The 288,358-nt window shown below is 43.8% G+C and overlaps 1 protein-coding gene across 1 annotated transcript; it reads right to left on the bottom strand.

Annotated features, from left to right (window-relative positions):
• Window positions 1-95,467: 95,467 nt before the first annotated feature.
• Window positions 95,468-236,857, bottom strand: LOC135051850 (probable metabotropic glutamate receptor mgl-1). Its single transcript, XM_063957409.1, has 8 exons — window positions 236,766-236,857; window positions 233,592-233,883; window positions 170,993-171,799; window positions 170,065-170,074; window positions 169,441-169,628; window positions 110,781-111,011; window positions 105,381-105,504; window positions 95,468-96,372 (listed from the first exon to the last, which is right to left on the bottom strand). The coding sequence occupies exons 1-8, from the start codon at window positions 236,855-236,857 to the stop codon at window positions 95,468-95,470; spliced, it is 2,649 nt and encodes an 882-aa protein (XP_063813479.1).
• Between the last annotated feature and the right edge of the window lie 51,501 nt (window positions 236,858-288,358).

Genomic DNA, 288,358 nt, shown 5'->3' with positions numbered 1-288,358 from the left:
TCACTTTGCAGCTAGCGATCAACTCGGAATGAGCCCCCATGCTCTCAGCTCCTGGATGCATACAATGTATACAGTGTTTGTGTGTTTTGTGTATGTTTGAATGTGGTATATATATATATATATATATATATATATACACACACATACACGCACCTATATACACTATTTATATATAGATATATGTATGTTTGTATATACAGTACATGTATACACATATACGGAATGCCGGCGGGGGAGCACAAACAGCCCCTTGCAGACTCGCTGTGCTCACCACGCTGCAGGCTCAGTGGCGACACAGGCCCATTCCCATCTATGGGTGTCGTGGACACCCACAAGTGGAAATAGTCCATGTTAGTTGGCATGCCAACTATTGAGATCCTCAGGTTGAGGAATGTATGGGGAGGTGTTGTGACCGGCCGTCTCCCGATCGTTGGTCACATAACTATATCCCATATAAACTTTTAGGGTTTTGGTTTTGGATCTGGGTTGGTTTTGCAAAAACCACCCTTTTGGGTTTTGGTTTTGATTTTGGTTTCTGGATTTAAAAAAACAAAAAACATAAAAACAGCTAAAATCTCAGAATTTTGGGGAAAATTTGATCCTATAGTATTATTAACCTCAATCACATTAATTTCCACTCATTTCCAGTCTTCTCTGAACAACTCACACCTTACAATGGGGTAATTCAGATCAGATCATTGCTGTGCATTTTCGCACTGCAAAAGATCAGGTCATAACAGCTCATGCGTGTGCACCGCAATGCACACGTGTGTTGGACAACAACTGGCTTCGCCGGTCAGCGATGTGATGGTGCAAAAAATCCGATCGCACGGGCATTCACAAGGTGATTGACAGGAAGAGGCTGTTTGTGGGTGGCAACTGAGTGTTTACTGGGAGTGTCTGGAAAAACACAGGCATTCCCATGCATTTTCAGGTAGGGTGTCTGACGTCCTGGGTTGTGCACAGACAGTACAAAGTGCATTTTTGCAGCTCAGCTACACATGCTTTTGCACACATGTACGGTGAAAATACACTCCCCCTGTAGGTGGTTACTATCTGATCGCAGAACAGCAAAAACCACAGCCCAGCAATCAGAACTAAATTACCCCCAATACTGTTTTTAGGACAAAAAAAATTCCAGTAAATTGTCCGCAATCCAGATACAGATAAAAACTTCCCGTGGCCGCTGTTAGAACAATGGTGGTCATTCTGAGTTGTTCGCTTGTTGCCGTTTTTCGCAACGGAGTGATTAGGTGGAAACAGTGCATGTGCATAGTACGCAGCATGCATGCGTTCACTAATTTAACACAAAACTTTGGAGATTTGCACAAGCTCGAACAACGTTTTTTTATCGCTCGAGTGATCGTAGTGTGATTGACAGGAAGTGGGTGTTTCTGGGCAGAAAATGGACGTTTTCAGGGAGTGTGCTAAAAAATGCAGGCGTGTCTGGAAATAACGCAGGAGTGTCTGGAGAAACGGGGGAGTGGCTGGCCGAACGCAGGACGTGTTTGTGACGTCAAACTAGGACCGAGGTGATCGTAATCTATGAGTAGTTCTGGAGCTACTCAGAAACTGCAAGGAATTATTTAGTAGCGGTTTTGCTAATCTATCGTTTGCTATTCTGCTAAACTAAGACACATACCCAGTGGGCGGCGGCCTAGCGTTTGCAATGCTGCTAAAAGCAGGTAGCGAGCAAACAACTCGGAATGACCACCAATATCAAGGAAAAAAAAATGGGGATAGAAGATGGTTTCACATAGACATTGTGTGGGAGATTCTTCTAGCCAGAATTTAGGGTTGAAGGGTCCCATAAGGGTAATTAACCCCAATATTGTTTTTAGGCCAAAAGGTTTCACCGAGGTAACTGAATGACTAAGCTAAGTGACACAAGTGGGCAGCACAAACATGTGGCCAATCTAGGAGTGGCACTGCAGTGGCAGACAGGATGGCAGTTTTAAAAACTAGGCCCCAAAGAGCACATAATGCAAAGAAAAAAAAGAGGTGCAAGATGGAATTTTCCTTGGGCCCTCCAATGATGATTAAAAATTAGAGAGGCACACGCAATCAGGAACGACGCACAGGCTTTCACCTCTACTTCTATACTGGTGTGGAATGGAAAGGACTTCAACCAAGCAAATATATAATTAGCACATTATTGGACAAATTGAAAAACTAGTGCCAAAGCTCAGAATTTGTACCCCCTTCTCCATTTTCATGGATTAAGATAATCTCAGATTTAAGGCTGGGATGCAAATAAACTGGTGTATACCGCAGGATCAGGATTGGATATTTTCCCCTTCACAGAGTCTGGAGACTTATTTTGTGAAAATCTTGTGGGTTTCTTTTTTACATTTTTTAATTGCATTATTATTTACATATTATGTGGCAGATGCCTTATTTTTGTTTTTCACAGCTCCCAGTTACAGGCATGTGAGAATGCCTGTGTGTCTTGTTTATTTTGTTTTATCTGCTCCTCCTGAGTCCCTATAGCAGCCCTGAATGGGGCAAGTTGAGTTCGGGTGGGTTCGGTACAGTACTAAGCAGGACTGTGCAGTGAATTTTTTGTTATTGAGCCCCTGCCCTAGTGAAGCTTACCACTCTACAGTCCAAACTCATTTCGTATTACAAGTAGGACTGTGGGAGGAAGCAATGCTAACCCCTGTGTCACCAGCATGCCTCAGCCTGGCAAGTCAGACAGCTTCTTGGCTATAAGCCACCATGAGACTTCATACTGGGCCCTTATTCAGTAACTGTTTGTACCTCACAGGAGCTCCTGGTCCATCTAGTGCTGTAGTGCAATGGAAAGATGATGCAATGCAAGATCACTGAAACTCTGTTCTAACACCGCAAGGTCTTGCAATAACCCTATGCATCCCTTACATAGTAAATGATAGCGCTGGGAGGCGCACATCCCAGGCCAATGCCTAGGTACCGGGATGCCGCACCTCCCACCAACCCTTGCCCCACGCCTAGTAACAGGCGGGCACCGGGCGCGAGGTCTCTTGGTCCCCACCTTCCCCGTTGCTTAGGGTATGATGTACAGTACGTGCCACAGGGCAGCTGCATAGAGTTTGTTAATTAGACTTCAAGCATTCTGATTGGTGCAAGCACCATTTATAGTCCCTTCCTGGTCACTCTCAAAACACTGGTGATAGTTCCAGCTCTTGTGAGAACCTGTCAGCTCATATGAGAACCTGTCAGCCTGTATTATACCGGTGATTCCAAGACCCCGTCTGACTGATTTCCTGATCTGATCCAGCTAGCCTTGTATTTAGGTTTTGGTGTGGAGTTTCCATACAGGCACTTTCTTGCCTACATTTCTTTATTGTATCCACCTTGTGCATTGTTGTATTAATATTTAATTAAGTTGTTTATTACATCCTGTGCATTGTTGCAATTACAAATCATTTGTATATACAGTCTCTTTGCTTATAATACCCTGTGCATTGTTGCATGTACATATTGATTGTGTAAGAAAATACCCCTCAGACTGTGCCTTAGAATAGTAGTTAGGTTGTGTCTGATGTATGTCTCACTGTACTGCATTTACCCCTGCCCAGCCTCAAATAGACGCCTTGCCCATATGTAAAACCTGTGGGGCATCTAAGTACAGAATGGGCCTAATTCACCCTGGAAAGGCGACTGCTATAGGAGTAGCATAGCATTACAAGAGACTAAAAGACTGCTGGTCAGTGGGTAATTGCGAGAGCGTCATAAGGCACCATATATAATCCTATGGAACTGAGTGTAATCATGACAGTATCACCAGCCCACAAACCAAAGCTCCTTGTGTCGTTTGTTTCCGGATGGATCCAGCACAAAATACGGCCCAGATTCTGGCGGGTAAGATCCAGGGTTTGACCCAGCACCTATGGGACCTTACCCTTCGTGTGGACACTCAGGAGTAAAATCACAGGACCCAGACTGTCTCTTCACCTGCTCCGAGGAAACCTAAACTAAACCTCCCAGATAGGTTCTCTGGGGACCGTTAACAGTTTGTGAACTTCCAGGAGAGTTGTAAGGAGTATTTCAAGCTCAGGACTTACTCTTTAGATTCTGAGACCCAGCGAGTGGGAATCATCATTTCCCTGTTACAAGGTGACCCACAATCTTGAGCCTTTGGCCTTTCAGCAGATCACCCCAGTCTGCATTCCGTGTATTCCTTCTTTAAAGCCTTGGGAGTCCTCTATGGTGACCCAGATCGGGCAGCATATGCAGAGGCCCATCTTCGTTCCCTTAAGCAAGGGAGAAATTCTGCCAAGGTTTATTGTACTGAATTTTGCCGATGAGCCAATGACTATGGTTGTAATGACCCGGGACTTCAGAGTCAGTTCTGGTAGGGGACTAACAGAGCAAATTAAGGATTTCTTGTCCAATATCCTTTCCCGGCCACTTTGGATGCACTTATGGTGTTAGCCATCAAGTAGATAGGCAGATCCGGAAATGGAGAATGGAGAAAGAGGCTCCCACACCTACATCTCATTGGATGGTGCCAGAGGTTGCAGGGAATACTGAGGAACCCATGTAAATCAGGGCTTTCCATTTGACTCCTGACGAGAAGGCAAGACACTGCAGTCTTTATTGCAGGACCAAGGGGCATCTGGTGAACTCTTGTCTGCAGAAGTCTCTGTTCTATCTCCCCAAATAATTATTTATTATTGCCTTTTAGATTAACTACCCCTTCTGGTCCAAGTGAAGTAACTGCTTTTGTTGACTCCGGGGGCTGCCGGAAATGTTATGGACTTGGAATTTGCTTGTGTCCAATGAATTCTATGGAGACTCTTTGCCCATCAATTTCCATCTGTGGATTAGATGGCAGTCCTCTTCAAAATGGTTGGTGAGCACCCGGACTCCAGCTCTCCAGTTTTTCGTTAGAATTTTCCATTGTGAAGAGTTGTCTTTTTTCCTTGTACATTGGCCCTCATTCCGAGTTGTTCGCTCGGTATTTTTCATCGCATCGCAGTGAAAATCCGCTTAGTACGCATGCGCAATGTTCGCACTGCGACTGCGCCAAGTAACTTTACTATGAAGAAAGTATTTTTACTCACGGCTTTTTCTTCGCTCCGGCGATCGTAATGTGATTGACAGGAAATGGGTGTTACTGGGCGGATACACGGCGTTTCAGGGGCGTGTGGCTGAAAACGCTACCGTTTCCGGAAAAAACGCAGGAGTGGCCGGGGAAACGGTGGGAGTGCCTGGGCGAACGCTGGGTGTGTTTGTGACGACAACCAGGAACGACAAGCACTGAAATGATCGCACAGGCAGAGTAAGTCTGGAGCTACTCTGAAACTGCTAACTCGTTTGTAATCGCAATATTGCGCGTACGTCGGTCGCAATTTTAAGAAGCTAAGATTCACTCCCAGTAGGCGGCGGCTTAGCGTGTGTAACTCTGCTACATTCGCCTTGCGAGCGAACAACTCGGAATGAGGGCCATTGTCTTTTAACTCCAGTAGTTATGGGCCTGCTCTGGCTAAAAGCTCATAACCCAGTATTCAACTGGAGTACAGGATATCTTGTTTCCTGGGACATGGAATGTGTAGCCAAATGCCTAACCATGCCAGTCCACTCAGCACTTCGAATCCCTGAAGGGTTGCCATCCCATTACATGTCTTTCATGGATGTTTTTTCCAAACAGCAAGCTGAATATTTCCCTCTTCACCGTCCTTATGATTGTGCAATCAATCTTATACCTGGAGCTAGACTCCCTAAAGGCTGCCTCCACTGTCTTTGCCGAGATAAAAATTATGGAGGAATACATCCGGGAGAGTTTAGAAAAAGGCTTTATCAGGTCTTCTAAGTCACCGGTGGGAGACAGGTTTTTTTTGCCTCTTATCTCAGTTTTATTTGATCAGCTCAGAAGTGCTACAGTTTTCTCTAAGATTGATTTGGGAGGAGCATACAGTCTCATTCGGATCTTTCAGGAAGACAAGTGGAAAACCACATTCAATACCCACTCAGGCCACTGCGAGTATTTGGTAATGCCTTTTGGACTCTCCAATGCCCATGCTGTCTTCCATGATCTTATAAATTATGTTCTTCAATAATTCCTTGGAAGATTTGTGGTTGTCTATCTTTTGATATTTTGATCTACTTCACCTCACTCAAAGAACACAGAGATCATGTAAAAGCGGTCCTCACTAAGCACAGGGAAAATAATCTCTATGCAAAATTGGAAAAATGTGTATTTGAGGTTGAGAAGGTGGCCTTCCTATGATACATCATAACCTTCAAAGGGTTTTCTATGGATCTTAAGAACTAAAACAAGTTAACCTCAAAGACTCCATTTTGTATAGGTTCTGTCTTTCTGATTCATAAGCACAATGATTACAATTAACAGTTAGGAATATATTTTTAGCCAGCAATATGTTTATTATATGATAAGAAGTCAGTAGCTTGTTAGAGATATGACCTTACAGGGAAGAGAACCTCTCTACATGTTCTCATTGTATTTTGTAGCTTGTTAGGCTAATAAGTATAAGGAATTCACACCTGCAGATTTGTAGTTGCTAGTTAGTGAATTCCAGGATATTGGCAGTGTGCCAAGACATAGACCTTGAATTCAGTAAAGAGGTGTAGAGCATACAGTAGAATCATCTTTATAATAATTGTAAGCATTGTATTTAATAGCTAAAAGTATGGATAATGCTATATAATAAGTCTCAACCCAATAAGCAGTTGTATAATACTATGTTTCATAATTTGGTATTGATTAGAATGTTCATTGCTATAAGCAATTAACATAACAAGCTAATATATGTAATTTTCTTAAATAAATTACAAAGATATTTTGTGAGAAATTGTTTTGTTAAGGGAAATATGATTTCTCCTGCTGCAGTTCCAAGGGCATTTGGTTTAACTCCCAGGCTAAGATAAAACTTTAATTACGTAATGAGAACAATAAAGGAGTATTTTTTGGAATGTCCAGGTGACGATGGAAAGAAGGCCTTCAAGCTTAATGTCCAGATGGCGATAAGAAGGAGGCATTTTTATTTAACTAATGAGAAAGAAGTGATAAAATATATGTTCAGGAATGCTATAATTGGTTTAATTAAATAATTGTTTATCTCTGCACATGGTGTACTTTAATTGGCTAATACACTGTCATTCCTTTATTCCTTTGTTCATTTCTGTATAAATAAATGCTCCTAGACCAACGAGGAAGATCGGAAATGACCACATATGTCCTGTGAGTTGTCTCATTATTTCTGATCTCCAGCCGGCTGCTAAGTACAGAATCACTGACTGATGTTCGAAGGTAGTTGATGTTCAGACCAAGAGGTGGTCCTTGAACCCTAACATTTCTGGGGGCTAATCCAGGATACTCAAGAATCTTACCACCTGATGACAGAATCCTCTGATATCTCAGATTTGCTAATCAAAACTGGTAAGAGATATGTAGATTTTCTACCTGCTTGCTTGATTCAGCACATCTTGTGTGTATCTGTGGAAGTAAATTTGGGAGGATCAGATAGTATCCTAATTAACCCAGCGTCAGTCAGAAGAAATCTTCTTTAAGGTAAAGAATATAAACTGTTATATGAATAAGATAAATTTTGATGTCTGCAAGACAATTTGAAAAAATAGATAATCAAAGGGTTGTGTAGAAATTGTACCTGTGTTGTAATTTTAAGAAAACACAAATGGTCTATTGCACCTAGGTTTATAGCAATTACAAGTACTAACATATCCTTAGGTTATGTGGAAAATGATAATGAAATTAATATTTTGATAGGATGTAATTTCTGTCATGGAATTAACTGTGTGTCTTTTTTTGTTTAAGGAAACTGCACTCAAAATTTGAATTACAAGGTTTAATGATACCATTGCCAGTTTTTTTATAGAAAATAACTGAATTTGAAGTGTGATATTGTTATAATTGCCATCTGTGCATTTTTATTTTGTTTGGCATTTTTCTTATTCTTATCTGTTGGTCAATTAATCAGTGAATTGGGAGAACACATGTCTGATATTAAATGTTCAAATTGTACTGGTATTATTGTCTCACAAACAATAGATGATAGGGGGTCTCGATTAGTAGGTGTTTTATCAAAGGAATCAATGACAGGGGTCTTTAGAGGACAAGGATCAGAACCCTGGTATAATATGACAATTTTGCTAGGTACACATATTCCAGATCCACAATATTTGTTACACCTTATTGGTCTTAGTTGGAGAGGATTGTTAATAAATTTCTCACCAGTTCAGGGAGGCAAAAGTAATTCAGCAAATCCAGTCATTTGTCCGCAATCCAGATACAGATAAAAACTTTCCGTGGCCACTGTTAGAACAATATCAAGCAAAAAACTGCGGTTGAGAGATGGTTTCACATAGACATTGTCTGTGTGGGAGATGATTCTTCTAGCCAGAATTTAGGGTTGAAGGGTCCCATAAGGGTAATCCTGTTTACAGGAGAGGGGACCTTTTAGCAAACAATAAATTATTAAGTATTCCACTCTATTGCAGTCTTGATAGAAGTGGGTAATTCCTGATTTTAAGTGAAGTGAAATGTCTAGGCCAGACAAACCCGTAGATATTGTTCTTTCCTCTGTTCAACAGAGGGAAGGAAAAGTGGGCCCTTAAAATGGCATACAGAAATTTTAGAGATATTTCCTTCAGAAGGGACATAAAAAAAAAATGAATGACAAATGCAAACAGTTTGCCTCCAAGAATAGAGTATGGATAAATAAACATCAGTATAAAGACCAAGTAGCAATGGGGACAAATATTGCTAGGGAAAATCGTGGAAAAAGACAGAAACGGATAGAGGAAAAGATGACTGGAATGACGATTTCACCATCAATTCTTCATCACAGACACCAGACATCTTGGGCCACTACTGTTCAACATATTTATTAATGACCTAGAAATAGGCCTGGAAAGCACAGTGTCAATCTTTGCAGATGATACTAAACTGTGTACGGTAATTAATTCGGAAATAGATGTGGAGTCTCTGCAGAATGATTTATCTAAACTTGAAACCTGGGCGTCTAAATGAAGAATGAGGTTCAATATAGAAATATGCAAGTTTATGCATTTCGGGACTAAAAACTAGAGATGAGCAGGTTCGGTTTTACTTGGATTTACTCGAATCTCTCTATTGGCTCTCAGATGTCACGTGTTTTGGTTAGCCAATAAGATTTTGCTATCTGATTTTGCGGTAATTCTGAGTAAATCCGAAACCGCTCATCTCTACTCAAAACTAACTTGCATCCTACAGTACATATTAAATGGGGAAAGTGTAGGGGTAACAGTATTGAAAAAAAGATTTGGGGGTACTTATTGATAATAGGCTTAATAACTGTACACAATGTCAAAGCGCATTAAAGAAGGCAAGTAAGATGCTAGCGTGCATAAAACGGGGAATTGAGACAAGGGATAAGGATGTATTCCTGCCGCTGTACAAATCATTGGTACGTCCACACCTGGAATTTTGTGTTCAGTTTTGTACAAAGAAGATATCGGTGAACTCGAAAGGATTCAAAAGCGAGCTACTAAATTGATTAAAGGGGTAAAGTGACTGGATTACGAGGAAAGGCTTACTAGGTTGAATATGTATATACTGGAAAAGAGGCATCTAAGAGGAGACATTATTAATATCTTCAAATATGTAAAGGAGCATTACAAAGAGTTATCAGAGGAATTATTTATTAAAAGAACATTGTTTAGGGCATGTGGCCACTCGCTGATGCTGAAGGAGATAAATTTCCGATCTCACCGGAGGAAAGGGTTCTTCACTGTTAGGACAATAAGGATTTGGAATTTCCTGCCAGGGAAGGTGTAATGGCATACTCTGAAAATGCATTTGAAAAAGGATTGGATAAATTTCTGATTGAAAATGATATCTAAGGTTATAACATTTAAAATATTGATGTTATTAATCTTGGTGTAACATGATTTATAGTTGTTAACTAGTCATAAAAGATACTTCAGCAGGTACATTATAATCAACTCCTCTTAATACAGGTTGAACACGATGGGCATTTTGCCTCTATTCAACCTCAGTTACTATGTAAATACTTGAAGGGACCGGAGATGCAAGAACTACAGTCCTGTTGAAAGAAAGCAAACCAGTTATTTTGCAAGTTGAAAATACATAAACACCAATACCAGTCCAGTTCTTGACCTCCAGTTCATGTCCAGTGAATTTGCTGGGACGCAATGTACTGAAGCTTATCCAAGCAAGAATACAGTACAACCCAGAAGGAGTTAAATTTTCCAGCAACTTACCTAAGGAGGTACAGAACCAATTAGAAGCAGCCATCTACCTTATGAATATAAAGCACACTGAAGATAAGAATAAAAAAGACCTACCTGAATGGATGAAAAAAGTCCCAGCAAAGGTGTGTTCAAAGGGAAAGCATGATGTTTGTAATCTTCAAGTGGATCCAGTAAAATTACACCTACACCTGGTGTGCAACCAGTCTCTATAAGACAATACCCACTAACAGTAGCTCAGTCAAAAGCAATTACAGAGCAAATCCAGAAATACAAAGATATTGGAGTTATTAATGAATGCAGATCACCATTCAACACTCCACTATTTTCAGTGAAGAAGCCACTCCACTATTTTAAGTGAAGAAGCAGCAAGTTGGAACAGAAGTTCAGTACCGGCTTGTTCATGCATTACCAGTTACGGAAGAAAGTAAACAATAATTTTGGACCAGATTGCCACAAGGGGGCACAACCAGCCCGTCAGAACTCTCTGAAGCAATGGCACTAGTCCTACAAAAATGGAGACCAAAAAAATTGAACAACTCAGCTTATCCAATATGTGGATGTCCTTATGCTAGTAACAGAAACAGAAGACATCTAACAAGACAGCGTAACAGCAACATTAAATGTAAAAACTATAAAGATGGTGAAAGAAATCAGAGCATTCCTGGGTCTAATAGGATACTACAGGGAATGGATTCCTCTAGCTTCAACACTGAGACAACCTTTATATAACTGATAAAAATGGAAGCACCAGCTGACACCATAGAAGCTATGTAGTAAGCAGTACAAAACCTCAAGCAAGCCATACTCACAGCTCCAGCTCTGGGATTGCCTAACTACAACAAGCTATTTAACCTTTTCTGTCATGGAAGTAAAGAACATGCACTGGGAGTGCTCACACAGAAACATTGGATGAAGCAAAGGACATTGGCCTACTATTCAGCCAGACTTGACCCAATCATCCAGGGAGCACCTTCCTGTGTAAGGTCTTTCACAGGGACCGTAATTTAAAAATAAAAAAGTGGCAGATATTGTCCCAGTCCACCCACTGACTATACAAGTTCCACATGCAGTAACAGACATACGTAATCAAGCTGGAACAAAGCACCTGTCAACACCAAGACTGACCAAATATGAAGTGGCATTAGTAAATACATCTCCTGTAACCATTGCAAGATGGACAGTCCTGAATCCAGCAATGCTTCTCCCTATTGATTCAGGAGGGGAGAACAGACAATAATGAAGGCATCAGTGATGAAGGTGAATCATCAGGACAAGCGGGAGCAGGAGAACCAGAAGCAATTGAGCACAAGAATGAGGAAACAGACATGCCTTGCATTAATGACTTCAGAGACTGCTCCATTGTCAAATGTGTTTGAGGATCCCCTCCTGAACCCTGATCTTACCTTATTTGTTGATGAATCACGATATTATGAAGAAGGAACCCCTAAAACAGGTTATGCTGTAACTACAGCATTTGAAGTTCTGGAATCAGGACCCTTACTGCAAAGCATATCTGCACAAGAAGCAGAGCTTGTTGCTTTAACAAAGCATGCATACAAGCAGAAAACTTGTGAACTAACATCTATACAGACTCATGCTACTTGTGGGGAAAGGCTCAAGATTATGGCCCTGTATGGTAGAGTAGAGATTTGCTGAGGTCAAATGGAAAGCCAATAAAACATGCTCAACTAATCATGGAGTTATTCAAAGCTTTAGATTTATCATAAAAGTACAAGCTCATACCAGAAATAACACTCCAGAGAAAAAAGGAAAGGCCTTTAGCAGATTAAGAAGCAACAAAAGGCAACATCAGGATCAAGGAAACCAGAAGAAGAAGTCAGCATTAAGATAAAAAAAACCAGAAGAAGAAATGAAAGCTTACACAGCACACACAAAAAAAAAAAAAAAATACCAGCATTTGCAGACCTTATAGTTTTCAGAAACAAGCAATAAAGGATTAAAATTAAAAATGGACTAAAACTGGGAGCACAAGGAACAGAAGCTGGACTTTAAAGAAATAAAGACTATAAATACTGTCTACATACAGCACTTTTTCCAGTTATGCCCAAGATAGCCCACGGTCAAGTACATCATTCCAAGGAAGCCATGACAAAGAATATGTCTAAACTGGATTACACCAGGGGGTAAATTTACTAAAATGGGAGTTCTATTTAATATGGGATGTTGCCCATAGCAACCAATCAGATTCCAGGTATTATCTTCTAGAAGGTGCTAGATAAATGAGAAGTAGAATATGATTGTTTGCTATGGGCAATATCCCATCTTAAATAGAACCCCCATCTTAGTAAATTTACCCCAGGATTCAACTCAGCAGCAGCAACAATGTATACAGCAGTTTTTTGGATTTGTGGGATACATAATCCAGACCAAATTGAAGACACCATCAGGAAGCATACAAAAGGCTTTATATCCTTTTCAGAGACTGCAAATTGACTATATCCAGCTGCTAAAGAATGGACAATATGAATATGTATTGGTAGCCACAGACATTTTTAGTTATTGGTCTGAGGCCTGACTAGTGTCAAAAGCTACAGCAAAATCAACAGTTATAAATTAATTTCTGAAGTTATTTGTAGATTTGGAATTCCAGAAGTTATAGAGGTACTCACTTAATTGGAGAAATAATGCAGTACATAATGCAGGTTTTAGGGATACAACAGGCATTCCACATTACGTATCGTCCGCTGGCTAGTGGGCGTGTCACAGAAATAAAAAAGGGGTGCCAGAGTGTTTACTTATAGTACTGTTTAATATTAGAACCACTAAAGTAAAGAAACACAAATTGACACCATATGAGATATTATTTAGTTCAAAACCAAGGACAGAATATTATTACCCACGACAGTTGCAACATGAACATGGGGATTTAACAGGTTATATAACACAAATTTGTGAAACTCTGACTAATATATATTGTCAAGTGTTATCTCCCATTCCAGATCCAGAAGGATCAGCAACTCATAATTAGCAATGAGGAAATTGGGTATATCTGAAAAAAAAAACATCAGAAAGTCTCTTGAACCCAGATTTAAAGGTCCATTCAAGGTCTTGCTGACTACACCTACTTCAGTGAAGCTGTAAGAAGAAGACACCTGTTGACACGCATCCCACTGTAAGATCTTTACCCAATGGAGAGTTATGTTACAACTGATAAAATGTTTAACTTCTTGGGTCCCAATCCTAATAAAGCCTGTGGGGATGCATAATAAGGAATTCAGTGATTGTGACAAATTTATTTGGTCATTTGTTAGTTCTCATCCTCTGTTAACCCCTGCCCAGGAGCCCTACCCCAATTCGGTCTTACAGTCACACCAGTTAGCAAATAGATCCATGGAAAAGAAGGGCAGTAGATAGAAAGGATATGCCTCCTTATTGTAAACAGTGTAAGAAGTCACATTGGGAAAAAGTAATAACATGTGGTAGAGTAGGGACCGCTTTTAATGCAGTCCCACAGAATGGTTTTAAACTTCCTTATTGCTAAGGATGGAAAAATGTGTCTGATAGTGGCAGAAGCATGTTGTAATTATTTACATTAAATCAGACAGAATTCATTGAAGAAGCCATTGAGGTACAGGAATAGGTGGATGGATTTCAGGGATCCTATATTTGATTGCAAAAGGTTTAGTTATTCTTTTGTACATTTACAAAGTGGTTAAAGGAGTCATCTGGATAATTTGAAAGTTACTTACACTTGATTGTTGTTATCCTAAGGTGAAACTGCCAGAATGTCAGATGTTAGATCACAATTCAATTGCTACCAGACAATGTACCAATTTTAAAAGAACTGTGGAGTCTGTGGAGAAATACTTACAGTTACAGATGTGAACACTTGCGACTAATGCAGAGACATCATCATTTCCCTAAACAACACCAAGCTCAGAGGGCTAACATGGAACATCTAGAAAAATGGTTCATGTGCTTGTCAAAGATGGGGGATGGACCATTTTTTTCCACAAGAAGACCACATACTGTGAGGAAGGTCCTATGCATTGATTTCTGCAGCAGGAATGCATATGTATAAGTTACTTGTCATGATAAGAACAAGACTATGGTCCTGTTAGGTAGGAAATAATAGTTTACTTATGAATCAAGAGAAGGGAATGAGGGGGCTAAAACAAGTTAACCATAAAGACTTCATTTTGTATAGGTTCTGTCTTTCTGATTTATAAGCACTATGATTACAATTAACAGTTAGAAATATATTTGTAGCCAGCAATATGTTTATTATATGATAAGAAGTCAGTAGCTATGACTTTACAGGGAAGATATGACCTTTCAGGGAAGAGATCCTCTCTACATGTTCTCACTATATTTTGTAGCTTGTTAAGCTAATAAGTATAAAGAATTCACACCTGCAGATTTGTAGTTGCTAGTTAGTGAAATCCAGGATATTGGCAGTGTGCCTAGACATAGACTTAGAATTCCGTAAAGACGTGTAGAATATAGAATCATCTTTATAATAATTGTATGCTTTGTTTTTAATAGTTAAAAGTATGTATATTGCTATATAATAAGCAGTTACAGTATTTGATTATATGTTTCATAATTTGGTATTGATTAGAATGTTCATTGCTATAATCAATGAACATAACCAGCTAATATATGTGATTTCCTTAAATGAATTACAAAGATATTTTGTGAGAAACTGTTTTGTTAAATGAAAAATGATTTCCACAGCTGCAGTTCTTTGGACATTTGGTTTAACTCCCAAGCTAAGATAAAACTTTAATTGCGTAATGAGAACTATAAAGGAGTATGTTTTGGAATGTCCAGGTGATGATGGAAAGAAGGCCTTCATGATTAATGTCCAGATGGCGATAAGAAGGAGGCTTTCTTATTAAATAAATGAGTAGGAAGTGATAAAAATATGTTCAGGAATGCTATAATTGGTTTAATTAAAGAATTGTTTAACTCTGCACATGGTGTACGTTGATTGGCTATTACACTGGCATGCCTTTATTCCTTTGTTCATTTCTGTATAAATAAATGCTCCTAAAACAACAAGGCAGATCAGAAATTACCTGCTGAGCTTTTACATATCTCCCGTGTGTTGTCTCAATATTTCTGATATCCAGCTAGCTGCTAAGTACAGAACCACTGACTGATGTTTGAAGGTAGTTGATGTTCAGACCAAGAGGTGGTCCTTGAACCCTAACATTTCAGGCAATTGTGGAATGGGTTCATCCCACTAATCTAAAAATTACATGTTTCCTCAGTTTTGCACACTGCTATAGAAGATTTATTGATTCATTTTCTTCAATTGTAGCCCCAATTGTAAATTTAACCAATAAAGGTGTGGATCCTTCTCATTGGTCACCACAGGTGGAAAAGGCTTTTGAGGACATTAAAAAAGCATTTATCTCTGCTCCTGTCATCCGGCTTCCTTATCAAGATCTGCCTTTCATTGTAGAAGTGGATGCCTCTGAAGTAGGCATTGGAGCTATTCTTTCACAAGAGGATCCAGTCAGTCATATTCTCCACCTATGTGCCTTTTTCTCTTTCAAATTTTTCCCTGCTGAAGTCAACAGTGATGTAGGAAATTGAGAGCTTTAAGCAGTCAAATGTGCCTTGGAGGAATGGAGGCACTGGCTGGAGGGGGCAAGGCATACAGTAACTATATTCATGGACCACAAAAATTTAGTCTATCTAGAATCTGCAAAAAGATTGAACTCTTGGCAAGCCAGATAGGCATTGTTCTTTGCTAGGTTCAAATCGTAACTACCTATAGGCCCGGCTCCAAAAACATCAAAGCTGATGCTTTATCCCGGAGTTTCTGTGTAGCTATGAAGCTCCTAGCAATTGGGATGCCGGAGGCAGACAGCATTACCATTGCTTAGGGTATGATGTACAGTACGTGCAGCAGGGCAGCTGCATAGAGTTTGTTAATTAGACTTCAAACATTCCGATTGGTGCAAGCACCATTTATAGTCCCTTACCGGTCTCTCCCAAAACACTGTTATAGTCCCTGCTCTTGTTAGAATTTGTCAGCTAGTGTGAGAACCCGTCAGCCTGTGAAATACCTGTGATTATAAGACCCTGCCTGACTGATTTCCTGATCTGGTCCTGCTAGCCTTGTATTCAGGATTTGGTGTAGAGTTTCCACACAGGCACTGTCTTGCCTACATTTCTTTATTGTATCCACCTTGTGCATTGTTGCATTAATATTTAATTAAGTTGCTTATTACATCCTGTCCATTGTTGCCTTTACAAATCATTTGTATATATAGTCTTGTTGCTTTTAACACCCTATGCATTGTTGCATGTACATATTGATTGTGTAAGAACTTACTCCTCTGTATGTACCTTAGCATAGTAGTAAGGTTGTATCTGCTGTACGTCTCACCGTACTACATTTACCCCTGCCCAGCCTCCAATAGTCGCCTTGTCCATATGTAAAATCTGGGGGCATCTGAGTACAGGGTGGACCTAATTCACCCTGGAAAGGCGGCTGATATAGGAGAAGCCTAGCTTTGGAGGAGACTAAGAGACTGCTGGGCAGTGGGTAATTGCGAGAGCGTCACAAGACACCAACTAGAAACCTATGGAAGTAAGTGTAATCATAACAGTACAATTATTACAAAATAAAGGAAAAGAACACTGTACAACAAATGCACATCTTGTAAATAATCCCAAAATGTGGAACATTAATAAATCAAAATTAAAGTTGACTAATTGGAGTCATTTATTTGAATCCCTAACACAGGTGTGGGCAATTATTTCATCTGAGGGGCCACTTGACACTTTCCTGGCAGTATTAGAGGGCCGCACACAAAATAGCAGCTCTCCCACTTGCCAAAAATATAGGGGTGTGGCCAAAAAATAATACAGATTCATATTAGGCTGCACAATAGTCTCCATTATTCACAATATGCCACACAGTAATGCCACTTACACACATTACTCCTGGTAGAGCCCCTGTCATACATTACACCAGGTAGAGCTCTCTTTTACACAATACAGCAGGTAGAGCCTCCTTACACACATTATGGAAGGTAGAGCCCCCTTTTACACATTACGGCAGGTAGAGTCCCCTTTTACACATGAACATTTCATTTGGGATAATAATTGCACAGCAAGCAAATTATTCAGTGTCTTATGGCCCCTGGGGAAAGGTGTGACACAGTGACAGAACACGGGGGTGGGACACGGTGATGGAACACGGGGGGTGACATGGTGACAGAATACGGGGGCTGACACGGTGACAGAATATGGGGGTGGGACACAGTGACGGAAAACGGGGGGAAGACACTGAAAGAACATGGGGGTGGGACATGGGGGTAGGACACGGGGATGGAACAAAGGGGGTGACACGGTGACAGAACACAGGGGTGGGACACAGTGATGGAACATGGGGGGTTGACACTGACAGAACACGGGGGTGGGACACGGTGATGGAACACAGCGGGTGACACGGTGACAGAATGCAGGGGGTGACATGGTGACAGAATGCGGGGGTGACACATTGACAGAACACAGGGTGGTGACACTGACAGAACATGGTCAGTGACACAGTGACAGAACACGGTGGGGTGACACAGTGACAGAACACAGGGGGCTGACTCAGTGGCAGAACACGGGGATGACACAGTGACAGAATGTGGGGGGTGTCACGGTGACAGGACACAGTGACAGAACATGGGAGTTGACATGGTAATAACACGGTGGGTTGACTTAGTGATAGAACATGGGGGTGACACAGTGACAGAACACGGGGGGTGACACAGTGACAAGACACGGGGGTGACACGGTGACAGAAAACGGGGGGTGACATGGTGACAGAACACGGGGGTGACATGGTGACAGAACACGGGGGGGGGTGACACTGTGACAGAACACGGGGGGCTGACTCAGTGGCAGAACATGGGAATGACACAGTGACAGAACATGGGGGTGTGTCGCGGTGACAGAACACGGGGGTGACCGGACACGGTGACAGAACACGGGAGGTGACACGGTAACAACACGGGGGGGGTGACTTAGTGACAGAACACGAGGGTGACATGGTGAAAGAATCCAGGGGGTGTTGGGGGTGGTTCAGCGAGAGATAAAGATCTCTCCCCTAACCTAAAAACAGTCTGATGCCACTGCCCACACACACAAACATACACACACACACACACACACACACACACATACACACACACACACACACACACACACACACACACAGAAATACACTTTCTTTCCCTCACTTTTTCCATTAGCTTACTGATATGTGTCTGGCTGGCAGTGGCAGGAAGAATGGATCTGTAGCAGTGGCTTATGTCCCGTGTAGCTCCTCCCCCCGAGGTCCCACATAGACCCACCCCCTCATCTCTGCATAGCTCCACCCCCTTTTTGTCTAATCACTGCCTTTGTCACTGGGGACTCTGGAGGCGGGAGGAGGAGGATGAGTGTGTCAGGCGCTGTGCAGCAGCAGCAGGGGAGACAGGCGCCAGCAGCTTGGAGGTACTGCAGATCAATGAAAAGCAGCTCAGTCAGTCAGACTGCTTGTCATTGCATGCTGGTGGGAAGCAGTGGGCCGGGCAGAATCGGTTTGCGGGCCGCATCCGGCCCGCGTGCCATACTTTTCACACCCCTACCCTAATATGAAATAATTTAGAAAAACGTCTCTCTAATGCTGGGTACACAGTGCACACTAGGAGATATATCTACTAGAGATGAGCGGGTTCATTGGTGTTTTTGGAAAATCTAATTTTCTCCGGAAGTTGCCAGAGAAAATTAAGTAGGCGATGTTGCAATGTCACGTTCCGCTGGATTATGATTCTGTCTCTTCTGAGTCTGACTGACTTTGGCCACAAATGTGGTCTCTCCCCACTTTATTGGAAAACACTTCGTCAAACTTGGAATATCCATTTCCACCTTTACGGCTATATGTTTTCCAAATCCGGTTGTGATGTTGAAGCTTGCTTCATATTCTGCTCTAGGCTTTAGTTAAAACTTTAACCCTAGGATCAAGTACAGCAGCACCCCTGGAATTATATGGCAGTGCCTCTGGACTTATACAGCATAGGAAGCACCGCTGAATTACACAGCAGACAGGCAGCAGTACCCCTGAACTTAAATGGCAGTGGGGCAGCACCCCTAGACTGATAGCACCCCTAGACTGATAGGGAAGAGGGGCAGCACCTCATAAAGGGCAGCACCCCTGGAAAGATGTGTCAGACAAAGAAAAGACATTCAAGATGGAAATAGTCCTTGAGCCCTCCCACCACCCTTATATTGTATAAACAGGACATGCACACTTTAACAAAACAATCATTTCAGCAACATGGTCGGCCAAATGACTGTGGCTGAAATGACTGCTTTGTTTGCGCCCCACAAAAAAAGAAGAACTTGATCTCTCATTCCACAAACTGAATCTACAGAGGCAAGATGTTAACCTCATCCTCCGATTCCTCACCCCGTTCATTTATTACATCCTCATCCTCACAGAGAAATAATTCCACACTGAAGAGGTGGATTTTTTAGAACTTTGCTCAGTCATGACAATGGGCTTTTTCATCCAATGGCCAAAAACTGTCTCCACTGGTGCCTTATTCAAACAAACCACATCACCATCAGAATCCTCATCGTTAACTTCCTACCAAGCACCAGCTACACCAATATCCTCCTCATCCTGTTGTACTTCTACGATGACATCCTCACTCTCAATTTCAGCAATGGGACTGGCAGTGCTCCTCCGAGCACTTGTAGGAGATGTGCAAATGGTGGCAGGAGCCTCCTCTTCCCATACAGTGTTGTGAAGTTCAGGTCTAAACATCACAACCACGGACACACTTGGACTTTCCTTGGGGATTTATGATATCTCTGAGCGCACAGTTGTTTTTTCCTGTGCTTTGACAAGCTTTATTTTTAAAAAATTTCGAGAGGGAAGAGGGCTTCCATCTTCATGAGAAGCTGAACCTCCAGTCATGAACATAGGCTAAGGCCTTAGCCTTTCCTTGCCACTTTGTGTTGTGAATCTCTTATTTACATTTTTAAATTTCTTATCAGATAATTTATTTTTTGTTATAAATTTTTGCTTCTTGTATTTTACATGCTCTCTAGGACATTGGGAAGTGGCTTTAGTAGACAACGTTGATGGAAGTGCATCGTCAATGTCATGACTGGTGGCAGCAGCTTCAGCACTAATACTAGGAATTGGTTCCTGATCTTTCACAATGGCCCTCATTCCGAGTTGATCGCTCGGTAATTTTCTTCGCATCGCAGTGAAATTCCGCTTAGTACGCATGCGCAATATTCGCACTGCGACTGCGCCAAGTAATTTTACAATGAAGATAGTATTTTTACTCACGGCTTTTTCTTCGCTCTGGCGAACGTAGTGTGATTGACAGGAAATGGGTGTTACTGGGCGGAAACACAGCGTTTTCGGGGCGTGTGGATAAAAACGCTACCGTTTCCGGAAAAAACGCAGGAGTGGCCGGAGAAACGGGGGAGTGTCTGGGCGAACGCTGGGTGTGTTTATGACGTCAAACCAAGAACGACAAGCACTGAACTGAATGCAGATGCCGAGTAAGTCTGAAGCTACTCTGAAACTGCTAAGTAGTTTGTAATCGCAATATTGCGAATACATCGGTCGCAATTTTAAGAAGCTAAGATACACTCCCAGTAGGCGTAGGCTTAGCGTGAGCAACTCTGCTAAATTCGCCTTGCGAGCGATCAACTCGGAATGAGGGCCAATGTTTTCCTCCAAATTTTTGTTCTCCATTTCACAGGATAGCACCCCTTTATTATGACAGCACACAGAACAGCGACCCTTTATTTTTACAGCAAACAGAACAGTGCCCCTTTATTTTTACAGCACCGCTGTTTTTACAGCATACAGGACAGGACCACAGCATTCCTTTAATTTTAGAGCACTGCTATATTTTTACAGCATACAGGACAGGGCCACAGCGTTCCTTTATTTTTGCAGCACCCCTATATTTTTTCAGCATACTGGACAGGGCCACAGCATTCCTTTATTTTTACAGCACCTGACAGAACCCCAACATTCCTTTCATTTTAATGCACCTCTATATTTTTACAGCCTAGTGGACAAAGCCACAGGATTCCTTTATTGTTACAGCACCCCTATATTTTTACAGCATACAGGACAGGATCACAGTGTTCCTTTATTTTTACTTCAAACCTATACTTTTACAACATGCAGGACAGGGCCACAGCATTCCTTTCTTATTATAGCACCTGACAGTGCCAGGACATTCCTTTATTTTTACAGCAACTGACAGGGCCACAGCATTCCTTTATTTTTACAGCACCCCTATATTGTTACAGCATACAGGACAGGGCCACAGCGTTCCTTTAATTTTACAGCGCCGCTATGTTTTTACAGCATACAGGACAGGGCCACAGCATTCCTTTATAGCACCCCTATATTTTTACAGCATACTGGACAGGGCCACAACATTCCTTTAATTTTACAGCACCTCTATATTATTACAGCCTAGAGGACAAGGCCACAGGATTCCTTTATTGTTACAGCACCCCTATATGTTTACAGCATACAGGACAGGATCACATTGTTCCTTTATTTTTACTTCAATCCTATATTTTTACAGCATGCAGGACAGGGCCACAGCATTCCATTCTTTTTATAGCACCTGACAGTGCCAGGACATTCCTTTATTTTTACAGCAACTGACAGGGCCACAGCATTCCTTTATTTTTACAGCACCCCTATATTTTTACAGCATACAGGACAGGGCCAGAGCGTTCCTTAAATTTTACAGCACCGCTATATTTTTACAGCATACAGGACAGGGCCACAGCATTCCTTTATTTTTATAGCACCCCTATATTTTTACAGCATACTGGACAGGGCCACAGCGTTCCTTTATTTTTACAGCACCTGACAGGGCCAGAGTATTCCTTTATTTTTACAGCACCCTTATGTTTTTACAGCATACAGGACAGGGCAGCAGCATTCTTTTATTTTTACAGCACACCTTTATTTTTGCAGCACAAAGCACAGAACCCCTAACATCACAGGAAAACACCCCTGTACAGCACAGGACAGCAGAACCCATGTATATTACCCCAATCAGCACAGGACACCCCAGTACAGCAAACAGGTACAGCACGTTTAACAGCACAGGACACCACAGGACAGCACCCATAACAGCACACAGTGCAGCGCCATTAAAGAGCACACACTGACCACACACAACGCCACCACCCGCAAAGAGACAGACGTGTGTCTCCCTCACTCTCCAAGTCTGGAATGAAAACAGCAGCTACACGTGGATCCTTATATAGAATTTAAAACCCATGAGAATCCGACAGCGGGATGATGATGTTTTCCCTCGTTCTGGGATCCGAGTCTTGTGGAAAGCAGCTGCTCAAAAAAATAAAGGGAACACTTAAACATTACATCCTAGATCTGAATGAATGAAATATTCTTATTAAATACTTTGTTCTTTACATAGTTGAATGTGCTGACAACAAAATCACACAAAAATTATCAATGGAAATCAAATTTATTAACCCATGGAGGTCTGGATTTGGAGTCACACTCAAAATTAAAGTGGAAAAACACACTACAGACTGATCCAACTTTGATGTAATGTCCTTAAAACAAGTCAAAATTAGGCTCAGTAGAGTGTGTGGCCTCCACGTGCCTGTATGACCTCCCTACAATGCCTGGGCATGCTCCCGATGAGGTGGCGGATGGTCTCCTGAGGGATCTCCTCCCAGACCTGGACTAAAGCATCTGCCAACTCCTGGACAGTCTGTGTGCAACGTGGCGTTGGTGGATGGAGCGATACATGATGTCCCAGATGTGCTCAATTGGATTCAGGTCTGGGGAATGGACGGGCCAGTCCATAGCATCAATGCCTTCGTCTTGCAGGAACTGCTGACACACTCCAGCCACATGAGGTCTAGCATTGTCTTGCATTAGGAGGAACCCAGGGCCAACCGCACCAGCATATGGTCTCACAAGGGGTCTGAGGATCTCATCTCGGTACCTAATGGCAGTCAGGCTACCTCTGGCGAGCACATGGAGGGCTGTGCGGCCCCCCAAAGAAATGCCACCCCACACCATTACTGACCCACTGCCAAACCGTTCATGCTGGAGGATGTTGCAGGCAGCAGAACGTTCTCCTTGGCGTCTCCAGACTCTGTCACGTCTGTCACATGTGCTCAGTGAGAACCTGCTTTCATCTGTGAAGAGCACAGGGCGCCAGTGGCGAATTTGCCAATCTTGGTGTTCTCTGGCAAATGCCAAACGTCCTGCACGGTGTTGGGCTGTAAGCACAACCCCCACCTGTGGACGTCGGGCCCTCATACCACCCTCATGAAGTATGTTTCTGATCATTTGAGTAGACACATGCACATTTGTGGCTTGCTGAAGGTCATTTTGCAGGGCTCTGGCAGTGCTCCTCCTGTTCTTCCTTGCACAAAAGCGGAGGTAGCAGTCCTGCTGCTGGGTTGTTGCCCTCCTATGGCCTCCTCCACGTCTCCTGATGTACTGTCCCGTTTTCTGGTAGCGCCTGCATGCTCTGGACACTACGCTGACAGACACAGCAAACATTCTTGCCACAGCTCGCATTGATGTGCCATTCTGGATGAGCTGCACTACCTGAGCCACTTGTGTGGGTTGTAGACTCCGTCTCATGAAACCACTAGAGTGAAAGCACTGCCAGCTTTCAAAAGTGACCAAAACATCAGCCAGAAAGCATAGGAGCTGAGAAGTGGTCTGTGGTCACCACCTGCAGAACAACTCCTTTATTGGGGGTGTCTTGCTAATTGCCTATAATTTCCACCTGTTGTCTATTCCATTTACACAACAGCATGTGAAATTGATTGTCAATCAGTGTTGCTTCCTAAGTGGACAGTTTGATTTCACAGAAGTGTGACTGACTTGGAGTTACATTGTGTTATTAAAGTGTTCCCTTTTTTTTTCTTAGCAGTGTATATATATATATATATTGATAATGTCGGTATTATCTTAGACCGCAAAGCTATACCCCTTTGTACACTATTACCATTGAGCCGCTATGGCCGCTAAACTACGTGCACGTGCTACGCACTTTGTACGCTATTTGCGTACAGAGTCCCGCAGTAGTACGTACTTGGCGTACACACGCCGCGCTGAGTGTACAGAGTACGCTCAGCGTGCGCACACACAATGGATAACCTTTAAACCTTGTTAATGATACAATGTAATGATATGCTTATACTTTAAACCTTTGGCAGCAATGTACTGCAACGATGTTAATACCTTTAAACCTTAAGTAGCGCTGGCGATACAAAGTATCCGCAGTGCATACACCTTAAACAATGCTTATACACCTTAAACAGGTTAATCTACTTTAAAGCCCAGGCAGGAAAGTGAAAACACAACACCGTTTGTAGTTGAAACCACAGGGTTCTAAGGCCTCCGTGGATTGATTCCAAAAAGGTAAAACAATACAAGTTATACACTACAGACTAACAAGTAAATCTAAACAGAATAATGGCTACAGAGAATGTACGTACGTGAGAATATTCGCAAGCGCAACCCGAACTCGGTCCTCCGCTGGTCATACAGATAGCGTTTAGAGTCTTCTGACCGGCCAGGCAACAATGGTCCTTTTATACACAACATGCATACACAATACAATGGTCACTGTAATCTAATTGTTCATTGGACACAGAGATATGTGTCCACATTACAGAAAAGGTCATAATTGGATTTGAATAGGTGGGCGATGTCTTTCCCAACTGCTCTTGTGGGTGGTATCCTCTGGATTCCCGCCGCATATGTAATTTACAGTAAATACAGTTAATGTTCATAATCTACTTTTGTACATAACTATACGTAGGAACATGCGATCTTTCTCTAACTAACACCGGAATGTTACCCTCAAAATACCCTACAGATGGATACTAGACATCACCTTTCAACCTTTATCTGACCCTTCCTATCATGCAAAGAGGAATACATACTTCTCCTTACAAGCACTTCATCTGCTGAATCTCCTGGGCTTTAATTTGGGTATGTGTTGATGAATACCTTTTATATGTCACCTTAAAAAATCTCATTTAATGTAATAGGAGGCGCCTTTTTTCACCCTTTTTTTATCACAGGGCTGTTGCCTATGGAGACATAGGATCGGGTATGTTGGTCGGCCACTGGACAATCCAGGGAGTGCATCTACAGATAAATTTTAATACAAAGCACCTTGTACGAGTGCTGGGTATATCACTAAAGTTATGCACCTTTATCATTATTTGTTACACACACACACACACACACACACACACACACACACTCACACACACACACACACACGGTAATCCTCCTGGCTAAATCCTGCATTTGTACCTTATAATGCTATTGTGGAAACAGCAAGACTTGGTAGGGGTCTAGAATGTGGGATTTGATGGAGACGGTGGAGTCAAGGATAACTTTTGCAAAAGGATCCATGTATGCCAGCCACTGTCCTGTTACACAGCGGATCACTGAAGCCAGGATATGTTAGCATTATATTTATAACGGAAAAGGGATGAACAGTGCACAGAGTGTAGATATTTAATAAATCTAGTGAAAATGATGTGAGTTTAAGATGTGCATTTTACTAACACAATTAAACATAGATATAGGTAGAATTATATCACATTACAACTACAATATATCTATATGTAAATATATGTGTAGTTATGGAGCTGATTGATCATTTCAAATGATATAGGGCCTAATTCATATCTGATCGCTGAGCTGCATTTTTTGTTTCCATGTGCTCAGATAGTTGCCGCCTGCAGGGGGAGGGGAGAAGCATGTGCAAGTCTGCGCTTGCTTCTGTAGCAGAGCTGCACAAAGGCCCTCATTCTGAGTTGATCACTCGCTGGCTACTTTTAGCAGCCGTGCAAACGCATAGTCGCCGCCCATAAGGGAGTGTATTTTTACTTTGCAAGTGTGTGAACACCTTTGCAGCTGAGCTCTGCAAAAACATGTTGTGCAGTTTCTGAGTAGGGCTGTACTTACTCAGCCCTTGCGATCACTTCAGTCTTTTTGGTGCCGGAATTGACGTCAGACACCCGCCCTGCAAACGCTTGGACACGCTTGCGTTTTTCCAAACACTCCCAGAAAACAGTCAGTTGCCACCCACAAACGCCCTCTTCCTGTCAATCTCCTTGCGATCGCCCATGAGAATGGATTCTCCATTAAATCCATCGCTCAACAACAATCCGCTTTGTACCCATATGACGCACATGAGCATTGCGGTTCATACGCATGCGCAGTAGAGACCTGATCGCTGCAAAAAACAGCAGCGAGCTAAAAAATCAGAATGACCCCCTTAATTCAGTTTGTGCAGTCTTTGTGCAGCCAGGACTTACTCAGCCACTGCAAAGGAATCCTGCTGATCGGGGCCAGAGCTGATGTCAGGCACCGTCCCTGAAAACGCTTGGTCCCGCATGTGTTTTTCCGGACACTCCTGAAAAACAGTCAGTTGGCACCCACAAATGGCCCCTAAATAGTATTCCAATTGATCTTCTCATTTAACCCATTAGGGGTTATAGTTCCTAACCGGATACTGAAAGGATGTCGGCACTCCGGTCAGCTATACGGCTTGCTCTACAGGGTAGGTCCATTGACCAACCTGTAGCAAAACATTTTAAATCTGCTGGACATAGGCTAGAAATGTTAAAATATTTTATTATAGATCATGTGCCCACTACATTTAGAGGCGGCAACAGAGCTCGAGAGCTCTTGTTGAAAGAATCAAGATGGATAATCCGGTTAGGAACTATAGCCCCTAATGGGTTAAATGAGAAGATCAATTGGAATACTATTTAATCTCATTCGGATATAAGTGATTTCATGTATTATGTATAGTGCTGGTGACTGGGACACTTTTGTCCAGATGCATTTATGTTTCTGTTATTGTTTAATGTAATACTGTTTAGTTTTATACTTTAATAAAATGTATATGTCTTTTAGATGTGCCGTTGGGACCGCCCGTATGATCTACCCCCTCCGTGAGATGTCCGAGACACTTCCGCTCGGTGGAGCGCACACGCTGAGGCGAGTGGAACGCATTCTGGCGGTTGCCTAGCAACGCCAGGAGCGGAAGCCGGGGAGAGGAAGGATCGTGACCTCCGGCGGGCGGAAGTCAAGGGAAGGGCTGCGGGCGGACACACACATGCTGTGGGGTACAAAGGTGGGGTAAGTTGTCTATTGTTTTGTGTATGCTGTACTGTTATGTCCTGACGACGGGGCTAAGACCCCCGAAACGTTGACTTGGATAAAAGATACTTTGAAATATTTGTTTAGACTCCAGAGTGCCAGTTACTTTGTGGATTTATATTGATTTATCTCTACTGGGCACCGGAGCAGCTGTATCAGATTTGGGGGGTCATTCCGAGTTGTTCGCTCGCAAGCTGCTTTTAGCAGCTTTGCACACGCTAAGCCGCCGCCTACTAGGAGTGAATCTTAGCTTATCAAAATTGCGAACGAAAGATTCGCAATATTGCGAAAATACTTCTCTGTGCAGTTTCTGAGTAGCTCGAGACTTACTCTGCCAGTGCGATCAGTTCAGTGCTTGTCGTTCCTGGTTTGACGTCACAAACACACCCAGCGTTCGCCCAGACACTCCTCCGTTTCTCCAGCCACTCCCGCGTTTTTCCCAGAAACGGTTGCGTTTTTTCACACACTCCCATAAAACGGCCAGTTTCCGCCCAGAAAAACCCACTTCCTGTCAATCACATTACGATCACCAGAACGAAGAAAAAACCTCGTAATGCCGTGAGTAAAAAACCTAACTGCATAGCAGATTTACTTGGCGCAGTCGCACTGCAGACATTGAGCATGCGCATTCGCGACTAATCGCTCCGTTGCGAGAAAAAAATAACGAGCGAACAACTCGGAATGACCCCCTTGGAGTGCCAGCTGATTGTGGGTGGATATATATATATATATATATATATATATATATATATATAAATAATACTACACTATTTTTAGTTTTAATCCTTCCCCCGTTACCTAGCACCTACTGCTGCTTCTGTGTCCTGGCCATGAATGTGTCATCTGTACAATGAGACAGTGTTGGCTGAGGGGTAAATAACCAGGTCCTTCTGACCACTTGGGACTCTAGCCCATTCTAAATAGTTAGGCTGCAACCATGTAGGAATAAAGTATCTGGTCCTTCTGTGTCGACAGAAATAGTTGACACTTTGTAATTCTTTTTCAGCCCAAATCTAACCCTAACCCCTCACCTGGTGCCTAACCCTAACAGTCCCCTCCCACAGCCTAACCCTAGCTGTTGTCTCCCATAGTCATACCCTAACCATTAGAGATGAGCGCCTGAAATTTTTCGGGTTTTGTGTTTTGGTTTTGGGTTCGGTTCCGCGGCCGTGTTTTGGGTTCGAACGCGTTTTGGCAAAACCTCACCGAATTATTTTTGTCGGATTCGGGTGTGTTTTGGATTCGGGTGTTTTTTTCCAAAAACACTAAAAAACAGCTTAAATCATAGAATTTGGGGGTCATTTTGATCCCAAAGTATTATTAACCTCAAAAACCATAATTTACACTCATTTTCAGTCTATTCTGAATACCTCACACCTCACAATATTATTTTTAGTCCTAAAATTTGCACCGAGGTCGCTGTGTGAGTAAGATAAGCGACCCTAGTGGCCGACACAAACACCGGGCCCATCTAGGAGTGGCACTGCAGTGTCACGCAGGATGTCCCTTCCAAAAAACCCTCCCCAAACAGCACATGACGCAAAGAAAAAAAGAGGCGCAATGAGGTAGCTGTGTGAGTAAGATTAGCGACCCTAGTGGCCGACACAAACACCGGGCCCATCTAGGAGTGGCACTGCAGTGTCACGCAGGATGGCCCTTCCAAAAAACCCTCCCCAAACAGCACATGACGCAAAGAAAAAAAGAGGCGCAATGAGGTAGCTGACTGTGTGAGTAAGATTAGCGACCCTAGTGGCCGACACAAACACCGGGCCCATCTAGGAGTGGCACTGCAGTGTCACGCAGGATGTCCCTTCCACAAAACCCTCCCCAAACAGCACATGACGCAAAGAAAAAAAGAGGCGCAATGAGGTAGCTGTGTGAGTAAGATTAGCGACCCTAGTGGCCGACACAAACACCGGGCACATCTAGGAGTGGCACTGCAGTGTCACGCAGGATGTCCCTTCCAAAAAACCCTCCCCAAACAGCACATGACGCAAAGAAAAAAAGAGGCGCAATGAGGTAGCTGTGTGAGTAAGATTAGCGACCCTAGTGGCCGACACAAACACCGGGCCCATCTAGGAGTGGCACTGCAGTGTCACGCAGGATGTCCCTTCCAAAAAACCCTCCCCAATCAGCACATGATGCAAAGAAAAAGAAAAGAAAAAAGAGGTGCAAGATGGAATTGTCCTTGGGCCCTCCCACCCACCCTTATGTTGTATAAACAAAACAGGACATGCACACTTTAACCAACCCATCATTTCAGTGACAGGGTCTGCCACACGACTGTGACTGATATGACGGGTTGGTTTGGACCCCCCCCAAAAAAGAAGCAATTAATCTCTCCTTGCACAAACTGGCTCTACAGAGGCAAGATGTCCACCTCATCTTCACCCTCCGATATATCACCGTGTACATCCCCCTCCTCACAGATTATCAATTCGTCCCCACTGGAATCCACCATCTCAGCTCCCTGTGTACTTTGTGGAGGCAATTGCTGCTGGTCAATGTCTCCGCGGAGGAATTGATTATAATTCATTTTAATGAACATCATCTTCTCCACATTTTCTGGATGTAACCTCGTACGCCGATTGCTGACAAGGTGAGCGGCGGCACTAAACACTCTTTCGGAGTACACACTTGTGGGAGGGCAACTTAGGTAGAATAAAGCCAGTTTGTGCAAGGGCCTCCAAATTGCCTCTTTTTCCTGCCAGTATAAGTACGGACTGTGTGACGTGCCTACTTGGATGCGGTCACTCATATAATCCTCCACCATTCTATCAATGTTGAGAGAATCATATGCAGTGACAGTAGACGACATGTCCGTAATCGTTGTCAGGTCCTTCAGTCCGGACCAGATGTCAGCATCAGCAGTCGCTCCAGACTGCCCTGCATCACCGCCAGCGGGTGGGCTCGGAATTCTGAGCCTTTTCCTCGCACCCCCAGTTGCGGGAGAATGTGAAGGAGGAGATGTTGACAGGTCGCGTTCCGCTTGACTTGACAATTTTGTCACCAGCAGGTCTTTCAACCCCAGCAGACCTGTGTCTGCCGGAAAGAGAGATCCAAGGTAGGCTTTAAATCTAGGATCGAGCACGGTGGCCAAAATGTAGTGCTCTGATTTCAACAGATTGACCACCCGTGAATCCTTGTTAAGCGAATTAAGGGCTGCATCCACAAGTCCCACATGCCTAGCGGAATCGCTCCGTGTTAGCTCCTTCTTCAATGCCTCCAGCTTCTTCTGCAAAAGCCTGATGAGGGGAATGACCTGACTCAGGCTGGCAGTGTCTGAACTGACTTCACGTGTGGCAAGTTCAAAGGGCATCAGAACCTTGCACAACGTTGAAATCATTCTCCACTGCACTTGAGACAGGTGCATTCCATCTCCTATATCGTGCTCAATTGTATAGGCTTGAATGGCCTTTTGCTGCTCCTCCAACCTCTGAAGCATATAGAGGGTTGAATTCCACCTCGTTACCACTTCTTGCTTCAGATGATGGCAGGGCAGGTTCAGTAGTTTTTGGTGGTGCTCCAGTCTTCTGTACGTGGTGCCTGTACGCCGAAAGTGTCCCGCAATTTTTCTGGCCACCGACAGCATCTCTTGCACGCCCCTGTCGTTTTTTTAAAAATTCTGCACCACCAAATTCAAGGTATGTGCAAAACATGGGACGTGCTGGAATTTGCCCATATTTAATGCACACACAATATTGCTGGCGTTGTCCGATGCCACAAATCCACAGGAGAGTCCAATTGGGGTAAGCCATTCCGCGATGATCTTCCTCAGTTGCCGTAAGAGGTTTTCAGCTGTGTGCGTATTCTGGAAAGCGGTGATACAAAGCGTAGCCTGCCTAGGAAAGAGTTGGCGTTTGCGAGATGCTGCTACTGGTGCCGCCGCTGCTGTTCTTGCGGCGGGAGTCCATACATCTACCCAGTGGGCTGTCACAGTCATATAGTCCTGACCCTGCCCTGCTCCACTTGTCCACATGTCCGTGGTTAAGTGGACATTGGGTACAACTGCATTTTTTAGGACACTGGTGAGTCTTTTTCTGACGTCCGTGTACATTCTCGGTATCGCCTGCCTAGAGAAGTGGAACCTAGATGGTATTTGGTAACGGGGGCACACTGCCTCAATAAATTGTCTAGTTCCCTGTGAACTAACGGCGGATACCGGACGCACGTCTAACACCAACATAGTTGTCAAGGACTCAGTTATCCGCTTTGCAGTAGGATGACTGCTGTGATATTTCATCTTCCTCGCAAAGGACTGTTGAACAGTCAATTGCTTACTGGAAGTAGTACAAGTGGGCTTACGACTTCCCCTCTGGGATGACCATCGACTCCCAGCGGCAACAACAGCAGCGCCAGCAGCAGTAGGCGTTACACGCAAGGATGCATTGGATGAATCCCAGGCAGGAGAGGACTCGTCAGACTTGCCAGTGACATGGCCTGCAGGACTATTGGCATTCCTGGGGAAGGAGGAAATTGACACTGAGGGAGTTGGTGGGGTGGTTTGCGTGAGCTTGGTTACAAGAGGAAGGGATTTACTGGTCAGTGGACTGCTTCCGCTGTCACCCAAAGTTTTTGAACTTGTCACTGACTTATTATGAATGCGCTGCAGGTGACGTATAAGGGAGGATGTTCCGAGGTGGTTAACGTCCTTACCCCTACTTATTACAGCTTGACAAAGGGAACACACGGCTTGACACCTGTTGTCCGCATTTCTGTTGAAATAACTCCACACCAAAGAGCTGATTTTTTTGGTATTTTCACCAGGCATGTCAATGGCCATATTCCTCCCACGGACAACAGGTGTCTCCCCGGGTGCCTGACTTAAACAAACCACCTCACCATCAGAATCCTCCTGGTCAATTTCCTCCCCAGCGCCAGCAACACCCATATCCTCCTCATCCTGGTGTACTTCAACACTGACATCTTCAATCTGACTATCAGGAACTGGACTGCGGGTGCTCCTTCCAGCACTTGCAGGGGGCGTGCAAATGGTGGAAGGCGCATGCTCTTCACGTCCAGTGTTGGGAAGGTCAGGCATCGCAACCGACACAATTGGACTCTCCTTGTGGATTTGGGATTTCAAAGAACGCACAGTTCTTTGCGGTGCTTTTGCCAGCTTGAGTCTTTTCAGTTTTCTAGCGAGAGGCTGAGTGCTTCCATCCTCATGTGAAGCTGAACCACTAGCCATGAACATAGGCCAGGGCCTCAGCCGTTCCTTGCCACTCCGTGTGGTAAATGGCATATTGGCAAGTTTACGCTTCTCCTCCGATAATTTTATTTTAGGTTTTGGAGTCCTTTTTTTTCTGATATTTGGTGTTTTGGATTTGACATGCTCTGTACTATGACATTGGGCATCGGCCTTGGCAGACGACGTTGCTGGCATTTCATCGTCTCGGCCATGACTAGTGGCAGCAGCTTCAGCACGAGGTGGAAGTGGATCTTGATCTTTCCCTAATTTTGGAACCTCAACTTTTTTGTTCTCCATATTTTATAGGCAGAACTAAAAGGCACCTCAGGTAAACAATGGAGATGGATGGATTGGATACTAGTATACAATTATGGACGGACTGCCACGGTTAGGTGGTATAAAAAAACCACGGTTAGGTGGTATATAATACAATTATGGATGGACGGACTGCCTGCCGAGTGCCGACACAGAGGTAGCCACAGCCGTGAACTACCGCACTGTACACTGGTTGATAAAGAGATAGTAGTATACTCGTAACAACTAGTATGACGACGGTATAAAGAATGAAAAAAAAACCACGGTTAGGTGGTATATATTATAATACAATTATGGTTGGACGGACTGCCTGCCGAGTGCCGACACAGAGGTAGCCACAGCCGTGAACTACCGCACTGTACACTGGTTGATAAAGAGATAGTAGTATACTCGTAACAACTAGTATGACGACGGTATAAAGAATGAAAAAAAAACCACGGTTAGGTGGTATATATTATAATACAATTATGGTTGGACGGACTGCCTGCCGAGTGCCGACACAGAGGTAGCCACAGCCGTGAACTACCGCACTGTACACTGGTTGATAAAGAGATAGTAGTATACTCGTAACAACTAGTATGACGACGGTATAAAGAATGAAAAAAAAACCACGGTTAGGTGGTATATATTATAATACAATTATGGATGGACGGACTGCCTGCCGAGTGCCGACACTGAGGTAGCCACAGCCGTGAACTACCGCACTGTACACTGGTTGATAAAGAGATAGTAGTATACTCGTAACAACTAGTATGACGACGGTATAAAGAATGAAAAAAAAACCACGGTTAGGTGGTATATATTATAATACAATTATGGTTGGACGGACTGCCTGCCGAGTGCTGACACAGAGGTAGCCACAGCCGTGAACTACCGCACTGTACACTGGTTGATAAAGAGATAGTAGTATACTCGTAACAACTAGTATGACGACGGTATAAAGAATGAAAAAAAAACCACGGTTAGGTGGTATATAATACAATTATGGTTGGACGGACTGCCTGCCGAGTGCCGACACAGAGGTAGCCACAGCCGTGAACTACCGCACTGTACACTGGTTGATAAAGAGATAGTAGTATACTCGTAACAACTAGTATGACGACGGTATAAAGAATGAAAAAAAAACCACGGTTAGGTGGTATATATTATAATACAATTATGGTTGGACGGACTGCCTGCCGAGTGCCGACACAGAGGTAGCCACAGCCGTGAACTACCGCACTGTACACTGGTTGATAAAGAGATAGTAGTATACTCGTAACAACTAGTATGACGACGGTATAAAGAATGAAAAAAAAACCACGGTTAGGTGGTATATATTATAATACAATTATGGATGGACGGACTGCCTGCCGAGTGCCGACACAGAGGTAGCCACAGCCGTGAACTACCGCACTGTACACTGGTTGATAAAGAGATAGTAGTATACTCGTAACAACTAGTATGACGACGGTATAAAGAATGAAAAAAAAACCACGGTTAGGTGGTATATATTATAATACAATTATGGTTGGACGGACTGCCTGCCGAGTGCCGACACAGAGGTAGCCACAGCCGTGAACTACCGCACTGTTCACTGGTTGATAAAGAGATAGTAGTATACTCGTAACAACTAGTATGACGACGGTATAAAGAATGAAAAAAAAACCACGGTTAGGTGGTATATATTATAATACAATTATGGATGGACGGACTGCCTGCCGAGTGCCGACACAGAGGTAGCCACAGCCGTGAACTACCGCACTGTACTGTGTCTGCTGCTAATATAGACTGGTTGATAAAGAGATAGTATACAATACTACTAATATACTGGTGGTCAGGCACTGGTCACCACTAGTCACACTGGCAGTGGCACTCCTGCAGCAAAAGTGTGCACTGTTTAATTTTAATATAATATTATTTATCATGTACTCCTGGCTCCTGCTATAACAACCTGCAGTGCTCCCCAGTCTCCCCCACAATTATAAGCTTAATATACAATACATTGATGTGCAGCACACTGGGCTGAGCAGTGCACACAGACTGAGTCACTGTGTGACTGTGTATCGTTTTTTTCAGGCAGAGAACGGATATATTAAATAAAACAAACAACTGCACTGTCTCTGGTGGTCACTGGTCACTGTGGTCGTCAGTCACTAAACTCTGTCTGCACTCTCTTCTAATCTACAGTATCACAGCAATCTCTCTCTCTCTCTCTCTTCTAAATCTAATCTAAATGGAGAGGACGCCAGCCACGTCCTCTCCCTATCAATCTCAATGCACGTGTGAAAATGGCGGCGACGCGCGGCTCCTTATATAGAATCCGAGTCTCGCGATAGAATCCGAGCCTCGCGAGAATCCGACAGCGTCATGATGACGTTCGGGCGCGCTCGGGTTAACCGAGCAAGGCGGGAAGATCCGAGTCGCTCGGACCCGTGAAAAAAAAAGTGAAGTTCGTGCGGGTTCGGATTCAAAGAAACCGAACCCGCTCATCTCTACTAACCATCCCCCTTGTACCTAACCCTAATGTCCCCTCCGACAGGCTAACCCTCCCTCTGGCGCCTATCCTCGACCATCCCCCATCCCCTATGCACATCACCCCCATATTTACTATCTGTACATATAGCACCCCCATAATATACTGCAGTATGCACAGCCCTTCCCCATATTATCCCCAGTACACACCACCCTTCCCCCATATTAGCCCAGTAAACACAGCACCCCAATATTACACAGTATACACAACTCCCTCACCCATATTACACATTAGCACACACAACACCCCAATATTACATAGTAAGAACAGCCCACTCACCCATATTGCACGCTAGTACACAAATGATACTCCCCCATCTTGCCATCAGTACACATAGTGCCCCTGTATTACACTGCAGTAGGCAGAGTCCCCTACCCCATATCACTCCCAGTTCATGGTACAGCACATTTTCCCAATACTAAACCAAATAAACATAGGATAACTCCACATATTACCCCCAGTACATAGCACAGCACCCTTTCCCCATAATAACCCCAGTACACACAGGATACCTCCACATATTACCCCCAGTACATGGCACAGCACCCTTTCCCCATATTAACCCCAGTACACAGAGGATACCTCCCCCATATCACCCCCAGTACATGGAACATTACCCTTTCCCCATATTAACCCCAGTGCACAGAGGATACCTCCCCCATATCACCCCCAGTACATGGCACAGCATCCTTTCCCATATTAACCCCAGTACACACTGGATACCTCCACATATTACCCCCAGTACATGGAACAGCACCCTTTCCCCATAATAACCCCAGTACACACAGGATACCTCCACATATTACCCCCAGTACATGGCACAGCACCCTTTCCCCATATTAACCCCAGTACACAGAGGATACCTCCCCCATATCACCCCCAGTACATGGAACAGCACCCTTTCCCCATATTAACCCCAGTGCACAGAGGATACCTCCCACATATTACCCCAGTACATGGCAAAGCACCCTTTCCCCATATCACCCCCAGTACATGGAACAGCACCCTTTCCCCATATTAACCCCAGTGCACAGAGGATACCTCCCCCATATCACCCCCAGTACATGGCACAGCATCCTTTCCCATATTAACCCCAGTACACACAGGATACCTCCACATATTACCCCCAGTACATGGAACAGCACCCTTTCCCCATAATAACCCCAGTACACACAGGATACCTCCACATATTACCCCCAGTACATGGCACAGCACCCTTTCCCCATATTAACCCCAGTACACAGAGGATACCTCCCCCATATCACCCCCAGTACATGGAACAGCACCCTTTCCCCATATTAACCCCAGTGCACAGAGGATACCTCCCACATATTACCCCAGTACATGGCAAAGCACCCTTTCCCCATATCACCCCCAGTACATGGAACAGCACCCTTTCCCCATATTAACCCCAGTGCACAGAGGATACCTCCCCCATATCACCCCCAGTACATGGCACAGCATCCTTTCCCATATTAACCCCAGTACACACAGGATACCTCCACATATTACCCCCAGTACATGGAACAGCACCCTTTCCCCATAATAACCCCAGTACACACAGGATACCTCCACATATTACCCCCAGTACATGGCACAGCACCCTTTCCCCATATTAACCCCAGTACACAGAGGATACCTCCCCCATATCACCCCCAGTACATGGAACAGCACCCTTTCCCCATATTAACCCCAGTGCACAGAGGATACCTCCCACATATTACCCCAGTACATGGCACAGCACCTTTTCCCCATATTAACTCCAGTGCACACAGGATACCTCCAAATATTACCCCTAGTACATGGCACAGCACCCTTTCCCCATATTAACTCCAGCACACAGGATACCTCTACATATTACCCCCAGTACATGGCACAGCACCTTTTCCCCATATTAACTCCAGTGCACACAGGATACCTCCAAATATTACCCCTAGTACATGGCACAGCACCCTTTCCCCATATTAACTCCAGCACACAGGATACCTCTACATATTACCCCCAGTACATGGCACAGCACCTTTTCCCCATATTAACTCCAGTGCACACAGGATACCTCCAAATATTACCCCTAGTACATGGCACATCACCCTTTCCCCATATTAACTCCAGTACACACAGGATTCCTCTACATATTACCCCCAGTACATGGCACAGCACCCTTTCCCCATATTAACTCCAGTGCACTGCACACAGGATACCTCCAACATATTACCCCCAATACATGGCACAGCACCATCAGTACCTGGCTTTCTTGACTCCTTATAGGACAAGTAGGCAAGACAGGCAGAGCTGTGTGAGGTTTGGAGGTTGGACAGGCAGTGACCGGAGGAGCAGGAAGAGGATGGCTGTGCAGTGCTGATACACACAGCCTGCTCTGTTCTGTTTAAGGTTGGCTGCTCCCAAGGGAGGTGGCACTCAGCCACTGTAAGGCAGTATGGTACTTCCAATGTGTGTGCTGCTCAGTCTGCTGGCTGGGTCACTCACTTGCTGTAGTGTAACACTGGCGGCATGGCGGTCAGCAGACCAGCTGCACCGCACACTGCATTGAGAAGCTGTGAATGCTGTCAGATAGGAGCTGTACTCCAATCACAGCAGCTATGAATCATCCCACGGGCCGTTATACCACTGGCTGAACAGCCCCACATACAGCCCCTGATGGACATTCTGACTGACAGCCCCTGATGGACATTTTGACTGACAGCCCCTGATGGACACTCTGACTGACAGCCCAACAGACAGCCCCTGATGGACACTCTAAATGGCACCCCTACAGCACTGCCCCAGATGGAGACTCTGACTGACAGCCCCTGATGGACACTCTGACTGACAGCCCCTGATGGACACTCTGACTGACAGCCCACAGCACAGCACCTGATGGAAACTATCACTGACTGCCCCACAGCACAGCCCCTGATGGACACTCTGACAGCCTGCCCTTAAATGGACAAAGACTGACAGCACACAATGATGCAGAGCCTTTATATACTCTCACAGTCTCGCAAAAAACCGATGCGGGATGATGCCGTTTGGCTTCTTCCGTGATCCCGAGCCTGGTCGGAACTTTGCTAGCCGGGCTCGTGAATAGCTCGAGGGGCTATGTTTGGAGCTGTTCCAATTCCTGGGAATCCGAACCGCTCATCTCTAGTTGAAATGAATCCAGTCGTAATGCTTCTACAGATGTAACTCAAACATTATTGCTGCAGTCATTCCAAACAGCCCCTCTCGGTGCATCAGGTCTTAGTCACAAAGCAATGTAACTAGGATGCACTAGTACAGAGTTTCCCAAACTCTGCAATTACAGTCCAGCATTTAAGGATATCCATGATTGAGTCCAGATGGTTAAATCAAATTGACTGAGGTACTAATTAAGTCACCTCTGCTCAAGCATGGATATCCTTAATACCTGTTCCCCATGTGTGGTATGTTGCTGGTCAGCACGGGGAGCAGGTATCAGGGGTACACAGTGGTCCGATCATTGCAGGACAGAACCACATGAAATATGAATCTATGCCCAAGGTGCACTAAGGAAATTATTGTAACTAACCAAATATACCTTCTGCTCTTATCACCATCTATCAGCCATTTACTATGGGGGTAATTCAGGTCTGATCACTGCTGTGCATTTTCATACAGTGGTCAATCAGATCTGAACTGCGCATGCCTTGCCCAGTGACGGGTTGGTGCAATAAATCAGAACACAAAGGCGTTCGCAAGGAGATTGACAGGAAGGGGCCATTTGTGGGTGCCAACTGACTTTTTCAGGAGTGTCCGGAAAAACACAGGCGGGACCAAGCGTTTTCAGGGACGGTGCCTGACATCAACTCCGGCCCCGATCAGCAGGATTCCATTGCAGTGGCTGAGTAACTCCTGGCTGCACAAAGACTGCACAAACTGAATTTAGGGGGTCATTCTGATTTTTTCGCTCGCTGCTGTTTTTTGCAGCGATCAGGTCTCTACTGCACATGCGTATGAACCGCAATGCACATGTGCGTCATATGGGTACAAAGTAGTGATGTGCACCGGAAATTTTTCGGATTTTGTGTTTTGGTTTTGGGTTCGGTTCCGCGGCCGTGTTTTGGGTTCGAACGCGTTTTGGCAAAACCTCACCCAATTTTTTCTGTCGGATTCGGTTGTGTTTTGGATTCGGGTGTTTTTTTCAAAAAACCCTAAAAAACAGCTTAAATCATAGAATATGGGGGTCATTTTGATCCCATAGTATTATTAACCTCAATAACCATAATTTACACTCATTTCCAGTCTATTCTGAACACCTCACACCTCACAATATTATTTTTAGTCCTAAAATTTGCACCGAGGTCGCTGGATGGCTAAGCTAAGCGACACAAGTGGCCGACACAAACACCTGGCCCATCTAGGAGTGGCACTGCAGTGTCAGGCAGGATGGCCCTTCCAAAAAATACTCCCCAAACAGCACATGACGCAAAGAAAAAAAGAGGCGCAATGAGGTAGCTGTGTGAGGACTTAGCTAAGCGACCCTAGTGGCCGACACAAACACCTGGCCCATCTAGGAGTGGCACTGCAGTGTCACGCAGGATGGCCCTTCCAAAAAATACTCCCCAAACAGCACATGACGCAAAGAAAAATGAAAGAAAAAAGAGGTGCAAGATGGAATTGTCCTTGGGCCCTCCCACCCACCCTTATGTTGTTAAAACAGGACATTCACAGTTTAACGAACCCATCATTTCAGCGACAGGGTCTGCCACACGACTGTGACTGAAATGACTGGTTGGTTTGGGCCCCCACCAAAAAAGAAGCAATCAATCTCTCCTTGCACAAACTGGCTCTACAGAGGCAAGATGTCCACCTCATCATCATCGTCCGATTCATCACCCCTTTCACTGTGTACATCCCCCTCCTCACAGATTATTAATTCGTCCCCACTGGAATCCACCATCTCAGGTCCCCGTGTACTTTCTGGAGGCAATTGCTGCTGGTGAATGTCTCCATGGAGGAATTGATTATAATTCATTTTAATGAACATCATCTTCTCCACATTTTCTGGAAGTAACCTCGTACGCCGATTGCTGACAAGGTGAGCGGCGGCACTAAACACTCTTTCGGAGTACACACTGGAGGGAGGGAAACTTAGGTAGAATAAAGCCAGTTTGTGCAAGGGCCTCCAAATTGCCTCTTTTTCCTGCCAGTATACGTACGGACTGTCTGACGTGCCTACTTGGATGCGGTCACTCATATAATCCTCCACCATTCTTTCAATGGTGAGAGAATCATATGCAGTGACAGTAGACGACATGTCAGTAATCGTTGGCAGGTCCTTCAGTCCGGACCAGATGTCAGCATCAGCAGTCGCTCCAGACTTCCGCTTGACTTGACAATTTTCTCACCAGCAGTTCTTTGAACCTCTGCAGACTTGTGTCTGCCAGAAAGAGAGATCCAACATAGGTTTTAAATCTAGGATCGAGCACGGTGGCCAAAATGTAGTGCTCTGATTTCAACAGATTGACCACCCGTGAATCCTGGTTAAGCGAATGAAGGGCTCCATCCACAAGTCCCACATGCCTAGCGGAATCGCTCTGTTTTAGCTCCTCCTTCAATGCCTCCAGCTTCTTCTGCAAAAGCCTGATGAGGGGAATGACCTGACTCAGGCTGGCAGTGTCTGAACTGACTTCACGTGTGGCAAGTTCAAAAGGTTGCAGAACCTTGCACAATGTTGAAATCATTCTCCACTGCGCTTGAGACAGGTGCATTCCACCTCCTTTGCCTATATCGTGGCCAGATGTATAGGCTTGAATGGCCTTTTGCTGCTCCTCCATCCTCTGAAGCATATAGAGGGTTGAATTCCACCTCGTTACCACCTCTTGCTTCAGATGAAGGCAGGGCAGGTTCAGGTGTTTTTGGTGGTGCTCCAGTCTTCTGTACGCGGTGCCTGTACGCCGGAAGTGGCCCGCAATTCTTCTGGCCACCGACAGCATCTCTTGCACGCCCCTGTCGTTTTTTAAATAATTCTGCACCACCAAATTCAATGTATGTGCAAAACATGGGACGTGCTGGAATTTGCCCAGATGTAATGCACGCACAATATTGCTGGCGTTGTCCGATGCCACAAATCCCCAGGAGAGTCCAATTGGGGTAAGCCATTCTGCGATGATCTTCCTCAGTTGCCGTAAGAGGTTTTCAGCTGTGTGCGTTTTCTGGAAAGCGGTGATACAAAGCGTAGCCTGCCGAGGAATGAGTTGGCGTTTGCGAGATGCTGATATTGGTGCCGCCGCTGCTGTTATTGCAGCAGGAGGCAATACATCTACCCAGTGGGCTGTCACAGTCATGTAGTCCTGAGTCTGCCCTGCTCCACTTGTCCACATGTCCGTGGTTAAGTGGACATTGGGTACAACTGCATTTTTTAGGACACTGGTGAGTATTTTTCTGATGTCTGTGTACATTCTCGGTATCGCCTGCCTAGAGAAGTGGAACCTAGATGGTATTTGGTAACGGGGGCACACTACCTCAAGCAATTGTCTAGTTCCCTGTGAACTAACGGCGGATACTGGACGCACGTCTAATACCAACATAGTTGTCAAGGCCTCAGTTATCCGCTTTGCAACAGGATGACTGCTGTGATATTTCATCTTCCTCGCAAAGGACTGTTGGTCAGTCAATTGCTTACTGGAAGTAGTACAAGTGGTCTTCCGACTTCCCCTCTGGGATGACGATCGACTCCCAGCAGCAACAACAGCAGCGCCAGCAGCAGTAGGCGTTACACTCAAGGATGCATCGGAGGAATCCCAGGCAGGAGAGGACTCGTCAGACTTGCCAGTGACATGGCCTGCAGGACTATTGGCTTTCCTGGGTAAGGAGGAAATTGACACTGAGGGAGTTGGTGGTGTGGTTTGCGCGAGCTTGGTTACAAGAGGAAGGGATTTACTGGTCAGTGGACTGCTTCCGCTGTCGGCCAAAGTTTTTGAACTTGTCACTGACTTATTATGAATGCGCTGCAGGTGACGTATAAGGGAGGATGTTCGGAGGTGGTTAAACGTCCTTACCCCTACTTATTACAGCTTGACAAAGGCAACACACGGCTTGACACCAGTTGTCCGCATTTCTGTTGAAATAATTCCACACTGAAGAGCTGATTTTTTTTGTATTTTGACCAGGCATGTCAATGGCCATATTTGTCCCACGGACAACAGGTGTCTCCCCGGGTGCCTGACTTAAACAAACCACCTCACCATCAGAATCCTCCTTGTCAATTTCCTCCCCAGCGCCAGCAACACCCATATCCTCATCCTGGTGTACTTCAACAGTGACATCTTCAATTTGACTATCAGGAACTGGACTGTGGGTGCTCCTTACAGCACTTGCAGGGGGCGTGCAAATGGTGGAAGGCGCAAGCTCTTCCCGTCCAGTGTTGGGAAGGTCAGGCATCGCAATCGACACAATTGGACTCTCCTTTGGGATTTGTGATTTCGAAGAACGCACAGTTCTTTGCTGTGCTTTTGCCGCATGTCTTTTCTTTTTTTCTAGCGAGAGGATGAGTGCTTCCATCCCCATGTGAAGCTGAACCACTAGCCATGAACATAGGCCAGGGCCTCAGCCGTTCCTTGCCACTCCATGTCGTAAATGGCATATTGCAAGTTTACGCTTCTCCTCAGACGCTTTTAATTTTGATTTTAGGGTCATTTTTTTACTGATCTTTTGTGTTTTGGATTTTACATGCTCTGTACTATGACATTGGGCATCGGCCTTGGCAGACGACGTTGATGGCATTTCATCGTCTCGGCCATGACTAGTGGCAGCAGCTTCAGCACGAGGTGGAAGTGGATCTTGATCTTTCCCTATTTTTTTAAACTCCACATTTTTGTTCTCCATATTTTAATGCGCACAACTAAAAGCCACCACAGGTATACAATGTAGATGGATGGATAGTATAGTATTATATTACTTATGGACGACGAGTGCACTGACGACACAGAGGTAGATACAGCCGTGGCCTACCGTACTGCTTATATATATAATATACTGTATAATGGACCTGGTGGACACTGTCAGCAGACTGCTAAACTAGTATGAAGAAAAAAAAAAACACCACAGGTATACAATGAAGATGGATGGATAGTATAGTATTATATATTACTTATGGACGACGAGTGCACTGACGACACAGAGGTAGGTACAGCCGTGGCCTACCGTACTGCTTATATATATAATATACTGTATATAACGGACCTGGTGGACACTGTCAGCAGACTGCTAAACTAGCATGAAGAAAAAAAAAACACCACAGGTAGGTATACAATGTAGATGGATGGATAGTATAGTATTATATTACTTATGGATGACGAGTGCACTGACGACACAGAGGTAGGTACAGCCGTGGCCTACCGTACTGCTTATATATATAATATACTGTATAACGGACCTGGTGGACACTGTCAGCAGACTGCTAAACTAGTATGAAGAAAAAAAAAACACCACAGGTATACAATGTAGATGGATGGATAGTATAGTATTATATTACTTATGGACGACGAGTGCACTGACGACACAGAGGTAGGTACAGCCGTGGCCTACCGTACTGCTTATATATATAATATACTGTATAACGGACCTGGTGGACACTGTCAGTAGACTGCTAAACTAGTATGAAGAAAAAAAAAACACCACAGGTATACAATGTAGATGGATGGATAGTATAGTATTATATATTACTTATGGACGACGAATGCACTGACGACACAGAGGTAGGTACAGCCGTGGCCTACCGTACTGCTTATATATATATATATATATATATATAATATATACTGTATATAACGGACCTTGTGGACATGGTCAGCAGACTGCTAAACTAGTATGAAGAAAAAAAAACACCACAGGTATACAATGTAGATGGATGGATAGTATAGTATTATATTACTTATGGACGACAAGTGCACTGATGACACAGAGGTAGGTACAGCCGTGGCCTACCGTACTGCTTATATATATAATATACTGTATATAACGGACCTGGTGGACACTGTCAGCAGACTGCTAAACTAGTATGAAGAAAAAAAAACCCACCATAGGTAGGTATACAATGTAGATGGATGGATAGTATAGTATTATATTACTTATGGACGACGAGTGCACTGACGACACAGAGGTAGGTACAGCCGTGGCCTACCATACTGCTTATATATATAATATACTGTATAACGGACCTGGTGGACACTGTCAGCAGACTGCTAAACTAGTATTAAGAAAAAAAAAACCACCACAGGTATACAATGTAGATGGATGGATAGTATAGTATTATATTACTTATGGATGACGAGTGCACTGACGACACAGAGGTAGGTACAGCCGTGGCCTACCGTACTGCTTATATATATATATATAATATATACTGTATATAACGGACCTGGTGGACACTGTCAGCAGACTGCTAAACTAGTATGAAGAAAAAAAAAACCACCACAGGTATACAATGTAGATGGATGGATAGTAAAGTATTATATTACTTATGGACGACAAGTGCACTGACGACACAGAGGTAGGTACAGTCGTGGCCTACCGTACTGCTGCTTATATATATAATATACTGTATAACGGACCTGGTGGACACTGTCAGCAGACTGCTAAACTAGTATGAAAAAAAAAAAAAAAACACAGGAGTGTTTTTCAGGCAGACAAACGTATACTGGACTGGTGGTCACTGTCAGCAAAACTGTGCACTGTACTCCTGCTATAACTGCTCCCCAGTCCCCACAATTAGGCAGTGTGAGCAGAGCAGTGCACTCAGCACAGATATATCATGCAGCAGTACAGCACACTGAGAGAGCACAGATATGGTGGAGCGTTTTTTTCAGGCAGAGAAACAAAGGATTAAACTCATTGGTGGTATAATCAAAACCCTGCACTGTACTCCCTAACAGCTGCTCCCCGTCCCCAATCCTCCCCACAATTATAACTAACTAAGTCACTCTGTGTTCTACTATAACGGAGAGGACACCAGCCACGTCCTCTCCCTATCAATCTCAATGCACGTGTGAAAATGGCGGTGACGCGCGGCTCCTTATATAGAATCCGAGTCTCGCGAGAATCCGACAGCGGGATGATGACGTTCGGGCGCGCTCGGGTTAACCGAGCAAGGCGGGAGGATCCGAGTCGCTCGGACCCGTGTAAAAAAAATGTGAAGTTCGGGCGGGTTCGGATCCCGAGGATCCGAACCCGCTCATCACTAGTACAAAGCGGATCGTTGCTGAGCGATGGATTTAATGGAGAATCCATTCTTACGGGCGATCGCAAGGAGATTGACAGGATGAGGGCATTTGTGGGTGGCAACTGACTGTTTTCTGGGAGTGTTTGGAAAAACGCAGGCGTGTCCAAGTGTTTGCAGGGCGGGTGTCTGACGTCAATTCCGGCACCAAAAAGACTGAAGTGATCGAAAGGGCTGAGTAAGTCCAGACCTACTCAGAAACTGCACAACATGTTTTTGCAGAACTCGGCTGCAAATCCATTCGCAAACTTGCAAAGTAAAAATACACTCCCCTGTGGGCGGCGACTATGCGTTTGCACGGCTGCTAAAAGTAGCTAGCGAGTGATCAACTCAGAATGAGGGCCTTTGTGCAGCTCTGCTACAGAAGCAAACGCAGACTTGCACATGCTTTTCCCCTCCCCCTGCAGGCGGCAACTATCTGAGCACATGGAAACAAAAAATGCAGCTCAGCGATCAGATCTGAATTAGGCCCTATATCATTTGAAATGATCAATCAGCTCCATAACTACACATATATTTTACATATAGATATATTGTAGTTGTAATGTGCTATAATTCTACCTATTTCTGTTTAATTGTTTTAGTTAAATGCACATCTTAAACTCACATAATTTTCACTAGATTTATTAAATATCTACACTCTGTGCACTGTTCATCCCTTTTCCGTTATAAATATAATGCTAACATATCCTGGCTTCAGTGATCCGCTGTGTAACAGGACAGTGGCTGGCATACATGGCTCCTTTTGCAAAAGTTATCCTTGACTCCACCGTCTCCATCAAATCCCACATTCTAGACCCCTACCAAGACTTGCTGTTTGCACAATAGCATTATAACGTACAAATGCAGGATTTAGCCAGGAGGGTTACTATCTGTGTGAGTGTGTGTGTGTGTGTGTGTGTGTGTGTGTGTGTGTGTGTGTGTGTGTGTGTGTATAACAAATAATGATAAAGGTGCATAACTTTAGTGATACACCCAGCACTCGTACAAGGTGCTTTGTATTAAAATGTATCTGTAGATGCACTCCCTGGATTGTCCAGTGGCCGACCAACATACCCGATCCTATGTCTCCATAGGCAAGAGCCCTGTGATAAAAAAGGGTGAAAAAAGGCGACTCCTAGTACATTAAATGTGATTTTTTAAGGTGACATATAAAAGGTATTCATCCACACATATCCAAATTAAAGCCCAGGAGATTCAGCAGATGAAGTGCTTGTAAAGAGAAGTATGTATATATATATATATATATATATATATATATATATATACACTGCTAAGAAAAATAAAGAGAACACTTAAACAACACAAAGTAACTCAAAGTCAGTCACACTTCTGTGAAATCAAACTGTCCACTTAGGAAGCAACACTGATTGACAATCAATTTCACATGCTGTTGTGCAAATGGAATAGACAGCAGGTGGAAATTATAGGCAATTAGCAAGACACCCCCAATAAAGGAGTTGTTCTGCAGGTGGTGACCACAGACCACTTCTCAGCTCCTATGCTTTCTGGCTGATGTTTTGGTCACTTTTGAAAGCATACATAGTGCTGGAAACAAAAAACTAGGATAGAAAAGGGTGCACTTCTAAAACGTAGAGTCCCCCACCACAATTCAGGGCCACTCAGCGTATTTGTTAAGTCAGTTATGGAAATCGAAGACATAACTAACTAGTGTAAATAAATGATTAAGTCTCTGAGTGCCGCTGCCTGTTTGTATTGGGATTTAGATTGAGACTCCAGAGGGCACCAGAGCAATTGCACCTAGTTCCAGAATAGTGCCGGTCCATTTTGCACAGCGTGTGAATATATATATATATATATATATATACACAAGGATAGTGTCCACACTCACGTGTTGAATATAAACTTGCTGGGGTGACATCCAGATAGGTGAGAAAACAATCCCCACTCTAACACAAATCCAAAAAAGCAGGAGCACTCACCAGTCTTCAAAGCAATAAAAGGGATTTAATCAGACCATCAATGTAAGGATAAGATCTTATCCTTACATTGATGGTCTGATTAAAACCCTTTTTATTGCTTTGAAAACTGGTGAGTGCTCCTGCTTTTTTGGATTTATAGATGTGGGGTACAAAGGTGGGGTAAGTTGTCTATTGTTTTGTGTATGCTGTACTGTTATGTCCTGACGACGGGGCTAAGACCCCCGAAACGTTGACTTGGATAAAAGCTACTTTGAAATATTTGTTTAGACTCCAAAGTGCCAGTTACTTTGTGGATTTATATTGATTTATCTCTACTGGGCACCGGAGCAGCTGTATCAGATTTGGAGTGCCAGCTGATTGTGGGTGGATATCATAGTGCTTTGCTTAGCACAAGTTGCGAGGCACCGTTACCCATTTTTAAACTACCATAACTCTGTACACGTGATTGGTTGTTTCTGTTTGCATTATGGAAGTGTCGGCCAGCTCAGCACAACCACAGGAAACAGCAGGTTGCTATAACTTCTCTATGCCAGAACCTGGTGCAACGTTCAGTTTCTCTGCTGCAGAAATTGAGAAGATTTTGTCTAAAGAAAATTTAACTATTAGTGATCCGGTACACAACTCTGAAGACCTCTTTAATCGTCTGTTTAAACTCAGATGTAGAGAAATTGACTTCTTATTACATGGTATCTCGCTATCCGATTACTATAGGGAGCATAAGATACCCAGGAGCTTCAGGGTCCTCAATGTACCGACGATTGGCCGGTACAATCCGGATTTCGTAAAAAAATGGATCGCTATACTTAATAAGTGTGCGTTTGACCTGATGATAGCTGTCATAGAAGAAGCTAATAGGGAATTACATCTCACCCGAATGAAAATTGCTGAATTTGAAAGAGAATTCAAACTGACGATGGAGGCTGAAACTAGCCAGAACTGGATACATAAGTTGGAAATACAGTGTGAAAACTATAAGAAAAATTTGATTAAGTTTAAGAAAAATAAGAAGTACACTGTCGACTTGGATTATGAGGAAAACAAGGTCTATAAATGGCTGGCAGGTGGAGACAACATGAGGGGGAATAGGACATCGAACCCCAAACGAAGACCATGGCAGAAAAAGGCCCAGAGCGGTCAGAGTGATAGAAACACCTCTAATAGTGACAGCGATTTTGTTGTCTCTGAACCAGATGAAGCAACAAGATCACAACAGATCCCTTTAGGAACAGAAGGGGCGCCTTCCAGTGGAGACCTCCCACCAGCAGGGGGGGCCAAAACAAGAGGGGGCAGAAGTGGTGGAAACAAAAAGACAACTTAATCTTCAATCTCTCTTCAAGAACCCTGAGTGAAGTGGAAGAAAGGGTTCTTAACAAAGGATTTAGCTTCGTCCCCACCACCACATTTGATACCTTTAATTGGAAACGAGACTCTCACCGCTTTGCAAGAAAGTTACGTCTTAAGGAGTTTTATCAACATGCTTCTGGTGATTCATCTACTTCTACGGTGTATGATGACTTTATTAGATCTGCATCCAGATCTACATTTGATCCTTTTTCGACCAACGCCTCCCTTAAAACGTTTGGGAGAATGATGGATAAAGCTGTAGAAAAATTCACCATGGTTCCATGCAAAACAAGACATAACTTGTCTGGAGAGGAAATAGGTGCTCTGAAAAATCTTGAGTCCTATGAAGACATAGTAATCCGGCCCGCCGACAAGGGCGGGGCAATTGTCCTTCAGGACATCGGGGATTATCGTTCTGAAATTATGTCTCAATTGTCCGACTCAGCTATTTATAAGAAGCTAACTAAAGATCCTACTATGGACTATCAGAAAGATCTTGTGGGTATTCTGGACGAAGCTAAATCTACTAATAAGATTCCACCCAAACTGTATGAAGCCCTCCTGGTTCGTTTTCCGAAGGTTCCGGTCATCTACACTCTTCCAAAATTACATAAAAAATAAATAAAAACCGCCTGGACGGCCCATAATTTCGGCACGGAACTGTCTCCTACAACCTGTATCGAAACTACTAGACTGTATTCTACAGCCATTACTTCTTAAACAGGATACGTTTTTGAAAGATACTACCTCATTCCTAAAGAAACTCATTTCCATCAATAGTATTCCTTCTGGTACACTTATGGTGGTTCTGGACGTTTGTAGCCTTTATACATCTATTCCACACACCGGAGGTCAACTGCGATGCGCAATTTCCTTGAACGGAACTTGAGCAATACTGAGTTTGATAATGTCTTGTTTTTATGCCTTCTAGAATTAACTTTAACTAAGAATTACTTTTTGTTTGACGGAAACTTTTATTTGCAGCTCAGGGGGTGTGCCATGGGATCAGCCGTGGCACCCTCCTACGCTAATATATTCATGTTTGAAGGGGAATCCCAGATATTTTTTCAGGATCAGGAGATCAATAAATATATTATGTGGTACACTAGATACATCGACGATGTATTCCTGCTTTGGACAGGAGGCGCAGAACTCCTTGAGAGGGTTATGCTTGATGTTAACAGCAGGGCCTCCCCAATAAAATTTACTTACTCATATAGCATGCAGGAAATTAATTTCTTGGATGTGAAAGTGATAGTTAAAAACAATGTGATATCCACTGAAGTATTCACTAAGGATACTGATAGGAATACATTCAGCCATCACCCTGAAGCACTGAAAAGGGGCCTGCCTATGTCACAAATGATGCGCATAGCGCGCATCACTAGTGACACTGAAAAAGTTCCCGAACAACTTGACACACTTATTAGTAAAAATCAAAAGTACTTAATATGTATAGATCTGATCTTCTCAACCCTGAGGCACGCAGTTCGAGTAATCTGATTCCATGGACGTCAGATTACACTACAGCCAGTCCTGTGATCAAAAGAGCGACAAATGCCCTTTGGCCTATTATTAAGACAGATCCAGAGCTGAAGGGGTTAAATAATAGCCGACCGATAGCTGCTTTTAAAAGGGGTAGTAATTTACGAGATAGGTTGGTGAGGGCAGATATAACAGGGAGAGGGGTTGCATTACCCCCCGAATATTCATAGAAAATCCCCTGGGTGCTACAGATGCTGTGGCTGTGCCACATGTGTTCACCTAATTCCCTGTAAGACCTTTGCCCATCCCCACACCGGTAAACAGTTTGATATACGTTATGTACTTACCTGCAATATGTCCCACGTGGTATACATTATTGTTTGTCCCTGTGGATTGTACTATGTGGGACAAACCACTAGAAAATTTACTGAAATGATGTCGGCACACCGGTCAGCTATACGGCTTGCTCTACAGGGTAGGTCCATTGACCAACCTGTAGCAAAACATTTTAAATCTGCTGGACGTAGTCTAGATATGTTAAAATATTTTATTATAGATCATGTGCCCATTACATTGAGAGGCGGCAACAGAGCTCGAGAGCTCTTGTTGAAAGAATCAAGATGGATAATCCGGTTAGGAACTATAGCCCCTAATGGGTTAAATGAGAAGATCAATTGGAATACTATTTAATCTCATTCGGATATAAGTGATTTCATGTATTATGTATAGTGCTGGTGACTGGGACACTTTTGTCCAGATGCATTTATGTTTCTGTTATTGTTTAATGTAATACTGTTTAGTTTTATACTTTAATAAAATGTATATGTCTTTTAGACGTGCCGTCGGGACCGCCCGTATGATCTACCCCCTCCGTGAGATGTCCGAGACACTTCCGCTCGGTGGAGCGCACACGCTGGGGCGAGTGGAACGCATTCTGGTGGTTGCCTAGCAACGCCAGGAGCGGAAGCCGGGGAGAGGAAGGATCGTGACCTCCGGCGGGCGGAAGTCAAGGGAAGGGCCGCGGGCGGACACACACATGCTGTGGGGTACAAAGGTGGGGTAAGTTGTCTATTGTTTTGTGTATGCTGTACTGTTATGTCCTGACGACGGGGCTAAGACCCCCGAAACGTTGACTTGGATAAAAGCTACATTGAAATATTTGTATATAACTCCAGAGTGCCAGTTACTTTGTGGATTTATATATATATATATATATATATATATATATATATATATAAAATTCAAAAAAAGCCGGAGCACTCACCAGTCTTCAAAGCAATAAAAAGGGTTTTAATCAGGCCATCAATGTAAGGATAAGATCTTATCCTTACATTGATGGTCTGATTAAAACCCTTTTTATTGCTTTGAAGACTGGTGAGTGCTCCTGCTTTTTTTTATATTTACACGCTGTGCAAAATGGACCGGCACTATTCTGGAACTAGGTGCAATTGCTCTGGTGCCCTCTGGAGTCTCAAGTCTCAATCTAAATCCCAATACAAACAGGCAGCGGCACTCAGAGACTTAATCTTTTATTTACACTAGTTATTTATGTCTTCGATTTCCATAACTGACTTTACAAATACGCTAAGTGGCCCTGAATTGTGGTGGGGGACTCTACGTTTTAGAAGTGCACCCTTTTCTATCCATTTTTTTTGTTTCCAGCACTATGTATGCTTGACCCCAGAGCTCTGTCAATCTCTGAGCCCATCATCGCAGTTACCATGGTCACCAGCTGACGCGGGCGGAGTGACATCATCTGAGAGGGTCTTGAAGCAGGACACACGACCGCACCTACGGTCCAGCGTGGTTCACTGGCCTTCTATAAAGGTATGTTCAGGTTTATTTTCGTTTGTTACATGACTTGACAAAGGGGCAGGTGAGTCCCGAAATGTTGGGTTTCTTTGTGTGATGTGAATACAGTTTTACTGCTTTGAATGAGTGCTGCTGCCTGTTTGGATTGGGATTTAGATTGAGACTCCAGAGGGCACCAGAGCAAGTTCACCTAGTTCCAGAAGAGTGCCGGTCCGTTTTGCACAGTATCCATTTTGGACATGGCATCGCGGCATCATTAAACTTCATTTAACCTGCTTGAAGTACCATAATCCCTGATAAAGGTGGAAGTCCTTTCAGTGTCCGCAAAACAGCACTGTATCTGCAGATTGTTGATTTTGAAACACAGTTTTAAGGCACTATTCTGAATGCACATAGAGATACTCACTGTCATGGAGACGACACCTGCCACTGCCACTAATGAATATATTCCAGGATGTAGAGGGATGTCTTCTGCCCTGGGGGAGTCCTTCAGATATACAGATGACGACGCAGAACATCTTCTATTCAGAGAGAGTTTGAATTTCTCGCAGAAACCCAATGGGATTGAAGATGTATACCATCAACTATTGAAATTAAAACGCCGTGAGTGCAACTATCTTTTACATGGCATATCACTATCGGAATATCACAGGGAGAGAATGACACCCAGAGGATGTAGAGTCCGTAACATCCTCACAATAGGCCGGGATAATCCAGATTTTTGCAGAAAATAGATTAGAATCCTCAATAAATGCAGTTTAGACCTTATCTTATTAGTAGTGGAGGAGGCAGGCAAGGAATTGGTAAACACCAGAGAGAAAATTACAAATTATTTATATATAATTTATATACAAACAAGGACACCATGGAAACACAATTATCCGAAATGACCTCACGATTCCTTGAGCGGGGATATGATAAGAAGACTGTCCTGAATTGTCTCAAGAAGGCGAGGAGGAAATTTGAACCCCCCACAGTTACAACACAGGCCACACCCACACCTGACCGGATGGTTTTCACGACCACATATGACCATTAATCGAATAGGGTCCGAGGAGCCATTCGGAAGAATTGGCCTATCCTAACCACAGACGACCAGCTTAAACTGAAAAAAAGCCCTCCCCCGATTATGGCCTACCATAGGGCGGCCAACCTAAAACAACTACTGTTAAGGCCTATGGCTGGACAGGAATCACCCACGACAACTACATGGCTGCATGAAAGAAGGCCTGGTTGCTTTAAGTGCACTAGGTGCACCACGTGTAGTGGCATGTTGACAGGTCCAACATTCCTGCACCTCCATTCGGGGAGACCGATAGCCAACAGATACAGACTGCACTGCTCTATGGACCATCTGATATATATCCTAACGTGTCCGTGCGGATTGTACTATGTCGGAATGACGACCAGACGGTTTCGCGATAGGATGGCGAATCACAGAACGTCGATACATCAGGCAATCACTACAGGGACTGCCGCTCTGCCGGTAGCCAGACACTTTATGACTTTACGACATCAAGTATCGGATCTTAGGACCAAACTGATTGACTGGATACCTCCATTACCGCGAGGCGGTGACCGTGCCCTCTTGCTTAGAAAAAGAGAAATCCTTTGGATACATAAACTGGACACGATAGCACCAAAAGGAATGAATGAAAATAATCCTTTATCAATTTTTCTGAAATAAATTAACAAACTGCTTAATGACAACTGTTTAAATCATGTATAAGGTGCACCTGTTATAAGTCCCACTGGGTGTGGGATTGATTATGTCTTTTGTTGAATTGCCTATTTGTCACCTTGTTTATTGTTTATTATTTAGTTTAATTTATTTTTATTTCTGCTCTATTTATCATTCAAAAAAAAAATTCACTTGTAGAGAAAGATATAGCCCCAACTTGTGAGCTCACTGGCCTCTGTTATGCCCAGCTATAATCAAAACATATGTGCCCTGACTTTGATGTTAATTTACATCAGGTCTAAAGCCCTCTGGTTAACCAATCATAAGGTGGGTGTTGTATACAACTAACTGGCTCGTGTGGGGCAGATCTCCATCGCTACAGCATGTTATGTGTGTAACTTTGTTGTGAAGTGGACGGACGCGGCTCATTTCTGGCAACACCGGGAGTGACGCTTTGCGGTCCACCATATGCCTGTCCCCGCTTCCGGGTTGCGCTCCACGGCGCGCCCGAGGAATTCACTCGAGACTATATGGACGCAACGCACTTCCGGTGAAAACGGAAGTGACATTTGCGTTCCAACACATGGCCCACTTACTGATTGCGCAGCACGGGGCGCCCGATGACTCCCTCCACCAGTGCGGACCCAGCACACTTCCGGCAATGGCGGAAGTGATGCCTGCATTCCACCAATGCGTTCCACCCCACTTCCTGCGTTAGTGGGGGTGGAATTAGGCACCAAACACGCCTAGTATGCTGGCTATTTAACAGGGGCCGGTGAGGCAACATCTCCAGACTCCAGTTACCTATTATATTGACTTTTGCTGTGATGCTGACTGTTTTGACAAAGCTGTGAATCCTTGACAAAGGTCCTGGTGTTGACCGAAACGTCGGATGGATATGGACATTACCTTTGAACTGTGAGATTACAATTTACATTAAATATTCTGTTTGCTGAATTATTGATTTGAAATCTGGTGAGTGCTATCTGTTCCACTTTGTGGTTCATCCTGTATTGTACTATGGGTCCCACCTCTGTGTGGGTCGGACTCTGATTGGCACCCCAGTAGTTGGCAGAGCTGTGTGAGAGTGCAGGGATTTTTGGTTTTATATATATATATATATATATAGAAAGAGGCAGGGGTCCGGCACAACCACTTAGAGGTAGTATAACATTAGGTGCCCTCACAATGAATGGACAAAAAGAACTTGCGGTGCGGCACTCCAATGATTAACACAGCAGGTAATATGTAGTTACAACGTTTCAATGCCCGCTTTTATTGTGGCATTTTCGTCAGGATATACATACAAAATGTGAAACATACCTTATATAAGGAACACCACCATGTGAGAACGCCAGCCGGCGCGGCGGGACCACCCACCCGTCCGACTCAGCGGAAATAACGTCATGGCGCACTGAAAGAACGCGTCAGACTGTGAGTGAATGGCAGACCCGTCACCATAACAACAAGAGTAAACAAATGCACATAAGCACATATCACAAATACAAAAAATACTTAGTACTTAGTATAATAGTATATACTTTACAGGTCAGTGAAAGAACTGCATAGATAAAAAGTATCAGTATCAAGTAACAAGAAAACCATGGTTGGGAAAACTCTAATCAACGTAAGGACCTGTGAGAAAAAGTGTATATAATTAAATTGAAGCCAGAGTCGCAATACCGGACTGTTCATTAAGGCCACCAGGTACTAAGGTGCCCAAACGGTAAATCCAGCGCGCCTCACAATGTAACAATTTGAGACCACGGTTCCCACCCCTTAGAGATAGTGGTATATGGTCGATCATCCTATACTTAAGGGTGGTCAGATTATGTGATGCTAAGGCGAAATGTCTCGCCACAGGTTGATCGCTACTGCCAGAAATTAAAGCAGCTTTAATGGCTGATCGATGTGCTGCCATGCGCTCCTTGAATGAGCGTTCAGTTTTGCCTATGTAGGATAAGCCACATGGGCAGATAATTTGGTAGACAACAAATTTAGAATTGCACGTGAGTCTATGTCTAATGTATAATATTTTACCAGTATGGGGATGGTAGAAAGTATCACCAGGGATAAGAAATTTACACGTGACGCAAGTGCAGCGTATGCATCCCAATTTACCTCTATAAATACTGGGAACGGGTTCTGTAATATCCGCTTTGACTAAAATGTCACGGATGTTACGGCCACGTTTATAACATGACGTAAGGTGAGTATTAGATAGATTACAGTCAGGGTCTGATGTGACAATTGGCCACAGTTTTTTAGAAATTTTATTAATAGGGCCACTGGCTGTAGTAAATTGAGTGACCCAAGGGAGAACCTTTTTATTGTCACTAGATTTAGGTTTCAATAATGATAGTCTATTCATATTAAGGACCTTATTTTTAGAGAGAAGTAGCTGATCGTAATCATAACCCCTAGCAAGAAACTTTTTCATTAGGGTATCAATTTGATGTTCTGCTTGTTGGATGTCTGATGTAATACGTCTCACACGGATAAATTGAGAATACGGCAGCCCTGCAATAAGAGATCTGGGATGGCAACTATTGTAGGCCAGTAAATTATTACGATCCGTGGGTTTGCTAAATAGGCTAGTAGAAACATAACCCTCCTGTAAGCGTATAGAAACATCAAGATAGTGGATTTCAGTAGAGCTAAAAGAAAACGTAAACTTTACAGGACTAGAACCTAAGTTATGTTGATTAATATGGTCAATCAGATCAGAGCTGTCGCCTTTCCAGAAAATCAACAGATCATCGATGTAGCGGCAGAAAAAAATAATCCTATCAGCAATTAATTCATCCGAAAAGAATACTGATTTTTCAACATCAAACATGAAAATGTTGGCATATGAGGGGGCCACCGCCGCCCCCATCGCACAACCAATCAGCTGTAAATAAAAAGCGCCATTATATAGAAAAAAATTTCTGGTCAAAATAAATTTAAGTAACATAATCACAAATGCGACATCTGGACCATTGTAGGATATCTGATTATCTAAAAAATGGCTCACTGAAGATAAACCTAGATCGTGAGGAATAACGGTATATAAATTAGTAACATCAATTGTAAACATTGTCACATCTGGATCTAACTTCGGAAGTTCCAATAGTTTCACAAGAAGTGATGTGGTGTCAAGAAGATATCTCGGATGTTGTCTGATAAATGGTTGAAGTAAACTGTCGATGTATACAGAAGCAGGCTGAGATAAACCACCACGGGCTGCGATGATAGGTCTACCCGGGGGATCAACGATGGATTTGTGAATCTTTGGGGTAGTATAGAATAGCGGGACCATAGGAAAGGATGGTAAAAGTGCTTTAGAGAGTGCCTCAGAGATAATACCATGGTCTAAGGCATCTTTAAGTATTGTAGCAAGCTCTGTTCTAAAGATAACTGACGGGTCATGTGGAAGAAGACGATAGGTGGAGGAATCATTCAGATGGATATCCACTTGGGCTTTGTATTTGTCCAAATCCTGGATTACTAGGGCACCCCCCTTGTCCGCTGGGCGGAAGATCAATGATTTGTTATTAGCTAGATTGTCCAATGCTAATTGTTCCACTTTAGATAAGTTATATCGACACGGAGGTAAGGTAGATACAGACGACTGGACTTCATCATTAAGGAGGCGTATAAATGTTTTAATGGAAGAGTTGAACGATTAAGGTTCAAACGTACTTCTAGGGGCAAGTTTCATCAATTGTGGAGGAATTTCAACAGCTGGTATCTCCTGAGAAGGGGGAGGAATAACAGGCGAGCGTTTACCATAAAATTCTTTAAGCTTCAACTGTCTGTGTAGTTTATGTTGTTCAACATTCCATTCCAGCGCATTAAATTTTTGTGTCGGTACAAATGATAGTCCTTTTGCTAAGACCTCGGTCTCAGTGGTTGTTAAATCATATGAGGATAAATTAACAATTAGGTTTTGTTGGAGGTCGGTTTTTTTGCGCGACCCCTGCCTTTTGTTTTGGCCGCCCCTTCTGGTGTATTTTCTACGTCGCGGGTGTACTGAGCTCTCGTAGTCACCCCTAAAGGGTCCAGCTGGCCGCGTTTTCTGCCACGAGGGCCACGTCGGTCATTGTCACTTGCTGAAGAATTAAACTCAGTAGAAGAATCCTGATGTCGGTCGTCCTGTCGTCTGTTACGTCTGAAAAAAGGTTTACGGTAATCATGGCCTCTAGCTGGATAGGTCCACTGATAAACCGTATTATTTTCATAGTCTGATTCAACTTTGGATAATTTGTTTTTTTTAAATTTAATTAGGTCTCGTTTGTATGTCTGTAATGAGTATTAAGTTTAGTATACCATTCATTATCTGTATCACTGGTGAGACTGGGCTTATGGATTATCTCAAATGCATCAATTTTCTCCTTAATATTTGCAACCTCTTTAGTGGAAAACTCAATGATCAATAACATAAGATCGAAAGAACATTTATTAGTTATTGATATCCACTTTCTACAGAAAGCGAGATCATGCTTCCCAATTGTAGGGCCATTACGGACACGTAGGCCCCTAGGGATTTTTTTCGCTCTGTGATAGTCGCTTAAGGATAATGCATGATAATAATAATCAATCTCACGCCTCTTTAACCTCAATAATTCACGATATACATCGTCAAGAGGTAAGGCTTCAGCTTGCTCAGTAAGGCCACCAGTGACTAGAATGGTATCCGCTTCTGCTTCGGAATAAGAATATGTATCACCAATCGGATAAGTGGTAAGTGCATGACCACTAAGTTGTGGATCAGGGTTAAACTCAGCCATGGCAAAAAATTGCAAAATGGTATGTAACAATGTGTGCAAAAAAAATGAAAGAATCAAACATGTGATTTAAAAACAATCCATGAGTAAATACACACGGAGATGATACCTTGAATGAAGACTTCAGGGGTGCCCTGACCAGAGATCCGGAAATCCAGAAAACATCAATAGAAAGAGGCAGGGGTCCGGCACAACCACTTAGAGGTAGTATAACATTAGGTGCCCTCACAATGAATGGACAAAAAGAACTTGCGGTGCGGCACTCCAATGATTAACACAGCAGGTAATATGTAGTTACAACGTTTCAATGCCCGCTTTTATTGTGGCATTTTCGTCAGGATATACATACAAAATGTGAAACATACCTTATATAAGGAACACCACCATGTGAGAACGCCAGCCGGCGCGGCAGGACCACCCACCCGTCCGACTCAGCGGAAATAACGTCATGGCGCACTGAAAGAACGCGTCAGACTGTGAGTGAATGGCAGACCCGTCACCATAACAACAAGAGTAAACAAATGCACATAAGCACATATCACAAATACAAAAAATACTTAGTACTTAGTATAATAGTATATACTTTACAGGTCAGTTTACAATTGATGTTACTAATTTATATACCGTTATTCCTCACGATCTAGGTTTATCTTCAGTGAGCCGTTTTTTAGATAATCAGATATCCTACAATGGTCCAGATGTCGCATTTGTGATTATGTTACTTAAATTTATTTTGACCAGAATTTTTTTTCTATATAATGGCGCTTTTTATTTACAGCTGATTGGTTGTGCGATGGGGGCGGCGGTGGCCCCCTCATATGCCAACATTTTCATGTTTGATGTTGAAAAATCAGTATTCTTTTCGGATGAATTAATTGCTGATAGGATTATTTTTTTCTGCCGCTACATCGATGATCTGTTGATTTTCTGGAAAGGCGACAGCTCTGATCTGATTGACCATATTAATCAACATAACTTAGGTTCTAGTCCTGTAAAGTTTACGTTTTCTTTTAGCTCTACTGAAATCCACTATCTTGATGTTTCTATACGCTTACAGGAGGGTTATGTTTCTACTAGCCTATTTAGCAAACCCACGGATCGTAATAATTTACTGGCCTACAATAATTGCCATCCCAGATCTCTTATTGCAGGGCTGCTGTATTCTCAATTTATCCGTGTGAGACGTATTACATCAGACATCCAACAAGCAGAACATCAAATTGATACCCTAATGAAAAAGTTTCTTGCTAGGGGTTATGATTACGATCAGCTACTTCTCTCTAAAAATAAGGTCCTTAATATGAATAGACTATCATTATTGAAACCTAAATCTAGTGACAATAAAAAGGTTCTCCCTTGGGTCACTCAATTTTACTACAGCCAATGGCCCTATTAATAAAATTTCTAAAAAACTGTGGCCAATTGTCACATCAGACCCTGACTGTAATCTGTCTAATACTCACCTTATGTCATGTTATAAACGTGGCCGTAACATCCGTGACATTTTAGTCAAAGCGGATATTACAGAACCCGTTCCCAGTATTTATAGAGGTAAATTGGGATGCATACGCTGCACTTGCGTCACGTGTAAATTTCTTATCCCTGGTGATACTTTCTACCATCCCCATACTGGTAAAATATTATACATTAGACATAGACTCACGTGCAATTCTAAATTTGTTGTCTACCAAATTATCTGCCCATGTGGCTTATCCTACATAGGCAAAACTGAACGCTCATTCAAGGAGCGCATGGCAGCACATCGATCAGCCATTAAAGCTGCTTTAATTTCTGGCAGTAGCGATCAACCTGTGGCGAGACATTTCGCCTTAGCATCACATAATCTGACCACCCTTAAGTATAGGATGATCGACCATATACCACTATCTCTAAGGGGTGGGAACCGTGGTCTCAAATTGTTACATTGTGAGGCGCGCTGGATTTACCGTTTGGGCACCTTAGTACCTGGTGGCCTTAATGAACAGTCCGGTATTGCGACTCTGGCTTCAATTTAATTATATACACTTTTTCTCACAGGTCCTTACGTTGATTAGAGTTTTCCCAACCATGGTTTTCTTGTTACTTGATACTGATACTTTTTATCTATGCAGTTCTTTTACTGACCTGTAAAGTATATACTATTATACTAAGTACTAAGTATTTTTTGTATTTGTGATATGTGCTTATGTGCATTTGTTTACTCTTGTTGTTATGGTGACGGGTCTGCCATTCACTCACAGTCTGACGCGTTCTTTCAGTGCGCCATGACGTTATTTCCGCTGAGTCGGACGGGTGGGTGGTCCCGCCGCGCCGGCTGGCGTTCTCACATGGTGGTGTTCCTTATATAAGGTATGTTTCACATTTTGTATGTATATCCTGACGAAAATGCCACAATAAAAGCGGGCATTGAAACGTTGTAACTACATATTACCTGCTGTGTTAATCATTGGAGTGCCGCACCGCAAGCTCTTTTTTTCTTTTTATATATATATATATATATATATATATATACACACATTTACTTCCACCACTTTGTATTAGTGGTTGTCGGGGGCCAAGATATAGATTTTTGCTTTTGTCACACTGTGATTGTTGACTGTATGATGGTTTAATTCTCATCTGCCAGCCTTCACTGTGCAATCTACATAATCAAATTCCCTATATTATTTAGTTTGCATTGTGTGACAATATGCAGTGATAGACACGCCAAATAGGTATTGCTAGACACGCCTAATAGCTGGTGCTAGTCACACCCAATAGGCGGTACTAGACACACCCCTCTAATTGTGCGCCCCCTAATAAAATGCTCTGAGTACGCCTATGACCCCAGTACACCATAGTTGTTGTTTATTGTGTGCATTGCACTCCATTATACCATAGTTTCTAGTACCCTGTGTGAAAGCAGTCTGACTCCACGCATTGTGAGATAAGGTGCATCTCCAAAAAACTAAAGTAAAATAGTTTTTTGTGTGCACTGCACCCCAGTATGCCATAGTTGTTTAGTACCGTGTGTGAAAGTGGTCTGACTCCACGCAGTGTGGGACAATGTGCATCCTCAAGAAAATAATATCAAATTGTTTGATGTTTACAATTTTTTTGTTGTGTGCACTGCACCACAGTACACCAAAGTATAGTACCGTGTGAATGCGGTCTGACTCCACGCAGTGTGGAACAAGCTGGTGCTCAAACCCTTCGAAGTAGCCACCTGTGAAATGAGTTCCGACACTGCTTGAGCAGGTTGGTTCCCCTAATTAGGCGTTTGTAAAAACAACTGGAGAAATTGAAGGATGAGATAAACAAGGTGAATCCGCAAAAGATATGACATTCTTAACACGGATTTATTTTTATTTTTATTTTTATTTTTATGCTATTGGCAATAAGAAAATTTCTAAGGTCTCTATAATAAAAGGAATGAAAATATCAACTCCTCCATCCATATCACATTTGGGTATCATAATTAATGTACCCATGAATTTTGTTACATTTAGCACAATCCATTCAGTTGAATAATATGGATTTAGGTCAGCTCCTTTGCTCAGGATATGTGTATTACAGTCATTTTTGTGTGTTTGAATATCATTTATGAACCATTAAAAACCTAAACCACAAACTAGAATCCTGATTGGTTTAATCACCCATCAATCAAGATACACAACCAATGAGGACTATAGGCAGGCTATTAAACTCCTTTCCGCCCGTAGTTCGGGTTTCCTATGATTAAGCTGTAATGCGAAACGATCGTTAGGCAGGACGCTTCACGTTCTACACGTGTCCGTCCTTCAGTTAGCTTAACCACTGCTTTTATGGGCATTTAAGCCCTCAGTATTGATTAAATGTCTAAGTGTGTATGATATATGTGAAACCGCTGCTTTATCTTTACAGTGAGACTCTCACTATCAGCTGCAGTGTGTGGGACGTGCTTGCTAGCAGCACGGCTACACTACGAGCGGCTGCACACCGCTAATTGACATCTGATCACAGGATCTGTATGGTTGCGGACTACGCTCACTAAACACAACACAGCCCGGGCATATCTGGTCTGACCGCGAGAACCGGGAGATGCCGGCCGCGGTCAGCCGGATTATTGCTAACACACAACCCATCTCTTTATATATCTTTCATAGTGGCAGCTGGAGAATGCCGGCTGCAATCTATAAGATCAAACTGCTAGGGGATATTTTATATCTATATTAAAACTGTCAGTACTGGGAGACGCTGCTGCTATTAGCTTAACATCAGACGTCAGGGTATATTATATTATATATTGGAGACAGCGGATGCTGGTTATTGCCACTTTATCATTAGATCATCACTGTTAGGGCATATTAACCAGCCTGCTCTCCAAAACGTGGGTGAAGGTTAAATATTTGCTGTGCCTAGTGAGATTTTCGATACCCACTATTTGAATATATTCCCAGTATAGACCAGATACTATATGTGTTATCTCAGCCACTTGGCAATACACCTGCACTTTACTGTTCAGCCCAATAGAAAGTGAATCTATTGGGTTATTTTCTATATGTCCCCTATATAATTACTTAAGGATATATAATGGACTTTGGATTCTTTATATCCAAGTATTAATATTGATGGGAATGTTTAATATTAGAAATACATAGGACCTCTGTGTACTAAAAGTGAAGTCTCACCATCCAATATTGAATAATTGATAGCAGCAGTTTATTCATTTATTTATTTATTTATTTATTACTTTTTCTGTGTGTGTATATGTATTAAACAATTTAAATACACAATTGTAATATATAAGATTATGTTAGGAGATGGATATGTGCTATGCCTCAATGATATTTAGATACCGCATATACTCCATGCTACTATGTGAGGAGAGTCAGGCATAAAGGAATGAGGTCATCATAGCTAATTGTAACAAACTCACTCTCTCCCTAACATAAGTTGCTACAGTATTGTAACAACTGCAGCAACATCTGATGGAACCACAGAAATAAATGATACAATACCAGACACTAGACACATTCACAGTGGTTTACCTTTTTAATATCACAGATATTTAGTACACTTTATATTTATTTTTGTCATTATTTATTATTATTATTTTTTCACTTGCACATATTTCGTGAGCTTTAACGTATACCAATAAAAGTTATATTTTAATCTACTATTGGTCACCCCCCCTGGTGGGGCGTTGACTTTAAGTAAATAATAGTATATTTGTTTCTGAGTGTGCCCTAGCAAGGAATACTTTCTCTCTCTTTTGTTATACTATATGAATCCGCAAAAGATGCCGGACTTGTAGATCAAGTCTTTTTTTCGCTTTGCCAGGATCCAAGTGTTACCAATGTCTTAAAATCGGATCACTACATTTTGGCAACCGTGCTTGATCCTAGGTTCAAGTCGTATGCTCTATCTTTCTTTCTAACTGACACAGATCTTAAGAGATGCAAAGAGCTCCCAGTGAGCAAGTTGTCAGCTCAAGTGATATCTCCTCCTTCAGTTTCTTCCAAAACAACCAGGAAAAAAATGAAATTTTCCCAAAATACCTTATGGGATGCAGATCAGTCACCACAACATTTTGACATCTGGTCAGCTCTAAATGAATTGGCCGGTATTAGTGACACCTCTACCGTAACTCCATCTGATACGGTCACCATCCAAAGCATGGTGGAGGATTATTTTCATAACACCGTAAAAGCAGGCATGTCCCTTCATGTACTGGAATCAAAAAAAGTAAATATAGAGGCCCTTGTACAAACTGGCTTTGTATTACTTAAAAACAGGAAAATTGTGATGTTGTGTCTCCGATAAATATGAAAGGATGGATAAGATACAAATTATTTATTTGAAATTGGATAATGTAAAAACACTAAAAGATCATGGTTTAAAAACATGAGTATAGTACTGAGAAGCAACAATTAGTTGTGTATAACTGCCCAATTTATGATTCCACAGTTGGATCCCGGACGAAAATGGCAAATGCTCCATAATGGGTACCCAATAAATTCAGCTGGTATTACTCATGGTGGTGGTTGTGTCCAAAAAGCACTTTGAGTCCTCAGCAAGCAAGCTGTCTGTGTGCAGTCCACTGGGTTATTCCGAATAGTGCTGTAATGAAGTAGTCTTAACACATTTCTCTAGGCATGGTCACCTAGCTTCATCAGAAGTAGTTCTCAGTATCCATAGAGGGCCTATTTAAACCTCCTTAATGACCTGACAATTGTCAGATGTGTATACAATAATTATATTATCCATCCATAAAAACACAATGAAAACATTCTTGTAATATATACTGTATATAATCGATTTAGATCAGTATAGAGGCAATCCAACATTGGTATTTAGTAAAAATAATGTTTTTCAGCCATATGTAATCTAATAATCCATGGGGTCAAAGATTGTTTACGGTCACATGACTGAAGTAATAATTACTCACCAATAAAAATAGTTGTGTCCCAGGTGCGCTGCCCGGTCCACCACGGTGCTACTGAGCCATAAGTCTGTGCTCGTAATGCGATCCATATGCCGCCCATCCATGTGCGTGCCAACACCCATCTGCCACACACCAGGTGGATTTGGAGTGCATCCAGAGCCCTGTGGAGCGCAATCACGTGACACAGAGTGTTATGTGATCGACGTGCATGGGGCACAACCAATAGCAAGTCTCCTGGTCAGATAGAATAGCTGATTACCAGGCAATTGTGTAAAAAGATTAATTTACACTTAATAGTACAGCATAATTCATACTACGATAATGGGGATGTTCTGGTTGATTCATTTGAAGACATCTTACATTGATTATATACAAGAAAAGGATATATAAATATAATACATTGCATAGAAATCAGTATTCATATTTAATCCATAGTTATACATTTGTAAAAATGGGAATTGTAAGTTTTAAGTTAGCATAAACATTTTGAATGATATCCAATGCAATTTAATATTTACAAATGATGTTTACAAAACCACATAGTTAGAAAAATCCACCTCAAAGAGGCGTCACATGCAAATGAGTCCAAGGGTAGTAAACACACATAGAGAGAAAATAATAATAGTCTAAAGTACCACATTTAGTTCCATTGTCTCGTTCAGACCTGTTGGATGGAGGGAGTTGAATTGGAGCATCTATATATCTCTCTTCTACAAAGAGTTGAAAACCTGTCTACACCTCTAATAGTGGGGAAAATCTGTTCTAATGCAGTGATGGAAAGGTGTTTGGGGTCCCCTTTATGATGAAATGAAAATGCCATGAGACACTATGTTTCATATATCTCCAAATGAAATTATGTTTATGTTCCATAAGCCTTGTCCGAAGAGTTCTAGTTGTACAACCCATATAACAAAGGTTACAGCTACATTTTAAAAGGTAAATGATATAAGACGAATGATAATTGATAAAGGACTTAGGGGGTCACTCCGAGTTGATCGCTCGTTGACGATTTTCGCAACGGAGGGATTAATGCGAAACCTACGTATTAAGTATTTTAGCTCAAAACTTAGGAGATTTACTCACGGCAGATTTACTCACGGCAGAACGAAGAATTTTCATCGTTGAAGTGATCAGAGTGTGATTGACACGAAGTGGGTGTTTCTGGGCGGAAACTGACCGTTTCCTGGGAGTGTGCGGAAAAACGCAGGCATGCCAGGATAAAACGCGGCAGTGTCTGGAGAAACGGGGTAGTGGCTGTCCGAACGCAGGGCGTGTTTGTGACTCAAACGAGGAACTAAACGGGCTGAGCTGATCGCAGTGTAGGAGTAAGTCTCGAGCTACTCAGAAACTGCTAAGAATTTTCTATTTGCAATTCTGCTAATCTTTCGTTTGCAATTCTGCTAAGCGAAGATACACTCCCAGAGGGCGGCGGCCTAGAGTGTGCAATGCTGCTAAAATCAGCTAGCGAGCGAACAACTCGGAATCACCCCCTTAATCTGATGGGTGTTTTTTTTTGTTACTGTTGGTAATTCAATAGACACCGTTTTTTTCCTCATAAATGAGCACATTTAGGGGGTCATTCCGAGTTGTTCGCTCGTTATTTTTTTTGCAACGGAGCAATTAGTCGCAAACTGCGCATGCGCAATGTTCGCAGTGCGCCTGCGCCAAGTAAATTTGCTCAAAAGTTTGGTATTTTACTCACGGCGTAATGAGGTTTTTTCATTGTTCTGCTGATCGTGGTGTGATTGACAGGAAGTGGATGTTTCTGGGCGGAAACTGGCCGTTTTCTGGGAGTGTGCGGAAAAACGCAGGCATTTCAGGGAAAAACGCGGGAGTGTCTGAAGAAACGGGAGAGTGGCTGGGCGAACGCTGGGTGTGTTTGTGACGTCAAACCAGGAACGAAAAGGACTGAACTGATCGCAGTGTAGGAGTAAGTCTCGAGCTACTCAGAAACTGCTAAGATATTTCTATTCGCAATTCTGCTAATCTTTCGTTCGCAATTCTGCTATGCTAATATTCACTCCCAGAGGGCGGTGGCTTAGCGTGTGCAATGCTGCTAAAAGCAGCTAACGAGCGAACAACTCGGAATGAGGGCCTTAACCCCTATCTTTGCCACATCGGAAGAAGCCCATAGGTTTTTTATGTTGGCCATTATGAGCCTTGGCCGGTTTCTTTAGAATTAACCTGCTTCAATAAACTAGGTTTTAGTATGGTTTTCAAGGACCTATTCTTTCTATATATTATATGTGGCATTGATGGGAGAATATCCCCAAAAATCTGATCCTGTCTAAGGATCTTGTAGTTTCTTGTTACTATGTTTTTAATTTGTCAGACACAACTTTTATATTTACATATAAAGGAGGTGCTTTTGTACTAATTTGTTTTAGATTTCTGTTTCTTATGTCGATATTGTAGAAGGGTACTCCTGTCCATATCGGAAACCTGAGTTAGTGCCTTCTGTAACATATGTTCAGGATACCCACACTCCCTAAAGGACATCATTAGTATATTTGCCTGTTCAGAAAAATTGTCAAATCGGGAACAGTTTTGCCTCAAACGTATGATTTGGCCCTTTGGGATATTTGTTTCCAAGGTTTGAAATGAGAGCTTGTGAAGTGTAAATGAGTTTGTGTCTATTTCCTTATTATATGTAGAGCTAACTATGGTGTTATTAATAATCTCAAGTGTCACATCCAGGAAGTTGATTTTAGTAGTGTGAAAGGTGGAAGTGAATGTCAGATTATACACATTGGAATTAAGAGAGTGAATAAAAGCAGTGGCAGACTAAAGGTCCCCATCCCAAATGATAAAAAGATCGTCGCTATAATGGCCATAGAGTAACAGGTTCACCGCCCAGGAGCCACTACAACACGTGGGTTTGTTCAAACTCCCCCATGTAGAGGTTGGTGTAACTGGGCGCAACCCTGGTCCCAATGGCTGTAACCATCGCCTGGAGATAGAAAGCCCCTAGAAACAAAAGATTAGATGAGGGCTGAATAAGCACGAGACCATATAAGAGCCCCATTTTTTTGTGATTGGTTGTTTATGACAAAGCAGTTGCTAGGTAGTTTTTCCAAGGGTCCTTGGGAATTTTCTATAGGTTGTTTTCCTTGTCCATCAGTGTTTGTGGGTGTAGGCTGCAGTGCATATAAAAGCTTGGGTCATGTGCTTCATACGTCCTCTTGCCATTTGGACAGCTAAGTGACAGGCTCTGTGCCTGTTTATATTTCATTTTCTTAAGGCTGCTGTTTTAATTGTCCCACACTGCTTTATGTTTTTGGACAGCCGAGTACCCTGCTGTATTGTTTATTACTGTCTTATCGCTGCTGTATTGTTATTACTGTGCATTCCATTCCCTTTATAATGACTATTTCCTTAATTGTCCCCCTTGCTGACTTGCTCCCCCTTTATGAAGTGTCCCCTACTTTTTCAGTTTCTCCATGCTTGTCTCCTCCATATTTCCCCATCCCCGCAAGTCTGCTCCCCCCTCCATCTTGCAGATGCTGCCCGTTGCTGCAGGCTATAGGCGTGCCTGCGTCGTTTCCTCCCCTCTCTCCTCTCCCACCGTTGCCTCAAGGTCACGGAGGGGTCCATCAGCCAGTGTCCGCTCCCTCCTCCATCTGCTCTGAGTCCGGTGAGCGCGGCATCTGGCCGCGTGCACTGTAGACGGTGCTCCAGCGGCGGGTGCATGTTCTCCCCTGCCGGTCCCTTCCGCAGGCAGGGTCAACGCCACGAGTGGTGGGCCAGGTGCTGCGGTATCCGCCGGCGGGAGTCACGTGGTCTATCCTGCAGGGGCTCCGATCGCGGACGGTCCCATTTCCTCCCTCACTGCTGTTACGGCCGCGGCATTGGCCGGTGTTAGCGGCCTGGCGCGGTATGGTTCCGGTCTTTGGCATGTTCCCTTCCCGCACGGGCTTGTCTGCGGATGCCCCCGATGTGCTTGTGTCCTCCCCCTTCCATGCCCAGCAGTCCCTTCGGGTTGGTTGGCCTCCTTCCATTTCCCAGAGCGTTCTGCCTGCTTCTGGGGCTGATTGCATGGGGCTGGTGCGCCATCTGCTGTCCAGCCTGGGGTGTTACAGGTGTTTTCAGTCCTGTTACATCCCTGGAGCGTTGCCCACGATATCTCCCAGGTTGGTCCCCTCGTCCTCTTTTATGGGGTCTTACCCTGGGGGTTTTTGCGCTTGCTTTCCTTCATCGTCCGCCGTATTGGCAGTCTCCTGTTGCTCCTGTCATTATTCCCTGCCTCCAGGATATACGGCACAGCCCCCCATCCTGGTCGACCGCCTATGGTCTGGCTGTCGGTTTTACGATTGGGGCACCTGCTGTCGCTCCTGCATCCGCTAACCCAGTTTGTTTACTAACCCGGTTTGTTCCCCCTCAGTGTGCAGTTCCAGCATCGTCAGGACCGCAGAATCGGGGTACACGAGTTGGAGGCCGGGAGAAGATTCGGTGTCGGTATGTGCTGGAGATGTTTGGTCAGGATCGTCGTCGGCTGGGGTGGTTCTGGGTCCTGCAGGTACCGGTGAGCATGATGTTTTCTTTGTTCCTTCAGCATTGTTTAGTTCTAGTTGTGTTTCCTCAGGTTTCTCCGGGCACCCGCGGCATTTTTCCTAGCTTACTGCGCGTCGCGCGGCTATGGGAACTGGGTACGACGGGGTCCCGGTGGCTACAGCCATGTTGGCTCCCTTATGTTTTGGTCATAGCAAATTTATTTATTTATTTTGTTTTGCTGCCGCACTGCACTGTGGTCATGTGGTCATATCCCGCTGGGGCTCTGACTGCAGAGTTTTTACATTCTCCCCATACGTACGTTGGGTCCTCGCTAATCCGCACATATACTGGTGGGTCGTGGGCATTTTAATTTTGGCAGGTTAGTTAGTGGATACGATTGGAAAGGGGCAGGTGGCCTTGTTCTACATTACGGGGATTGTGCTATGCGGTCGTGATGGCTAGCAGCTGGGGATGCTCGAATTTCTTGGTGGTTGCAGCTTGCTCAGTCAGGGGTGCATGGGCCTCTTACTATCATGGTTTCTGCCTGCCTTTCTGGTGCTCGCACCATGGACAGTTCTATTGTCACAGACCCCCGCCCTGGGGGGCTGAGGGTTAGTGGCCTCGGATTAGGGTCGGCGCAGGGTGGGGGTACATTATCATGTTCGCCTCTATGCGGGGTGGTCACACAGTTGGGTATGCACCCCGGTCGCGGGCGGAGCACTTTCTGCTCCTTTGGGGACCGGGGTAGGTAGCAGGGAAGGCCCTTCTGCTGTTACCGGTAGGTTCCTGGGTGGGTGCCCATTTCTGCCACCTTTGTCTCACCCACATTGGGTTTTGGTCTCCTGCTGCTTTTCCGGATGCTTCTGCAGGGTGCGTTTTTCTGTCTTTTGTCTAGTCCCTGCATTTGGGTGACTTTGCGGTCATGTTTCCTACTTATTGGATCTGGACGTCTCGTCCGCTTTTCACCTTCTTCCCTTTCCCCGGTATCTGTTTTTAGATTTCTGGGTGTTCCGTTGTGGGGAGTTTTTTTTCCGGGTCGGTTGTTCTGTTTGCCTGTTGGTTGATTTCTGCATGTTTTTTGCATGTATGCTTCCAGGCTGCTTTCGGTGATGGCTCGGGGCCTGGTTTTCTTTCTCTGGGCGCTTACAGGGGTGGTTTACGGTTTTTCCAATCGCCATCCTCCCGGCCCTCCACCTGTTATGTCGTCTGGTTCCCAGAAGTTGGCGGCGTGATGTTTGTTTCCCGGCGTTGCGACCTGGGCATAGCACCTGTGGTGGTGAGGCGTGGTTGTGCCTCCTTTGGTACATTACATGCATTGGTGCCTGGGACGGCTGTTGATGTTTCTTTCATGCCTTACTTGTATCTGGCGGATGGCCGAGTTGTCCAGCTACTTGGACGGGTGAGTGGTGGCTCCTCCCATGCTCCGGAAGATGGCTCCGATTGCCAGGGTTCGTTGACTTTCTTGGGTTGTTTTGTTTACTCCAGTGCAGTGGTGTTTATGGGGTCGCCTTTAGGTACTTTGAGGGCCTTGGTCTGCAGGTTTTTTCTGGGGATGACAGGTCAAGGGCAGCCGGGGCATCTGCCCTTGCGGGCACTTCCTTTCGCTCCGTACTACTGCAGCTGGCTGCTCTATCAGGTCTTTTGTGCTATCCATGGCTATTATGGGATGGGCATCGGGGGATCCTATGGCTGCAGCTTTTGAGTGGGCACAACACTTTCGGTATACTTAGGTGAAGTTTGGTGGTCCCGTTTGGGTCCGGCCAGGCGGGGCATAGCCTGGTCTGTGAGGTTGCGCTGTTCGGGCTAGCTTTTGCGCAGGTTTTTTCATCGGGCGTTTCGGGTCAGTGGGTTGGTGGCCGGTGACTGGTCGTTTTTGTACTCCGGTTTGCCTGTCAGTGGTGTTTTCTGGCGGGGCGCCTAGTTGGTGGTCAGTTCAGCAGCACGGGTACTGTGCGTGGTCGATACAGAGATGATTTGCATGGCCCCTGCGCATGGATGCTACGTCAATCGTGGGCGTTCTGTTTTTTCTGTGCAGACTTGCGGGTTCTGCATGGGCTGGGGATGGCCGGGGTCATTAGTTTCCCCCTTTTTAGAGTGCAGACGCTTACGGATGGTGACACCTTGCCTTTGGCGTGGGTGTGTGTCCGGTGCGGCCTTTAGGGGTGGCCATTTTCTTTTGTGTACCCTCCTGGGTCCTCTTCACTGGTTTTTCAGTTTCTGTAGCGTTACGGCTATGGTGGTTGCAGGGTACCCATGTCCTTGCAGATTGGGGCGACTACGCCTGCTGCGGCGGCGGGTTCTTCAGTTGCAGAATTAGGTACTGGGCTGCTGGTGATATGCATGGTATACAGCCTCTGTGCGTTTGGGTAGGGTTTTTGGGCTATTGATACCCGTTTCCTTGCGGATTGGGGCTGTTGCGTGTGCTGCGGTGGTGGGTTTTTCAGCGGCAGCGCTTCAGGTGCTGGGCTGATGGGAGTCTGGGTGTTATGCAGACTCTGTACATTTGGATACAGTTTTCGGGCTCTAGTACTCATTCCTTGCGGATTGGGGGGCCGTTGTGGGTGCTGCGGCGGCATGTTCTTCGGCGGCAGCACTTCGGGTGCTATGCCGCGGGGACAGTGCATTGTATGTTTTTTAGGGCTGGGTTACCCCCCATTCCTTGTGGATGGGAGCAGCTGCGCAGGCTGCAGGGGGCAGGTTCTTTGACGGCAGCATTTTCAGGTGCTGGGCCGCTGGGGATTTGCTTTGTTTTGTGTTTTATGGCTGGGGTACCTGTTCATTACGGATTGACACGGCTGAGCATGTTGCGGTGGCAGGTTTGGCAGCGGCTGCAATTCTGGTGCTGGACGTCTGCGTGGTGTCCGACTGGTGTACGTTGGATGCATTTTTTTCGAGCTATGGTACCCATTCCTTGTGGTTGGGGGCAGTTACGCATGCTACGGCAGTGGTTTTCTTAGGCAGAAGCAATTCAGGTGCGGGGCCGCTGAGGTGTTCGTAGTATTGTGGTTTGGCGGAAGGACGCCACCAGCCAGCGGTCAAGGGTGTGCATACGTGGTCATTGTGGGTATCACTGACCTGGTCTGGAAGTGCTGTGGACTCGGCGCTTCTTCCGGTGACCGGGAAGAGGAACCGATACTGGGTCATAGCAGAGATGGCCGGATGTAGGTCTTCCTCATGCAGGATTAGGACGGTAGGCAGAAGGCACGGGTGGACGCTTGAAGGTCTCCTGAAAGACAAGACTTGTAAAGGTGCTGATGAATTGGTGGAGAGTACCAAAAGCTCACTGTGAGTGATGTTGTGGTGCTAGAGGCACTGAAATGCTAGAGGTACTGAGGTGTTTGAAGGCGCTGAGGCGCTTAGAGACGCTGAAGTGCTTGGAGGCACGGAGGTGCTGGAGGCACGGAGGTGCTGAGGCACGGAGGTGCTGGAGGCACGGAGGTGCTGGAGGCACGGAGATGCTGAGGCACGGAGATGCTGAGGCATGAAGATGCTGAGGCACGGAGGTGCTGAGGCACGGAGATGCTGAGGCACTGAGGTGCTGGAGGCACGGAGGTGCTGGAGGCACGGAGATGCTGAGGCATGGAGTTGCTGAGGCACATAAATGCTGAGGCACGGAGATGCTGGAGCACGGAAATGCTGAGGCACGGAGGTGCTGGAGGCACGGAGCTCTGGAGATCACAGGTACAGTAGTAGTAGCGATGATACTCAGGCGCCGGAGCTCTGCCCGGCATCTGAATTTGTACTTCCCGCAAGCAGCTGATTGGAGGAGCGCTGATGATGTCACCCGTCCCCAGTGAACATCGGGCGCACCCGCGACGTCCACACTACGGGCGCCGGATGGAGCGCCGGGAAGCAGAGACCACCAGCGAGGACGACCGCCCAGACAGCCAGCACCCCCGGAGAGACAAGCCCGGCGGCAGCGGCGGCGGTATGACAGTACTCCCTCCTCTAGGAGTGGCCCCTGGATACTTTCCTGGCTTCGTAGGATGTCTGGAATGAAAAATCCGGATTAGTTGACGAGCCGAGACCTCAGAAGCCTTTATTCAACTTCTCTCCTCAGGATCGTACCCTTTCCATTCCACCAGATATTGCAGATTCTTGTGAAGGTAATGAGAGTCCAGAATTGTTTTGATCTCGAAGTCTGTTCCTGTTTAAGCTTCCACTGAGGTGGGGCTAGAGGACTTTGAATGAAAACGATTAAGGACGAGAGGACGAAGAAGAGAAACATGGAAGGCATTTGGAATACGTAGGTGAGAAGGTAAACCCAACTTACAGACCACAGGATTCAGGACTTGTAGCACAGGGTAAGGACCGATGAATCTTGGAGCAAACTTCATAGTGGGCACCTTCAACCGGAGATTACGTGTGGACAGCCATACCCTATCACCAACCTTGTATTGAGGAGCGGCTCGTCATTTCCTATCGGCGAAGAACTTGTATCGGACAGAAACCTTTTTAAGACTAGCATGAATCCTACACCAAATTTGTCTGAAGTGCACTAGAGTGGACGTTACAGCTGGAACCTCTTCTGTCGGAAGACTTGGTAATTCCGGAACTCGTGGATGGAACCCATAGTAGTGGAAGAATGAAATGAATGGTTATGGGCAAACTCCGCCCAAGGTAACAACTCCACCCAGTTGTCCTGTGAAGGGGAGAGATAAAGGCGAAGGAAAGTCTCTAGATCTTGATTGACTCGTTCCGTTTGTCCATTCGTTTGGGGATGATAGGCGGATGAAAACTTAAGTTTAATCTGTAAGGCCGAGCAGAGGGCTTTCCAAAACCTTGCAGTGAACTGTACCCCTCGATCAGAGACTATTTCCTGAGGCAACCCATGCAACCGAAAATGTTCTCGGATGAATAGTAGGGCTAGTTTAGGAGCTGTCGGCAGACCAGTCAATGGAACGAAGTGCGCCATCTTCGAGAAACGGTCAACGATCACCCAGACGATGTTGCAACTTTTGGAACAGGGCAAGTCAGTGATGAAGTCCGTGGAAATGTGAGTCCAGGGTTTCACAGGAATGGGCAGAGGACGAAGCAACCCAGCAGGAGGCAGGCGAGGAGATTTATGTTGTGTACACTGTGGACAAGAATTAAGTAGTTGAGGCAGCGGAGACAGAAATTGGATTTAGAATTAAACTCCGCTCGAAAGAATCATCCTCGTCTATGGAAATTTGTGAGCGGGACAGTGCATCCGCTTTAGTATTGAGAGTCCCGGCCCGGTACTTGATAACAAAAGAAAATCGAGTAAAGAAAAGTGCCCATCTCGCTTGGCGAGGATTCAAGCATTGGGCGGATTTGATATACAACAAATTTTTGTGATCCGTGTAAATGGTAATCACATGTTTGGCCCCTTCTAAGAGGTGTCTCCACTCTTCCAAGGCAGATTTAATTGCCAAAAGTTCCTGGTCTCCAATAGTGTAATTTCATTCGGCCGGAGAGAATTTACGAGAGTGGAAGCCACACGGATGTAATTTCTTATCTGAGGAGTACTGAGAGAGAACGGCCCCAACTCCGACCGAAGATGCGTCAACTTCTAGGAAGAAAGGTTCATCGAAATTTGGTTGTTGGAGAACTAGAGCGGACATGAAAGCTAACTTCAAGTGGGAAAAAGCCTCAATGGCTTCGGGAGGCCACCAAACTCGGATTAGAGCCCTTTCTCGTCAAGGCAGTAATGGGCGCAACAATGGTGGAGAAACCCCTAACGAATTTCCTGTAGTAATTCGCAAAGACCAGGAATCTTTGTATTGCTTTTAAAGAGAGAGGCTGAGTCCAGTCACGAATGGCAGAGAGCTTCTCCGGATCCATGCGAAGCTCCGTCCCCGAGATGATATAACCGAGGAACGGAATTGATATTACTTCGAAGGTACATTTGGAGAACTTAGCATTGAGATGATTCTCTCGTAAACGGTGGAGCACTTCTTTGACTTAAGTCCTGTGTTCAACAAGATCTTTGGAAAAAATCAGTATGTTGTCCAAATATACCACAACACTTTGATATAACATGTCTCGGAAGATTTCATTGACGAATCCCTGGAAGACAGCAGGAGCATTGCTAAGGCCGAACGGCATCACCAGGTATTCGTAATGCCCATCCCGGGTATTGAAGGCGGTCTTCCATTCACCCCCTTCTTGGATGCGTATAAGATTATAAGCTCCCCTCAAGTCGATTTTGGAGAAAACGCGGGCGCCACGAACCCTATCGAATAACTCTGTGATTAGCGGCAAGGGGTATTTATTCTTCAAGGTGATATCGTTTAAGCCGCGGTAGTCGATACATGGTCTCAACCCCCCGTCCTTCTTCTTCACGAAAAAGAAGCCCGCTCCAGCAGGGGAGGAAGAGGGGCGAATGAATCCCTTGAGCAGATTGGACTTAATATAGTCCGACATAGCTTGAGTCTCGGGAAGAGACAGAGGAAATGTGCGGCCACGGGGTGGCATCTTCCCTGGGACAAGGTCAATAGGGCAGTCCCAAGGCCTATGAGGCGGTAACTGATCAGCCGCCTGTTCCGAAAACACATCCTTGAACCCTTGATACGCCTCCTGAATATGCTCTTCATCCAACTTAGAAGAGACACGGAGCGGACAAACGGGAGTGAGACAGTTAGCGTGACAAAAAGAACTCCAAGACAGAATTTGAGAAGACTTCCAGTCAATGTGGGGATTATGAATTTTGAGCCAAGGCATTCCATGGACCAGATCGTGAGGCATTTCCGGAATCACCAAGAGTTCCAGACATTCTTGATGTAGAGCCCCGACCTGCAGCTTAACTGGCTCAGTGCGCCACGTTATGAGACCCTTGGAAATTCTAGTACCGTTGATAGCCATCAACAAAATAGGCCGCTCGATAGGCCGTACCTTTAAATCCATGCTTTGGACACAGGAGGAAGAAACAAAGTTCCCCGCAGCTCCGGAATCCAACAGGGCTTCACAAGACTTTGAGACTGAATTGGTGATTAAAGACACAGGAAGCAAACAATCCAAAATTGGAGAAGATTTAGTCGTGACCCCCAACTTGACTCCTCCGGAACAAGCTAGGCCTGCCCGTTTCCCTGACGGGATTTACCAAACTTAAGGAAATGATCTGCGGCTCCACAGTAAAGGCAAAGTTTACCCTCACGACGACGCTGTCGTTCCTCCGGAGACAGTCAGGATCAGTTAATTTACATGGGTTCATCCGAGCTGGGCCCAGCCGCCGGTCTGGTAGTAGGATGCCGGAACAATATGAACGGCTACGTTCTCCTCTACGCTCCTGCATCCGAAGATCCACCTTGACGCAAAGGGAGATCTACTCGTCTAATGGATCTGGCAGATCCCTAGTGACCAACTCATCTTTCAACCAGTCGGAGAGACCGTTCCAGAAAGCAGCCCTCAGAGCGTCATTATTCCAGTGAAGTTCAGAGGCAATGGTCTGGAAATGAACCACGTACTGACCCACGGAACGGGAGCCCTGACGAACACGGAGCAAGTCGGAAGAAGCAGTGGTCATCCTGCCGGGCTCGACGAAGATTCTTCGAAAGGACGTGATGAAGTTGGTGTAGTTGGAAACCACGGGATCAGATGAACGATCTGTCTCTATAACGGAGACACCCAATCCATCGCTGACCCTTCAAGCAGGGAAATGATATATGCTACCTTAGAGCGATCCATAGGGAAATTATGAGAGAGAAGCTCGAAGTGCACCTCGCACTGATTTAGAAAACCACGGCAATTCTTTGGGTTCCCATTATAGCGGGAAGGAGTAGGAAACTGAAGACGTGACCTGGTACCAGCCGGAGGTTGGACATTACTGGAAACAGCAACTGGAGCAGTTACGGGAACTGGAACCGGAATTACGGAAGCTAAGGATGCTTGAATTTGATCCAATCGGCCGGACAATTCCTGGAGATATTGCATCACCTGGCCCTGTGTCGCCTCTTGAGTCTGAACTCGGGAAGCCAAACTTTGGATGGCGCTCGACTCTGTGTTCCGATCCCCCGGGTCCATGGGGCCTGAGTATTCTATCACTGACCTGGTCTGGAAGTGCTGTGGACTCGGGGCTTCTTCCGGTGACCGGGAAGAGGAACCGCTACTGGGTCACAGCAGAGATGGCCGGATGTAGGTCTTCCTCATGCAGGATTAGGACGGTAGGCAGAAGGCACGGGTGGACGCTTGAAGGTCTCCTGAAAGACAAGACTTGTAAAGGTGCTGATGAATTGGTGGAGAGTACCAAAAGCTCACTGTGAGCGATGTTGTGGTGCTAGAGGCACTGAAATGCTAGAGGTACTGAGGTGTTTGAAGGCGCTGAGGTGCTTAAAGACGCTGAGGTACTTGGAGGCACGGAGGTGCTGAGGCACGGAGGTGCTGAGGCACGGATGTGCTGGAGGCACAGAGATGCTGAGGCACGGAGATGCTGAGGCACGGAGGTGCTGAGGCATGAAGATGCTGAGGCACGGAGGTGCTGAGGCATGGAGGTGCTGAGGCACGGAGGTGCTGGGGGCACGGAGATGCTGAGACATGGAGATGCTGAGGCACGGAAATGCTGAGGCACGGAGGTGCTGGAGGCACGGAGCTCTGGAGATCACAGGTACAGTAGTAGTAGCGATGATACTCAGGCGCCGGAGCTCTGCCCGGCGTCTGAATTTGTATTTCCCACCAGCACCTGACTGGAGGAGCGCTGATGACGTCACCCGTCCCCAGTGAACGTCGGGCGCACCCGCGACGTCCACACTACGGGCGCTGGACGGAGCGCCGGGAAGCAGAGACCACCAGCGAGGACGACCACCCGGACAGCCAGCACCCCCGGAGAGACAAGCCCGGCGGCCGCGGCGGCGGTATGACAGTGGGGCATCCCCTTTTGGCAAGTCGGCGAGCATCCTCTCCCTGCGGGTGGACTATGGACGTTCCCATGCGGTTTCGTCCATTGCTCTGCTGGAGTAAAGGGTGGTGAGTCCTGCACAATGCGGGTTATGCTTTAGGAGGGGTGGGAAGTCCCCTCTTAGGTTATGCAGTTTTCTGTTAGTTGACTGAGCTGGTGGGTTGGTAGCGCCCCCTTTTTTCTTATGGGGTTTGGATGCGGCTTCAGGGCTCTGGTACCCATTCCTTGTGGATTGGGGCAGCTTCGCGGACTGCGGCAGCTGCGATTTGGGTGTTTGGCCGCTGGGCCTCTGCGTTGTTTAAGTTTGGTATATGTTTGTAATGTCTCAGTTGCGCCTGTTGCGCAAACCCAAAAACTGTGTTTACAGGTTAGTATTTGAAAGGATAGCGCTCAGGAATTGAAGGTGTGAAGCAAATTTTATAATTTTCCTCCGAGGGGTCCTAATTACAATTGGCTTATCGAAGGTCCACGGGAGATTTTTTTTGAGTTTTCTCCTTCACTTGGGTTGGTTTTGCTACTCTTTATTGAGTAATTTTATTGTCTGTTTTAGCACCAGTGTTAGGGATCTTTTCTTTTTCAGTTGCTATCGACACGCAGGAGTGTGTGCCTGTTGGGCCATTTTTTAAACAAAACAGAAATAAAATTTTGGGCGGCTTTGCATCCTATTGCAAGAGGAACGGCTGTGGTTTTTGTCACGTGGTGGTCCCTGGGAACGGAGCTCGTGGTTTGCGTGGGGGACAATTGGTTGGGTTTTCTTTTCTACCGGATAGGTGGGTGGTGTCGCCCGTTCAGGTTTCCTGCCCTTAGTCTGTACTGTGTTTTTGGTCGTGTTCGTAGGTTTCTGCCTCATATTTGCTATCAGGTCCCCTTTTGTTGATCCATGCTCTCACTGGCTGTTCAGCGGCGTTCTGCTGTCATTGGCCAGGAAGGATTATGCTTTGTTGTTATTGTAGGGGTGCTGTTTCTCTGCTGTCTGTTCGGGCCTGGGAGGCAGTGGCTCTGCGGGTTTGTTTTGTAGCTTTCGGTGGTTTGGTAGGGCGGTTTCTTTTGCTGGTCCGCCGGGCCCACAGTTTTTTGCTATGTTAAGCATGTTAGTCTCTTCCTCGGGGGGGGGGGGGGGGGTCGGCGGTTTTCTTGATGGGACTTTTGGGTTTTGCCTTAGCTTACAAGGTTGTTTTTATGTTTTTTCTGTCGATGGCAGTCGTGGTTTGGTAAACCTCGTGTGGCAGGTAGTGATGAGCACCGGAAATTTTTTGGGTTTTGTGTTTTGGTTTTGGGTTCGGTTCCGCGGCCGTGTTTTGGTTTCGAACGCGTTTTGGCAAAACCTCACCGAATTTTTTTTGTCGGATTCGGGTGTGTTTTGGATTCGGTTTTTTTTTTTCAAAAACCCTAAAAAACAGCTTAAATCATAGAATTTGGGGGTCATTTTGATCCCAAAGTATTATTGACCTCAATAACCATTATTTCCACTAATTTTCAGTCTATTCTGAACACCTCACACCTCACAATATTATTTTTAGTCCTAAAATTTGCACCGAGGTCGCTGGATGACTAAGCTCAGCGACCCAAGTGGCCGACACAAACACCTGGCCCATCTAGGAGTGGCACTGCAGTGTCACGCAGGATGGCCCTTCCAAAAAACACTCCCCAAACAGCACATGACGCAAAGAAAAAAAGAGGCGCAATGAGGTAGCTGTGTGAGTAAGATAAGCGACCCAAGTGGCCGACACAAACACCTGGCCCATCTAGGAGTGGCACTGCAGTGTCACGCAGGATGGCCCTTCCAAAAAACACTCCCCAAACAGCACATGACGCAAAGAAAAAAAGAGGCGCAATTAGGTAGCTGTGTGAGTAAGATAAGCGACCCAAGTGGCCGACACAAACACCTGGCCCATCTAGGAGTGGCACTGCAGTGTCACGCAGGATGGCCCTTCCAAAAAACACTCCCCAAACAGCACATGACGCAAAGAAGAAAAAAAAGAGGCGCAATGAGGTAGCTGTGTGAGTAAGATAAGCGACCCAAGTGGCCGACACAAACACCTGGCCCATCTAGGAGTGGCACTGCAGTGTCACGCAGGATGGCCCTTCCAAAAAACACTCCCCAAACAGCACATGACGCAAAGAAAAAAAGAGGCGCAATTAGGTAGCTGTGTGAGTAAGATAAGCGACCCAAGTGGCCGACACAAACACCTGGCCCATCTAGGAGTGGCACTGCAGTGTCACGCAGGATGGCCCTTCCAAAAAACACTCCCCAAACAGCACATGACGCAAAGAAAAAAAGAGGCGCAATTAGGTAGCTGTGTGAGTAAGATAAGCGACCCAAGTGGCCGACACAAACACCTGGCCCATCTAGGAGTGGCACTGCAGTGTCACGCAGGATGGCCCTTCCAAAAAACACTCCCCAAACAGCACATGACACAAAGAAGAAAAAAAAGAGGCGCAATGAGGTAGCTGTGTGACTAAGATAAGCGACCCAAGTGGCCGACACAAACACCTGGCCCATCTAGGAGTGGCACTGCAGTGTCACGCAGGATGGCCCTTCAAAAAACTAGTCCCCAAACAGCACATGACGCAAAGAAGAAAAAAAAGAGGCGCAATGAGGTAGCTGTGTGAGTAAGATAAGCGACCCAAGTGGCCGACACAAACACCTGGCCCATCTAGGAGTGGCACTGCAGTGTCACGCAGGATGGCCCTTCCAAAAAACACTCCCCAAACAGCACATGACGCAAAGAAGAAAAAAAAGAGGCGCAATGAGGTAGCTGTGTGAGTAAGATAAGCGACCCAAGTGGCCGACACAAACACCTGGCCCATCTAGGAGTGGCACTGCAGTGTCACGCAGGATGGCCCTTCCAAAAAACACTCCCCAAACAGCACATGACGCAAAGAAGAAAAAAAAAAGAGGCGCAATGAGGTAGCTGTGTGACTAAGATAAGCGACCCAAGTGGCCGATACAAACACCTGGCCCATCTAGGAGTGGCACTGCAGTGTCACGCAGGATGGCCCTTCCAAAAAACACTCCCCAAACAGCACATGACGCAAAGAAAAAAAGAGGCGCAATCAGGTAGCTGTGTGAGTAAGATAAGCGACCCAAGTGGCCGACACAAACGCCTGGCCCATCTAGGAGTGGCACTGCAGTGTCACGCAGGATGGCCCTTCCAAAAAACACTCCCCAAACAGCACATGACACAAAGAAGAAAAAAAAGAGGCGCAATGAGGTAGCTGTGTGACTAAGATAAGCGACCCAAGTGGCCGACACAAACACCTGGCCCATCTAGGAGTGGCACTGCAGTGTCACGCAGGATGGCCCTTCAAAAAACTAGTCCCCAAACAGCACATGACGCAAAGAAGAAAAAAAAGAGGCGCAATGAGGTAGCTGTGTGACTAAGCTAAGCGACCCTAGTGGCCGACACAAACACCTGGCCCATCTAGGAGTGTCACTGCAGTGTCACGCAGGATGGCCCTTCAAAAAACTAGTCCCAAACAGCACATGACGCAAAGAAGAAAAAAAAGAGGCGCAATGAGGTAGCTGTGTGACTAAGCTAAGCGACCCTAGTGGCCGTCACAAACACCTGGCCCATCTAGGAGTGGCACTGCAGTGTCACGCAGGATGGCCCTTCCAAAAAACACCCCCCAAACAGCACATGACGCAAAGAAAAATGAAAGAAAAAAGAGGTGCATGATGGAATTGTCCTTGGGCCCTCCCACCCACCCTTATGTTGTATAAACAGGACATGCACACTTTAACCAACCCATCATTTCAGTGACAGGGTCTGCCACACGACTGTGACTGAAATGACGGGTTGGTTTGGACCCCCACCAAAAAAGAAGCAATTAATCTCTCCTTGCACAAACTGGCTCTACAGAGGCAAGATGTCCACCACATCATCATCCTCCGATATATCACCGTGTACATCCCCCTCCTCACAGATTATCAATTCGTCCCCACTGGAATCCACCATCTCAGCTCCCTGTGTACTTTGTGGAGGCAATTGCTGCTGGTGAATGTCTCCACGGAGGAATTGATTATAATTTATTTTAATGAACATCATCTTCTCCACATTTTCTGGATGTAACCTCGTACGCCGATTGCTGACAAGGTGAGCGGCGGCACTAAACACTCTTTCGGAGTACACACTTGTGGGAGGGCAACTTAGGTAGAATAAAGCCAGTTTGTGCAAGGGCCTCCAAATTGCCTCTTTTTCCTGCCAGTATAAGTACGGACTGTCTGACGTGCCTACTTGGATGCGGTCACTCATATAATCCTCCACCATTCTTTCAATGGGGAGAGAATCATATGCAGTGACAGTAGACGACATGTCCGTAATCGTTGTCAGGTCCTTCAGTCCGGACCAGATGTCAGCGTCAGCAGTCGCTCCAGACTGCCCTGCATCACCGCCAGCGGGTGGGCTCGGAATTCTGAGCCTTTTCCTCGCACCCCCAGTTGCGGGAGAATGTGAAGGAGGAGATGTTGACAGGTCGCGTTCCGCTTGACTTGACAATTTTGTCACCAGCAGTTCTTTGAACCCCAGCAGACTTGTGTCTGCCGGAAAGAGAGATCCAAGGTAGGTTTTAAATCTAGGATCGAGCACGGTGGCCAAAATGTAGTGCTCTGATTTCAACAGATTGACCACCCGTGAATCCTTGTTAAGCGAATTAAGGGCTCCATCCACAAGTCCCACATGCCTAGCGGAATCGCTCTGTGTTAGCTCCTCCTTCAATGTCTCCAGCTTCTTCTGCAAAAGCCTGATGAGGGGAATGACCTGACTCAGGCAGGCAGTATCTGAACTGACTTCACGTGTGGCAAGTTCAAAAGGTTGCAGAACCTTGCACAACGTTGAAATCATTCTCCACTGCGCTTGAGACAGGTGCATTCCACCTCCTATATCGTGCTCAGTTGTATAGGCTTGAATGGCCTTTTGCTGCTCCTCCAACCTCTGAATCATATAGAGGGTTGAATTCCACCTCGTTACCACTTCTTGCTTCAGATGATGGCAGGGCAGGTTCAGGCATTTTTGGTGGTGCTCCAGTCTTCTGTACGTGGTGCCTGTACGCCGAAAGTGTCCCGCAATTCTTCTGGCCACCGACAGCATCTCTTGCACGCCCCTCTCGTTTTTTAAATAATTCTGCACCACCAAATTCAAGGTATGTGCAAAACATGGGACGTGCTGGAATTTGCCCAGATTTAATGCACACACAATATTGCTGGCGTTGTCCGATGCCACAAATCCACAGGAGAGTCCAATTGGGGTAAGCCATTCTGCGATGATCTTCCTCAGTTGCCGTAAGAGGTTTTTAGCTGTGTGCGTATTCTGAAAAGCGGTGATACAAAGCGTAGCCTGCCTAGGAAAGAGTTGGCATTTGCGAGATGCTGCTACTGGTGCCGCCGCTGCTGTTCTTGCGGCGGGAGTCCATACATCTACCCAGTGGGCTGTCACAGTCATTTAGTCCTGAGCCTGCCCTGCTCCACTTGTCCACATGTCCGTGGTTAAGTGGACATTGGGTACAACTGCATTTTTTAGGACACTGGTGAGTCTTTTTCTGAGGTCTGTGTACATTTTCGGTATCGCCTGCCTAGAGAAATGGAACCTAGATGGTATTTGGTACCGGGGACACAGTACCTCCAACAAGTCTCTAGTTGGCTCTGCAGTATGATGGATACCGGAACCACGTTTCTCACCGCCCAGGATGCCAAGGCCTCAGTTATCCGCTTTGCAGCAGGATGACTGCTGTGATATTTCATCTTCCTCGCAAAGGACTGTTGGACAGTCAATTGCTTGGTGGAAGTAGTAAAAGTGGTCTTATGAGTACGACTTCCCCTCTGGGATGACCATCGACTCCTAGCAGCAACAACAGCAGCGCCAACAGCAGTAGGCGTTACACGCAAGGATGCATCGGAGGAATCCCAGGCAGGAGAGGACTCATCAGAATTGCCAGTGACATGGCCTGCAGGACTATTGGCATTCCTGGGGAAGGAGGAAATTGACACTGAGGGAGTTGGTGGGGTGGTTTGCGTGAGCTTGGTTACAAGAGGAAGGGATTTACTGGTCAGTGGACTGCTTCCGCTGTCGCCCAAAGTTTTTGAACTTGTCACTGACTTATTATGAATGCGCTGCAGGTGACGTATAAGGGAGGATGTTCCGAGGTGGTTAACGTCCTTACCCCTACTTATTACAGCTTGACAAAGGCAACACACGGCTTGACAAATGTTGTCCACATTTCTGTTGAAATACTTCCACACCGAAGAGCTGATTTTTTTGGTATTTTCACCAGGCATGTCAATGGCCCTATTCCTCCCACGGACAACAGGTGTCTCCCCGGGTGCCTGACTTAAACAAACCACCTCGCCATCAGAATCCTCCTGGTCAATTTCCTCCCCAGCGCCAGCAACACCCATATCCTCCTCATCCTGGTGTACTTCAACACTGACATCGTCAATCTGACTATCAAGAACTGGACTGCGGGTGCTCCTTCCAGCACTTGCAGGGGGCGTGCAAATGGTAGAAGGCGCATGCTCTTCACGTCCAGTGTTGGGAAGGTCAGGCATCGCAAACGACACAATTGGACTCTCCTTGTGGATTTGTGATTTCGAAGAAAGCACAGTTCTTTGCTGTGCTTTTGCCAGCTTGAGTCTTTTCATTTTTCTAGCGAGAGGCTGAGTGCTTCCATCCTCATGTGAAGCTGAACCACTAGCCATGAACATAGGCCAGGGACTCAGCCGTTCCTTGCCACTCCGTGTGGTAAATGGCATATTGGCAAGTTTACGCTTCTCCTCTGACAATTTTATTTTAGATTTTTGAGTCCTTTTTTTACTGATATTTGGTGTTTTGGATTTTACATGCTCTGTACTATGACATTGGGCATCGGCCTTGGCAGACGACGTTGCTGGCATTTTATCGTCTCGGCCATGACTAGTGGCAGCAGCTTCAGCACGAGGTGGAAGTCGATCTTGATCTTTCCCTATTTTTGGAACCTCAACATTTTTGTTCTCCATATTTTAATAGGCACAACTAAAAGGCACCTCAGGTAAACAATGGAGATGGATGGATACTAGTATACTTATGGATGGACGAGCGACTGTCGACACAGAGGTAGCTACAGCCGTGGACTACCGTACTGCGTCTGCTGCTAATATAGACTGGATGATAATGATATAAAAAATATATATATATCACTACTGCAGCCGGACAGGTATATATTATATAATGACGGACCTGCTGGACACTGTCAGCACTGCAGACTCCTAAAGTAAGCTACTAGTATCAAGAAGATAGAAAAAAAAACACCACAGGTAGGTGGTATACAATTATGGATGGACGAGCGACTGCCGACACAGAGGTAGCTACAGCCGTGGACTACCGTACTGCATCTGCTGCTAATATAGACTGGATGATAATGATATAAAAAATATATATATATATCACTACTGCAGCCGGACAGGTATATATTATATAATGACGGACCTGCTGGACACTGTCAGCAGCACTGCAGACTCCTAAAGTAAGCTACTAGTAGTATCAAGAAGATAGAAAAAAAAAAACACCACAGGTAGGTGGTATACAATTATGGATGGACGAGCGACTGCCGACACAGAGGTAGCTACAGCCGTGGACTACCGTACTGCGTCTGCTGCTAATATAGACTGGATGATAATGATATAAAAAATATATATATATATCACTACTGCAGCCGGACAGGTATATATTATATAATGACGGACCTGCTGGACACTGTCAGCAGCACTGCAGAGTCCTAAAGTAAGCTACTAGTAGTATCAAGAAGATAGAAAAAAAAAAACACCACAGGTAGGTGGTATACAATTATGGATGGACGAGCGACTGTCGACACAGAGGTAGCTACAGCCGTGGACTACCGTACTGCGTCTGCTGCTAATATAGACTGGATGATAATGATATAAAAAATATATATATATCACTACTGCAGCCGGACAGGTATATATTATAATGACGGACCTGCTGGACACTGTCAGCACTGCAGACTCCTAAAGTAAGCTACTAGTATCAAGAAGATAGAAAAAAAAAAACACCACAGGTAGGTGGTATACAATTATGGATGGACGAGCGACTGCCGACACAGAGGTAGCTACAGCCGTGGACTACCGTACTGCATCTGCTGCTAATATAGACTGGATGATAATGATATAAAAATATATATATACATCACTACTGCAGCCGGACAGGTATATATTATATAATTAATGACGGACCTGCTGGACACTGTCAGCAGAATGCGTTTATAGAATAAAAACACCACACGATGAGTGTTTAACTTTTTCAGGCAGACAATCACAATATACTGGTGGTCAGACAGTGGTCAGTGGTCAGTCACACTGGCAGTGGCACTCTGGCAGCAAAAGTGTGCACTGTTAAATAATATGTACTCCTGCTACTGCTCCCCAGTCTCCCCCACAATTAAGCTGTGTGAGCAGTGAGCACTCAGCACAGTCAGATATACATAGATGATGCAGCACACTGAGGCTGAGCACAGATATGGTATACTGTTACTGTGTCACTGTGTATCATTTTTTTTCAGGCAGAGAACGGATTATATTAAATAATAATATAATAAAACTGCACTGGTGGTCACTGGTCAGTCACTAGTAAACTCTGCACTCTCTGAGTACTCCTAAGCTCCAGTAAATCAAGTGTCTCACTCTCACTCTCTCTCTTCTAATCTAAATGGAGAGGACGCCAGCCACGTCCTCTCCCTATGAATCTCAATGCACGTGTGAAAATGGCGGCGACGCGCGCTCCTTATATAGAATCCGAGTCTCGCGATAGAATCCGAGCCTCGCGAGAATCCGACAGCGGGATGATGACGTTCGGGCGCGCTCGGGTTAGCCGAGCAAGGCGGGAAGATCTGAGTCTGCCTCGGATCCGTGTAAAAAGGCTGAAGTTCGGGGGGGTTCGGATTCCGAGGAACCGAACCCGCTCATCACTAGTGGCAGGAAGGTCGCTACCAGCCAGCGGTCATTTAGGCCTAAGTGGTCATTGTGGGGCACCCTCTTTCGGAATGGACGGCGAGTGTGTCCTTACCCTGCGGTTGGACAATCGGACGCAACCCTAGGGGAGCATCCATATTTGCGAGAGGAAAGAGTGGTGGGTCCTGCACAATGCGGGTCAGGCATGTAGGAGGTGGTTGTTGTGGTAGTCCCCTCCTCCTTTTCAGTGATATAATCAGATGACTGGAGCTGGCGTTTGGTAGCGCCTTTATCTTTGCCATCCTCCAACATTTAATCTAGTTTTAAGTTCCGGTCAGTCATCAATAAATACTGTCTGACCTTTTAAATCTAGCTATTGGTTTCCGTGTCTTTATTTATAGTGCTAAGCTAGCTTCAAGTTAAAGTGTAAGTGATCACAATAAAATGATGGGCGCCTTAAATAATTGTGAGATAGAATAAAGGAAATAGAATCAGTGAGAAAGCATTTTTGTTCCTCGCTGGGTTCATCATCAAAATGCAATCTTCTTTTAATTACATCACAGCCTAGTGCATGAACGATGTGTGTATATAAGGCAGATACATCCAGTGTGAGAAAAGCACAAGTCTCCTTACACTTGATAGATTCTATCAGATTTAGAAAGTGGGTAGTATCCCTTATATAAGACGTCAGCAAGGACACTCTAGATTGCAGGTGAGAATCAACATAGAAAGAGAGATTAGAAGCTAAAGACTTTATGCCAGAGGTAATAGGTTTCCCACGGGTTGTAGTGGGAGATTTGTGAATTTTTGGAAAGCAGTAAAAAACTGGAATAGTGGGGTGTGACGGAAAGAGAAAGTAATAGGTCTCCCTGGATATGACCCCTGAGGACAGGGCCCCATCCAACAAGCCATTTAATTCAATTTGAAACATTTTATTAGGGTCCCCTTTTAGTGTACAGTAATAGTCTGCATCTTTCAGTTGTCTATGTGATTCAGAAATATAGTCAGCATGGTTGAGGATATCCAGTCTTCCCCCCTTATCTGCCTCTTTAATAATAATAGATGAATCATCTGTCAATGTCTTAAGGGCTTTTCTTTCTCTTTTACATAGATTAGAGGGTTGTTTCCTATCATAGTAGCTACAGCACAGATCCTTGAAGTCCTCTAAAGTAATATTATAGAAGTCTTCAATTCCACTGCTTTTAGCACTTATTGACAAAAAATCTTATATTTTCTTCAGTTGGTCCAGATATTTTACATCAAATATTTTCCTTGTATTCAAGGTGTCTTGTGTCTCTGTATTATTTTCTTTCCAAAGATCTTCTAAAGTTGTCAATAGGGTATCATCTGTGCTGTCCAATAGTATGGGAACAGAGGGATCATGATGTTTGTTAGCGAAATATCTTTTGCGGCTGAGTGACTGCACATATTTATTTAAATCGACATACAAGTCAAAGATATTTGACCCACAGGTTGTGACAATTCACCCACCTGTCTCTTTTTATGGGTGATTCTCACTTGTTTTGTCTGTATTCTATGTCAAAAAAAGCATTATCTTTAATGGTTTGTTTCTCTCTACAGGTATTTGTATTAGTAAATCCTGTTTAGTTTGGGTGGTAAGATGAAGTTTTTCTATAGTCTTTCCTTCTTGCTCCCATCTGCCTAGGTGATCTTGTTGGAGTATCTTTATATCTCAAAAGCTCAAATCTATTACCATGCTCAAATGTATCTTGTCTTGTATTTTGTGCTCGTTGGGAGTTAAGGCCAGTACTCACTGGCCGATGCGGAAGAGATGTGTGCTGAGCGAACCTCTCAGCACACATCTCTCCCGCCGTTCAGTACAGCGCGATCTGTGCTGAGCGTGCGGGGGAAGACGGGGGGGGCGCTCATTTCACCCAGCGGGTGAAATGAGTGACCCGCTAGATTGGCCTGCACGGCAGGCCAATCTAGCACCAGCGATAGCGATGCGTGGGGCTGCGCATCGCTATCGCTGTAGGGGCTACACACGGAGCGATCAGACTTAAAATCTAAGCAATCTAGTCAGATTGCTTAGATTTTAAGCAGCGATCGCTCCGTGAGTACCCCCCTTTAATCTCATTCTCCTTTTGTTGGTGATTTTTAGAGGTGTCTATCTTGTGAGTTTGTTTATGTTTACTCATATATGTCCTAATCTGGTCATTTTTATAATCAAAAATATCTTGTTTGATTTTTTCTGCTTATTCTCCATTAGATTCTTTTCAAAGTTTATCACTCTCTCATTTATCTGTGTGTCTTTCTCTTTAAATTATACTAGGGTGATATATTTGTTTATAGGTTTCTTTAAATTGTCAATTTATTTTTCTATCATCTGGATTTGAAGGATCTATACCTTACAATTAGCTTCATAAGGGATAGTGAACAATTGTCAAGTAGATCATCCCATTCCTTTTGAAATTCCAGATTGTTAGAAAAGATAGAATTTTTAAACAATCGTAGACCTCTTGGAATCATTTTTTTGTCTATATAATTTTGCAGATTAATGTTATCTAGCCAGTTCTTGGATTTGTTTTTTAGTAAATCCTCCAAAGTATAAAAGTCCTTATTTATATTATATATTTCAGAATCAGGTTCATCAATCACAGAATGTCCCCAATTAACTATTTAGGATTGCCTTCTATCATTTCTATTTTTAAAATTGGAGTAACAACCCATGACTGCTGCGTCTGGGTAAGGACAAAAATTGGTAAATAAATATGTGGGTGGGTCCCAGATTCACCAGTTTTCCTATATTTGTCTATTTTCCATTTAGTCGGACTGACAACCCCTATAGTATCAGCTTTGACAGCGCATCTGGGACCAACCCATATATTTATTTGTATTACTTAAGCTGCTCACCCTCCAGTGTGTACTCAGAGAGAGTTTTCAGCACAGCTGGGAACCTTGTGAGTGATCGGCGTAGGAGGCTACTTCCTCAAAATGTGGAAAAAGATGTTTATCAAAATTAACTGGAAATTCCACGAGGAAGACCTTTCCCAGCAAATACATCAAAATACAGAGACATCTGTAATGGTGGATTCCAGCAGGGGATGTATTAATATTGTGTGTTGGTGATGATGATGATGATGATGATGATGATGTACATACTGATGAGGGTGAGGATGAGGATGGTAATGGTGGTGACATCTTCTAGACACTGTAGATCTGTTGCTTTAAGGCAGTTGGTAGCTTGTTTTTTCCCCAAACAAACCAATAATTTAGGCCACAAGTGTGGCAGTCCTTGTCGCTGAAATGATTGGTTTGTTAAACTGTGCATGTCCTGTTTAATATCCAACAAAAGGGTGGCTGGGCCCAAGGACAATTCCACCCTGCACCACTGTTCATTTATCCCACTGCTGTGTGACAGTGTTTCATAGATATCCTACAAACTGCCGTATGTTTGTGCCACTGCTCTGTCGCCTAGTAGAAAGTATCCAGCCAGCTCACTGCAGACTTTGACCTAATGTGGATGAAAACCACATTGTGAGCTATAAGGTAATTAAAATTGTCTGCAAATGACTGGAAATTAATTTTATTGATGATAATAATTCTCTAGAGATCAAAAAATCCAAACATAACGTGATTTTGGCGGTTCTTGACAAGTTTAAAAAAAACAAACAAACCCAAAGGCCATCATGGCTGTTTGGCAAATCCAAATCCCGCCAATGAATCCAAATCCAAAATCCAAATCCAAATCATCGGATCCAGTGCACATCTCCAATTTCAACATGTATTATGTTTTGTGCACAGACATATTTGTGGTTCAGATGTATTTCTTATGGTGATCTTCAGGTTACATGGGTTCCCTGAGGACATTGTTTCAGACCTGGGGGTGCAGTTTACCTTCAGATTATGGAAAGCTTTCTGTTGCAAGCACTTTAATATCAACCTGAGCTTCTCTTCAACTTTCCACGTGTAGAGCAAAGGCCAAACTGAGAGACTAAACCAGGATGTCAATTATTTATCAGAATTTCTGTATCTGCTAATCAAAACAATTGGGTGTCTTGTTACCATAGGATGAGTTTCTTATATATCACAGCCAGGGGGTGGCTGGAGACTTTCAGCCACGGGAGGCAGACTCAACTTCACAGGGCATATGCAGTCAGGTGGCCCTGGAACACTTAAATTCCACTGGCCCAAGGGGCACAGGGCACCCTGTCCCCTTGCCCAGCCAGCCCCTGATCACAGCATATAACATTGCGCTTTCAATTGGAACAACAGTAATACAACAATACTGGGTAATACCAGACAGACATAGAAGTAGAAAGGCTCCGCTTTCAAGCTTACAATCTATAGGGAAGTAGGTATTGATTCACAAAGTTTAGTACTAGGTCTAGTCAGATTGCAATGGTTCTTAATGGGCTGTATGATATCTTCAACCAACAATGTTGACCAGAGGTCAGGAGGATGTCAAATTGAAGAAAAAGAAAATACTATATTTGAGGCATTGGGTAGAGAATGCTGTTGGTCAGGATGCCGGCAGTCAGAATCTCGACTGCAGCATACTGATGTTTGTAATGCTGCAAATATTCCTCTAACACTAAACCCCCCTTTGTGTAGCCTAAACCTAACCATTCCTCCCCTGTGCCTAACCCCCCATTCCTCAGCCTAAACTTAACCCCCCCCGGGCCGCAGTCTAACCCTAACCCTCCACCCACAGCCTAAACTTAACCACCCCCCTGTGACTTACCTCTGCAGTCTCCCAGTGGTTGCTTGTTTGGGATCCCAGTGGTTGGGATTCCGGCACCGAGTAGGTGACCCTATTGGGATTTTGGCGTCAGAATTTCGACTGCCTGGAAACCAACCACCTGGATCCTGACCAAATGCCTATGTGAGGATGTGTGGACTGTACAGAAGTGATGTAATTAGACATGAATTTTTATGAAGGTTATATGGGCGGTACCAGAATTTGATACAGTAAGTTTGAGTTTTCAGGGAACACTTGAAGGTTTGAAGCCTGGAGGATAGTCTAATTATGCATGGGAGGGCATTCCTCAGAGTTGGTGAAGCCCAAAGGAAGTTCTTCAAATGTGAATGGGAGTGAGTAATGTGCATGGATGAGAGACTCATATCTAAGCCTTATATCTACGTAAAAGTATTTTAGATTGAATACGGTAGAATACAGGCAGCCAATGGAGGGACTGACAGAGCAGATTGGTAGAAGATGAACGTCTAGCGAGGAAAGTTGTCCTCACAACTGCATTCAAAATGGATTGTAGTGGAGATAGGCTTTTTTTGGTAAGAGCAGTAAGGATACTATTGCAATTATCAATACGGGAGATAATGAAAGCATGGATTATAGTTTTTGCAGTGTCTTGTGTAATATACTGTATTGTCAAATTGTGGATATGTTTTTAAGATATGTGTAACATGCTTTAGAGACAGATTGAATGTGGGGAGTAATGGGCAGTTCATAGTCAAGGATGAGATCTAGGCAGTGAGCTTGTGTGGTACGGTTGATTGTCAAGTATTAACAGTAATAGAGTTATTAGGTTGGTAACTACTATTGGTTGGTGGAAATATAATCATTTCATGTTTTGGAATTATTAAGTTTGAGGTGGCGAGAAGACATCCAAGGTGAAATGGCCGAAAAACATTTAGTGATGCGGACCAATACCAATGGTGTCAATCTGAAAGAGCTAATTAGTTTTCTAAGATACAGTATGTGGTATAGATTGAAAAAAAGCAAAGAGCCTTGCGGTACTATGACTGAATGAGGTTGTGAAGAGGAGGTGGAATAAGGGATGTGAACACTGAAAGAATGATTAGGTATGTATGATGAGTGCTGCGCTGGGTGTAAAGTGCAAAGTGCAGATTGGAATCAGTATGATTTACCGGCAGGCAGGATGTCTATTTCCCCACAGCAGCATCCCACCTGCCAGTATGCCGGCAGTGGGGCAAGTGCTAAGAGTCCCCTTGTGGGCTCACTTTGCTTGCCACACTGCGCTTGCCCTGCTGCAGGCTCGGTGGCTCACTGATCTCACCACAGAATCTATTCCCCCTCTATGGGTGTCGTGGACACCCATGAGTGGGAATAGTCATGTTTTACCGGTATTCTGGCTGGCGACATTGTTGGCTGTCAGGATTCCGGTGTCGGGATTCTGACCATCGGGATTATGACAGCCGGCAAATTGAACTTGATCCCTGCAGTTTAATAGGAAAGGTCTCACAGTGCTTCTAACTCAGATTTAAGTGATGTGTGTTCAGGTCAGCAGCGTCAGAAAGTTGGTGCTGGGGGTGCGGCCCACACCCAGGTGTCACCCTCTGAAGGTGTGACACCAAAGTGCCGGCTCTTCTGCAGTGACAGGAGCCGAGTGCTGCAGTGTGATAATCCTCTGCAGCACTCAGCTCCTGTCAAAGGTTAGGAGCTGGAACTGCAGCTGCACAGTCTCCGGGGGTAGCCAGCATCTCCGGGGAAGCTGGACTTGCCCCCAGAGAGAAGGAGAAGCTGAGATCTGTGAGACAATGCCCCTTTAAATTAGGCCATGCCTCCTTTTTGGGCAGCCGCAGTTACGGCGGGGTGAATGGGGGGGTGTAGTAATGCAGAATGTGCCTCTGGTTCAGGTTACTCATACTGGAGTTGTCTGTAGTGAAGTGTAAGTGGACTCACATTTGTTGTTTGAAAGCAGTCCTTATTTATTCCAGATTTTGGGCAGAATGTTCTCCTTCTGATTTCCTGTAGTTTAACGTTAGTGTAACGACAAAATTATGTTTACAATTTTAGCTATGCTTTGAATAGGTGTACAGTACTTAGAATAGATGGACACAATCCTCTATCAGCCAAACCTCTATAATTCTCATTAAAGCTTATCTTTCTAATCAATTGCTGACAACATGCAACACCATCATACACCTATTTCCATCCATGATGTGTGGTCAAGGTAGGCAGGGGAGGCAGAGCCTCACCTTTCACGGTCCAGTATTCTCCAATGATTTGACTATAAAAATGAAATAGAATAATACAAAAAATATATTTTATAACTTGTAATAAGGGAGGCTAATTGGGATCGGGATCGACGGGATCCTGGGATTTAGGGCCAAAAATGGCCAGGATTCAATCCCGGGATTGGAAGGTCCAATCCCGGGGATTAAGTCATCAGCATTAAACGTCCATAGGACTCTCAGATGCTGCCCAGCTTCCTCCTTTCGTCTCCCCTGGCGCAGCGTTAGGTCACGCTACACTGTCAGCTGCCGCTGGGGGAGAGAGAATGTGGAGTTCCCCACCCACGGTATACGGTTAGTTATGTGTGCGGGGCAGGCGGAGCGAGGGGGTGGCCACATAGTTAAAAACCAATCCCGGGCATCCTGGGAATCCCGGGATTGCCCATTTTTCAATCTCGAAACCCGGGATTGAAAAAATGGACCGGGATTGGTTTCCCTACTTGTAATTTTATTGTATTATTCTAATTATTTTTGTAGTTATAGTTGTATTATTTTAATCATTTTTATGTTTGTAAACCTGACTGTGATACTAGTTAGTGCCTCATCAGCTATTGACCTCAACACACCTCACTGATATCCATCCAACCCTCCACCATCATTCCCACCCCTCTCAATGTTACTTGTTAGTTTCCTTCTTGTTTTTGTCAGTATGTTTTTGTATTTATTTCTTTTTTCATTTCATGTTGAAAATACATTCACATTATGCTTGTAATCATTGGTTATTTTATTGATGTCACTGTTTTAGTATATTTCTGACTACAAATAAATATATATATATATATATATATATATTTATTATATATATATATATATATATATATTTAAATAAATATTTATTTAATATAAAAACAAAAATTACATGTGAGGATCTGTCCCTGCAAGCCCACATTAAATTCCAACAGACAATGCTGCCGGACATGTAACATTTTTTTACAATTCATTTAACACCTAATTTCATTTTAATAACATGGATATAGAAAAGCTATATTAGGATAAATGTCACATTATAATGTTTATTGCAGGCAGTTTTACATTTTCACAACAAGACTATGTAATAGTGGATGAATTTAAAAAAAACATTGATTAAATGTGTTAATAACATTGATTACATTTTTTAATAACTTCTCATTAACAAATGTGTTTTACTGTTTATTTCAGGTCTCAGTAGAATATTGTAGCACTTAGGAAAAAATATACAGCTCAGTATTCCAATACCTGAAGCCAATATAGCAAACACCTCTACAATGACCACTTGTTTCCCCTTACTGCTCAGATAGGCAGGTATGGCACAGACCCACACACTGCAGAACAACAGCATGCTGAAGGTGATGTATTTGGCCTCATTATAGATGTCAGGTAATGTCCTCACCATGAAAGCTAGAACAAAGCTCAAAGCTGCCAGAATCCCCATGTACCCCAACATGAAACAAAAGGCAAGGATAGAACCATCATTACACTGGATGATGATCATCCCAGGAGATGACTCCATGTCATACTGTTGATTAGGAGGAGAAACTGATAACCAAATAACACTCGTGAGAACTTGAACACATGAGCAGATAAACACTACAGAATTTGGCAACTTAGCACCAAGCCATATTCTCCAGGAACTTCCAGGCTTAGTTGCTTTGAATGCAATGCAAACCATGACAGTCTTGGCCAAGACAGAAGATAGAGCAACAGTGAATAGTATTCCAAAGGATATTTGGCGTAGCATGCAGGTGATGTCCACTGGATGACCAATGAACAGATGCACACAGAGTAGGTTAAGCTTGAGGGAGATGAGAAGAATGAAGCTAATGTTTCTATTATTGGCTTTTACTATGGGAGTGTCCCGGAATGAAACAAATATTCCAATCATAAACACAGATAAGATAAAAAATATGACAGATATTGAAGAAAAACCTATAGCTATCATGTCTGTCTTGTATGATAGAAACTCTAATATTCTGGGAATACACTCATCTTTATATTCATTAGACCACTCATCATCTGCACATTTCTGGCAGTTTTCACTGTCTGAAATATTAATTGAGAATAAAATGTTATAGCAAACTGTACAATATTACCATATTATCCTGTAGAGTTCTGTAAAAATCCCTTTCACATTGCTGAAAATACCTCGATTATTGCTGGGTTAACCTAGGGCACAGATCAGTGTGGAAGGCTCCCCAAAAAATAGCCTAGATCCACTGACCAGGGAATCAAACTTGGGTAGTGACATGAGTTGGTCCCAGCAGTACCCAGGTTAAGTGGCAGCATGATCCGCAAGAGCAGAGTCTTCTCCTCTAATGTGCCTTTCCTTCTCTTACTGTACTTACACTATATTTTACTCAATACTCCCTTTGATGGCACCTAACACTTAGTTTTGTGCATATGCCTTGTTCTTGTTCTATATTGTCTGAAACTGTAAGTGCTTTTTTCTTGTTTTGCTAGTTTGTTTATTTACTCTTTAATGGGCTCTGTGGTACCCTTGTGCCGTCATATAAATAAAAGATGATAATAATAATAATAATAATAATAATAATAATCATGTAACCAGGGTCTTGTTAACACTCTATTGAGAGCCGTCTCAATGGTGCTTAGAGATGATCTTATCTACAAACATCTGCAGAGGAGAAGCCCTAACAATAACCCAGGTCTGTGGTATGAATGGGTTTTATGCTGCTGTGACATTGCTTGAAATCCATTTACATTATAGACAAAATAGATGTATAAATCTCCCACATTTGGATTGAAACACACAGCGCAGCCAATCCATTGTATTATTTTATTAGAAGCCTTGCGTGGGATAAACACAAGAATATCCTTACAAAGTATTACAGATGTAGAGACGCTCATCCTGGCTTCACTGCAGCAATATGTGCACACCTGGAGCGCCTTGTTGCCGAGCTGTGGCAATTGACGCTCAATACATTCTTAATTTGTGCGGGCACGACAGAGGCTCACATGCATGCTGGGCGTGCGGTCACAGCAAATAAGGTGTAAATGTCCCAAGGTGAAGCCACGATGAGCATGTCTATATCTGTAAGAATCAACTAGGGTTGAGTTTGCCAAAAGGAAAAAAGGAACAGACTAGTGGCACCAAGTGGTTCTTATCTGCTGCAAAATTCTATGGGGAAAATTTACTAAAGCTTCTAAAACAGAGAACTGTGATGTTGCCCATAGCAACCAATCAGATGCCCATAGCAACCAATCGAATGCATTTTCTAAAAGGCGATAGAGAAATAATAGATAGCATCTAATTGGTTGTTATGGGCAACATCATCAATTCTCTGTTTTAGAAGCTTTAGTAAAATTACACCGCTAATTGAACTGAATAGTAACTTACTGTAGAACCATTTACGCAGAAATAATTGCCAAATCAAGTTTTTAGTCTACAGAATTTAGTGACTGTTCTCAGAGTGGGTCCCATTCACCTTCTGGGCCCTTGGGCATTTGCCAGTCTAGCTACTCTGTAGTTACGCCACTTCTTCAGTGGGTGAAACTAATTTAGATGCATAGTAATAAATCACACATTGATTACTTATGTATCTTAATTTAGACTCACCAGTTTATGCAAAGTAGAACATTGCTGCCAATGTATTGTTACTGTATGTGCACAATATTTTCTGTACTGTTAGATGAATCACAACAGTTGACTTCAAGACAGCAAAATTATCTTAGCTGTTCATGGATATCATACATCCAGCTTGTATTTATCTGAGGACACCCATTTATTAATAATGTGACATACTGTATTGTACACAAAGGATAAAATAGACAAATTATGGCAAACTATGCTGACATTGCTGCCTGCTTTCTCAAGTATACATATAAATACACAAAAAAGACAAAAGAAGTCATTAAGTGAAAGTGCACTCAGATTCCCTCTATCAATAAAATAAATTCTATGTTGGGCTTCCTGCACTTAGCACCAATGTGGTAGCTATCGGTCTACACATGATTTGGTGCATGATGACTGTGTATGACTGAAATAATGTGAGTCCCTTCTGACATACAGTATATGTATGGTTGTGAACATTTCTGTGCATAGTGTGATCCTATTGTTTGAGTGCATTTCTTAAACTGGAACACAAACGGGGTTAATGGCATGTTGTGTGGGTTTCTGCAGGAGGGTATTAATACAGTGGCCTGGCGAGGTGTGAGGGTGACTGCTGCCCTGATGTACTGTGACTTATGGCTGCCTGTAAGTTAACCTAACAGATGCATGAGTTTCATGTCTTGAGAAAGGTCTGTTATCAGACTGAAACGTCGACATTGAACACTGATATTGAATTATTCATTTTCCTGACAAGGAAATAAAGCTAAGATAAATTGATTAGTAAGTAAGTGCCCTGGTGATCACCATACATGGTCCACCTCCTGAAAATATATTATGGATGTTATTCCATGGAACAGACCACAGCATTAAATGGTTTATCTGAAGACGAGAGTGTGGAATACTAACTGACTTTACTTATGATTGGTACCTATGCAATTTTGGTACTATCATTTCTGGCACCCATCATACAGTACTAATTATCTGATGATATAAGGACATAAAGAATTAATCTGTAGATTTGGACACAAATTGTTTGTAGATTCTGAACTAATGGCACATGGAAGTGGATTACTTCTGAATGAAACACTCCTATCACAGGCTGAATAGGGTACTGTAGTGTTAACGGATGATAATGCAGGCTAGCTGAATAAACTCCATATGAGAAGGTACATATGAATCTGATGGTACCCATTAAGACCAAAGTTGATACTGTATTTTCTATGGGCTTACCTCAGAGTTGGCTGAATGAAGCCACATGCAAATTTCTGACTGTTGATTATCCCATTTGTCCCATCCTGTACACACTGCCCAAGGTCCACAAAAGCCTTAATAGACCACAAGGGAGAACTATAATCTCCACTAGAAGATCACTGTTACAACTGTTGGCTATTTTTTGTCAACCAGATCCTTCAGCTGTTGGTATCCAAAAACCCCAGTTACTTCATGGATATAAATGACTTCCTAAATAAGCCCAGGTATCTAGACACTATTGGTAATTATGTTCAGCTAGCTGCCATGGATATATGTTCCCTATTAACTATTATACCAACTTTGGAGGGCCTTGGAGTACTCCAAGGGGCTCTGTCAATGAAGTTACACACTGAGTTAACTGTTAGTTATATCTTTGAGTTGGGAAAATTGGTGCTGAAGGGCATTTTATGATGTACTATTTACAATGTTTGGGCACTACTCTGGGCTCCAATCTGGTGACCTCAAATGCAAATTTGTACATGTTGGTATATGAGGTTACAAACATTTTGTCCCCATTTGGTTGTAACTTTATCTACTTAAACGGTTCATTGATTATGTAGTCCTGCTAAGGAGAGACACTTAGGAGACTTTCATTGCAATGGTTGAGAATCTGAACAACCTTGATCACCCAGTCAAATTGACATGCTCTGTGGGTGAAGTGAAATTAAACATTCTGGATATTACAGTTTCAAAATTGGTGATACACTCTACTTTATACCATAATGAGATGGATATAAATACTGTGGTGCAAGCACAGAGCTATCATCCACTGGCTATGAAAATTTGTCTTACCAAATCCCAGTTTCTTACATAATAACTCCATTCTTTTTTTGGGGCACTCGTAGTTAAAGAATTAGGAGTACAGTACTTGTATGTGCGTTGTGGCTATTCCTCTAAAACGTAGCTATTAATGTATTATTACATTAAAATGAATAGAGATAGATACCCAAAATAAATGAATATGCTTCTGGTGCTATAGATAGAAATTTAGCGTGTATACATTGAATACAAAAATAAATACTGTATATAACAATTTTTGTGGTGTGACTTAAAACCACACATATTATGTATTTATGCATGAATGTATGTATGTATGTATGTATGTATGTATGTATGTATGTATGTATGTATGTGTGATACTTTTATACTGACATAATTCAACACTTTTATTTGTGCCAAACTGTAGGAGATCTCCTACAGTGTGATACAAATAAAATTGTTGAATTATATCAGTATAAAAGATTCAATGTATACACACTAAAATTATATTTATTGCACCAAAAGCATATTACTTTAATCAGGGTATCTATCTCTTTTAATTTTAACTTAATAATACATTAAAAGCTACAGTTTAGACTAAAATCCAAAATTCACATACAAGTATGTCTGATTCTTTAAGTAAGTCTGTTCCCCAAAAAGAGTCTTCCTTCTCTATATATCTACATTATGTACCTCTGACTCAGGGGAGCACCACCAACCCTTTTTCATATACTTGACTTTCTCCAGTATAAATATTAATGTATTTGGTTTCTACAGATATTGGGACTACTCCTACCCCTCTATTCCATAACATATCTCCAACTAAGGGAATGGGACAGGGATCTAGTGCATATACTCAACCCCAGTGTTTTGTCCATAATAACTCTGTTTCAAAAGTGGCAGAGACACAATTAAGGGAAATGAGTGAGAGGTTCCTGGAATGAGATTATACTAAACTGATTATATGGAAATGATAGAAAATTAGACATTTTACACTCCCACTGAATAAATTACTATGACTAAGCAACCATCATCATGCATGATTTTACCAATGATGGTCTTCAATAGAGGTTAAAGCTTAAAACAGCTGTTGCTCAGACCAGCAATGACCCCATGAGTGTGTACTGGTTATTACAGCAGAAACAAGGATGTGTGAGCTGCAGGTACTGTGTTATTTGAAGGAGTTTGATACAGGGCCCCTATTTTCCACATCCTCACTAAGTAAAGCAGCTTAAAAGCCAATATTGCCTACACTATTTGATGGATCATGTCATTTATATCTTGATAACTACATGTAGTTTGTACTACTTTGGACTCACTAATCATGTTTTTCATAAAATAATGGTGAATTATAGGACCAGCATTAGGCTTGCAATTCAGACTTTTGTGTGTTCCATACCAGTGGCCAGACACCTTCTTGAAAAGAATCATCAGGTGGCCTTCTTGAAGCGTAGGATAATTGACTGTGAATATATCCTAGAATGGTGAAAAGACTGGGTGATTAAATTACATCAAAGAGAAAATCAATGGTTCAACCACTTAGACATTGTCACGACTAGAGGGCTTAATGATACAATCCCTTGTCAGTATTACTTTATTCAGCCCTGAATATACTAACCTCACATTATATTTTTGTGTTATATTCCTTATTTTTATTTTATTTTGGCTATTTTCATTTTGACTTTTGATCCTTTTTGTTCACTTGGTGATGTTTTTTCTGATATACGTATGTATTTATGTTTATGAATGTGGGTATCATGTGTCTTTTTAGGTGTATGTGTTCACCTGTGTGTGTACATTTCTGTGCATGTATACATATGTGTATGTGTATATGTTTATAAATGTATGTATGTAGGTATATTTAAATATTTTTTTAGAATTTTCTTTGTTTTTTATTATTTTTTGTTCTTATTATTATTTTTATTTCTTTACTCTCCAAAGTTTCTATATAGTTTACTCTATATTCAATTATTTTCTGTTCTATATATTTTTTTCCCTATATTGAATTTCAAAATGTTTTGTGGAAGTTTATATCTTATCCATTTTTGGTATGTTGTACATTAGTGGTTCCAGTATTACATTAGACTGCATAATTTGGTGCTCTTTTTTTGCAGTGTCCACTTTGTTATAATCTAGTGGTACTGCATCTATTATTTTAAGTTATATTTTAAGAGTTCTGAATAAGTTTTATGTGTTTCTTGTATATGTGTATACTATTTGCTCTATTCTTATGATGTCATTGTATGCGTTAATTACTTAACGCTATTACCAGTGAAAGAATGCCATATTTTAATAATATGCCCTTAGTAATGTTCAAGAACATGTTGATATTAACATGCATCACCTGACCGGGACTTTTTTTTTATTTAACGCCTGTAATGTGGGTCCAATATGGTCCACATTTCTTGATAGTAGAGATGAGCTAATTTATGATTTGCTTAATTACTGGATTCTATTCTATAGTAATGAGCTGATAGGAAATCGATTGCTTGGCAACTGCTCTGGATCTACTCTCTAATTTATGCCTGAGCATATGCGCAGTTCATTGCAGTCCCTGAGTAGAATGCAGTTGGAATACGCTTGCACCAACCATGTTAAGGGTAGGTGTGCGTGAAGCTGAAAATGATGGGATAAGAGTCATTGGTGTTCTAGCAGTGGCTGGCCCAAAGGCACAAATAATAAAATTATATAACTTTATTAGACTGGAACTGAATGTGGCTTGACAATCTGATTTGTGTTGAAGACAGGGGAGACTGGATAGATGATTCAGGCTTTAACTGGATGTGAGCCATGCTAGAACTGGATTGGTAACTAGACCAGGCTGGAACTGGATTTGTGACCGGACTGGACCAGATAGATGACAGGGCTGAAAACAGATTGGTGACCGGACTGGAGCCGGATAAGTGATTGAACTGGAACTGAATATGTGACTGGTCTGGATCTGGATTGGCAAATGGACTGGAATCAGGCAGGTGTTAATAGAACAGAGTCTCTGTAGAACCAGACTTGAACTGGAGAACTGGGGTAGAGCAGAGACTAATAGTAACAAGACTGGAACTGGATTTGGCTGGACTGGAACCGTATGGACACAGAGTATCAGGGAGTTCAGCACAGAGCTGTAATTTCATGGTAAACAACATTGTACTGCAAACTTTTGAGTGTCCAGAAAGCTCCCCTTATAGGTAAAATTGTTCCCTCATTGGATGCTGCATTAAGCTAACTGGAAGCAGCACTCAGAGTGGCTGGAAATGAGCAGGTGATGGAATCCAACATGACTTCACCCATACTCTGGTTTTGGAGGAAACTCTGGCATGAGGTCAGAGTGCCAGCATGTTGTGGGAGCATAGAGGGAGCAGAGAGCTGCAGAAAGCCACACCCAGAGTCAGCTACAGGCTGCTAAGAGCACTATGCAGAGACAGCGTGAGTGGACCTCAGTGGCAGCCGGGAATGATGTGTGGATGCAGGGAGAGCAGGCCTCATTATCAGTCAGGACAGACACAGCAGCGGTAATAAAACTTGATTTAAAATTCTGTAACATCCGGTGCTTAGCGCCAATGTGGAAGAAACAGTCTGCATGTGATTTGACACCTGATAACTGTGGATAGCTGGATAGCTGGATTACTGTGAGTCCCTACTGACATATATTTATGGCGGTGGACATTTGTGTAGATAGATTGATCCTATTGTTTGAGTGTGTTTCTTAAACTGGAACACAATCTGAGGTTTATGGAATCTTGTTTGGATTTCTGCAGGAGAGTATATTGCTGCCCTGATGTACTATATTGTGTCTTACTTTACAGTATGTCTGCCTTCTAAGCTAACAGATGCAAATGAGTTTCATGTCCAGAGATAGGTCTGTTATCGGACTGAAACTTCAACAACGAACACTGACATTGAATTATGGATTACACTTACTAAGAAATAAAGCTTGGATGCCGCATTCTGCCTACTGCACTGCCCCAGTGATTTCTAGGCAACTGGGACTTCAGGTGGCCCCAGTGGTTCCTAGTTCCGGCTGTTGCCTACCAGCTGGACTGATTGGGTGTCTTTTCTGTTAAAATACAGTCAGTCCCACACACCCCTGCCATTGATAGCTCCATGCTTACTGTAGGTGTCTTGCTATCTGGTCCTGTTCCTGTGCTCCTTAAAGCCTGGTCTGCAATTGTGCTGTGTGCATTGGCTTTACCTATTGCACCTCACCCGAATCATCCAGCCTTAAACTTGAAACTCTGCTTCACCCCTGCATTACTATTATTCCTTCCTGCAAGTCCTTTCAGCTATCACCGTCTCTCCCTGCAATTTGAAGACTAGTAAACTCCTGCACTGCTACAATCCCATCTGTCAGCTGCTATTGGTTCAGATCTATCCAAAGGTTGTTCAGCCCTGCTGCATCTATCATCATTTCACCCCTGCTGCTGCCCTGTGGACATTCCTATCTCATTACACATTACTATCATTGCCTCAGTCCTGCTCTGTGGTAACACCAGCTGCTAAAAGACTTTTGTCATTGCCACAGTCCTGCTCTATAATGTCCAGTAACTATCTGCTCCAGCTTATCTCCTGTGATTATATAAGCCCCTACTGTTTACAGTTTAAGACCTGGTGACATCCAAAGTACCAGTGAGTGTGTCTAACTCTAAGGGAACAATGGTTGGTTGTTATAGGTAGAAGACCTCTTTTGTGTTGCTCTAGTGGTCTTATAGAATTACTTGCGTGATTACTTGCGTATCATAACAATATATGTATGTGTATGACTATGTACAGATGTAGCCATGTTCACATTTGCTGCATGGCATACCAGGCTGCATCTTATCACAGCAGGAGATCGCTCCATTAATTCCAGTCAATCACTTTCCCATGAAATCCTCATTGCGAGCGGGATTACAGTGGCATCTTGGCATATGCGCATTGCAACTGCAGCACTTGCGCTGTCTGACGATAATTTCTCACTTGCATAAACAATGGCTATAACATAAAGCGTGAATTAGGCCAAAAGTCAAGTAAGCAAAACCGGCAAAAGAGCCAAACACGGACGCTACAGCATCCAACACAGAATCAGGCCCTAAGTGTGTCAGATACTGGGGAGAATATTCATTTTTACTTATTCACAGCAGTCAGAGATTTGACACTCTTAGAACCGCATCTGTGACTCTGCATCAGGCCACATATGTTTATGGCACGGGCAATAACCTTGTCTATTATACTTTATCATAGTGATGTATCTATGTAGCAGATCTTATGGCAGTGTTTACATATAATGACAAATGATTATGGACATTTATAGACATTAAATATAAAGATGTGCCAACTAATTCTTCCAATTTGTTTCTGTCATTATAAGAAAAATGTAATCTTTTTGCTAAATTTGAAGGTCAATTAACGACCAAATCTGTGATATGTATCATCTCTACCACTCTCCACACACGGACACAGGGCTGCAGGAATGTAACATGAAGACATATAAGATAAGTACCAGACACATTGGATATCTCCCCCTCTGAGCATGGGATACAGTCATAGCAGCAGGTGTGGGATCCTTTCCTCAGGGCCCGTCTGGTTCCTGGAAGACAGACTGCAGTACACAAGCCTTGTGGAACCTGGGAATGATAAATATTAAAACTGTTCCCAAATATATGAGCTGATTACATTTGTATTTCTATACTTGTGGCCATTGTTATCTTCTGGGCATGGCCTGATCAAATACTGTACAAAGCATCATCTCAGTAATAGCAGATAGCACTTCAGGACACATCTACAATCATTTTCTCTGAAATGCGGGGGGGACGCCTACTTCCCAGCACGGGTGCAAATGCATCGCACGGTGGTGATACTTTTGCACTCGCCTAGTGGCTCCCTACCTGTGCAGCCACCCACCTTATTTTGGGTCACAGCGAATGCTTGTGATGTCACACCACTGCCGTGGCCTGCCCCAGCAATGGTCCAGTTATGCCTGCATTGTCCAGACCGTGCCCCACCAACAGTGTTCTAATGACTTTGGCATACCCCCTCCCACCCCATGACCACCTCTGCCTGTCAATCAGGCAGACTCGATTGCAGCAGTGAGATGCTTTTGCATCTCACTGGGTCTTACTGGGTGCGCACATGCAGTGTGGCCATTGCGGCATGCACACTCCAGAAAGGGCTTCAGGCTTTGTTCACTGTTGTACCAGCGATTGGGTCTGATATAGGCCATATGATCGCTACTTCCCAAGGTCTTCAAGGTAAATATAGGTAAGTGCTGGTGCAACAGAACTCTATCCCTCCTTCCAACATTGATATACAGATGGGTCCTCCATTAACCTTGGCTGTTTCTGCGCCTAGATGGAGTTTTAGTCATGCCTAGGTGATAGATTAGGTTGTTGAGTTTAATCACGGACAGACTCATTGAGTCACGAGCATGCAAAACACATCTCCACCACTGGGTGGCTAATGCTCCACTAATCCAATACTTTAGTTTGAATAGCGGTGGATTGATCTACAGTACAAGCTCTGGCAAATGGTCGGTGATGACTGTAATGTTAATATACAATCCTGTACTGCATAGTGTACACACAGATGGTGATCAATGGTCAGATGGAGAAAGTAAGAAAAAAAAAGTTTATACAGACACAAATGAACATATTAAAACATTTGTGTATGCATACACAACTAATGTGTGAAAGGAATAATGAAGCTCATTGACTTAAAAGTATGTACAGTGCACTAAATACTGTGTTTTGCAATACGAGTGTCCGAGTCCCCTAGCAGCATAAGCAAACACCAATGGGAAGGAATCGCTGCTTGCATTACTTTTATACAAGAACTTGTGTAACTTCCATGCAGCGACATAGGTGGGCAAGCAGTGAAGGCTTCCGCCTCCCATGCTGAGAGTCCCGGGTTTGATTCCCAAAATGCCAATCTATATTTTTTTCCCTCTGACATTAACTTTACTATTTTTTTTCTTTGCAATCCATTGTAATACATTCAATGGAATGTTGCACACAGGTTTCACATAAATCAGGGTAAATCTGCAGGAGCGACTCATTCCACTATCTAAAATACACAGCGGTAATGAGCACCCAAAGACGTACCAATAAATATAAATTAGTGTATTCTGACGCAACTAACTGTTTGAGCAACACAGTACTGTAGGTCATTGGCATTAGAGAATCTGTGTTGTACTTTATACATCTCGGTAAATTATTAAGAATTTGTATTCTCAATCACTGCTGACAATAGCCAAACACTGCCGGGAAAGCATATAATTCATAAAAAAGGAGCTTTCAAATACTGTAGACCTGCTTTTTGATGGCATATTCAGATAGTCATGCACGGATCAGTGAGATCCGTGCATGCTTCTCTGTGGAAAAGGATCAGAAATATTAAAAAATGTAAAAAAACATGTGTGGGTTTCCCCCTCCTAAGCGTAACCAGACTCGGGCTCTTTGATCCGGTCCTGGTAGTTTAAATACCAGGGAAAAATTGACGGGGGTCCCCCTGTATTTAGACAACCAGCATCAGGCTCTTGGGCAGGCCCTGGTTCCAAAAATATGGGGGACTAAAGACGTAGTGGTCCCCCATATTTTTAAAACCAGCACCGGGCTCCACTAGCCGAGAATATAATGACACAGCCGGGGGACACATTTATGTAGGTCCCTGCAGCCATGGCATTAACTCCCCAACTATTCACCCATGGGCGGTGTACCCTGGTGGAGTGGGGACCCTTTAAATCAAGGGGTTCCCCCTTCCAGGCACCCAAGGGCCAGGGATGAAGCCCAAACAAACAAAATATGGGGAAAGGCAAACAGAGAAAGAAAGGCTAAACAGAGGAATTTAGAGAAGATATTGAAAGTGACTTCCCAACAAATGTATTCCCTAAGAAATATTAATCTTGCGGATAAATCATTAAGTCTGGATCATATTATTCTCCTTAAAAAATGCCTATCCTTTTCTCCAAATGCCCATTAAAACATATTTGAGTATGAATAAGGCCTTCACTTATTTGCAAGGAAACTCCTACTGAAAAATATTTTTTATTCAGAAACCAGATAAAGCAGTAGGACCTTTGGGATGTATAACAGATGATGCTAAAAAGTAAATGGTTTTGAATTCCAAATTGACAGACTCAATCATACTCCAGAGTGGCCTTAGTGTAACTGATACATTATTCTCATTATTCTTAAACTAAAGAGGAAATCTACTTTAAATCACAATGTCTCTATATCCCCCCCCCCCCCCCCCCCCCAGGCAAAAATATTCTGTGAACTAATCTTTGAGGAACAGATCACTTACAGGATTCTAGGCTTGTTCATCAAAAGGATAATCTGACTAGGGGTGAGAAAAAAAGCATTGGATGAGATACAGGAGTGGCAGGAAACTATAATGAAACCTTCTAATAAAAGAGGAAACATAGTTCTTTGGCCTAGGAATATGCATATAGCAGAACTGGACAGATGACTGAAAGAAGAAAGCAGTTATAAACGATTGGTTATCAATCCTACTAAAAACCACTAGGATCTATGTGATAATATTATTCAGAATACTCTTCGAAATGGGACCATTACAAAACAAGATCACAAATTTCTGAAGGTCACTATTCCAAAAATACCCACAAAGTATTTACTAACCAAAATCCATAAAAATGTTTAAAAATACATGACAGCCCATTGTTTTCCGGAGAAAGCAAGTATTTTTGTTGACCACCACTTAATAAAACTTGTACTCTTTTTATCCTCTCACATCAGATACTCACTTAATGTACTCACTAAACTAGAAAATATCCATTTTAGCCCTAATGTGTGACTTGCAAGCTGTGATGTTGAAAGTATACGAGCATCAATCATGAAATTGGATTTGCAGCCATAAGATAATTCATTAATATGGAAACATCACGATACTTCAACAAATTCATCATAACCTTACTGAGATTTGTCCTGACCAAGAATTACTTTGGGCCTAACTCAGAGTGGATCACTTCCGCAGCAGCGATCACAGTCTGAATACTTTTGTGGAGTGCGCTCGCGCACCCCGGGAACCCAGTGAGATGCTAAAAGCATCTAAGGGCTGCAATCACCTGTGCCTGATTGACAGGTAGAGGTGGTTGCAGGTTGGGAGAGGGCATGCCACTGGTGTTAGAAAGCAGTTGGCGGGGTGCAGTCCAGACAATGCAGGCATGTCCGGAACATTGCAGGGCAGGCCGCGGCAGCTGCATGATGTCATACGCAGCCACTGCTAGGATGTGAACTAGCTGTGCAGGCAGGGAGTTAATCTCTGGGTGCAAAGGTATCGCTGCTGTATGATGATTTCACACTCATGTGGAGGGGGCAGAGCCAGACATGCGGGGCAGACTAGCCCTGTGCTGGGCATCCCGCCGCATGTCTGAGAAAATGATTGTAGATGTGATAAATTTAGCACATATATGATTAGGTCTGAATTAGGCCCTTTGTCTGCAATGAAGTCTCATACCTCCAAGTTAGAGGTACAGTGATGGGGATCGCATGTGCCCCCACATATGCTAACCTCTACCTAGGGTGGTTGGAAATGGATATTGTTTTTGGAGAGCAGCATGACAAGTATGCCAAACATGTGGTAATTTGGCTTTGTTTTAGAGACCATATCTTGATTATATGGGAGGGTGATGACAATTTTCTTTGGGAATTCATCTCAGTATTGAATTTGAATCAATTAAATCTCAAATTAACTACTGTGATAGGTAAAAGCCAGATTTACTTCCTGGATTTGACTATCAATGGAGGGAATTTATCCACGGACTTGTACCATAAAAAAAAAACCAGGAAACAGATTGATGTGGAATTGATGTGGAATACCGCTCAACCAGCGCCTCACTGAAATGCAGGCAGATTTTTTTCAACTCTTAGATCCGTATGCCTCCTTGAGTCCTTTTCTATATGAAGCGACTCTCAAATCTCAATCACAGGATTAATACCGGAAAGAGAGATGATTGGCAGAATAGTGTTATACTGTATAAAATGTATTTACATTACATTTAGGACATGCAATTTAAGAACAAATTAAAAACACAAAAAAACACACAACCGTGGTGCAGACATTCACTAAAAGGGCTGGCACCCTTGGCAGTGACAGTAGTGGTGGCTAATTACCGGCTCTTAGAAGAGAACTCGCTCATATCAGTTCTGTACACATGAGTTTGAACAGAGTATATCACCAGGCTGCAGCTCAGGGATTCCTCAGTCACAGGACTCTTTCTTAAGTCTGCACTCCTCGTCATCCGCATAAAGGGGTCAGTCCCAAGAGCACCCAGGCGTTACGACCCTCCACGTTTCTTTCTCAAGGTCAGCTCAATTGTGCGGATGACGAGGAGTGCAGAGTTAGATTTGGGTGGGTTATTTCGTTTCTGTGCAGGGTAAATACTGGCTGCTTTATCTTTACGCTGCAAATTAGATTGCAGATTGAACACACCACACCCAAATCTAACTCTCTCTGCACATGTTAAATCTGCCTCCCCTGCAGTGCACATGGTTTTGCCCAACTGCTAACAAAATTCCTGCTGTGGTCAACTTGGAATTACCCCCCATATTTTATATTTTGTGTGAAACTATATCAAACAAATCAGTTTTGTATAAAAAACATCACTTTTGTGTAATGCATGAAAAAGTAAGTGATAATTTAACACCTGTGAAAAAGCGCTGTGATATGTATTTTTCACTGTGTTTATTTACTGTATTAAACATCAGGGAACATTGCACTTGGTTCTTACCTTGTCGGTAAGGAGTGAATAGTGTGGCTCATACACTTTTATAATATTGATAAACGTTTGTCATTATTAAATATTGGCAATATGTTTTTTAACTTTTTAAATACTGTAAATCAGCTTTTTCTAGAATATTCCATGCCACTCATTTAAGACCTTTACCTTTCCATGTTTCCATGCTATATTCCATGGTAAAATTAGAAGCTGCTGATCATCTGGAACATTTGGATTAAATCTACCAACAGACTTCAGATAAATAATAGTTTGATTCCTTATTTCTTTAGATGACCAGTTTTCAATGTCCATAACTTCAGGATATTCTCCTTTTTCATCAAAATATATAGTTTCGTTATATGGACCAGTGTAGTTAATTTTATTTACAACATTTCTCAGCTTTAGAATAAAAAGCAAAAAAAAAAACCAGAAAACAGTGTGTTAGAATTAGTAAGCACTTTAAAGATATGCGTTATGCTCTAATTAGATATGAGCGGTTTAGATTCTGTAGAATCAGAACTGCTTCGAACACCAGCCCTGGGTGTTCCCAACAGACTCTGATCCCACTGCAAGACCGAACGGCATCCTCCCGGCATCAAGTTCTTGTGGGAAATGGATTGTATATACTGTAAGGCACTGTGTCTGGGGCTCTATGCCATTTCACAGAAATGCACGCTGTTGTATGCTGTCCTGATTCTACTCTATTGACTGTGTGCTGTGTACAGGCTCAAAAGTGGCTCTACTATAGGGGGACATGCTGCTGTGTACTGCACTATACTCTGCTGTTTTGTGCTGTGTCCAGGCTCATTAGTGGCTGTGCAGTATAGTGACTGTGTATAGGGGCATGGTACACGCTGCTGTGTTCTGTGCTATACCCTGCTGTGTTGTGCTGTGTCCAGAATCATTAGTGGCTGTGCAGTATAGTGACTGTGTATAGGAGCATGATACATGCTGCTGTGTTCTGTGCTATACCCTGCTGTGTTTTGCTGTGTCCAGACTCATAAGTAGCTGTGCAGTATAATGTCTGTGAATAGGGGGTATGCTGTATGCTGCTGTATATGGCTGTGCTCTGTATAGTGACTGTGTATAGGGGGCATGCTGCACTCTTCTGTGTGCTGCACTATACCCTGCTGTGTTGTGCTGTTCCAGGCTCATTAGTGGCTGTGCAGTATAGTGACTGTGTATAGGGGGTATGCTGCACACTGCTGTGTGCTGTTCTATTCTCTGCTGTATTGTGCTGTGTCCAGACTCATAAGTACTGTAGCTGTGCAGTATAGTGACTATGAATAGGGGGTACACTGTTTGCTGCTGTATATGGCTGTGCTCTGTATAGTGACTGTGTATAGGGGGCATGCTGCACGCTGCTGTGTACTGCACTATTCCCTGCTGTTTTGTGCTGTGTCCAGGCTCATTAGTGGCTGTGCAGTATAGTGACTGTGTATAGGGGCATGGTACACGCTGCTGTGTTCTGTGCTATACCCTGCTGTGTTTTGCTGTGTCCAGACTCATAAGTAGCTGTGCAGTATAATGTCTGTGAATAGGGGGTAAGCTGTATGCTGTTGTATATGGCTGAGCTCTGTATACTGACTGTGTATAGGGGGCATGCTGCACTCTGCTGTGTGCTGCACTATACCCTGCTGTGTTGTGCTGTTCCAGGCTCATTCGTGTCTGTGCAGTATAGTGACTGTGTATAGGGGGCATGCTGCACGCTGCTGTGTGCTGTGCTATTCTCTGCTGTATTTTGCTGTTACCAGACTCATAAGTACTGTAGCTGTGCAGTATAGTGACTATGAATAGGGGGTACACTGTTTGCTGCTGTAAGTGGCTGTGCTCTGTATAGTAACTGTGTATAGGGGGCATGCTGCACGCTGCTGTGTTCTGCACTATACTATGCTGTATTGTGCTGTGTCCAGGCTCATTAGTGGCTGTGCAGTATAGTGACTGTGTATAGGGGGCATGCTGCACACTGCTGTGTTCTGCACTATATTCTGCTGTGTTGTGCTGTGTCCAGGCTCATTAGTGGCTGTGCAGTATAGTAACTGTGTATAGGGGGCATGCTGCACGCTGCTGTGTTCTGCACTATATTCTGCTGTGTTGTGCTGTGTCCAGGCTCATTAGTGGCTGTGCAGTATAGTAACTGTGTATAGGGGGCATGCTGCACACTGCTGTGTTCTGCACTATATTATGCTGTGTTGTGCTGTGTCCAGGCTCATTAGTGGCTGTGCAGTATAGTGACTGTGTATAGGGGGCATGCTGCACACTGCTGTGTGCTGTGCTATTCTCTGCTGTATTTTGCTGTTACCAGACTCATAAGTACTGTAGCTGTGCAGTATAGTGACTATGAATAGGGGGTACACTGTTTGCTGCTGTAAGTGGCTGTGCTCTGTATAGTAACTGTGTATAGGGGGCATGCTGCACGCTGCTGTGTTCTGCACTATACTATGCTGTATTGTGCTGTGTCCAGGCTCATTAGTGGCTGTGCAGTATAGTGACTGTGTATAGGGGGCATGCTGCACACTGCTGTGTTCTGCACTATTCTCTGCTGTATTGTGCTGTGTCCAGACTCATAAGTACTGTAGCTGTGCAGTATAGTGACGCTGTTTGCTGCTGTAAGTGGCTGTGCTCTGTATAGTTACTGTGTATAGGGGGCATGCTGCACGCTGCTGTGTTCTGCACTATATTCTGCTGTGTTGTGCTGTGTCCAGGCTCATTAGTGGCTGTGCAGTATAGTAACTGTGTATAGGGGGCATGCTGCACACTGCTGTGTTCTGCACTATATTATGCTGTGTTGTGCTGTGTCCAGGCTCATTAGTGGCTGTGCAGTATAGTGACTGTGTATAGGGGGCATGCTGCACACTGCTGTGTGCTGCACTATACTCTGCTGTATTGTGCTGTGTCCAGACTCATAAGTACTGTAGCTGTGCAGTATAGTGACGCTGTTTGCTGCTGTAAGTGGCTGTGCTCTGTATAGTTACTGTGTATAGTGCCTGTTAACAGAGCTGCATGTTAAAAAATATATATCAATTGCTTTTACTTGTACTGTTTGGTGCGCTTTGTTCATGAGATTAATAATAATCTCTGTGATCCACACAGTTTAATGGAGCTGCAAGTAAAACAACAAACAAAAAAAACATAAAATGTCTTAATCCCAATGAAGAAAAATGTTAATGGTCCTGTAGTAATCTTTAGGTTTCCCTTTTCTGCACAAGGATCTGTAAAAACAAATGTGTCTTCCTTCCACACAGCGCTCAATAGAGCATGGGTTGGACAGGCCCATATAATTGAGACAAATATAGTGCAATTATTCTTTTTTAAAAAGATTGATTTCATTACACATAGCACTTACAAAAACAAGAAGATTGAAAACATGTCATGAAAACCCAAAGGGACACAGCTCAGCATTGTGCTATCCCTGCTGTCCCAGAGATTGATTACCAGACAGTAGTTAAAACTCAATTCTGTATAGAACAGAAGTAAATTAACTGCTAAAAAGCGCCTCAGCAGAGGAGATGTCACATAGATTGAAGATATGTAGTAAGAACAAATTTCTGAGATACTGCGCTTGCCGAACAACTATGTGTCGTCATGTAACAAGAGAGAAACCAAGAAAAATGTCTGCGCTGTATGTCAGAAATAAAGTAAGGAGAGAGCCAACGTATAGAAATATAAAAATATTTAATGCATGATGAAGGTAAAATATTATAATATGGTAATACCAGTAAAGAAACAATATGAATTAAAATAACACACAGAACTTGTCTCAGAGTGTCTAAAAGGCTGGAGGACTTCTACTTAGCTGCAGCTGTAATTTAGAGCTGAAGTCCGTATTCCACAGCAGCTATTACCGGCATATTGGGGGTCATTCCGAGTTGTTCGCTCGTTATTTTTTTTGCAACGGAGCGATTAGTCGCTAATGCGCATGCGCAATGTCCGCAGTGCGACTGCGCCAAGTAAATTTGCTATGCAGTTAGGTATTTTACTCACGGCATTACAAGGTTTTTTCTTCGTTCTGGTGATCGTAATGTGATTGACAGGAAGTGGGTGTTTCTGGCGGAAACCGGCCGTTTTATGGGTGTGTGTGAAAAAAACGCTACCGTTTCTGGGAAAAACGCGGGAGTGGCTGGAGAAACGGAGGAGTGTCTGGGCTAACGCTGGGTGTGTTTGTGACGTCAAACCAGGAACGAAACTGACTGAACTGATCGCAGATGCCGAGTAAGTCTGGAGCTACTCAGAAACTGCTAAGAAGTGTCTATTCGCAATTCTGCTAATCTTTCGTTCGCAATTTTGATAAGCTAAGATTCACTCCCAGTAGGCGGCGGCTTAGCGTGTGCAAAGCTGCTAAAAGCAGCTTGCGAGCGAACAACTCGGAATGACCCCCATTGTTTCTTTACTGGTATTACCATATTATAATATTTTACCTTCATCATGCATTAGATATTTTTATATTTCTATACGTTGGCTCTCTCCTCACTTTATTTCTGACATACAGCGCAGCCGTTTTTCTTTGGTTCAATTCTGTATAGAGAGGTTAATCAGGGGTCATCACCACAGCGTCACCAGGTCCTTTGTTGTTCATGCAGGGGAGACACTTATTGCATTTCTGACATATAGTTCTTCATCAGAAGTGTAAGGGAAAGCTCCCCAAATGTCCATATATATACCCTTAAACACCCCCAGGACACCTGATGTGCTGAAGCCACTGATCGGAGTTTTGTGCGCATTGTGCATGCGCCGAATAACCAGAAACTGTAAGTGCGTTCCATTTGCATTCTAAATCCCGGAAATGCATCATGAGACCGGAAGTTCGATATTAAGTATGGTTAATGCTTATCACAAGTCCATGTGTCTCCCCTGCATGAACAACAAAGGACCTGGCGATTCTGTGGTGATGACCCCTGGATTAACCTCTCTATCTGGAATTGAGGTTTAACTACTGTCAGGTAATCAGTCTCTGGGACAGCAGGGATAGCACAATGCTGAGCTGTGTACCTTCGGGATTTCATGATATGCTTTTAATCTTCTTGTTTTTGTAAGTGCTATGTGTAATTATACCAATCTTTTTAAAAAAGGATAATTGCACTATATTTGTCTCTATTATATGGGCCTGTCCAACCCATGTTCTGTTGAGCGCTGTGTGGAAGGAAGACACATTTGTTTTTACAGATCCTTGTGCAGAAAAAGGAAACATAAAGATTACTACAAGAACCTTAACATTTATCTTCTTTGGTACTAAGACATTCTATGGTGATTATATACATCATAGCCTTCTGTGTGTGCTATCAACAATACTTTCTCAAGGTCACTATTGTATCACAAGAGCGCCATTTGTGTACAACTTCTTTGCTTTGTGCATGCTTTTTTAAGGTGTTTTCTTTGGATGCACACTTGTGTTGCACAGTTGGCTGCACTTGTGATTTAATTGCACTCATATTTTATATTCTCTTCGTCACACTGTTCAGTATTACATAATGATGTCATCCTGTGCACAGCAGACATAAAAAGTCTTTACATGAGCATCTCGCAAAATGCGGGTCTGCAGGCTGTACGTCTTTACTTACATTAACTAATTTTTTTTTTTCGTGGCAGGTATTACCGGCAGATTGCCGGGTGTGCTATGGGCTTGCCAGTAGCACCACCTCTAGCTACCTCTTACATCAGGTATTCCCAACTACGGTCCTCAAGGCACACCAACAGTGCAGGTTTTAGTGATATCCAGGCTGCAGCACAGATGGTTAAATCAAAATAACTGAGCTACTAATTAAGTCACCTGTGCTGAAGCCTGGATATCACTAAAACCTGCACTGTTAGTGTGCCTTGAGGACCGTGGTTGGGAATGCCTGTCTTACATGATTGTGTTACTTAGAGAAGTTTTCTATTTCAATCCTAGAATATCACAATGTATCTTTCTATATAAAAGATACATTGATGATCTGTATATACTATGGTAAGGAGCTCTTAGCGCAGGTTTTCACTGCACATAATGCACTGGTTCACCCAATAAAATGAAACCTGTGAAGCCAGCAACAGCAGTGTTAATTATCTCAGTGTTACCATCATCAATATTGATGACAGGCTTGTTACAAAAATGTTTATAAAGCTGACAGATAGACATAATCTATTACATCATAGGAGCTTTCAGCCTCCTTCCTTAAAAGAAGGATTACCCTATTCTCTATTTCTAAGAACTTGCAGAATAACAAGCGATAGAATAGAATTAACAACATAGCTATATTACATAATAAAAAAAATATACTGCTAGGCTAGCCCTTAGCAGAGTTGTTAAAATAAAATAAAAAAATAACTATATTATCATTGGATTGCAATACTCCAAACAAAAGGAGATAAGGAAAAACCTGTCCAACTGAATTACATAGGTTAATCATTACAGCCCGTTGAGTACAAAAGTACATAAACAAATTAAAAAATATTGGCTAATGATAACATCTGATCCAGAATTACCCACCTTAATATGTAATTCTACAATGCAGAGCTTTTTTAGAGGAATGAACTTAAAAGTACTACTGGTGAAGTCAGATGTAACCAATCTTGATAAATCATTGAGAACTGGTATTCAGAAAAATGGTTGTTGCAAATGCCCAAATTGTCTCACGTGTAGATACATGATAAGTGGAGACACTTTTGGACATCCATACACGGGACAGAAATATTACATAAAACACCCAGTAAGTAGTACTACTAAATTTGTGATTTAAATGATTTCTTGCCCTTGCAGTGTAAATTATATCGGAAAGACTGAAACTATGTTTAAAGAACACATTGCTAGCCACATAAGTACTATAAAAAAAGCATTATTAAAAGGCACTAGCGACCGACCCATTGCTAAACACTTTTTGCAGGATGGACGCAATGAATCCAACTATAAGATGCATTGTTTTCTTTACGTTTAATATAAATAGATGTCTTGCAAGCATTAGGTGGCTTAGTTTATCTCATTACAGTTCAGTTTTCCAAATTGACAATACATACATGAGGCATGATAGTGTTAATTGTCATTAATGTCCCAAATTGGTAAACTTTGGGGTTACAAACATAAAATCTTTAACCTTTACCTAGTAGATTGAAATGCAGACACTACTGTGAATGGTGAAATGTAATCAAGGCCAATTCCATCTTTGTTTGGAGAAAAAAAATTCTGCACCAGACAATAGATATATTACTCAAGGGAATATTGATCTTTACATATTGCTATCACACTTACATGTATATTGTATACATTTGAGATCAAGTGCTACCCTCCAACTTAGAAAAATGAACTGAATGAATATAAAAGGAAAAATATTGGGTTATTGGGTGCAAATTTCCCCTATGTCAATTAAAATATAACTTTTATTCATGTGTTGATTTAAATTATATCAAAAATACTTCACATTAATAACTAATTAACCTATGATGAGGCTAAATGAAGCGAAGTATTAGAAAATAATAAAGAAAAGGGGGATTGTGATGTGATGACAAAAAAACTGTTTATAAATAAAAATGTTGTTAAAATTATTTCTTGTGTCCTGTCCTTATTTATGTAAGTAGGAAGTGATATTCTCAAGGCTGTGTATTATCTATATTGCTGTTTCTTATAAATTACAGTTTCACTTGTACTGTGCCATACTTTTTCATATGTATGCTTTCCATATTTCTGGTTTATTCCACAACCACTATGTGATTATGTTTCAAAGATGTGTACACTTTGTAACAGCTGCACCCAATTAGTACAATGTAGCAAAACAATAAAGAGTAATGATATATCACTGTTTCCAGCTAGTGATCTCTTTCAGATAATCATTAGTGCTGGGCAATGTAGAGTGACTTGTAGTAAATATAAATATTCTGGTTGTTTAATTTGATAGTGTGCAGTTATTTTCCATCCTTAATTGCACTTATGGAATTACATTGATTTTATTTGTCCTGTTGGAACAACAAACGTTTTATTCCTACGTACAGTTGCAAGAAAAAGTATGTGAACCCTTTGGAATTTCCTAGATTTGTGCATAAATTGGTCATAAAATGTGTTCTAATCTTCAACCAAGTCACAACAATAAATAGACAACAATAGAAAATGATCCTCTCCTGATCTCCGGGGCATTTTCCAGCGCCAGCGGCACATCCCGTATCTGGTGTCTGGCCATGTACATGCAAGTATCATATAAGGAAGTGCATGGAAGCTCCACTGGAATGCACATTCCACGGACAGCAGCACCCATGTCACTGATGTGTCCTGGGCAAACAGAACCAAATATCTGGTTCCACCTGCTGTATACAAGCTTGTAATATATTATATTGCCCAAAGCATAATATACAGAATGTAATACAAGACAATAGTGGGAGAAATACATTGTTGAACATAGCCCAAATGTCCCAACAATTAAATTAGGGTAGAAAAAGAGCCAGACAAACATGATGAACATTTCATTGTTAATTAAACTAAAAACACATCATACAACAATCGTAAAGAATAAATAATCAAACAAGAAAAATAATAATAATAACAACCAGAGAGTATATTGCTTAACGCAGAAAAACATGCAATAGTTTAGATTCATTGAGTCCATGAGGTGTCACAGTTCCAAGTCTATAGATCCACTTTGCCCCAAGTTTTATCAAATTAGGGCATGATTAGCTGCACATTTTGGAATTGGCACCCAATCAATTATCCTGCATCTAAGAGATTCCACTTGGTGGCCTGCGTCCAAAAATTGTAGGGCTACTGGTTTGTCCATACCATCTGATGTCAAATCCTGGTGTATTGAGCTTCTATAATTTGCCATGCGTTCCCGGAAGGTGCATGTGGTCATCACTACATAAGCCAATCCGCAGTGACATAATAATATGTTCACCACATGATCCAATCTGCAGTGAAGTTTAAAGCGTATGTAGATGGATTTACCATTCTGTGAATGTGGAAAGGCACTTCCTGTTAGCACAGAATGACAGGCGACAACAGCCAGTACATTTAACACAACCTGATTTCTGTGTGTTAACCCAAGTAGTGTCACTAGTGGTCGAATGTCGGGTAGGGTGCATAAGTAATTGCTTTAGGTTACATCTGCACCTAAATGCCATCATCAGAGGATCATTAAGCATCTGTAGGAACTTTTGTTCTGATTTGCACTAACTGCCAATGTCTCCTCATGGAACTTGTAATGCTGGAGGATCCATAGTCATATTGTGTAACAACAATCATATGATCATTCTTTTTAGAGCGTTTAGACACAAGCCTGGTGCATGCTTTAGCAAGGCAATTCTCTACCATCTTTCACTTGTTCCCCCTCTCAATGAAGCGATTCTAAATCTCCAAAATCTGCCCTTATGCTGTGCTTGGGTTGGTATTGTTGCACAACACACACATAAATATATAGTTTGTTCTGGTTGGTGTGCTCTAATCTTGTATGCTTTGTTCACGTAGATCTCTAAGCCCTGTGATCTGCGACTTGACAAATAAATTTCAGTTTAGAAGAGAGCAACCAAATACTAGTGCAGCAGCTGCAGCCACCAGTCATGATAACCATGGGGGTCATTCCGAGTTGTTCGCTCGCTGCTGTTTTAAGCAGAATTGTGATCAGGTTAAAAAACGGCAATTCTGTGCTTGCGTATGGGCCGCAGGGCACACGCGCTAAGTACTTTCACACAAAACTATGCAATTTTACACAGGGCTGTGCGACGCTTTTCAGTCGCTCTGCTGATCGGTGAGTGATTGACAGGAAGTGGGTGTTTCTGGGTGGTAACTGAGCGTTTTCCGGGAGTGTGCTAAAAAACGCAGGCGTGCCAGGCGAAAATGCAGGAGTGGCTGGGGAAACGGGGGAGTGGCTGTCCGAACGCAGGGCGTGTTTGTGACATCAAACCAGGAACCAAACAGTCTGCAGTGATCGCAATCTAGGAGTAGGTCTGGAGCTACTCAGAAACTGCAGAGAAATATTTAATAGCAGAACTGCAGTGCTAACCTTTCGTCAGCAATTCTGCTAAGCTAAGATACACTCCCAGAGGGCGGCGGCCTAGCGTTTGCAATGTTGTTAAAAACAGCAAGCGAGCGATCAACTCGGAATGAGGGCCCATGTTGCTAGTCCAGCAACATCATCTACTAAAGCTGATGCTCAAGGGCATAGAAACATAGAAACATAGAATTTGATTGCAGATAAGAACCACTTGGCCCATCTAGTCTGCCCCTTTTTTATCCTTTAGGTAATCTAAACCCTTTTTGAAACTTAATTCTTTGTAAGGATATTCATATGCCTATCCCAAGCATGTTTAAATTGCTCTACAGTCTTAGCCTCTACCACCTCTGATGGGATGCTAGTCCACTTGTCCACTACCCTTTCTGTGAAGTAAGTTTTCCTTAAATTTCCCCTGAACCTGCCTCCCTCCAGTTTTAGTGTATGTCCTCGAGTTCTAATTCTCCTCTTCCTTTGAATAATGTTTCCATCCTGTACTTTGTTAAAACCCTAGGTATATTTGTAAGTTTCTATCATGTTCCCCTTTCCCTTCTCTCCTCCAAACTATACATGTTAAGATCTTTTAGCCTTTCCAGGTAAGTTTTGTGATGTAGGCCATGCACCATTTTAGTTGCCCTTCTTTGTACACTCTCTAATGTATTTATATCCTTCTGGAGTGGTCAAATATCCTTCATAGCGGTCAAAATCAGGGTATCTAAAATAAAAGACCCAATAAACCATACAGGGTTAAAGAAAAATTATAAAGGGAAGGTTTGGTGCAGAAAAACATAAAATTGCCAACATTTCATTCACCACATGCAGTGGCAATGAAAGGCTCAGTCCTTGGCCTTTTTTCTTGAGTAGTGGTTTTACAACTGTCAATGAGGCATATTCTTATGCCTCTCATGACAAAGCAAGACCTTTTCACTTGGAGTCTAGGGTGATCATTCCGAGTTGTTCGCTCGCTATCTGCTTTTAACAGCATTGCAAACGCTAGGCCATCGCACTCTGGGAGTGTATCTTAGCTTAGCAGAACAGCAAACGAAAGAGTAGCAGAACTGCTACTAAAAATTTTCATGCAGTTTCTGAGTAGCTCCAGACCTACTCTTAGATTGCGATCACCTCAGTCCGTTAAGTTCCTGGTTTGAAGTCACAAACACACCCTGCGTTCGGCCAGCCACTACCCCGATTCTCCAGCGACTCCTGTGTTTTTCCCTGGCACGCCTGCGGTATTTTCCACACTCCCGGAAAACACTCAGTTACCTCCCAGAAACGCCCCTTTCCTATCAATCACTCACCGATCAGCAGTGCGACTGAAAAGCGTCGCACGAACACCAGCAAATCTACAAAGTTTTGTGTTAAATAACTAAGCGCATGTGCGCTGCGTACCATGCACATATGCATTTTCCACCTAATCCCTGCTTTGCGAAAAACGGCAACGAGCGACCAACTCGGAATGACCACCTAGAAGAGGTGTAAAAACACTGAAAACCACTAAGGCAGTGGAATAAACTGTGCTTTCAGAAACAGAAATGTCACAAATACCCGAGGAGAGTCTAAGTATGTCCTTGAGGGCTATTTGTGAGCCTGACCTTTCTGATACTGTACTCGCAGAGAATCCACCTTCCACCATTTATTCTCCCTCTACAAATGTGGAGATTAGCAGCAGAAGTTTATCTGATGACATAGAAATTGTGGAAGCCACCGTGAGATTTCAAGAGGATAAGGGGGATATTTGTGTAGCTGACACTGGCTCTAATGAGGATAGTGATGATGAGAATGTTGGTGTGTAAGTCAAGCACAAGTGGTAACAGCTCTTGGCCATGACAAGAAGATTGCCATTGTCATGCCTGGGAATAGGACCAACAAATCCACCTCTTATATGTGTAATTTTTTTACACAAATCCAAACATCATTTGTCAAGCCATTTGTGGCCTTTGTGGAACTACAGTAAGTAGAGGTAGGCATGTTAGGCATCTAGGAACCTCCAACCTTTTTTGTCATTTGCAGCAAGCTCATAACAAGTTTTTGATAAGATCAGGAACTGGTGCTAAAAAATAACAACAAGCAGTCCAGCATCAGCTAGCTCCCTTCTCTCAACTAGATCCCAGCACCTGCAATCTCTATGCCAACACCTACATCCTCATTAACCTCAGTAATGATCAGAGGTAGTCCTGCTGCTGGGGGTGCATTTTCATCCCAGAAGGGGACCAAGAAAACAACTAGTAATATTGTAAAAAAACTATTGATTGTGAAACAGTCCTTTGCAAGGGGAAGCAAAGTATGACAGCTCTCACCTAGGCACACAGCAGATCACTGATACCATCGCAACTATGCTAGTATTAGAACTGCATCCAATATCCACCATTAATGCAGTGGGTTTATAAAGTTAATTGAGGTCCTGTGTCCCTTATACCAAATTCCATCTCTGTTCCATTTTCGCCAAAAAGCCATTACTTTTGTAGGCTAAAAATTACAAGCACTAGTGGGAAAACTAAAGATTACATGACATACTGTCAGACTGTGACAGACACACTGGGTTGATGAATCACCTTTAGCAGCAGCAGAAGAATTATCTAATAGACAATGCCAGCTCATTCAGAGGCAGGCTACTCTGTGTATCATACTGCTCACAACCTCTTAGAAAAACTAAGGGATGTCATAGAAACATGGCTTTCCCCACTTGGACTCTACTCATGATTTTTTATTTCTGATAACGCCACAAATATTGTGAAAGCATTAAAGTTGGGGGAATTCCAACACATCCCCTGTTTTTCTCACACAATTTATTGGTACAGGGTTTTTTTTTACAAATGACCCAAAAAATTTCAGGACATTTTCAGCACTGAGCAACAGCATGCAGGAGATTAAAGCACCTGCAAGAATGGTTTAAATTGTCAGGTGATCAATTGAAGGAAGAGGTGGTAACAAGGGTGAACTCCACCCTTATATGCATCAGCGATGGAGCAACAGCAAAAAGCCAATCAAAGCTATACAACAAGTCATGACATTGAGATAGGAGGGGGAATGTGCCTTAGCCCAGCACAGTGAAGAGCACTTTCTGTCTTGTGCAAGGTGCTTAACCCCATTGAATTAGCCACCTGTGAAGTGAGTGCTGACACTGTTAGCTTGAGTAGGATCATTCCCATTTTTAGGCTATTAGAAAGTCAGCTGGAGAAACTGAAGAAGGATATTAAAGCAAATCTTCAAAGTATGCCAGACTTGTAGATCAAGTCCTTTATTCGCTTTGCCAGGATCCAATGGTTGCAAATATCTTGAAATCTGATCACTCCATTTTAGCAACTGTGCTTGATCCTAGGTTAAGTCATACACTGTGTCTTTCTTTCTGACTGACCCAGATCTTAAGAGATGCACAGAGCTCCTGGTGAGCAAGTTGGCAGCTCATGGGGAAACATGGTACTATGGTGTCTCCTCATTCAGTTTCTTCAGCAGCAGTCAGAAAAAAACTCAACTTACTCCAAAATCCCACTGGTGATGCAGATGAATCAACCCAACATTTTGACATCTGGTCTGATCTAAAATAATTGACCAACATTAGTGACACCTGTACCATAACTCCATCTAATACCATCACCATCCAAAGAATGGAGGAGGATTATTTTCATGACACCATACAAGTAGGCATGTCACAGAGTCCTTTTAAGTACTGGAAGTAAAAAAAGGCAGTTTGGATGCCCTTGTGCAAACTGACTTTGCATTAGTTAAGCTGTCCATCCTCCTGTGTGTACTCGTAGAGAGTTTTCAGTACACCTGGGAACCTTGAGAGTGAACAGCATAAGATACAACTTCCTCAAAATGTGGAAAAGATGCTGTTCATCAAAATTAACTAGAAATTCCATGAGGTAAGCTTTTCCCGGCAATCATGTCAAAGTACAGAGACTTCTGTAATGGTGGAGTCCAGCAAGGATGAATAAATATTGTGTGAGGATAATGTACACAATGGTGAGTGTGAGGATAACAATGATGCCTGGGGCATTTCATCAGAGGAGACCAATTTAACTACTACGCATGCACAGTGGGCATTTTGGCTGCAATTTTCTCTGCGATTTGCAGCACCCAAAATTCACCCCTAACTCACACACAGCAATAATAAGTGTATCCACTATGGGTCATATAATTGCTTAATGTAAGGCCACATGATAATGGCTCATACAAAAAGATATCCAGATTGAGAGCTAGCTAACCTGGAGTCGCCCCTGTATCCTCCAAATGGCACTACAGGATCCAGCATGTCCTCTTAATGATGGCTCTGTCTATGCCTCTCTGAACTGCAATATATAATGAGTATGTACACGTATATATTATATGAGTTTGGGGTGTGATGCCCCCTGGATTTGGTGTGGCCAGGCTGCCTAGGGGTAGCACACCATAATATTTATTTAGCACTATTTATTTTTATGCTAACACTACTCTTTTGATTATTTAACACCCTTATTCTTGTATCACTTTTTAACACATAGCTCCTGCTTCTTTCCTATTAACACATATTATCACTTTAGTATTTCAACAGTGTGCTGCACTGGGGTGGTTGGGCCAGTGCCAGCTTTGTGGGGTCTGCACCCTGGACGTATTCTTAGTATTAAGGACCTCCAAAAATATAGACAACTTGAAGTGGCCTGGAGGTTTATCATATTTTTTGCTAAATATGTGTTATGAGGATCTCTACATTTTCTATTACCATCTAGTGTACAGGTATTGTCACTAGTAGCCCTTAGGGTGCATGGGAAAAACACTTTTTTTGTCTAGAACAACCCCCTCCCGCAGCACCTCAGGAATGTTACCAGTTTGATTAGAGCAGTTTGCCAATATATTTTGGAAGTTCACTAAAGATGGAGCCTCGGTTGTCTTTGCTCCTTCTGTGACTAGGCATGCCCAACTGGGCACACCAAGTCACTGTGAGCGTCTCCATCTGGAAGGGCACACGTGCCCAGACGGAGACGCTACCCTTTCAGTTGAATGGAGGGCGTCTCAGTCCATGCGGGCACGCTCGCCCAAACAGAAAAGATTACCATGGAAAGCAGCTCTGTGGACTCCCGGCATGACTAGGCAGACAGTTCACCTAGTCACGCTGGGAGTGCACGTGTGCGCCTCGGCCAGGTGGAATAACGGAGGCTCCATCTGTAACTGTAATAAATGTGCATTAGGGTGAGAAAAGTCCAGTGACTTACCATTAATGGATCTACAATATATATCTCAGTATATTTTATATTGGGATGTTACAAACGAGAGTTGAGATGCATTTTAGTGTGTTGAAAATCTTTTTATATACAGTATGTTATTCACCCATTTTACTTATTACCAGTATTATTCTAATACTATCAGTGCCAGAGGCGTCACTCTCCTCTAAAACACCCAAAGAGGCCGGGCACAAATGGGCATGGCTTCATAGGGTGGGGTGTGGCTGCACAGGGTTGGGTGTGGATAAGCATCCCAACCAAATTTTTGTCACCTCCGGGGTCCGGGAGATGCGGCCTGGCCTGACTGGTGTCTCTTCAGTGCCAGCTTCCACATGGTGACAGAAGCCGGGTTGCTGCACGTAATATTACAGTGCAGCACCAGGCTCCTGTAACTGAGCAGGAGCCGGCACTTTGGTCTCACCCCTTGTGACGCCAGTTATCAGTGCTGTGATATGAATGTCAGGGTTGTAACTAGGGGTATGTGAGTGGTGCTGTCACCCAGGGCACAAGGCCTCGGGGACAGGGACATCTTTTTGTATGGGCTCAATGGGCACATTTGCTCAAGAGCCATAGAAGTATAAGGGTCTTCGTCTGATAGATGAGGTCCCCTTTTTCTAGGGGTACCAGATTTTTAAAAATTGGAGCTGGGAAACAAGAGATATCCGACTCCAAAGCAGTGGTCCCCATCTGAGACTCTTACATGATCTTCCTAGCTAGATATCTCGGGTTCTGTGTGACTTGGGGTTTTCCTGAGGGTATATTTCAAAAGCTGGGACTCTCCCCTTTTGGTGGACCCTGGCAGCTTGTCTCTACTATGCCCAGAACCAGAGATATCAGCCTTCTAGCAGCTGTTCCCTGCTCCAGCTCTACTCGCCTAGTATGCAGTTTTATATTTTCATAGGTGGATTGCTCTGGTTCCTGAACTCTGATTCCCAAGTCCCCAGTATCTTCTGAAATATTTATTTCCAGGAACTGGAGATATCAGCAGTCAGGCAAGCTGCCCTCCCACCAGAAAATGATGAATATTAAGCCCACTCCACTATACACCCCTCCCCTATGTGTTAAAAACCCCCTACAACCCTGGAAGTTATGTTTCAGGGCCCCTTCATTTGTTTAATGCCCCCTTCTACAGTTCAGTGTTCTACATCGTGTCCCATCTCCCACCATCTGTGTAGTAAAGGAGTAATTAGCAGAAGTTACTGCTCCAGGTCTTACATGCTGAGCCGAAGATAGACCCCCTACCACCAGTGGGACATCAAAGCTGCTCTTGCCCCTACTGCTGGAGGATGGGTAGAGGCCCCAGTGCATTGCTTTGCCCAGGGGCCTACACTGCTGTAAAGATAGCCCTGCTATTGGGATGCACTGTCAGTGTTTAATAGCAACAGTATTACTCTGATACTATCAGTGCTGTAATATAGATGCCAGGGCTGTAACTAGGGGTGTGTGAGTGGTGCTGTAACTCAGGACACAAGGCCTAGGTGGAGACACAGTCACTTCCAAATGGCACCAGTATTACCCTGATATTACAGGTAAGAAGAAGGAAAGAGAAAGGGATCTGTTTTATGGTGCACAAAGATTCTAAAATATAACTTTTATTTCATAATCTAAGAAGAAAATATTAACATGTTATATAGTCTCATGTATTACAAAATGACTTATGCAAAATATTAAAAAACATGTATAGAATTTATGTGAAAATGTGATAATACTGTGAATTACAAAAAAGAATAAACATAAATATAAAAAATCTGAGTGTTTTTGTGGTGTCTGTTCTCAAAAATTAATGAATGCCTTAATATGAATCACTAACATCACGTATCTTATTTTGAATTGATTTGAATTAATATAATGGATACGTAAAGTGTAATAAAATTGTTACTATTGTGCTTTTTCAAAGATCTTGACAAATTGCCCAGAAGAAATGTTTGAAATAGGATAGAATTGTATCACATAATGGTTACTTATGTAACAATATTGACCAGAGTGCTCCAACTGGTTCTATTACCATATATTGGAAAGATACAGTAGTTAATTTTTTTGACGGAAGCTGTAATCAATTTTTAAGCTAAAAAAGCCTCTTGCAGATAGTTGGTGTCAACACACAATTCCTATCTTCCCAATTAATCTCATGGTGGCGGGGATGTTGTTAGTGCATTATATGACGGATGATGCTGGTACCATATATGGTGCCAAATCCGATGAAGAGAAAATTCAATTAATGTTTTCCAAATGACCTCTCACATATAGTGTCAGGTATACTGGTAAGATTTCCTCTCACATATAGTGTAAGGATACTGGTAATATTTCCTCTCACATATAGTGTCAGGTATACTGGTAATATTTCCTCTCACATATAGTGTCAGGTATACTGGTAAGATTTCCTCTCACTTATAGTGTCAGGTATACTGGTAAGATTTCCTCTCACATATAGTTTCAGGTATACTGGTAATATTTCCTCTCACATATACTGTCAGGTATACTGGTAAGATTTCCTCTCACATATAGTGTCAGGTATACTGGTAAGATTTCCTCTCACATATAGTGTCAGGTATACTGGTAATATTTCCTCTCACATATAGTGTCAGGTATATTGGTGAATTACCTCTCACATGCAGTATCAGGTATGATGGGAGGATTTCATTGGTGTTTGGCAGATTACCTCTCACTTATAGTGTCAGGTAAAATGATAAGATTCTCTCTCACATATAGTGTCATGTGTATTACTGAGTCACCTCTCACATATAGTGTCATGTGTATTACTGAGTCACCTCTCACATATAGTGTCAGGTATATTACTGAATCACCTCTCACATATAGTGTCAGGTATATTACTGAATCACCTCTCACATATAGTGTCATGTGTATTACTGAGTCACCTCTCACATATAGTGTCAGGTATATTACTGAATCACCTCTCACATATAGTGTCAGGTATATTACTGAATCACCTCTCACATATAGTGTCAGGTATACTGGTAATATTTCCTCTCACATATAGTGTCAGGTATACTGGTAATATTTCCTCTCACATATAGTGTCAGGTACATTACTGAATCACCTCTCACATATAGTGTCATGTGTATTACTGAATCACCTCTCACTTATAGTGTCAGGTATATTACTGAATCACCTCTCACATATAGTGTCAGGTATATTACTGAATCACCTCTCACATATAGTGTCAGGTATATTACTGAATCACCTCTCACATATAGTGTCAGGTATATTACTGAATCACCTCTCACATATAGTGTCAGGTATATTACTGAATCACCTCTCACATATAGTATCAGGTGTTGGCCAGATACTATCTGTGAGAGGGCCTACTTCGGCACGAGGCTAGGCCATAGAAAGAGCAGAAAGTCTGCACCCTCTACAGGTGCACGAGTTCAGAGTTGGATTCTACTCACTTAGCGTCCTCAGCGTGATGCGGCAGGACTCCCATGTGGGGGTCAACTGGGGCGAATCTCATCTACATCACTACAGGAGAGCCTTAGTGATTATTATTATATCCCGGGTAATAAAAAATTATTACCCAGGGTTAGAAACTGGATTCAGGAGTTTCCCCTGGCTGTTTGTTTAATCAGCCTTGCCAATTGTGTCAAATTACATGGCCCTATGTGGGCACTGCTATTATGTAGGTTAGGACTGCTGTATCGGAGAAGCCGTGACGTGGCCAGCAGCTAAACATGTGTTTGCAAACATTTGTGACTAATTCTCTGAATTTTATTACCAGATAGGTTCACGGATGGTTACAGGTAATTTTCAGTGTGCGGAAGGGAATTTAGGGGTGGGGATTTGCACCCCCCTCCTCTCTGTCTGTTGTTTGTCTGTGACCCCTCCCCCTTCCAGCACCTGATATATAATTATCTCCAGGTATGATTGAGCAACTGCCAAATTGTTTGTCTGCTTGTGTGCAAGAGGCATTGAATGGGAGCAGCATTTGGAAGGCATGCTGTTCCTTGTAGTGCCAATGGGAGATCCTGGGGGTGGCTCCTGGGTAAGTTAGCTCTCTGTCTGGAAGTGTTTTAGTAATAGCCTTTATCATGAGGCCTACTGTGACAAATTACATGGCCCTATGTGGGCACTGCTATTATGTAGGTTAGGACTGCTGTATCGGAGAAGCCGTGACGTGGCCAGCAGCTAAACATGTGTTTGCAAACATTTGTGACTAATTCTCTGAATTTTATTACCAGATAGGTTCAGGGATGGTTACAGGTAATTTTCAGTGTGCGGAAGGGAATTTAGGGGTGGGGATTTGCACCCCCCTCCTCTCTGTCTGTTGTTTTTCTGTGACCCTTCCAGCACCTGATATATAATTATCTCCAGGTATGATTAAGCAACTGCCAAATTGTTTGTCTGCTTGTGTGCAAGAGGCATTGAATGGGAGCAGCATTTGGAAGGCATGCTGTTCCTTGTAGTGCCAATGGGAGATCCTGGGGGTGGCTCCTGGGTAAGTTAGCTCTCTGTCTGGAAGTGTTTTAGTAATAGCCTTTATCATGAGGCCTACTGTGACAAATTACATTACCCTATGTGGGCACTGCTATTATGTAGGTTAGGACTGCTGTATCGGAGAAGCCGTGACGTGGCCAGCAGCTAAACATGTGTTTGCAAACATTTGTGACTAATTCTCTGAATTTTATTACCAGATAGGTTCAGGGATGGTTACAGGTAATTTTCAGTGTGCGGAAGGGAATTTAGGGGTGGGGATTTGCACTCCCCTCCTCTCTGTCTGTTGTTAATAAAAATTATTACCCAGGATTAGAAACTGGATTCAGGAGTTTCCCCTGGCTGTTTGTTTAATCAGCCCTGCCAATTGTTAGGACAGTGAGTTTGTCCCTGTCATATAAAAAAAAGTTTTTTTTAAAGTGCCATCATGTCTGTCACTTGAGTGTCACTCCTAGATGGGCCAGGTGTTTGTGTCGCACACTTGTGATGCTTAGCTTAGTCATAGAGCTACCTCATTGCCCTCTTACTTCTTGGTACATATGGGACAGCTACTTCTTGGCATGATGTCTTGTTTGGGGACAATTTTTTTTTAAAGTGCCATCCTGTCTGACACTTCCGTATAGATCCAGTGGTACTGCCATTTGATATAATTCCCGACATTACTGCCATTTAATTCCAGTGATTTTGTTATTTTCTTCCAGTGATTTGGACCAATAATACCATTGATTAGAATGAATAATTCCTGTGATATTGGCTTTTTATTCTAGTGATTTTGTCATTTTCTTCCAGTGATTTGGACCAATAATTCTATTGATTATAACGAATAATTCCAGTGATATTGATTTATAATTCACATGATACTGGTGTCTAATTCTAGATGGATCAGGTATTTGTATCGCTTAGCTTAGAAATCCAGCGACCGCCAACCAGCAACCTTGGTGCACCTCTTTTTTTCTTTGCATCATGTGCTGTTTGGGGACTATTTTTTTTAAGTGACATCCTGTCTGACACTGCAGTGCCACTCCTAGATGGGCCAGGTGTTTGTGCCGCCCACTTGGGTTGCTTAGCTTAGTCATCCAGCGACCTTGGTGCAAATTCTAGGACTAAAAATGATATTCTGAGGTGTGAGGTGTTCAGAATAGACTGAAAATGAGTGGAAATTATTGTTATTGAGGTTAATAATACTATAGGATCAAAATTACCTGCAAATTCTATGATTTAAGCTGTTTTTGAGGGTTGTTTTTTTTTTAAACACCCGAATCCAAAACGCACCCGAATCCAACAAAACATTTTAAGGGAGGTTTTGCCAAAACGTGTCCGAATCCAAAACACAACCGCGGAACCAAATCCAAAACCAAAACACAAAACCCGAAAAATGTCTGGTGCACATCTCTATTATTTATATGCATATTCCTAATCCCATCGGGTACTGGTATCATGAATCTTATACCACCTAGTGATAACAATATAGTTTTCCGTGTGTGTAGTGTTAGAATTAGTGTTGGCAGTAATAGCACATTAATTGCTACTCTTACTATATACAACACGTGGGATGTCACAGCAGCATATGGTATTATATTTCACACTGTCATTGACTATAAGGTAAATATATTTACTAGGTACCCAATGTTAGTTCAATAATATGGCATATTAACACTGGATGTTGTCAAAACTGAGTGCTGAGCCTGACCTGGGGAAGCCTCAGATGTAGGGGCTGACATTTAAGTTAAACAGGGAGGTAGTATTGGGTACCTAGACATACAGGAGCTCTAGTATCAGTTGCCCGAAGGCGTGACCACGACAACAAAGTTGTAAAAAGGTAAAGTCAGTTTTATTGAACACACACAGCTTAAGACACCTTGGATATGCAAAATGTCACAGAAGATGTGCAGTTGTAAATTACAGTACAGATCCCAGAAGCGCCTTAATAAGTGATCATCCCTGCTATCACCAAACTAGCCGGGGATATGTCCTATTTACTATCCGTGACATTATATCTTTATCTTACGCGGCGGGGGACGAATAGGCACACAGTGTCGGATATATGCTCAATACGGCACCACATTATATCCAGCAACCACATTCTTAATAGGGGAAATTACTGTTATTTTTGCAGGAATGGGAGACACATCTTAGATGCATCTGATTAAATTATAAAAGCGTTAGTGAATTACCTTACATTAAAATTCAGCGCACTTAATCTATGCAATAAATTAATACCGCAAGATGCTACATCACATAAAGGGTATACAAACATTTGCTTGCTCCGTGCACCCACTTTGAACGATAGGTGCACTACGGAACTTGCTGTCTCAGATGGCCCATACAAGTCTTAAAAAAAGTTGCGTGAACACAACGAAACATGTCGGAGAGATCTGCTGTTTTGCGTTTACTCCCACCAATTGACCTACTGGACGATTGACACCTGGACCAGGTCCCCCATTGCTACATGTTCAGGATCCTGCCATAGGAGCAATTTCTTCACACTGTGGAACTATTTCTGCATCACCAACCAAGGGAAAGCCATTTGCGGATGCCAATCTGCTTAAACACCTTGAGAGATGCTGGTGGTAATTATTACGCATGGTTGTGACTTGTATGGGCCTATTGGGACCAAGGGGACTGTATATTGGAACAGGTTATTGAACTTTCCTCGATCATGATCATTTGAAATAGGGAGGAGCACTATACATTTTGTATACCAACTTCTTCAGTATATTTCTAATAATGTGGATTTTATATACATTTTTTATATATATTCTGCTAATTTTTATTCTATTAAATTGTGGTGTTCTTATTGTGACCTACCCTTCTCATTTGTGAGCTATAAGCGCTATTTGTTTTTTTTTGTGCTCTTAATATATTTGGGGTCTGACCAACCCCTGTTGTGTTTAGCTGCTGTGTTGAACCTTCCAGTCAAGCGCCAGGAATAAATTACCCTAGGGTAATTTTTTTCCCACATCTAAAACAGCCAGATACCAGCTCGCCCTTCACCCTGGAGGTGGATGCCTCTTCCGTTGGAGTGGGTGCAATCCTGTCTCAAAGAGCCGATGATGGCCACTTATATCCTTGTTGATTCTTCTCATGGAAGTTCTCACCTGCTGAGCGCAATTACACCATTGGTGATCAAGAACTTCTAGCTATCAAGCTCGCTCTAGAAGAATGGAGATATCTACTGGAGGGAGCTTCTCATACTATTACTATTATGACAGACCACAAGAACCTACTGTATTTGAAAGCCGCCCAATGCCTCAATCCTTGTCAAGACAGATGGTCACTCTTCTTCTTCAGGTTTGACTTTAAACTTCTGCTTTGTCCAGGGTCACAGAATCGCAAGGCTGATGCTCTTTCCTGCTCATGGGAGCAAGAAAATGAGTCTGAATCTACTGGCAAGCATCCCATTATTGATCCAGTGGCATTCTCCGCCTTAAGGATGGACTCTATGCCCCACCAGGAAAAAGCCTTTTTTAAAACCGGCTCTCAGAAGGAAGCTCTTGCAATGGCCACATTCCCCTCGCTTTGCCGGACACGTGGGTATTCAGAAAACCTTTGAATTTGTTTCCAGATCATACTGGTGGCCGACCCTGAAGAAGGACATAGCAGAATTTATTGCATCCTGCCCTAAGTGTGCCCAGCACAAGGTACCATGCCAGTCCCCCGCTGGACAACTGGTTCCTCTGTCTGTCCCTCAGCGTCCATGGACCCATTTATCAATGGACTTTATTATGGATCTTCCTGAGTGTAACAAGTTCAATACCGTCTGGGTGGTAGTTGAATGATTCACAAAGATGGATCCCTTCATTCCGCTCACCGGTCTCCTGTCAGCTTCCAGGTTGGCTAAAGTCTTCATCCAATAGATCTTCAGACTGCATGGTCTTCCTGAAGAGATTATCTTCGATAGAGGTGTCCAGTTTGTAGCCAAATTCTGGCGAAGTCTGTGTTAGGCACTTCAAGTCAAGATAAAATTTTCTACGGCTTATCACCCCCAAACCAATTGGCAAACCGAGAGGGTGAATCAGGACTTGGAGGCCATCCTCCGAATTTACATTTCCTCTACTCAAGATGAATGGGTTCATCTTCTTCCGTGTGCTGAATTTTGTCACAACAACCAGTACCATTCTTCATCTTATTCCACACAATTCTTTCCAACTACATTTTCACCCAAAGGTTCCAGAGTTTCAATCATTTCTCCAAAACTGGAAGAACGTCTGGGCAGCTCTCTTAAAAGCTTCCTCTAGGAACAAAAAGTTTGTGGACAAGAAGCGCCAGGCGATTCCTGCCTCAAACCAGGTGACCGTGTGTGGCTTGCCACCAAGAATCTCCAATTGAAAGTCCCAAGTATGAAGTTCGCTCCTCGTTACATCGGTCCTTTCCAAGTTGAACAAGTCATCAATCCAGTTGCCTATAAACTCAAGCTGCCTCCATTTCTGAAAATTTCTAGGACATTTCATATCTCACTCCTTAAGCCGGTGGTCCTGAATCATTTTCATTCTGCGCTCCCCACTGCACCTAAGGTCCAGACTCAATGAGGTGTTGAGTATGTGGTTGCCAAGATTCTGGAATCACACTTCAGGTACCATCACCTTCAGTACTTGATTGATTGGAATGGCTATGGCCCCGAGGAACATTCTTAGACGAACGCACCAGATGTCCATGCTCCCAAATTGGTCCAAGCTTTCCACGCCAGATTTCCTCACAAGCCTAAGAAGTTTTCTGGGGCCACTCCTAAAGGGGAGGTGCTGTCATGATCCAAGTTATTGGACATCATTATTTACCTTCCAAGTGTCTCCTGAGACTGGCCCAGCATTCCAAAATGGGATTCCATCTGCGCTGTCTGCGTGCAGTGCACTGTATATCTTTACCTCATGTCTCTTCACTGTGATCCCGCAGCACTGTCATGGCAGCCTTACAGTTTAGTTGCACTGTTTTAAAGAATGGTGTCTCCTGCCCTCGGCAGCCTCCACCGCCATTACTGCTTTTTACCACATGGAATATACAAACAGACATTCCCTCCAAATGCAAACATGGGCGCAGCCAGGTTTTTCCTTATCACATGTCATTTCACAACCTATCCGCTGCACTCTGGACTCTGCCTAATTATCTAGCCAATGCCTGCTTCCCAGTTGGTATAAATATCCTGCTCCTGGGCTGTTTAATCATCAGTGCTTTGGTTGTCTAACCTATACACATGTCTCTCCTGTTTGTGAATTCTACTGCTTGTTTCTCCAGGTATTCCAGCTCCTGTGATTCAGCTCCACTAAGAGACCCGCACCTGTTTCCATCCTTCGGTGCAGACTTCTGAAATGTTCCAGCATTGCTCCTGATTACTCTCTATGGTCAGACTCTGGCTTTCTGCTTCCAGCGTTGGTCCTACTTCGCTTCTAGTCTCCAGCGGTGTCCTGGTATCATTTTCATCTTCTCCGTTCTGCAGCACCGCTCTCCATACACCACAGCGTACTTACCATGGCCTACCAGCTTTCGACAGTGCACCTGAGTCGCTGGTATTCTGCTAGTGGTGCTCCACAGTGTCTTCAGTTTATTTTGATGACATCAGCGGTATTCCTATATTGCCTGCATCAGTGACCATTCTACCATTGAACCACAGCATCCATCGATGCTCACCATCAGACTCTAAATCTACAGTGGTGAGTTCTGCACACCTTCCATTCATACTGTTTCCATCCGGCACTCTCTGCAATTACCAAGTACCATCTACTTCTGTGCATCTGTGTTTCTCCAGCCTCTGAACACCATCTGCTGCACAGTACCAGTTCATACCTTTCCTCAGCGGTTAGCTGTGGCATATGGACTTGCCATCTCCCATTCTGGTAAGGACTCTGTAATATTCTGTTCTGCAAGCCACAGCACTAATTACCCTGCACTTCTGGGAACTGTACTGTAATTTAAAACTGCACATCTTCTGTGACGTTTTGCATATCCAAGGTGTCTTAAGCTGTGTGTTCAATAAAACTGACTTTACCTTTTTCCAACTTCATTGTCGTGGTCACGCCTTTGGGAAAATGGTACTAGAGCTCCTGTATGTCTAGGAACCCAATACTACCTCCCCGGTTAACTTACATGTCAGCCTCTACATCTAAGGCTTCCCCAGGTCAGCCTCAGCACTCAGTTGTTACAACATCCAGTGTTTATATGCCATATTATTGAACTAACATTGGGTACCTAGTAAATATATTTACCCTATAGTAAATGACAGTGTGAAATATAATACCATATGCTGCTGTGACATCCCACGTGTTGTATATAGTAGGAGAAGCAATTAATGTGCTATTACTGACAACACTAATTCTAACACTACACACACGGAAAATTATATTGTTATCACTAGGAGGTATTAGATTCATCATACTACTACCCGATGGGATTGGAAATATGCATGTAAATAATAACATAACGTGTACCATGATGCTGTGAAATTACATAATATATACACTTATGGTGACGTGAGAAGTGCATGAAAGTAGAGAACCGCTTTTCGTCAAACTTTTGACATCTGCCCCACCCCCTTTTAATGCTCCACCCCTTTTAATTGTGTTTAATAAAAAACTGATATCAAATGATATAAAACTGATATCAAATGATTATTGATTCGCTATTAAGAACAGAATCTGACCCTTAGACAAGCAGCATTTATATTAAATGGCCAGCTATTAGATATGTAATCTATACATTTTTGTGAAATGACATGTATACACTTTTGTGAACCAAATGTAGTTTTTTTAGCTATTAAACATTATTGATGGACAGTGTATTAGCAAACTAACATAGCTGTTATTGTGTGACCCAGATGCTAGTATTTTAGAAGTCGGCTCAGAGGATGGGGGTGATCTCTCTGCACAAATGGTCAGCTACTAGCTATGTAATCTATCCATCTTCCACTAATTATGAGATCTGAAGAATCTTGACATATGGCCAGCTATTAGCCCAGTAATCCATATTTGTGAAATGTAATGTATACCACTAATTAGGAGGGCTGAAGTATCTGGACAAATGGCCAGCTATTAGCTATGTAATACATCTTTGTGAAATGTAATGTATACCACTTATTATGTGTTGCACTGGTCAAATAGATGGAAAGGCAATTAGCTCTTATGCAAGCATTGCGGTTTGTGTTGTAATAGTGACATCTAGTGGTCAGTGTGTGAAACAACAGGTGTAGTTTATAGATATTTGTATAGAAACATAGAAACATAGAATTTGTCGGCAGATAAGAACCACTTGGCCCATCTAGTCTGCCCCCTTTTTTTTTACATTATTTTTATCTCTAACCTTATTTGATCCTTATTTCTTTGTAAGGATATCCTTATGTCTATCCCATGCATGTTTAAATTGCTCTACTGTCTTAGCCTCTACCACCTCTGATGGGAGGCTATTCCACTTGTCCACTACCCTTTCTGTGAAATAATTTTTCCGCAAATTTCCCCTGAACCTCCCCCCCCTCCAGTCTCAGTGCATGTCCTCATGTCCTATTGCTTATCTTCAATTGGAGAATGTTTCCCTCCAGGACTTTGTTAAAACCCTTTATATATTTGAAAGTTTCTATCATGTCCCCCCGTTCCCTTCTCTGCTCCAAACTATACATATTGAGATTTCTTAGTATTTCTGGGTATGTTTTGTGATGTAGGCCATGCACCATTTTAGTTGCCCTCCTTTGTACAGTTTCTAATGTATTAATATCCTTTTGAAGATATGGCCTCCAGAACTGAATACAGTATTCTAGATGAGGCAGTACCAATGACCTATACAGTGGCATTATTACTTCTTTCTTTCTGCTGCTGATTCCTCTCCCAATGCAGCCAAGTATCTGACTAGCCTTCCTCATTGCCTTGTTACATTGCTTACCTGCCTTTAAGTCATCTGAAATAGTGACTCCTAGATCCCTTTCCTCCTCAGTAGTTTCCAGTATAGTGCCAATAATACTATATTTATATTTTGGATTTTTGAGACCCAAGTGCATGATTTTGCATTTGTTGGCATTAAACTCTAATTGCCATACTCTTGACCATTCCTCTAGTCTACCTAGATCCTCAATAATTTGTTTTACCCCACCTGGTGTGTCTACCCTGTTGCATACCTTTGTGTCATCTGCAAAAAGGCATACTTTCCCTTTAATGCCATTTGCAATGTCACCAATAAAGATATTAAAAAGCACTGGTCCAAGTACAGATCCCTGGGGTACTCTACTGATAACATTTCCCTCCTGTGAATGCACTCCATTTACCACAACTCTCTGTTTTCTATCCTTCAACCAAGATCTTATCCATTCAATAATCCTAATATCCAATCCCAAACTTTCAAGTTTATTTAGCAGTCTGCGATGTGGAACAGTATCAAAAGCCTCACTAAAGTCTAGATAAGCTATATCCATGACTCCACCTTTATCCATCACTTTAGTCACACAATCAAAAAAGTCAATAAGATTTTTTTGACATGATCTCCCCACAGTGAATCCATGCTGTTTGGGATCCTGTAAATTGCCGGATTTGAGATAATCTACAACTCTTTCTTTTAAGAGTGTTTCCATCAATTTCCCTACTACTGATGTAAGACCAGTGGTGCAAGTGTGTGGGTACGGGTGGGTACGGCGTACCCGTAAGAATTTAGCCGTGGGTACGCCGTACCCACACCGACGGGCCGCCGCTCCTCTTCCCTCCCTCCCTCTGCTGCTCCCCACCGTCCCCGCCGCACCCGCCGCACTGCCGCTGATGTGAGGGAAGGAGAGCGCAGCCTGCGCATCTCCTTCCCCTCAGTCTCCGGCGGCTGTCTCAGTTTAATTCAGCGCCGATCCGTGAGCCAATCAGAGCTCCAATATTTCCAATTCTGTCCTTCCCTCACACAGACAGGACGGCGATGGCAGCGACAGCGGCAGCGGTGAGCAGGGGAGGGGCCGGCATGTATACCTGGCACTGGGGGGGGGCATGTTATACCTGGCACTGGGGATATCTGGCACTGGGGGCATATCTGGCACTGGCGGGGGCATGTTATACCTGGCACTGGGGGATATCTGGCACTGGGGGGCATGTATACCTGGCACTGGGAGCATATCTGGCACTGGGGGGGCATGTATACCTGGCACTGGCAGCATATATGGCACTGGGGGACTTGTGCACCTGGCACTGGGGGATGTCTGGCACTGGGGGCATATCTGGCACTGGAAGGACATGTGTATCTGGCACTGGGGGCATATCTGGCACTGGGGGGCATATCTGGCACTGGGGGGACATGTGTATCTGGCACTGTGGCCATATCTGGAACTGCGGAGACATGTGTATCTGGCACTGGGGCATATCTGACACTGAGGGCATATCTGGCAATGGGGGCATACTTGTGTATCTTGCACTGGGGGCATTTCTGTATCTGGCACTGGGGGCATATCTGGCACTGGGGGCATGTATACCTGGCACTGGGAGCATATCTGGCACTGGGGGGGCATGTATACCTGGCACTGGGAGCATATATGGCACTGGGGGACTTGTGCACCTGGCACTGGGGGATATCTGGCACTGGGGGCATGTATACCTGGCACTGGGAGCATATCTGGCACTGGGGGGGACTTGTGTACCTGGCACTGGGGGATATTTGGCACTGGGGGCATATCTGGCACTGGAAGGACATGTGTATCTGGCACTGGGGGCATATCTGGCACTGGGGGGCATATCTGGCACTGGGGGGACATGTGTATCTGGCACTGTGGCCATATCTGGCACTGCGGAGACATGTGTATCTGGCACTGGGGCATATCTGACACTGAGGGCATATCTGGCAATGGGGGCATACTTGTGTATCTTGCACTGGGGGCATTTCTGTATCTGGCACTGGGGGCATATCTGGCACTGGGGCATACTTGTGTATCTGGCACTGTGGGGGCATTTCTGTATCTGGCACTGTGGGGCAATGTGTATCTGACACTGTGAGGCAATGTATATCTGGCACTCTGGGGGCATTTGTGTATCTGGCACTGTGAGGCAATGTGTATCTGGCACTGTGAGGCAATGTGTATCTGGCACTCTGGGGACATTTGTGTATCTGGCACAGTGAGGCAATGTGTATCTGGCACTGTGGGGCAATGTATATCTGGCACTGTGGGGCAATGTGTATCTGGCACTATTGGGGTCATACGTGTATCTGCCCCTCTCCCCATATGTGTTTCACGCCCCCATTTTCATTGACCACGCCCCATGTGGCATTTGGCCACACCCATTTTTTTGCACGCGAGCCTTCGGCGCGCGCACACAGTACCCGTAAGACATTTTTTCTACTTGCACCACTGTATAAGACTCACTGGTCTGTAGTTGTTTGCCTCTTCCTTGCTTCCACTTTTGTGCAGTGGGACTACGTTTGTTCTTTTCCAGTCCTCTGGAATTACTCCTGTAGCTAATGACTGGTTGAATAATTCTGTCAATGGTGCTACCAGCACCTCTTTAAGTTATTTTAGTATTCTTGGATGTATCCCATCTGGCCCCATAGATTTGTCCACTTTCAGCTTTGAGAGTTCTGTTAGCACCTTCTCCTCTGTAAATGTACTTGTTTAATTTTCCTGAATATCCCTGCAACTTAACTGTGGCCCCTTCTCCTCTCTTTCAGTAGTAAATACTGAGCAAAAATAATCATTAAGATGATCTGCTATTAAATTGTCTCCTTCAACAAGACTCCCAGTGTCCGTCTTTAGTTTTATAATTCTGCCTTTTGTTTTTCTCCTTTCACTTATATACCTTAAAAAAAGTTTTGCCTCCTTTACCCACTGACTGGGCTATTTTCTCCTCAGCTTGTGCCTTTGCACATCTGATTACCTTCTTAGTCTCCTTCTGTCTAACAAGATGTATCTCTTTGTCTTCATTATTTTGTGTCTGCTTATATTTCCTAAAAGCCATCTTTTTTGCTCTCACAATATTTGCTTCTTCTTTTGCAAACCACACTGGCTTCCTATTCCTTGTGTTTTTCTAATAGTTTTGATACAAAGGTCTGTTGCCTTCAATATTGCACATTTTAATGTTTCCCACCTCTCCTGCACTGCTTCCAAGTTCCTCCACTCTGCCAAAGAATCACTTACACATTTTTCCATCCCTACAAAATCAGCCTTCCTAAAATCCAACACCTTTGTTTTTGTATCGGACGAGTCAGTCTCTGTCTTAATGCTGAACCATACTGCTTGATGATCACTGGATCCCAGGTTTTCACCAACTTTTACATCCGATAATCTGTCTCCATTTGTAAGTATTAAGTCTAATATTGCATCTTTCCGAGTGGGCTCCCTCACCAATTGGTGGAGGGATGCTCCCTGAAGGGAATTTAAAATGTCCCTACTTCTAGTGGAACTAGCAACAGACACCTCCCAGTTTACATCAGGAAGATTAAAGTCTCCCATGATTATTACCTCTCCTTTTAATGCCATTTTAGTTATGTCCTGCAATAGGTTCTTGTCGAGTTCCTCTTCCTGACCAGGTGGCCTGTATATCACACCAATACGAATAATCAACTTTTCCCCTGTTTCTTTGGTCACCCAAAGGCCCTCAGTTTTTTCTTCAATACTTTGTATTAAGGTAGTATTTATAGGTTTTTTTTACATACATTGCTACCCCTCCTCCAATTTTTCCAATTCTGTCCTTCCTAAATAAAGTATATCCCGGTATAGCTATGTCCCAGTCATGATTTTCATTGTACCATGACTCTGTAATTGCCACAATGTCTAGATCATCCCTTGTCATTATTGCAGTTACTTCTGGGATTTTATTTCCTAAGCTCCTAGCATTTGCACACATTGCTTTTAGAGTTTTGTTTGTGCTTGTTCTGTTCCTGGCTATGTTCTTCTCTCTGACTATTTTTATTTGGTTTTGATCTGAATTATCTTCTGTTGCTGTGGATATGCTTCCTATTCCCTTTGCCTGCAGAAACAATACCTCTGTGTTGGGGGAGCAGATTTCTTTATTCCTGTTTGGTTCACTGCCCCCCTTTGTTAGTTTAAATAGTTCTTGATGAAGCATCCAAACTGTTCAGTTAGTATTCTTGTTCCCCTTGAAGATGGGTGCAGGCCGTCACTTTTGTATAAGCTCCTATCTTGCCAGATGGTGTGACTGTGGCCTATATATCCAAATCTCTCCTCATTGCACCATGTCCTTAGCCAAACATTGAAGTTTCTGATGCAATGAGTTCTGTCTTCCCCTCTGTGTACTGGCAATACTTCTGAAAAAGATACTGTGGTTGCCACCTGCTTCAGAGCAGTCCCTAACTTCCTAAATTCATCTTTTATGGCCATGAGTTCAGCATTTGTCAGGTCATTTGTCCCTAGGTGGACAATGACATCCACCTCCCCATATTTTCTTGCTGCCTTTACAATTCTTAGCATGCGCTCTTTGGCCCTCATTCCGAGTTGTTTGCTCGCTAGCTACTTTTAGCAGCTTTGCACACGCTAAGCTGCCGCCTACTGGGAGTGAATATTAGCTTTGCAGAATTGCGAATGAAAGATTAGCAGAATTGCGAATAGAATAGCGAATAGAAATTTCTTTGCAGTTTCCGAGTAGCTCGAGACTTACTCTGCCACTGCGATCAGTTCAGTCCTTTTCGTTCCTGGTTTGACGTCACAAACACACCCAGCGTTCGCCCAGCCACTCGCCCGTTTCTCCAGACACTCCCGCGTTTTTCCCTGACACGCCTGCATTTTTTCGCACACACCCATAAAACGGTCAGTTTCCTCCTAGAAACACCCACTTCCTGTCAATCATACTCCGATCACCAGAACGATGAAAAATCTTCGTTAAGCCGTGAGTAAAATACCAAACTTTTGTGCTACTTTACTTGGCGCAGGCGCACTGCGAACATTGTGCATGCGCAGTTTGCGACTAATCGCACCGATGCAAAGAAAAAGAAAGAGCTAACAACTTGGAATGAGGGCCTTTATCCCTTGGAGCTGTGGCTCCAGGTAAGCACCTTACTTGTTTCTCTACTTCATTTGCATTTCCCAGATGTATTCCTCTAATAATGGAATCTCCCAAGAGAAGTGCAGTCCTTTTTGGAGATGCAATTTTCCTGTTCCATTTCCTGTTCCTATAGTTGGTAGAAGTCCCCATATCCTCCTGTTCTGTATTGCCTCTATTAGTTGTATCTTCCAGCCCTGCAAGAGTAGCATACAAGTTTTGCAGTGTCACCGCTTGTGGGAGGTGTCTGTGTCCCTCTGGAAATCTCTGCCCTTGAGAGCCCACGGTAGTCCAGGCAGAAGGTCTTCTGGTGGCTCTCTGAGGCAGTGGAGGCTTTAAAGACACAGACATCCTACAAATCTCAGCATGCAGTTTTGCTATCTCCTCCTTCAGCATGGAAAATTGCTCACAGATTGGACAGCAGCCGAGTCTCCACGCTGCCTCTTTCCAAACAAATGATTTACATCCATTGCACTGCACAAGGCCACACATTGTATCAGATGTTAATGGTATTGCAAATCTTTGTGTCACTAGGTGTATTATAAAACTCACCTTTTGCTGTATTCTAACTCACCTGCTGCTGTTTCACTCACTTAATGAGCCAAGCCTCACTTTATAATGCAAGCCTCTCACAATGAGCACGCTCACTGAGTCTGGTCACTGTTTATATAGTTTCTCAGATAGCTGTTCTATTCAGCCCCTCCTCCTAATCACTTCACACCTAGATTCAGACACTCCTCCTCCTAGTTTCTTTTCACACTCTAAGAAAGCACAAGTGAAAGCACAGAGATAAACACAGCCAAACTCTCACTCCGTTTTCCCACAATATTACAATCCCTATATGGATAGACAGAGAATACTCACCTGCTGCTGTTTCAAACTCACTTAATAAGCCAAGCCTCACTTTATAATGCAAGCCTCTCACAATGTCACTGAGTCTGGTCACTGTTTATACAGTTTCTCAGATAGCTGTTCTATTCAGCCCCTCCTCCTAATCACTTCACACCTAGATTCAGCCACTCCTCCTAGTTTCTTTTCACACTCTGCTGCTGTTTCAAACTCACTTAAAAACCAAGCCTCACTATATATTATCTTCTGATTTAAATTTAAAGGATCAGGGGTCCCTATATTTTCTAATCATGTCTGGGCATGCATTTGTATGAATTATGCATTAGAATACTATGTATTTGAGACTGGAGGGGGGGAGGTTCAGGGGAAATTTGCAGAAAAAATATTTCACAGAAAGGGTAGTGGACAAGTGGAATAGCCTCCCATCAGAGGTGGTAGAGGCTAAGACAGTAGAGCAATTTAAACATGCATGGGATAGACATAAGGATATCCTTACAAAGAAATAAGGATCAAATAAGGTTAGAGATAAAAATAATATTAAAAAAAGGGGCAGACTAGATGGGCCAAGTGGTTCTTATCTGCCGACAAATTCTATGTTTCTATGTTTATTTGTATTATACAGCAATGTGGTATTATCTAATATAAAGTTGTGCTCATAAGTTTACATACCCTAGCAGAATTTGTGATTTTCTGGCCATTTGTCAGAGAATATGAATGATAACTCACAAATGTTGCTTTCACTCATGGTTAGTGGTTGGGTGAAGCCATTTATTGTCAAACAACTGTTTTTACTCTTTTTAAATCATAATGACAACAGAAACTACCCAAATGACCCTGATCAAAAGTTTACATACCCCAGTTCTTAATACTGTGTATTGCCCCCTTTAACATCAATGACAGCTTGAAGTCTTTTGCTGTAGTTGTGGAAGAGGCTCTTTATTTTCTCAGATGGTAAAGCTGCCCATTCTTCTTGGCAAAAAGCCTCCAGTTCCTGTATATTCTTGTGTTGTCTTGCATGAACTGCATGTTTGAGATCTCCCCAGAGTGGCTCAATGATATTGAGGTCAGGAGACTCAGATGGCCACTCCAGAACCTTCACTTTATTCTGCTGTAGCCAATGACAGGTCGACTTGGCCTTGTGTTTTGGATCATTGTCATGTTAGAATGTCCAAGTACGTCCCATGCGCAGCTTCTGGGCTGATGAGTGCAAATTTTCCTCCAGTATTTTCAGATAACATGCTGCATTCATCTTGCCATCAATTTCGACCAAGTTTCCAGTGCCTTTGTAGCTCACACATCCCCAAAATATCAGCGATCCACCTACGTGTTTCATAGTAGGAATGGTGTACCTTTCATCATAGGCCTTGTTGACACCTTTCCAAATGTAACGTTTATGGTTGAGGCCAAAAAGTAAAATTTTGGTTTCATCATTCCAAATGACTTTGTTCCAGAAGTTTTGAGGCTTGTCTCTGTGCTGTTTGGAGTATTGTAAGCAGGATGCTTTGTGGCTTTTGCGTAGTAATGGCTTTCTTCTGGCGACTCGACCATGAAGCCCATTTTTCTTCAAATGCCTCCTTATTGTGCATCTTGAAACAATCACACCACTTTTTTTCAGTGAGTCCTGTATTTCAGCTGAAGTTATTTGTGGATTTTTCTTTGCATCCTGAACAATTTTCCTGGCAGTTGTGGCTGAAATTTTTGTTGGTCTATCTAACCGTGATTTGGTTTTCACAGAATCCCTCATTTTCCACTTCTTAATTAGAGTTTTAACACTGCTGATTGGCATTCACAATTGCTTGGATATCTTTTTATATCCCTTTCTTATTTTATACAGTTCAATTACCTTTTCCCGCAGATCCTTTGACAATTCTTTTGCTTTCCCCATGACTCAGAATCCAGACACGTCAGTGCAGCACTGGATGAAAGATGCAAGGGTCTTTCAGGGGCTTAGAAACTCACGGACCTTTTACATACACACACACACACACACACACACACACACACACACACACACACACACACTGATTACAAGCAAATAGATCACAGGCGATGATGGTTGCCTTTTGTAGCCATTCAAACCCGTTTGTGTCAACTTGTGTACATGTTATCAGGCCAAAATCTCCAGGGTATGTAAACTTTTGATCAGAGTCATTTTGGGTAGTTTCTGTTGTCATTATGATTTAAAAAGAGTAAACACAGTTGTTTGACAAAAAATGGCTTCACCCAACCACTAACCATGAGTGAAAGAAAAGTTTGTGATTTATCATTCATATTCTCTGACAAATGGGCAGAAAATCACAAATTCTGCTAGGGTATTTAAACTTATGAGCACAACTGTAAGTTACGGTTTGAGCAGTTGACAGTCTCAATGTGCATTGTATAGTTAGAAATATTTTTTCAGATCAACATTTAAAATCTATATAGTGTATGTGGAATTTACATTTATTGAACGTTTTTTTGTTATCAATTGCAGTCACATATCAGGTTTGAACTTAAATGATAGGTAAAAAATTCAACAATTTTGTTTTTATCAATTAAAACTTTATAGTACATACAAGACAAAAAATATATTTATTTGAAGAAATTAACTTTATTTTAAGAGCAAAAAAATGGAAACGCCCACCCCAGATGTAATTTCTGGGCTGTGCGTTGTTTGTGTCATCACCAAACTGGCTATATAAGAACAGGCCAGAATGCCATGGGCAACTGCTCTAAAGGCTATTTGGAAATATGACTTTTGGTTACTGAACTGCTCGCTGCGAAAACGGTATTTATGACTTTCAATATATAAATGTTTTTTTTTGCACATCCATACTTTGTGATTTTTTTTGTGTACGACCATATGGTTGGTATTGTGGTCATTTATGTTTTAAAAGATGCTGTGATAATTTATAGCACATAGATGGTAATTATTAATATGCTGCTGTTATTGTTTGTTTGAATGTGAGTGTTTCTGCATCCTTTATTTTCATTATGCCATTGTTTCTATTGGACAGCTATATTATTGAGTGAATGGTGTTTATGCCCCTCACACATGCTGTTTTGAATTATTGCTTATGAGAGAGAACATGCTTTGTGTTTTTATACTGATTGTCATTGTGTTAATTTAGCATGTCTCAAACTACACAGCATTTTGTTTCTGTAATATTTTGAATTGACCTATATTATGTTGTAATACTGTGTAGGCCTATGGGATTTAAAATTATATATACTTTTAGAAGCTGTTTCTGTTTGAATGTTATAGACATCTATTTGTGAATGTTATAGGGTGCTATTTTAATGTTACTAATAGGTGTCAGTTATCACGCTCTTTATATTATTGCTCACAAGAGAAGGCATCTCTGAAAATCATGTAAATGTAATTGATGTTAGAGAACTGTATGGTACATTTCTTTTGAGATGTACAGCATTGTTTATAAACTCTTATTTTGCATGATCATTGTAATTTATCATAATTAAAAAATATACTGTGTTTTATATTTTATACTATATTATATATTATATACTAATAAAATTTATACCAAGCCATCAACTGTCAAACATAATGCAGGTGTGTAGTTAAGTACTGTACAGTTAATTCAGTTAATTTAACAATTAAATAATTGTTTATTAAGCATTGTATGAAACCCTACTGTAAATGTATTTTATGCAACTTTTATATAAGGTAGCTACTCGCTGCAAAGTGTTGCTACACATGATCTCATAATCTCATAAAGCAAAAAAAAAAAAAAACCACATAGTATATGAATATTTGAAACAAATATACCATATTTTTGTATTTGAATTGTTTAATATCAGTAAATTATATATATTATTTAAAGGTATTTCAATGTATAATGCGTTAACCGTTGAAAGTTTGAAAAAGTATATGATCATTAATCCGATTGCATTATACCTTTTTTTTAGAGACCTAAAAGCCTGGATGTATACGATGACAATAGCAATGTTGATATTTCAGATTCTGTACCAAGCTACCAACATCTAAACCATAAGTTCGACAGCGACAAATTTGTTATTTATTTTTAAAAAGTTTTAAATGTTTGACTATACAATGCTCACAAGATTTTAATTTATTGTAAGCTTGTGAGCAGTGCCGTCTTAGCTCTATGACTGTTTGTTATTAAACAGTTTTGTTACATCATTGTTATTTCCAATTCTAAAGTGCAACGGTATTTGCTACGCTATAGAAGAAACTGTTAATAATTAAAAAATAAATAAATTTATTATAAAATGTAAATTTTAATTTATTATAAAATGTAATTTTTCCTGTAATTATATATATGCAGGTTCTGTAAATAATGAGGACTAAATCTATATGGGTACATCCAACCCGACTGGTTCAGAATACATTTTTGGGTGTTACATCGATACATTCCGGAATCATTATCCAACATATCATGTAGAGCCAGAATCAGAGAACAGCTGGGCGCCAACATACAGTGGGGATACAGGATCAGAGAACAGCTGTGCATAATTATTGCTGACGAAAAAATGCAGATGAAAAAAAATGATTTTATCTTTTTAAAAGGTACTTGTACTCATACTCTATTGTAGATTACCCAACTATAGCAGCGGACCAATCAGACAACCAGTGCCTCCTAACTGATGTACCAACTACACCACCGCAAACGCATGATCTTGAAATGGAACAATCACATTTTATACAATGTATGTTTAAAAAACAATGCTATATACGTCATAGTCTCAAACAATGTTTTTTACACACCGTCAGCATAAACAAAACTATATATCTAACTTTTTTTTGTTTATTTTTTTATTACAGCATTTATGCCTTCTAATGTAGCGACTTGTTACGAGCCATCTATAACAGAGGCCGATGTGTCTGCTTAGGAGGCAAACACTGTCAGAACAGCAGTACAACAGTCTGTCGACAATGATGAAAATTAACAAGTCACAACGCCCTTGAACTATCATCTAGATACTTCTAACCCAATGTTTCTGAATCAGCTATATTGTAAAATCAAAACAAATGTATGAAAGTTATGTCATGCACAACACGATGAGGCACTGATCTAGCTTCTAACCAGGCTGCAGAATGTTTATCAAGAAACTATGCTATTCAGACTTTACTGAGCCAAAACGACACAAGTTGACACCATTGCATGATATTTCAAACCTATGCAATGACGCCAACACCAGTGGGTCTTCAGAAAGTCTAAAGAGAAAGCTATCCTATACAGCATGTGTAGAACCTAAAAAATGTAGGTTACAAAATGATTCTAACAAATGTAATGACAACAATAATGGTGAAATGTCTGGTACACAACGTGCAGAAACTAAGAGGGGTCCAGACTCTCAAAAATTGTTGTAGGAGATATAATCACAAACAACTGTGCAAGCAGTATTAAAGACAGAGAGATTATGATGATCGCATCTAAAAATGTAGGTTACAAAATGATTCTAACAAATGTAATGACAACAATAATGGTGAAATGTCTGGTACACAATGTGCAGAAACTAAGAGGGGGTCCAGACTCTCAAAAAGTGTTGTAGGAGATATAATCACAAACAACTGTGCAAGCGGTATTTAAGACAGAGAGATTATGATGATCCCATCTAAAAATGTAGGTTACGAAATGATTCTAACAAATGTAATGACAACAATAATGGTGAAATGTCTGGTACACAAAGTTCAGAAACTAAGAGGGGTTCCAGACTCTCAAAAAGTGTTGTAGGAGATATAATCACAAACAACTGTATAAGCGGTAATGAGGATAGAGAGATTATCACAATCCCAGATACACAGGTTAATGAACAAACAGTCGATTCTAGTGTTAAAATTACAGAGCCTGCAAGAGCTAAGAAATCGTGGCGGCTCTCAAGAAGGCAAGTTAACAAAGAGTTTGCACAGATGGTGCAACCCTACATAATTATAATACCAGACACACAGGCTAGCCCTATAATTATTACTGATACACAACAATTTATGCATAGTGATGATCCTGTAACCAGTGGTGATCAAGACATAAATGCACAATAATTTTATACAGAGTGTATAGAGATACAAGCCACACACGACAACCAAGGCGATTCAGCAGCTCAGTACAACATGGTCAATGTGCAGACAGCGGTTCATGATTCTGTAAAAACTGAAGTGGTCGATGCAGAAGCATCAGACCTTGTTATGCCGGATGATGTTGCGACAACGTCATTAGACATAGCAGTTGGGCAAAAAAACACAGTTGACAAAACCACAATGACAGAACATAATCACAAAGCGATAGAAATACAACATTATGCGTTGATAGGTAAGCTTTGGGAGGATATCAGCTGCATGGAACAGGTTGCAATTGATATATCAACGCAATTCAAGGAGTTAATGCGCAGCGGCTATAGAGAGCTGCGTATGCATAAAAGATTCATTAAAGAATACTGTGGCATCGATGAAATACAGCGATCAGTCACATGGAACATGGACATTCATAAGAGAAAATGTATTTGCAAAAAAAAGACTAGATATGATTGGACGTGGATTTAAACTTGATGAAATTAAGTTATGCTGGCAGAAAATAAAAGCTGATGTAATGAGACGTTCTGTTGTAATGGGCGTTTTGTCACGCTGTATGAAATTAAAAGTGAATCATGTGATAAAACGGTTATTAAAATTGCGTAAACATAGGGTTACTGGTCAGGTGTTGGGCCCCCAGGTTAGTGACCATGTTGACAGCATAGCACATTCAACAGCGCTGGTGATAGAAACCAATCCTGCACCAACAGAATATTTGAACATCCGTGGTCACCCATAGTACCTAGGCCAGCAACACCCGTTAATAACAATGAGACACGCCCTGTTTTTTTAGAATCCATTGATAGATTTGAAAGACATTACCCCAATTTCAAAGCATCTGAATACCATCATCATTTCAGGTTTGTCAATCTGGACAGGGTAACATCGCTTGTAGATGCTGTGCGGTCAATACACAAATCTAGACATGCAATGGTCGATGTTTATATGCATGAATTGGATCCTAACGACCGCTTATTCGCACCATAAACCGCACGAGGTATTGGACTCTGTCAGTTTTTTGAATCAGATAACAAATATGCTGCAATGTAATGCTGAATGCTTATTTGGCGGTGATTAGTTGAAATTCGTAATCTCCGTTTTCAAGAATCGTGTATGGGGCGCTCACACAGCCAGGAGACTACGGAGAAAACCACACAGCCCTATTATTGATAAATACAGACATTTGTTATATGATTTCAATAAACATCGGTAACAACCTGTGTCTGGCCGCTAGCCTCTGCAAACTACTGGACAAAGATAATGCCACGGACCACATGATCCATGAAAGGGCTCTAGAGATTCATAAAGCTTTGAAGCTACCTCTTGATAAAGTGCTCGGATTTAGCGACGTTGCTTTTTTCAAAAAACACTTAAGCGTGAAAATTACAATTCTTTATCACAACAATAATTCTTGGCATTATTTTTGCACAGACAGCCAGTACGATGAAATTCTTTTCATATTATGGCATAATGACCATTTCTACGGTTTATTAGATATTAAGGCATTTGTAGGAGCCCTTTTTTTCTGTACATATTGGCACACAGCGTATCACCACAGAAATAATCACATTGCCTTTTCTTTTGTAAGGCTTGCCTCAGACAGGATTGGGTTGATACAGGAGATGCTGCTCTAAGGTGTTCCATGTGTAGAGTGTTTTGCAGGTCAACTGTATGTTTAGAGGCGCACAAGTCTCTAGCCTTGTCTCAAAAGATACAGTGTCTAAACAAAATCTATTGTGATAAATGTGGCAGGTTTACGACCCCCAAACACAAATGTGAAGGAATGATTAGCCCCATTTGCAAGACAGTAGTTGCAGGTTTTGCGTGTCATTTGTGTTACATACAAAACATAAAACCCACAAAACCCACTAAGAATTAATTTTTTTATGATTTTGAGTGCAGCCAAGAAAACAATATTAACGTGCCAAATTACTGTTATGCTCTAACACTAGCAGATGATGAATCCTGGGAGTTTAAGGGTGTTGTTTGTATTGAGGATTTTGTAAAAACATTCATGAGAGCAAAATTTGAGGGGTACACATTTATATCCCATAATGCCAGTCGTTATAATGCGTACTTTGTTATGCGACAACTGATTAAGGAGAAATTTAAGATTAATGTGCTGGCTCAGGGTGGTAAACTGTTGTGTGTAACAGGAACAGATTTAAAGATAAGATTTATCAACTCTTTAAATTTTTTGCCCACGAGCCTCAGTCGATTACCAAAAGCGATGGGTTTTGAGGGTTCCAAAGGACATTTCCCACATTTTTTTTTAACACTGCCGCTAACCAATATTACATAGGTTCTATGCCCTCAATAGAATATTTTGGTGTACAATACATGTTAGATGAAGATCAAGCAGAGTTTACAGAATGGTATAAAAATGCCAAACAAGTCCCATTCAACTTTCAGGATGAACTTGCACGCTACTGTAATGAGTATGTCAAAATTTTACAAAAAGCATGTAGCTCTTTCAGAGACGCTGTTATAGCTATGACGGAACAAGAATATGTAATAACTAAGATGAAAGGTGACATCATTGTTTTGAGACATATTGACCCCTTTCAACTGATGACCCTTGCATCAGTTTGCATTGTGATGTACCTGTGCAAGTTTTTACCAGAAAATACCTTGGTGCTTGTACCGGGGGATAACTATCACAAAACTCAGAAGTGATATATAATACCAGCCATACAATAGTTTATGTACATAAAACACAGAGAAGGTATAGAAATAAGAAACGCTTTACAAGGGGGTGAAAGAAAGTTGGTAACTATCACCTTGATGGTTACGCCGTGATTAATGGCGTTTGAATTTCAAGGTTGTTTTTATCATGGCTGTGGCGCATGTTACAACTGCGATGATAAAAAAAAACTGACTAAAACGACCTACGGTCAACTGCGACACAAGACGCAAGTGAGAATTAAGTTTTTTAAACTATGCGGTTTTCACGTACGTGTCATTTGTGAATATGAATGGAAAAAATGGTAGAGTCTGATGAGAGTCTACAATCTTTTCTGTAGGGTATAGAATTACCCGAACCATTGGACCCCTGAGCTGGCTTTACGGTGGTTGTACAAACGCCATAAAGCTGTATCACAAAGCATAGCCGGATGAACAGATCCACTACTATGATTTTACCAGTCTGTATACTTTTGTCAACAAAACCAAAATGTACCCAATAAAACACCCACTTATAATCTATCAAAATTTTAGGGATGTTACAAAGTATTTTGTTATTGCCAAAGTAAAAGTGTATCCACCACAGGGTCTTTTCTTTCCTGTTCTACCTGTTAAAATGTGTAGAAAACTGATGTTTCCTTTATGTCGCACATGTGCTGAGTCTGGACAGACAGAGCCTTGTGTCCATAGCGATGAAAGCAGGGCAATCACGGGTAAGTGGTGTACTCCTGAGTTAAAACTGGCTGTAGACAAGGGTAACAAAGTGTGTAAAATCTATGAGGTGTGGCAATTTGATGAACAAATTGATGATTTGTTTTCAGGGTAAATTAAAATGCATCTTATGGATAAACAAGAGGCTTCTGGTTAATCAGATTGGTGTACAGACTCTGAGAAATGCCAGGCGTATATAGACGCCTATCAAAAAAAATCAAGGTTTGTCTTAACGACTCGATCACTTAGAAATCAACCCCGCAAAAAGACAAATTTCAAAAATTTTTAAAACTCCTTATGGGGAAAGTTTGGTCAACGTAATAACATGCCCAACACTTGTCTAGTGTCTGATCCCGACATGCTTTTTGAATACGCATTTTTACCGCACTATGAGGTGTCTGCTTTAGACTTTATAGATGATAGTACCGCATTGCTTAATTGGAGATATGCAAAAGATCATTATGCCAAAGTTTTCAATACAAGTATATTCATAGCTGTGATTACAACAGCATATGCTAGTATTGAATTGTACAAACTATTGGATAGATTACAAGAACATTGTCTTTACCATATACAGATTCTGTGATTTTTGTCAGCAGGCCCGGTGATTGGAATCCACCATTGGGTGATTAGCTAGGCGAGCTAACTAGTGAGCTGCCAGCGGGTGCCCATATAACCGAGTATGTCTTACCAGGCCCTAAATCATATGGCTATCGTCTAAACAATGGAAAGACTAGTTTAAAAGTTAAAAATATAATGCTCAATGTTTATAATGCGCAACACATTAACTTTGAAAGTCTGAAAGACCTGGTCTTAAATTATCCTTTAAACCCCGAAGGCGACGATCAGAAAAAAATTGTGCTCCGTCAACCCGGTATAGTCCAATTTAAAAAGTACTGGCAGATTGAAATGCGCACGCTACAGAAAACACAAAAGTGTGTTTACACTAAACGGAGACTTACAGATAACTTCACAACAGTCCCGTTCGGGTATTAAGATGGATGTCCGGTTTCTACACCCCTCCTCGTGTATTTTAGCAGGCCCCTCCAATTCAGGTAAAAGTTATTTTGTGAAAATGTTGCTGGAAAATGCAGCTACGCACATATCACATGTGCCTGATAATATTGTTTGGTTTTATGGCTGTTGGCAACCTATGTACGATCAGCTTCTGCATGATTACCCAAGCATGCGTTTTATAAAGGGTCTACCTGTGACTTTTAACGACGACCAACTTTTTCCCCTTGATAGGATTAATTTAGCAGTTGTTGATGATCTGATGGAGTCGGCTAGTAATAATTCTGAGATTGAGAAAGCATTCACAAAGTACGTACACCACAGTAACCTCAGTATCAATGTCTTTTGCTAAGGTAAAAAGAGCAGGACGATACATCTAAACACATAATAAATGGTCCTTTTCAAAAATCCACGTTATAAATTGCAGATGACGATGATGGTTAGACAAATGTACTCCACTAATAGTCGGTTCTTTCTGGATGCATTCCAAAATGCGACAACCACACCGTATGGCTATTTACTGGTTGATTTAAGAACCAATACGCTTGACGAATAATGTTTACCGTTTACGAAGCGGTTTATTTCATTAAAAAAAGAAGCTCTAAAAAGCTATAAATGCACAACTTTTAGTCATTTGTCATAGTCCAATCATCCGTGAACATGTCAGCCCAGATAAGCAGTAATTGGTCGCTTTTAAAGATGCTAATAATAAGTTATGACTCATTGTACATAAAATGCACCAAACACATTGGTAATTACAACAAGTTACACAATTCTGAATATATTTATCTGTATAATGACTCAAACAATGGTTTCTTGGCATACGTCTTACAAAGTTTGAAACTAAACAGTAATTACGTTTTGTATCATTACTAAACTGTGTCAAGAAATCATCATATTTGTAGTTTTTACACATAAAAAATATAAAGTAAATACAGTATTGACCGCATACATCGCTTGAAAAATCTTGTAACCGACGGTTTTGGTGACAAATACTTCTTGAATTAAAATGTAAAAAGTTTATGATATTCTTTGTGAAAATGTCACTGTCCGACGAGAGACGATAGGAATCAAAGAAATAATAAATGCCATGTTCATTAAAATAAACAGCCAACCAGTGTTCGCCGGGCTGCCCACTACTATGCGCGTTGATTACAAACGCGCAGGGGTAATACGTCAGTTTATCGGTAAGCAACAGATCACACGGATACGTTCCTTTAAAAATATGCCGTGTGCTTTGCGCAGCATACAGAATACAGTTTATCTGTAATGTGTTCATTTTTCAGAAGCTTTGTGTTAATTTATTTAATTTATAGATAATCGTACAGCACATCGCGCCTTTGATTAATCTCAATGATGTTATCAGATAGAGCGTATATTATCACATTGACTGTCCGGTTCAACGCTTCTGCAAAGTGGAATTCGGCGCGTAGATTGCATGTTCTTATCAGGGAGAGGTGTTCTCCACATTCCTGCTCCGGCGACAGATCAAAAGCAAATAGAGTGTAGCCGTTGAGGTACTCTTCACGGTCAATCAGTACGCCGGCGTCAGATTTCTGCTTATTTGTGATCTGTATGAGTGACATATACTCTCTTACGGCATTACTGTGTTCAAAGTCTGGTTGAAATGGTTTTGCAGGGTGCGTTGTTCCATCCAGATAAAGGGATGCAAAGCTCACATTTTTATGTTCAAAACAAAGTGGATTCCGATTAAGGACTCCTGAAAATGCTTAGTTGTCCACAAAGCCGGCTATTACCGTTTTCGGAACTTTGCCTTAAAAATAGATTTTCTAGATTAAGCTCTCTACTGCCTGCTGGTACGCTGTAGATTTTCATCCCAACGTGGTCAATCGCATATTTCGCATTGCCATTTAGCAGGGCTTGCATGTGCCCAATCCGCACGGCCGATGAGACCTGTACTCTTTTCACAAACAGGGACGCTGCTGTGATCTGTATTTTAAAGGCATCCGCTTCAGCAGACATTAAGCAGAATGCGTCTTTCTTTCTGGTGAGTTTAATTTTCAGGTCAACGGCATTTAAAATTAGTTTATATTGGTGGAAAAGGTCGTAGTGAAGCGGTCCTAGCAATTCAACCGTGCGACTCTGCGCTGTTGCTTCTGTGCATTTTTTAAACACTGTATTCGGGCCGTCCAGCACCCTGTTGTTATGTTCTCCAGCCACATCTTTGTAAAATAACCCTGTGGTGTGCTTTGTTGACAAAGCGTCCGAGCTATAATTCAATATAGTCTCAATGTACGCAAGGTAAGCGTAAAGGTTGTTGTATTGTGATATGAGCCTGTTGCCCAAAGTTACATCCACTTGGCTGAATAAAGTCGCTATGGGGTAATTAATAAGGGAAACCCGAGCCCCTTGGACCATCTGTGTGTTATCGGTTCGTACGATCTTACACGTCACGTACAGCAGAGTGTTGTTCAGATCATAGTAGTGTTCGCCACTGGCCGCTATATAAAATATAAGTGGCGCTGTGTCGGATAATGCCGCTAAAGGTTGAACTTCAATGTATAGACTTTTCACTATGCTAGTTTGTGTCGCGGGCACATCAAAAAGATCCAGCTCTGTTTTTGTGCATTCAACAGACTCAGAGTGTATAAAAGACATGTTGTTTAAAAATATCACCAACTGAGCGCTTCGGCTTTCTATTCTTCTTTGAGTTTCGTTGTCTCTGGTTTTTATTTAAAAAGGGTATGTACCAAGGCGAAAGTGCTATCATATGCTTCCGTTTTCTTTTAGACATGCTTTTCTTGTAAATATTAGTCCTGAACCATCTTGTTTTGCTTGGTTCACATCGTGTATTTTATTCATCACGGCCGTTTTGGCTTGTCCGATAACGTCTTTCGCAATATTAAGTGCCGCGGTTTTGCTAACTCTAAACCTCTCCGGAAAAGAGGAACAGCGTTTCTGAAAAGACTTCGAAAAATACCACCTAAACCGCATCCATACATGTACGCGCTGCCGTGAATACCTGGTAATCCATTACCAGCTTGCGTTTTATAATATTGCGCATAGAGATCCAGATCGCTACAATTTTTAACAGCGACCATTCTGTTTAGTTAATAAATATCGTATTTGCGACATCTAAAGTGTAGTTTCATGATCACTTTACCAAACCTAAATGAGATGTTCTTGTTCTGGTCATTCTTTATCTCTATGGCTACAGTGTCAAAATGCGCTTTGCACAATGGTACGTAATCCGGCTCCTCGTATCGTATTGTGGTCACCTCATTGTTATAGCCCTTAATGTCAACAGTGTGAAGTAGCGGTACATAACTATCCCCGACCCTCTGGTGTTCGATAATGTCTGTGTACACATACAGCGTATATTGGCTGCCTTTGATGTCGGCGCATGGTTTAGAAATCTTAGTTTTAGGTTGTAAACCAAGGATCATCGTCAGTTTATCAATGGCTGTAAGATGATACAGCCGCTTACTGTCGCATGTTACAACGAGTTCAAGCGGATCATACAATAGTCTTAATCTGCCATCAAGTTTATGTCGCCCTATTTACGAGTTGATTACGTCCAGTAGCACATCGATTGTTTTATAAAATATGGGTTAAACGCACATGGTTGCGAATTCCACAACTGGATTGGAAAACATAATGTCCTGTGTTATTTGTAGCCTACAATCTTGTATATCCAAAGTATTCCACATGTGCGGATATTGTATCTCTGTAATAGCTACTTCCCACTCACCGCTTAAGTGTATTGACTTTGCAAGTTTTGTTGTATAGTTAGAAATCTTATTTTGCAGGAAAGTATCTGCTGAGGCATTGCTGGGTAAGGTTATGTAAAACAAGTTGTCATCCATCGCTCACCTTTGTTTAGAGCTCGGCACGTTTTATATATCTTTTATCTCTGATGCGTCGACCCAACTGTTAAATTTTGCGGGTTACCCGCGCCGCTTGACTAACGCGTATTTCCGACCGGTGACCATCTTATGTTTTAAAATCTTTTACACTTTGTATATTCTATTATAGTTTTTGGGTACGCTTTGTAATTCATCGGGATAAAAATGGCTGGTAATGTCATCGCTGTAGAGATCCACCAGCATATAAAACGGCCTAAGACCTTTAGTGTTCATGCCATGCATTACAAATATTTCCTCAGAAAAAGTCTGTTTATAGCCTTACTGAAATAAATCCTTATATTTGAAAATATGTACATGTTTACCAATGGCTAAATGCGGTGTAATTTTCTTAGTTCTAAAGTAATCGCCGTACGTCGTCTTGAAAATTCTCAAAGCTTTAGAGGGCCCCACATTGCACGGTGTACACTTAATCATTCTATTGTATGTGTTATTATAGCTGTTTATGTAATCTTGTAAGACATCTATATATCTGTATGTGTTTTGCGCTGTGAAATAACGCCACATCCTTGTTTTTAAAGTCCTATTGAAGTGTTCTATAATGGCCGCTTTCACTTTATTATTGGTTGTGAAATTATGTATGCCGTATTTTTCTAACACTTTTTTAAAGATTTTGTTTAGAAACTCTTACCATTATCGGTTTGCAACGTCTTTGGCACGCAACCCTGTTGGAATATTTTTTCAAAAGCATTAGCGACTGTTGTCACATACTTGGATGCTAGACCGGCCGCCCACGCTTTCTTACTGAATATACCGATGATGGTTAATATATATTTAAAACCATCATTGCACTTTGCAATGTCTATGAGTGAAACCAGATCACATTTCCATTGCTGATTTATATCTGATATGCAAATTATGTTCCTTTTATAGGTTTTTCATGCCAGCTTATGTAACGTACAAGCGTCTTGTTCTTGAAACCATTTTTTAATTTCCGCTCTTTTGAACTTGCCTTTATTAGCCTTATAATATTTATCGACACCGCAATAACTTCCTGGCTTAATACCGTATAATACGCCTTTTTCATAAACTTTTTTTGGTTAGCCATTTAATATAAATGCTGCTTGTCTAAGGGTCAGATTCTGTTCTTAATAGCGAATCAATAATCATTTGATATCAGTTTTATATCATTTGATATCAGTTTTATATTAAACACAATTAAAAGGGGTGGAGCTTTAAAAGGGGGCGGGGCACCTGTCAAAAGTTTAATGAAAAGCGGTTCTCTATCTACTCATGAAGATATATGATATTTAATCTGGGATTTTAAATATAACAAATAATAAAAAGGGAGGGAGAGAACTGTTATTGAATTATAATTACCCATTTAAATCTGACACTAATACGTGAGAGACTCTGAAATGCTAAACCAGATGAGTAAGGCTCATCCTACCCTGGAGATCACTACCTGGATCTGACACTATTAAGTGAGAGACCCATAGGGGATACTGGTATTCCGTACAATGTAAAAGCATATCTGTGAATTCAAAAATAACACCTGGTATTGTATATGAGAGGTGATTTGGCTTCACACCTGACACTATATGTGGGAGGCATCTCATTAATATTCCAGACACTACATGTGAGAGGAAGCTTTATCATCTTAAATTTATAATAACACCTGATACTATATGTGAGAGGTGATTTGGCCTCATACCTGACACTATATGTGAGAGGTGATTCAGTAATATACTTAACACTATATGTAAGAGGTGACTCATAAATACACATGACACTATAAGGGTAAATTTACTAAGATTCGTGTTTTCCCGTTTGAGGTCAAAGTTCAATCACGAATGACATCGAAAGTGTAGAACTGCAACTTTTTGAATTTATTACGCCTAATTTACTAAGCTGTCGTATTCGGATTTTTCATTTGTTCCGATGTCGATGTCATTCGTGTTTTTTTCCCGTTTTTTACGGCAGTGATTAGCAAAACACTTCCGACTTTATCACAATGAATCTCGTCCGGATCTGTGTGATCCGTGCTGGGGTTCATTTTTTTTTTTTTAAATAAACACTGTAAAACGGAGAAAAAAAATGCGTGGGGTCCCCCCTCCTAAGCATAACCAGCCTCGGGCTCTTTGAGCCGACCCTGGTTGCAGAAATATGGGGGAAAAAATGACAGGGGTTCCCCCATATTTAAGCAACCAGCATCGGGCTCTGCGCCTGGTCCTGGTTCCAAAAATTCGGGGGACAAAAAGAGTAGGGGTCCCCCATATTTTTAAAACCAGCACCGGGCTCCACTAGCTGGACAGATAATGCCACAGCCGGGGGTCACTTTTATATAGTGCCCTGCGGCCGTGGCATCAAAAATCCAACTAGTCACCCCTGGCCGGGGTACCCTGGGGGAGTGGGGACCCCTTCAATCAAGGGGTCCCCCCCCCAGCCACCCAAGGGCCAGGGGTGAAGCCCGAGGCTGTCTCCCCCATCCAATTGGCTGCGGATGGGGGGCTGATAGCCTTTTGTGAAAATGTAAAGATATTGTTTTTAGTAGCAGTACTACAAGGCCCAGCAAGCCTCCCCCGCATGCTGGTACTTGGAGAACCACAAGTACCAGCATGCGGCTGAAAAACGGGCCCGCTGGTACCTGTAGTACTACTACTAAAAAAATACCCAAAAAAAGACAATACACACAACTTGAAAGTAAAGTTTTATTACATCCATCCACACAAACATACATACATACTTACCTTATGTTCACACGAGGGTCGGTCCTCTTCTCCAGTAGAATCCAAGGGGTACCTGTTGAATAAATTCTACTCACCAGATCCAGGGTCCCAGGCTCCTCGTAGCATCCATTTGTAATCCACATACTTGAATAAAATAAAAAAACGGAGAGCCGAGCCACGCACTGAAAGGGGACCCATGTTTGCACATGGGCCCCCTTTCCCCGAATGCCAGAAACCACTCTGACTGATGTCTAAGTGGGTTTCTTCAGCCAATCAGGGAGCGCCCGGTTGTAGCACCCTCCTGATCGGCTGTGTGCTCCTGTACTGTATGACAGGCGGCACACGGCAGTGTTACAATGTAGCGCCTATGCGCTCCATTGTAACCAATGGTGGGAACTTTCTGCTCAGCGGTGAGGTCACTTTCGATCAACCGCAGGGCAGAAAGTTCCCACCATTGGTTACAATGGAGCGCATAGGCGCTACATTGTAACACTGCCGTGTGCCGCCTGTCATACAGTACAGGAGCACACAGCCGATTAGGAGGGTGCTACAACGTGGCGCTCCCTGATTGGCTGAAGAAACCCACTTAGACATCAGTCAGAGTGGGTTTCTGGCATTCAGGGAAAGGGGGCCCATGTGCAAACATGGGTCCCCTTTCAGTGCGTGGCTCGGCTCTCCGTTTTTTTATTTTATTCAAGTACGTGGATTACAAATGGATGCTACGAGGAGCCTGGGACCCTGGATCTGGTGAGTAGAATTTATTCAACAGGTACCCCTTGGATTCTACTGGAGAAGAGGACCGACCCTCGTGTGAACATAAGGTAAGTATGTATGTATGTTTGTGTGGATGGATGTAATAAATCTTTACTTTCAAGGTGTGTGTGTCTTGTCTTTTTTTGGGTATTTTTTTAGTAGTAGTACTACAGGTACCAGCGGGCCCGTTTTTCAGCCGCATGCTGGTACTTGTGGTTCTCCAAGTACCAGCATGCGGGGGAGGCTTGCTGGGCCTTGTAGTACTGCTACTAAAAACAATATCTTTTCATTTTCACAAAAGGCTATCAGCCCCCCATCCGCAGCCAATTGGATGGGGGGGACAGCCTCGGGCTTCACCCCTGGCCCTTGGGTGGCTGGGGGGGGGACCCCTTGATTGAAGGGGTCCCCACTCACCCAGGGTACCCCGGCCAGGGGTGACTAGTTGGATTTTTGATGCCACGGCCGCAGGGCACTATATAAAAGTGACCCCCGGCTGTGGCATTATCTGTCCAGCTAGTGGAGCCCGGTGCTGGTTTTAAAAATACGGGGGACCCCTACTCTTTTTGTCCCCCGAATTTTTGGAACCAGGACCAGGCGCAGAGCCCGATGCTGGTTGCTTAAATATGGGGGAGCCCCTGTCATTTTTTTTCCCCATATTTCTGCAACCAGGGTCGGCTCAAAGAGCCCGAGGCTGGTTATGGTTAGGAGGGGGGACCCCACGCATTTTTTTTTTGGAAAATAACCACTTTCCCACCCCTTCCCACTGATATACATGCACGGATCTCATGGATCCGTGCATGCCTATCCAATCACGGTAAAAAAAAGCAGGTCTGTTTTTTTATTGCACTTTTTTACGAGTTGTAATTTTTCACGGCAGTGTTTTATTTTTTTTTTGCTTTGCACTTCTTAGTAAATGACCGAGATTCATACTTAAACAGCCGCGTTTTGACCGATGGTGTATTCATTCGTAATTTTATTCTTGGACTTGCAAAAAAATACGAATGGCATCATCACTGCTGTGATTTGTGCTTAGTAAATTCCCGAGATGACACTTTGAAGAAAAAACGGCATCTCGGTCAAAATCGGGACCTTAGTAAATTTACCCCTATATGTGAGAGAGAATCTTATCATTTTACCTGACACTATAAGTGATAGGTAATCTGCCAAACACCAATGAAATCCTCCTGTCATACCTGATACTGCATGTGAGAGGTGATTCACCAATATACCTGATACTATATGTGAGAGGAAATATTACCAGTGTACCTGACACTATAAGTGAGAGGTAATTTGGAAATCATTAATTGAATCCTCCCTTCATAAGATTTGGCACCATATACACTGCCAGCATCATCCGTTATATAATGCACTAACAACATACCCGCCACCATGAGCTTAATTGGAAAGATATGAATTGTGTGTTGACACCAACTATCTACAAGAGGCTTTTTAGCTTAAAATTGATTACAACTTTCATCAGCAAATTTACTATCTTTCCAATATGTGGCGATAGAACTAGTTGGAACACTCTTGTCAATATTGTTACATAAGTAACCATTATGTGATACAATTCTATACCATTTCAAAATTTCTTCTTGCCAATTTGCCAAGATCTTTGAAAAAGCACAATAGTAACAATTTTGTTACACTTTACGTATCCATTATATTAGTTCAAATCAGTTCAAAATAAGATACATGATGTTAGGGATTCATATTAAGACATTAATTAATTTTTGAGAACAGACACCACAGAGACGCTCAGATTTTTAATATTTATGTTTATTCTTTTTCTTTCTTTTATGTAATTCACAGTTTTGTCTCGTTTTCACATAAATTCTATACATGTTTTTTAATATTTCGCAAAAGTCATTTTGTAAGACATGAGACTTTATAACATGTTAATATTTTCTTCTTAGATTATGAAATAAAAGTTATATTTTAAAATCTTGTTGCACCATAAAACAGATGACTTTGTCTTTCCTTCTTTTTACCTGTGATAGCAATATGATCTGTGGTAGCAACCCCTGTATCTATATTAGAAATGTGCGGCGGGCACTTTTCATGTTTTTTATTTTGGTTTTGGTTCTAATTCCATTTCCATGTTCTGGTTTTGGCTTGTTTTTGCTAAAACCACCCTTTCGTGTTTTGGTTTTGGATCTGGATGATTTTTGAAAACAAACAAACATAAAAACAGCTAAAATCACAGAATTTGGGGGTAATTTTGCTCCTACGGTATTATTAACCTCAATAACAATCATTTCCACTCATTTCCAGTCTAATCTGCACACCTCACAAAATTTTTTTTTTTTAGGCCTAACATTTGCACCGAGGTGTCTGTATGACTAAGCTAAGTGTCACAAGTGGACAACACAAACACCTGGCCCATCTAGGCATGGCACTGCAGTGTCAGACAGGAGGGCAGATATAAAAAAAAGGCCCCAAACAGCACATGATGCAAAGAAGAAAAAGAATTGCAATGAGGTAGTTGTATAACTAAGCCAAGCGATACACACAATTGGACCATCTAGGCTTGGCACTGCAGTGGCAGACAGGATGGCAGATATCAAAAAAGGCCTCTAACAGCACATGATGCAAAGAAGAAAAAAAGGTCCACCGAGGTTGCTGTATGACTAAGCTAAGCGACACAACCACTTGGCCCATCTAGTAGTGTCACACAGTGGCTAAATGTCGAGAGTGGGCCGCAATTGTTCAGGCCACTGACAGCATCTCCAGCATGCTCCAGTCACTTTAAAAAAAATTGCAATTGGTAAACTTATACGGCAGTAACCCAGGACTAATGCAGCAGTACCCCTGGACTCATACGGCAGTGTCACACAGGATGGTACTTTTCAAAAACTAGGCCCCAAACTGCACCTCAAGCAAAGATGTTGAAGAGGTGCAATGAGGTAGCTGTTTGACTAAGCCAAGCAACACAAACAATTCCAACTTGAATTTTACGTCCAAATCACTGGAATTAATTGGCAAGATCACTGTAATTAATAATTGTAAATCACTGACATTAATTGGCAAAATCACTGTAGTTATACGTCCAAATCACTGGAATTAAATGGCAAGATCACTGTAATTAATAATTATAAATCACTGACATTAATTGGCAAAATCACTGTAATTATACGTCCAAATCACTGGAATTAATTGGCAAGATCACTGTAATTAATAATTATAAATCATTGAAATTAATTGGCAAAATCACTTTAAATATACGTCCAAATCACTGGAATGAAATTGCAAAATCTTGCTATCTCCTGACTAGTGAAGTGGAATCTAGATGGGATTTGTTACCGGGGACACAATACCTCCATCAATTGTCTAAATCCCACTGCACCAATGGCGGATACCGTGGCACATCTAACTACAACATAAGTGTCAAGGCCTCAGTTATGAGGGCTTCTATCATCATGTGAAGCTGAACCACTAGTTATGAACATAGGCCAGGGCCTCAGCCGTTTCTTGCCACTCCGTGTCTATAAACACAAAGATGGGAATGTCAGCAAACACCACAGATGGTGGGGTCATGATGATGGGATTCATGGTGTCCCACCGCATCCCACCAACCTGGGCTACACTCTCCTGGGAACTTCGACAGAGTAATTTGCTGAAGCTGGCAGGAACAGTATAACCATCTTAATATTGCCATCCTGGGGTTTAGAAAGGATCCAAAGGGTTACAGTTGTGTTTGTATGTGATATGTTTTAAATAAATTTCTTTATTGAGAAATAGATAGTGAGCAGTACTCAATTGTAAGCCCATCCTAGATATGGATAATTCCTATATCCAGTGTACAGATGTGTCCTGATACAGCAGTCAGTGTGGGCCCACGGATGCTCACTGTATTTATCAAACAATAAAATACCAACCAAATATTTAGGCACTGCACTCATAAAGACATACTGAATGGAACTTTTTTTCCCCCTCCTGGGAGCCACCCAGTAACTACTGTTTACCCAGTGCAAAGCAGCTTCAGAGGTGTGTACATATACCTACTGTATCTGTGACCCCTAGGGGTAAATTTACTAAGATGGGAGTTCTATTTAAGATGGGATGTTGCCCATAGCAACCAATCGGATTCCAGGTATTATCTTCTAGGAGGTGCTAGATAAATGAGAAATAGAATCTGATTGGTTGCTATTGGCAACATCCCATCTAAAATAGAATTCCCATATTAGTAACTTTACACCATAGACTGCAACCCTGTGCATGTAATAGACTGAATATAAGTCCTGCAAAACAGACTTTAATGTGCCAATTAAATCACATAACTAAGGTGGCACACAGCCACAGGGCCGTAACTAGGTGTGTGCAGAGAGTGCCACAGCACATTGTGCTTTAAGGTAGGGGGCGCTGTTGGTGGCACTTGTCAATTAACTGTTTTAATTACTGTCACTTGCATCTTTCCCCTTTTTTGAAGCCCAGCATCTTCTGACCGCCGCTGTCTCCTACCCTGACCTCTTCTGTTGATAATACCTATACAACATTCATGAACTTAAACTGATAGTTCTGTTATTCAGTCACACTGTTCTTTATTACATTTCAAGATGCTGACATACCCAGGATTCAACCCCATTACCTTTGGCATTGTAATAAGACACTATTCATTGAGCTATCCGCCTTGCATAAAAAGCTAGAGAATTCTAACTATTTGAAGCTTACCTTATGCTTTCTAAAAAAATGTTTTTCTTACAGTAATGAAACAGGTTATAAGTTTGAATCCTGGGTATTGCAGTATATTGAAATATGTAATTTAATAAACTGTATTATAACTAAATAAAAGCGCGCTCTCAAGTTAAGTGCATGAATGTGGTATAAAGAGAATTTGTGTCCAAATCCATTTTCTTGCATTGGTCTATAACAAAATGCGGCAAGAGGCATCATAGCATGGGATATCTCTGGGATAAATTATGTCATGGCCCTTCCCCATGAGGCATGCACCTTATGTCCCTATTGGAAAAAATGGAGAAGGATGGGGCGCAGCACCAATTTTCTTTCTGGCACAGGGCACCAAAAAGTCTAGTTACAGCTCTGCCAGCCCCATCACTGCAGTATCCCTGTACTCCCAGCTAACCTTACTGCAGATAATCTGTGCTGCTAGCTAACAAATGTACACTACTGTACAGCAGACTGTGCTCCAGAGTGAAAAGAGATAATCAAAAGACTATAGAGAGACTATTTAGCTATGCTGAGAGTGAAGAGCAAGCCATCACACTCCAGCACTCCATAGATACAGAACTGACTAAAGTAGTAAATGATATGGTCACTGTGGTGAAGTCTAAAGACCATAACTCAATTCTTATTCTTCTAGTTCTCTCTATTGCTTTTGACACTGACCACTATCTTCTCATACAAACTTTTCAATCCCTAGGTCCTCAGGATACATCCCTTTCTTGGTTCTCAACCTACCTATCTAAACACTCTTTCTGTGTTTGTTTCTCTAAATCCACCTCCTCTTCGCTACCTAAATCAGCTGGATTACCGCAAGGCTCAGTCTTAGGGCCTCTGCTTTTCTCAATCTATACCGCATCTCTTGACAAACTAATCAGCTCTTCTGGATTTCCGTATTATCTGTACATGGAAGATACTCAAATCTGCCTATCCTCAGATTCGTCACAATCTCTATTGGGCTGTGTCACTGGATGCCTCTCTGTCATTTCAACTTGGATGTTCTCTCGCCACCTCAAATGAAATATTTCCAAAAAAGAATTGATTATATTTCCACCGACCAATTGTACTTACCATCCTGATATCTCTGTCACTGTTAAGAACTCGACAATCAATCCTACCCCACAAGCTCCCTGACTAGGTGTCATCCTTGATTCAGAGCTGTCCTTTATCCCCACATTCAATCTTTCTCAAAATCATTTGCATAAAACTAATAAACATCCAAAATGAGACCATGTCTTAAACAACACACTGCAAAAACTCTAATCTATGCACTTATCATCTCTCTCATTGATTATTGTAATAGTCTCCTTACTGGTCCTACCAAAAAAAGACTCTCACTACTACAATCCATTCTGAATGCAACTTCAAGGCTGATCTACATCACTAGAAGTTCATCTTCTGCTGATCCACTCTGTCAGTCCCTCCATTGGTTACCTGTATTCTATCATAATTAATATAAAATAATTGCCCATACAAGGTGCAAGTACAGTATGTGATTGAAATTGGCATCCCATTGGCATATGCACAAATCAGAATATGGTGTAACTCTGGGTACATGCCCAAAAATAATAACAAAACTTCACCAAGATTATTCTTGACAAGTTTTATGCCCAGATGTCATCTAGTTGCCACCCAGAAATTTGATGCTATGTCACATGCACAGTTTAGTATTGGACCCATGTGTGACAAAAGATCAGATATAAAACATAATTTCTGTTAGCAGTACATTTAGCTAGGAGGGGAAATAAAATTAAATATACAGATGTCAGGTTAGTGGGGAAATTCAACCTCAACTGAAATTTAAATTGCAATGTACTGTAAGAAAAAAGTATTGCAGTAGAGATGTGCGCCAGCCCAAATCTTGAGTTTTGAGTTTTTGTCTTTGATCTATTTCTCCTTCATGTTTTGAATCAGTACTGGTTTTGCCAAACAGTCCTTGTGAGTTTTGGATCTGTTTTTGTTTTGGATCATTTTTTTTTTTTTTCAAATCATAAAATCTGCTAATATCACATAATTTGGCCTTGTTTTTGTTCCTAAAGCAGTGGTTTCCAAACTTTTTTGAATCATGGCGCCCTAGAATATCAGAATGTTTTTCACGGCACCCCTAGGCCAAAAATGTCTTATTGAGAAAATTAGAAAGAAATATTACATTAAGTAGATTGCGTTTATATGTCATCCTTAGGGTCAATTGTGTGGTGAGGGACAAGATTCGCTTCTGTTTGGCCACATATTTTATGACTGGCAGCCACCAGCACTGGTTTTGCCTATTATATTGACCATGAATAATTTGAATTGGTCCTGGACCACCAACCCAGGGCACCCCTGCAAGTGGCCCAAGGCACCCCAGGGAGCCACGGCACACAGTTTGGGAACCTCTGCCCTAAAGTATTATTACCCTCAATAACATTTCTTTCCAGTCATTTCCAATTAATTGTGACCACCTCACAGTTCACAATATTGTTTTTATACATTTTAGGCCAAAAGTTGCAGCAAGCCGACTGGACACTAACCGACACAACAGATATAAACATACAGTAGTTTATAGCACATCTATAAAACTTTGCCACACAGCAGTGCAGAAATGAAAAGTAGTGCAAGATGAAATTTTCCTTGGGCCCTCCCTCCCACCCTCATTTTGGATATTAAAATGGACATGCACAATTTAACAAAGCAATCACTTCAGTGACAGGGACGTACATTTTTGTGGTGCTTGCTTTGTTTGGGCCCCCACAAAACATTTTTTTTTTAGAAGGACTAGGATGTTGATGATGAGGGTGTTAATTACATTATAATCTTGTACAATTAATGTCATGTCTTCGATGCAAATTATGTAACATGGAGAAGGCGCCTAGATGGTTAACGTATCTAACTGTACTAACTTTGGCCTCACAAATGGAGCAGATGCCTTCACAAACATTGTCAGGATTTGGGGAATAATAATTTCGCACACAATAGGTGGCTTTATTTATTTTATGCCCAGGCATCACAATGGCTTTCTTTTTATTACGGGCAAGAAATGCAGCCACTGGTGGCTGACTTACACAAACATCATCATCATCATCATCATCATCATCATCATCAACATCATCATCCTCACTGTCAGATAGTTCACACAAAGCCTCAATTTCTATTATGACATCATCATCATCATCTTTATCATCTTTACTTGTACTGCTCACCACATGTGCAGATGGTGTAGAAATGGTGGTAGGAGGTGAAAGAGGCTTCTCTATGAGGACAGTGTGAGAAATGTCAGACTCATGCAAATGTCACACATCATAACTAACCTTTCCTGCAGTCCTGCACTGTCTCTCTGATTGGTGAATAGATCCAGCCATCCACCAATTAGCATTCTGACAGCCATTAACTGTCTGACTTCAGGCTAGGAGGCAGGGTGAAAATGTTGCCTAGCTGCTCTAGTTGTGTGTAATTCACAGTTAAAATTGCTGGGCAGTATTGTTTACATGCTTCCCAAAAAGCTCCAGAGCCACCAGCCCAGGAAGCAGATACCCTTCCGTGCTTAAAGACACTTAGACACATGGGGTCCTGGGAAACTGCACAGTGTACCTATACATTTTTGGGCAGTACAGATGGTTTAATGGTTAGTAGACAAGATGGAATTCTGCACTACAAAACACAAATGCGGCCAGGTCCTGAGCGTATACCTGGTTCACCCTTAATACATAAGACAAAACACGAAAGTTGACTGGCTCAAATGAATCAGAGAATAAACAGGGTTTGATTGTACTCTGTTGGGAATGACCTGTTGATTTATATAAGATAGAAATGTCCACTATCAAGGTCAGATTAAAGGGATGATAAAGTTCTCTTTCTTATCCCTTAAATTATTCTCTTTGTATTAGCCCAGCAATATTCACACTGTCCTCCTGAGTCTCCTTGGTACTTCAGATATTCCCTTTTTCTCTCAGACTCCTCCCATCCATATGACATATATAAGGAGACAAGAGGATGATGATAGTGTGATACCGTTTAATTTTAATAAAATGCAATTTAAAACACACATTTATTTAGCAGTGTTCCGTAATCGGTGGTGTCTAGTGCACACCAATTCACATTTAACAAGAAACAGCTTTACTGGGTACCTACCTGGACTGGAAATCCACCTCAAGAGTCCTGGCTTGTTGATATCTTCCTCTAAAGTGTGTCATCACCAACGTGTTTCGGCTATAGAAGCCTTTGTCAAGTGTGTACATGGGCAGACTAGATAACCCATGTGGTTCTTACCTGCTGTCAAATTCTATGTTTCTATAGAATTCCATTAAGATGCCCAGATTGGCACCTGAAAATAAGGGTACTAATGAAAGCTCCATCAAACTGATGTGTAAACCATAAGAACACTTGGATAATTAATTAATAATAACATTACATTAAACATTTCAATCTGGATTACATCTATATTCAATGTCATCTCACAACATTTCATTTGACATCATAGATTACAGCAGAGATCAAAAAGATTATGACGATACTTTCAAAATATAAAATAATGAAAGTAAAAAAACAAAACCCTCAGATTTTATGTGATTTCTGCAGTAATGTACTGTTTAGTCCACAGAGCTTACACTCTCTCACCTTGTGCTGAAATTCAAATGTTTTTAAATTATACTTTTCTCTATACATAGTCAAGGCTAAATTCACTTCATGCAGAGCTTGCACCATGCTGAGGACTGCAATATACACCTGGTAGGTGGCCGGATCTCCAGTATAATTAAAAAGTTCTCTAAACCTCTTCTTCCCAGCGCAGTCGTCCAAATACATTTGATCAATCCTTGAAAAGACGTTGTTCTTATAAGAATTTGGTGACAAGCACCTAAAGTACTGAATCCAAATGTCTTCCAGCATTGGGTCACTCGGATGACTGGATGGATGAAAAGTGAATAAACGTTGCGGTAATGCCGGGATATAACGTGGTGGAGGGGAAAACACCAAACTATACTCAACTGCTTTTTTTGTTTTCAGAACTAAAAGGTTTATTGCAAGTGACCATGACGCTGTAAGGATAAATGTCTTGTTAATGAGAATATGTGTTGCAGTAAGCAAAAATAAAGTAGACATTTGCGTATTTGTTCCACACATAACAACAATCTCTGTAGATGAAGCTTTTAACTCAAGAGGAATTTCATGACCCTCTTCAGTTTGGGGAACTTTGACTTTGAATTCAATACAAATTCTATAATCATTCAATGTCTGGCTCAGATGTTGTAGCTCCCGTTCACCATTATCATCATCTGATGTGATAATTCCGACCCAGTTCCACCCAAAGCTTCTCAGTAACTTTGCAATGGCCACATTTTCTGTCTGGTAGTTTTGTACTGTGCGAAAGAAGTTTGGATAAAGAGTCCGGTCACTCAGCAGCGGGTCCCTCGCTCCATAGCTGATCTAGAAATTATAATAGTGTTACTTTCATGGATAAGAAGGTCTCAGAACTAATGGTGTTTGAAGTAACCAAATGTTTAACAAAAAGAAAGTAGAAACAATAATAACAAAGACTCAGTTGCAGTATATGAAATTTGTTATTACACTATGTTACATTTTACAGGTAAGTGTTGGTTTTATCGTCACATTAGACACTTGGTAGAGTTATTAATCAGACAGTCAGCAATTTAACATTACAACTAAATTAGGCAGAAAATATTTATTGTGGTTCATTTGTCTTTCTGATGAAATCTGTACAGCACAGAAATTGTCAAAAGAAGCTTTGTTCTTATGGTAAGTGTTAGCTCTGTGACTTTACCTACTGTCACTGATATCATTCGCATCCACAGGAATGTCATCTATTCTTGCTGCAATATGAATTCCTTATTCATAGACAATACATTCATCCATCCAGGGGCTGTAGTGTGTTACGCACACCAGTGCTAACAGGAGTATACCGGTGTATGAACAGAGAGGGAAGCGAAGCAAACGAACTCACAGACAGTATAACATAACATACACAGGAGGTGATGGAATAACTAATAAACACAAAGTGAACGGAGAAGCCCAAAGGCTCAGGAATTGGGTGTCTCCCTAGTGTCAGGAATGCTCAGATGGAATAGAGCGGACAATGAAGCGAGGTGTAGTGATTTAACATGTGGAGCACCTGAAATGATGTTGCTAAGAGCAACAGAAAAAACCCCAAAGGGTTACCAACGGGTGTGGGAATAAACTCCTTGGTCAGAGATAGAAATATAGACACAAGGAGAGTATCCACAATCCTAACCCCCACTTGCAGGGCACAGGTTCAGCTTACTGCCACTAAACTGACACCTGGACGCCCTGCACAGTGAGGGAGGATTAAGCAAGCAGGTCTGAGAGTACAGCCGCAAACCTGCTGGGTTCACAGAATAGCAAAAGAACCCCAGCAGGTCAAACAACTGACTCCAGTCTTACTGCTAGGTCCGGATTGGCAGAATGAAGTACCGAATCCCAAGGCCTATTCGCAGTAAGCAACAAGTAAATACAAAGTCACACAGTACTAGCTAACTCTCTGGAACTGACTAACAAACAAAGATTCAGCAGCATTTGCCTAGCCTGAGAGGATGGTTTATATAGCAGGTGCTGTCCACGCCCCACTCAGACCTCACAGACTGTGAGCACAAAACCAGCGCCGGATTCCCTGCCGTGCACAGAGCCTGTAACCACTACACAGTAAAAACCCGGACCGGAGTATCAGCTGCGCTCAGGTTACTTCGCTAACACTTGCCTCCCGGTTGCCATGGCGACGTGGCAGCACAGAGCAGGAGATCCTAATATAGTGTTATTGCTGAATTTGGTGGTTTGGACATCCGTCTGCTGCTAATCTCTTTATTGGACAAGTCTACGCTTGGAAATTGGCAATTTCATTTTATGTGGTTTAGTCAGATATACTGTAGCTTTAAATTGATTCTTACCGTGTCACTATTGGATTTTATTGCGTTGCTCTGCTCATGTGCTGCCATTTTACATAATGCTGCTTTAACATACTGTGATTGAAGCAAAGAAAGAAGTAATATTTATGTGTATCACAGACCTTCTTTCACCTTCCAAACACTAACCTTTGGGTGTCAGCAAAAACTATTGGACAACATCTATAGACCTATCTAAACACCAGCCTGGGCAGACAGGTTCCCCTAGGTTAAATGTCCTGTGTTATCTGTATGATGGTCTGTAGTCAGCTTTATGGAACAAAAGAGGCCCTATATGTGAGAATGTAGCGGTTTTCTGTAAGCATTCTTGTTTAGTACCAAACAAGTAGTTTGGAACTCTTAGTTATCAGTTTAGGGAGGGGCTGGGTTCTTACATACAGTATGTTATTGTTGGTTACCATTTATTGACTGGCGTGTGAAAGTACCCATCTGTCCCATTACACATATTGCCCTATGGGGCATGTGTATGAAAACTGGTCAAAAAATACAGATTTTCTCTCAATGCCATTAGAAAATCTTGTTGGCTGAATTTACCAAAAAAATGTCACCAGGGCACCTGAGTGATGCTCTCCCTCTTGAAAACACTGTCTGGCAGTGCAAGAGAAGTCTCACCTCTTGCCAGTAAAGTTAGCTGTTAGAGTTATTTATACTTCAGCTGATTTATCAGTTCCCACAGGTGCACTGGACTGGGAGCTAGGATTTGGGCATCCCAAATTTAGAGAAAGCAAAATTACGAAGCCAAGATTTGTTTTTTGTTTTTTTTTAAAGGAAGAAATAAAGATAAAGTAATTGAAAAATATAAAAAAGGGGAAAAAAAACCTTTACTTTTAAATAACATATTTCTTGTGGGTACCACAGACCAAAGTCATCTTGCAATGGTGATCAGAAAATAGTGACAATGGGGGTTATTCCGAGTTGTTCGCTAGTAATTTTTTTTTCACTACAGAGCGATTAGTCGCAAACTGCGCATGCGCAATGTTCACAGTGCGCCTGCGCCAAGTAAATCAGCACAAAAGTTTGGTATTTTACTCACGGCGTAACAAAGTTTTTTCATTGTTCTGGTGATTGGAGTGTGATTGACAGGAAGTGGGTGTTTCTGGGCGGAAACTGGCTGTTTTCTGGGAGTGTGCGGAAAAACGCAGGCATTTCAGGGAAAAACGCGGGAGTGTCTGGAGAAACGGGGGAGTGGCTGGCCGAACGCTAGGTGTGTTTGTGACGTCAAACCAGGAATGAAAATGACTGATCTTTTCGCTATTTGTGAGTAGGTCAGGAGCTACTCAGAAACTGCTAAGAAATTTCTATTCGCAATTCTGCTAATCTTTCATTCGCAATTCTGCTAAGCTAAGATACACTCCCAGAGGGCGGCGGCTTAGCATGTGCAATGCTGCTAAAAGCAGCTAGCGAGCGAACAACTCGGAATCACCCCCAATATACAGTACCACTGTCCACAATAAACAGGTTTTACCATGAGTTGCAGAATAACATCAATGAGCGTTAGCAATATCCTGTGATTACCTTCACCAGGAGGTCGGATTTTGTGAATGGAAAAAAAGTTCTACTAAATGCTACAAAAGCATCACATTGCTACAGAGTTTATGATTTTTTTGGTATTGATAAACAGACACCTAGGGACTAATTCAGGTTGGATCGCAAATCACGATACACTGGAATTGTTGTGTTCGCCCTGTGGGTGCATGCACAAGGCCCATGCTGCTCAATCACCCACATTTATGGTGGGTGACCCGCAGTAACTATGAATGCCTCTGCCTGATTGATAGGAAGAGGCATTCGCGGAGTGGGAGGGGGGGCAATGTTCTGTTTCCATGGTGGAGATGGAGCGTTGCGGGGGTGGCAGCAGGGAAATGGGGGCGACAGCTTCCAAACAAGGGGTATGGTGTGGGCAGTACAGCTATGTGATGTCACATGCAGCTGCTCCAATCAAAAAGATGGCGGCGGGTGTCCTGCCGTCGCAGCCAGGCTGCACCGGCAGGAGCCATCCATAATTTCAGTGATCATGATCGCAATTTCAGCATGACCGCAGTGGGCGGGCTGTGGGCTGCATGCTGAGCGGCCTTGCCCTGCGATGGGCAGCCTTCAGCATGCCAGCAAAAGGATTGTAAATTCTGCAGAATTTACAATCCTTACTGAATAGGGTCCCGAACTCATTAACACTGTTTGCTTGCAGTACCTATACTGGCCACTGGTGGTATATGTCCTCATATTGCTATAGCCATCCATAACTTTCCATTTTACCCTAATCTCCAATGTTACTCATTTATTCCCTGTACTATGGGGGTTATTCAGAGTCCGTAGCAATTTTTGCTAAAAAAGCAAGAACTGCTGAGCATAAAATCACATGCTGGGGCCGCACAGCACAGGGCAAGGACGCCCAGCATATATAGCACCGCCCAGTGATGCAATCACTATTCAATCAAAGAAGGATACATCGGACATACAGTAAGTCCAGATATGTAGTCTTTATTTTAACAATATTTCAACTGAATTCTTGAGTTTAAGAGTCATAGAATTATTAAATATGTTAATGTACTTGATTTTAATGAAATAATAGTATCTATACAAAATAATGAGTATCTATATGCAAAGCAAATGGCGCACGGTACATCATCATGTTTACAAAAATTCTGCATATTGGACAGGCAAGCTGTCTGATTTTTTTTACTTTGGTTTTTTTGGGCCACTTTAAAACATAACATAGCTGAGAAGAAGAGAAAACTGCACGAATGAGCAGCTGCTCCCATATCACCCTTCTGACCTGCCACCACAATGTCCTGCTGTGTTCTGGATCTGGCACTGACCTGCCGAGCTACCCTGCCTCCTGCTTATTTCTTCTCACTGCAGGGTCCTGTTTCAACTCTGTTGGTGTTCTGCTGTCTACATCTCCACTGGCGCTGCCCTGGAGTGTCACTTCTTGCAGGGAGACAGGGTTTGTTCAGCGGGACTGAGTGTGGTGCAGCCTGAGAGATGTTTCCCTGCAACTCTGTCTGCTCCTGCATTGCTGGCTGCCGAGGTTCATCTGCAGAATCCAACTCACAGTGATTGTAGGCTCTGCCTCAGCCATCCTAAACCCTCCAGCTGGTTTATGGTCACTGCAACTGCTGGCTGGTCTGCACCTGGTGCTTTCAGTGGAATACTCCAGTAATTATCTAAACTTCTGCCTTTTAGATCCATTCAGTAGTCACTACCATTTTAACAGGCCATTGGTTGGCTGAGAGAAAGCCATTCTCAGCCAACCAGTGACTTGTTACCATGGTAGTTGCTGCTGATTGGATACTAAAGAATAGAGCTTTCCAGAATAATTCACAAAGATCCAACAGTGGTAAGAGGACATGTTGCCTTAGGGAAGGTAAGTTGATGTGGCTACAAAAACACAGGACTCTCACCACCATTTTCTGGGGGTATGTCCTAGTTAGATGATGTGAATTTGTATGCAGTTGGTCTGGCCACAGCATGAGTTGACTCAGACATTCTGAGACAGTATATGGTTGCTCAGAAATTTGTTGGTGTGACCGACGTGCAACCATGAACATTTTGGTCATACCACTGATTCAGATCCTTTTATATTCTCGTGCACTACCCCTGACAGAGGGCCTGCTTCAGATGTGGTTGTTCTTGTGATTGCTATCTTTTGCTTTTCACAATTGCAACTAATATGGGTAGAAGGTAACCTGTGCGATGTCCACTGGTGTCGCATCATTTCTATCCAAAAGCATACATCTGCTGATACATCAGTCCCAAATAGGTGAATGTCGCAGAATCTGAGTACCTATGAAGACGCACAGGCTGAGCTGCTCTCCCGGGATGCAGAGAGCTCTACAGTGGCTAAGATTGCAACTGCTCATTTATGCAAACCGATAAAAAGCCGTCTGAATGGCCATGATATGCCTGTGTTTACTCATCACTCCACCGTTACCACCGCAAAATGCTGTCTTCCTGTCACTCACATTGTGACTAATTACTCATTGCGACCTCCATCACAAATCAATCACTGCACATGCGCACTGCGGATCAGACACATTTGCAGTAATAAAACATCAACTGATTTGCGTACAATAGCCGCTTTGTGACCACATCTGAATTAGAATAAGAGTATGCATTTTGTCTGAAATATTCATGACATACAGTAGTCTACCCCGAGAGGCTTCTGGCATAATGAACTCTCCTGCACATGATTATCTTATCATATCTAGGAAGCATTTGTGGGTAACCATGAGCAAATGTTCTGTGGCCATTACAAGTTGTTGCTCTCTGAACCAATGAATTGCTTTTGCACCTGAACATAGTACAGTAAGTAGTGGATAGCCCAAGTTTGACTGAACCTCCTAAAACTGACCTTGTGGTTAATGGGCAATGGGCATTTTTACCCAGCTTCTACCATAATTTTCTCCTCCACCCTCAATTAGTGTACCTCATCAGGGGGTGTGGGTAAAATAAAGCCTCCTCTTTCTCACCATGGGGACTATTTATCACCATCCGCATCCTTGGATGCAGATGTCATGTGATAAAATCGCCCAAACTCACACTGCGATAATTTATTACATCGCAGGGATGTAACAATTATTGCATGCAGGGACAGAGCGTGTAAGCAAGCTGTGTCCCTGCGATGACACTCCGCAGCATTATTGGGGTATTTTTCATAAAAATTACCCAGATGTTCAGCTGTGCATGCGCCGCCCCAGCCGACCTCGCCGCTACCGCTGCCGCCCGGTCAACCCCCCCGGTGAGACTACTTGTGTGTCCATTGGACATATGTAGCTGATCACTGGAGCTTGGTCCCGCTCAGCTTTCTCTGCCAGGGGCAGAAAAAGCTGGGCAAATGCCTCCCTATTGCAGCGCGGCCCTGAGCTGGCGAGATTTCACAGAGCACACTGCGGTATTTTTTTACTTTTTCTTTTTTGTAAATTTGGACACATCGCATTTCCCATTATAAGTATGGGGAATGCGATGTGGCTTAATAAAAAAAGTGAATTACAGGAAGAGTACCCCATATCCAAATATTCCGAAATAAGGAATATTCCGAAATACGGAATTTTTTGAGTGAGAGTGAGATTGTGAAACCTTTGTTTTCTGATGGCTCAATGTACTCAAACTTTGTTTAATACACAAAGTTATTAAAAATATTGTATTGAATGACCTTCAGGCTGTGCGTATAAGGGGGGTCATTCCGAGTTGTTCGCTCGCAAGTGAATTTTAGCAGATTTGCTTATGCTAAGCCGCCGCCTACTGGGAGTGAATCTTAGCATCTTAAAATTGCGAACGATGTATTCGCAATATTGCGATTACACACCTCGTAGCAGTTTCTGAGTAGCTTCAGACTTACTCGGCATCTGCGATCATTTCACTGCTTGTCGTTCCTGGTTTGACAACACAAACACACCCAGCTTTCGCCCAGACACTCCCCCGTTTCTCCAGCCACTCCTGCGTTTTTTCCGGAAACGGTAGCGTTTTTTCCCACACGCCCATAAAACGGCCTGTTTCCGCCCAGTAACCCCATTTCCTGTCAATCACATTACGATCGCCAGAACGATGAAAATGCCGTGAGTAAAATTCCTAAGTGCATAGCAAATTTACTTGGCGCAGTCGCAGTGCAGACATTGCGCATGCGCATTAAGCGGAAAATCGCTGCGATGCGAAGATTTTTACCGAGCGAACAACTCGGAATGACCCCCTAGGTGTATATGAAACATAAATGAATTGTGTGAATGTACACACACTTTGTTTAATGCACAAAGTTATTAAAAATATTGGCTATAAATGCATATTAATACAGCGCTTTACAGCAAACATTCCCTGTATTCACATCAGTCCCTGTTATGATATAGACATGTTGGTAAATAGGACCCTATATATCAGATGCATGGATACTTAATGTTCACGCTAGGCTGTTTTAGCAGGGTGTCAATGCCCTGCCTGATTTTTAAAGGGCAAAATGCACCGGTGCCATGCTGCTGCTGTGTGAATAGATGCCATGCACTCCTGAACGGCATCTATTCACATGAAAGGAGAGCTTGGGGGAAGCCCAGCACCTCCGTAAGTGCTGGGCATGCCCCCATTAATGACACTAATAGCTGGACATGCCCAAATTAGTGCTGTTCATTGGGCCACACAGACCCCAACAGTGACGCTGGTGGGTTGCACCCCTATCTCCAACTGGCATTACCACCTTCTCATCCACACACATGTCGAACAAACTGACCCAACACCTTTGCGCCCAGCCTGCATTCTAGCAGGAACACTAGATACTAATTCAGGTGCTGAGCTGTTTTGCCTGACACATGATAAAAAAGCAGAGCTGTCAGCATAGCCTCCTGATGCGACCCCTGATGTGGTCAGCGTAGAGGGGTATGGAGGGGCAGGAGGATGCTGGTAGCTGATCTCAGGAGTATCAGCATTTGATACATGGACACCAGCAGTATAATAATCAGAGCTTTCAGCATGCCTCCTGCAGAATGAGGTGACCAATGGCATTGGGGAAAGGGGGCATGCAGGGTGCTGGCTCAGTAGTATCAGAGTGTTACATGGGCAGCAGCAGGGCAATAATTACTATTGTCAGCAATACCACCTGCAGGATGAGGTTACCCCTGGCATTGGGAGGAGGAAGGCAAGGGGGCAGCTGATCTCATTTTTGGAGTCTAATCGTGCACATTTAACAAGAAGGTATCAGGAAATAAGACACAAGGACCATGGGAGCCCAGCCTCCACCCAGAAGAGATATGTGCACTTAACTGATCTATGGGGGCCCTGTTCCCCTCCACCCCTCCCAGTTATCTCGCCTTCCGGAAGCTCCCAACACACTACTTACTCATGTTCAAGAGCAGGGTAAAGAAGGAGAATAAAATGCTGCTACCGCTGTCGGCGCCTCTGGGACAAATAGCATTGTGTAGACTCACAAGCTCTGCTCCACTAGGTAGCTGAGGCTACCCACAAGTCCGCAGTGCATATACTAATTTTCATACTGATGGTAATCCCAGTCCCCATTCCATCTGGATGCACAGTTAGAAATTCAGAAGGGGAATCCAGGAGCAGCTGACTATCTGGGGACCACCCAAACCTCGGGGCCCCTCTGAACCTCAGGGGCCTTTTACAGATGTCCCCCGCTGTCGCTGGGCATGATGCCTCCAGTAGTGCCAGACACACACGTATGCCCCCAGTAGTGCCAGATCCAAATGTGCCCCAGCAGTGCCAGATACACACAGTATGCCCCCAATAGTGCCATATACACATATGTCCCCAGTAGTGCAGTGCCAGATACACATATGCCCCCAATAGTGGAGTGCCATATACACATATGCCCCAATAGTTCAGTGCCAGATACACATCATTACCGCAGTATTGCAGTGCCAGATACACATAATGACCCAAGCAGTGCAGTGCCAGATACACATACACTCCCAGTAGTGCCAGATACACACACAGTATGCCCTTAATAGTGCCATATACACATATCTCCCCAGTAGTGCAGTGCCAGAAACACATAAGCCCCAATAGTGTAGTGCCAGATACACATATTCCTAACAGTAAAGTGCCAGTTTCACATATAGCCCCAGTAGTGCAGTGCCAGATACACATATGACACCAACAGTGTCAGATAAACATATGCCCCCACAGTGCCAGATAAAAAACATGCCACCGGTAGAGCTGCTCAATGCTGCCACCCACCGGGCTCTACTGTCACTGCTGTGCTTGGCTTCTCCCACTGCTGGTCTCTGCTGCCTGTCTCCGCTGCCCCAATAGTGCCAAATACACATATGCCCCCAATAGTGCAGTGCCAGATACATATATGCCTCCAATAGTGCCAGATATAAAAATGCCCCCACAGTGCCAGATACACATACGTATGCTCACACAGTGCCAGATACACATATGCTCCCACAGTGTAAGATACACATATGCCTCCAGTAGTACAGTGCCACATACACATAATGACCCCGGTAGTGCAGTGCCAGATACACATATTACCCCAGTAGTGCCAGATACACATATGCCCCCAGTAGTGCAGTGCCAGATACCCATATGCCCCCAATAGTGCCAGATACATATAATGACCCCAGCATTGCAGTGCCAGATACACATAATAACCCCAGCAGTAAAGTGCCACATATACATAATGATGCCAGTAGTGCCAGATACACATATGCCCCCAGCAGTGCCAGATACACACGCAGCATGCCCCAATAGTGCCATAAACACCTATGTCCCCAGTAGGGCAGTGCCAGATACAAATATGCCTCAAATTGTGCAGACAAGAGTGAAGGGAGAGCGGGGGATGTCACTGCTGAGCTGAGCCTTGAACGGAGCTGGCCAGTGAAAGACTGGCTGTAGCTGACCTTAGGGTATGTTAGAAGCCACTGAACAAGAGCAGAGCCTAGAGCAGGAGGAAGCTCAGTCTCCAGGTGTATGTGGAGCTGAAGAACTGTTCCCTGTTCCCAGAGCAGAGAACAACTGAGTGCATAAAAGGGAGTTGTGCTGGTGGAGAAGAGATGTGGTGAAGCGGTGCAGCAGGAGAATGCCCCAAGGATGGTGCGAGGATAGTCTCATCACAGGACTCAAGGAGCAGTCATATTTAAAGCGCCCCTGGACGCGTAAGTTTCACAATCATTACTGTATTGACTTTATTGTATATGTATCTTTTTCTTCTTTTTTTCTCTGATTGAATTAGCAATTACTGTTCTGTTGAGAATATTGTTTCTCTTTTCAACTAGGCCATAGTACAGTAACGTATTGCGTAGATTGTATTGTTTGTATTGTTTTTCAAAAGGTAACAGGGAGTTAGAGTTCTCAAACAAATGGGAGGGGCCATGATTGAGAATCTCACTCAGTGCATGTCGTGCAAGATGTATGCACACCTGGAGCAACCAGCCTAGTGTGAATACATCTGCACGAGGTGTGTGCGAATGGTTAACCTGGAAGCCCAGGTAACTAATTTAGAGCAAACCGTTACATGACTGAGGGTAATTAACAATCTCGAACAAAGCTTAGATAGAATGGTGGAGGAGTTGCAGGGGGAGGCATCAGTAGATAAGGATAACCAGGTAGCCAGCTGGGTCACAGTTAGAAGGAATAAACAGATGGTGTGCAGGACATCTCTGAACTACCAAACTACGCTAGCCCAGGGAGGCAGAGGGAGATTAGGCAGGTAAATGTGTGGCTTAGAGACTGGTGTAGGAAAGAAGGGTTTGTGTTCCTGGAACACTTGGTGGACTTCTCAGTTAGGCGCCATCTTTTTTGTCACAATGGATTGCACCTGAATGAGGAGGGGGCAGCAGTGCTGGGGGGTAGGTTGGTTAGAAGGTTGGAGGAGTTTTATAAACTAGGTGCCTGGGGGGAGGGTAAAGTCAGTAACTATGGGTCAAGCAGTGAGAATAGTAATAGGAGTAGTAGGAATAGTAATAGTAAAAGTGAGAATAGTAATATGATGGAGGTAGCTAGCTGAATGGGGGTGGAAAAGGGGGAAAGAAAAGAGGAGCCGGTAAGGGTACTACCAAGATGCAAATTAACGATGAACATGGATCGCTGATAATGCACATAGAAAATAAAGTTCCTAGCAGGGAATACTAGAGGGAATCATTCCCTATAGGGAATACTTATCTTAATTGTATGTATGTAAAATGAAGTTCTTAGCAGGGAATACTAGAAGGAAGTATACTAGAAAATAAAGTTTATACTAGAAAATAACTAGATCCTAGAAAACAAAGTTCCTAGCAGGGAATACTAGAGGGAAGTATTCCTTAGAGGGAATACTTATCTTAATTGTATGTATGTAAACGCTAGAAGCCTTGCAGGTAAAAAGGGGGAACTAGAAATCCTTTCAGCAATCAAACAGTGTGATATTATAGGTATTACTGAAACTTGGTGGGGCAAATCTCATGATTGGACAGTTAATCTAGAGGGTTATACGCTGTTCAGGAGAGACAAAGTAAATAAAAGGGGTAGAGAGGTATGTCTTTACATAAACAAATGTTTTTAAAACCTGATATATGGGAAGATATCCATGAGAGGACTGCAAATACTGTTGAGACTTTATGGGTAGAAATTACATGCGGGGAAAAGGGAACTAAATAGATAATATTAGGGCTATGCTACAAGCGGCCTGATATTAATGTGTTCGATGAGGAATTGTTACTGAAGCAAATTGAAAAAGCATCAGGATTAGGAGATGTAATAGTGAAGAGAGATTTTGGGGGCGTGGCTTGGCAATCAAGGAGACTGGATGCGCAGAGAGTGTGCTTCCACTCCCCGAAATATTTTATAACCCTTTTACTGGGAATAACAGCTAACCTATACTACAGTATATTCTGCACACTTGTACAGTTTGGTATCCTGGGAGACAGGTTATGGTTGGGAGGTTGCCACGGATACGTCTGTGGGTTGTTGCCTGATCCCGTGACGGAAGCCGCTGCATCGAATTGTGTAGTCTGTCCGACAGAGGGGTATCATGGGTTTGGAGGTTACGGACAGAGCTCTCCTTTGCAGCCTGGGTCCCAGACTCTAAGTGCCGGAGCGGAGAACAATGTTCATCCTCTTACCTGAGAAGGAGATGGGATCTGGAGGTGAGGACGCTGGCCTTATAAACGGTCCCTGCCTTTCACCTTCCATCTTGTGTTGTAGGGGAGGGAGCCCTGCACTGCTCCTGAGTGTACCTAGCTGTGGAGTAGTAGGGCAGAGTGTTGAGCACAGGGACACGAACGGCTGATTTTACATTTTACACCTTGCAGCCTAGTTTTATTATACCTGCAGCTGGGGCATTGAGCCCTATTTATGCCCATGTAGTTTGCTCCAGGACTAAATGACTACAGTCGATTGGCGATATCAGTTGGATCGACTGAGTGCTGACCCTTGATCACCTATGGGCAGGTGTGCTGGACAGAAGGTCTTACCTGATCCCTGGCCCAGCGGGTGATACACTGAGACAGTTGGAGTCCTTCTTTAATGTAGCACTTATACTGTGCGGTGACCATTTTCATTTTATCTTATCAGCTCAGACGATTCCACTTGGCTGATGTGCTACATATAATTACAGTGATTTTTTGCGGAAGGCTGGGAATGAGCCAAATTTTAGCTATATTCTTCATCACACCAATTGAGGAGCTCATTACAAGTCATTATATGTTGATAGTTAATACTCTATTGTTTATACAGAGAATCAGATGAGCCTACTGAGCACTGAGATGGGAGACAGCTCTCTCGGCTAAATGTCTAGTCACCTCCCGTCACCTAATTTACCTATGCAATGATAATTTAACCCTATTTATACTTGGAGCCACTTTTGTTATATTCCAAGTTTCCTCTACACTTTGATTTTTTACAGAGAAATCACTCTGCCTCATAAAAAGTGAAAGCCACAAAAGCAGTTTCACAGGTGCCTTTTTCAAGCCATCACCGAAACAACGACCTACTATGGGAAATCGTGAGATTGGAAGCACGGAGAAAAGCGTTAAGGATTCCATACAAACACCTGCAGGCTGTCCGGAACCCCTCTATGCCAGAGGACATCTAGAAGAAATCACCTAAAATCAGCTTTGAGAGTGTGCACCCACCCCCCGTGGACGCTGCTGTTACCGCCGCTCCCGCCAGAGAACTTCGGCACAAGCCGTTCAAGATCAAGCCGCACTGAGGATCCAACACACGGCTGTGGTGAACGCTAATCATTGGCGGTGGGGAGAGAAGGGGACACTAGCTGCTGTGCGGCAGGCACACTGTGAACGCTTGAAGTTCCTACAAAGTTTATTCCTATGGCTTATGGATACAAAGTAACAACGTATTTTATTACAAATTAACCAGTTCTTCACCGGGGAGTTAAATAAATAGCACTATGTGTGCTTAAAGAATATCCTTATTGGAGCTCCAGCGGTATACGGTTACTTGGACAGTAATACTAATACTGATAACGTTACAATTTACTGGACTTTTGTACTGCAGTAATTGGTGTGTTTTAAAGTTTTATATATTATGCTGTGCATTATTAAGAAAATTGATAATTAAATAAAAAACATAATAATTTTTAATCAAACTTAATATATATATGTGCTTCCTTGTGATATATTTTCATATGTTATATGCTTTTAGGACCTATTGTGGGACCTGGCAAATCCCCTTTTCAGACAGGACCTTTGCTCCCATTGCCTCTCACAAACTCAGTTTCTTCACGTGCCAGCGGGGTAACATCAGTTTCAGTTGGACATAATGACACCTTAACTGTCAGGACTATGAGATCCTTACCCAATTTAAAGAATAAGTTGTGGCAGAGTTCCGTGCTACACTTCAAGTATGCCAGTAGTCTATTGAGGGTCTTGGTGATTGCACTGAGCACTTGGGGACTAAGATGGGGGAGTTTGCCAGCTCTCATAATGATTTGATTGACTCTCATGTTGACCTTGAGGCAGAAGTTACTACTCTTAACCATTTTCCATGCATGGTCGCATCAAATGTGACCATACCTGCAAGTGTCTTATCTGAACTAGTCGCTCAGGATGCAACCAGTCAGATAGAGAGTGATAGCAGCTGCAGGGAAGATAAACTTCCCTATGCTGCTGCTAACCCACCTGCCTCGCTGCACTCTCCCCCAATGATTGCTGTGCTGCAGATCACTGCTGATTGGTCAGCATGGCAGGATCCCCTCCCTCAAGCGGCTGCAGACAATGGCAGCCACCGGGGAGTGCAAGCCACCCCCAGACCCTTCCTGTATACTTGCAGGCTGTCCCGGCTTTCAAAATGAAAGCCACAATGTCCCGATGTTCCGATAGTCGCAATGTTCCCGATCAATGTTTCGACGTTGGGGGGGGGGGGGGGGGGGGGGATTTTTTAATACATTTTTTTTCCTTTTTTTAATTACAATTATTTGGGATAGGGTAAAAGTCATATTCTTCACCCAATTCACTGATAAAAAACCCCCAACAATTTCGGAGTGGTTTTTGACAAAATAAATCGTCAGTTAAGTGGCTAAAGCTAAAATTGCTGGTTTGGAGGACAGGTCTCGCCGGAATAACATGAAGCTGTGAGGGGTCATGGAGTCCATTTCAAATATCTCCCTTCATGACTATGCTATTAACCTGTTCAATAAATTCTTGCCTTCTGCTTAATCCCTCAGTCTTTTTATATATCGGATACATCACCTTCCCAAAGCTAGGAGTGCACCTGAAGGTGTACCTAGGGATGTTCTTATGAGAATTCACTATTTTCATATTTAAGAAGCATTACTAAAGGCTGCCAGGTCATCCTCCGAATCTACTGGTATACTATGGTCTCACCAGCTGTTTGGCAAACTTTCCTCTGCTACTCTGCTCATTTGTCATTCATTCCATCCTTTCACCACGGCACTCAGGAAGGTGAATATTTTGTACAGATGGGGCTTCGCAACTAGGCTCCTTGTTTCCCGTGAAGTCTCCACTATTTCTGTTTCCAACTTGGATGAGGGAATGAAACTTCTCACTAAATGGACCATTTCTGGCTCGTCAGTGTATTCTTCTCCAGACTGTGAACTTCAGCAGGAGCTGGTCGATGGTGGGAAAATCATCATGATTTAGAATTAACTCTGATAAATTGCCCCTTATTTTGTATCTTCATTTTTTATATGTACCCGTTTGTCTATTTCAGGCTATTCAGATTTCTCTATCTGCCAGGTATTTGTTTGATGTGGGTTGTAGTTTTTTCATTGACCTCTGTTTGTTATTTATTACTTGGGTTATACCTTATGTATGCCCTTATGTGACGTTGAGCTAATTGGTTTTTGGTAGTTGGTGAAGCGTACGATGGGTTACTCATCAAGGTAGGTGCTGGGAGGTGGGTCACTACCCCCATTGTCCTCTATTTAAGGTGCTCATGTTATGCCACCATATTTTGGCCCCAAGTGGGGTAATTATGGTTTCTTTCCCTTTCTATTCTATTTCTTTCTTTTTTTCTCATCTTTGTCTCTTTTTCTATTTTTCATTTTTTTCCCCTACCAGGTGCATGCTCCTATTGTTTTTTCTTTCTTGTATGTTGTTTTTCTGACTGCATAATGCATTACCCTGTCATTTGCTAGCATGGTTTACATAGTCTCTATCAACGCTAAAGGCTTAAATTCTCCACATTAACGTAAATTAGCTCTTAATTATTTTCACAAATTGAAAGCCGGTATTGTCGCATTTCAGGAAACTCATTTCCAATGCTATGCACCTCCTAATTTCTTTGATAACAGATACCTCTATTGCTATACTGCTAATAACCCTTCAAAAAAAGTGGGAGTGGCAATTCTGATCACCCAGACCAGCCCCTTTGTGCTTGATAACCAATATTCTGATTCCGACAGATGGTTTTTGATTTTGGTAGGAAAACTAGATAATATGGATTTCACCTTAGTCTCCTATAATGCCCCCAACACTAAAAAACTTTAGTGTGGCAGGTTGATGTGTAGGATTCTTTAGGAAAACATTAAAGGGGATTTGATGATTTTGGGGGATTTCAATATGGTCCTTGATCCGACAGTTGATAGATCTCGATCAACTGCGCTAAGACATAGTAGGTGCCCGAATCTTTCCATGGGTTTTTGCCAATTACTAGCAGAGTATGCATTATTTGATGCATGGAGAACCAAACATCCAATAGTGAGAGACTATTCTCTTACTATTTGCATGTTCATCAATCGTTCTCCAGAATAGATTACGCTGTGACTGATAAGTGGTCAGTAGAGTCCATTTATAAAATAGAAATCTTACCAACGTCTTGGTCGGACCATTCACCCCTTATTCTTTTATGGAGTTTGGCTCAGTGGAAGATTACAACTGGCCCCTGGAGACTAGGGAAATATATCCTAATGCAACCATTCGCCTCCCAAAATATACATCAGTTGCTACAACAGTATTTATCCACTAACCAACCCGAGGATACATCAATATTTACACATTGGTGTGCCCTTAAGGTTGTAGTACTGGGGTCAGCCATACAATCTGCTAGACTTAAAAAACAGTATACGATTAAATATGAACAGGCCGTTGCTAAACAAGCTACTCTGGAGACTGCACATGAGGCTGATCCTTCTAACAAAACGTGTTAAAGAATCCTTCTTTTGGCTCATGAAGAGGTTAATGCCTTCTCTCTTGGAGAAGTGAAATTGAATAGTTCACGTCTAAATCAAAAGTTTTATGCTCTGAGAAATCAGGCAGGCCGTCTTCTAGCACATAAGCTAAGAGGTCGACATGCAAAAGAAAGGGTATTAAATTAACGGACCCAAATGCTATTGCAAATTAATTTGCAGATTTTGAAGGATGACCCTAAGATCCCACAGCCAAATCCTGAGCTTATTGAAACTATTTTAGGTAACCTTTCAATACCTTCCTTAGAACAAGAGACCTGCCTGTCCCTCTGCTCACCCTCGTCTTTAGAGGAAGTGGAAAAAGTGATTGAGTCTCTTCCTTAGATAAAGCCCACACAGGACCAGACTGCTTCCCATCTAATTTGTATAAGATATATAAAACTGATTGGGCTCTGGCTATATTGTCTGTATTTAATGTAGCTTCTGAGTATAAAAACTTCCATAGGGAGTTGCTTGAAGCATGGATCATTACAATCCCTAAGCCAGGTAAAGCTACTACATCAGTACAAAACTGATTAATCGACCCATTGCGCTACTAAATACTGATGTCAAGATATATGCTAAACTCATTGCTCAGCGCTTGGGCCCCCTATTACCCTCTCTGATTAATGCAGTCCAGGTTGGATTTGTCCCAGGAAGGCAGGCCTCAGACAATACTAGGAGAGCACTGAACATTATCGAATTTTGTAATGCTAAACAAGTCACTCTATTAGTCCTCTCCCTGGATGCCGAGAAAACCTTTGATATGCTACATTGGCAATACTTACAAGCCACTTTAAGACATCTTGGCATCATGGGGAGGATATTGGACTACATTTTGGCACTATATTCAGTTCCCTCTGCTAAGGTTGTGGTAAATAGGTGTTTATCTACTGGGTTTAATATTTCTAATGGAATGAGGCAGGGATGTCCATTATCACCACTCATATTTGCATTAGCTATAGAACCTCTAGCTGAGAAAATTAGATTAGCTACCAGTGTTTTAGGTCCCATGATCGGTGGTATCTCACACAAAATTAGCCTCTTTGCCGACAACATTTTACAACTCTTGTTGCAACCTGCTTTATCTTTACCTCAGTGACATGTTATATTCGTTGAATATACTAAGATTTCATATTACAATCTGAATACCTCCAAAACGGAGGCTTTACCTTTTAATGTTCATAAGGATATACTTAAATATTTGAAGGACAACATTAAATATACGTGGCAAGCCAAATCTCTAAAATACTTGGGGATTCAGCTGGCCAAGAACGATGACCTTGTTGATTGTAATTATGTTCCCCTGTTACGTGCATTTGAGTCTCTGACCAATGTCTGTTTGCTACATGAAGTCTCATGGTTGGGTTGAAAGGCTGCGACCAAAATGATATTACTTCCCAAGTTTATGTTTCTTTTTCGAACAGTCCCCAAACCATTTACTAAATCACTCTGCAACAAATTCAATAAAATTTTAGCTGGTAATATGTGGAAAGGGGCCAGGTCTAAAATTGTCAGGAATGTTCTCATTCTTCCCAAAAGCAAAGGGGGAGTGACCTTTCCTGACTATGAAACCTATCATAGTGCCTGCTTATTAAGACAACTAACAGATTGGTTTAACCTGTATAATCCTATACTATCGGTAATCATAGAATGCTCCTTTGTAGAGCCCATACCGCTACCAGATCTATTATTGTTTAGGTCAAGTACTATTCTGTTGCATTCTGGCTTAGGTAAGGCAGTTCAGGGAACTCTTCAAACATGGTACAAATTTGTTTCTGCATGCGAGGGGTTTTCCCTCCCTACTCCCGAATTGTCATTGGCCCTCATTCCGAGTTGTTCGCTCGCTAGCTGCTTTTAGCAGCATTGCACATGCTAGGCCGCCGCCCTCTGGGAGTGTATCTTAGCATAGCAGAATTGCGAACGAAAGGATAGCAGATTTGCTATTACATATTTCTTTGCAGTTTCTGAGTAGCTCCGGACCTACTCACAGATTGCAATCAGCTCAGTCCATTTAGTTCCAGGTTTGACGTCACAAACATGCCCTGCGTTCGGCCAGCCACTCCCCCGTTTCTTCAGACACTCCCGCGTTTTTCCCTGACACACCTATGTTTTTTAGCCAACGCCGTGAAAACGCTGAGTTGCCGCCCAGAAATGCCCCTTTCCTGTCAATCACTCAACAATCATCAGTGACTGAAAAGCGCCACAAAGGTAACAGCAAATCTACTAAGTTTTTCGGTAAATAACTAAGCGCATGCGCACTGCGTACCATGCGCATGCGCATTTAGCAACTAATCGCAGCATAGCGAAAATCGGTAACGACCGAACAACTCGGAATAACCCCCACTGTCTGCTATTACTCACTTTATTCCTTACCCAAATCTTGACTCTTGGGCATCCAGAGGTCTTTTGAAACTTAAAGATATTCTTGAGTTAAATAACTTGATTCCCTTCAACAAGTTACAATCCTCACACGGTGTCCCAAAGCAAGACTTTTATAAATATTTACAAATTTGTAACTGGTTAAGCTGTAAACATACAATCTCGGGTGATTCCTCAATTTTGGTGAAGACGATTAACCTTCGTCTACACGCTACACAGAGTAGAGGGGGAATCCCTGGTGGTACTTAAACCTACTCAGGAACACTTAAAAAGAAAAGCTACCATCTCAGCTTAAATGGGAACGTGACTTAGCTAGACCCCTTTCAGTAGAAGACTGGAATCACATTACTTGTTTATGTTTTAAAATTTCTAAATGTATAAATCATGCATAGATGTATTGCAAATTGTGCCAAAGAGCATATTTTACACCAGAAAGGCAGTACAAAATATAGCCTTCTGCTTAAAAATGTTGTTGGAGACATTGCGGCTACATAGGCACATTATCCCACATATTTTGATGATGTCCAGTGTTGCAATCAGGGCTGCCACCAGAAATTGTGGGGCCTTGGACTGAAAAAATAGACAGCCCCCCCCCATCATGGAGGTAATAGCCACGTTAGGAAAGCGGTGGAGGGTGGTCTCTCACACTCAGTCAGTGCTGCTGCTGCTCGGAAAGCATGGTCCGCAGAAGTACAGGTGTGGACCCAGCGCCGCTGGCGGTGGCTTCAATTCTCAAATCCGCCACTAACTAGCAGAAGGTCAGCCGTGGTCAGTGTCACCGGCGGCCAGTGGTGCAAGTAGAAAAAATGTCTTACAGGTACTGTGTGCTCACGCTGAAGGCGCGCGTGCCAAAAAATGGGTGTGACCAAATGCCACATGGGGTGTGGCCAATGAAAATGGGGGCGTGATACACATATGGGGAGGGTCAGATACACATATGACCCCAATAGTGCCAGATACACATTGCCCCACAGTGCCAGATATACATTTCCCAACAGTGCCAGATGTACATTGCCCCACAGTGCCAGATATACATTGCCCCACAGTGCCAGATACACAAATGCTCCCAGAGTGCCAGATATACATTGCCTCACAGTGCCAGATACACATTGCCCCACAGTGCCAGATACACAAATGCCCCCACAGTGCCAGATATGCTCCCAGTGCCAGGTACACATGTCCCCCAGTGCCAGATATGCCCCCAGTGCCAGATATCCCCAGTGCTAGATATGCCCCCATTGCCAGGTATACATGTCCCCCCAGTGCCAGATATGCCCCCAGTGCCAGATACACATGTCCCCCCAGTGCCAGATATGCCCCCAGTGCCAGATATGCTCCCACTGCCTGGTATACATGCCCCCCTTCAGTGCCAGATATGTCCCCAGTGCCAGATATGCTCCCACTGCCAGGTATACATGCCCCCCCCCTAGTGCCAGATATGCCCCCAGTGTCAGATATGCCCCCATTGCACGGTATACATGCTCCCCAGTGACAGATATCCCCCCAGTGCCAGATATGCTCCCACTGCCAGGTATACATGCCCCCCAGTGCCAGATATGCCCCCATTGCCAGGTATACATGCCCCCCCAGTGCCAGATATGCCCCTAGTGCCAGATATGCTCCCACTGCCAGGTATATATGCCCCCACAGTGCCAGATATGCCCCCAGTGCCAGATATGCCCCCATTGCCAGGTATACATGCACCCCCTGTGCCAGATATACAGGAAGCCTCCCCTTTCCTGCTGCTCACCTGTGTCTGTGTGAGGGGAGGAGAGCGCAGCCTGCGCCTCTCCTTCCCCTTAGTCTCCAGCGGCGGCGGGTGTCTCCGTTCAATTCAGCACCAATCCGTGAGCCAATCAAAGGTTGCAGTCCACGAGCTCTGATTGGCTCACAGGCGGCACTGAATTGAAGACACAGAGGGGCAGGAGGGGCGCAGGGATACACTTTCCTCCCCTCACATCAGCAGGAGGCGGTGAGCAGCAGAGGGAGGGGTGAGGGACGGGGTGTGGCGGCCCATGGGTACGTCGGTGGCAGATGCCGCCGGGTATATCCATGGGTGGCTGTGTGTGAACCCCGGCCCTCCACTCTGTCAGAGTGGCCAGGCCCGGGACAACTGTACACAGGGCAACCCCTTGATGGTGGCCCTGGTTGCAATCTGTATGGACCAATGTTTTTAAACTTATCAGTGATGTGTTAGGAGAGACTGTCCCTGCAGATCCAGCAATTGCTCTATTTCACTACCATCCAAGTTTAGTATCGGATGGAGATGCCTATATATTAAGCCATATTATAATTGCCACAAAGTCTGCCATCGCCCAACTTTGGAAATCGGCGTCGAATCTCACTACCTTTACGAAACAGCTGATTGTACATACTCCTCTTCAGCCTCATCATCTCTCATGAAATGGTTTAAATGGGGTGAATTTATGGAGAAACAGGGACACTCCTTCATAAGCAGCACGTCTAAATTAATTTTTATTGTACATTAAACTAACATGCACCTGTTTTCCTTTCCTTTCCGTTACTTTACTCTCTCGCTTTTCTATTCGCTTCTACTCATGCATACCCTACTTGTTTCTTTGTGTCATCCTTTGTCTTTTCTCCTCATTTTGTTCTCCTCTCTTCTCGGACCAGTATATCTTGCATCATTTGTGTGTACTATGAGATACTATCCTAAATGTGTACAATTAACCTAGGGTTTTGGTGGTGTTCATTTACCATTGCTTGTTTTGTGCAAGTTAGGATTTGATAACCCTTAAGTGACATTTATATGTATTCATTATGCTGGTCTTGTATACTGTCTTTGAGCATCTTCATGTTTGTTTCTTCTTCCTTATAACTAATAAAAACTATTAATAAAAAATTAGTAATGAGAGATTTGAACTATCCAGAGATTAATTGGATAAATGATTCATGTGATACTGCTAGGGGTAATACGTTTCTAAACACACTAAACGATCACTACTTACTTCAACTAATCGCGGAACTGACTAGGGGCCTAATTCAGACTTGATCGCAGCAGCAAATTTTTTATCAAATGGGCAAAACCATGGGGTCATTCAGAACTGATTGCTCACTAGCGTTATTTGCATGGCTGCGATCATGTCCAAACTGCACATGCATAAGCACCGCAATGCGCAGGTGCATCATACAGGTAAAAGTGGTTCACCGCTCAGCAATGCATTTGTGCAACAAATCTGTTTGCACGGGCGTTTGCAAGGAGATTGACAGGAAGAAGGGGTTTATGGGTGTCAACTGACTGTTTTCAGGGAATGGTTGGAAAAATGCAGGCGTGTCCAGACATTGGCAGGGTGGGTTTCTGACATCAATTCTGGTCCAGAACAGGCCGAAGCGATCGCAGCTGCTAAGTCTTAAGCTGTGCAGACTCTGCACAAATTCTATTTGTACAGCTCGGCAACACATGCAATCGCATCCTTGCACAGCTAAAATACACTCCCCCTGTAGGCAGCGATTATCCGAACTCAGCAGTGCAAAAAATCGCTAGCAAGCGATCAGGTCTGAATTATGGCCCATGTGCACTGCAGAGGTGGGCAGATATAACATGTGCAGAGAGAGGTAGATTTGGGTGGGGTGTGTTCACACTGAAATCTAAATTGCAGTGTAAAAAAAGCAGTCAGTATTCACCCTGCAAATGTTATATTTGCCCCCGCCCTGCAGTGCATGTGGTTTTGCCCATTTGCTAAAAAATTTGCTGCTGCTATCAGGTCTGAATAAGGCCCTAGGTACAATGCACTCTTAGAACTGGAATTATCAAATATTATAGTATGGGAGCCCATGTGTAACAGCGACCACAATATGGTCACATTCAATATCAGTTCTCATAAGCAGACCTACATAGGCTCAACTTGGACTCTAGACTTTAGCAAAGCCATCTTTGATATGATGAGGGAAGCTTTAAGGGGCATTCTATTTGAAATTTTGTTTCAAGGAAAGAATACTAGGAGAAATGGGAGGTATTAAAAAATGCTGATAGCTAACTATACTCGTCAATTCATTCCCATAGGCAGCAAACAACAGAGTAATAATTCCAAACCAATGTGGTTTAACAAAAAGATTAAGGAGCTAATGGGCAAAAAGAGGCGAGCATTCAAAAAATATAAATCAGACGGGAAAGAGGAGTCAATCCAGTACTATAAGGATTGTAACAAAATTTGCAAAAATATGAGCAGCTAAAATAGAAATTGAATAGCTAGTAGCAAAGGAAAGTAAACCAAACCCCAAAAAGTTTTTTTTTAAATAAATCAACAGCAAAAGATTAAAGATGGAGAGTATAGGCCAGAGGTTCCCAAACTGTGTGCTGTGGCTCCTTGGGGTGCCTCAGGACACTTGCATGGGTGCCCTAGGTTGGTGGTCCAGGACAAATTCAAATTATTCATGGTCAATATAATAGGCAAAACCAGTGCTGGTGGCTGCCAGTCATAAAATATATGGCCAAACAGAAGCAAATCTTGTCCCTCACCACACTACTGACCCTAAGGATGAAATATAAACGCAATCTACTTAATGTAATATTTCTTTCTAAATTTCTCAATAAGAAATTTTTGGCCATGGGGTGCCGTAAAAAAAAAATTCTGATATTCTATTGCGCCGTGATTCAAAAAGTTTGGAAACCACTGGTATAGGCCTTTTAAAGGACAAGTTGGGCATCTTAATCAAAGACGATATTAACATAGCAGAATTAAATGAGTTTTCATATCTGTATTCACAAGGGAGGACAAGATGGCGGGATTAATGCCATCTTGTCCTACCTTGTGAATACAAGGGAGGACCAGATGGCGGGATTAATGCATAACCTCAGCAATGATAATGTCCCAATGTTAAGTGCTTGTTTAAGTGAGGAAGTAGTCTGCGACCAATTTTAAAAAAAAAGATTAATAAGTCACCTGGTCCCGATGGAATTCACCCGAGGGTTCTCATGGAATTACACTCCAAACTAGTGAGTCCGCTATCTTTGATTTTCATTGACTCACTTACATCAGGCATGGTTCCCAAAGATTGGTGTATAGCGGAAGTTGTGCTGATATTAAAAAAGGGACGTAAATCTGAACTGGGTAATTATAGACCAGTAAGCCTTACATCTATAGAGGGGAAAGTACTGGAAGGTATTTTAAGGAACAGAATACAGAAGTTCCTGGAAGCCAATAAGGTTATTAATAGGTACCAACATGGATTTGTGAAGGATAGATCATGACAAACAAAATTATTGAGCTTTTATGAGACAGTTAATGCTAACCTAGAAAAAGAGCACATTGTCAATTTTTGCAGATGATTCGAAACTGTGTAAAATTATAAAATCGGAGGGGGATACTGAGTATCTTCAGAATGACCTATTTAAACTAGAAGCATGTGCAGCAAAATGGAGAAAGAGGTTCAATATAGACAAGTGTAAGGTAATGCAGTTTAAAGCAAGAACAAAAATAATAACTACATACTAAATGGGGAAAAACTAGGGTATTATGTGCTGGAAAAAGATTTAGGTGTTCATATAAACAACAAACTGAGCAGTAGTACCCAAAGTAGGATTGCAGCAAATAAGGAATACATTGTATTACCATGCATAAAACAGGTTATTAATCCAAGGGATGAGAGTGTTATAATCCCATTATATAAATCGCTTGTGAGGCCACATCTTTAATACTGTGCACAATTATGGGCACCATAACACTAAAAGGATATCCTGGAACTAGAAAAGGTTTAGAGACGTGCGACCAAATTGATTAAGGGGATGGAGACACTAGAATACAATAAAAGGCTTGCTAATCTAGGCATGTTTACACTGGAAAAGAGGAGATGAAGAAGGGACATGATTAACATATACAAATATAGAAGGGAACAATACACAATAACTTCACTGTTAGGACAATATGTATTTGGAACTTCCTGCCTGAAAGAGTAGTAATGGCGAACTCGGTCATTACTTTTAAGAATGGGCTAGATAAAATCCTAATGGATAAGGATATACAGGGTTATAGTGGGCAGATCACGCACTATGTGAAAAAAAGAGGAATAAACATAACGCCCAACATTCACAACAGGTAATATTATCCTAAAAATAATACAGTGTAGGAGACCACTAATAGGTTGAACTCTGTGTACAAATTGTCTATTTTCAACCTCAGGAACTATGTAACATATGCCCCAATAGTGCAGTGCCAGATACACATATTGACCCCAATAGTGCAGTGCCAGATACACATACAGATGGAGATGCACTCATCTGAGGCGGCTCCGTCGCACATGAGAGTTCCTGGCATGACTAGGAGATCCATCCACCTAGTCACGCCGGGAGTGCACTGAGACACTCCCATTCACTAGAATGGGGTGAGTGCACGTCACGGACGTGTGCGCACCCCAGAACAGGTGATAGGCACTCCAGGGCGGGGATGTGCCCAGGCAAAATCGGATCCATGAATAGTGTGGCTCCATTTTTATGCACCCAATAGTGCCAGACACAAATATTCCCCCACAATGCCAGATATACATATGCCCCCACATTGCCATATACACATATGCTCCCAAAGTGGCAGATACACATATGCCCCAGTAGTACAGTGCCACATAGACATAATGACCCCAGTAGTGCAGTGCCAGATACACATATCTGTGCTTTGCTTCTTCCACTGCTGGTCTCTGCTGCTAGTTTATGCTGCCCCCAATAGTGCCCGATACACATATGTCCCAATAGTGCAGTGCTGATACACATATTCCCCAATAGTGCAGTGCCAGATACACATATCCCCAATAGTGAAGTGACAGATACATATATTGCCCTGGTAGTGCAGTGCCAGATACACATATGCCCCCACAGTGCTTGATAAAAATATGCCCCCAGTAGTGCTGCTCTCTGCTGCCACCCTTTGGACACTTCTGTCGCTGCCGTGATTAGCTTCTCCCACTGCTGGCCTCTACTGCTAGCTTCCGCTGTGGCAAATAGTGGCAGATACATATATGCCCCCAATAGTGCAGTGCTAGATACATATATGCCCACAATAGTGCCAGTAACAAATATGCCCCCACAGGGCCAGATACACATATGCCCCCCCAGTGCCAGTTACACATATGCTCCCACAGTGCCGGATACACATTTGCCCCCAGTAGTACAGTGCCGCATACACATAATGACCCCAGTATTGCAGTTGCAGATACACATAATGACCCCAATAGTGCAGTGCCACATACACATAATGACCCAAGTAGTGCAGTGCCAGATACACATATGCTCCCACTTTGCCAGATGAACATATGCCCCCAGTACTACAGTGTTACATACACATAATGACCCCAGTAGTGCAGTGCCAGATACACATATGTCCCCAGTAGTGCCAGATACACATATAACCTCAGACGTGCAGTGCCAGATAGACATATGCTTCCAATAGTGCCAGATACACCTAATGACCCCAGTTTTGCAGTGCCAGATACACATAATGCCCCCAGAAGTACAGTGCCATAAACACATAATAAACCCAGTAGTGCAGTGCCAGATAGTGCCAGATACACTTATTGTCCCACAGTGCCAGATACACTAATTTCCCCCTACAGTTCAAGATAAATATATGCCCCCAGGAGTGTTGCTCACTGCTGCCACCTGCCGGGCTCTTCTTTCGCTGCCTTATTTTGGTTTCTCCCACTGCTGGTCTCTGCTGCTAGACTACGCTGTTGCCAATAGTGCAGATACAAATATGCCACCACAATGCCAGATACACATATGCCCGCACAGTGCCAGATACACATATGCTTTCACAGTGCCAGATACACATATGCCTCTAGTAGTACAGTTCCACATACACTTAATGAACTCAGTAGTGCAGTGCCATATTGTGCCAGATACAAATATCTGTGCTTGGCTTCTCCCATTGCTGGTCTCTGTTGCTAGTCTACACTGCCCCAATAGAGCCAGATACACATATGCCCCCTATAGGGCAGTGCCAAATACATATATATCCCCAGTAGTGCAGTGCCAGATACACATATGTCCCCTATACTGCAGTGCCAGATAAACATATGACCCAATAGGGCAGTGCCAGATACACATATCCCCAATAGTGAAATGCCAGATACACATATGGCCCAGGTAGTGTAGTGCCAGATACACATATGCCTCCAACAGTGCCAGATACACATATGACCCCAAAGTTCCATAAAAATATATGCCCCCAGCAGTGCTGTTTACCGCTGCCACTCGCCGCCTCTTCTGTCACTTCCGTGCTTGGCTTCTCCCACTGCTAGTCTCTACTTTTAGTCTCCGCTGCTGCTAATGGTGCCAGATACACATTTGCCCCCAATAGTTCAGTGCCAGATACATATATGCCCCCAATGGTGTCAGATACAAATATTCCTCCACAGTGCCAAACACACATATGCCCCCACAGTGTGAGATACACATATGCTCCCACAGTGCCAGATTCACATATGCCCAAAGTAGTACAGTAACACATACACATATTGACCCCAGTAGTGCAGTGCCAGATACACATATGCCTCCAGTAGTGCCAGATAGACAAATGCCCCCAGTAGTGCCGTGCCACATACAAATACTGACCCCAGTAGTGTAGTGCCAGATAGTTCCAGATATACATATCCGTGCTTGGATTCTGCCACTGCTGTACTCTGCTGCTAGTCTCCGCTGCCCCCAATAGTGCCAGATACACATATGCCCCTAACAGTGACAGATACATATATGTCCCCAGTAGTGCATTGCTAGATACACATATTCCCCCAATAGTGCAGTGCCAGATACACATATGCTCCAATAGTGCAGTGACATATACACATTTCCCCAATTGTGAAGTACCAGATACACATATGGCCCCAATAGTGGTGTCAGATACACATATGCCCCCACAGTGTAGGATAAAAAAATGCCCCCAGGAGTGCTGCTCACCACTGCTACCCACCGGGCTCTTTTGTTGCTGCTGTGCTTGGCTTCTCCTTCTGCTGGTCTCTGCTTCTAGTCTGCACTGCTCCTAATAGTACCAGATGCACATATGCCCTCAATGGTGCAGAGCCAGATATAAATGCCCCAAATAGTGCTAGATACAAATATGCCCCCACAGTGCCAAATACACATATGCCCACACAGTGCCAGATACAGATATGCTCCCACACTGCCAGAAACGCATATGCCCCCGTAGTACAGTTCCACATACACATAATGACCCCAGTAGTGCCAGATACACATATTCCCCCAGCAGTGCCAGATACACACACAGTATGCCCCCAATAGTGCCATATACACATATGTCCCCAGTAGTGCAGTGCCAGATACACATATGCCACCAATAGTGCTGTGCCGATTACACATGTGCTCCAATAGTTCAGTGTTAGATACACATAATGACCCCAGTATTGCAGTGTCAGAAACACAAAATGACCCCAGTAGTGCAGTGCAGAAACACATATGCTCCCAGTAGTGACAGATACACATATGCCCCCAGCAGTACCAGATATACTTATGCAACCAGCAATATATTGCCACATACTAATAATGACCCCAGTAGTGCAGTGCCAGATACACAATGCCCGTAGTAGTGCCAGATACACATATGTCTCCAGTAGTGAAATGCCATATACACATATACCCCCAATAGTTTCCTGATACACATAATGACCTCAGTATTGTAGTTCCAGATACACATAATGCCCCAAGTAGTAAAGTTCCACATACATATAATGACTCCAGTAGTGCAGTGCCAGATAGCGCAAGATACACATATGCTCCTACAGTGCCAGATACACATATGCCTCCACAATGCCAGATAAAATTATGCCTCCAGTAGTGCTGCTCATCACTGCCACGCGCTGGGTTCTTCTGTCAATGTCATACTTAGCTTCTCCCACTGCTGGTCTCTGCTCCTAGCCTCTGCTCCACTAGTAGTGTAAGATACACATATGCCCCAATAGTGCAGTGCAAGATACATATACATATAGAGCCACGCTCATCTGAGGCAGCTCTGTCACACACAATCATTCCCAACATGACTAGGCGATCCATCTGCCTAGTCATGCCGGGAGCACAGTGATATGCTCCTTTTCATACGCGCGGTTCCGGTATGAATGGTCGACCATGTTATGGTCGACAGTCATTAGGTCGACCACTATTGGTCGACATTAACATGGTCGACATGGACACATGGTCAACACATGAAAATGGTTGACACATGAAAGGTCGACACATGAAAAGGTCGACATGAGTTTTTTTTTACTTTTTTTGGTGTCGTTTTTTGCGTAAAGTGACTGGGAACCCCAATTAGTGCACCGCGTCCCCTAGCATGGTGCCTTCGCTCCGCTACCGCTTCGCTCGGCACAGATTACCGTTCCAATCGTAGTCCACGTGGATCGTAAAGTATGGAAAAGTTCCCCAAAAGAAAAAAAGTTAAGAAATTCATGTCGACTTTTTCATGTGTCGACCTTTCACGTGTCGACCATTTTCATGTGTCGACCATGTGTCCATGTCGACCATGTCAGTGTCGACCAATAGTGGTCGACCTAATGACTGTCGACCATAACATGGTCGACCATGTGAACGGATACCCATGTGCGCACCCTGGACCAGGCAATAGGCACACCAGGACAGGCGTACCCAGGCACAGGCAGAGCCATGAATAGTGTGGCTTCATCTGTATGCACCCAATAGTGCCAGATATAAATATGCTCCCACAGTGCCAAATTCATATATGCCCACACAGTGCCATATACACATATGCTCCAACAGTGCCAGATACATATATGCCCCCAGTAGTACAATGCCACATACATATAATGACCCCAGTAGTGCAGTGCCAGATACACATATGCCCGAAGTAGTGTCAGATACACATATGCCCCCAGTAGTGCAGTGCCAGATACACATATGCCCCAATATTGGGGGTCATTCCGAGTTGTTCGCTCTGTATTTTTTTCTCGCAACGGAGCGATTAGTCGCTAATGCGCATGCGCAATGGCCGCAGTGCGACTGCGCCAAGTAAATTTGCTATGCAGTTAGGTATTTTACTCACGGCATTACAAGGTTTTTTCTTCGTTCTGGTGATCGGAATGTGATTGACAGGAAGTGGATGTTTCTGGGTGGAAACTGACCGTTTTATGGGTGTGTGCGAAAAAACGCTACTGTTTCTGGGAAAAAACGCGGGAGTGGCTGGAGAAACGGAGGAGTGTCTTGGCGAATGCTGGGTGTGTTTGTGATGTCAAACCAGAAACGACAAGCACTGAACTGATCGCAGATGCCGAGTAAGTGTGGAGCTACTCAGAAACTGCTAAGAAGTGTCTATTCGCAATTTTGCTAATCTTTCATTCGCAATTTTGATAAGCTAAGACTCACTCCCAGTAGGCGGCGGCTTAGCGTGTGCAAAGCAGCTAAAAGCAGCTTACGAGCGAACAACTCGGAATGACCCCTATTATCTGATGCACATAATAACCTCAGTATTGCAGTGCCACATACACATAATGACCCCAGTAGTGCAGTTCCAGATAGTGCTAGATACACATATACTCCAACAGTGCCATATACACATATGCTCCCACAGTGCCAGATAAAATTATGCCTCCAGTAGTGCTGCTCACCGCTGCTACTCACTAGGCTTTTCTGTCACTACCGTACTTGGATTCTCCCACTGCTAGTCTCTGCTGCTAGTTTCCACTGCCCCCAATAGTGTCAGATACACATATGCCCCCAATAGTGCAGTGTAATATACATATACAGTTTTCCCCCTATAGTTACAGATACAAATATGCCCCCACAGTGCCAGATACACATATGCCCCCACAGTGCCAGATACACATATGCTCCCACAGTGCCAGATACATATATGCCCCCAGTAGTACAATGCCACATACACATATTGACCCCAGTAGTGCAGTGCCAGATAGAGCCAGATACACATATCCATGCTTGGCTTCTCTTACTTCTGGTCTCTGCTACTAGTCTCTGCTGCCCCCAATAGTGCCAGATACACAAATGCCCCCAATAGTGCAGTGCCAGATACATATATGTCCCTAGTAGTACAGTGCCAGGTACACATATGCCCCCAATAGTGCAGTGCCAGATACACATATCCCCAATAGTAAAGTGCCAGATACACATATGGACCTGATTGTACAGTGCCAGATACAAATATGCCTCCAACAGTGCCAGACACACATATATTCCCCCACAGTGCTAGATAGAAATATTCCTTCAGTAGTGCTTCTCACTACTGCCACCCGCTGGGCTCTCCGGTTGCTACCGTGCTTGGCTTCTCCCACTGCTGGCCTCTGCTGCTAGTCTGCACTGCTTCTGCTGTGTCTGAGGGGAGTAGAGCACAGCACATAACTCTCCTACCCTTCAGTCTGATCTCAGGCGGTGGACACGGGTATATCAAATCAGGCACCGGTTCGTGAGCCATTAAAAGCTTGTTGTCCAGAATCCATATATGAGCTGTCATTGCTGGTGTACGAGCTCTGATTGGCTCACAAGCCGTCGCCTGATTGAATGGACAGAAGGCTGACAACCACCCATAGGATTCCGGCACCCAGTGCAGTTGCTCCTAAGGAACATGCCTTGAGCCGGCCCTGCTGGTTCTTATCCTGGGCTATCCCCCTATACAACTCCTCCAAAGTGATCAAACAACAGACATACAGTACACCTCCTAAGAAGACTGCATAAATTGCCAATGTTGCACTCTAACAGGTCCAATGGCTATGTGTTTGGTAGATAAAGGGGTGTCATTGGTGATTATGAGCTTCAACTGTGTTAAAATGGCTCAGATGTAAATTGTTCAATCATGGTACACCAACACAGGAGCAATGGCAGTCTGTCTGGTAGATATAGGAAAGTCAGAGTAATTAGGGGATTCACCTGTGTTTAAATGGCATAGAAGACAAGGTGGGAATGGAGTCAAGGTATGATAGTGTAATCCTGCCACTGTATAAATCATTGGTGCGGCTGCACCTTGAATATTGTGCACAGTTCTGGGCATCACACTATAAAAAAGATATCTTGGAACTCGAAAGGGTTCAGAGGTGAGCCACCGAACTGGTTAAGGGGTTAGAGTCACTGAATTATGAGGAAAGACTAACAACTTTAGATTTGTTTTCACTGGAAATGAGGAGGCTGAGAGGGGACATTATTAACATTTGTAAATACATTAAGGGACTATGGGGTTCATTCCGAGTTGTTCGCTCACTAGCAGATTTTAGCAGCATTGCACACGCTAGGCCGCCACCCTCTGGGAGTGTATCTTAGCTTAGCAGAAATGCGAACGAAAGATTAGCAGAATTGTGAATAGAAAATTCTTAGCAGTTTCTGAGTAGCTCCAGACCTACTCACAGATTGCATTCCGCTCAGGCCGTTTTGTTCCTGGTTTGACGTCACAAACACGCCCTGCATTTCGGCCAGCCACTCCGCCGTTTCTCCTGACACTCCTGCGTTTTATTCTTGGACGCCTGCATTTTTCCGCACACTCCAAGAAAACGGTCAGTTTCCGCCCAGAAACACCCACTTCCTGTCAATCACACTCCGAGCACTTCAACGATGAAAATTCTTCGTTCGGACGTGAGTAAATCTACTAAGTTTTGTGCTAAAATACTTACCGCATACCCACTGCTTACCATGCGCATACACATTTTTGCCTTAATCGCTCCGTTGTGAAAATCGGCAACGAGCGAACAACTCGGAATGACCCCCTATTCAAGGACTTATCAGACAATCTGTTTATCAAAAAAACACTACACATGATATGAGGACACCCCCTGAGGTTGGAAGAAAAAAAATTCATACGCAACGGAGGAAAGGGTTCTTCACAGTAAAAGCAATAAAGATCTAGAATTCCTTACCAGAGGAGGTAGTAATGGTGAACTCACTAAATATGTTAAAAAATGGATTGGATAAATTCCTAACTGATAGAAATATCCAGGGCTACAGCATCTAAGCGTTTTCTAATTTAAAATACAGGTTGAACTCAATGGACATCTTCTCTTTTTTCCATCTCACCAAGTATGTAACTATGTAACTATGGGGGTTATTCCAAGTTGATCGCAGCAGGAATTCTGTTAGCAACTGGGCAAAACCATGTGCACTGCAGGGGAGGCAGATATAACATGTGCAGAGAGAGATAGATTTGGGTGTGGTGTGTTCAATCTGCAATCTAATTTGCAGTGTAAAAATAAAGCAGCCAGTATTTACCCTGCACAGAAATAAAATAACCCACCCAAATCTAACTCTCTGTGCAAATGTTATATCTGCCACACCTGCAGTGCACATGGTTTTGCCCAACTGCTAAAAAATTTCCTGCTGCGATCAACTTGGAATTACCCCCTATGTAAGAAGTGTTTTTTTATTTTTAAATTATGACAGTAGACTTATCTATCTGAACTTGTGCCCTCATTCCGAGTTGATCGCTAGCAAGCTACTTTTTGCAGCCCTGTAAATGTACAGTCGCCACCCATGGGGGAGTGTATTTTCACTTTGCAAGTGTGCGCTTGCATGTGCAGCCGAGCTGGACAATTTTTTTTTTAGTTTCTGAGTAGGTCTGAGCTTACTCAGCCCTTGTGATCACTTCAGCCTGTCCAGTCCCGGAATTGATGTCAGACACCCGCCCAGCAAATGCTTGGACACGCCTGCGTTTTCCTTACCACTCCCAAGAAAATGGTCAGTTGACACCCATAAACGCCCTCTTTCTGTCAATCCCCTTGCGAACGGCTGTGCAAAATGGAATCGTCGCTGGAATCATTGCACAGCAACAATGCTGTTTGTACTTGTATGACACGCGTACGCTTTGCGGTGTATACACATGCGCTGTAGTAACCCGATCGCTGTGCTGTGAAAATCGGAATCGTGTGATCAACTCGGAATGACCCCCCTGGTCTCTAATTTTTGTGATTTTTGGTGAGGTTTCGGGTGTGATTTAAAAACTCACAATATATTACATAAAATATAGAGATGTGCGCTGACCCCCTTGTCTTGTTTTGGTATTGGATCTGTATCTTTTATTTTTTGGATCTGTATTAAAAAATATATTATAAAAACAGCTAAAATTACATAATTTGGGCCTGTTTTTGTTCATACAGTATTATTAACCTCAATAACATTCATCTCCATTCATATACAGTCTATTTTAACCACCTCACAGCTCACAACATTGTTTTCATTAGTTTTAAGCCAAAGGCTGCATTGAGCTGGCTGGTTACTAAGTGTCAGAGCAGCGGCACAAACACTCAACACTTTATAGTACATCGATGAAACATTTCCTCACAGCAGTAGCAGAAAAGAAAAGTGGTGGAAGATGAAATTGTCCTTATGACCCCCTCCAAGTATGATGGATATTAAAAAGAACATTCACAGTTTAACAAACAAAGCACTTCAGCGACAGGGACTGACACTTTCGTGGCTCAAGTGCTAGCTTTTTTTGGGCCCTCACAATACTATTTTTTTGGAAGGACTAACTCTGATCACTAATGAGGAGGTTGATGATGAGGGTGTTAATTACATTATAATATTTTAAAATAAATTTCATGAACTCACTGCAAATGACATAACATGGAGGAGGTGCCTTGATGGCTAATGTCCTTACCTCTTCTAACTGTGGCCTCACAAATGGAGTAGGTTCCTTCGCAAACATTGTCAGGATTTGGGTAAAAAAAAACACATTCAAGAGGTGGCTTTTTTGGTCTTATGTCTCAGCATCACATTAGCTTCATTTTTATAATGTGCAAGAACTGCAGCCACTGGTGGCTGACTTACACAAACAACATCATCAACATCCTCCTCTTCAGTGTCAGATAGTAGTAGTACAATCATATCCCCTCATATTCTTCCACTTCCACACAAGCATCGCCAATTTCTATTATGCCCTCATCACCATCTTTACTTGTACTGCTCCCCAAATGTGCAGATGGTGCAGAAATGGTAGAAGTTTGTGAAAGAGGCTTCTCTATGAGGACTCACACATGGCTAACGTGGACACCTTTAAAATTTCCTCAGGAATGTGCAATGTTTCATTTCATCCAGGATGTCTTTGTACATTGCTGCATTCATCTTTCCCTCTATCCTGACTAGTCTCCCAGTACCTGCCACTGAAATACATCCCAACAGCATGATGCTGCCATCACCATGCTTCCCTGTAGGGATGGTATTGGTCTGGTGATGAGTTGTGCCTGGTTTCTTCCAAACATGATGCCTGGCATTCACACCAAAGAGTTCAATCTTTGTCTCATCAGACCAGAGTATTTTGTTTCTCATGATCTGAGAGTCCTTCAGGTGCATTTTGGCAAACTGCAGGTGAGCTGCCATGTACTGTTTACTAAAGAGTGGCTTCCATCTGGGTACTCTACCATACAGGCCTGATTGGCGGATTGCTGCATAGATGGTTGTCCTTCTGGAATGCTGTAGCTCTAACAGAGTGACCATCAGGTTCTTGGGCACTTCCCTGATTAGGGCCCTTCTCCCCTGATCGCTAAGACAGCTGGCAAGCTCTAGGAAGAGTCCTGGTGGTTACGAACTTCTTCCATTTATGGATGATGGAGGTCACTGTGCTCATTGGGACCTTCAAAGCAGCCGATATTTTTCTGTACCCTTCCCCAGATTTGAGCCTCGAGACAATCCTGTCTCGGAGGTCTACAGACAATTCCTTTGACTTCATGCTTGGTTTGTGGTCAGATATGCACTGTCAAGCGTCGGTCCTTATATAAACAGGTGTGTGCCTTTCCAAATCATGTACAATCAACTGAATTTATCACAGGTGGACTCCAATTAAGTTGTAGGAACATCTCAAGGATGATCAGTGGAAACAGGATGCACCTGAGCTCAATTTTGAGCTTCATGACAAAGGCTGTGAATACTTATATACATGTGATTTCTTAGTTTTTTATTTTTAATAAATTTGCATAAATCACAAAAACATTTTTCACGCTGCTATTATGGGGTATTGTGTGAAGAATTTGGAGGGAAAATGTAAATTAATTTATTCCAGTTTGGAATAAGGCTGTAACATAACAAAATGTGCAAAAAGTGAAGCGCTGTGAATTATTTCTGGATGCACTGTATATACAGTATGTATGTATATATTATAAGGGCACGGTCGTGCCCTTATATTAAGGCTGAATCGAACAAACGGAATTCTCCCATAGGGAACTTCTGAGATGGGGGCATGGTGTTTGAGGGGCTACACCTCAAAACTGATTGGACGTACCGAGCTGAAATTTGGCATGGACGTGTAGAATCGTCACCCGCTGGTGCATGCCAAATTTCAGGGCAAAATAATAAAAAATGAGGAATTGAGAGTAAGCTAAAGTTCCAACTGTCAGTTTTTTTCTGCCACTCCCTCTGTGGCTTTTTGACATGGTTTTCCTATAGAGTGAATGAGGATTTTTTTGGGAAGGCATAACTCAGGATAGAGGACAAATTAAGACTTGGGGTTTGTTTTATTAGATAGAGTATGTCCCAGTGTAGTGCCTTTTGGGGTTGTGGTTTTTGAAAAAGTTATAGTTTTTTTTTAATTAAGTAAAATATGCCCCATTTTAAAGATAGGGCTTTTCAATTTGTTGCGCCTGCGCAGTGGCCGCCAGCAGGGGGTGAACATAGATGAGCTTGTCAAGTTGTGCACGAGGAGAGCGTGGGAAGCAGTGTCTCGTGCATGACGAGGACAGCTGCAGGCGGCGGGAGGACGAGAAGGAGGGAGCCTCTACAAGACCCGGAGGAGATCGCGGGACGTGAGCGATGGAGGGAGCCTTACTGGGGGAGGAGAACAACGGAGCAGAAGCCGGGTCCCCTTCAGGAGTGTCAGCGGGAGGAGATAGCCGCAGCTCGGAGGAAGCCGGGCCCACTTAACTCAGCGGGAGCGTCGGCAGGATGTATGCCATCCTTTCTTATTTTTCTTATACTTCTCCCGCCCGCCCTGTTGTGTCCGCCCGCCCGGCCGCCCTGCTGTGTCCGCCCGGCCGCCCTGCTGTGTCCGTCCCCCGCCTGCCCGCCCGCCCTGCTGTGTCCGTCCCCCGCCTGCCCGCCCGCCCTGCTGTGTCCGTCCTCCGATGCTGTGCCCGGCCGCCCGCCCTGCTGTGTCCGTCCTGCCGTGTCCGTCCTCCGCCCATCCCCCCCCCGCCCTCCCTGCTGTCTACGCCCATCCCCCCCCGCCCTCCCTGCTGTCTACGCCCATCCCCCCCCGCCCTCCCTGCTGTCTACGCCCATCCCCCCCCGCCCTCCCTGCTGTCTACGCCCATCCCCCCGCCCTCCCTGCTGTCTACGCCCATCCCCCCCCGCCCTCCCTGCTGTCTACGCCCATCCCCCCCCCGCCCTCCCTGCAGTCTACGCCCATCCCCCGCCCTCCCTGCTGTCTACGCCCATCCCCCCCCGCCCTCCCTGCTGTCTATGCCCATCCCCCCCCGCCCTCCCTGCTGTCTACGCCCATCCCCCCCGCCCTCCCTGCTGTCTACGCCCATCCCCCCCCGCCCTCGCTGCTGTCTACGCCCTCCCTGCTGTCTACGCCCATCCCCCCCGCCCTCCCTGCTGTCTACGCCCATCCCCCCCGCCCTCCCTGCTGTCTACGCCCATCCCCCCCGCCCTCCCTGCTGTCTACGCCCATCCCCCCCGCCCTCCCTGCTGTGTACGCCCACCCCCCCGCCCTCCCTGCTGTGTACGCCCACCCCCCCGCCCTCCCTGCTGTGTACGCCCACCCCCCCCGCCCTCCCTGCTGTCTACGCCCATCCCCCCGCCCTCCCTGCTGTGTACGCCCACCCCCCGCCCTCCCTGCTGTGTACGCCCACCCCCCCGCCCTCCCTGCTGTGTACGCCCACCCCCCCGCCCTCCCTGCTGTGTCCGCCCATCCCCCCCCGCCCTCCCTGCTGTGTCCGCCCATCCCCCCCCACCCTCCCTGCTGTGTCCGCCCATCCCCCCCCCGCCCTCCCTGCTGTGTCCGCCCATCCCCCCCCGCCCTCCCTGCTGTGTCCGCCCATCCCCCCCGTCCTCCCTGCTGTGTACGCCCACCCCCCCCGCCCTCCCTGCTGTGTCCGCCCATCCCCCCCCGCCCTCCCTGCTGTGTCCGCCCATCCCCCCCGCCCTCCCTGCTGTGTCCGCCCATCCCCCCCAGCCCTCCCTGCTGTGTCCGCCCATCCCCCCCCGCCCTCCCTGCTGTGTCCGCCCATCCCCCCCCGCCCTCCCTGCTGTGTACGTCCACCCCCCCCCCCCGCCCTCCCTGCTGTGTCCGTCCATCCCCCCCCCGCCCTCCCTGCTGTGTCCGTCCATCCCCCCGCCCTCCCTTCTGTGTCCGTCCATCCCCCCGCCCTCCCTGCTGTGTCCGTCCATATCCCTGCTGTGTCTGTCCACCCCCCCCCCCCGCCCTCCCTGCTGTGTCCGTCCATCCCCCCCCCGCCCTCCCTGCTGTGTCCGTCCACCCCCCACCCCGCCCTCCCTGCTGTGTCCGTCCATCCCCCCCGCCTTCCCTGCTGTGTCCGTCCATCCCCCCGCCCTCCCTGCTGTGTCTGTCCATCCCCCCCCCGCTCTCCCTGCTGTGTCTGTCCATCCCCCCCCCCGCTCTCCCTGCTGTGTCCGTCCATCCTCCCCCGCCCTCCCTGCTGTGTCCGTCCATCCCCCCCGCCCTCCCTGATGTGTCCGTCCATCCCCCCCGCCCTCCCTGCTGTGTCCGTCCATCCCCCCCCGCCCTCCCTGCTGTGTCCGCCCATCCCCCCCCTGCCCTCCCTGCTGTGTCCGTCCATCCCCCCGCCCTCCCTGCTGTGTCCGTCCATATCCCTGCTGTGTCCGTCCATATCCCTGCTGTGTCCGTCCACCCCCCCCGCCCTCCCTGCTGTGTCCGTCCATCCCCCCCGCCTTCCCTGCTGTGTCCGTCCATCCCCCCGCCCTCCCTGCTGTGTCTGTCCATCCCCCCCCCGCTCTCCCTGCTGTGTCTGTCCATCCCCCCCCCGCTCTCCCTGCTGTGTCCGTCCATCCTCCCCCGCCCTCCCTGCTGTGTCCGTCCATCCCCCCCGCCCTCCCTGATGTGTCCGTCCATCCCCCCCGCCCTCCCTGCTGTGTCCGTCCATCCCCCCCGCCCTCCCTGCTGTGTCCGCCCATCCCCCCCCTGCCCTCCCTGCTGTGTCCGTCCATCCCCCCCGCCCTCCCTGCTGTGTCCGTCCATCCCCCCCTGCCCTCCCTGCTGTGTCCGTCCATCCCCCCCGCCCTCCCTGCTGTGTCCGTCCATCCCCCCCCGGCCTCCCATCCCCCCCGCCCTCCCTGCTGTGTCCGTCCATCCCCCCCCCGCCCTCCCTGCTGTGTCCGTCCATCCCCCCCGCCGCCCTCCCTGCTGTGTCCGTCCATCCCCCCCGCCCTCCCTGCTGTGTCCGTCCATCCCCCCCGCCCTCCCTGCTGTGTCCGTCCATCCCTCCCCGCCGTCCCCAGACGCAGCACCTGACACTCACACGGACCTGACACACACGCACACATTCACACGCAGCGCCTGACACACACAGTCGCGCAGCGCCTGACACACACAGACGCGCAGCGCCTGACACACACAGACGCGCAGCGCCTGACACACACAGACGCGCAGCGCCTGACACACACAGACGCGCAGCGCCTGACACACACAGACGCGCAGCGCCTGACACACACACAGACGCGCAGCGCCTGACACACACAGACGCGCAGCGCCTGACACACACAGACGCGCAGCGCCTGACACATACAGACGCGCAGCGCCTGACACACACAGATGCGCAGCGCCTGACACACACAGACGCAGCACCTGACACACACACACAGCAGCACCTGACACACACAGCAGCACCTGACACACACACGCAGCACCTGACACACACACTCACGCACCTGACACATGCACTCACACGCAGCACCTGACATACTCACACGCAGCACCTGACTCACACACACATGCAGCACCTGACACACACACGCAGCACCTGACACACGCAGACATGCAGCACCTGACACACGCAGCACCTGACACACGCAGACACGCAGCACCTGACACACGCAGACACGCAGCACTTGACATGCAGCACCTGACACACACACACGCAGCACCTGACACACACACACACACACAGCACCTGACATTCAGACATGCAGCGCCTGACACATACACACACGCAGACATGCAGCGCCTGACATGCAGCACCTGACAGACACACACACACCCACACACACAGACATGCAGCACCTGACACACACACACACACACACACACACACAAATATGCAGCACTTGACACACCCACACACATACAGACATGCAGCACCTGACACACACACACACACACAGGCAGCACCTGACACACACACACAGACGCAGAACATGACACTCACACGGACCTGACACACGCACACACTCACACGCAGCACCTGACACACACACACAGACGTGCAGCGCCTGACACACACAGGCACGCAGCACCTGACACACACACACAGACGCGCAGCACCTGACACACACACACAGACGCGCAGCGCCTGACACACACACACAGACGCGCAGCGCCTGACACACACAGACGCGCAGCGCCTGACAGACACAGACACGCAGCGCATGACACACGCAGCGCCTGACAGACACGCGCACTCACACGCAGCGCCTGACAGACACACGCACTCACACGCAGCACCTGACAGACATGCGCACACGCACTCACACGCAGCGCCTGACAGACACGCGCACTCACACGCAGCGCCTGACACACGCGCACTCACAGGCAGCGCCTGACACGCACACACACTCACACGCAGCGCCTAACACACTCACACGCAGCGCCTGACACGCACATACTAGTGATGAGTGGGTTCGGTTCGTCGGAATCCGGACCCCCCGAACTTCACCCCTTTTACACGAGGCAGGTTCGAAACTTCCCGCCTTGCTCGGCTAACCCAAGCGCGCCCGAACGTCATCATCCCGCTGTCGGATTCTCACGAGATTCGGATGTCTGCATTCGTGGAAAGGGGTCCCATGTGTAAACATGGGACCCCTTTCAGTCCGTCTGGTCCGGGTGTTCGGTTTGTTGTTTTGCCAAGTACGTGGATTTAATCTGGAACCTGGATCAGGTGAGTATAATTATCTTTTATTTTCAGGTACCCGTGGATTCTACTTGGAGAAGAGGACCGACTGCTTCGTGTCAACATAGGTAAGTATGTGTGTGTCGGCAGGTGTGAAATAAAGTTATACTTTCACGGTGTCTGTGTCCTGTTTTTATTTGGGTATTTTTTTTCCAGTAGAACTACAGGTACCAGCGGGCCCGTTTTTCTCCCGCATGCTGGTACTTGTGGTTCTCAAAGTACCAGCTTGCGGGGGAGGCTTGCTGGGACTTGTAGTACTACTGGAAAAAACAATATTCTTTCAATTTTCTCAAGGCTATCAGCCTCCCATCCGCAGCCCTTGGATGGGGGGGACAGCCTCGGGCTTCACCCTTGGCCCTTGGGTGGCTGGGGGGGGGACCCCTTGATTGAAGGGGTCCCCACTCCCCCAGGGTACCCCGGCCAGGGGTGACTAGTTGGATATTTAATGCCACGGCCGCAGGGCACTGTATAAAAGTGACCCCCGGCTGTGGCATTATCTGTCCAGCTAGTGGAGCCCGATGCTGGTGTAAAAAATACGGGGGTCCCCTACTCTTTTTGTCCCCCATATTTTTTGCACCAGCACCAGGCGCAGAGCCCGGTGCTGGTTTTAAAAATACGGGGGATCCCCTGTCCGTTTTTCCCCCGGATTTTTAGAACCAGGACCGGCTCGAAGAGCCCGAGGCTGGTTATGCTTTGGAGGGGGGACCCCACGCAATTTTTTTTTCCGGGTTTTTTACATTCCATTTAAAAAATAATAATAATCCTTTAAAAAATATATAAATAATACTTGTGCCTCCAAAAAAGAGAAACCAAGTACCTAATCCCTTCTAATATAGATATGCTATTACCAAAAAAACAACAACTTTTATTTATTAGATTCCGCCTGCAAAGTGTGACGGATTGAAAATGACGAATTTACTGTTTAAAAGCACTGTTGTCGAATTTACAAACTTCAATTGAATATACTTTTGTCGAATTGCTGCATTTGTACCATTGCAGAAAAGTCGAATTTGTCAAATGACGAATTTTAAAAAGTCGAATTTTGAAAGCCTGTAAGAATAGGCCCCGCCCCCTTCTTCACATCAGCCGTCCCCTTCTACCCCTGTACCTTGCTCTCTCCTGTCTGTGTTCTCTCCCGTCTGTAGGACTAGGCCCCGCCCCCTTCTTACCCTCCAGTGACTGCTCTCTCCTGACAAGTGGACCAGGCCTGCCCCCTACACGCTGCTGGTGTCTTCATTGTTACTTGGTCTGGAGCTCCATTGGGGAGAGAACTCACGTGAGCTCATTAAGAATGAGGAACTGGGATATGCACCTGACACACACGCACACACGCAGCACCTGACACACACGCAGCACCTGACACACACGCAGACACGCAGCACCTGACACACACACACACACACGCAGCACCTGACACACACACACACGCAGCACCTGACACACACACACACGCAGCACCAGACACGCAGCACCTGACACACACACACGCAGACATGCAGCGCCTGACACACACATGCAGCACCAGACAGACACGCACACACAGACACGCAGCACCTGACACACACACGCAGCATTTGACACACACACGCAGACACGCAGCACCTGACACACAGACATGCAGCGCCTGACACACGCAGACATGCAGCACCTGGCACACACATGCAGCACCTGAAAGACACACACACACACACACAGACATGCAGCACCTGACACACCCACACACACAGACATGCAGCACCTGACACACCCACACACATACAGACATGCAGCACCTGACACACACAGGCAGCACCTGACACATATATACATGTGGCATTTAACGCACGCACGCACAGCACCTGACACACAATCATATACACACGCAGCACCTGCTACTCACACATATATACACATGCAGCACCTGCCACTCCCACATACATGAACAGCACCTAACACACACATATATACATGCAGCACCTGACACACACATACACGCGCAGCACCTGACAGTCGCACACATGCAGATGCGACACCTGACACAAACACATACACTCTCAACACCTGACACCCACGTGGCAGCTGACGCATACAAATGAAGCCCCTGAGATACACACATATACACGTGCAGCACCTGAGACACACACACACACACACACATGTATGTACACGTGCGGCTCCAGGCACACACATACGTACATACACGCGCGGCACCTGACACACACACACACACGTACATACACGTGTGGCACCTGACACACACACACGTATGCACACGCGTGGCTCCTGACACACATACACACATGTACGTACACGCGCGGCTCCTGACACACACACATACACATATATGTACGTACACGCGCGGTTCCTGACACCCACACACATGTACATGCGCAGCTCCTGGCACACACACACGTACACGTGCGGCACCTGACACATACACGCGTGTACGTACACACATGCACAGCACCTGACATACACATGTAGGTACGCGCCACCTGACACACACACACGTACACGCACGACACCTGACACACGTACGTACACGCACGGCACCTGACACACACGTACGTGCACGCACGGCACCTGACGCACACGTACATACTAGTGATGAGTGGGTTCGGTTCGTCGGAATCCGAACCCCCCGAACTTCACCCATTTTACACGGGTCCGAGGCAGGTTCGAACCTTCCCGCCTCGCTCGGCTAACCCGAGCGCGCCCGAACGTTGTCATCCCGCTGTCGGATTCTCGCGAGATTCGGATGTCTGCATTCGTGGACATGGGACCCCTTTCAGTCCGTCTGGTCCGTGTGTTCGGTTTGTTTTGCCAAGTACGTGGATTTAATCTGGAACCTGGATCAGGTGAGTATAATTATCTTTTATTTTCAGTTACCCGTGGATTCTACTTGGAGAAGAGGACCGACTGCTTCGTGTCAACATAGGTAAGTATGTGTGTGTCGGCAGGTGTGAAATAAAGTTATACTTTCACGGTGTCTGTGTCCTGTTTTTATTTGGGTATTTTTTTCCCAGTAGAACTACAGGTACCAGCGGGCCCGTTTTTCTCCAGCATGCTGGTACTTGTGGTTCTCAAAGTACCAGCTTGCGGGGGAGGCTTGCTGGGACTTGTAGTACTACTGGAAAAAACAATATTCTTTCAATTTTCTCAAGGCTATCAGCCTCCCATCCGCAGCCCTTTTATGGGGGGGACAGCCTCGGGCTTCACCCCTGGCCCTTGGGTGGCTGGGGGGGGGACCCCTTGATTGAAGGGGTCCCCACTCCCCCAGGGTACCCCGGCCAGGGGTGACTAGTTGGATATTTAATGCCACGGCCGCAGGGCACTGTATAAAAGTGACCCCCGGCTGTGGCATTATCTGTCCAGCTAGTGGAGCCCGATGCTGGTGTAAAAAATAAGGAGGACCCCTACTCTTTTTGTCCCCCGTATTTTTTGCACCAGGCGCAGAGCCTGGTGCTGGTTTTAAAAATACGTGGGATCCCCTGTCCGTTTTCCCCCCGGATTTTTAGAACCAGGACCGGCTCGAAGAGCCCGAGGCTGGTTATGCTTTAAGGGGGGACTCCACGCAATTTTTTTTACGGGTTTTTCCCATTCCATTTAAAAAATAATAATAATCTTTTAAAAAATATATAAATAATACTTGTGCCTCCAAAAAAGACAAACCAAGTACCTAATCCCTTCTAATATAAATAGATATGATATTACCAAAAAAGAAAACTGCAAAAAAAACATGTTTTTACATTTTTTTATTAGATTCCGCCAGCAAAGTGTGGCGGATTGAAAATGACGAATTTACTGTTTAAAAGCACTGTTGTCGAATTTACAAACTTCAATTGAATATACTTTTGTCGAATTGCCGCATTTGTACCATTGCAGAAAAGTCGAATTTGTCAAATGTCGAATTTTTAAAAAAATCGAATTTTGAAAGCCTGTAAGAATAGGCCCCGCCCCCTTCTTCACATCAGCCGTCCCCTTCTACCCCTGTACCTTGCTCTCTCCTGTCTGTGTTCTCTCCCGTCTGTAGGACTAGGCCCCGCCCCCTTCTTACCCTCCAGTGACTGCTCTCTCCTGACAAGTGGACCAGGCATGCCCCTACACGCTGCTGGTGTCTTCATTGTTACTTGGTCTGGAGCTCCGTTGGGAAGAGAACTCACGTGAGCTCATTAAGAATGAGGAACTGGGATGCTTTAATTTTATTGTGAGTAGTGTAGTGTGGTGATGTAGTATGTTGTATGGGGGGTATAGTGTAATTATGAAGTGCAGCATATGGGAGGGCTATAGCATAGTGATGTAGTGTGGCATATGGGGGGTGGTAGCGCATAGGCGTGCGTACAGGGGGTGCCTGGTGCGCACAGGCACTCCCTAATGTCCAGCACCGCTGCACGCCACGCTTGCTGTAGCACAGTGATCACTGAGTGTGTGATCGGTGGAGCCTAGCCTGCAGCTCATTTCCGTACCTCCCACCACCGATGCGCCCGCCCCCCCTCTGCCTGCTGCTAATACTATGCTGAGTGCATTAGTTGGCGGCCTCACTGGGGGGACTGGCGTCACCTTGCAATGTGACTTGGTGATGTCCGCCCATGCTCTCCTCCCGCCCACCTGTGCTTTCCTCCCGCTGCGGTCTCTCAGTCCTAGTGTGCCGCGGCCGCCACACCACTGGGGACTGGGAGCCGCCGGCAGACACATTCTGCTGAGACTTACTTGTCAGTGCGGGTTCCGGACGGCAGGCGGCGGGTGGGAGGGCAGACGGGGAGCAGGTGTCACAAGGAGTGTGTGGGTAACTAATTCACAATACTTCCGCTCAACGTGGCACTGCTGGTCCTTCATCTCCCATGTCTCTTCACCAGGTGGCGGGCGGCCCGGAAATTAAGTGATGTGTTGTGCAGCAGTCAGTGTGAAGTGACTGTGAGTAACACTGGTGGTGCTGATGATGCTGCTGCAGAATCGGGAAGCAATTAATTCATAAATATAATGTACTCTATCAATGTATTATACATACATAAACATGGACATACGTGTATTTGTGTATACATGTATATACATGAGTGTGTGTGTGTGTGTGTGTGTATATATATATATGACTTGGGGTTTGTTTTATTAGATAGAGCATGTCCCAGTGAAGTGCCTTTTGGGGTTGTGGTTTTTCAGAAAGTTACAGGTTTTTTTTAATTAAGAGAAATATGCCCCATTAGAGATCGGGCATTTCAATTTGTTGCGCCTGCACAGTGGCCGCCAGCAGGGGGTGTATTAGAGTGCCTTCACTTGAGAGCCGCAATATGGCCGCCTTCTCCCCGGTTATTCTGTAAATAGGAAAATAACCTCACAGGTTCACATAGGGCAGAGTTGCCACCACTAGTGCAGGGCTGTAACGTACAGTACTAAGGAAAAGCCATATACTAAAGCGGCACGGTGACCTCACCCCTCTCAGAGATACCAGGGCGCAGCACACTGTACGGGGTACACTTGGTACACACACCTGTTAGCTCAGGGCAGCACTATAGGACCCTCCTGTAATGCTGTGCTGGAGGCGTGTAGTGATCAGGGCACTGGGAGACTGGCTGGCTGGTCTCCGTCTCTGCTGCCTATAGAACTTCCACCTCTGTTATATATCAGGGCTGCTCTCCTGTGTGTTCTCTTCCTCTCCTACTTCACACTGGAACTAGCCGCCCAGAGAACGAGAGGGCAGCGGCTGACATCAGAGAGGGTGCAGCAATCTGTGTGGGCAGAGCCCCTCACAGCAAGGTGTCCTTTTGCTGTGCCCCATGTAATCACTGTGATCCATACAGACTCTCACCCTGGTAAGCTCTCTATTTATTATTTATTTTTGTACACTGCAGCATGCTCGAGGGAAGGGAGCAGGCACCCCCCCACCCCCACCCCACCGCCACTACTCCTCCGCCAGCATCACTGCCGAGCCGGTCAGTGTTCCGGTGGCAATGAGCAGTAGGCAGCCACCAGCAACAACAGCCAGGAAGCTGTTACTCCTGGCAGCAGTAGCGTCAAGCTGTAATTCAGCCAGCGGCACGATGATCCGGGAGACAGTGGCAGCACAGGGAAGCAGTACCCCCTCCAATCGCAGCACCAACCTGGAGACTGAGGCAGCAACCCACCCCCAGCAGCAGCACCACCCTGATGATAGGTAAGATGCATTTTGGTGTCACAAGAAGGTGGCCGGAGTAGTGGCTGGCTGTGGTCACACCCCGGGCAAAAGTGATAGTGATTTCAGTGTTCCCTTGCGCGGGGATTGGATGTGTAGATGTATGGAGGCTATGTTTGTATAGATGTGAGCGGCAGTGTGCGGATGTATGAGAGCGGCAATGTACGGCTGTATGAGTGCGATGGTGTGCGGCTGTAAGAGTGCGATGGTGTGCGGCTGTAAGAGTGCAATGGTGTGCGGCTGTAAGAGTGCAATGGTGTGCGGCTGTAAGAGTGCAATGGTGTGCGGCTGTAAGAGTGCAATGGTGTGCGGCTGTAAGAGTGCAATGGTGTGCGGCTGTAAGAGTGCGGCAGTGTGCGGCTGTAAGAGTGCGGCAGTGTGCGGATGTATGAGAGCGGGGTTGTACGGATGTATGAGAGCGGCAGTGTATGGATGTATGAGAGCAGCAGTGTACAGTTGTGTGAGAGCGGCAGTGTATGGATGGCAGCATCATGGGGAGGGATGTCAGAATGCTGTTATAGGGTTCCTAATACAAAATGGAATCCGTATAGTGGGCGGGGCTGCACCATGGCACCACGTTGGGCTTGATGGGCAGGTAGTGCGGCAAGCACACCCAAATTGGCGTCTGACGTCGCCCGCAGTCCACACTGTTGTGAGGAGTCAGAGTTAATTTTGACTGTGTAGTGTACTCACAGAGGACCTACCGCCCGTCCCCTCCTCGCATCTGAGCAGCAGGTCAGTCTCTTATTTTCTTTTTAATCAGGAGAGGCCGAGTGAACTCTGAGCAGGGGGGCAGAGCTACATGGGACCCAGAGGGGCTGCTGTGCTGTCAGAGAGGAAGAGAGATGAAGCTACTGCAGATCCCCAGCTGATTGTGAGGTGCCGGGTTGAAGGGTGATGTGATCACCCTTCTCCCTCGCTGCAGCTGGGGACCGCATCTAGGCTTCCTCCATCGAGTGCATGCGGCGCAGCAGTGGGCGGCGTGTAATGAGTTTGTCTGACTCATTATACTGCTGCCTGTTGTGGACACCTCCGTCCGTACGGACTGGTGTACATGCCCAGCACAGAGGTGACAGTGTTGGTAGAAGTGCTGCCCAGCTCTGACCCTGCAGGCCTCCCTGATCTGGCTGCGGCCGCTGCTGCTGTGGCCTGAAACCCCTGCCGGTCCCCTCCATAGACTTCCGCCTGGCCAGCGCTGAGGTACTAGGGGTAGCCCAGCTGCGGGAAGGGTATGTCTCTGGCTTTCTCTCCGGCAGGGGAAGGTGACAGCGGCGGAGGAAGTGCTGCCCACCTCAGACACTACAGGCCTCCCCGATCCAGCTGCGGCCACAGCTGATGCTGCCAGAACCCCCTGCTGGTCTCCTTTGTTGACTGCCGCATGGCCAGTGCTGAAGTACTGGGGGTAAGCCAGCTACGGGAAGAGTGTCTCTGCCTCTGGCTCTCTCTCTCTGGCAGGGGAAGGAAGGGCTGATTCTCTGGCACAACAGGGAGGGCTGGGCTGCAGGAACACAGCACTGGAAGAAACAGGAGGCCGAACTCATGACCAAAAAGTGAGCAGTGCAGTGATCAGCCCCCTAGTCTTTCCCTCTCTCTGGGTGCAGAGCTGTATTCTACAGAGAGAGCTGGGATGGGAAGAAGGGGAACGGCACTTGACATACACATACACGCGCAACCTGACACACACATACACGTGCGGCACCTGACACACACACACGTAGCATCAGACACAAAATAAACATGCAGCACCTGACCCACACATACACGCGCAACACCTGACACACACACATATACACGTGCGGCACCTAACACACACACGTAGCATCAGACACAATTAAATAAACATGCAGCACCTGACACATGCATATACACGCAGCACCTGACACATACATATACACGCACACCATCAGACACACACATACACATGCAGCACCTTACTCACACACACATAGACACGTGTAGTACCTGACGCACACACATGTACACGCGCAGCACCTGACGCACACTCATGTACACACGCAGCACCTGACACACACTCATGTACACGCGCAGCACCTAATGCACACTCATGTACACACGCAGCACCCGACGCACACTCATGTACACGCGCAGCACCTAATGCACACTCATGTACACGCGCAGCACCTGATGCACACATGTACACGCGCAGCACCTGACACAGACATACGTATTCATGCACAGCACCAGACCAACCCTTGTACACACGCGGAGCACCTGATACTCACACACATATACACCCGCAACACCTGACACACATACACGTGCGGCAGCTGACGCATACACACGCACCATCAGACACACTCGTATATACACGCAGCACCTGACACACATACACACACACACAGGAGCTGATACACAGGCAGCACCTGACACACACACACACACACACATATACACGCGCAGCACCTGACACCACGCACTCACACGTACAAGCAATGCATTTCACGCCTACCTCCAGCCTCAGTCACAGGCTGCTGCCGCCTACCCCCCTCCCTGCATCAGCTGCAAAGGCAGCAAAATATTTTGACCAAAGTCTAAAGGCCCATACACATTAAACGATGTCGCTCTGTGAGCGACATCATCTAATGTTTCCCCCGGCCGGCCGGCGGCCAACTGTACACGCTGAGCGATATGACCGCTCATATCGCTCAGTGACGTCACGCCCCCGCCAGCCCTGCATGAAGGTCGTGGACGACAGTCCACATCCTTCATGCATGACCTACCGACAGCGACGATTGTTGCCGACCCGCGGGGCCGCGCATCGTTCGTCGCTGGCGGCATACACACTTAACGATAAAACGAGCGACATCACTCAAGGAGGGGGAAAATGAGCGACGTTGCTCATTAAATCGTTAAGTGTGTATGGACCTTAAACAATTCGGTTTGGTTAATAAAATAATTTTGCACAGAACAGTGATGTTATACGAACATTTTCATTAAACATTTAAAAAATCAAATGTTTATTCTTACAGTGAAATTTTACATTTCTGAATAAAAAGAATAAATTTAAAAAAAGCGATGAAATTCCATAGACAAAAAACCTTACGGTTTCACATGTCCCATTAAGGCTTCTTAGACATGATCGGAATTTCAGAAACCTGTTGTAACTCTTCCACTCAAACTCCAAAAAGCAATGAAATTCCGATCATTAAGGCTGACGCCTTAATGGACGTGTTCCTTGCGCAATACAGATATGGTATGCCATCACAGCCTGTGGGTAAGTGCAGATTCAGCACTCTCACAGAGTGAGATTGCTGTCACTCACACAATGGTGGAGCTGCTAATTCACAGATTTGTGTGCTCATTGGAATACACACATGCAGTCTATGCAACTGAAGGTCTGAGCGGAAGACAAAGCTGCTCAGATGAGGTAAGAGTGTTGTTGATTGGAGGGAGGAGAGCGGTGTGGATGGGGGAACAGAAGTGTGTGGATAGAGTTGAACACTAAGCAGCACTGATGGGGGGGACAAAGAAACACAGGGGGTAATTCAGACCGCAGCAGCAGCAATCGCAGTCTGAATTAGTTTGTGAGGTGCGCACGTGCAATGGCCGCACTGCGCGTGCGTACCCCAGGAGACCAGTGAGATGCTATCAGCATCTCACTGGCTGCGATCACCCTGCCTGATTGATAGGCAGAGGTGGTTGCGGGGAAGGAGGGGGGCGTGCAAACAGCGTTAGCATGCCATTGGCAGGGCATGGTCTGCACAACGGAGGCGTTTCCAGACCACTGGGGGGTGGGCTGTAGCGGTTATCCCCCTGCCAAGAGCACATGATCCACGAAATTTACCTTCAGGATGTCAGCTACATGAATGGGGTAAGAGTGGTGTGGATAGGGGGTAGATTAAGCAGCAAGTATGGGAAGGGAGACAGAGCGGTGCAGATGGGTTGAAAACACTGGCATGGATGGGTAGAAAACTGGTGCAGATGGGAGAGAAAATAGTGTGCCATGTACTGAAGGAGGCAGAGTGACGTTGAAGAAGGAAACACTGAGCAGCACAGAGAGAAGGGAACGGTGGTACAGACAAGGCACAGGTGGGGAAAGACAGATGGTGCAGATAAGTTAGTACAGACTAGCACAGATGGGAGAACACAGCAGTAGGGATTGGGGAAGACAGGGCAGCATGGGGGTGTATAGGGGAAGTAAGTGTAGATGCATAGACCGTAGATAGGGTATTATAGTTTTAGCAATTAACCAAGATGTTTGAGGGAGCTAAATGTGTATACTATGTGAGATGGATGTATGGAGTCAGAAGGATGTTGTAACAAGGTGGGATGGTTGTGACCGAATGGGATGGTTGTGGGCACTGTGTGGGATGGGAGCACCACAAAACTGCTCAGACCTTCAGTTGCATAGACTGCATGTGTGTATTCCAATGAGCACACAAATCTGTGAATTAGCAGCTCCACCATTGTGTGAGTGACAGCAATCTCACTCTGTGAGAGTGCTGAATCTGCACTTACCCACAGGCTGTGATGGCATACCATATCTGTATTGCGCAAGGAACACGTCCATTAAGGCGTCAGCCTTAATGATCGGAATTTCATTGCTTTTTGGAGTTTGAGTGGAAGAGTTACAACAGGTTTCTGAAATTTCGATCATGTCTAAGAAGCCTTAATGGGACATGTGAAACCGTAAGGTTTTTTGTCTATGGAATATATATATATATATATATATATATATATATATAAAATAGAAAACAGTTTATGTGCAAATACCATTCTTCTTTGCAAGTGTTTTACTGTGGAACCACAAGTCCCAGTTTCAGCTGTAAAAAAGGAGAATGTACACGCTTTCAAATGGATTCCAATATATCCCCTTAAGCACCAAGATTCTTTGAATCGGCAGCTCCACTGGACACCAATACCCACAGTTGGTAGTGAATTCTGTAATTAAATGGAAGAAAATGAGCGCTCCATAGCGCGTATCAGTTTTAAAATTGTAGTTTATTACAACAATCTGACACACATGAGGTAAGAACATGTACCACAAGCGGTGGTATAAACCACCGTAAATATAACAAGTGCAAGATCAATACCGGACTTCACCGTCTGTGAAAGGTGCTTCTCGGCTGCACAAAGATCCTCCTGCTGGGCCATGCCCCTACCGGTTTCGTCATTCAGGACTTCGTCAGAGGGCTGGCCTAGCATAGCTCGGTCTCTCTATTTCAACTCCACCGGACCAATCCCGGCCACGGGGGAGTGATGCTATATACATCAATCAAAGATGCTAAACACCTTTTCATTCACAAATGTTGAAACACCTTTTCCTCTGATGTTCATTACAACTGCAAAGGTGCACATAATGTTATACATAAAGGTACATATATAACAAACATGTAAAAACTATTTTTACAGGCATAAAAAGAACCATAATAAATTAAGTAAAACATAGTAGTGACAATTAATAAAATGGTAGTGATAATTAATAAAAATAAAACCATACCACTGCTAGGGATAGCAAGCTAGTATTGACTCCCAGGAATAAATAGCTAACACCTTTCCTGACATGTCAATTTATTTAATAAATGGGATAATATCAAACACCTCATTTAATCCGACAGGTGACAGCGTATTTAATGTCAATATCCAATAACTTTCTCGTTTAACTAAAAGTTTCAATCTGTCACCTCCTCTAGGATCTAGAACCACTTGTTCTAACCCCATAAAACCACATCAAATGAGGATTACTATTCTGGCATGATTAAAATGGCGAGGAATGCTATGATTGTCAAGTTTATTTTTAATATTTCTGTAATGCTCAGGAATCCGCAATTTAAGTAATATCTTGGTCTTACCAATATATTTTTTCCCATAATTACAGATTAACATATATATTACAAAAGTACTATTACAATTAATATAACTCTTCACCTTATGTTCATTTTTCCCAGCGCTATCTTTACATTTTTTCATTCCTGCTAGCCCATGTGAACACATTTTGCAACAGCCACAGGTATAGAAACCTTCATTTTTCTGCAAGAAGGTATTAACCCCCATATTCTACTGCTTGGATAATGGAGGTGACTCACTCAGTGCCAGATAATTTTTTTAAGTCTTTGCTCTCCTAAAGACTAAGTCTGGTTTATCTGGAACCTTTTCCCCAAGAATTGGATCCACCTTAATCATGTGCCAGTGTTTAGCTAATATTTTCTGAATACTGGCCCTTTGGGTGTTATATTGTGTTACAAAGGGACATGTGAATTGTTTCTTACTTACATCTAGATCTATTGTTTCTTTACATTGTAATAAATATTTTCTTTCCAAAAGTCTTGTTCTATCTAGAGCTGAATCTATTACAGTCTGAGTATATCCTTTCTTCTGAAAATGTTTAATGTAAATATGTGATTGTTCTTCAAACTTCTCAATCAGATAACAATTTCTCCTCAATCTCAATAGCTGTGAAAAAGGTAGATTTGTTTTCCCTCTGTTATAATGACAGCTATTATACTCCAGGTAATTATTACTGTCTACAGGTTTGAAAAATGTACAAGTATCGAACCCCAATGAATCATTTTCCACACTTAAAGTTAGATCCAAAAATTGAATCTCCACCTTATTAACATTATAAGTAAAACTTAGATTATATTCATTCTGATGTAAATGGTGAACAAAGTCTCCAAATGATTCTTCTGACCCATCCCACACAATTATCAGGTCATCGATATAACGTTTGTATATAACCAAATTATTCTTATAAGGATTGTCGTTATAAATACATTCCCGTTCCCAATCGCCAAGGTATAAATTGGCAAAACTTGAGCCACAAATTGTCCCCATCGCTGTCCCGCAGTGCTGAATGAAATACTTCCCAAAAAATGTAAAATATTTGTGCTGTAAAGCAAACTCTAAACAATCCAATTAAAAATCTGACCTGATGTTTTGTATTTCTGGATCCCTAGGTAACACTGTCTTAATACATTGCAGCCCTTTAATATGCGGGATAGATGTATAAAGTGAATTAATATCAATGGTCCCCCATAAATAACTATCTTTCCACACAAAATTTTCAAAGACCTATAGGATGGACGTTAAGTCTTGCATGTAGGATGTTAATAGAGGAACATACTTTTTATATTTATATCTGCAAACTCTGAGACTCTTGCCATGAGGGACTCAATCCCTGATACAATCGGGTGGCCAGGAGGCGCATCCCGATTTTTATTAATTTTTGGCAAGTGATATATAATTGCCACTCTGGGATTTTCATTCCACATATAACTGTATTCATCTCTGCTGATTAAACTATCATCCAATCCTTTCTTCAATAACCCCTGTAATTTAATCACAAACTCCTGTGTTGGAACGTTCTTATTTTTTTCGTAGGATATAGAGTCAGAAAGTAATCTTTGCATTTCATTTACATAATTATCTCTATCCATCAACACGAGTCCCCCCCTTATCAGCTTGTTTAACAACTAGCTCTTTACTTGTAGTTAATTCTTTAAGTGCAGTGAATTCAGCTTTAGTCAAATTTCTTTCCTCTATTTTGATATGATTATCTAATCTATCCAGATCCTTCTTCACTAGCTGGTGGAATAAGTCTAGGTGTGATCCTCTCGATTCTACAGGATAATAGGTACTTTTATTTTTTAACCATGTGATGTTACAATATAATGAAACAATAAATCTAGATGTAAGTAAGAAACAATTCACATGTCCCTTTGTAACACAATTAAATACCCAAGTGGCCAGTATTTGGAATATATTAGATAAACACTGGCACGTGATTAAGATGGATCCAATTCTAGAGGAATAGGTGTTTCAGCATTTGTGAATGAAAAGGTGTTTAGCATCTGTGATTGATGTTCAGTATATAGCATCACTCCCCCGTGGCCGGTATTGGTCCGGTGGAGTTGAAATAGAGAGAATGAGCTATGCTAGGCCAGCCCTCTGACGAAGTCCTGAGTGACAAAACCGGTTTGGGCATGGCCTAGCAGGAGGATCTTTGTGCAGCCGAGAAGCACCTTTCACAGATGGTGAAGTCTGGTATTGATCTTGCACTTGTTATACTTACGGTGGTTTATACCGCCACTTGTGGTACGTGTTCTTTCCTCATGTGTGTCGGTTTGTTGTAATAAATTACAATTTTAAAACTGATATGCGCTATGGAGCGCTCCTTTTCTTCCATTTAATTACATATATATATATATATATATATATATACAGCAAGCAGATCCGGCTCTCCCATTACAATCAAAAGCGCTGGGTGCCCTCACATGGGATGGATACATACAACAAGCTGGTGTGGCACTCCAAGCGACTGACACAAATAGGCAGAAGAGTCCTCGGTATGTCCATACCGAGGACTCTACTGCCTATTTGTGTCAGTCGCTTGGAGTGCCGCACCAGCTCGTTGTATGTATATATATATGTATATATATATATATATATCCAGTAAGAACGGCAACTGGAGACAATGATGAAATTACAGCAAACTTGTATTAATGGGCAACAGCCTTTTCTGGGCATCTGCCCCTTCCTCAGGCCCAATACAATAGACAAGACAAACAGACATAAAGCACTGAGCCTGGATGAGACGCAAGTGGCTGATCACCAAGGCAACAGTGACGCATTGGGCAGAAGTGTCCTGGCAGCATCGCACCCGGAAGCAAGGATGCGTGGAGGATACGCGGTGGCTGGCGCGCTTTGGGGGTATATAGGAGGGTAAGTGTTTTATGTATGTTTGTCTACTCTATTGTATTCGGCCTGAGGAAGGGGCAGATGCCCTGAAACAGCTGTTGCCTGTTAATACAAGTATTCTGTCATTTCATCGTTGTCTCCAGTGCCATTCTTCCTGGATATATATATACAAAATTTGTGATCTGGCATGTAGCAGGTTGCCTTGAGAGCTAAGGAGTGCCGACTGTTGTGGAAGTATATATATATATATATATATATATATATATATATACACACACATATACATTATATATATATATATATATATATATATATACTGTATATACACACACATATTCAATTTATTGCTTTCATTTGTTTTTTCTTACACTGGGGACACACCCCTAATTTGACAAAGACAGAGCACCACTGGAAGGACAACACAGCACCCCTGGGGATGAACCACCTACAGTGTCACGCAATGTATGTTTGATACACTGCAGTCTGACTGGCAGTGCCAGAGAAAAATAATAGTATAGTACAATACATTTGGGGATAAAGGCAGCACTCAGGAGTCTTTTTAGCTGCTTAAGCTTTAATTGCGTGCATCGCATGCACGCAATTAAACCATAAGCAGCTAAAAAGACTCCTGAGTGCTGCCTTTATCTTCATCTGTCTACACACAGGCTGCCATACCTGAGGAGGGCATCAGACCATTCAACAGATTTACAGGATGAGTGCCGGGTAACACTTTTGTGTGTGCATATATATATATATATATATAAATCATACAAATTCAGCACTCACCCAATATTAACACTTCAAACTGTAATTCTTTTGAATTCAGTGAATGTAAGTACCAAAATATTGCAATAGTTTGTTAAGCTGACCAGCCCCTTCACGGCCATTCCCATTTGGTCGGTCCCTACACTGACTTCCACAAGTCTGAGCATTGGGCCTAATTCAGCAAGTATCGCAAAGCAGCAAAAATTGCAGAAAATGCGGAAAATCGCAAAATCTGCACCATATACCACAAAAACTGAGAAAAAAATGCAACTTCTGAGACAAATCAAAAACTGCATATGCACTATGAAAAGTAGGTGTGTAGGGGGTGTACCAAAGGGCTGGACTCAAAAAAACTACAATCAGGGGCGTGTTGTGGGGCATGTTGTGGGCATATGCTGATAGCACATTTATGGTGTGTAGTTTCTGAGTGACTACAGGTCTACCTTAAAAACTGCACAAGCTGACCTCAGTTGCAGAATGTTCGATGTATACAGCAATCATTGCTTCATTACACCCAGCTTAAGAAGCTGACACCTCAGACCACAAATAACTTCATACAGCTGTATTGAAACTTCTAAACATGTAAGGGAGATTTAAACTCTAACACATGTTTATTTTAATAAAATATATGTTAGTATCCTAATTGTTTTTACACTTACTAACAATTAAGGTTTGACAACCACACTATTTTTTAAGAGCAAACATTAACATTTCCAAGCATTTTGTTTTGTAGGATCTGCTTAATGTCTTTTAGCTTCCTAACAGTTTTTCAATGCTTTTTAAGCAACCAACATGTTTTTTGATAACAAAACATACCCACATACATTTGGTTATTTTTTTTTTTATCGCTACACACACAAACATATGTTCAAGAGCAGCAACACCATTTTTTGGGGTGGGGCCCCAGAAAGTAGGTAGTGCAATATTTGAGGTTTAAAACAGAGTTGTTTGCAAAAATGACAACATCAGAATCATCAACATCACTAAGCAAAAAATGTGTAAAATTGTAAATTTTTACGCAAATTATGCATTTTTTTAGGTCTTCGCAATATTTGCACATTTCACAAGCCCACCTTCTTTTTGTAACATGAAATTAGTGTTGCAGTTTTTCCGTTTGGGTGTGCTTTCGCAATTTTACGATTGCTCGCAATTTTTGCAAATTTGTAATTTTTACAATCCTTACTGAATTGGCCCCATTGCTCTCAAGCATCTTTTGGATTTTAAATACACAGTATGCTTCTGTCATTTTTGAAAGTCAGTGTAGGGACTGACCAAATGGGAATGGCCGTAAAGGCGCTGGTCAGCTTAACAAACTATTGCAATATTTTGGAACCAACATTCCCTGAATTCAGATAAATTAAAGTTTGAAGTGTTAATATTAGGTGAGTTCTGAATTTGTATGTTTGTTTTATTTAAATGGTTTGGTCACAAATACCACTGGCACCGCAGATGTATGAGTGCCACTAGCGCACGCAGGGGGGGTTCTGAGTACAAAGAAACCCCCCTGACATACCGAATTATTTTTTAAGCAAATAACCTGGAGCTGCGATCTGTTATTTAGGACCCGTCCCCTCCAGAATTTGGCCCTGTCCCTTCAAACACCTGCGAATCGTGGGTTGTGCACTTGCCCAAGCTGTGCTGTGTGTGTCTTGGAAGCTGCTCTGATTGCCTCAGTCCCCACTGGCTGCTGCTTACTGTTACTACCAAACCTACTGTCTGATCTTCACTTGTAAGTACAATTAGTGTAGGGACTGACCAAATGGGAATGGCCGTGAAGGGGCTGGTCAGATTAACAAACTTTTGCAATACTTTGTAATTAACATTCCAGGAATTCAGATGAATTACAGTTTGAAGTGTTAATATTAGGTGAGTGCTGAATTTGTATGATTGTTTTATATAAATGGTGTGGTCACAAATACCACTGGCACCATGGATGTATGAGTGCTGTGGGCTCTAGCCTATTGTTTATATATATATATATATATATATATACACACACACACACACACACACACACACACACACACACACACACACCATATACATGAGTGTTAAAACTGTGGTAAATCTATAGAGATGTAAATTTGAGACATCTTAATGTAAGTAAATATTAATCCATGGTTCTTGACGTTAACCAATGAACAACCATGGAGATACGGTGAAAAGTGTCAGGACCATCATTGTAGTTTGATCCGATTGTCCATTTCGGCGTTATTGTTCATGCAATGCAAACCATGCATTGGTAGTGATGTCATTATGTCAACTCCCTTTTCATCCCCTTAGGGGAAGTTTATTAAATTTCTAATTAGGTAGTTTTCCTATTTCCCACCTGAAGAATACCTCTGTTAAATTTCCGCATCCTAACATATTGGGAAGTAACAATATTAGTAATGAGCCAGAAAGTGAGTGAGTGAGTGAGTGAGAGCTTTCTATTATATTTTTATATATATATATATATATATATATATATACAGATTGGTCCACGGTTATCTTGGCTAGTTTGCTGCGCCTAGGCACAACATGGTTTTATAACATAAACCCTTCATCTATTGTTCTCAGCTGCAATACAATACAGAGAACAATAAAGCAGGGGATTAAGTCATTAAAGCAGGGGATAAAGTCTGACTGCCCAATCTCAGTTAATCCTATTAAAGGTCAAGATAAACATGGACCCATCTGTATATATAAATATATATATATTTATTTTTCCCAATTCTAATTGTTGTTTTACTTTTTTTTTTTTGCAATGAGGTTGCACCCTTAGTTTGACAGAGCACCTCTGGAAGGACAACACAGCACCAGCACCCCTGGAAGGACACAGCATTCTTGGTGACAGACTACCTGTCACACAATACGTGTATGATACACTGCGGTCTAACTGGCAGTGTCACAGAAATATAATAGTATAGTACACTGGGGTATAGCATAAAAATAAATGAATATGTATTTTTTCCAATTTTATTTGTGGCCTTAAGTTTTTTTCTTTCACTGGGTTCACACTCCTATTTTTACAGAGTACCCCTTGATGGACAACACAGTACCAGCACCCCTAGATGGACAGAGCATGGACAGAGCACCACTAAGTAGCAATATTAGACATTTATTGACCTCATAAACACAGATCCTGTGCAGACTTACCCAACTCTATGTACACCACTAAGCAGCCCCTTGAAGGACAACACAGTAGCACCACAGCACCTCAGGATGGACACAGCATGAATATGTCTGTACTATACAAGCTCCACAGCTGGAATGAAATGGCGCCAATCAATGGGGACCTTTACAGAATCCAAAACTCACGAGAATCACGAGAGCATGAGGATGACATTTTACTTCATACTTGGATCTGAGTCAGGGTGGAAAGTCCAAGCCGGACACGGATCCAGGCTCAGATCATGAAATTCAGATGGGGCTTGTTCATAGAGAATCAGACGCGCTCATCTCTAGTTATAAAATATTACAAATGTAAATGCACTTACAATGAACTTTTTATTCTTCTTTTGTGCTGTACTGCAAAAAATTGCAGCAAAAATATCATTTTAAGTCCTGACGTACCATAAACTGCCATTACTTACTCATATTAAAAACAAACTACTGCATATATTTATCTGCACTTTCATGTATTGCAGGAAATCCAGACCAGAAAAAAGGTAAAAAGATGTGGTTGTGATAGATGAAATAGCACAAACAGGCAATAAGTTTTATTTTGTCTTGTCAATCTGGTATTAAAGTCTTCAAATCCCCTGTGGCCCATCTTGTGTCATTGGGCTTGTTTCTACTGTAACCCATGGATTACACTGGGTCAATACAAGAATAAGGGACTATTTCTGAACTGAGAGCAAAAAGAAAGAACAAGTAACACTGCATCTGGAACAAACCATGCAGACAAGGGGTCCAAATACTGTACATTTGATATACAGTATAGAGGTAAATTTATTAAGTGTCGAATCAGATTTTTTGGACAATTCACCATTAGTTTTGCAATTCAATCTTTCACTGAATTGACAGCTGATGGAAAATTGGCCAAAAGTCCGCCTTCTGTTTAGACCATTGTTCCAACCATCATTACTTTCGCAGTGACAAGAATACTATACAAATAGCACATTTACTAGGTCAGTTTTACATTCGTCCAAAATATGAAGAACAACCCAACCAAATAGTAGAAGACCAACAGATGTTTTATGTATATGTGAATGTTTAACATACGCAACACATTCTACTGGTGAAAAGTTACTCATGATGCCTTTAACTTTGATGCCACCACACGTTAGAAAAATATTGTGTTCTACATGTGCACCCAACATTATTACATTTTTATGGGGTCATGAAAATTATTATTTAAAAAAATTGGAGGCGTTAAAATAAATGTAACATTATATTGAAAATTATAAATATTGTAAAGGGATAGTGTTACCTAATTGATATTATACAAAGAGAAGGGGCGCCTAATTAATTTGAAACAAAGGGAGAGTGCAATAATATTACATTATTATATTGGAGGCACAGAATGTTTTTGAATATTATTTGCAACACTTCCAAAGGGAGGAAGGGTTTGCAACTTTCCCTAAACTGCATATGATTTAGGGGTCTATAAACTACACCACACCTTAGTTAACTTCAGGACTACCTGTCCAAACCACTGGATAATAAATCCAGCAGTATAAATGACAGAACTGATGGTGACGTGTGGTGGTTTCAATTACAGTCAAAACCACACAATGATATATTAGCCATCATGAGTTTTTACGGTGTATATACTAATTGCTCATGTAACCTGTGGACTTCCATTATGAATAAGAGAAGATCATATGTTTCATGTTTCCCCACAATCATTATAACCAACCCTGGCTGGCTACGGGGCTGCTGTATAATGGACAGTTGGAATTACACACACTGACACATGAGAGATGGCCCAGATTCCACCTTTTTATCTCCCAGCATAAGGATGATGGTCACAGCTATAGCCAGGAAAACAATCTGGGGGAGCAATTCATACACATGGAGATGGAAAGCTACTGTCATAGATGCCTGGATACTTGGGTGGATATTTGCATTAGCATACAGTACATGTGTCCCACTCAGAATCAAGACTTCTTTCTGTAAATGTCCTCATAATTACTAGGTAATTGTCATCTAACGTTAGATCACATATTGTGAGGACAAAATAAAGTTGTCTTATTGCCTGTATGTTACAGAAAAATATAGATAACAATTACATACCTGTGTATATCCTAGCACATTCAGCAACTGTGCCATTGGAAGTGTAGTGACAGAGTGGATATCTCCAATAAAACCGGCCACCTTACCACGTTCCATGCATGCGTAATTCGGAGCTGCCAGCTTGGGCCCAGACAGTATCTTCAGAACATCTTTTATAACTTTCTTTGTATAACCACAAGAATCGTGCACATGATATCCCAGAGTAACATTGGGCAGAATCTCCGGGTTACTGTTAATGTCATCAATGGCCAATATAAAAGCCTGGAGCTGCTGATATTCTCTCAAGTTTACACTGTGAAAATAACATATATCCTAATTATTGTAATAAACAAACCATGCTGTTAATATGCATAAATGTAATACAATACTACACAAGTGATTCTAATGTTTGTATGAAAGTATTTACTGTAAATAATATCTTATTGGTTTGTACATATTAGAGATGTGTGCCGGACCATTTTTGTGGAATTTGGATTTGGCTCTGTTTCATCGTCCGGCTCTGGATTTGGTTTTAAAGTGGCCAAACCGCCGTGATTGGTTTTGGTTTTGAATTTGCATTTGCATTTTTTTTTTCAAACATTGTCAAAAAAATATATAAATAAATAAAATAAGACAATTTGGGCTTTTTCTTGGTTTCTAGAGTAATATTAAGCTCAATACCTTTAATTTCCAGTCATTTGCAGTCAATTTAACCACCTCACTGCTCACAATTTTGTTTTTGCAAAATATTGGTTAAAGTCTGCAGTGGCTGGTTACTAAGTGAAAGAGCAGTGGTACAAACACACGGCAGTTTATAGCACATCTATGAAGCCTTGCCACAGCATACTGGGGTAGAGTGCACAGATTAGTGCAAACAATATAGTAGATCTATATTTTTTCCTTTTTGAACTTGCAGTTTGGTGAAAACTGCACGGATCACAGGGCTTATAGATGCACGTGAACAAAGCACACTAGGGTAAAGCACACCAAACAGTAGAAACAAAAGATTTTTTTCCTGTTTATTTTTAACTTGCAGCTCAGTTCAAACTGTGTGGATCACAGGGCTTATAGATGCATGTGAACAAAGTGCACCTAACAGTACAGACAATAGAAATATATATTTTTATTTTTCTGTTTTTTAAGTTGCAGCTTGGTTAAAACTGCCTGGATCACAGGGCTTATATATGCACGCGAGCAAAGCACATTAGGGTAAAACTCATCAAACAGTACAATTTACAGCAAAGTATAGTGCAGTATACAGCAGCGTGCCCCTCATAAAGTCACTATACAGAGCAAAACCACTTGTGAGTCTAGACACAGCACAGCCAGTATAGCAGAGTACTGTATAGCTCAGTACACAGCAGTGTGACGTGTGCCCCCTATACACAGTCTCTATATAGCACAGCCATTTGTTAGACCTTGGACACAGTACACAAACTACAGCAGAATATAGGGGGTCATTCAGACCCGATCGCACACTAGGTTTTTTTTTCCAGCTGTGCGATCGGTTCTGAACTGCACATGTGTATGCACCGCAAGTTTTGTTTGTGCAGCTCTCTGCACATCCATTCGCAACCCTGCAAACAGATTGCCCTCTCCCCTGTAAGTGGCGATTACCAGTGCAAAAAAATGCCTTTGTGTGACCAGGTCTGTATCACCCCCACAGTGCAGCACACAGCAGCATTCAGCATGCCCACATACACTCTAACTATACAGCACAGTAACTTGTGAGACACTGGACACAGTACAAACATTACAGCAGAATATAGTGCAGCACATAGCAGACACTTGTGAGACTCCGAACACAGTGCAACCACTACAGCAGAGTATAACACAGCAAACAGCATCGTGTATTACACTGAACTGGCGCCAAGTCTCGGCCACGGCACCTTATATAGAATTCAAGTCCCACGACAATCTGACACCAGGATGATGACATTCGGCCATGGGATCCAAGTCTGGAATCAGGTCCCAGATGTTTGGAGTGGTCCGGATAATCCAGACCACTGAGCTCTAGTTCTTATGTAATCATTTCAGTTTTCTTTATGAAAAGTTGTGAAGTACAGTATAAAGAAGACCACAACTTCATTTTGGCAATAATAATGCTTATTGGAAGTTTTTTGGTCCAGTAACCTAAATTAAGCCATTGGCCTGAAGCCTCTTATATTCCTCATAGGGCCTGATTTAGAATTGTATGTAAACCCAATGATTTGCGTATAACTTAGGTGGCAGATGGATTGTAAATGTGCAGAACCTGTATTGTACATGTGCATAATGGTTCCTGCAAAATCACTCACAGTACTGTGTGGGTGATGATGGGAACTGTTTTACAAAATGACAGCATGTTGTCCCCATTTTGAAGTTATGCCGGTGCCAGGTTCTGCTTCTTCCAATGCAGATTTCCTGACCTCGGCAAAGGAGTTCTGGTAGCCATTATGAGTAAGTTTATACTTACTCAGATGGCCGATGGCTGCCCAATGGTGATTTAATCCTGTGTCTTCAGACACAGCAGCAGATCACAGAATCCTCAGGTGGGTGTCTTTTCACACAAGCCACCTCCTGTGGTTTTTATATATGTTTACATAGAAGCTGCTATATTTACTCACTGTACACCAGTCTATACATTACAACCTGGTACTCCGTTTCCTCCACTTGAGGAGAAGCCTCATCTTGCCTCCAAAATTCCTACATTCCTCAAAGACAGATACTTACTCTCTGGCTACTGATATCCCTCACAATACCCCAGAGACCTGTCAGTTTGTTCTGACAAAATGGGCAGGCAGGTGGACAAAAACTATTGGGAACTCAATACACAGTTTGTCCAAATGGTTGGAAATCCAAGAAGCAACTGAGGGCCAAGTGACTCTAGGTCAAGTTTCTTCCAAGAACTTTCATCTCAGATAAGTAGTATTCCGTCACCCATAACAGACACGGTCCTGATTACTGCAGGGGATTTCTCAGTGTGAAATTCACTCTGGGTAATAACCCAGAATTTGTCACACTGCCAAGACCAATGTAGCTTACATTGTGTCTCTGGTCTCCAAACAAGCCTTAGAATGGGCATTACCACTTTGGGAGACATGTGAAACTATCCTTTTGCATTTCTGCATCAGATATAAATGGAAGAATGAGGCTCTGCATTTTGACATGCTCTTTTGGATTGTTTGACAAATTAAATATCTGCTCAGGACTTACCCGCTGATCTTGACAAACTGATCTCTCTTTGCAAGAAAGTGAAAATCACAAACTTTCTGAAGTCTATTTGACTCCTCAATTTCAGCAAACATCTCCAAACATGGGGGAGCTCATGCAAGTAAATCAGGTACATATTGCATCAGAGGAATGACAAAGAGGCTTCCGTGATGATCTATGCTTGTATTGTGCTAGGCCGGGTAATGTTCTGGGTATAAGAGAATGGGAAACAACAGCAACCAACTGATTCTGGAAAGGTCAGTCTAGCTGTACAGTATCTGCACACTCACTAAAAAGGGGTGTGATACAGTATACTAGCAGTCGGGATTGCCAGTGGTCACATGACTGACACCAGCATACCAAAAATGAGAATGCCAACAGTGGATGGGGTAGTAGTTTTACCCTCCCTTGCCCCCTACCCTAACCCTAACCCACCTGCGGGCTAAGATTTGGGGGTGGCAGCTAGGGCTAAGACACCAGGGGTGGTGTCTAGGGCTAAGATGTGGGGGGTGGTGGCTAGGGCTAACCCCCTCAAGTGCCTAATCCTAATCTCCCTGGGCACTAACCCTCACTGTCCTCCTGACTGCCGGGATGCTGACCACATCACCTAAAATGTGATTATATTACTCATGTTAGTCATTCAGAAATGCTGCCATTCCAAATTATTCCTAAAGCTGACAATTTACTTGTGCTTGGAATCCTCTAGCTCAAGATACATAACACACAACAACTGGTCGTTACTTCAAGTGTGTATTGGGGTTCTGCCTGCAAGGGTTCTTGTCTTCAGCAAGTTTTGCCTCACCAGTTCATGAACTCTTCTGATGCATTATGTTTCCCTATAGGGAATATCTTGACAAGTTTAACAAATAAGCAGCTAAAACTCTGCCTCCTTATAGGGACTGGGATTGTCCTATTGATTTGTTTAAAAAAAAACAGAGACCTGACAGAGGCATTTTGTCTCCCTTAATCCATAAAAAAAAAATGCATAATGTTGCGAAAAAACCAGAAATACAATTGTAATATTTATAATAATGGGACTATGTTTATTTGGAGGCCTGAAGCTGTGACTCCATCTGCCCCATTGTTATTTTTGGCAATATACTTCACTTTCATCTTTGCAATTTTGCTCAATTTAACACAAGCAAAACACGGCTAAGCTGTTTTTCACGAGTAGCTAGTGGATGGATTTTAAAATTTTTGTTTGCCATAATAGAATATGTATAAAGTAACATATTAAAGAAGCAAAAATCACAAGGCATGGCTAAATCTCTGAGTCTATGGCATGCAAAACCATGCCATACATGGCGGGATATAGTAAAGATGCATGTGGACACATCTGTATGTAAATTGTGGTTCAACATATATTGTCCCTTATTCCTACAACTAAAAGAGATTATTAAGGGCATTAATAAAATGACTTGCTGGCAGGATATTAGATTGTGTGTAAGATGGATAAAAGTACCTCCTCACTATAAATTGGGAAATAAACAATAGCACAAATCCCTTCAGTCACTCTGTGTTTCATGATAATTTCACCATATGGATAAGCAGCACCAGTCTGAATAGTTTCTCAGGGGTATATCCTGTTTCATCGTTGTGTGAATGTGTAAGACCTAGAGAACAGGGGGCCTGCTTCAGAGATGTAGGCAAAACCAATGTTCCATGTCACTGAGCGATTGTCGGCAGTCTGTGCATTTGCTGGGTTCGCATTGCTCATGAATCTTGGAGCCACGGCATACCTGCACCCAATGATGATTCCCTTATAAAGGGAATAACAGGAAGTGATTGTTTCAGGGTGGTAACATGGTGTTAGTATGGAGTGATTATAGAAACGTAGGTGTATCATGGCCATTTTCTTGGCACATATCTAACGTCAGCTGCAAGCTCTAATGTACAAAAACATGTAGCCTGCATGGCTACTGCTGAGTCCAGTCTATGCAGCCAAAGGGCTACCCTAAAGCCTGAAGTTCCTTGTTCTTGCATATCGGCTGCGTATTTGTATGCATTTGTGTATGTGTTGTGGTCGCTCCTGTGGGTGTCTCTTTCCATTTCTGGGTTACAGCTTTACTTGCTGATATCAGCAGTTTTAAGGCTGAGAAAATCACACTTACAGCTGCAGTAGTTACTTCTCTGAATCAGGCCCAGTTTGCACTAGTGTAGTTGATATTAGAGCAGTGAAATATAGGGGGGAATTCAATTGGGAGAATGTTTAGTGCTTTCCTCATTCCAAAGTTTGGATTACCACGGGGACGCACAGTCTCGATATCTGTGGTATCCATTAAAAAAAAATTGTAGTAGGGTTTTTACTGCTGAAAACTCTGTGTAGCATAAAAAATAATATTTTTTTAAGTGACCTATCTGATGCTCTCTGGTGTGCTTGGTGGCTCCCAGTTGTCTCCCCTTCATTTTTGAAACGGGAAAGGTGCTCCTTGGAAGCTTCTGGGCTGCTGTGAAGTGCAAGGGCTGCCTGGCGATATGGTTCTCCCAGCAGCCAGATCCAGGGGTATTAAACCTCATGGGAGGATGTGGAGGGCCCAAACATTCTGGGCATCTCACACACACACACACACACACACACACACACACACACACACACACACACATAGTCATACACCCATAATCACTTGCACACAATCATACGCACTTACAAACACTCACACATGCTACAGTACATGCTCATCACTGCTGCAGAAAGCACCACTTTGGAAGGAGAATAATTACAGCTTAATTAAGTGAATTTCACACTTCTAATAACCTAATAATTGTAGTTGTTGGTGGGGGGGGTTGCTACCTCTGTTCTGGTCTTCTCCTGTCCTTGTGGAGAGGTATTTGCGAGTCACTCACCATATGTCTGGGGCCAACTTGGAACATGAGAGATGCTGTGACACTCAATGCTGTTGGCTTTCCTGGAGTGAGGAGTGTCTGCATTTATAGATCCACTATGCCCTGCTGATCCACCCACTGTGCTGGCTGGTTGCTGACATTAAGCGGCACTTGATGGGGTCAGTCTGTGCTGATGCTGAAGCCTCCTATTGATGGGAGGTTCCTTGTGCTGTGCCAATACCCACTGATCTATGATGCCATTCCTGGTGTCCTCCCTATGGCTCTCCTCTTTGTGACCATTGGGTATGGCTTTTCTCTTTGCTATTGGGGACATAGTGGGTGCAGCTGGTGCCAAGTGCTGCATACATACTCTGTCACCCTAGTTAGCGACTGCCTCAGAGGTCACCCTCTGCTGTGCTGGCTGCTTGTCCAATTTTGTTGTTCAAGGCTGCACTCTAGGACATTTAATGTTAGCTACAGTAGGTGATCCTTTTACTGAACACAAGTGCCATTGCCTGCCTTTGGCTTAACCCTGTGACAACTAAGTGAGATTTCATTACCCTAATGCCATATATCTGGTTTTCTCTCAACATTTGACTTACTCACTTCTACATACAGGTCCTTTGAACTACAGCTTTCATTATTTGCCACTCCAACACTTCATTCAGCATATCTCTTGGCTTACCTCTAATTGCACCCTAATATTTCCCACTATATATCTATAGTGTGATCATGTCACAGATCTGCTCTCTGCCAAGTAAAGTGACAATGTGAAAGCGGAGATTGACCACCACTTCACTCATCTGGAGGAAAGCACTAAAGCTGCCATGGACCATAAAGCTAAACTCCACAACACTGTCTACGTACATGCTCAGGATCTTTGGGCTGTGCTTCTTCAATTAGATGACTTAGACAACTGTGGTCAATGCAACAATCTTCATATCAGAGGAATTCCCTGAGTACGTCTTAGGTTAACACATAACCTAATCTCTTTATGAAGCAATTAATGGGGGGTGGGGTAATTTATAGTCCAGATTGACACAATGTTCTGTAGAATTGAAACAATGGACCCTGGTACATAACCTCTCATGGAAGAGTTTATCTATTTCCTGACAAGGCTACAAAAGGAGGTGTTTTTTTAAGGATTGAGGGAATCTTCTGGTTGATGCCTTAAACATACAATACTTTATGACTTGTCTAAAATTACAAGTGGTGTGCAAAGTAGTAGGGACAAGCACATTTTTCCCAGAATGTGAAATAAAAGCAGGTCTAAACTAAAAATACTGCATGTGTTTGCTTAAATTTGGTTTCAATAGGTTGTAAAATTAGATTATGGAGTTTTTAGGGCCACATTTAGCTCTGCATATTTAGTCTTTTGTCAGATTTTGTGGAGGAAACTTTGGGACAGACAATACTTGTGAATTTAGTTGATGTGCGATTGAAAGTTCAGTCATGGATATTGCATATTACAAGAGAGCTCAGGTAATCGCTGTGCACCAGCATACAGTAAAAACTGTCTGGAAGATAGCTGATGCAGTTAGCATTGGAAATTCAACGGAAAGGCCATTGTTGATGCAAATGAAGACTACACCACAGGATGATAAGGTTATAGTCAGAAATAGTGTTATAAACCTTCAGGGAGACCTTTAATTGGCTGGTGTTCATGTAGACAGCTCTACAATAAGCTGCAGGCTCTTGGAAGTTGGTTGCAGAGATGAACCAGGAGACCTCTTAAGAAGCAACTTCTGACAGGTGCCTTGAAGAAGAAAAGGTTGATGTGGGCTAAGAAGCACAAGAATTGGACAGTAGGGGACTAAAAGAAAGTGGTGTTCACATATAAAAGTTACTTTGAGGTCCATGGGTACCATGTTAGTGTCATCAGATGAAGTTTAGGAGAAGCACTATGTCAGGGACACAATATACAGTCCCCTAAACACCCCCCACAAGTAATGTTTTTGGGATATTTCACATCTAAAGGACCAGGTAATCTAATACCAATGAGGAATGATGAACAGCTTCAAATATGCAGAAATTTTAGAAGGATTTCTCATTCCTACACTAGCAAGAAAGTTCTCAAATGGAGTTGATATTTTTCAACAAGATCTTGCCTGTGCTACACTTTGAAGATAATGAAAATATTCTTGCAAGACCACAATATTTCAATTTTAGATTGGATAGGAAACCCAATTGAATCTGTGGTTTATAGTTAAGAAAAAGGCTAAAAAAAAATAAAAAAATTAAGATTGCACTACCAAAAAGAAGCTGATTTTGGCTATAAGCGAAGTGTGGTTTCACGATCAAGAATTGAACAACATGTGTTAAAAACTAGTTTTATCCATGCCTAACCAAGTGAGCAGTTTATTTTCTTTTAATATTTTATGTGTCCTCCCTTAGCATATTAAAGGATGACACATAGAATACTAAAATAAAAATAAAAGTGTAGTAGTTCATCAATAAATAAACCGATTGTATGAAAATTTTTGTTTGTCCCAACTAATTTGCACACCACTCTGTTATCTCATTTCCTTGCTTATGCTGGGCTTCCAGAGATCAAAGGTCATAAACTGTCCTTCTACAAATAACCTCTGCAAAACTTCAGCAGTTCACATACAGGACAGAAATCGCTAAACCTGAGGAGAGTCCAAGCAGCGTAAGCCATTTTGCTGTGATATAAATTCATCCTTCTAAGAGGTTGTCAGCTGTATGTCTGTTTGTGAAGCTGGTGATACTGTATAGAGAGCAGTCTGCCTCAGAATGAACTGGAGTGGATTTTTAGAAGCTGCTGCTGAAGATGATGCACCCACCTGGTGGGCTGTCACAGTCATTAAATCTTTAGTTTACAGCAGTAAGAGAACACTTTTCTGTCAAAGAAAAAGTGACAGGTCTCCACCTACTCTCTGCCCAGTCCCCGCCCACACCCCGCCAATATCACCGCTCATAAACCCCCCCCCAGAACTTCCTGATTTACGCCCAATTTCAATATAAATTGAATATAAATTTCATCATTTGATATAATTTGATATCAGCATATGAGGAATCCTGGGAGTTTAAGGGCAATGCCTGTATAAATGATTTTGTAAAAACATTCATGAGACTGCAATTTGAGGATTACACATTCATAGCCCATAATGCAGGGCGTTATGATGCTTACTTTTTTTATTGCGGCAGTTAATTAAGGAGAAAAATAAGATCAATGTAAAGGTGGTAAACTGTTGTGCATAACGGCAACCGATTTAAAGATAAGCTTTATCGACTCTTTACATTTTTTGCCAATGTGTTTCAGTCGATTACCAAAAGCGAAGGGTTTTGAGGGTGCTGAAGGTCATTTCCCGCATTTCTTTAACACAACCGCTAACCAAAATTACATAGGTGCAATGCCCTCAATAGAATTTTTTGGTGTACATTATATGATGGCTGCTGATAAAATAGAATTTACAGATTGATATGAAAAAAGCAAGCATGACTCATTTAACTCTCAGGTTGAACTAGTCTGCTACTGTAAGGCGGATGTGAAAATATTACAAAAAGTGTTTAGCTCATTCAGAAATGCTGCTATAGCTATGACAGAACAAGAATTGTAATCACTAAGAAGAAATGCGACGTCATTGTTAAGAGACATGTTGATCACCACTTGCATAAGATTGCATGGCTATGTACCAGGGCAAGATTTTAAAGGAAAATACTCTGGCACTTGTACCGGGCGTTAACTACCACAAAACTCAGAAGCATTGCTCAACACCCACCATACAATGGTTGATGTACATAGCACACAAATAAGGCATAAAAATAAGGCACGCTTTACAAGGCGGTGAAAAGAAAGTTGGAAAGTATTACCTTAATGGTTATGCTGTGATTAATGGCATACCCACGGCATTTGATTTCCAAGGTTGTTTTTATCATAGTTGTGTTGCGTGTTACAATGCCCGTGATAAAAACAAACTGACTAAAATTACCTATGGTCAACTGCAACACAAGACGCAGGTGAGAATGAACTTTCTTAAACAATGTGGTTTTCATGTCCGCGTCATTTGGGAATGTGAAAAAATGTTAGAGTCTGATGATAGTCTACAGGATTTTCTGAAGGGTAAAGAGTTACCATAGCCCTTTGACCCACGTGCAGCACTTTATGGTGGTCGTACAAACTCCATAAAGCTGTATTACAAAACACAGCAAGACGAGCAGATACACTACTACGATTTTACCAGTCTATACCGATTTGTCAACAAAACCAAAACTTATCCATTAAAACATCCGAAAATTATATATCATGATTTGGAGGATGTTACAACATAATTCGGTGTTGACAAAGTAAAAGTGTACCCACCTAGGGGGTTTTTCTTTCTTGTTCTGCCTGATAAAATGTGTGGTAAACTGATGTTTCCTTTATGTCACACATGTGCTGAGTCTGGGCAGACAGAAGCTTATGTCCATAATAAGGAAAGCAGGGCAATCTCAGGTACGTGGTATGCTCCTGAGTTAAAACTGGCTGTAGACAAGGGGTACAAAGTGTTTTAAATCTATGAGGTGTGGCATTTTGATGTATGATCTGACGATTTGTTTTCAGATTACATTAAAATGCATCTTAGGGATAAACAAGAGGCTTCTGGTTATCCTGAATGGTGTACAGACTCTGAGAAACGCCAAGCGTATATAGATGCCTATCAACAAAATGAAGGCGTATCCTTAAGACCTGATCACATAGAAATCAATTAGGCAAAAAGACAAATTTAAAAAAATAAATAAACTCCTTATGGGGAAAGTTTGGTCAACTTAGTAACATTTCCAACACGTGTCTAGTGTCTGACCACGACAAGCTTTTTGAATACACATTTTAACCGCACTATGATGTGTCTGCTTTAGACTTTATAGATGACGGTACAGTTATGGTTAATTGGAAATATGGCAAAGACCATTATTCCATGTCTTCAAACATTAATATCAACATTAATATCTTCATTGCCGCTATGACAACGGCATATTCTCATATTGAATTGTACAATCTATTGGATAGATTACAAGATCGTTGTCTTTACCATGATACAGACTCTGTGATTTTTGTCAGCAGGCCCGGAGATTGGAATCCGCCATTGGGTGATTATCTAGGCGCGCTGACTAGCGACATGCCGACGGGGACACATATGACTGAGTTTGTCTCATCAGGCCACAAATCATATGGCCATCGACTAAACAATGGAAAGACCAGTTTAAAAGTTAAAGGTATAACGCTCATTGTTGATAATGCACAACATATTAACTTTGACAGTCTGAATGATCTGGTCTTAGATTATCCTTTAAACCCTGATGGTGAAGAGCAGAAAAAAATTGTGATCCGCCAACCCGGTATAGTCCGGTTTAAAAAGTATTGCCAGATTGAGACACGCACGCTGCAGAAAATGCAAAAGTACATTTACACTAAACGGAAACTTAAAGATAATTTCACAACATGTTTGGGTGTTAAGAAAGACATCCGGTTGCAACACCCTTTCTCAAGTATTTTAGCAGGCCCCTCCAATTCAGGGAAAAGTTATTTTGTGAAAATGCTGCTGCAAAATGCCACAACACACCTGTTGCACGTGCCTGATAATAATGTTTGGTTTTATGGCTGTTGGCAGTATATGTATGACCAGCTGCTACGTGATTTCCCAGGTATGCGTTTTATGGAGGGGCTGCCTGAGACTTTTAATGATGACCAACTTTTTCCCCCTGATAGGATTACTTTAGTGGTTGATGATGATGTGATGGAATCGGCTAGTAATAATTCTGAGATTGAGAAAGCGTTCACAAAGTATGTAAACCATACAAAATCTCAGTATCATGCTCCTTGTACAAAATTTATTCTGCCAAGGTAATAAGAGCAGGACGATACATTAAAACACAAAATATATGGTACTGTTCAAAATCCCATGGGATAAATTGCAGGTGTCGACACTGGCTAGACAAATATATCCAAACAATAGTAATTTCTTTCTAGATGCTTTTGAAAATGCAATGACTAGATCTTATGGCTATTTACTGGTTGATTTAAGAACCAGTACTCTAAATGAGTACCATTTACGAAGCGGTTTATTCCCACCCGATGAGCCGGTCGCTTGTGTCATTAAAAAGCGCTGTTCTAAAAAGCTATAATTGTACAAATTTTAGTTATTCATCATAGGCTTATCAACTGTGAACATGTCATTCCGGTTACGTCATAATTGGGCGCTTTTAAAGACGCTAATAAAGGCAAAACCGACCCAAATAAATGTTATTTTATCCAATACTTCAAACGATTTGGTGACAGCCATTTGTGAAATAGCCCTCAACGCGCTTAAAGGTAAAATACCTATGTCACAACAACATTTGAAGTACCTTAAAAAGAAGTGTGCCCTTATAAAATTGCTTTGTAATAAGACATATGCCATTGGTAAAAAGAAATGCTTGGTGTAGAAATCCGGTGGATTTATTGGTTCACTGCTTGGTTTTGCTATTCCAATAATAACAGCACTTCTGACTAACCACTGATAGAATATGCTGAAAAAATTTATTTGGTGTCTCTCAACAGCATATATATCATTTACACAACAAACCGAGCAGCGATAACATACGTAAAACAGCCACACAAGGTCTAGATGCAGAGATTGTCAACATACTACAGAATAACAATTTATCAGTATATGAAAAGGCAAAACGATATACATCTGCATTACAGAAATATCTGGTGTTGAGTAAAAAGTCTGATAGAGAAATGTCAACTTTAACTCTTTAATCGCCCGGTACAAATGCTGCTGATGAGTCAATTAACAATGCACAAGCCGATGATGCTGATGATGTTTATAATGAACTTTTAAACGGTGTTAATGCCCGGTATAAGAAAAACTGTGAAATACTATTGCGTAAAATGACGCGTTTAAAAACACATCACCAGCTGGAAAACTAAAGGTGAGTTTCTGTATAAAGGTCATGCTGTACCAGGATCAGGGCCGTTTCTTGGGGCAGGCGAGCAGTGCAACCGCACTGGGCGCCCGCCGTGGCACTAACTGTGGCTCCCTGCTTTCCCCTCCTATTTCTCCCCGAGTAACCCGCTCGGTGGGGCGGAGTTTCATGGAATGACGCGGTTGCATCGTTACGTCACGACGTAACCCCATCACTCCGCAAAACTCCCTCCCCCGAGCGGAGTACAGAGGGGGATCCAAGTTAGGAAGAGGGAAAGGCCAGCGCGAGGAGCGACTGGTGAGGCGGGCCGAAGAGTGGTAATCGCCTCTGTAAGTATTCTCTCTCTCTCTCTCTCTCTCAATGTGTAAAATGGGGAAACCTGCCGTAATGTGTGAAATGGGGACTCTTGCCTGCTGTAGTGTGGGGATTTAATGTATCAAGGGCATTGCGGTGTGTGGCATAATATGGTGCAGGGGGCATTACTGTGTGGGGTTTAATATGGTAGAAATTTTTTTCCTGTGGTGGTTGTGATCTGTTGGAGCAGGGTCAAAAACTGGATTGTGAGGTAGTCTTTTCAATCGAGGCCACACCCATTTAGATGAGGCCACGCCCCCTTGCCGGGTGTGCGCAAGTATTTTTTTATCTAGATGTGTGGGGGGGGCACATTTTTTTATGTCATGGGGGGCGCATTTTAAAATTTCGCACTGGGAGCCAGAAACAGCCCTGACCAGGATCCAACATGCTGGATTTAATAAACATTACGCAAAACCATAGCGTGTCTAGTCGTAATACGCCAAATGGTTGGCATGAATTTATGCGGGCTATGTCTGAATTAAATATACCATCCACTGTAATTGTTAATGTCACAAATAGACTACAACTAGACCGTTTAAAAGCAGACACACACACACAGTATCTGATGGCACTGTCACAGAACGAGCACCACTACAAACCCTTAAAAAAGATGTATAAATGTTTTAAATTCCCCTGGCCTAACAACACCACATGGCTACTTAATACCTAGAAAAAGAGCTGTAGGTCTGTTTCAGGAATCACCGTGGTTGACTCTATAGCATATAACTATTTTATATTTATTTATTTTTGTATATTAGAATTTGTGTGAATATTTTGTTCCATAATGTTTGTTTTGTAATAATACTAAATTGTGTTAACGCTTAGTTGATATTTGTTTTGTAAAAATAGTACATTGTGTTAACTCATATTTTAAAATATGAAGAAATGATGTGTAATAATAATGCCACAGCTCTGTATCTGCAAATAAACTTTTTATGATCCAATAAAAATATGTTTATGATTTAGAAAAACTCTGTTTTGTCCTTTGATTATAATCAGTGAATATAAAAGAAACCTGCAATAACACAACATAAAGTTTAAAACAATGTTCTTTATTTATATTAAAATCAATATAGTTATACAGCATTGTACATAAAATGCGTCAAACACAATGGTTATTACAACAAGTTATACAGTTCTGTATATATTTATCCGTATAATGACTGAAATAATGACTTCTTGGCATAAGCTTTACAAATTTTTTTGAAACTAAACGATCATTACGTTTTGTATCATTACTAAACTTGGTCAAGAAATCCTCATATTTGTAGTTTTTACACATAAAAAATATAAAGAAGACACAATATAAACCACACACATTGCTTGAAAAAGCTTGCAACTGACATTTTGGTGGCGAATACTTTTTTAATTAAAATGTAAAAAATTGATTTTATTCTTTGGGAAAATGGAACTGTCTGGGGAGAGGCCATAAGAATCAAAAAAATAACAAATGCCATACTCATTAAAATAAACAACCAACCAGTGTTTACCAGGTTGTTCGCTAGTATGAGTGTTGATTACAAATGCGCAAATGTATTGTGTAAGTTTACTGTCCGGTAACATGTCACATGGGTAGGTTCATTTAAAAACATGTTGCGTGCTTGGCATCGCGTACAGAATGCAATTTATCTGTAATGTGTTCATTTTTGAACAGTGTAATGGCGAATGTTTAAATATGCCAAAAACATAGAAACAAATGATTTCATTTATAGATAATCATACAACAGATCATGCCTTTGATTAATCTCAATGATATTATCTTATAAAGCATATATTATTACATTGACAGTCTGGTCCAATGCTTCTGCAAAGCGGAATTCAGCACGTAAATTGCTTTCTCTTATTTAACGATAGGTGTTCCACACACTCCTGTTCAGGTGACAGATACAAAGCGAAAAGCGTGTAACCGTTGAGGTACTCTTCACGGTCAATCAGTATACCAGAATCTGATTATTGCTTATCTGTAATCTGTATGAGCGACATGTACTCACGCACCACATTACCCTGTCCAAAGTCTGGTTGAAACGGCTTGGTCGGGTGCGAGGAGCTGTCCAGGTACAGAAATGCAAAATTTACGTTTTTATGTTCAAAACGTAATGGGTTCCTGAAAATGCTTTGTTGTCTACAAACACAGCTATGACTGTTTTTGGCACTTGACCTAAAAACAAATTTTCTAAATTAAACACTCTACTACCTGTAGGAACACTGTAGATTTTCATCCCTACATGATCAATCGCATATTTTGCGTTGCCATTTAGCAAGGCCTCTGCATGTCCGATCCGAATGGCCGGCGAGACCTGAACTCATTTCAAAAACAGCAAAGCTGCGATGATCTGTATTTTAAAGGCATCTGCCTCCGCTGACATTAAGCAGAATGTGTCTGTTTCTGGTAAGTTTTATCTTAAAAATCAACAGCATTTAAGATTAGTTTATGTTGATGAAAAAGGTTGCAGTTATTCAACTGTGTGACTCTGCGCTGTTGCTCTTGCGCATTTTATAAAACCGGTATTTGCCCCATCCAGAGCCCTGGAGTTATGTTCTCCAGCCACATCTTTGTAAAATAAGCTTGTTGTGTGCTTTGTGGATAAAGCATCAGAGCTGTAATTCAATATGGTCTCAATGTATGCTCGATAGGCATAAAGATTGTTGGATTGAGATATGAGCCGGTCGCCTAAAGGAACATCCACCTGACTGAACAAAGTCACTATGGGATAATTAATTAGGGCTACCCATGCCCGTTGGGGTATCGGATTGTTTTCAGTCCGTACGTTCTTACACGTAACGTACAGCAGCTTGTTGTCCAGATCATAGTAGTGTTCACCACTGGCCGCAATATAAAATTCCAACAGCGCTGTTTCAGATAACGCTGCTAAAGGTTGAACTTCGACGTATAGACTTTTCTCCATGCTAGTTTGCATTGGTGGTACGTCAAAAAGATCCAGCTCTGATTTTCCGCATTCAACGGACTCATTGTGTATGAAAGACATGGTTAAAAAATATCACCAACCCTTCGCGTCAATTTTCTTTTCTTATTTAAGTTTCGATGTCTCTGGTTTTTGTTTAAAAGGGGCATACATAAAGTAGTGATGAGCACCGGAAATTTTTCGGGTTTTGTGTTTTGGTTTTGGGTTCGGTTCCGCGGCCGTGTTTTGGGTTCGAACGCGTTTTGGCAAAACCTCACCGAATTTTTTTGTCGGATTCGGGTGTGTTTTGGATTCGGGTGTTTTTTTTAAAAAAACCCTAAAAAACAGCTTAAATCATAGAATTTGGGGGTCATTTTGATCGCAAAGTATTATTAACCTCAAAAACCATAATTTCCACTCATTTTCAGTCTATTCTGAACACCTCACACCTCACAATATTATTTTTAGTCCTAAAATTTGCACCGAGGTCGCTGGATGACTAAGCTCAGCGACCCAAGTGGCCGACACAAACACCTGGCCCATCTAGGAGTGGCACTGCAGTGTCACGCAGGATGGCCCTTCAAAAAACTACTCCCCAAACAGCACATGACGCAAAGAAGAAAAAAAAGAGGCGCAATGAGGTAGCTGTGTGACTAAGATAAGCGACCCTAGTGGCCGACACAAACACCTGGCCCATCTAGGAGTGGCACTGCAGTGTCACGCAGGATGGCAATTCCAAAAAACACCCCCCAAACAGCACATGACGCAAAGAAAAAAAGAGGCGCAATGAGGTAGCTGTGTGACTAAGATAAGCGACCCAAGTGGCCGACACAAACACCTGGCCCATCTAGGAGTGGCACTGCAGTGTCACGCAGGATGGCCCTTCCAAAAAACACCCCCCAAACAGCACATGACGCAAAGAAAAAAAGAGGCGCAATGAGGTAGCTGTGTGACTAAGATAAGCGACCCAAGTGGCCGACACAAACACCTGGCCCATCTAGGAGTGGCACTGCAGTGTCACGCAGGATGGCCCTTCCAAAAAACACCCCCCAAACAGCACATGACGCAAAGAAAAAAAGAGGCGCAATGAGGTAGCTGTGTGACTAAGATAAGCTACCCAAGTGGCCGACACAAACACCTGGCCCATCTAGGAGTGGCACTGCAGTGTCACGCAGGATGGCCCTTCCAAAAACGACTCCCCAAATAGCACATGACGCAAAGAAAAATGAAAGAAAAAAGAGGTGCAAGATGGAATTGTCCTTGGGCCCTCCCACCCACCCTTATGTTGTATAAACAGGACATGCACACTTTAACCAACCCATCATTTCAGTGACAGGGTCTGCCACACGACTGTGACTGAAATGACGGGTTGGTTTGGACCCCCACCAAAAAAGAAGCAATTAATCTCTCCTTGCACAAACTGGCTCTACAGAGGCAAGATGTCCACCTCATCATCATCCTCCGATATATCACCGTGTACATCCCCCTCCTCACAGATTATCAATTCGTCCCCACTGGAATCCACCATCTCAGCTCCCTGTGTACTTTGTGGAGGCAATTGCTGCTGGTCAATGTCTCCACGGAGGAATTGATTATAATTCATTTTAATGAACATCATCTTCTCCACATTTTCTGGATGTAACCTCGTACGCCGATTGCTGACAAGGTGAGCGGCGGCACTAAACACTCTTTCGGAGTACACACATGTGGGAGGGCAACTTAGGTAGAATAAAGCCAGTTTGTGCAAGGGCCTCCAAATTGCCTCTTTTTCCTGCCAGTATAAGTACGGACTGTCTGACGTGCCTACTTGGATGCGGTCACTCATATAATCCTCCACCATTCTTTCAATGGGGAGAGAATCATATGCAGTGACAGTAGACGACATGTCCGTACTCGTTGTCAGGTCATTCAGTCCGGACCAGATGTCAGCATCAGCAGTCGCTCCAGACTGCCCTGCATCACCGCCAGCGGGTGGGCTCGGAATTCTGAGCCTTTTCCTCGCACCCCCAGTTGCGGGAGAATGTGAAGGAGGAGATGTTGACAGGTCGCGTTCCGCTTGACTTGACAATTTTGTCACCAGCAGTTCTTTGAACCCCAGCAGACTTGTGTCTGCCGGAAAGAGAGATCCAAGGTAGGTTTTAAATCTAGGATCGAGCACGGTGGACAAAATGTAGTGCTCTGATTTCAACAGATTGACCACCCGTGAATCCTTGTTAAGCGAATTAAGGGCTCCATCCACAAGTCCCACATGCCTAGCGGAATCGCTCTGTGTTAGCTCCTCCTTCAATGTCTCCAGCTTCTTCTGCAAAAGCCTGATGAGGGGAATGACCTGACTCAGGCTGGCAGTGTCTGAACTGACTTCACGCGTGGCAAGTTCAAAAGGTTGCAGAACCTTGCACAACGTTGAAATCATTCTCCACTGCGCTTGAGACAGGTGCATTCCACCTCCTATATCGTGCTCAGTTGTATAGGCTTGAATGGCCTTTTGCTGCTCCTCCAACCTCTGAAGCATATAGAGGGTTGAATTCCACCTCGTTACCACTTCTTGCTTCAGATGATGGCAGGGCAGGTTCAGGCGTTTTTGGTGGTGCTCCAGTCTTCTGTACGTGGTGCCTGTACGCCGAAAGTGTCCCGCAATTCTTCTGGCCACTGACAGCATCTCTTGCACGCCCCTCTTGTTTTTTAAATAATTCTGCACCACCAAATTCAATGTATGTGCAAAACATGGGATGTGCTGGAATTTGCCCAGATTTAATGCACACACAATATTGCTGGCGTTGTCCGATGCCACAAATCCACAGGAGAGTCCAATTGGGGTAAGCCATTCTGCGATGATCTTCCTCAGTTGCCGTAAGAAGTTTTTAGCTGTGTGCGTATTCTGGAAAGCGGTGATACAAAGCGTAGCCTGCCTAGGAAAGAGTTGGCGTTTGCGAGATGCTGCTACTGGTGCCGCCACTGCTGTTCTTGCGGCGGGAGTCCATACATCTACCCAGTGGGCTGTCACAGTCATATAGTCCTGAGCCTGCCCTGCTCCACTTGTCCACATGTCCGTGGTTAAGTGGACATTGGGTACAACTGCATTTTTTAGGACACTGGTGAGTCTTTTTCTAAGGTCTGTGTACATTTTCGGTATCGCTTGCCTAGAGAAATGGAACCTAGATGGTATTTGGTACCGGGGACACAGTACCTCCAACAAGTTTCTAGTTGGCTCTGCAGTAATGATGGATACCGGAACCACGTTTCTCACCGCCCAGGATGCCAAGGCCTCAGTTATCCGCTTTGCAGCAGGATGACTGCTGTGATATTTCATCTTCCTCGCAAAGGACTGTTGGACAGTCAATTGCTTGGTGGAAGTAGTAAAAGTGGTCTTACGAGTACGACTTCCACTCTGGGATGACCATCGACTCCCAGCAGCAACAACAGCAGCGCCAGCAGCAGTAGGCGTTACACGCAAGGATGCATCAGAGGAATCCCAGGCAGGAGAGGACTCGTCAGAATTGCCAGTGACATGGCCTGCAGGACTATTGGCATTCCTGGGGAAGGAGGAAATTGACACTGAGGGAGTTGGTGGGGTGGTTTGCGTGAGCTTGGTTACAAGAGGAAGGGATTTACTGGTCAGTGGACTGCTTCCGCTGTCGCCCAAAATTTTTGAACTTGTCACTGACTTATGATGAATGCGCTGCAGGTGACGTATAAGAGAGGATGTTCCGAGGTGGTTAACGTCCTTACCCCTACTTATTACAGCTTGACAAAGGCAACACACGGCTTGACAAATGTTGTCCGCATTTCTGTTGAAATACTTCCACACCGAAGAGCTGATTTTTTTGGTATTTTCACCAGGCATGTCAATGGCCCTATTCCTCCCACGGACAACAGGTGTCTCCCCGGGTGCCTGACTTAAACAAACCACCTCACCATCAGAATCCTCCTGGTCAATTTCCTCCCCAGCGCCAGCAACACCCATATCCTCCTCATCCTGGTGTACTTCAACACTGACATCTTCAATCTGACTATCAGGAACTGGAGTGCGGGTGCTCCTTCCAGCACTTGCAGGGGGCGTGCAAATGGTGGAAGGCGCATGCTCTTCACGTCCAGTGTTGGGAAGGTCAGGCATCGCAAACGACACAATTGGACTCTCCTTGTGGATTTGTGATTTCGAAAAACGCACAGTTCTTTGCTGTGCTTTTGCCAGCTTGAGTCTTTTCATTTTTCTAGCGAGAGGCTGAGTGCTTCCATCCTCATGTGAAGCTGAACCACTAGCCATGAACATAGGCCAGGGCCTCAGCCGTTCCTTACCACTTTGTGTGGTAAATGGCATATTGGCAAGTTTACGCTTCTCCTCCGACAGTTTTATTTTAGATTTTTGAGTCCTTTTTTTACTGATATTTGGTGTTTTGGATTTTACATGCTCTGTACTATGACATTGGGCATCGGCCTTGGCAGACGACTTTGATGGCATTTCATCGTCTCGGCCATGACTAGTGGCAGCAGCTTCAGCACGAGGTGGAAGTCGATCTTGATCTTTCCCTATTTTTGGAACCTCAACATTTTTGTTCTCCATATTTTAATAGGCACAACTAAAAGGCACCTCAGGTAAACAATGGAGATGGATGGATACTAGTATACTTATGGATGGACAAGCGACTGCCGACACAGAGGTAGCTACAGCCGTGGACTACCGTACTGCGTCTGCTGCTAATATAGACTGGATGATAATGATATAAAAAATATATATATATCACTACTGCAGCCGGACAGGTATATATTATATAATGACGGACCTGCTGGACACTGTCAGCACTGCAGACTCCTAAAGTAAGCTACTAGTATCAAGAAGATAGAAAAAAAAAAACACCACAGGTAGGTGGTATACAATTATGGATGGACGAGCGACTGCCGACACAGAGGTAGCTACAGCCGTGGACTACCGTACTGCGTCTGCTGCTAATATAGACTGGATGATAATGATATAAAAAATATATATATATCACTACTGCAGCCGGACAGGTATATATTATATAATGACGGACCTGCTGGACACTGTCAGCACTGCAGACTCCTAAAGTAAGCTACTAGTATCAAGAAGATAGAAAAAAAAACCACAACAGGTAGGTGGTATACAATTATGGATGGACGAGCGACTGCCGACACAGAGGTAGCTACAGCCGTGGACTACCGTACTGCGTCTGCTGCTAATATAGACTGGATGATAATGATATAAAAAATATATATATATCACTACTGCAGCCGGACAGGTATATATTATATAATGACGGACCTGCTGGACACTGTCAGCACTGCAGACTCCTAAAGTTAACTACTAGTATGAAGAAGATAGAAAAAAAAAACCACCACAGGTAGGTGGTATACAATTAAGGACGAGCGACTGCCGACGCAGAGGTAGCTACAGCCGTGGACTACCGATCTGCGTCTGCTGCTAGTATAGACTGGATGATAATGATATAAAAAATATATATATATCACTACTGCAGGACAGGTATATATTATATAATGACGGACCTGCTGGACACTGTCAGCAGAATGCGTTTATAGAATAAAAACACCACACAACGAGTGTTTAACTTTTTCAGGCAGACAATCACAATATACTGGTGGTCACTGGTCACTGGTCAGTCACACTGGCAGTGGCACTCTGGCAGCAAAAGTGTGCACTGTTAAATATATGTACTCCTGCTATAACTGCTCCCCAGTCTCCCCCACAATTAAGCTGTGTGAGCTGTGAGCACTCAGCACAGTCAGATATTCATAGATGATGCAGCACACTGAGGCTGAGCACAGATATGGTATACTATGTCACTGTGTATCGTTTTTTTTCAGGCAGAGAACGGATTATATTAAATAATAATAAAACTGCACTGGTGGTCACTGGTCAGTCACTAGTAAACTCTGCACTCTCTGAGTACTCCTAAGCTCCAGTAAATCAAGTGTCTCACTCTCACTATCTATTTCTATTCTAAACGGAGAGGACGCCAGCCACGTCCTCTCCCTATCAATCTCAATGCACGTGTGAAAATGGCGCCGACGCGCGGCTCCTTATATAGAATCCGAGTCTCGCGATAGAATCCGAGCCTCGCGAGAATCCGACAGCGGGATGATGACGTTCGGGCGCGCTCGGGGTAACCGAGCAAGGCGGGAAGATCCGAGTCTGCCTCGGACCCGTGTAAAAAGCGTGACGTTCGGGGGGGTTCGGTTTCCGAGAAACCGAACCCGCTCATCACTAACATAAAGGCGGAAGTGCTGTCGACTGCTTCCATTTTCTTTTAGTCATACCTTTTCTTTTGTATATATTAAACCAGAACCATCTTGTTTTGCTTGATTCGTTACATGTAATTTATTCATTGCGTCTGCTGTGGCTTGTCCGTTGACGTCTTTTGCAATATTACATGCTGCGCTTTTCACATGTGGTTTTGCCAATTCTAGGCCTCTTCAGAAAAAAAGGCACTGCTTTTCTGAATAGGCTACAAAAATTCAACCTAAACCACAGCCGTACATGTACGCACTGCCGTGAAACCCCGGTAAACCATTACCAGCTTGCGCTGTATAATATTGCACGTTCAATGCTGGATCACCATAGTTTTTAAAGACAACCATTCTGTCAATTTAATAAAAATTGGTTTTGCACCATCTAAAGTGTAGTTTCACGATCGCTTTCCCAAACTTAAATGAAATGATCTTGTTCTGATCATTCTTTATCTCTATGGTTATTGTGTCAGAATGCACAAAGGCACATAATCAGGCTTCTCGTATCGAGTTGTGACCATCTCATAGTTACGGCCCTTAATTTCAACTGTGCACAAATGTGGTACATAACTGTCCCCGACTCTCAGGTGCTCGATGATGTCTGTGTACACATACAACGTATATTTACCCTCTTTGATGTCGGCACATGGTTTAGTAATCTTAGTTTTAGGCAGTAAACCTAGTATCTGTGTCAGTTTAGAACCAGGATGGATTTGATACAACTGCTTACTGTCACATGTTACAACACGTTCAAATGGATCATACATTAGTCTTTATCCAACATCCAGTTTCTGTTGCTCAATTTTCCGCATTGATTATGCTCAGTAGTGCATCAATTGTTTCATAAAAAACAGGTTTAATGAACAAACTCATGACCCCCGCCACTGGATGATCCACTGTGCCACCCCATGATATTTGCAGTCTACAATCTTGTAAATCCAATGTATTCCAAGTATGCGGGTATTGTATTTCTGTAAGGGTGACTTCCCACTCACCGGTTAAGTCTATTGCCTTTGACAGTTTTGTTGTGTAGTTAGACACCCTATTTAGCGGAAATGTTTCTGCAGAGGCATTACTCGGCAAGGTTATGTAGAACAATTTGTCATCCATTACTTTCCTTGTTTAAGAGTGCCACTTTTTAAATATCTTTTATCTCTGATGTTTTGACCCAACTGTTAAATTTAGCAGGATACCTGCGCCACTTGACTAATGCGTATTTCTGGCCACTGATTATTTTATTTTTTTAAATCTTTTCCACTTTGTAAATTCTATTATAGTTTTTTGGCAGGATTTGAATCTCTTCGGGGTAAAAACTACGGTGATATCTTCGCCGTAGAGGTCCATCAGCGTGTAAAGTGGCTTAAGACCTTTAGTATTCACACCACTTATTACAAATATCTCCTCAGAAAAATTCTGTTTATATCCTTTCTGAAATATATACTTATATTTGGAAATCCGTACATGATCACCAACGGCTAATCGTATCGGAGTTTTCTTAGTTCTAAAGTATTCACCGTATGTCGTCTTGAAAATTCTCAAAGAGTTAGATGGCGTCACTTCGCACGGCGTACACTTAATCATTCTATGGTACGTGCTTTTATAACTGTATATGAAATTTTGTAAAACATCTATATATCTGTAAGTATTCTGAGCTGTGAAATAGTGCCACATACGTGTTTTTAAAGTCCTCTTGAAGCATTCTATAACAGCTGCTTTCACATCATTATTGGTCACAAAATGCTGTATACCGTATTTTTCTAATACTTTTTTTATTATCTTGTTTAGAAACTCTTTACCACGGTCAGTTTGCAATTTCTTTGGCACGCAGTTCTGCTGGAATATTTTTCAAAAGTGTTAGCGACTGTTGAAGCATTCTTGGTTGTTAGACTGACGGTCCATGCTCTCTTACTAAAAATATTGATAATGGTTAATATGTATATAAAACCATCATTGTACTTTGCGAGGTCTATGAGCGAGACCAGATCACATTGCCATTGCTGATTTAAATGGCCTATATTAGCCTTATAATATTTATCAATGCTGCAAGAACTACCAGGATTTAACACTGTGCAATACCTTTTTTTCATCCATTTTTTTACGAATAGCAGTACTGCGTGACATACTGTGGCTTTTTTCAAACCTATGAGACTTATCTGACAAATCACATGTCTTGTAAGAGACTTTTGTGATCGCCCTATGACTAATGAAAAAACTGATATCAAATGATATCAAATGAGTAAATGTATATTCAATTTATATTAAAAATGGGCGTAAATCAGGGAGTGTCGGGGGGTGTTATAGGCGGTGATGGGTGTGGGGTGTGGGTGGGGACTAAGCAGAGAGTAGGCGGAGAGTAGGTGGAGACTGGGCGTGGCCATCTGTCACTTCTTGCTTGACAGAAAAGTGTTCTCTTACTACTGTTTACCTAGTTCTGCTCATCCACAAATCTGTGGGTAACTGGACAATGGGTACAGTGGCATTTTGCAAACCAATAATTATATGTTTTTGTTTTGTTTATTCTTTAAATCTCTTGGTACAGCCAATGAATTGCTTGTCTAGTAAAATGGAACAAAGATGGAATTTGGTAGAGGGGACACCGCACTTTAATTGACTGTCTAATACCCAGTGGATTAATGGTGGACATTGGATGCAGATCTAATAGTAGCATAGTCCTCATAGTGTCAGTGAACCACTTTGAGACTGGGTGACAGCTGTCATACTTGCTTCCTCTCACAAATCAATGTTTAACAGTCAGTTGTTGTTTGAAACTACTAGTAGTCTTATTGGTCCCCTTCTAGGTTGAAGATTACCCCTAATAGTAGTCACATTTCCCCTGCCAGTCCTAGCATCCCTGATCCCAGTTTCATGTTCCTCTCACTTCCAGTACCAGCACCCCATTCCCCAGTCTGCTGTTGTTTTTCTTCCTAGTCCCAGGACCCCTGCACACAGTGTGGTCACCGCCCCCCCATACCCTCAGTTCAAGCACCACTGCTCCCGTTCTATGGTTTCTTCCCCTCCCAGTCCCAAAACCTGTCTGCAGTCTGCTGTCACTTCCCCTCAAAGTCCTAGCACCGCTGCTTCCAGTTTGCTGTTCAACCCCATTTCCAGTTCCAGCACTGATCACCCAGTTTGCCATTTTCCCCTCCTAGTCCCAGCACCACTGCCCCCAGTCTGTTGTTTCTTCCCCTCTCATTTCCAGCACCTTTGCTTTCAGTGAGCTGTCGTGTCCTCTACCATTCTTAGCACTCCTGAATGCAGTGTAGACGCTAAATCCTAGTGTGCTATGGGACCAGTGATGTCAGTGGGTGGAGCAAGGATGGCAGGATACTGCTATCAGTATTCATGCCACCAACTATTACCTTTAGTAATCAGGTGGCGAGAGAATCGGAGCGGAGCGATCCACCATGCCCGAAGCGTGGCGAGTGAAGCAAGCCCGTGAGGGTCTATTTCTGGACTTGCTCTTCCCCTTCTCTTGTGTGTCACATGGGTCAAATGTCTCTTAGCCCACTAGTAAATAGACACAACCCTGAATGCAGTGCACTGTCACTACTCCTCCCAATATAGGATATATACAGTAGGGAGGGGGCCATAGTCTGCACACCATAACTACATGTAATTAGAGGTGTTACCCTGCTGAGAATTATAGTGCCACAAACAAAGAGACAGAATAAAGCTGCACTTTTCAAACATTGCTAATTAGAATCGTAATAAATTTTGAAATACAATTTAGCAATTAAATTTTTTTTGCATAATATTGGACAAAATGGTGGGCCTACCCACCTTGTCTAGGTTCCAAGGGTTCAAGTCTAGGGCATGGAATACCCCTAAACCAGCCCAACCAAAACATCCCAACGCTCCACACTAGATTTTGCCTTGTAAACGATTGCTGCTTTAAAAATAATAATAATAATTAATAATAATTGGTCAGACTCGTACAAAGTCCCGCAGCTCCGGCTACTCAGAGGCTATTACATTTACTCCTAAGGATCAAATAGGGTTGAGGTTACCTAAAGAATTAAGAATGGGCAGACTAGATGTACCGATTGGTTATAATCTGCTATCAAATCAATATTTCTACAGTTTGTTTCTATGACAATGATACAGACTAATGTAAGTAGATATAAACATTAATAAATATATGTCGAAAACCGTACAGTATCTTTAAGATTTAAAATAATTGTCTATTTTTCCCAGTCACACTTCTTTCTTGCATGTATGGATCTTTGTTAACTGTTTTTAACTAATAATTCACATGATTAAGGATACCTGGTATAAATATAAATTCATTTTTATGTAAGTGAAAGAATTTATATTTTTACTGCTACTTTAGTAGCAATAATAACAATCTCTTTTGTGAGATACAATTTTATGCTCCACTTTTCTCATCCATTTCATTACACCAGCAGCCGGCACAGTAGTCATGTCATCCTTTGGTGAGAGCTTCTATAGCCCTAGCTCAATTTGTTACAATAGTACATATTATATTGAATATCATAGGACCAAAAGTATAGCACTGCACAGAACTACTATACACTATACATAGTGGCACATGGCTCTCCTCTCAGCAGTGCTGGGCTGCAGCTATCAGTGACAGCGCTACACACATCTACTCTACACTATACACAGTGGCACGTGGCTCTCCTCTCAGCAGTGCTGGGCTGCAGCTATCAGTGACAGCACTACACACCACTACTAAACACTATACACAGTGGCATGTGGCTCTCCTCTCAGCAGTGCTGGGTTGCAGATATCAGTGACAGCACTACACACCACTACTCTACACTATACACAGTGGCACGTGGCTCTCCTCTCAGCAGTGCTGGGTTGCAGATATCAGTGACAGCACTACACACCACTACTCTACACTATACACAGTGGCATGTGGCTATCTTCTCAGCAGTGCTGGGCTGCAGATATCAGTGACAGCGCTACACACCATTGTAATACACTATGGCCCTCATTCCGAGTTGATCGCTCGCTAGCTGCTTTTAGCAGCATTGCACACACTAGGCCGCCACCCTCTGGGAGTGTATCTTAGCATAGCAGAAGTGCAAATGAAAGAGTAGCAGAATTGCTACTAAAAAAATGTCATGCCGTTTCTGAGTAGCTCCGGACCTACTCCTATCTTGCGATCATCTTGGTCCTTTTAGTTCCTGGATTGACGTCACAAACACGCCCTGCACTCGGCCAGCCACTCCCCCGATTCTCCAGCCACTCCTGCGTTTAAGCCTGGCACGCCTGCGTTTTTTAGCACACTCCCTGAAAACGCAGAGTTGCCGCCCAGAAACACCCACTTCCTGTCAATCACACTACGAATACTCAAGCAACTGGAAAACGTCGCTCGAGCTTGGATAAATTTACAAACTTTTTTGTGGAAGTACTTAGCGCATGCGCGATGCGTACCATGCACATGTGCATAAATGCCATTTTTTCAGCTAATCGCTGCGCTGCGAAAAATGTCAGCAAGCGATCAACTTGGAATGAGGGCCTATACTCATTGGCACGTGGCTATCCTCTCAGCAGTGCTGGGCTGCAGATATCAGTGACAGCAATACACACCACTACTCTACACTATACACAGTGGCACGTGGTTCTCCTCTCAGCAGTGCTGGGCTGCAGATATCAGTGACAGCACTATACACCACTACACTACACAGTGGCATGTACCTCTCCTCTCAGCAGTGCTGGGCTGCAGATATCAATGACAGTGCTGCAAATCACTACTCTACACTATACACAGTTGCACGTGGCTCTCCTCTCAGTAGTGCTAGGCTGCATATATCAGTGACAGAGCTACACATCAGTGTTCCACACTATACTACGTGGCATGTGGCTCTCCTCTTAGTGGTGCTGGGCTGCAGATATCAGTGACAGCACTACTCACCACAACTTTAGTCTGCACAGCGGCACGTGGCTCTCCTCTCAGCAGTGCTGGGCTGCAGATATAAGTGACAGTGCTACACATCACTGCTCTACACTAAACAAAATGGCACGCGGCTCTACTCTCAGCAGTGTTGGGCTGCAGATATCAGTGACAGCACTACACACCACTACTCTACACTATACACAGTGGCACGTGGCTCTCCTCTCAGTAGTGCTGGGCTGAAGATATCAGTGACAGCACTACACACCACTACTCTACACTATACACAGTGGCACATGGCTCTCCTCTCAGCAGTGGTGGGCTGCAGATATCAGTGACAGCACTGCACACCACTACTCTACACTATACACAGTGGCACGTGGCTCTCCTCTCAGTAGTGCTGGGCTGAAGATATCAGTGACAGCGCTACACACCTCTACTATACACTATACACAGTGGCACGTGGCTCTCCTCTCAGTAGTGCTGGGCTGAAGATATCAGTGACAGCACTACACATCACTACTCTACACTATACACAGTGGCACGTGGCTCTCCTCTCAGTAGTGCTGGGCTGAAGATATCAGTGACAGCACTACACACCACTGCTCTACACTATACACAGTGGCACGTGGCTCTCCTCTCAGTAGTGCTGGGCTGAAGATATCAGTGACAGCACTACACACCACTACTCTACACTATACACAGTGGCACATGGCTCTCCTCTCAGCAGTGCTGGGCTGCAGATATCAGTGACAGCACTACACACCACTACTCTACACTATACACAGTGGCACGTGGCTCTCCTCTCAGTAGTGCTGGGCTGAAGATATCAGTGACAGCACTACACATCACTACTCTACACTACACAGTGGCACATAGCTCTCCTCTCAGTATTGCTGGCTTGCAGATATCAATGAGAGCATTACACATCACTGCTCTTCACTACACAGTGGCACGTGGCTCTCCTCTCAGCAGTGCTGGGCTGCAGATATCAGTGACAGCACTACACACCTCTACTATACACTATACACCATGGCACATGGCTTCTCTCTCAGCAGTGCTGAGCTGCAGATATCAGTGACAGAACTTCACAGCTCTACTCTACACTATGGGGGTCATTCCGAGTTGATCGCTCGCTAGCTAGTTTTAGCAGCCGTGCAAATGCTATGCCGCCGCCCACTGGGGAGTATATTTTAGCTTAGCAGAAGTACGAACGCTTGTGCAGCTGATCTCTGCAAAAACAGTTTGTGCAGCTTCAGAGTAGCTCTGAACCTACTCGGTGCTTGCGATCACTTCAGCCTATTCGTGTTCGGATTTGACTTCATACACCCGCCCAGTGAACGCCCAGCCATGCCTGTGTTTTTGCAAACCCTCCCTGAAAACGGTCAGTTGACACCCAGAAATGACCCCTTCCTGTCAATCTTCTTGCGGCCGTCAGACCGAAGAAAAACTTCGCTAGAACCTGTGCACAATCACAACGGGCTTTGTACTCTTACGATGCACCTGTGCATTGCGGCCCATATGCATGCACACAAATGCCAATTTTTAGCCTGATCACTGCGCTGCGAACAACGGCAGCTAGCGATCAACTCGGAATGACCCCCTATACACAGTAAAAAGGAAGGTAATTTGCACACAGCGCCAATAGTTAAATGCAGCTTTAGTAAAACCTGAATGAGACTCTTCACTAGTCTCAGAATAGTCAAACATGCAGTACAATTTAGGTATACCAATAGCGCTAATAACACATGTTCACAGAACGATATCTTACATCGACAATGTAGTTTAACCGAAGGAGATGCTGTGGGTAGCAGGCCACAAATCGACAATAGGTTCGTATCTCAGATGTATTCACCTCATAAATGAGGATAGGGATCACCTTCAAATATTTCAAAAACAAATGGACATGGTGCAAGTACAGCCAGATATTTGAATAAAAAGGTGATTTTAATACAAGAAAACTCACAAACAGAGAGAAAATATAAGCATGTAACCACTATTGTGGGTTAGGACATAGGACCAGGCATCAACACCGTTACCCTCCCAGGTCTTCAACAAGGAAGCAGATCAGAGCTCCAGAATCTCCTACCCACTGGTAACAGGAAGCTGTGTCGCTCAATAGTAGTCCCCAAATACGTCAGTCACCACGCCTGAAGCTTTTCGGACCTTAGTCCTTCATCAGAGGCATGGTGGCTGACTTACAACGTTGCTCCTAAATACCCCATCTAATTATGTGAAGTAGTGCCAGGTGTTCTTCTCAACTGCGTCACATCTGTTACCGCTGGTTTCCCCGCGGAAGTGACGTTCGCGGAAGTTCTACCGGAACCAGAAGTACGCATCATGCGTTCCATGGTGCGTTCCACCTGCGATCACGCCGGAAATAGGACTGTTATGATCCAGGGTGCGTTCCAAATGTCCCATTGCAGCGCTTCTACAGGACTTAGTGCTCCAAATCACTTCAAAAGTCCTTAGAACGTCCATATCAGGAGTAGAAATAATATATCCACACAGTATATGCCCAAAATAAAAACAAACATAAAAATATATTAAAACAATGAAAATTAAAACATCATAAAAACCACTAAAGTTCAAACTCAGAATGTTAGCCCTTGGGGATTAATGAATTCAATTTAAACATCCATTTCATCTCCGCCTTAGCCAAATTAATCTCCAGATTACGATTTATCCAATTCGGAGTGATAGTTTGAATACCCATAAACGATTTTAAATATTTGGGATTGCATTGATGCACTTTTTTAAAATGCATGGAGACTGAATGTGTTTCTAACCCCTTTCTTATATTATAGGTATGCTCGGCAAGACGAGTCTTAAGGTTCCTACTCGTCTTGCCGACATAAAACAGATCACATGTGCAAGATAAAACATAGACAACATTTTTTGTGTTACAAGTAATAAAATTACGGATGTGAAATTTCTCCCCATTCACATCAAATTCTTTTTGTTTACTAGGGCCCTTTACTAGACGACACATGGTACACAGTCCACATCTATGGAACCCATGGCTCCTAGTGCTTGTACGTTTCGTATCATTTATAGCACTGTGTACCAGCTAGTGTTTAATATTTTTGTCCCTCCTGTAAGTAAATAGTGGTTTATCAGGAATCTCTTTTCCTAAAACAGGGTCCTCTTTTAAAATTCTCCAATGTTTCTTGAAGATGGACTCAATTTCCTTGTGTTGAATACTAAAATCACTAATAAAATTCCATGCTTGAAATTGACTACCTATGTCCTGAATCTTCTTATTCCCATCTAACAAGGATTTCCTATCTATTGATTCCAAACGCAATTTGGAACATTCCAGATCTTCCTTCTTATAGCCCTTTTCAAGAAATCTCTCACTCATTTCAACAATCTGCTGTTTACATATAGTTTCTTCAGTGCAGTTACGTTTCACCCTTAAAAACTGGCCGTAGGGTATCCCATCCAGCCAGTTTTTATGATGAAGGCTGCTCTTCTCTATATAGCTATTGGAATCTGTTTCCTTTATATATATTTTTGTAAAGAGAGTATTATTCTTCACATAAATACACAGATCTAGAAAGGTAATATCAGTTTTGCTTATGGTAAAAGTGAGATTGATGTTATAATCATTCGTATTAAGGGTCCGACAAAAAATCTCCAAATTTTCATCCGTACCACTCCAGACGTATAGAACATCGTCTATAAAACTTCGCCAGGACACCAGATCCGCCCCCAGCTGGTCTCCATGCCAGACCATAGTTGTTTCCCAATATGCCATGAAAAAATTGCAAAGCTGTGTGCGAACCTGGTGCCCATGGCAGTTCCAATCAACTGGATGTTGTAGGATCCTCCAAAATAAAAATAATTGTTTGTTAGAATGAATTTGATACTTTTCAAGACAAACGATTTAGTGGCCTCTGAAAGTGCTGATTTATCTAAAAAGTATGTCACTGCCTCCAGACCCCTCTCCATCTCTATTATTGTATAAAGCGTAGATACATCTGCACTTATCAGGGTGAAATTATCACTCCATTGTATGTCCTCTATAGCTCTCAATACATCAGTCGTATCCTTGAGGTATGAGTTAGTTAATTTTACCAGAGGCTGTAAATATGAGTCGACCACTGCCGAAAGATTGGAGGAAATACTATTTGTACCGGCAACTATTGGTCGTCCAGGGGGGTTAAGGGGATCCTTATGTATCTTGGGTAAGGTATAAAAGGTTGGTACAGTAGGAAATTTAATATACCATGTGTCGTCTAGTAAAGGGCCCTAGTAAACAAAAAGAATTTGATGTGAATGGGGAGAAATTTCACATCCGTAATTTTATTACTTGTAATACAAAAAATGTTGTCTATGTTTTATCTTGCACATGTGATCTGTTTTATGTCGGCAAGACGAGTAGGAACCTTAAGACTCGTCTTGCCGAACATACCTATAATATAAGAAAGGGGTTAGAAACACATTCAGTCTCCATGCATATTAAAAAAGTGCATCAATGCAATCCCAAATATTTAAAATCGTTTATGGGTATTCAAACTATCACTCCGAATTGGAGAAATCGTAATCTGGAGATTAATTTGGCTAAGGCGGAGATGAAATGGATGTTTAAATTGAATTCATTAATCCCCAAGGGCTTAAATTCTGAGTTTGAACTTAAGTGGTTTTTATGATGTTTTAATTTTCATTGTTTTAATATATTTTTATGTTTGTTTTTATTTTGGGCATATACTGTGTGGATATATTATTTCTACTCCTGATATGGACGTTCTAAGGACTTTTGAAGTGATTTGGAGTGCTAAGTCCTGTAGAAGCGCTGCAATGGGACATTTGGAACGCACCCTGGATCATAACAGTCCTATTTCCGGCGTGATCGCAGGTGGAACGCACTGTGGAACGCATGATGCGTACTTCTGGTTCCGGTAGAACTTCCGCGAACGTCACTTCCGCGGGGAAACCAGCGGTAACAGGTTGAGAAGAACACCTGGCACTACTTCACATAATTAGATGGGGTATTTAGGAGCAACGTTGTAAGTCAGCCACCATGCCTCTGATGAAGGACTAAGGTCCGAAAAGTTTCAGGCGTGGTGATTGACGTATTTGGGGACTACTATTGACCAACACAGCTTCCTGTTACCAGTGGGTAGGAGATTCCGGAGCTCTGATCTGCTTCCTTGTTGAAGACCTGGGAGGGTAACGGTGTTGATGCCTGGTCCTATGTCCTAACCCACAATAGTGGTTACATGCTTATATTTTCTCTCTGTTTGTGAGTTTTCTTGTATTAAAATCACCTTTTTATTCAAATATCTGGCTGTACTTGCACCATGTCCATTTGTTTTTGAAATATTTGAAGGTGACCCCTATCCTCATTTATGAGGTGAATACATCTGAGATACGAACCTATTGTCGATTTGTGGCCTGCTACCCACAGCATCTCCTTCGGTTAAACTACATTGTCGATGTAAGATATCGTTCTGTGAACATGTGTTATTAGCGCTATTGGTATACCTAAATTGTACGGCATGTCCCTATACACAGTGGCACGTGGCTCTCCTCTCAGCTGTGCTGGGCTGCAGATATCAGTGACAGCACTACATACCACTGCTATACACTATACACAGTGGCACGTGGCTCTCCTCTCAGCAGTGCTGGGCTGCAAATATCAGTGACAGCACTACACACCACAACTCTATACATTACACAGTGGCACATGGCTCTCTTCTCAGCAGTGCTGGGCTGCAAATATCAGTGACAGCACTACACACCACTACTCTACACAATACACAGTGGCACGTGGCTCTTGTTTGAGCAGTGTTGCGCTGCAAATATCAGTGACAGCAATATACATCACTACTTAACACTATACACAGTGGAACGTGGCTCTCCTCTGGGCAGTGCTGGGCTGCGGATATCTGTGACAACACTACACACCACTACTCTACACTAAGGCCCTCAATCTGAGTTGATCGCTCGTTGGCTACTTTTAGCAGCCGTGCAAACGCATAGTCGCTGTCCACGGGGGAGTGTATATTAGCATAGCAAGGGTGCGAATGCCTGTGCAGCAGACCAACTTCAAACACATTTTGTGCAAAACAAGACCAGCCTTGTATTTACTTATTCTGTGTGGTAATTGCTGCGACGAATGACACAGTAATGACGTCAGATGCCTGCCCAGCAAATTCCCGGCCAAGCTTGCGTTTTCCCAAACACTCCCAGAAAACGGTCAGTTTCAACCCAAAAGCTCCCACTTCCTGTCAATCTCCTTGCGTTCACCAGTGCGACTGAAATCTTCGCTAGAACCTGTGCAAAACCACAATACTTATTGTACCTGTACGCCGCGCATGTGCATTGCTGTACATATGCATGTACACTTTTGCCATTTTTTTAAAGGATCGCTACGCAGCGAAAAACAGCAGCCAGCAATCAACTCGGAATAAGGGTCTATACACAGTGGCATGTGGCTCTACTCTCAGCAGTGCTGGGTGGCAGATATCAGTGACAGCGCTACACACCACTACTCTACACTATACACAGTGGCATGTGGCTCTACTCTCAGCAGTGCTGGGTGGCAGATATCAGTGACAGCGCTACACACCACTACTCTACACTATACACAGTGGCATGTGGCTCTACTCTCAGCAGTGCTGGGTGGCAGATATCAGTGACAGCGCTACACACCACTACTCTACACTATACACAGTGGCACACGGTTCTCCTCTCAGCAGTGCTGGGCTGCAGATATCAGTGAGAGCGCTATACACCTCTACTCTATACTGTACACAGTGGCACGTGGCTCTCCTCTCAGCAGTGCTTGGCTGCAGATATCAGTGACAGCACTACACACCACTACTCTACACTATACACAGTGGCACATGGCTCTCCTCTCAGCAGTGCTTGGCTGCAGATATCAGGGACAGCACTACACACCACTACTCTACACTATACACAGTGGCACGTGGCTCTCCTCTCAGCAGTGCTGGGCTGCAGATATCAGTGACAGCACTACACACCACTACTCTACACTCTACACAGTGGCACATGGCTCTCCTCTCAGCAGTGCTGGGCTGCAGATATCAGTGACAGCGCTACACACCTCTACACAACACTATACACTGTGGTGCGTGGCTCTCCTCTCATCAGTGCTTGGCTGCAGATATCAGTGACAGCACTACACACCACTACTCTACACTATACACAGTGGCACATGGCTCTACTGTCAGCAGTGCTTGGCTGCAGATATCAAGGACAGCACTACACACCTCTACTCTACACTATACACAGTGGCACGTGGCTCTCCTCTCATCAGTGCTTGGCTGCAGATATCAGTGACAGCACTACACACCACTACTCTACACTATACACAGTGGCACATGGCTCTCCTGTCAGCAGTGCTTGGCTGCAGATATCAAGGACAGCACTACACACCACTACTCTACACTATACACAGTGGCACGTGGCTCTCCTCTCAGCAGTGCTGGGCTGCAGATATCAGTGACAGCACTACACACCACTACTCTACACTATACACAGTGGCACGTGGCTCTCCTCTCAGCAGTGCTGGGCTGCAGATATCAGTGACAGCACTACACACCACTACTCTACACTTTACACAGTGGCACATGGCTCTCCTCTCAGCAGTGCTGGGCTGCAGATATCAGTGACAGCACTACACACCACTACTCTACACTTTACACAGTGGCACATGGCTCTCCTCTCATCAGTGCTTGGCTGCAGATATCAGTGACAGCACTACACACCACTACTCTACACTATACACAGTGGCACATGGCTCTCCTGTCAGCAGTGCTTGGCTGCAGATATCAAGGACAGCACTACACACCACTACTCTACACTATACACAGTGGCACGTGGCTCTCCTCTCAGCAGTGCTGGGCTGCAGATATCAGTGACAGCACTACACACCACTACTCTACACTATACACAGTAGCACGTGGCTCTCCTCTCAGCAGTGCTGGGCTGCAGATATCAGTGACAGCACTACACACCACTACTCTACACTTTACACAGTGGCACATGGCTCTCCTCTCAGCAGTGCTGGGCTGCAGATATCAGTGACAGCACTACACACCACTACTCTACACTTTACACAGTGGCACATGGCTCTCCTCTCAGCAGTGCTGGGCTGCAGCATCCAGTGACAGCACTACACACCACTACTCTACACTATACACAGTGGCACATGGCTCTCCTCTCAGCAGTGCTGGGCTGCAGATATCAGTGACAGAGCTACACACCACTACTCTACACTATACACAGTGGCACGTGGCTCTCCTCTCATCAGTGCTTGGCTGCAGATATCAGTGACAGCACTACACACCACTACTCTACACTATACACAGTGGCACATGGCTCTCCTGTCAGCAGTGCTTGGCTGCAGATATCAAGGACAGCACTACACACCACTACTCTACACTATACACAGTGGCACGTGGCTCTCCTCTCAGCAGTGCTGGGCTGCAGATATCAGTGACAGCACTACACACCACTACTCTACACTATACACAGTGGCACGTGGCTCTCCTCTCAGCAGTGCTGGGCTGCAGATATCAGTGACAGCACTACACACCACTACTCTACACTTTACACAGTGGCACATGGCTCTCCTCTCAGCAGTGCTGGGCTGCAGATATCAGTGACAGCACTACACACCACTACTCTACACTTTACACAGTGGCACATGGCTCTCCTCTCATCAGTGCTTGGCTGCAGATATCAGTGACAGCACTACACACCACTACTCTACACTATACACAGTGGCACATGGCTCTCCTGTCAGCAGTGCTTGGCTGCAGATATCAAGGACAGCACTACACACCACTACTCTACACTATACACAGTGGCACGTGGCTCTCCTCTCAGCAGTGCTGGGCTGCAGATATCAGTGACAGCACTACACACCACTACTCTACACTATACACAGTAGCACGTGGCTCTCCTCTCAGCAGTGCTGGGCTGCAGATATCAGTGACAGCACTACACACCACTACTCTACACTTTACACAGTGGCACATGGCTCTCCTCTCAGCAGTGCTGGGCTGCAGATATCAGTGACAGCACTACACACCACTACTCTACACTTTACACAGTGGCACATGGCTCTCCTCTCATCAGTGCTTGGCTGCAGATATCAGTGACAGCACTACACACCACTACTCTACACTATACACAGTGGCACATGGCTCTCCTGTCAGCAGTGCTTGGCTGCAGATATCAAGGACAGCACTACACACCACTACTCTACACTATACACAGTGGCACGTGGCTCTCCTCTCAGCAGTGCTGGGCTGCAGATATCAGTGACAGCACTACACACCACTACTCTACACTATACACAGTAGCACGTGGCTCTCCTCTCAGCAGTGCTGGGCTGCAGATATCAGTGACAGCACTACACACCACTACTCTACACTTTACACAGTGGCACATGGCTCTCCTCTCAGCAGTGCTGGGCTGCAGATATCAGTGACAGCACTACACACCACTACTCTACACTTTACACAGTGGCACATGGCTCTCCTCTCAGCAGTGCTGGGCTGCAGCATCCAGTGACAGCACTACACACCACTACTCTACACTATACACAGTGGCACATGGCTCTCCTCTCAGCAGTGCTGGGCTGCAGATATCAGTGACAGAGCTACACACCACTACTCTACACTATACACAGTGGCACGTGGCTCTCCTCTCATCAGTGCTTGGCTGCAGATATCAGTGACAGCACTACACACCACTACTCTACACTATACACAGTGGCACATGGCTCTCCTGTCAGCAGTGCTTGGCTGCAGATATCAAGGACAGCACTACACACCACTACTCTACACTATACACAGTGGCACGTGGCTCTCCTCTCAGCAGTGCTGGGCTGCAGATATCAGTGACAGCACTACACACCACTACTCTACACTATACACAGTGGCACGTGGCTCTCCTCTCAGCAGTGCTGGGCTGCAGATATCAGTGACAGCACTACACACCACTACTCTACACTTTACACAGTGGCACATGGCTCTCCTCTCAGCAGTGCTGGGCTGCAGATATCAGTGACAGCACTACACACCACTACTCTACACTTTACACAGTGGCACATGGCTCTCCTCTCATCAGTGCTTGGCTGCAGATATCAGTGACAGCACTACACACCACTACTCTACACTATACACAGTGGCACATGGCTCTCCTGTCAGCAGTGCTTGGCTGCAGATATCAAGGACAGCACTACACACCACTACTCTACACTATACACAGTGGCACGTGGCTCTCCTCTCAGCAGTGCTGGGCTGCAGATATCAGTGACAGCACTACACACCACTACTCTACACTATACACAGTAGCACGTGGCTCTCCTCTCAGCAGTGCTGGGCTGCAGATATCAGTGACAGCACTACACACCACTACTCTACACTTTACACAGTGGCACATGGCTCTCCTCTCAGCAGTGCTGGGCTGCAGATATCAGTGACAGCACTACACACCACTACTCTACACTTTACACAGTGGCACATGGCTCTCCTCTCAGCAGTGCTGGGCTGCAGCATCCAGTGACAGCACTACACACCACTACTCTACACTATACACAGTGGCACATGGCTCTCCTCTCAGCAGTGCTGGGCTGCAGATATCAGTGACAGAGCTACACACCACTACTCTACACTATACACAGTGGCACGTGGCTCTCCTCTCAGCAGTGCTTGGCTGCAGATATCAGTGACAGCACTACACACCACTACTCTACACTATACACAGTGGCCCATGGCTCTCCTCTCAGTAGTGCTTGGCTGCAGATATCAGGGACAGCACTACACACCACTACTTTACACTATACACAGTGGCACATGGCTCTCCTCTCAGCAATGCTTGGCTGCAGATATCAGGGACAGCACTACACACCACTACTCTACACTATACACAGTGGCACATGGCTCTCCTCTCAGCAGTGCTTGGCTGCAGATATCAGTGACAGCACTACACACCTCAACTCTGCACTATACACAGTGGCACATGGCTCTCCTCTCAGCAGTGCTGGGCTGCAGATATCAGGGACAGCACTACACACCACTACTCTACACTATTAGTGATGAGCGGGTTCGGTTCCTCGGGATCCGAACCCGCCCGAACTTCACCCAGACTCGGAAACTCCCGCCTTGCTCGGTTAACCTGAGCGCGCCCGAACGTCATCTTCCCGCGGTCGGATTCTCGCGAGATTCATATTCTCTATAAGGAGCCACGCATCGACGCCATTTTTCACTCGTGCATTGGAGATGATCGTGAGAGGACATGGCTGGCGTCCTCTCAGTTTCTATGTTCAGTGTGCTGCAAATATCTGTGCTCAGTGTGCTGCAAATATCTACGTTCTCTGCCTGAAAAACGCTCCATATCTGTGCTCAGTGTGCATCAAATATCTGTGTTCAGTGTGCTAATTACTTTATTGTGGGGACTGGGTACCAGCAGTATTATATAGTAGGAGGACAGTGCAGAGTTTTGCTGACCAGTGACCACCAGAATTATACGTTCTCTGCCTGAAAAACTCTCCTTATCTGTGCTGCATTGTAGTATATAGTAGGAGGACAGTGCAGAATTTTGCTGACCACCAGTATATACAGTATATAGCAGTACGGTACAGTAGTCCACTGCTCTACCTCTGTGTCGTCAAGTATACTATCCATCCATACCTGTGGTGCATTTAAGATTTGTACAGTATATATATAGTAGGAGGACAGTGCATAATTTTGCTGACCACCAGTATATAATATATAGCAGTACGGTACAGTAGGCCACTGCTCTACCTACCTCTGTGTCGTCAAGTATACTATCCATCCATACCTGTGGTTCATTTAAGTTGTGCGCAGTATATATATATAGTAGGACAGTGCATCATTTTGCTGACCACCAGTATATAATATATAGCAGTACGGTACAGTAGGCCACTGCTCTACCTACCTCTGTGTCGTCAAGTATACTATCCATCCATACCTGTGGTGCATTTAAGATTTACACAGTATATATATAGTAGGAGGACAGTGCATAATTTTGCTGACCACAGGTATATAATATATAGCAGTACGGTACAGTAGGCCACTGCACTACCTAGCTCTGTGTCGTCAAGTATACTATCCATCCATACCTGTGGTGCATTTAAGTTGTGCGCAGTATATATAGTAGTAGGCCATTGCTATTGATATATTACTGGCATATAATTCCACACATTAAAAAATAGAGAACAAAAATGTGGAGGGTAAAATTGGGAAAGATCAAGATCCACTTCCACCTAGTGCTGAAGCTGCTGCCACTAGTCATGGACGAGACGATGAAATGACATCAACGTCGTCTGCCAAGGCCAATGCCCAATGTCATAGTAGAGAGCATGTAAAATCCAAAAAACTAAAGTTCAGCAAAATGACCCAAAAATCCAAATTAAAAGCGTCTGAGGAGAAGCGTAAACTTGCCAATATGCCATTTACGACAACGAGTGGCAAGGAACGGCTGAGGCCCTTGCCTATGTTCATGGCTAGTATCACTGACCTGGTTTGGGAGTGTTGTGGACTCGGGGCTTCTTCCGATGACCGGGAAGAGGAACCGCCACTGGGTCGCAGTAGGGATGGCCGGATGTAGGTCTTCCTCATGCAGGACTACGTCGGCAGGCGGGAGGCACAGAGGAGTTCTTGACGGTCTCCTGTAAGACAAGACTCGTAGAAATACTGAAGGCTGGGGTACTGAGATATTAGAGGTACCGTGATGTCGGAGGCTCCGCGGTATTGGGGTTCTGAGGTGCTGGAAGTACAGGGCGTGCTAGGAGGCCCCTGGAGGTACGGAGATGCTTGGAGGCACGAGGTGCTTGGAGGCACGGAGGTGCTTGGAGGCACGGAGGTGCTTGGAGGCACGGAGGTGCTTGGAGGCACGAGGTGCTTGGAGGCACGGAGGTGCTTGAAGGCACGAGGGTACTTGGAGGCACGGAGGTACTTGGAGGCACGGAGGTGCTTGGAGGCACGAGGTGCTTGGAGGCACGGAGGTGCTTGGAGGCACGAGGTGCTTGGAGGCACGGAGGTGCTTGGAGGCACGAGGTGCTTGGAGGCACGGGGTGCTTGGAGGCACGGAGGTGCTTGGAGGCACGGAGGTGCTTGGAGGCACGGAGGTGCTTGGAGGCACGGAATGCTTGGAGGCACAGGATGCTTGGAGGCACAGGACGAGGGAGCTCTGGAATCACAGCTTCCGAAGGAGAAACGAAGATACTCAGGCACCGGATCTCTGCCTGGTATCCGCTTTTAAACTCCCCGCCCCAGCCTGATTGACGGAGCAGGCAGGTGACGTCAGACCTGCTCCGCCTGCTTGCCCTCACTTGCGATGGCGGCGTCCCTGCTTCCGGGAAGCCGCCGGGGAGCAGCGCCGACCCGCCACTGAATCCGGAGACCGCCAGGGGGAACGAGGCGCCGGGCAGACCAGACCACCCGTAGGGACAAGCGCGGCCGCCGCGGCCGCTGCAGGTTTGTAACAGTACCCCCTCCTCCAGGAGTGGCCCCTGGACACTTCCCGGGCTTAGTCGGATGTTTGGAGTGGAAGATCCGAATCAGACGAGGAGCCATTACTTCAGTAGCTCCAATCCAACTTCTTTCCTCAGGACCGTAACCCTTCCAGTCCACCAAGTACTGTAATTTTTTATGAAGATAACGGGAGTCAAGAATAGCTTTGATTTCAAACTCTGCTCCGGCTTCTGCCACTACTGACGTTGACCTAGGGAGTGCTGAGTGGAACCGATTCAGAACGAGGGGACGGAGTAGAGAAACATGAAAGGCGTTAGGTACTCGAAGATGGGCAGGCAAACCCAGTTTACAGACCACAGGATTTAAGACTTTTAGCACAGGGTAGGGCCCGATGAACCTTGGAGCGAATTTCATGGTAGGCACCTTCAGCCGGAGGTTCCGTGTGGACAGCCATACCCTGTCCCCAACTTTATATTGAGGTGCAGCTCGCCGTTTCTTATCTGCGAAGAACTTGTACCGAGCCGAAACCTGCTTAAGATTGGCATGAACCTTCCTCCAAATTTGTCCAAAGTGTCGTAGAGTGGATACTACAGCAGGAACCTCTACTAACGGAAGGCTTGGAAATTCCGGAACACGGGGATGGAACCCGTAATTGACGAAAAATGGTGATTCCCCAGTGGAAGAATGAAACAAATGGTTGTGGGCAAACTCCGCCCAAGGCAGCAACTCCACCCAATTGTCCTGTGAAGGAGAGAGGTACAGACGAAGAAAAGTCTCTAGATCCTGATTGACACGTTCCGTTTGTCCATTTGTTTGGGGATGATAAGCAGACGAAAACTTAAGTTTGATTTGCAGAGTCGAACAAAGGGCTTTCCAAAACCTGGCGGTGAACTGTACTCCTCGGTCAGAAACAATCTCTTGTGGCAACCCATGCAAACGAAAATGTTCTCGGATAAACAGTAGTGCCAGTTTCGGTGCTGTTGGAAGACCAGTCAAGGGCACAAAGTGTGCCATCTTCGAAAAACGGTCAACGATAACCCAAACGGTGTTGAAACCTTTGGAACAGGGCAGGTCAGTGACGAAGTCCATGGAAATGTGAGTCCAGGGTCTCACAGGGATAGGCAGAGGACGAAGTAACCCTGCAGGAGGCAAACGAGGAGATTTGTGTTGTGTACATTGGGGACAGGAATTAACGCAATCTTGTACATCCTTCCTCATGGTGTTCCACCAGTAAGATCTTTGCAGAAACTTGTACATCTTCTGAGCGCCGGGATGACCGGAAAACTTGGAGTTATGGACCCACAGTAGTATCCTTGAGCGGAATCTAGCTGGTACGGACATTCTTCCAGGAGGAGGAGCTGGAGTAGTTAAAGCAACAGAGACAGAAACTGGATTCAGAATTAAACCCCGCTCCGGAGGTTCATCCTCGTCAGAGGAAACTTGTGAACGAGAAAGTGCATCTGCTTTAATATTGAGACTCCCGGCCCGGTACTTGATAATGAACGAGAATCGGGAAAAGAAAAGTGCCCATCTTGCCTGGCGAGGATTCAAGCACTGTGCGGATTTGATGTACAGCAAATTCTTGTGATCTGTGTAGATAGTAAACACGTGTTTAGCCCCTTCCAGAAGATATCTCCATTCTTCCAAGGCAGACTTGATTGCCAAGAGTTCCTGGTCTCCAATAGTGTAGTTCCGTTCGGCCGGAGAGAACTTACGAGAATGGAAGCCACACGGATGTAGTTTCTTATCAGAGGAATACTGGGAGAGAACAGCCCCAACTCCGACTGAAGACGCATCAACTTCTAAGAAGAAGGGTTCATCGAAATCTGGTTGTTTGAGAACTGGAGCCGTCATGAAGGCTAATTTTAAACGAGAAAAAGCTAAAATGGCTTCCGGGGACCACAGACTAGGATTGGAACCCTTCCTCGTCAGGGCAGTAATGGGCGCAACAATGGTGGAGAAACCCTTAATGAATTTCCTGTAGTAGTTCGCAAAGCCCAGGAATCTTTGTATTGCTTTCAGGGAAAGAGGTTGAGTCCAGTCACGAATGGCAGATAACTTTTCCGGATCCATGCGAAGCTCCGTCCCCGAGATGACATAACCGAGGAACGGAATAGATGTTACCTCAAAGGTACACTTGGAGAGCTTGGCGTAGAGATGATTCTCTCGTAAACGGTGTAGTACTTCTTTGACTTGTAACCTGTGTTCGACAAGATTCTTGGAAAAAATCAATATGTCGTCCAAATATACCACAACGCTCTGATACAGCATATCACGAAAGATTTCATTGACGAATCCCTGGAAAACCGCGGGAGCATTACTAAGACCAAATGGCATCACCAAGTATTCGTAATGCCCATCTCGGGTATTAAAGGCAGTCTTCCATTCATCCCCCTCTCGGATGCGTATAAGATTATAAGCTCCTCTCAAGTCGAGTTTGGAAAAAATGCGGGCCCCACGAACCCTATCAAATAACTCTGTGATTAGTGGCAAAGGGTACTTATTCTTAATAGTAATGTCATTTAGGCCGCGGTAGTCGATGCATGGTCTCAACCCTCCGTCTTTTTTCTTCACAAAAAAGAAGCCTGCACCAGCAGGGGAGGAAGAGGGGCGAATGAATCCTTTGAGCAGATTGGACTTAATATACTCCGACATGGCTTGGGTCTCAGGAAGAGACAGAGGATATGTGCGACCACGGGGTGGCGTCTTCCCTGGGACAAGGTCAATAGAGCAGTCCCAAGGCCTGTGAGGTGGTAATAGGTCCGCAGCTTGTTCCGAAAACACGTCCTTGTACCCTTGATATGCCTCCGGAATGTGCTCTTCATCCGTCTTGGAAGTGACACGGAGCGGACAGACAGGAGTAAGACAATTAGTGTGACAAAAGGAACTCCAGGACAGAATTTGTGACGACTTCCAGTCGATGTGGGGATTATGACTTTTTAGCCAAGGTATTCCAAGAACCAGATCATGGGACATTTCTGGGATTACCAAGAGTTCCAAATCTTCCTGATGTAGAGCCCCGACCTGCAGCTTAACTGGCCCCGTGCGCCACCTTATAAGACCTTTGGCAATTCTAGTCCCATTGATAGCCGTCAGTGAGATTGGCCGCTCGATAGGCCGTAACTTCAAACCCAAACTTTGGGCACAGATGGAAGAAACGAAGTTCCCCGCAGCTCCGGAGTCCAATAGGGCTTCACAAGACTTGGAGACTGAGTTGGAGACTAGAGTTACTGGAAGCAAACAGTCCGAAGTTGGAGAAGCTTTTGTCGCAACTCCCAGCTTGACTCCTCCGGAACAAGCTAGGACTGCCCGTTTCCCGGACGGACTTTACAAGATTTAAGAAAATGATCTGCGGCTCCACAGTAAAGGCAGAGTTTACCCTCACGACGACGCTGTCGTTCTTCTGGAGACAGTCGGGAGCGGTTAATTTGCATGGGCTCATCTGAGCTAGGTGAGGCCACCGGCCTAGGAGTAGGATTCCGGAGCCTGGGACGATCTGAATGGCTACGTTCTCTTCCACGCTCTTGCATCCGAAGATCCACCTTGACGCACAGAGAAATCAAATCTTCTAATGGATCCGGCAGATCCCTAGTAACCAGCTCATCTTTCAGCCGGTCGGAAAGACCGTTCCAGAAGGCAGCTCTCAGGGCGTCATTATTCCAGCGTAGTTCGGAAGCAATGGTCTGGAAATGAACCACATACTGGCCCACGGAACGGGCGCCTTGCCGAACATGGAGCAAATCGGAAGAAGCCGTGGTCATTCTGCCGGGTTCGTCGAAAATCCTTCGAAAGGACGAGATGAAGTTGGTATAGTTGGAAACCATGGGATCGGACCGTTCCCATAGTGGAGACACCCAATCCAAAGCAGAACCTTCCAATAAAGAAATGATATATGCTACCTTGGACCGGTCTGTAGGAAAGTTGTGTGCAAGTAGCTCGAAATGTACCTCGCATTGGTTCAAGAAACCGCGGCAATTTTTGGGATTCCCATTATAGCGGGACGGAGTAGGCAACTGAAGACGTGGAGTGATACCAGCCGATGGTTGAACATTACTGGCAACGACAACTGGTGCGACCACTGGAGCAGGAGCCGGAATTACTGAGGCCAGAGACGCCTGGATCTGATCCAGACGTCCGGACAACTGCTGGAGGTACTGCATCACCTGGCCTTGCGCCGCCTCCTGACTTTGTACTCGGGAAGCCAGGTTCTGGATGGCACTCGAGTCCGTGTTCCGAATCCCCGAGTCCATTTGGCCTGAGTATACTATCACTGACCTGGTTTGGGAGTGTTGTGGACTCGGGGCTTCTTCCGATGACCGGGAAGAGGAACCGCCACTGGGTCGCAGTAGGGATGGCCGGATGTAGGTCTTCCTCATGCAGGACTACGTCGGCAGGCGGGAGGCACAGAGGAGTTCTTGACGGTCTCCTGTAAGACAAGACTCGTAGAAATACTGAAGGCTGGGGTACTGAGATATTAGAGGTACCGTGATGTCGGAGGCTCCGCGGTATTGGGGTTCTGAGGTGCTGGAAGTACAGGGCGTGCTAGGAGGCCCCTGGAGGTACGGAGATGCTTGGAGGCACGAGGTGCTTGGAGGCACGGAGGTGCTTGGAGGCACGGAGGTGCTTGGAGGCACGAGGTGCTTGGAGGCACGGAGGTGCTTGAAGGCACGAGGGTACTTGGAGGCACGGAGGTACTTGGAGGCACGGAGGTGCTTGGAGGCACGAGGTGCTTGGAGGCACGGAGGTGCTTGGAGGCACGGAGGTGCTTGGAGGCACGGAGGTGCTTGGAGGCACGAGGTGCTTGGAGGCACGGAGGTGCTTGGAGGCACGAGGTGCTTGGAGGCACGGGGTGCTTGGAGGCACGGAGGTGCTTGGAGGCACGGAGGTGCTTGGAGGCACGGAGGTGCTTGGAGGCACGGAATGCTTGGAGGCACAGGATGCTTGGAGGCACAGGACGAGGGAGCTCTGGAATCACAGCTTCCGAAGGAGAAACGAAGATACTCAGGCACCGGATCTCTGCCTGGTATCCGCTTTTAAACTCCCCGCCCCAGCCTGATTGACGGAGCAGGCAGGTGACGTCAGACCTGCTCCGCCTGCTTGCCCTCACTTGCGATGGCGGCGTCCCTGCTTCCGGGAAGCCGCCGGGGAGCAGCGCCGACCCGCCACTGAATCCGGAGACCGCCAGGGGGAACGAGGCGCCGGGCAGACCAGACCACCCGTAGGGACAAGCGCGGCCGCCGCGGCCGCTGCAGGTTTGTAACAGCTAGTGGTTCAGCTTCACATGAGGATGGCAGCACTCATCCTCCCGCTAGAAAAATGAAAAGACTTAAGCTGGCAAAAGAACAGCAAAGAACTGTGCATTCTTCTAAATCACAAATCCCCAAGGAGAGTCCAATTGTGTCAGTTGCGATGCCTGACCTTCCCAACACTGGACGGCAAGAGGTGGCGCCTTCCACCATTTGCACGCCCCCTGCAAGTGCTGGAAGGAGCACCCACAGTCCAGTTACTGATAGTCAAATTGAAGATGTCACTGTTGAAGAACACAAGGATGAAGATATGAGTGTTGCTGGTGCTGAGGAGGACATTGACAAGGAGGATTCTGATGGTGAGGTGGTTTGTTTAAGTCAGGCACCCGGGGAGACACCTGTTGTCCGTGGGACAAATATGGCCATTGACAATCCTGGTCAAATTACAAAAAAAACACCTCTTCGGTGTGGAATTATTTTAACAGAAATGCGGACAACAGGTGTCAAGCCGTGTGTCGCCTTTGTCAAGCTGTAATAAGTAGGGGTAAGGACGTTAACCACCTCGGAACATCCTCCCTTAAACGTCACCTGGACCGCTTTAATCAGAAGTCATTGACAAGTTCAAAAACTTTAGGTGACAGCGGAAGCAGTCCACTGACAACTAAATCCCTTCCTCTTGTAACCAAGCTCCTGCAAACCACACCACCAACTCCCTCAGTGTCAATTTCCTCCTTACACAGGAAAGCCAATAGTCCTGCAGGCCATGTCACTGTCAAGTCTGCCGAGTCCTCTCCTGACTGGGATTCCTCTAATGCATCCTTGAGTGTAACGCCTACTGCTGCTGGCGCTGCTGTTGTTGCTGCTGGGAGTCGATCGTCATCCCAGAGGGGAAGTCGGAAGACCACTTGTACTACTTCCAGTAAGCAATTGACTGTCCAACAGTTCTTTGCGAGGAAGATGAAATATCACAGCAGTCATCCTGCTGCAAAGCGGATAACTCAGGCCTTGGCAGCCTGGGTGGTGTCAAACGTGTTTCTGGTATCCACCGTTAATTCACAGGGAACTAGAGACTTGCTTGAGGTACTGTGTCCCCGATACTAAATACCATCTAGGTTCCATTTCTCTAGGCAGGTGATACTGAAAATGTACACAGACGTCAGAAAAAGAGTCACCAGTGTCCTAAAAAATGCAGTTGTACCCAATGTCCACTTAACCACGGACATGTGGACAAGTGGAGCAGGGCAGACTCAGGACTATATGACTGTGACAGCCCACTGGGTAGATGTATTGCCTCCCGCAGCAAGAACAGCAGCGACGGCACCAGTAGCAGCATCTCGCAAATGCCAACTCGTTCCTAGGCAGGCTACGCTTTGTATCACCGCTTTCCAGAAGAGGCACACAGCTGACAACCTCTTACGGAAAATGAGGAACATCATCGCAGAATTTCTTACCCCAATTGGACTCTCCTGGGGATTTGTGACATCGGACAACGCCACCAATATTGTGCGTGCATTACATGTGGGCAAATTCCAGCACATCCCATGTTTTGCACATACATTGAATTTGGTGGTGCAAAATTATTTAAAAAATGACAGGGGCATGTAAGAGATGCTGTCTGTGGCCCGAATAATTGCGGGCCACTTTCGGCGCGTGCTGAAGACTGGAGCACCAGCAAACACTCCTGAACCTGCCCTGCATCATCTGAAGCAAGAGGTGGTAACGAGGTGGAATTCAACCCTCTATATGCTTCAGAGGATGGTAGAGCAGCAAAAAGCCATTCAAGCCTATACATCTACCTATGATATAGGCAAAGGAGGGGGAATGCACCTGACTCAAGCGTAGTGGAGAATGATTTTAACATTGTGCAAGGTTCTGCAACCCTTTAAACTTGCCACACGGGAAGTCAGTTCAGACAATGCCAGCCTGAGTAAGGTCATTCCCCTCATAAGGCTTTTGCAGAAGAAGCTGGAGACATTGAAGGAGGAGCTAAAACAGAGCGATTCCGCTAGGCATGTGGGACTTGTGGATGGAGCCCCTAATTCGCTTAACCAGGATTCACGGGTGGTCAATCTGTTGAAATCAGAGCACTACATTTTGGCCACCGTGCTCGATCCTAGATTTAAAACTTACGTTGAATATCTCTTTCCGGCAGACACAAGTCTGCAGAGGTTCAAAGACCTGCTGGTGAGAAAATTGTCAAGTCAAGCGGAACGTGACCCATCAACAGCTCCTCCTTCACATTCTCCCGCAACTGGGGCTGCGAGGAAAAGGCTAAGAATTCCGAGCCCACCCGCTAGCGGTGATGCTGGGCAGTCTGGAGCGAGTGCTGACATATGGTCTGGACTGAAGGACCTACCAACGATTACTGACATGTCGTCTACTGTCACTGCATATGATTCTGTCACCATTGAAAGAATGGTGGAGGATTATATGAGTGACCGCATCCAAGTAGGCACGTCAGACAGTCCGTACGCATACTGGCGGGAAAAAGAGGCAATTTGGAGGCCCTTGCACAAACTGGCTTTATTTTACCTAAGTTACCCCCCCTCCAGTGTGTACTCCGAAAGAGTGTTTAGTGCAGCTGCTCACCTTGTCAGCAATCGGCGTACGAGGTTACTTCCACAAAATGTGGAGAAGATGATGTTCATCAAAATGAATTATAATCAATTCCTCCGTGGAGACATTCACCAGCAATTGCCTCCAGAAAGTACACAGTGACCTGAGATGGTGGATTCCAGTGGGGACAAATTAATAATCTGTGAGGAGGGAGATGTACACAATGAAAGGGGTGAGGAATCGGATGATGTGGAGGAGGTGGACATCTTGCCTCTGTAGAGCCAGTTTGTGCAAGGAGATATTGATTGCTTCTTTTTTGGTGGGGGCCCAAACCAACCAGTCATTGCAGTCACAATTGTGTGGCAGACCCTGTCGCTGAAATGATGGGTTTGTTAAAGTGTGCATGTCCTGTTTATACAACATAAGGGTGGGTGGGAGGGCCAAATGACAATTCCATCTTGCACCTCTTTTTTCTTTAATTTTTCTTTGCATCATGTGCTGTTTGGGGACTATTTTTTGAAGTGCCATCCTATCTGACACTGCAGTGCCACTCCTAGATGGGCAAGGTGTTTGTGTCGGCCACTTGGGTCGCTTAGCTTAGTCACACAGCAACCTCATTGCGCCTCTTTTTTTCTTTGCATTATGTGCTGTTTGGGGACAATTATTTTAATATGCCATCCTGTCTGACCCTGCAGTGCCACTCCTAGATGGGCCAGGTGTTTGTGTCGGCCAAGCTTAGCTTAGTCACACAGCCACCTCATTGCGCCTCTTTTTTTCTTTGCATCATGTGCTGTTTGGGGACAATTTTTTTAATCTGCCATCCTGTCTGACACTGCAGTGCCACTCCTAGATGGGCCAGGTGTTTGTGTCGTCCACTTGGGTCGCTTAGCTTAGTCACAAAGCTACCTCATTGCGCCTCTTTTTTTCTTTGCATCATGTGCTGTTTGGGGACTATTTTTTGAAGTGCCATCTTGTCTGAAACTGCAGTGAAACTCCTAGATGGGCCAGGTGTTTGTGTCGGCCACTTGGGTCACTTAGCTTAGTCATCCAGCTACCTCGGTGCAAATGTTAGGACTAAAAATAATATTGTGAGTTGTGAGGTGTTCACAATAGACTGGAAATGAGTGGAAATTATGGTTATTGAGGTTAATAATACTATGGGATCAAAATGACCCACAAATTCTATGATTTAAGCTGTTTTTGAGGGTTTTTTGTAAAAAAAACACCCGAATCCAAAACACACCCGAATCCAACAAAAAAATTTCAGGGAAGTTTTGCCAAAACGCGTCCGAATCCAAAACACGGCCGCCGAACCGAATCCAAAACCAAAACACAAAACACAAAAAATTTCTGGTGCACATCACTACACACTATACACAGTGGCACATAGCTCTCCTCTAAGCAGTGCTGGGCTGCAGATATCAGTGACAGCGCTACACATCACTACTCTACACTATACACAGTGGCACGTGGCTCTCCTCTCAGCAGTGCTGGGCTGCAGATATCAGGGACAGCACTACACACCACTATTCTACACTATACACAGTGGCACGTGGCTCTCCTCTCAGCAGTGCTTGGCTGCAGATAACAGTGACAGCACTACACAACACTACTCTACACTATACACAGTGGCATGTGGCTCTCCTCTCAGCAGTGCTGGGCTGCAGATATCAGGGACAGCACTACACACCACTACTGTACACTATACACAGTGGCATGTGGTTCTCCTCTTAGCAGTGCTGGGCTGCAGATATCAGTGACAGCACTACACACCTCTACTCTACACTATACACAGTGGCACATGGCTCTCCTCTCAGTAGTGCTGGACTGCAGTTATCAGTGACAGCACTACACACCTCTACTCTACACTATACACAGTGGCACATGGCTCTCCTCTCAGTAGTGCTGGACTGCAGTTATCAGTGACAGCACTACACACCACTACTCTACACTATACACAGTGGCACATGGCTCTCCTCTCTGCAGTGCTTGGCTGCAGATATCAGGGATAGCACTACACACCACTACTCTACACTATACACAGTGGCACGTGGCTCTCCTCTCAGTAGTGCTGGATTGCAGATATCAGTGACAGCACTGCACACCACTACTCTACACTATACACAGTGGCACATGGCTCTTCTCTCAGCAGTGTTGGGCTGCAGATATCAGTGACAGCACTACACACCACTACTCTACACTTTACACAGTGGCACAAGGCTCTCCTCTCAGCAGTGCTGGGCTGCAGATAACAGTGACAGCGCTACACTCCACTTCTCTACACTATACACAGTGGCACATGGCTCTGCTCTCAGCAGTGCTGGGCTGCAGATATCAGTGACAGCACTACACACCACTACTCTACACTATACACAGTGGCACGTGGCTCTCCTCTCAGCAGTGCTTGGCTGAAGATATCAGTGACAGCACTACACACCACTACTCTACACTATACACAGTGGCACGTGGCTCTTCTCTCAGCAGTGCTGGGCTGCAGATATCAGTGACAGCACTACACACCACTACTCTACACTATACACAGTGGCACATGGCTCTGCTCTCAGCAGTGCTGGGCTGCAGATATCAGTGACTGCACTACACACCACTATTCTACACTATACACAGTGGCACATGGCTCTCCTCTCAGCAGTGCTGGGCTGCAGAGATCAGTGACAGCACTACACACCTCTACTATACACTATACACAGTGGCACATGGCTCTCCTCTCAGCAGTGCTGGGCTGCAGATAACAGTGACAGCACTACACACCGCTACTCTACACTATACCAAAGTGGCCGACACAAACACCTGGCCCATCTAGGAGTGGCACTGCACTGTCAGACAGGATGGCAGATTTAAAAAAATAGTCCGCAAACAGCACATGATGCAAAGAAAGAAAGAGGTGCACCAAGGTCGCTGGATGGCTAAGCTAAGCGACCTAAGTGGCTGACACAAACACCTGGCCCATCTAAGAGTGGCACTGCAGTGTCAGACAGGATGGCAGATTTAAAAAATAGTCCCCAAACAGCACATGATGCTAAGAAAAAAAAAGGTGCACCAAGGTCGCTGGATGGCTAAGCTAAACGACCCAAGTGGCCGACACAAACACCTGGCCCATCTAGGAGTGGCACTGCAGTGTCAGACAGGAAAATAGTCCCCAAACAGCACATGCAGCACACATATGGAGAGTATACTTGATGACACAGAGGTAGAGCAATGGACTACTGTACCGTACTGCTATATATATACTGGTGGTCAGCAAAATTCTGCACTGTCCTCCTACTTTATACTGCGCACAACTAAAATGCAGTACAGGTATGGATGGATAGTATACTTGACGACACAGAGGTAGAGCAATGGACTACTGTACTGTACTGCTATATATATACTGGTGGTCAGCAAAATTCTGCACTGTTCTCCTACTATATACTGCGCCCAACTAAAATGCAGCACAGGTATGGGTGAATAGTATACTTGACGACACAGAGGTAGAGCAATGGACTACTGTACCGTACTGCTATATATATATACTGGTGGTCAGCAAAATTTTGCACTGTCCTCCTACTATATACTGCGCACAACTAAAATGCAGCACAGGTATGGATGGATAGTATACTTGACGACATAGAGGTAGAGCAATGGACTACTGTACCGTACTGCTATATATATACTGGTGGTCAGCAAAATTCTGCACTGTCCTCCTACTATATACTGCGCACAACTAAAATGCAGCACAGGTATGTATGGATAGAATACTTGACGACACAGAGATAGAGCAATGGACTACTGTACCGTACTGCTATATATATACTGGTGGTCAGCAAAATTCTGCACTGTCCTCCTACTATATACTGTGCACAACTAAAATGCAGCACAGGTATGGATGGATAGTATACTTGACGACACAGAGGTAGAGCAATGGACTACTGTACCATACTGCTATATATATATATATACTGGTGGTCAGCAAAATTCTGCACTGGCCTCCTACTATATACTGCGCACAACTAAAATGCAGCACAGGTATGCATGGAAAGTATACTTGACGACACAGAGGTAGAGCAATGGACTACTGTACCGTACTGCTATATATTATATACTGGTGGTCAGCAAAATTCTGCACTGTCCTCCTACTATATACTACAATGCAGCACAGATATGGAGCGTTTTTCAGGCAGAGAACGTAGATATTTGCAGCACACTGAGCACAGATATTTGCAGCACACTGAACACAGAAACTGAGAGTACGCAGCCACGTCCTCTCGCTTTTATCTCCAAAGCACGAGGGAAAATGGCAGCGACGCGCGGCTCCTTATTTAGAATACGAATCTCGCGAGAATACAACAGCGGGATGATGACGTTCGGGAGCGCTCGGGTTAACCGAGCAAGGCGGGAAGATCTGAGGCTGCCTCGGAACTGTGTAAAATGGGTGAAGTTTGGGGGGGGTTCGGATCCCGAGGAACTGAACCACCTCATCTCTAGTTTTAACATGTCATATGTAGTGCTCTGTGCACAGTTGTAGGAGTGCATGTTTTAATGTATTTATATTTACGATATGGTGACATAAATTTTAAAGAGAAAAATGCTCTTTCCTTTATCTTCTGTGACTAGGAAATGGGATGCTAATTGCCCCCTCCTAGCAGATCGGGTGAATGACAAAACCTTTTGATGTTGGGCCGTGCACAGCAGGTAAAGGCTGGGAATGTGAGTTCTTCAGGGAAAGATGTTAATCACAGGGAATTTCCTTATTCCATATGTAAAGTGGTATGGATTGGTATGGGTTTGGAACCTGTATTTATTTATGTAGCTGGTTTGATTGATATATACGAATCCTGAATGGTATATGCAGGAAGGATGAGGAACATTTGTATTTTGAAGCTATGTGATAAATGTATTCTGCTGTAGACATCTGCTGTATTGCTGTGTTCTTTTCAGAACTATTTGGGCAAATAAACATCTTCTGCCTCAAGACAACCACTTCATTTTGTGACCTGCAGGGCTAGGTGAAACCTAGCACCGTATTACGGCTGTCCAGGGTACACCCAGCATCTCCAATATCCGCCTTCCATCTGCTACCGTGCTGTGCTTAGGCAAGCGACGATTGGGGATTCATCAACACCACACAGGGGTGGTAAGACAGCGTGTCGACGCATGCAGAGCAGAACTGTGGTTCCAGAAGCCATGGAAAGGAGGAGTC

The sequence above is a fragment of the Pseudophryne corroboree genome, chromosome 1, assembly GCF_028390025.1.
Source record: "Pseudophryne corroboree isolate aPseCor3 chromosome 1, aPseCor3.hap2, whole genome shotgun sequence".
NCBI lineage: Eukaryota > Metazoa > Chordata > Amphibia > Anura > Myobatrachidae > Pseudophryne > Pseudophryne corroboree.
Note: the sequence above shows the minus strand (reverse complement) of the source record. Positions and strands in the feature narration are given on the sequence as shown.

What these genes read in the sequence shown, in the direction of transcription:
- LOC135051850 (XM_063957409.1), bottom strand. Translation starts at nt 236,857, where the DNA reads ATGTTTGCTGAAATTGAGGAGTCAAATAGACTTCAGAAAGTTTGTGAT. An exon ending in CAGTTTGTCAAGATCAGCGG is followed by an intron (nt 233,884 to 236,765) that starts GTAAGTCCTGAG and finishes TTATTTTCACAG; the next exon opens with TGTAAACTTGAGAGAATATC. An exon ending in ATGATGATGATGATGTTTGT is followed by an intron (nt 111,012 to 169,440) that starts GTAAGTCAGCCA and finishes TTTATTCTAAAG; the next exon opens with CTGAGAAATGTTGTAAATAA.